The sequence below is a fragment of the Pezoporus flaviventris genome, unplaced genomic scaffold (genome assembly GCF_033815535.1).
Source record: "Pezoporus flaviventris isolate CSIRO_AGI_PZ_B2104156 unplaced genomic scaffold, CSIRO_AGI_Pfla_v1 ptg000015l, whole genome shotgun sequence".
Classification (NCBI taxonomy): domain Eukaryota; kingdom Metazoa; phylum Chordata; class Aves; order Psittaciformes; family Psittacidae; genus Pezoporus; species Pezoporus flaviventris.
The window spans coordinates 44880386-45136276 of record NW_026892563.1 but is presented as its reverse complement, the minus strand read 5'-3'; the positions used below and the strand labels follow the sequence as shown (position 1 = coordinate 45136276).

The 255891-nt window shown below is 44.3% G+C and overlaps 4 protein-coding genes and 2 long non-coding RNA genes across 30 annotated transcripts; 3 read left to right on the top strand and 3 right to left on the bottom strand.

The window, feature by feature from the left end:
• Positions 1 to 27009: 27009 nt before the first annotated feature.
• BBX (BBX high mobility group box domain containing) lies at positions 27010 to 164655 on the top strand. Of its 17 annotated transcripts, XM_061454394.1 has the most exons (18): positions 27010 to 27187; positions 30811 to 30883; positions 37912 to 37995; positions 61055 to 61138; positions 107172 to 107342; positions 108819 to 109061; positions 115194 to 115395; positions 120885 to 120952; positions 126943 to 127023; positions 128269 to 128349; positions 135755 to 135835; positions 137783 to 138695; positions 139675 to 139813; positions 142901 to 143049; positions 150141 to 150227; positions 157395 to 157592; positions 158283 to 158475; positions 161119 to 164655. In XM_061454394.1, the coding sequence occupies exons 5-18, from the start codon at positions 107181 to 107183 to the stop codon at positions 161204 to 161206; spliced, it is 2685 nt and encodes an 894-aa protein (XP_061310378.1). In that variant the 5' UTR covers positions 27010 to 27187; positions 30811 to 30883; positions 37912 to 37995; positions 61055 to 61138; positions 107172 to 107180; the 3' UTR covers positions 161207 to 164655. The 17 variants fall into 17 exon arrangements, with proteins under 17 accessions (XP_061310378.1, XP_061310374.1, XP_061310382.1 ...); XM_061454390.1 differs by lacking the exon at positions 37912 to 37995; XM_061454392.1 differs by lacking the exons at positions 27010 to 27187; positions 37912 to 37995 and adding an exon at positions 27774 to 27789.
• On the bottom strand, positions 95358 to 97013 carry LOC133269740 (uncharacterized). Of its 2 annotated transcripts, none has more exons than XR_009743537.1 (3): positions 96922 to 97013; positions 95657 to 95713; positions 95358 to 95586 (listed from the first exon to the last, which is right to left on the bottom strand). It is a non-coding gene; the product is annotated as an uncharacterized LOC133269740 (long non-coding RNA). The 2 variants fall into 2 exon arrangements; XR_009743536.1 differs by lacking the exon at positions 96922 to 97013 and adding an exon at positions 96129 to 96373.
• Positions 164656 to 192330: 27675 nt separating the features above from the next.
• On the bottom strand, positions 192331 to 214786 carry CD47 (CD47 molecule). Of its 8 annotated transcripts, none has more exons than XR_009743539.1 (12): positions 214655 to 214753; positions 210699 to 211049; positions 209408 to 209455; positions 207253 to 207342; positions 204990 to 205091; positions 204500 to 204592; positions 203842 to 203937; positions 201615 to 201707; positions 200107 to 200138; positions 197790 to 197919; positions 197100 to 197127; positions 192331 to 194745 (listed from the first exon to the last, which is right to left on the bottom strand). XR_009743539.1 is itself a non-coding variant. In XM_061454405.1 (12 exons), exons 1-11 carry the CDS (start codon positions 214698 to 214700, stop codon positions 197102 to 197104), a joined length of 1002 nt encoding a protein of 333 aa, XP_061310389.1. In that variant the 5' UTR covers positions 214701 to 214752; the 3' UTR covers positions 192331 to 194745; positions 197100 to 197101. The 8 variants fall into 8 exon arrangements, 6 of the variants coding, with proteins under 6 accessions (XP_061310389.1, XP_061310388.1, XP_061310393.1 ...); XM_061454405.1 differs by having other exon boundaries at positions 197790 to 197814; positions 214655 to 214752; XR_009743540.1 differs by lacking the exon at positions 197100 to 197127.
• Positions 214787 to 225116: 10330 nt separating this feature from the next.
• LOC133269746 (uncharacterized) lies at positions 225117 to 229213 on the top strand. The gene is made up of 3 exons (XR_009743541.1): positions 225117 to 226888; positions 227124 to 227240; positions 228883 to 229213. It is a non-coding gene; the product is annotated as an uncharacterized LOC133269746 (long non-coding RNA).
• A 2139-nt stretch (positions 229214 to 231352) lies between these two features.
• On the bottom strand, positions 231353 to 249620 carry IFT57 (intraflagellar transport 57). Its single transcript, XM_061454402.1, has 11 exons — positions 249403 to 249620; positions 247181 to 247343; positions 246081 to 246199; positions 245054 to 245144; positions 240741 to 240809; positions 240086 to 240208; positions 236140 to 236211; positions 235432 to 235563; positions 234440 to 234502; positions 232993 to 233059; positions 231353 to 231776 (listed from the first exon to the last, which is right to left on the bottom strand). The coding sequence occupies exons 1-11, from the start codon at positions 249618 to 249620 to the stop codon at positions 231598 to 231600; spliced, it is 1296 nt and encodes a 431-aa protein (XP_061310386.1). The 3' UTR covers positions 231353 to 231597.
• A 150-nt stretch (positions 249621 to 249770) lies between these two features.
• HHLA2 (HHLA2 member of B7 family) lies at positions 249771 to 255386 on the top strand. Its single transcript, XM_061454502.1, has 3 exons — positions 249771 to 249964; positions 254848 to 255110; positions 255235 to 255386. The coding sequence occupies exons 1-3, from the start codon at positions 249771 to 249773 to the stop codon at positions 255384 to 255386; spliced, it is 609 nt and encodes a 202-aa protein (XP_061310486.1).
• Positions 255387 to 255891: the final 505 nt, after the last annotated feature.

The window sequence follows — 255891 nt, the reverse complement described above, 5'->3', positions numbered from 1 at the left end:
CCGAGAAAGGATCGGTAAGAAATAAATGACTTTTGATTAAAGGATACAGCACCATTTTTGTAAGAACCTTTGGGAAGATAACACGGAAGGCCTTGCCCATCTTACCCGAGTCTGGGCTCAACAGTGACAGCTGTAAATCAGAAAGAGCAATGCCAGTGAGGTAGTGCTACCACTTCTCCTCTTTCTTTCCTTGAGAGCAAGAAATGCCAGGTCTGACTTACCTTTTCCTGGAGAGGTGAATGGGATGATTTCATGTGTCAGTGAGGAAACCTGGGCAGTCTAAATGAGAGTTATAGCAGTTAATGTCTGAGAAAGTCAACCAAATGGACTAGTCTCGCTGTCAGTAAAAATAAATGATCTAAAGCAGTCGCTAAATCATGAAGAAAAGAGTATTCTGAACAAATGGATCTCAATAAAAAAAAAGCTGTTCTGGAAATATGGAATTCCTCGAGTGGTTTTGTAGAAAAGAGCACACTGTAAAGACAGCCATCAGCCCAAACAGAAACACAGGTTAAGACTGAGCTAATTACTTTCTGCATGAAAATCTATTGTGAGTACATTTACTTCTTGGGGAAAAACAGGTTATGTTTCTTAAGAGAAATTCATGCTCCCTTGTACATGTATGTTATATGACATCTGTGCAGATTGTCTTAAGGCATTTTAAGAGAGATACAGTAGTTTGCATTAAGATTTTCAAAACCCTTCTAAGGTTATTTTCTATGAGACAGTAAATTGCAGGACAGATCCCTAATAAATAGCTCATTTCTTTTTGCAGGATCTAGGCCAAATTCAGTGGTGGACTCTATGTAACATAACACACACATCAGCAGCTTCACTTTTGTCTCCCTTTCTCTCTGCTATCACTGCCCTCATAGAAGCAGAACAATTTCTGGAGAACAAATGCCAAGAGACTCAATGACCAGACAAAAACTGATCATGAGGGACTTGCATGGGGGGAAAAGATGTACCTCCCCTGACATCATGCCTTTTTACATCCATCTGGATCTGAGGTGGTGTAACTGGCATTTGACCAGCTGAAAACAGTGTGGATTCAGTGGAGCTGCAAAAGTTTAATCCAAAAGATTAAATTCAGACTTGAGTTAATTCTTGCCAAACCCACCAATAACAAGGTAAAAGTATGGCTTCGGGTATGAAGGAAGTATGGACACATATTAAATCAGGAAGATGCCTGCTTTCTCATCTTTTACTAACACTGCTCTTTAGAATATCCATCACATTCATTTTGCACGGTCAGATGGTACAAGCTCTAATGCCTTGTAATCTATGTACTTTTTCTGACCAACCTGTTAATGACTTCATTTACCTGTCCTAACATCTCTCTTGCTTATATTTGATAGTTTTTCTTGCCCCAGATTTTGTCTCTGAAACTCCTTGTATCAGAACAGTGTCAGTTTGAGCTGACATCCATTTCATGTATCGTCAGAAGCCTACAAGGTCTAGATACCTACATTTAGGCTAGTTTTCTTTAGTCACTGGAAGGCATTGGGCACTGATAGGACATGATTCATATGGCCCCTTTTAGACCTCCTTTAGATGGAATGAATCATGGCCTAGACATGCCTATTTTGCCTTCCATCAAAGGAAGCCTGGAATGACTTATTCAGATGTGAACACCTGCAGTCAAGATGCCTACATCATTGATATCTATACAATGTTAGATGGATCCTTACCTTTGATTGATAGCCTTGTCATAACAGCAGCTTGGCTTTCCAGAAACATAACACTTACTGTTTGGTGAAGGAGCATTAATGCTGTAGAATTTGGCTTTCTTTGGTATTCATCTCCAAATAGTCTTCACTGTTAAAAGGAAAGTGACTGCATCTTTTGATGCTTGGTTTTGGGGTGGGTTTTTTTCTGTGATATATCTTCTTACATGTGCTTTTTCTTTTTTCATTCTTCTTCTTAGCAATGCTGCTCATAACAAACACTGAATTGAAAAGAAAGAGCAAAAGCAAATCTTCAACTTCTACCAAAGATCTGAAGATGGGTTAGACCAAGCTTCTAGCTTGCATGTGTACACTGGGTGTGAGGAATGCATGCTGGAGTGTTGGGTTTCCATTCTAAAATGTAACTTATCTTTTCTTCTTACCAAATTTCCTGTGCGTTGCCCTCAGTCTTGTTTGAAGTTCTGTTGTGAAGTCACTTCTCCATGTGCTTTTGCCCCCTCACCACTCCTAGTTGCAGGGATACTGCCAGCACTGCCAATATTAATCATAGGTTAAAACCTCTTAGCAAATTTGTAATGATTAGCACAGGCTAAAGCCTATGTCCAAGCACAAGTGTAGTCTCATTCACTCCTATAAATCCATAGATCTGCACTTGATCTGTGGGAAGGGAGAGAATCAGGAGCAGAACTGGGAGAGAACAGCATTTCTTGTCCATTAAAGCACTCAGGATTTCAAGGACTACTCATGACAAACCAAAATGAACCCAGAGGAACTTGACATTTCCTGCAAAACTGAAGTTTCCCAGGGAGGGAATGTTACTGGGCAAAAGTGGGGGGTGTCATTCAAAATTCCCTAACTATTGCTCCATATCTGGTATTTTTTAAAACAAAAGGTGACTTCAAAATGTATTTTCACCGCAAGCATTAAAAGACATGATATTCTCCCAGTGAAAGTCCGGGGTTTGGGTTTGGTTGGTTTGGGTTTGGGTTTTATTTAAATATCATATGTCTGATAACTGGGTTTTCCTAAAAGAAAATATTCAAGCAGGTTTTGCCAGGAGAATTTTTTTACAACTGTGAAACAAACTTGAAAGCATTCAGATTTTGCCAAGAATCACTACATAGTTTGTATCGTACTTAAGCCATCTAAATAGTATTTAGCTTAAGATAAGGGAAGTAGAAGGAAGCTGGGTTTTTTTCCCCTGTATTCATTAGATAGATTAATGAATTATGTAGCTTCTCTTAGTCAGTGTAGCAAATGTAGGCTCATAGGGAGTACGCACTCAGAGATATGTAAAGCTTAGGAGTGTGTTTAACCTGAAGGACACCGCTGGCAGGGAAACAGATGGTCCAAAACCCGTTATGAATAAGTTGATGACAGACAGTTTCTACCTCCTGCATCAGAGAGGCTCAGGAGCAACTTTCCAGGAGGAAGAGGACGGAAGGAAATCTATCTGGTAAAGTGATACATTTATAAAAGAGATGGTATGCCATGTTTGCCTGTGATAGGAGAGCCAGACGCAAGGATTTTTATGCAAAGCAAGGTGATGAATACATCAGTTAAACCTGAGTGATTGCTTTTGTTTATTACAGCCTTCAGACTAACTTTCCCGTTATCTATCACTGCTTCCAGCAAATCCTTGTGAAAAACAATTACCTCGGCCATATTAAATGTGGGAGAAGAGGAAAAGACAGCACAGGGGGGATGCGTGTGCAAGCTGAATGCTTCACTCTTAGCTCCAAACCGGCCGAAGCAAAACAACCCCCAATGTGTTAAAGTGGCAGCACGACCCATGGGATAGAGGGCTGGCCTAGCTCCAAGGAGAGCAGGGTGCAGCTCCACTCTTGGCATGCCTGATGACCCAAATCCCTTTATCTCCCGAAGTTCCCCATCAGCAGCCATCATCAGTGTTGATGATTACAACCCTTTTCCTCAAGGGCTTTGAGATCTACGCATTCAACTTGCTGTATGAAATAGATGTTATTATTTTGCCACAGATTTTGTGACAGGAGATTTCATTGTAAACTTCATGCAGTCCAATACCGCATACACTGGTTTCTACATGGGCAACAGGACCATGGGGTATGTTTTTAAAAAGTGTGTAAGAAATAAACCCTTAAAATGCCTTTTTGAAAATATCAGCCTTAGCAATTAAAAAAAAATGCCATTGTAATGTAAATTAGATCAAAATTGCTCGGGAATTCTGAAATTTAAGTGCAAATTGATGTTCACAGAAAAATGGCAGAGTAGATTCTCTTAGGTTTTTAGGTTGCTCCAAATTTGCTACACAGAGTTTTGAGGATGTGCTGGCCAGCACTGGGGGGAAGAACCACCAATGCCTTCTGAATGAAAGAAGCTTTGACTCTGCTCTGATTTAGCACCCAAGAGAAAACTCATTACAGTAGTTCACCTTACCTCATTTTCCTTTCATGGGCTGCCAAGAGCACATGGCTAACACAAAGCCAAACATTAACATTTCTAGACTGGCGTTACCTGTCACACCATACAGACAAGGTACTACAATTTCTACTTCTGGGCATTTCATACACATATTTACTCTCTTAATCTTGCCCAAATACCCTCACCTCAGTCAGAGAGCAAGATGTACCTACTTGACAGTGTTAAAAGATACACAAGGAACGAATGGGTTCGTTCCTAGGGAAGGTGAACCCATAACACCCTAAAGGCCGTTGGGATTATAGCTCTATCTGTGGCTTACCTTACCACTTACTGTATCTTTTTCTCCTCTCTGTTTAGGGCTGAGCTTGCACTCACCGCAATGGACCTTGTTTTGTAGGAACACACAGTAGGGCTTTCAGTAAGTAGTTAACTGCTAAAAATAAAGCTGACCTGGCACTACTGGTGAGCATATTAATCACCAAAATCTGTTTGGGCACACACCTGGCTTTTGAAAAGAGGAAAACGTGGTGCGAGTCCGACTTCGGTTCACTGCATTCATTACTGAGGGCCGGCATTTCTTCTTGGTAGGTTTTATTGCAACCAAATCAGAGTCACAGAACCATGGAACGGTGAGAGCTGGAAGGGACCTTAAAGATCATTTCGTTCCAACCCCCCTTCCAGGGATGTGGCATCCGCACTTCTTTGGCAAACCAGTTGCAGTGTCCCACCACCTTCATAGTAAAGAATTCATTCCTAATGTCTGATCTAAATCTGCCCTCTGTCAGCTTAAAGCCATTCCCCCTTGTCCTGTCATTCTTTGCTCCAAACTGCTTTTTTTTTAACAAAAAAAACCTAAAAAATACCCCAAAAAACCCACAAACAAAAAAATGGAATTCTTTGTTGAAGAAACAATAAAATGATTAAAGGAAACTTTCAAACCCAGAATAAAAGTGAGGTCATATGAAATATGTTTTTAATATCGTTCTGTTCGAGTTGTTCGGTTTATGTTTGAATGACAAATGAACCCTGCTGTGGTCAGTCTTAAGACTCTCCTCCCTCTCCCTGCAGACCAATGCAATCAGACCTGTGGCATTTATATACCCACTTCTGCTTGAACAAATACAATTAAAGGGCAAGGTAAGACCCAAGGCAGTGGCATATCAGGCCTTTTGTCTTTAAGGGTGATGTTTGTGCCCTGCCTATACAACTTAGGCAGGAGTCCAGCAGGAAGAGTTGACACAGCTGGCCTCTAGAGGTAGTCTTGCTTTTCCGTAGTGTAAACTATGATAAAGTCTATATGGCTAAACCTATGCAGAGGCTGAAACAGATTATCACGGAGCGTTTGAGAGTTATGAATGACACCAGTGTAATTTCTGCTATTTGCTGCACTGAGTAGATTTAGATACGGCTGAGAATATTATTTCCTGCCTGGGAATTTCCTATTTGTTCGTCTCTTTTGTGCTCTCAAAGACAGCCTCGAGCACATTAAGAGGTTTAGGAGATACCAGCAATAACAAGTTACATTCGTAATAGTTCACAGGTTCTAAACAAGCTGCTGCCCATAAATTCTGTCAATTGGTCCTAATGTCCTAAAGCAAAACTCAATGTCTCAAACACAATGCTTAATTTTTTCTTAGTGGACTTGTTTTAACTTCTGGCCCTCTGTTTTAAGAAGGAAAAGCTGTGTTTGGTGGAAAATGTGCCATAGGATTTTGGCTGACGTGAAAAAGCTACCTCATCTTGAACTGCAGACATGCAACTTCATTCTTAAAATGCATGCGTAATTATGCAGCATAATTACATGGTCGATCCAGGTAATTGCATGTGAAATTGAGCATGGTGTCATGTGCTAATAAGGTTTACAGCTACATTTACATTTTTGTGTGTATGACTGCATTGATTAAGATAGTCTAAATCTGCTTTTAATACTAAGGGTTATTACATTGTCTGGTCTGAACTACTCCCAGCAGGTGACAATCTACCTTCACAGAAGTTTAGCACAAGGCCTTTTCATCACTGATATTGTCCAAGTAGGAATTAAATGTGAGCTCTTTCTCCTTCCACTGTTGGTCCAGTTACTCTGCAAAAGGCTGCCTAGCAATGATCCATTTCTTTTGTGCTATTGGAAATCAGGAATAAACAGGAGAAATCAGGAAAATCGCTGAGGTGCTGCTAGCACTGTCATGTGTCAATACGCTGTGTACAGAATGGTAGATAAAGCGTGGCGTGTACAAGCTGGGTGTTTAGTGCTGACATATCAGAGTGGTATAGAGATGGTTATCCTATTGCCTCAGGGAGGGAGCAGGAGGAGGGCATGGTAGACCTGCCCCAGTGTGGTTTTGCTCCTCAGAGTGATGGAGGGTATGTCCTGCACCTCTCAGAAAGCTGCTGCCCCTGTTATTTCAGTACATGGTGAAGCCCCAACAGTCAATTTCAGGCTCAGTACCTTGCATAAATCCTGCAGAGGCCACTGTCCCCATAAAACTTGCAGCATCCCATGCTTCCTGGTGGTTGGGACCACTTGCAACAATCACCAGATCTCAGGGACCTTCCCCCCCTAATGCAGCCCCCAGGCATGAGCTACATCACGCTCGTGCGACAGCAGCCCTTCTCCATGCCTGTCCTCCATCCTGCCTTCTGTATGCTCTGTTACCAAGTACTGGAAAGCAGGGGAGGCTCCGCAGCAACAGCAATGGCTGGACAAGTGACCGTTCTTGTGCCCTCGGGATCCATCATCATCATCACCATCTGTGGATATGGTAAGGCTGAATAGTCCAGGAGAGTAGGCATAGGGACGTGTGCCTGACCAAAGAAATCAGAGACATATTATGTGCTCATGAGATCATACCAGAACATAGCACCTGGCCTTCCTTTAAGTTTATAATACTGACACCTGCTCATATTAAAAGAATACCCCATTAGTAAAATGATTTTGCTCACACTGACTCGCAGTTGTCTTTCCTTTCACTGAAGAGGATACATTAGCACCGAAATCTTCTGCTGCTGTTTTCCCACTGGCTGCAGTAATACTGGAATCAAGCCTAAACGTGAACATAATTGAGAACTCGTTTGAATAAAACCTCATTCAGACATACAGCTTCTAGGAAGTCAGGCTAATGCAATCATTACAGTAGTAGTCTAGAAGTCCAGCGCTGCTTCTTCTACCCCGATTTGCCTACTGACTTGTTTTATGGCTTTAGAAACAACTGCTCTGTGATTGATCTCCTTCAGCTGGAAGATGGATATGATAACGTTTGTTTATTTCAATTAAGTCTTGAGTGATTTAAAAGGGATTAATTAACCTCCATCAGACAATTTTGAAAGGCACTAATGCATAGTGTTAATAATGCCATAATAACCCTAAAAATGAGGAGAGGGGAGGACATTTTAGAAGTTGCAGGGCTTTAAGCTTAAAGGCAGTATAAATAGAAAAGACAGCATTTTTCTGAGTGGGAATAGAGAAACGACTGAGCCATCTAGTCCATTCTTGAGCAAGGCATGTTATATTTTACATTTGATCTATCAGGGAACCTTCTAATTCCTCCTTGGCTGCTAATTCATTCCATTTAAGTTGGGGAATGTTTACACCTGTCCTCATAAGATCCCATTCATACCTCTCACTATTTCAAATTCATTAGCCTCGCTCAAACTTGGGTATGAGCAAGTTAATCCTTCCAAGATTATCTTACGCTGTTAACACATCCAGCGCACAGTGTGTGAGATCATATCACCTTGCCTCAAAAGAGCAGTAGGTTTGCAGCCTACCCCCAGCCAGCTGATATTCCAAGTGACCTAAAGTAAATCACTGTAATTTCTCTGAAGACAACTGAAATACATTTATCCACGATAGCTGAGGTTCTATTCCTGCCATAACAATTAAATGCTGTGTGAGTGTCAAAAAAAGTACAGTCTGAATCTGTACTTATTTGTGTATTTTTAACCAAAAAATTCAGTGCTAAACTCAGTCCTCCTGCACAACTGCAAATAAGCACTGCAGATTCTTGCTATCATAAATGTCATCTTTCTCTGTAGCTTCCAGTGGAAAGCACAAATCTGAGGACTTTTAGGCTACAAGATCCACCTCTTTCCATGAGGAGGCTGGGTGTAAATGGTGCTCCAAAGGTAGAGCTTATGAGTGCTGTTGTGTGTAGCCAAGTTATCATGTAAGCTCACTAGTGTTTTCTGAGGACTTTTAAGGCACTTATATCATTGCATTTTACAGGCTATATCTATAATGAACAGAGCCTTGAATCAGTCCTGTTTGGAACAGTTGCAAATACACAGATAAGCTAAAAACACTCATCATTCTTTATGCAGCTGACCAGTTTCACCCCGTGTCATCAGTAAGTTAAATCATACTGGAACCAAAGTATTCTGGAGAGCTCAGTCAGTCCTCCTCCATGGAAAGATTGTTCGCTTCTGTCGCAGTGTTGAACACTTCTATATAATAGCACCTTCCTCTATGGAGAGGCTATTCCTCTCCAAATATTAGTTGATTTTGATTAGACTTTATAGGTCCCCCAATACACCGCTTGGTCTCGTCTGTAGGCAGCTTCCACAGTTCTCCTTGGTGGATTTGTTATGAATGCAGTACTAGTGGCATTTCAGTCTTTGCAGTTAAGTGGTTGTTTCTAAGTATTGCTCCTAGGGAACTTGTTGGTAACATTTCCAATATCACCTAAGAGCCCAAGTTCCACTTTCAATGGTGAGTGAGATGCCCACATGTCCAGTCGAAGCAGTGTGCAGGCAGCCAAATGGCCATTTCAGCACAGGCCACGCAGCAGCTGCAACCCAGCATTACAGGGTACAGAAATCTCAGTTCTTTTGGTCACATTGGTCTGCTGAAGAGAAACTCATGCTTCTCCAGCCTTCTGGATATCTTCTACCTCATCTGCACTCGTTCAGTATCCCTATGGCAACTACAGCAATTGCTCACTTGGAATAGTCATCTTAGGACAGTGTCATCCAATTTCTTCTTTTACATGATTTAGCAATTGAAAATAAAAGAAAACAGGAGAACAGCATCAGTGACCCAACAGCTCTATGGAGATAACATACAGCTGCTTAACAGGACCAGGAGGTGTCCAAAGACTGCTGCTTGAGTGGAACTGAACTCAGCAGAAAGTTACAGCCTTCCTCTTGAGCAGCTCAGCACTTTTCCTTGGCACTAATTAGAATGGGAAGTGGGGGAAATAACCCTTAAATCAGAAAGAAATCTCACAAGTTACATTTAAGGAAGGAGCAGCTTTTATTTAGGTCAGTGCTTCTGAGGTCTATAACCTCTTGAAAGGGTTTTGCATCTGTGAACTGAAATTCTTCATCAGGGCTCTAAATGGCAATGAAAATTACACAGCGAAGGGCTCAGTCATTATTGAGATATGTTTCTCTTCTCCATCTGTATTGCTTGGAATCCTTGACAATGTGGTGGGCTTGCTTTCATACAGCTACTACAGAAGCGTTATACTAACTACATACTAGGAAAGCTTTGATTGGTATCAGAGTGTTTCTCTTATCTCCATCCACAGCCATTCAAGGGAAAATGTCTGTTAAAATTCCCAGGTCTTCATGGTTTGCACAGGTTTGTGTTGTTTCACAAGAGAGATCCAAGTTGAATCTCCAGTGTCAGAAAAGGTGAAGCCAATCAGACCATTTCAAGGCCTCTACACCCCTTTAAAACCAATATAATCTTGTTAAGAGATATAAGTGATGTACAATACTTGTGTTGGGCCTTCTTTTGTTCTTTGAGAGCCGATGTAAAAACACCCCCACGTTTTTCAGGTCCCTTCCAACTTGGGCTCTTCCATGATTCTATGATTTTGATGTTTTATTTAGACACAGATTCCCAAATTGGTCTCGCCTGGATTGGCATGCTTGGGTTTCATTCACCTCCAGTCTGCTCAGCTTTCAAACATGTGAATGTGCCACAGGTCACTAAGTTGTAAGCTTAGCTTAAAGGTTGGGAAGACTTTTAAATAGGCAAATCTTCAGGCTTGATGAACTGTGGCTTTATGTAACACAGTGATCTTTGCAACACTTGCTTGAAGTTTGGTCCTAAGTTTGGAAAATACTGACTGCTGTAGGACTAAGAAATGAATTAAAGCTTCTGCGTTTGGTTGCCATCAAAAGCCTTTAGGAAAACACCACATCACACATGGGTGATGCAGGGGTCCTAACTACACAGTCAGAGACAAGATGATAAAACTCTTCTTTCATGAAAAAGAAGTCTTTTTTGGCTAGGTGAGAGCAAAAAAGGAAACAAAAATCACTGCAAGTCATTTCTTTATGTGAACCCCAAACCAACACATGTTCGTGCACTTTCACTTCGAGCCTACCATGTTTTCTCCCATATTAAACAAGAGTGAGAGGAATCTGTGTGTCTGTATGTTTGTATGCATCTGGTCACACAAATATTTTACAACATTACTGAAATAGCACATTTGAGGATGAAATCAAATGTGTTTCATCAACCGCAACCTGTCCATCCTTTCCTGTAATTGTGCCTTGACACTGAAACCCCAAACTTCAGTGAACTAACTGGAAATGCTTCATTTGCTGTCAGTGGAATCAGTCTTCCCCCTCATAGTTTATTATGGATGGTTGTTCCCATGAAATTAAGAGTAAGAGGAGTTGTAAAAAGCAGGAATAGAAATCAGATTTTCCACTAATACACAGGAAATCAGACTGGCAACAACATTCAGCCATACTGAGGTGAAAATCTGAAGATATGAGCTTGGGCTGAGATAACTGGAAATATAAAGTTTGCTTAGTTCAGAACTGAGAAATGTTGACAATTTTAACTGTTTCATATATTAATGCTCATTGCTTCTTTAGTTATATGTAAATAGTAAAAGTTTCAGAACAGAAACACATGCTTTTGCAAATTTATTCTTCAGAATGTATTTTCCTAATAAATTTCCTTTTTCACATATTTTTAAACGTTGGATTTCCATATGAGTCACAAAAATAAATCAGGAAAAGAGAAAAGAAGCCCATATAGATATGTGGATACATTTAAAATCAGCATATGTTCAATTAAATTGTATTTTGCAATGAGGTCAGCCTCCTGCTTCAGAAGCTTTCCTGAAAAATGCATTCGTGTGGATGAATCATTTTAAGATTCAACAGTCAGTGGAAGTTGACAGAGGCTTTTCATGTGAAATATTACACAACCTCATGAGCATCAAAATTATATGGCAGGAACTGTTCTGTTGAGCACTACAGTCACTTTTCCAGGATCAGATCAATACATTTTCTGTCAAAGAACAGATCTGCTAAAACAACCAGAAAATTTTTGCAAGAAAATGTTATTTTTAATACAGCTAACTGTGTAAGTCTGCAGCAATACGGATAGGCTTTTTAACGTGATTTCTTATTGAAGTAAACTGAGGAGGTAGCGCACCGATTTGTTAGTTCATTTTCAGATCTTGGACCCATCTTGCAAAAGCTTACAGACAGGCTTAACTTTTCACAGAGATAGGTTTATTTCAGTAGGATAGGTCTCTGCAAAGTAAGCACATACAGTAAATCTTCTCAAAAGCAGGGTCTTTGGTTCTGGTCATACAGGCAACTGTATAAGCTCATCCCTCTAACTTAGCTAAATCCCATTTATAACAAGTCCAAGGGCTGTCTTCACAAACAGCTTTCAAGTTATAGCCAACCTCTGGAAACATTCTACATATGCATAGCTTTTCAGGGGAGGCATGATTAAAGGCTGCGTTACTGAATCCCAATGGAGATAGCCATGGTTGCAGAATGGGTTTTAAAGACTTCTTATGTATTGGCTGCAGCTCTTCATGCACACCTCATGGAACCTTCTGAGTTACTGTCCAGGAGCGTCAAGAACTCTTTCTGTATGATACTAGACACAAACATAGAAGGGGTTGGTATTCCTTTGGTTTTTAAGAAATGAGGGTTGTGATTCGAAGGACCAGTCACCATTTGGTCTCTTCGGTTCCATAGTCCTTTATTCCCATTCTCTAGTCATCATTCGGTCTCTTCGGTTCCATAGTCCTTTATTCCCATTCTCTAGCAGTCAACATTCCACTGCAGGTAAAGTGTTAATTAGTAAAAATAATTGGTTTCTTGCGTTGGATTAAAAATAATGGCATCACATTGATGGTTGCAATCATTGTAACGGGGTGAAGAAATAAAATAGTCGGGTCTTTGGTTTGGGTTGAAGAATGTGCTTGAAATGCACAAACTTGATTATTTGATGCAGGGATCCCTGGGTTCTTATTTTAAACTCAGTGGATAGGAAGCTAGCATTTCTGAGGTTCTCTGTTCTTCTGAATCTTCCTACAGGAAAGCTGCATGGAATTGTGCCACCACCTAACTTCAGGCACCTAAGAACCTCTGCCAAAAGGATTCTGTTTATAGGCAGTGAGGACGGCCAAGGAACCACCAAAAGAAATCCAGAGTGAGTATAGGTCCAAGAGGATCCTGTATGTCTTTTCTCCATTTACACAAGGTGTTTCAAGGTGTTTAAGGACATGTAGCCTAAACTGAATCCCCACCTAATTTCACTTGTTCTAGGCCTCATCATCTATTGCTTTCATATTCAGAGGACCTTAATCACTTAACAGAGACAATAGAACTTATTCTCCCCATTCACAAAGGGTGCCCAAAGTTGTGCTTTTTTCTCCAGATTAAAGCACTTAAATGGACAATATCAGTGGCTTTGTTTGTCCTTCACCTCTTGCAAGAGGCTTGAGATGCCTCAAGGCTGTGCCTACTAAGATAGAAATGGAGTGAGGGCTGCAGGACACCTCCTGGAGCAGCCACAGAAGAGGGCAGGGCAGTGCCTGGTGTCTGAAAGGGACACCTCACACACACACAGAGTTCATCATGCCCACCTCCACCTCAGTGGTGCTTCCATGGACAATGAGGCTCTGAAAAGGTGCCCCTCCTCTTTCCTGATGAGCTGTCATCAACCGTATCACTTTGCATCAGGTAAACTCAATAAGAGTATCTGCTGTTGTCAGTAGCAGAATACCAGCTTGCTCCTGTGGCTAGGAGTGAATTTCTCTAACAGCAAGGACCACGTATCTGGACTCAAGGCTGGCTTTTGAACTCCTGCTAGTGCCAGAAATCTCTTCAATTTCTTAGCTACCACACAGACCCTTGGAGGTTGGGAAAGGCACATTCCTTTTCCTTCTCAGAGGTCATAGTGGTACATTCCTTCAGTGACGTCAAGGTCTACAAGCCCCATTTTAGCATCTGGGTGATGCGGGCCATGGTGTGAGAGACTCAGTCCATCACTGTCTCACACTTCTCATCCTTGGATTATTGGAAGAAAGAGAGGAGGAAAGAAACCAAGCCCTGGGCTTTGCCCCTGCAGGGACATCAGGAAAGGCACAGTTCACCTCAAGCATCCTTGGACAAGTTGCACCCGTCAATCTGCAGTACTGTTTAGTTTCAGCCCACCTGTGTGTCAGCACTGGCTCTGGTAGAGGTGACTATCCTTATGCTGAGGATTTAAGCAGTCCTGTGTTTGGACCTGGAGTGCCAGCAACAGGGAATGTGCTAATTTTTAATTCAAGCTCTCTTCAACCACTTCTTTTTACAGAGCAGTGAGACATTGAGTTTTCATTGTCTCCAGCCAAGAGAGAATGTAAATGGCCCCAACAGGTGCAGCAAAGAAGTACTTCAGAATCCACTCATAACTCAACAGACACGGAGTAAATGTATGAAATAAATATTTCATTTTGACACATGGTACATATTGAAATTTGAGCAAATACTGTAGCCAAAGGGATGCTTACAGAGAGGCTGACACAAAAGAAATACCAAAGCATCAGATGAACATTTGCCTGAACAGAGACATTTTTGTCCTTAGAAGAATTTTTCAGCTATTCATTGAGCACCATTCATGTGTCCTGTACTGCTGAGAATGCACAGCCAGCCCAGGGATAAATATTTTCAGAGCCATCCAAGTGATTTGGAGACTAAGACCCTCTGACCAGGGTTATTAGGTGCTTCTGATGGTGTTACCTGCCTTGTGCAGCCCACAGGGCTCACCATCTAAACCCCTGAGGTCATTAAGAGACTTTCCATTGACTTCAAAGGCTCTGTGTCAGGCTTGCAAGGTGCTGTAAGCTCTCTATGAGGAGACGGGAACCTTTCTGGAACAACAAATTGCTTTGGACCAAGAGAGACCGTTTACTGAGGACAATACAAAGTATTTTTAAGTAGGTGACGCTCCCTGCTAAACTGCAAACAGCGGAGGGGGTGGCACCAGGGTAGCACTGAACATGCTTTTGGTCCTTTCCAGTGAATGAAGAAGAAAACCTACAAAAACAACAGCCCAGTTTGCTTCAAATGGCCGCAGTCTTCACTCGCACCTCAGCCAGGGAAAACTCCAGCAATCTTTGGCAAACCTGCAGCACCCCATCAAGATTAGCAAGGAAAATCAAAAGGACTCACCTCGCTCTCTGGAATGTGAAAGAATCAGGGCCACCTTTTGTTATGACACCCGACCTTGTGTGGATTCCAAGCTGATGAGCATGAAAACTGGGGTATAGCAAGAGAAATAGGGAGTGAGGGGAGGAGCCATCCTGTTGATTTTGGAAGGAGCAGCAAAAGTTCCACTGACTTCAGTTGGGCACGAGCCAGGCCCACTGGGCACACAACTCCGCTTGGCATCTCTTCCATCTTCCACACACAATACTGACAGGGTCCTATGGACAAAATTTAATTGATTGTGGCACTCAGGCATCACCCAGAAATTGTTTCTTTGCAGTAGAGATTACCGGTGTATAAAGAGGCAGCACAAATAGGACTATGAGGGGCTTGGATGGTGCATAAACCTTGTTTTGTTCCTCTGCATAATTGAATTCCACCCTTGGAGAATAAGCAAGGAAGTCTGCTTCTTAATGCTTAGTTTTCTGTTACAACACATGATGGATGATTGTTTTTGAAATATTTGTAAAGGCATGTATGCATTATGCTAAAGAAAAGTGTTGGTTTGGTAGTGCTGGGGAATGAAACCTTGGATTTAGTCAGAGATAAGAAACAACCCCTTAATACTTTCATAAAATCTCTGGTTGAAATGAAGATACAGCAGCATCCTATGGCTTCCTCAGCCCCCAGCATCACAGCTGTTCCCTAACAGCCTTTCACAGAGCTTAATACAGAGGACAAAGATCAACAGGATGCTATTATCAAGCACCATGTGCTGGGAAAGGGTAAATGCTGAAGCAGTCTGTGCTAGCGTCCTTGTTGTATTATCTCTGCATCCATGGATAGTGAGAGAATGAGGGCTTCTAAAAGTTAGTTCACCTGAATTTGATCTTCATCGTAGTATTACGCTAAACCACTGCTTCACTAGTCCCAAAGTGGACTGGGGCAATTTCCATACTGAAACCTTTCAGTTGTTTAGGATGTTATTCCCCTCTTCATTTCACACACCCACACATGCCTCTTCAGATAGCTAGGGGTCCACGGTCACTCCACACACATCGACATACCTGAAGTCACAGTCCAGCTCATAAAATGAACCAGATGCAGTGAGCAAGTTTTCTACTCTCAATCTGCTCTGGAAAGTTGCTTCTCCGAGAACAGAAGTTTCCAAAAGAAAGCAATGAGTTCCAGTGGCAATGTATGTAGTCGGTCACTGACACAGGAAAGAGACATCGGTACAGGGACGACAGCCTGACAAAACCACACCGCGGACTTACTTCAGTGTCACTGTAAAAGCTCTGGATAAAGCTGGAGAACAAAAGACTCAAACCAGTATTTTAAATACTAATTGGCATTCTAACGAACCCCAAGATTTCACTAGCTGGGTCTTCTCTTGAGAAGATGCTAAGTGGCTTTAACAGGGAAGGTAGCAACCACACAACATTCTTGGTGTTGCAGATAAGCCAAAATCAAATAATACCCTTGGAGAACATGGGTTATTATTTATGGTAACAGGAAAATGGGTACAAGTATTTGGGCCCTTCCAGTAAACCACTGCAGCTGACTACATAGACACTTTTGAGGAAGGATTCTATGTCTATTACCATAAAGGAGTATAGATGTGAACAAACTCATTTTTCCTTGATTAAAAGTGCTACTAAGCATGTGTGCAGCATAAGGAGAGATTCTGTAATAAGAAAAGCAATGAAATAAGCCAGCAATGCCCATCCAAGTGCAAGCAGGGTGAAAAACCAATGCAGAGAAATGATAGAAAGAGGAGTGAAGGTGGTGGAGGAAACACAAAGCAGAGTGTGCCCCATATTCATATTGAATGTGTCTTGGAGGACAAGGGGCGTTCCAGCCCTTCCTGCCATGACAGTACGACAGCAGAAAACACAGCAACAGTCAGTGAGGTTTTCCCTTGGGGGGCAATGCTTATAGTCAGAAATCGAACTAAGTTAATACAGGGGCAACGCTGACAGAAGAACAATTACCAAAATCCTTAGCGTAGAACCCACCTACTTCAATACAGGAGGTTTTAATGCATGGTGGCATCCCTGTACTCTTGTTTTCCTGGAAGATACTTTCCTATCGGGCTATGGACAGATTAGACCTAACCTGAACATCAGGTCACTAAGCAACCTGTTCCAGTGCCTCACCACCCTCACAGCAAAGAATTTCCTGATGGCCAATCTAAATGTCCCCTCTTTCAGCTCAAAGCCATTCCCCCTTGTCCTGTCACTACATGCCCTTGTAAAAAGCCCCTCTCCAGATTCCTTGTAGGCTCCCTTTAGGCACTGGAAGGCTTCTATAAGGCCTCTCCAGAGCCTTCTCTTCTCCAGGCTGAACAAACCCAAGTCTCTCAGCCTGTCTTCATATGAGAAGTGCTCCAGCCATCTGATCATCTTTGTGACCCTCCTCACTCCAACAGGACAACATCCTTCTTATGCTGGGGGTACACTCATGCTGTTTCTTATGCTGAAATTAGGGAAAACTTGTATTTTGGGCATGTTCATCCCGTGTGTGCATGCAATGAACCCCACAAACATACATGGTGAATATATATTTTCTGTAGCACACTTATCCCTGGGAATAACCTGTATTCAGACTTCCATGCTTACCCCATTTCCATGTATTTACCTGTTTCTGCTTGTAAACTTGCGTATATAATGAAGCTCAGTCCAGTATTCACTGTGTAAGTATATTAACAGGCAAGTGGAACTGTGAAGACCTCATTCATGTTGGTGGGCATTTACTTAGGTCATTGTACCTGCTGAGAAAGTGCTTGCCAAGAGGTATTGCAGCTCCTCAATCTAGCCTCACATAATCAGGTTCTGCCTGTGTGTGGTTAGAGGCCCTCACAATGAAGCATTTCCATTCCCTGAAAAGGAGAGCTGCATGTGGAATGGAGCAAGCAGATATTTTTATCCGTACAATTTCCCTCTTGCCAGGAAGCTGGTTGGGTTTTATTTGGGTTTTGTTTGCTTGTTTGTTTGTTTGATGAGAATGTCCGTAGGAAACGTCACTTCCACTTTATTTATTTATTTATTTTGATAGTAAATGCAAGCAATTCAATGCAGACAAATGTTCTGCTTGGTCTATGTTGCACAAGGAATAGGAAAAAATTCTAATGGAACATACTCATTTGAAATGGGAAGGTGAAGGGGCTCCTGTCGACTATGATGTGAAAGACTAGGAGGATTTGTCCTTGAGGAAATAACACTTCCCACATCAGTTCACACTCTGTGTGGTAAGGAAAGGAAACAGAAGAGGATGCATGGTCACAGCCTCTCCTCCACTCGTCCACGCATGCCTGTTACACCTGCATGTGTGGATGCAGAGATGCCAAGCTCTAAATTATACCAATGCCATCAGAACAGCAGAGCTTTGAGAACCACCCTGAGCTGTCTGACACAAATGTGACCCTTTCCAGTAACTCTCATGGGGTTCGGTACAGGACCCATTCTTAGGAAGGGTTTACACAGCGTCCCCAACTTTGTGTATCAGCTTGTGAGGGCAGCCAGGGAGACTTCACTTTTGTAGACTAGTCAGCATTTTATTTCATGCTTCTTCATTAAACAATGCATGCACAGAGTGCCTTAAAAGTACACTTAAAAGAATCGTTTCCAAGTGCTTTCAGCTGACTGAGGAGTTGCACTGCTGCAGGACCAAACCAAGATGCGAACAGATAGGACTGCATGACAGCTTGAGCTTATTCAGGTGTACGACAACACTGGGAGTACGTCAGAAAATTGAGAGCCATGTGGACATTAGAAATCAGTCTCGATGACTGGCTTTAGGGGATCCCTGAGCTGGTTCACAGGGTGGCCACAGGCACAGGGATAGTTCTGGGTGTATGTTTCTAACTTCAGGTCAGAGAAGATTCAGTTTGTTCTGTTCGGCCGCATTATAGTAATCTACATGTTAGCACCATGAGTAAAAGAATGGATACAGGACTGGACTCTGGTCCTGAACCTTTGTTGCTGCTGGATCAGAAGGCAGTTTAGGTAAAGCCACACACTCCTCTTCTATCTTTTCAGTGACTCAAGCCTCCAAGGGCTTCTTGAGATCTTTAGGCTCCCTCACAGCCCACTAAAGCCAACGCCAAATCCCTCTGCAAGGCTGCCACAAGCCCTTTGTGTCAGCAATTTTTTGCAGTCCAGTACATACATGTGCACGCTTTTGCTACTATTAGCATGGAGAGATACTACCATTACCTGACACTTCAGCTGCTTGGGACACTTAACCTATCCCCTGTTCCACCACAGCATCTGCCAGACTTTTCCTAAAACCATAGGGCCACATTCTACTGTCTTCATGTACTTGGAGGGTGAGGGCCCAAGTTAATTTTTCTGCTTCCTCATCTGCTTTTATAACGTATATTTAATGCAATGGGCCTCTGGTGCAGCAGCAGGCAGAGAAGAGGAGCTGAGGGAGAGAGTGCAGTGGCTTTCCCTGCACTAGAGCTGCTGCACTGATGGGTGAACCCTGCTCAGCGGCCAGTGCCATTATCCCACCTTGTAATAAGTTTTACATCAGTACTCAGGATGGCTTTATCCCTAAGGATTCATTAGCTCCACCCCCATTAGCAAGCACCATATACAACACTTCAGCCTCCAGTAAAAATTACTTTTTACCCCAAAAGTATGAATACCAGGAGTATTCTCTTTTTACTGAACTGTGTGGAGACCAGATTTGATGCAGATGGGTCAGGGAGGGGCAGTTTCAGTGTGGCTTTCGGTACTTCACATACCCACTCATAACATTAAAAGCTATATAAGCAAATGTGGTTATACCAACTGATTCCCTCAGTTCTTTCCAGTAACAAAAGTTGGGGATGCAGCACTGGTGAAATATCAGACCGGGTCTTCAGTCTTGCCATTGCCGTCTGTATTGTGAAATAAGAGATCAGTACTTATAAACTGAGGACAGCAGGAGAATATCTTCCTGTAATCAAGAGAGCTCCATCACTGCTTTTGATGCTGTCAGGATCTCACCCCCTGACTGTAAAATTTTGGAGCAAGAAACAACACAAAGCTTCAGCTTCACAAGGAAGATGGAGAAGCAACAGACCTTTAAAGCCATAGTTACTTGTTTCTAGGCAGGTGTTCTTGACAGAACCAAGATCATGCATGGGCTTAAACTTACATGCATTAAGAGTTCCCCCCCCCGCCTTTGATGGGGACCTAGATTAGGACGTAAGGCGCTCTAGTGCTTTTCAAAACAAGGTTTTTATGTGTGCAGGAAAAGTGCAATGGAAGCAACAAGTCAGCCTGGAAATATAAGGATGAAGGGGAAATAACTATTAACTTAATCTGAGCACTGCTGAGCATGCCTGACTTGAGTTCTTCTCAGTCGGACTCCAGCAGAGTCACAGATTTAAGGTTTCTTTGTGAACACCCAGTTCATCACAGACCATAAATCTCACCAGAGATCTCTGCATGCCTTCCACAACTTCCATTTGAAATAAAGAAATGCAGAGGGTTATGCAAACCACTGATTTTTCAAATTGCTGGAAGTTAAAAAAAGAAAATACGGGACAACCGATCACTTGTGTTAACGTGGACTGATTCTTTTTCAAACCCTTATGTTGGTGCAAAGTGATGCTGCAGGCCAGGAAAGTGCTCTAAAAATGCTGTGTTTCAGGTCCAAGCCTTTTTAAGGACTTCTTTTTCAACTGAAACACAAAAATGTTTAATTTTGAAAGCATTTGAAAACTTAAACTTTTGTATGTAAATACATTTACACCTCCTCTCCCTCCCCTTACAGGAATAGACTCCTCCAAGCTGTCAATTGACAAAACTCATCATTTGAAAGCGATAGCCCAGTATTATCAACCTGATTTTATTGCTGATAAAGTTAGAACATGGATCAGCTCCACCACTTCCCTTTTCCAAAAGTACAACGAGAGGCAGCATTACGACTGGCAAAAGGCTGCAAGTTTTAGTGATGCAGAGATCTCAAAACAAGCGTTTCAGTGAGAGCTGCAGGCAGTCGGAACAAGGGAAACACACACCCACCATGGGTGTTTGAGGGCTAAACCAAGCAGGGTTGGCAGACAGACCCCAGTGTGAAATTTGCCTACTTCATAGAGTAAAATACTTGCCTTGCAACAGCACTGGCACTGGGGAAAGCCATTAGAACTGCCGACTTCAGGGAAAAGCCACATGAAGAGGGTACGCAGGAAGGCACACTGTATGGTTTTAAAGGGGCCAGTTCCCATGTTGGAGCAGGCAGGAGCAGGGGAAAGTGCCCTTCTTACGTTTCACCTTCTTGTTCGTTTTAATCCAGGGGGACAGAAACAATACAATCTTCTGATTTAATTTCCTCTCGCGAGGCCTCTCACCTGCATGCACTGAAGCAGTGCACAGCCTTGGTCCTGCAAGAATATTTATAGTTGGGTTGCACTAGTCCAAGACATGAATTATTTCCTCCTTCCTTTCTTTCTTTTTTCTCCTGGAAGGCCTCAAGAGCCATCCAGTTTCGTTCCCCACCCTACCTCATTCTTCAAAGCTGGTGTTTTTAATTCCAAAAGCAATTCCTCAAGACAGGAAGGCTGGACGTAGTCCCCTGTCTCTGGGTTCCACTGGATTGGATGCTTCTTTCCTGCCCCAGGGGCTGAGCCAAAACTCCTTCACTGCGTCCCCATATGATCAGATTCTGATCTCTGCCTCTTTGATGTGCCTCCCTTGCAGATATGAACAAGATCACTAATATTAGATACGTGGTGCTCTCTATTTCCCTAGATATAACAAGTTAAGAGTCAAATACCACGTCTTTGAGTAGTTCAATGACTAATGCATGATGTGGTTATTTAGGGTCAAATGGTCACTTGCTTTGTTTTCTTTACAAATGGTAGCAGCATTGTGCAGCCAAAGAAGTGTGCTGTGGTCTCAAAAGGGACATAACTATAGGCATGACAGCTGGGCAGTGAGACATACACCTGAGAAACTCACCAAGCTCTAAGAATTTATGCTCAGACCTAATCGGTGCTGCTCTTTCACGTGAGTCACTGCTGGGACCTGCCACTTGCCAAGCACAGGCTCAGTGTCATCCTCTTTAGTTAAGCAGTGGACTTGGTAGGTTAAGAACCTGTGCTCCTCAATTGCCCCAGTTCTTCTAGCCAGAAGTAACTACGTGTTTGTGAGGTATCTCTAAAGTCTGTGCTGGTATATTGAAGGTTGGAGGAGGACCCTGGAGCAGAGCTGCAGCCTCTTGAACATTTATAGAAAAGGGAAAACAAGCAAGCAAACAAATAAATGTTTGAATAATACCAGGAACAGAGACAGGGAAAAGAGGCCCTTGGGCAGAGGAGGGAGAGAGCTACTTGCTGGCACTAAAATGTAATAAGGGGCAAACAACCTAAAATTGACAAATGAGTTCCAATTACATTTTATGCTTAAAGCAGTTAAATATTATTGCAGTTTACATGAGAGTTAAAGCAGTATCAGTAAAAATTAAAAGTGTGGGGTTGAGGGAAAGCTTCTATCTTTTGGCTCAGGTTTTAATGGGGACTTTGTCAGTAAGTCTGAAGGAATCCTATGTTACTGGATGCGAATGAGAGACACACTGCTGTGTGTTGCTGGCTATGGAAACTGGTTTGCTTGCACTAGACTAACTCAACGTGCTACATAACCTGAGGTGAGCGGGTCTGACCTTATCTACATACTTTTTGTAATGCACTGTACTTGTGTAAGGACAAGGAAAATCTACTGAGCTTAGAGTTTAGCAAACAATTGCTTCACTGTTGAAGATGTATATTTCACATACACTACTATGTTACGCAGTTAACATATGTATTGGTTCAACATACACTTCAATGTCTTTCAGAATCAGGAGGAGTTCTTACAGATGTGATAGACTCAAACGGATCTGGATGCTCTGGCTAACCTGTTACTCAATTCTTCCGAAGGAGGAAAAAAAGGTAAATAGCTCCTCAAGGTGCTATGCTTCTTTTTCCATACTTCTCTGGAAAAGGGAGGTGCTATGCAAGAGAAATCTCAGAGCAGCAAAGGAAGAAATGCATGGGGCAATGCACTGCAAGTTAGAAGCCCAGATCTGATCCCTAACTTTGCTGCTTCCATACAGTGGGACTCCTGGCAAGTCATTTTGCCTTCCTACTCTCTTCTAACTTGTCAAATGAAACTGCTAGCAGCTCAGGCAAGAGGATCCTACAAGGATGCTTGTAGGATCTAACACTCTTAGTGGCTCGTTCTGTTAGAGCAATGGAGTTCTTAATGCTCCACTAGCAAAAAGAGTTAACAGGAGACAGATGCAAAAGTATAGAAAGAGAATATTTGGAAGAAGCATTTCAGAATTATAAAGAACATATCCTGATTACTTTAATGCTCTGAAATAATAGGAATAAGAAACAGAGGCAAAGAAATGCAATCAACGTTTAACTGTGTGCTCCTACAGAGAAACCAACAGAACAAGTTGGCCCTTTTCTTTGACTTCTACAAACTTCTGCTGAGTTCTCAAGAAACCGAAAGTGTTCCTAAAAAGGGCTGAGGTGGGAACAATAACTTCCTAAAAGTGTGGCTCTTGAATAATGGCTGTACTGCACTGAACCTGTGCCTCTGCTCCTACTCTAAAGTGGATATTCTGCAGCTTTAGTTCCGATAAAATGCCTTCTCCCTTCAGTGCTTGCACATAAATTCCTATTAATGTTTCCATGTTATACAAGTGCATTGGGGAGGAAAATAAGCCCGCTAATGCATTGTCCTGCTCCAGTGTTTTTTAACCTGGAGGATGCCACGCTATTCCACGGGCTGTGGGTGGGCACAAGCCACAGAGGTGGGACAGGCTCCATAAGGCTGCATCTGCCTCACCCTTTCTTCCCCATGCTTCTCCCCAGGCTGTGTGCAAAGCTTAGCGCAGATAAAGCATATGCTCCCGGAGTTGCCTTATGGCCTTCCTTCCCTGCTCACATGACAACCGTCACTTGTAGTCAGCCATGGTAGCAGCTCAAAGGGATCCAGGGCCTGCAGGCTCAGGCTGCAGCTGGCTAGTCCAAGCTTCCTTTTTATTATCTGAATACATTTCAAATAGCCATGGAAGCATGCATGTATCTCAGCCGGGAAGAGCTACCAGTGGTCAGCTCAGTTCCACAGGCAGCAGGTAGCTCCTGCCCTGGGCAGGAGGAGGAGAGTCAATGGTAATCAAGGACCACACTCAGCCCACCTCCAGCATTAGTGAGCTTCATGGCAGGCCCCAAAGGAAGGGAACAGAACAAACCCTGATTACTATTGTTTATATCAACGCTATTATTTTTCCCGTTGTTACTATTAAATCACAACAGAGTGAAGGGAAATATTTATTTCCCTTTTGACAGAGAGTAGACACATAGCTACTTCCATAGAATCATAGAATAGTTAGGGTTTGAAAGGACCTTAAGATCATCCAGTTCCAACCCCCCTGCCATGGGCAGGGACACCTCACACTAAACCATGGCACCCAAGGCTTTGTCCAACCTGGCCCTGAACACTGCCAGGGATGGAGCATTCACAGCCTCCCTGGGCAACCCATTCCAGTGCCTCACCACCCTAACAGGAAAGAATTTCCTCCTTATATCCAATCTAAACTTCCCCTGTTTAAGTTTTAACCCGCTACCCCTTGTCCTGTCACTACAGTCCCTAATGAAGAGTCCCTCCCCAGCATCCCTATAGCCCCCCTTCAGATACTGGAAGGCTGCTTTTATGTTGTGCCATGGATTAATTCAGAGGGGACAGGCGCTGGGAGGGAGATACACCACCGTCAGCTGACCACAAAACAGGCAGACCCGGATGAACTCAAACAAATGCCACAGACGTGCAACTTAGAAGCCCCAAATCCTGCTGTGTGTGCATCCGAGAGAGCTGCTTGATCTGTACTGAACTGCACTGACTACAGAAGAGCACTGGCTGTGTGCAGCAGTGAACAGGCCGCAAGGTAGGGCTGGGGCATCGTTGTTTTGAAAGCTAATGCCAATTACACAGAAGGGGCAGAAAAGTGCCACCTGATGACAAGGGTTTCTGCAGAAAAATCCGAGGATGCAACTTGGGCAGAGGTTTAAAACTCCTCATAATGAGCAAGCGATTTTGAACATTTCAGCACTAGCTGAAAATTCCTCATGGACTCTGGTTAGCACCTTGTAACTCTTGATAACAGTGACTGACTAAAGCCAGAAATACCTCCAAGTGGGCACACAAAGAGATTAATTTGCCTAAAGTCACATACAGAGAAATGGAAACCCAGAAATATTTACTGTCCTCTCCCCGTCATGACCTCGGTGTTTGCAGAAGGTCCTGGATTGCTAGCCCCAAAAAAATACAGTTCTCTCTTTCACCATGGACACAATAAATCCAAGGCAGTGGAAACTCAAGCATTTTATTTTCTGACTATGCCAGCATTGCTTAGCTTATCCATCTCTCTTAAAGGTGACAAAATACTTCTGCATCTACAGGACCAATAGGTGGCCTGCCTTGCAACTCCTGAACCATATGTAATGGTACAAAGTGGACACAAAGCACTATTGTTCTGCTTAGTAGCACTGTAGACCCACTTCATATAGTTGGAGACAACTACATTACATGGAATCTGATGCATGTTATTTCTTGACCTCTTTTCTGAAATGGCCAGTAAAGGCGTCAAGTGTAATAGAGTCCTGTTAACAACAAAAAAAGCATCCTTTAAAATCAACTTCACGTATACTATCAAGTGTATCACCAATATTGCTGCTACTTCGGCAGAATTTTAGCAATGAAGAGGTAAGAGAGGCTCCATGGTGTGCTATTGTTAACATGGGTAAAAGAATCCAAGAAACAAGGCAATAATACTGACAACTCAGGAACTATGCCATATAAGTTTTAATTATCTGGCTTAGGCCTCTTACTCTTACCAGCAACTGCTTATGCATTCTGAAAAGATGCTGCTTACCTAGAACTGCAAAGCACTTCACAATCTAGAAACGATAGGAGGGAGCTCTGCCTAAAAATCAGGCCAACCTTTTCATATGTGACTGCTGAAATCTGCACGTGCCTTCCCTTGCCAGTGTCCCAACCTGTGACACCTGACATGCGCCTGGCTCCAGCGGACGGATGGTCAGCTCTGCTTTCTTAGCACTGAATATGAAAACATGAGGTGGAATGCATTAAGTACAGAGCATGATTATCCTGCTATTTTTATATTATCCAGGCACTAACACACCCCTGCTTACAAGAAGCGAGACGGTGAGGCATTCAGAATACTTTTCTCATGTCTTAACAAAAAAATGTGCGGACAAATTCAAAATGACTCCTCAGAAACATGGATACAAATTTGCTCAAATCAGCTTGTACTTTACCCCACGATTTTATTCAGGCATGAGAAATATTATTTTACAGTTACTATAACTCTAAAGAAAAATGTGTGTGTGTGTTTGTGTGAAAGAGTATGCAAGCCACAGGAAGATGCTGAAATCAGCCATACTACAACGGAAGAAAGCTCAGGCCAGAGAACATATGTAATAACCTCTGGAACATCCTTAGCGTGTTGGGCATGTAAAGCTGCTGTGAAGCACAAACATTGCTCTTTTATTGGAAAAAATGAGTGCACTTCACTTTCCATTGTCATCGTAACTATTATTATTTCTGACCTTTTTTGTTTTAATATGCCAGTTGCTGACTGGAAGTCAGAGTCCCACCTGGAGACAGCACCGCGCTAAAATGAGTGCTTCCTAACTGTAAGCATAAATGCCATGTGTTTTGTCCTTAAAAAACATGCAGGTCTCGCGTTGCATACATTCAAACGCTTGCGAACATTAATACGTTGGGTCAGTGCCCACAGGACGCTTTCACGTCGCGTTTTCCTTTTGGAAAAGAGATTCCCCTAAAGTCAAGCTACGTTTCCGCAGGGCTTTTCCAACACCCGTCAGCACAATCGCCACGCAGCCACCCAAAAGCTGCTGGCCTCACGCTGTCGCTTTGTCCATATCAGCTTGCGAGTGACACACATTCTCAGCTGAATTTCACACCCATGTGGCTGGTGATGTACGCGAGGCGCAGGGCAGAGCACCGGGCAGGACACGGAGCGCGGTGCCCATGCCAGCCTTACACTTTATTAGCGCTGCCAAGCGGTCGGCCGCTGCCCCCACGGAACGCCGATGTGCAGGCGGCCGTGCTGTCGATGCTGGGCCGGTGAGGGCCTCTCCGCCACGTTTGGGCGAGGATTACCAAGGCGGCAGGCACCACCCGGTGCTCTGCCGCATCCTCGTGCAGTGCCACTGCCTGAAAGCCGGTCGCCGGGTTAAAGATCGGCCGCCGGCCTCAGCCCGGCTGCCCGGCACCCCCGGGGCTGGCTTCGGGGCTGGCTTCCCGTGTTTACTCCCCGAGCAGGGGCTGTGCGGATGCGCTGCCGCTTCACTCAACTTCTCCGTTCGCCCTGTCTCGGCCTCTGAATGAAACCCGCCCAACTCGACAGAGTAAGTTACAGGGGGCTGCGCGGGGGCCGCTGGGGCCGTGCCCGCCGCCCGCACCCCGGAGCGGCTGTTACCCCGCAGCGCTGCCCCGGGCAGGCGTAGTTTACTCTCGCAGCCCTCTCCGGGCGGCCAATGGACAGCGGCTGCCGGCGCTGTGACCGGCACGACTCGGTGCTCCCTGTAGGTCCGGGGGCCGGCGACCGCCGCTACCTGCCCCACTGCCCGGCTCCTCTAGCGCTGCGAGGAGCAGCGCGACGATCTTTGTGTGAGTGTGTGCGGAGAGTGTGTGCGCCAGCGGCTCCCTCGCGGGCCGCGGGTGTAACGGCACCGCCGAATGGCTGGCTCGCCCGTCTCTCAGACAGCCGGCCAATGGCGGGCCGGCTTATATCCCGGGGAGTGTTGTGGCGCTGCCCGGGTTGCATGGCTCTGTAGAGCCGCGTTCCGCGGGCGCCGAGGCGGAGGGGCTCCGCTGCTCGCCGCGCCTGGCTCCGGCCCAGCGGCGCGCTGCCCGCCCGCCGGCCCCGCCGAGGTGAGTGCGCGATGCCCGACACCTCTCGCCGGGCGGCAGGGACACGGGCAGGGACGGGCAGCGGCAGGCGGGGAGAGGGGTGCCCTCGCCCCATACTTTCCCCTCCGCGCCCCGGCGGCGGGGCTGCCCCCCGGCCCCTCCCGCGGCGGTGGCGGCCGGGAGGGAGGCGCGGAGCTTCCCGTGCCCTGCGCGGCGGCTGCCGCGGTTCCCAGTCACTTTTCCTGCCTCCCGTCAGCCTTGCCTTCGCTTCAAAGTTTGGGCAGGGGAGGACGGGTAGGCTGGTGCCGTCAGCCCTGTGCCCGGCCGGGAGGGCAGGGGCTGTGTTACCGCGGGGCGAGGTGAGTTGAGATACAGCGCAGGGCATTTAAAACAGGGAAAGACAGAAGAAAGCCCAACAAGCCTGGAAGAAGCAGGCGGCAGGGGTAGGCCAGCCAGTGCCAGGCTGCGTTTGAAACCAGGCACCTCTCGCAGCCACAGAGAGAGAGGCGAGAGCAGCGGCGGCCGTGGCGGAGGGAGGAAGGGGAAGGAGGGCGAGGAGGAGGAGGGATGGCCACCGGCCGCCGCTCGGTGTGTGCCTCCGGGGGGACTTGACAGGGAGATCGCGGCAGGCAGAAACGAAACTTCATCCCGAGGGGCGGCGAGGCGAGGAGCGGGGGAGAGTGCGCGGATCGGTATCGGCTGCCGGCGGCCTGGGGGGGCTCCGCGCCGCCGCCGGGAGGAAGGGAGGGGGGCATAAACCCGGAGAGGGCGACGGAGCCGATCCGGCGGCCGCCTGGGGCGTGGGGGGGGAAGGCGGGAGGAAAAACCCCGGCGCCGACCCCGACAACAACAGCGGCCGGGCTCGGCCGGAGAGTTGGGCTGTGCGTTTTCCGGTAGTCATCGGCGGCGATGCGCCCGGGGCGGCGGCGGCCCCGGTGGGCAGCGGGGGGGGGGGGGAGGCGGGGACCGGCGGCCCTGCCGGAGTTTCGCGTGGATGTGGGATTATGTTATGTCGATAAGTTTAAGGTGGAAAGGGAGAACGGGAGGCGGGCGGGGGCCGGGGGGGAGGCGGCGGCAGGCCTCGGCCGCGCGAAGTCCTATTTCCGAAGGTAAGTTGTGACATTGGGTGGTCGCGATGACAGAAAACTTGGCGAGGGGCGCCCCGGGGAGGGGGCTGCCGCCTCGGAGGGCGCTGTGCCCGCCGCCGGGAGCCGGATGGGTGCGCGGCTGATATTTGCTGCTGCGAGATCGGGTCGCTGGTAAATTACAGAAAGCAGCCCTCCTCCTTCCCCCCCACCCCCCCTTCTCCCCCGGCAGCCGCTTCGCTCTTCCTCCTCTCGGGTTTATTTGCAATGTATGAAACTTGCATGGCTGTGAGAAGAGCCGATTCAGTGTAGGTTTGCGAGGAGGAGGAGGAGGAGGACGGGGAAGGAAGGGTTGGAGGCAGGGGAAGGGAGGCGATCGCGTTAATCCCGGGCGCCGCACGGCAGCAGGTTTGCGTTGCAAATACCGGCGGCAGCCCGCCGCCGCTGAATGAGGAAGGTAAAACGAAGCGATGCGAGAGCCGCCGAGGCGACATGTACGGCGGCGGGGCGAGAGGCACCGGCAGGCGGCTGCCCGCCCCCTCCCTGCCTGCCTGCTTCCCTGCCTGCCTCCTCCCTCTCTCCCTCCCTCCCTCCCCGCCGGGGCGGGGAAGGACCGTGCCCGGGTCTCCCCCGCTCGCCGCCAGCCGAGCCGGGGGGCCGCGGGGCTTTAACCGTGTGCGGGGCGGATTCGCCACTTTTTCCGGGGGAGGCCCGCGGTTAAAAGTTTTTTTCCGGAGGTGAGTGTGTGCGGGGAGGCCGGGGCGCCGCCAGGCCGGCGGTGGTCACTCGGGCCTGGGGCGCCGAAACCATTGCCCGTCCTGCTGGTGACACGTCCAAGTCCCGCAGCCCGGCGGGGCGGCGGAGGGGCCCGTTCCCGGCCCGAGCGCCGGAGCAGGGACGGGGGGTGCCGGTCTCCATGTGGCTCTCCCGGCGGCGGCGGCGGTGGCGGCACCTCCTCCCCGGTGGCAGCGGCAGCGGCGGCAGCAGCGGGATCATCGCCCGGGCCCGCGGGGAGGAGGAGGGGAGCAGCAGGGAGGTGTTTGCTGCCAGCCTGCCTCGCCAGAGCCCGCCGGGGAGGGCAGCTGGGAGGGCCGGGAGCCCCCCGCGCCCCCTCCCCGCGCCGCCGCCCCTTCCCTGCCCGCCCGCACGCCCCCAAAGGTGTTGTGCAGACTTTTCCCCCGGGAGGGTGAGATTTATGCGCTGCATTATTGCTCCTCTCCTCCCCCCTCAAAGCAAGATGGACTCTCTCTTCTCTCTCTCTCTCTCTCTCGCACTCACTCACACACACTCTTTCTCTCCCCCTCTCCCTGTGTCTTGTCAGCCTTCAAGATCGACATTTTGTAACTAGGATGCAAACTTGATGGTGACCGGGGGCGGCGGGTTGGGAGGGGGGGGCTCGGGGAACCGGGGTGGAAGGGGGGGACACACCGGGAAGCCCTGGGTCACGGCGGTCTCTCTCCATATTTAATACCTTTTCTTCCCACCCCAGCCGGGAGCCCGGATTCCGGTGGCCCTGCGCTTGGCACGGGCGGCGGCCGGGGGTCTGTCCGCTCTCCCCGCGGGCTGCGGCGGTGGAGGGGCCGGCTGGGCGGTCACAGGACTCCGGGCGGCTCGGCTGGGCTGTGCCGGAGGGGGAACGGGCATTACCTGAAACTGTCTTACAGCGTTGCAGCCGTCCGTCCGTCCCCCTGTCCGTCCGTCCGTCCGTCCCCCTCGCTCTCGCGGTCTAGTCTGTCTCGGCGGGTGGATCTCGTACCTGCAGTCTGGCGGCTTGTTCTTGTTAATTTCGCGTTGTTTGGCTTATCCACGCGCGGGGATTGATCGCTCACTTGTGTAAGTTCCCCGGGGGTTATTGTTGTGTGTGCCTCCTTGCAGATGGTGGTCAACTTTGTGCCTTTTATTTCGGTAGTGCGTGCGTGGTTCTCTCTGTGTGCGTGTAAATAATTACGTGATGCATCCCTGTGTGTCTGTGTGAGCGCATAAACATGCATCCGTGTGTGTGTGTGTGTGTTTACGAGAGAGACAGGAAAGATAACCCACCCTGCTGCTGCACACTCAGTGATTTGCTCCATTTGCCCAGTCCTGATGCCCTTTAAAGACACGGTGCATCTTTTGTTCGTTCCTTAGGGTTTCCTACGACTGTCATCTTGCCGTAATGACAACTTAGGTGGGGTGGGGGTGAGGAGGAAGCAAGTTGCAAGTTTTGGGATCTCTCCTCTTGTTGGCGGTGCGGTGAGTTGCGATATTGTAAAATCATGATGTGCTGACGATGTGCCTTTATTTGATACTTTATAGGTCACTATCACATGACAAAGGCTTTGAGACAGCTTCATCTTCATCTGCCTGTAATTTCCATTTGTCTTCCCGGGTAAGTATGTAAACTGTACACATGGAGAAAGAACTCGGTTGTTGTTGATAAGATAGAGGTCCTTCTTACATGGAAGATGCTTGTTCAGGTTTTAGCGCCTCAGAAAACATGTCTTCTCCAGGTGCTCATAGCAACTGCTAGATAATGAAGTTTGTTGTGTAGGGGTGGGTTTGAATAACCTGAAATTGAAAGACTCTGCATATTCAGATCTCTCTTCAGTTCTCCTTTCTTGTTTTTCCTTAAACCTTGTTTTGTAAAGATAATCAGCTGATTGACTTGGGGCAAAAGTTGTAAACCAAAGCAGCACTAGAATATGCAAAGCGCAACACACAGGTCAGAAACTGAATGGGAATGTAAAGTCCTTTTAAAATTCAGTGGTAGGAAAACCAGGAAAATATAAACAAAACGGGTAATTGGAAATCTCTGGAGGTCAAGAATCAGTGAGAAGTTTAACAGAGCTGTAGTACTGCTGCAGCAGGAGTTAGCTCTCAGTTTTGGTGTTAGAACTGAACCATTTAGAATTCTGCCCATGTTTTTTCTGTGTTACTGTTTTCTCTTTTGGCATTGATTAATGCAGGTGGCTATCCATTTGAAAGATGAATCTTAGTGGCTAACTTACTAGTATTTGTAAGCTTTCAGGTACATAACCTTTATTTTACCTGTATGCTGGGAAGAGTTTGGACACCTTTTTGAAGGGTTTGAAATCTTTTAAGCTGAAGTAGAAGCAGCGGTTTAAAGAAGAGCGTCTAAATTTGTGGGGTCATGTTCGTAGGTGGCATAAAATAGATGGCACTTGGAGCGCTTCTCGTACAGTCGCCCATGGCTGCCCTGAGCTGCCTTTGGCCCAAAATGGGGAAGTGGGAGGCAGTATCTGTTTTTAATGGTGCTATTGTGAACAGAGTTAAAAGCAAGACAAGACATGTATGTGGGGTAAGGTTAGTACTCATAAATGCGAATGATTAATAACGTACTCTTAACCTTTTCCAGGCAGTGTGTAGGAGACATAGGATAAGTGATGGTCCCAAACATGCTGCCTTGAAGGGGACTGTTGGGAACAGCTGTTGTAGTGTGATATTATGACCACAAAGCTGGTCTTAAGGCTGGGATAACTACTGTGGGGAGATGGTTTGAAGGGAGGATTCTGCTTGTTCTCCAGTTCCTGTAGAATTACACCCAGACTTCAGTTTTTTGGATTTTGTGGGCAGTGAGGTTGGTATGTGTAGGTCTGAGAGTATAAACACCAAATTGAACTACTGACCTTCTTTCTTACGGACTAGTTGCATAGGAGAGCATGGCTTTCAGTTTTACAGGGTTACTGACAATGATCATGTTCTGTGTAGAGTAAGTGGTGCAGCAGTATTCAGAAAACAAGAACACATTGGGAAATTAAAAAGCTGGCAGATAGGCTGTAAACTACTGTTCAGAGCTGAATACAAGCACACTGATTTTTGAACTTAATTTTCTGTGCTTTCAGGTAAGAGTCAGATTAGAGTGGTGTAAGTGCCACGGACTTCATTTGGAGTAATAGTAAAGGGTACTGAACACGAATAGCTCAGAGACCTTGCTTGAGGTAGTACCTTCAGTCGTTACCTGGTTTTAGTTTCATGAGTTGAAGACTTTTAGATGCCTGGAATTCTGATCCTAGGAATGAAGTGGGGATCGTATTCTGCCCACAGCTTTAAGAGGAGTGGGCCTCGATTTTTGTGCATAGTACTAACTTTAGGTCTTGATGTTGAGCTGGCACGAACAGATTACAAAGAAGAAAAGGGTAGGGTACCTTTCTGATGAAAAAGGCATAATAGAAGCTTTAGAGGAAGAAGAGAAAGATTTTCTTGTAGCTTAAGAAAAGGTAATAAAAGCCATGTGCTTAGTCGAGAGGAGAGTAGAGATTTCATTAGTTTTGTCCCTTACTAGAAACTTCCATTTACTTTAGGGAGCTGTTACTTTGGTAAAAGGGAAGATGTATTACAGAGTTCTGTGTAAAATAACTGAATGGAGTTTAGTAATTCAGTCTTGACCTGCGGGAGAGACACCGGAGTTCTTGTCCTGGTTAACAAGTGTTCGTGTGTTTTAAGCTTAAACGGGAGTGAGCTGCTAGCAAGGGGCTTTGGGAATGCTTCAGGAATTGGCCCATGGTCTCAGAAGTTCTGTGCGTACCCCTGTCCCTCCTGGCTCAGCAAACTGAATAACCTTTTTGGGTAGAAGCATAATTTAGCAGAAAGATACCTGGTCTCTCTGTGGAGGTAAACTCAGACTATTAAGAAGCTTGCCCTCAATGCTTTTGATTTTATTTTTTGGGGAAAGAGGGGTCCTGCTTGCTCTAAACCCATCGCCTGCAAAACTTCCCTTGGTTTCAGCAGGAGGCTTGTTAGGCGTGTAGGAGTGATGGTGAGAGGAATTTGTCTGTGTTTATTTTCCCGTTCAAGGAAGAAAATCTCTCTCATAGCTATTGTGTGAATAATTAAAGATATTAAATGTCAGTTTTCCACATAAAATATCAGAGGTAATGATGCAGTTAGTTTATAGGCAACATTTTTGTTTTTCATCCAGAATTATCTTAATACACTTTGTTTGTAAATTAGTGGTTCCATAGCTTGTGATCCTGTAAGCATGTGAGTATCTTTAAGCAGTTGACATGCCTTGTTAAATTCACCTATACAGTTGCTTGCATTCAGAGCTTAAAGTTCCTCTAGGTTGCTGCCACTGGTGGTCTGCAGGCTGAGGATGCAGAGCATCTCTGAAGCTCAGACAGCATGGCATTAGGTAGGGCAGTCTTGTGGCATAGAGCTGTTAGCAGAGTATGATATGAAGTAAGGAAATTTTGACCAAGTGAGTTGGGGAGAGTTGCTCTTCCGCTGCGTGTAGCAGTGGTGAAGGTGCAGGTAAGGTAGATGAGACCCTCAGCGTGCAAGGCTCTGTTGCAGTGTGAGGATTGTAAAGGCACCTGCAGTGAAATCTGGGCACCTGGGAAGTGAAACACTGCCTCACTTTTGGTGGTACGTACGTGGCACATGTAAGTGTTCAGGCCTCCCTCTTTATCTGAAAGTAGTTCCCTGGTGGAACCACCAAGTTCCAGCTTTAATTTACAGTAAGTTAAGGTTGGAACTGAGCTGAAACTCTGTTTTTAATGTCTGTGTGTGTACCAGGCTGTCTGTGTGAGCTCTGGTGAGTGATGTAGGCAAAACCAGTGGCCACTTCACACGTTTTGGACCCAAGTCCAAGATTTGCCGTGCCCTGCCACAGGAGTAGCCCACCACAGCCTCTGGTAGAGTCAGTGGCACTGCTGTGGCCCACTGCTGCTTCCAGGGTTGGAGTTTACTCTTGGAAGCACAGCTGTGTGTCCCTTTGCCACCTGCAAATGAAGACTAATGATACTTCCCCGTATTATTCAATCGTATGGGGCCCATATATTAGGACAGTTTTCCTGAGTGAATTAAGTTTGCTTTGAAGTAGTATGGATACTGTGTTACCTTACTGTAACCTTAATAGTTTATGTTTTCTTTACTGCTTGGAGTCTGTAATGGTGGGTTGCAGTAATAGCCATATGTATTTCAAAATACTCTTGAGAAGAAACGGGAGAAAGTCAGCTTTCTGTCTTGTGTAGTATTGACTTGACTTCTTTTCCTTCCACTATGTTTTCCCCCATTTCCTGGGGTATCGTTGACAGAAGCTGTTTCATTCTGCTCTATGTAAAACAAAAACGTTTGGACTTACTTCCTTGGTGGTGTGTTATATTTGTTTTTTAAGATCAGAAAGGATACAGTGTTTCTGTTTGAGAGCAAGGTGGGGAGCCTGGTACTAGTGGACGTGTGAATTTCACAAGCCTTCTATAGTTGTCACCCTTCTCGACTGTTTCAGAAAGGATAAGACCCGATGCAGCATAAGGATTCCTTTTGAGAATGGCTTGATGGGCTGCTGTTAGATCGCATTGCTTGGGAGAGGAAAAAACAACACACGTTATTCTATCAATAACAATGATATCATTAATAATTGGCAGTTGTAGGCGTTGCCTTATTCACGTGCTTGTGTCCTGTCTGGCCAAGTGCATAAGCCGTACTGTATTCACACACCTCAAAACAACAGTCATTTTTATCCCTGTTTTGGGCATCTGGGGTGCAATGCAGTGAAGGAGTGTAGGCTTGCCTGCAGTCAGCAGGTTAGCATTAGCAGGGAATGGAACAAAAGCTGCATCTGACTCCTTAGTTTTGTGTCCTTTCCCTTGGTGTATGCTACGGCTCTGAGGCTTTCCTAGTAAATGCCTTTTACGTGCGTGTAGTCTCACTGAATTCTGTGCCAGTTGAGCATCTTTTGCTAATACACTCAACTTTCATTCATAATGCTGCCTTAAAAACACCCAAACACCTTCAGAATAGTGTGAAGTTACTGACTTCCAGTTTAGTTATATTTATTGACAGGATAGTCTAAAGTAGGATGAGAACTTACTGAAGGGTTTTTGCCACTAGACATGGTATTTAAGCTGCTTGTATATTATACTGTGTACTGTGTTACACAATCTATTGAACACAAACTTGTATGAATTGAGATAATGGTTTTCACAGTGGAGTTTTTCAGATATGCCTTCATGTGAAATAGTTCCTTTGATTATTTTTTGTATTCACAATCTAAGGTAAAATCACAACTCCTTCTCATATGAAACATGGAATTGACAGAAGCAGCTACTTTGCCACTCTGGCGGTATTGTGATAAATAGAGTACCTTGCTAGTTTAAGCTTCCATTTCTAAACCTGCTAAGCATATTTCATCTTGTAAGAGTTTCAGATTTGCTGATTACTGGTGTTTTGTTACTGAGAATATGAGCTGGCTTTGGTTTTAAAACAGGAGCTGTATTTGGGGAGTAAAGGATGCTTAATGTCTGAGCGTGCACCTCATTGTACTATTCTCACAATGATAGCAGCATTTTAATATTTGTGGTGTTTATAAATTCTGTTACATGGAAAAAAATGAATCGCCAAAGAGGAAAAGCGTGGTTTTGACACTTTCCAGTGTTTGTGCCTTTTACTTTATAGCACACAACTGCATAATGTAATAGCAAGTCCTTATAAGCATGGACAATTTGGCATGTGAAAATAAACTAGCTTCAGGCATATCTTGAGTACAAAGAAAGCACAATTTTTAGCACGGGGAAGGAAAGTTAACAGGATTTTAGGAGACTACACTAAGAAAATCAGTTGCTTAGGAAGCATGGGATTTTTATTGTCAGAAATCATCCACGTGGGTGTTTTGATACAAGATTTTACAAAACGTGTCAATTGCTGTAAGTAAGAAAGAGCGTTGTACTGACCCTCGGTGTCACAGAGGCTCCTTCAGCAACGATAAAAATAATCCAGTGGACTTGCACAACATGGGATCTGTGGAACTTCGTTCAAGTGGAAGCTCTCTTTGCGAGAAGCGTAACAAGTCCTGTCTGCCCCTTCCCTTGCCGAGGGGGAGTGGGAAGGTGTCTTCCCTCCGCCTGTTCGGTGGGCTTTGTTTGTTTGTTTTCTATTACTGTGTCTTTCTGCAAGGAATACGTATGCAAGATGGAGCAAATTGGTGGGGAGCCTGCTTTGAGACATGGAGGAGCGACGCTTAACTGCGTGCCCGTCCGTGGGGTTACTCTCCTGTTGCGCAGGTGTAGCAACGGGGATGCTCTCGGAAGGGGCTTTGTCCGGCTCTTCTGAAACCCAGAGTTCAGGGCAGGGCATACACATTAAAGGCCTGCTCCTTTGTATGGTTGGTGAGAACTGAACTGGCTTGTGAATGGATTCGAGTGAGGAAAGCTTAAACCTGGTCCTGGGCCTCTGGTGGGCTGGGTCACGGATTGGTGACTACGCCGCACCGCCAAGTGTGCCAGGTACTACTTCACTGCTGTTGGGCTGATGGCTTTCAACCTGTACCTTTCAGTGCTTTCTCCAGCGTGCCTTTTATGCCAGCTGCATAAAGACTTTTACACATACGCCTTGTCAGAATTTATCTGTCTTCCAGGTTTGTTTTTTTTTGTCCTGTTTGTTTTTCATCTGTACCCGTGTCCTACACAATCAGGAATTATCCAGCAATGGCAGTGGGTAAAGCATGTTGCACGATAATAGTCAGGATTATATCACTTGTGGTAGAATAGTAAGTCTTCACTCTTCAGCCTGTCTGTTCTTTTATGAAGCAAATAATCCTAGGGTTTTGTTTGTGTATGTGAGGGAGTGCATTATTTTGTGGTTGTCAAAGCAATATTTAAGAGAAAGACATCACGAGAGATTTGGAGATGAAGCTGGATAAAGAAAACCACTGGGGAAGTACAGGGGAGAACTTGATTTTGTTTTTTAACTTATTTCAGCCTCTTCAGTGTGAAGTAATTCCACAAAAGCCGGTGGAGCTGAAGTGTTTTGATGTTCTGCGTTAAAATCTCTCTGTGAAAGTTGGGAGGAAGTTGCTTTCTTTTGTCAGGTTGATGAAAAAGGCATTTTTGTGGTTGGCCATGTTTTGATTCACTTTCCAGAAATGGTCTTTGAGCTACATCATGCCTGCAGTGATCAACAGTTAGCAGCATCATGCTGATTGTTACTGTGTGGGGTGAAGCACTGGAACATCAATGTATCTTGTGCTAACTGCTGAAGAGCTCAGCCCTGCAGCTGTAGCTGTGCAGTTGCCTTTCTGAGTAAGAAGCCAGAACCAGAGCTGCATCAGCAGTGTGCACTCCTTTGCAGGTCATCTGGCTGAAGTTTCTGCTGGTCTTTAATTCCTGAGGAAAACTGCAGATTCCACATCATTCGTAGCTATTGATGTGCAGATAGTCCTGCCTGGGTCATACAGCTGTGGTACTCAGTGGTTGGTGCACAAGCTTATAGGCAGTCCCTTGCCTGATGATGAGCAATGCAGGAAGGGGTGGGAATAGAGCCATGGCTGAAAAATGCAGAGTTCCCATTACTGAGAAGAGGGTAGAAGAGCATCAAGTGTGAGAATGCCGTTTGGTAGATGATAGATCTTTTGACGTGTATGCCGCTTCGTTTATGTTTGCTTCCCAACTACGTGGCTAGGCAAAGAAAGCATTCTGATGTACTGCACGCCAGTGGTTGAAGACAGATTTGAAAAGAAGTGGCGTGATCACCTTCCCTTCATTGGTGAGTCTGGCTTCAAATGTTCTTTCTCTCTGCAAAAGTTTTCTTTACACCCAGATTTCACGTTGAATAGTGCAGATTTCCCGCCTGGCTCAGTTCTTATCTGTGCCACAAATTTGTGAGTGACAGGGTTTACTTCTTGTTTAAATATGACTGCAATTCTTTTCTGATTTAAGTGTCTTTATTTGTATTTCTTCCCTCTAATTTGTTTGAGATGCTCTTTCATACATTGTGTTAAACATCAGTCATCAAGTGCTCATAATATATTTTGAAACAAGTATGCAAAATTGCAGCATGATCCAGCGCTGATTACAGAGCTATGGCATATGAATTAATAAGAAAAAATGGCATCATTAATTTCCAGCTGGTTTTGGAGAAACAGAGGTGTTTATAGGGGAGGGAATTTGGTGTCTGCAAAGTGAAGAATGACAAAACCGGTAGCAAATACTGTAATGTAGGTAACTACTCACAATTTACTAGTCTACGGATTAAAAATGGATTCCAGTCCTAAAGAGTAAGCAGAAGCTCCAGTGCCATTCTTTGAAGGCTGTTGGATGCAATGAAGAGCGCAAGTGTCAGACCTAGAGCATGGGGAGGAAGTTTTTATTTCTTAGTATAGGAAACCTTAAATGAGGGAAGTAATTTATGGATAGCTGAGCGTAATGGTTGGTTGAATGTGTCTGTTTCCCATTAATATCAGAGAGAACTCTGTGTGTGTGAGGCAAAAATTACTTCTTGAGTGTTTCCCTTGGTAGTAAACCAGTGTTTCCCTCGTGTTTCTTGCATGTGCTTGCTTGTGCTTCTCTGTCTCATCCCAGTGTTGGCGTACCAAAGCAGCAGAAGGTATACAAGGTCTGTGGTTAAAAGTGACCCAGGCAAAATGTTCCATTGCGAGGGCCCTTGGCACAGCTTGGACCATCAGCTGGTGAAGGGATCTGGATGCTCAGTTGCAAGTTTCGGCATAGCTTAGCTTGGCTGTCACTCAGGGCTGGCCTGTTGTTCAGGTGGGAGCTCCAAACAAAGCTCTGGGGCCTGTGTGCTTGTGAAGTCTTCCTTGTTTTCAATCAGCAAAGGAAGATCCTGCCCTCCTGAGAGATGTGTCTAGAGGAAACAGGTTATTTATTTATACAGTGAACTGGACTCTCAAGGATGTCCCTGTTGAGCTTTCACTGTGCCACGCGGTGACAGGGCTGAATGAGCGAGAGGATGCTGGAGTGCGGGGAGGGAAGCACCTGAGAAAGCTGCCCAGACACTGTTTTGTCTAAGATTTGCCCCGCTGGTTTCTGTGCCATGGGTGATGTGGTTTCTGCGTGCAGTCTCGCTTTCCTGGATGGACCCGCAGGGCTGCGTTTGAAGTTTACTGTTATTCTTCACTTGCAGAGGCAGAAAGAAAGAAGTCAAAATGGGAGGTGAGGCCATCACCACTGGCATCCCCATGCAGTTGTTAGCAGGAGAGAAGTGCACGGTGCAGGTCTTCCAGTGAGGACAGTATGTGTTCCCTTATTAAGGGATACTAAAGTGGGGGGGGGGAATAAATCTTTGAGTGGGGGATGGTGTTTTGTAGAGCGCTAACAGGCTTTGCAGAGATTGAGCAGGGCTAAAGGGGGGGGCAGGCACAGTGAAAGCAAGGGAGGCCTTTACACCTCGTATTCCTGCCTCTTGTGAGCCCCTCTGTACATACGCTTCCATGGCTGCTGCCTGGACATGCCGGTTATAGCAATTGGATTGATTTGAGTCATGATTTTGGTCAATAAACACTTGGTTTAAATTGGTGCTTTTAATCTCATTTTGCTCTGGTATTCCTGTATTTGTTTTCTCTGAAGCAGTCTCTATTGGTAGACACCCGTTAAAATCTGCTGCTAAATATAGCCTTTACCCTAAATTTGGCACCTCTTTTTTGTTAGTTCAGAGGATGCACTGTATGGCGGCACACTTTCTAAGCAATTACATGGCTTACATGCATTTATTTACATTGCAGCTGTTAAAAACGTTTTGATTTAGGACATGATAAATTATCCTTTTCTTTTCCCCCTTTTCTTTTCTTTGTGGCCTTTAAAATGCCACACTCAGGTACAAACACACACGTACACAAAAGTTAGTGCAAATAGATTGTGCACTTAAAATATAACTTAAAGTACTAGCCCTAACAAGGTAACCTGTTCCGCTGTAACCGGATGCGGGCTTTGAGAACTAGTAGACCTCAAACTTACCTGCTTTGCTTTCTCAGATGAGGAGGAAAATGAAGTCATCTAACTCAAAGTTCCTCAGCTTTACACCAAACCCCATTAAGTGACTTATGGGGAAAGATATTTTCTCTGCAAATGCAGTGGAAGTTACTAGTTTTGGGTAACTTAGTTCTAAAGCGAATACTTGTTCTTTGTCCGTCGGTGCAGACTCACCTGCTCAGTATTTGAGCTTTGTTTGCAGCTTTGACATGAAACGTTTGCAGTTTGTTTTAGTGGAGTTTATACAATATTACAGTAGAATTTAACCTTGGTTTGTCATGATTTAAAGATAAATTACGATTGGATATTTTTCATTAAAATACATTTAGCATCGGTAACACCTGATGGAAACGTCGATTGGGTTTCTTTCTGCAGGAGGGATTCATTTGTAACTGTATCTGTTTCTGTTAAACCGAATATATTTTCAGATGACTTCAGTATCCATTATCCAAAGTTTTTTATTTGTAATAATGCCTTGGGCGCTATCATTAAGGAATGCAGAATAGCTCACTAGGTGACACCATGGTCATATTAACCTCTTCCTTTTGGAGGGAGCTAGAGCCCTCTCTAGCTTCTGGCAAGTATAGATCAGCAGATACCTGTCTGTTTACACAGGTATGTATTTAACATTGAGGAAAAAAGCTGTTGTTTTGAAATGGCTGTCTCAAGTTTCCCTCTAGACTGTGCGGCATGTGACTGGCTATAGTGCTTGCGGGTGGACTTCATCACTTTCAGCACCACTGGTGTCCAGAAACCAAAAGTAAAGGCAAGTTGGCTACCAGACACTGAACGTGTTAGGTGAAGAAAGAGTAAGAGGGGCAAAAATGATTGGTAAGTACGTCATAGCAACTCAGTGGGCTTACACGGCTGAAGAATTCTAACCCCCACCCTACCAAAGTATTAATAGCATCTGGGCAGAGTCGGCGAGGTTGATAACATGTATTGACTCTGCAGCTCCACACAGCTTTTCTGCAGCAGGGGGACTGTGGAGCCGTACCTGCCCCCAATGAGGAATGCAGAGTTACACCTCAGGTAGTAGAAGGGCTGTGCTCAGAAATGTGGAGTGTGTCTGAAGCCTGGTGGCCCGGTTACAGACTACTCATATATTGTAGTTTTACCCCTGACCCCCCCTAAAGGAGTTACTTCAGGAAGTGTTTTTTATGACCTTCTCTCCGCAGCACAAACACAGCTTTTGTGATCCTGTCTTTGTCCTGATTCTCCATATTTTTTTGTGTCAGTGTATAGGGTATTCAAACTCTCAACAGTTGTTGTGATCCTGTACAATTAAATATGGAAAGATAAGATTAGAAAGCTAAACAGAAATTAGAAGGAAACTGAAGCAAAGGTCAAAATGCTTTTGTGGGTCACAAATGGTTAAAACAGTCAATTTTTAAAGGGGGGGGGGATAAGAAAACCTTCCTTAAAAATTTGGAATGGTTCAATTACTGAGTATTAGCCTGCTCCTTTCCTTAGGAAGAGAAGGAGCCAAAGTAAGACGAATCACTCATGCTGAAAGGGTCGTCATTTTAATTTTCACGTACATTTGGCACAAGGTCAGTAAGAAAATGAAGTAGTTGCGTATTTAGGCAACTTTTCTGATGGAAGCTGTTTATTGCTGAAGCATTCCTGTTTTATGATGCTGCCCTAAAACAATTAGCTCTTGTTTAGCATAAGTATTTAAACAGAATGCTTTACTAATTCAGCTGATTTTATAGTTAGTGCATTTCCACAGGATTGAACTTTTCTTGTTCTAACTTGCTCCCCCCCCCCTCCTTAGACTGTGAAATATTGAGGCTTTCTTCCCCCTCAGAAAATGAGTATTTGAGCCAAGATTTTATCAGGAGAATTGGTATCTTTGAGGGTGTTCTGTCTGAGGTGTCTTGGAGAAGCCTGTTACTCAGCATGTGCTTAGCACAGTTCTGTTAGGCTGTATTGAAAGGGGCTACTGGTCAGGCTAAAAAACCTGGGTATAAAATTCACTTCAGTCTGAATTCACAGTTGGAGTGAGCTTGTGCAGTTCCACCGAGGCTGCTGAGTTTGGCTGTGTTAGTCACAGTGGTTGTGGCAAAACCAGCTAGGAGCAGCGCTTAAAATGCTGCTGTAACTACATCAGTAGCACTTGATCGGAAGAGTGAGACACTCGCTCCTTTTTGCTTCTTATTTGTGTGGAAGGGAGTTTGGGCCAATCACTGCAGCTAAAGCTCCCTTTTTTGCCTTTGCTTTGGAGAGTTGGTCAGATGGATCAACTGGTTGAAATAATGCCACCAACAGTGCCTATTTAGATAATAGGTCACTCTTTTTCTTGGAACAGTTTTGTACTCGGGAACTTCCAGAAAATCATGTCTTCACAACCAGAAGCATTTCTGCTAGTGCTGAACCGAACTAGTGCCTCTGCCAAGCAGTCTGCTTGCATGGCAGCTCTAGCCAAGCACGGAGTGGAAAGGCAGGTGCGCTCTCTTAGCCTGGGACTCCAAGTTTGTGTAAGGTAAGCTGCAGGGGAATGTCCTTTGCAAAGCACAGATACCTTATTTGATGTCTGGAAAACAGGTCCTGTCACTTTCCCAGGTACTACTTCCCTGACACCCCGAAAGTGGACAGGGACAGCTAACCATATGTGTGATTCCCCCACCTCCCATCCAAAAAGGAGCTGCGCTGTTAGTCAGGAGCCGTGCCCCATTGGGTCTAATCACTGTCGTGCTGAGTTCAGTGAGAACTTTGCTGTTGACTGTAGTGGAACTAAATTCTAACTTATAAGAAAACCTTCATCAAACTCATTGAGGATTCTTTAGAGATTGTCTGTACTTTACTCATATAATGATGCTGGTGATTGGTGCGAATTTTACTGTTGTACAAACGTGGGTGGAAGTATAAGCATGGGTACAGTAACCTTGTCATCCTGTACCTTTATTCTACAACTTTTTCAGCTATAGAGACCAAAAAAGGCAGGAAAATCCCTTTCACAAGGGTGTGCTTGCATTTCTGGAAGTTTGCTTTTTGCCCTTCCATGTGTGCTGATACAACAGCTGGTGTGGAAGTAAAGCATGCACGCACAATAGTCTTGTCTTGGTATAGTCTAATATCCTGGTGCCGTAGTGTTCTGGCATAGCTGAAACAAGATTATTTTCGAAGGAAGGCAGGCTCATAGAATAATGCATAAATTTATCTTCTGGTGGTGCTAAGAGTGAAGAAGAGTGATCTTGGAGTGAGTTCCTAGTAAAATGTGTCCCAGTCATTGAATGAATTGCTGGTAATATGACCTGGGGCATATTCAGTGCTATATCTAGTGCATTTTACTATTTAAACTCAAATATATTCAGAGGGATGGGTGTAAATACATTCCAACTCTGCACTTGTATTTTAGCAAGCAAATGAAAGGTTAGCACTTCCTGCTAGGGCTCTGGCAAAGGGTGAAAACTGTGCTGGATGGAACAGGAAAAAACGTGCTGGCTCGTGCTGCAGTTCTTACCATTAACTTGCTTCACGGTCTCGGGCAGATCACTTCCTCTTTCTTCCTCTCTCTGTTTCTCCATTTACAAACTTGGGATGGTGATGGCTTCTTCCTTTGGAAAGTGTTGTGCGATCTCTGGAGATAAAACTTGATGCTGCTGAGTAGCAGGGCAGAAAGTTGCCCTGATCCGATTTGATGTTATTTCCTTTTAATTGCCATGTGTTGGCTTTGTCAGGGTAGAATAGCAGCTGGGTTAATTGTGATGGTGTTACAATGCTTGGAGAAAAGGTTACACTGAGGTTCAGTTTCGTTTCATGTTCGTGAAGATGTGGAAGAGATGCCTCCTTTGTCTGGAGAGATGGGCTTCAGGCTGACTTAGCATTCTATCCTACTAGAGAGTCAAACCAATTCACTTTCTAAACAGGTATATAAACAAAGTCTTTAAGAGTGTGTATGTAGCACACAGGTGGTGTTTTCATTTATGCCTTATGTTGTTAAAACAGCACCTTATTAGGGCATAATAACACTTTGCTCTCCCATTGTGTACTTGTACAGGCATCAGCTAACTACATTTACAAACATTTCAGCAGCAGGGTTACCACCTCCGTTTTGCAGGTTGCGGAGTGGACCCAGGGATGCTCAGGTAAGACCGGATGGCTGGTGGCAGAACCCAGGACAGAGCTCCTGGGCTTCCTGCAAGTTTCCAAACCACTGTTAGATTTCTTACACCAGTTACCTCTTTGTTACTGAAACATCCACCCTGCGTATGTGTATATATTACTTTTCCATATTGGTAGGTGAACAAAGAATGACAGTGAACTGTCATCCGTCAGTTCCAGGCTTCCTGGTTAAATATTTGTAAACTCAGCACATCTCTTAGTATCCAAGTTCAGTTCAGAATTCTTCCACATTTAAGAGTTTGTGCTGTGTGATGACAGTGTAACCTTGTAGGTCAGAGCTTGTGGACCTGGTGTTCTACTCTCGCAGCCCAGGGTCTCTGCAGCTCAGTGCTGTGTGAATATTGCCCCTTTGTTCTTCCTGCTCCTCTGAAAGTGACTTTTGCAAGGATGCATAATCGTGGTCGCAGTCTGAGATGCGTGAAGGTGATAGGAATGTATTTATGCTGGTTCCAGGCATGAGCTAAAATGTGCTGCTTCTTGAAAGGGCTTCATAGGCCAGGCTTGGTCTGTGCTTCCTTTTTCTAGAGTGTTCAGTTCAGCTCCCCAGCTTGAGCTCCTTGCTCTAAGGATTGGCACAAGTGGCCTGGAAGGAAGTGGGCATTGTGGCAACGTGGGGGTTTGTGAAGCACTTTGTAGTTCAGGTCCCGTGTTTAAACTTTGCAGTTTCACAGTAGCTCAGTAACAGGGAAGCCTAATGGCTGCCTTTTAAAGGAGATTAGACTGAGAATCCGTGGATCTCATGCTTTCATTTCTTAGGCTAGTATTGTACAGAGCTGTGGGCTTCTGGGCCAACCTAGGGTTTTAAGTATGTTCCACTTTTTAAGTGGGTAAGTGGTCTTGAGCATACCAGCACTTGATTTCACAGCAAATTCGTGATGCCTTGTTCACCTTCTGCTTTCACATCCAGCCGTCTGTGTCTATACTGCGAAATAAGAAGGCTAAGAAGATGATCGGTAAAAATCAGTAGATCCCAAGGGGGTTATCCCCCATCCTTGCTTTACACGTCCACCCAAGCACCATCAGGATTTTTAATGACTGACCTTTTCCAAGTGCTGTCAAGACTTGAATCTGTTGGGCTTAGTTTTGCCTGTGTTGGGTTTATCTTTAGGGTGAGAGCCATGTAGGAGATGGTCAAGGATTACTAGAATAAAACTTATTATCTTCAAGGGGGGGGGGGGGAACAAAAAGCCTTGACTTAAAAAACAACTTTAAAAAACCCCAACAAAACCAAACCAAAAAATGATGGGGAAACAGCCCATGGCTCTTAAGGAGCCTGGCCTGAAGGATGTGGCTCCTGCTGATCATCCTAAGAACTGATTTTTATTTCCCGAACACAAAACTGTTGTTATGTGGTGGTTTTTGAAGAATTGTGCTTCAGTTGTGGAGAGGACAAAGATCTTGATAGACTTGATTATTTTAGGGCCCAGTCCTGCGATGCCTCTGTCATAGCAGTCTCCCTGAGCTATTGCAGTTGCAGGATTGAAGCCTTCCATGCAGCTAATCTTACAGGGACCTGATCCTGCTCTAAGACACTTTGGCACAGATCGTTGGGCACGTGCACAGTTCTGAGTCAGCTGTTGTGGCTTGGCATCAATGGAACAATTGGTGAAGCTGGATCTGGTTGTGGATTCCAGTTTATGAAGCAGCAAGGTTCCTCTTGGAAATCTGATCAGACTTCCTACTTACAGGAGCTTGTAAATTCTGTAACCTGAGTGATTTTTAGAGGTGTTTCTCGAGAAAGAGGCAGTTGCATTCAGAACTTGCCTCTTTTCTCCTTAAAATGTAAGGCTAAACAGTTGACAGGGAAAGGAGATCAATAAGGATGTAGATAAAATGAAACCAGGAGCGGCCCAGTAGTGGTGTTGTGGGATATTTGTTTGTGGTTTTCGTGCTTTTTCCTCCAGTTAATACATGAATAAAGTAATTAATTTATGTAAGTGCTTGGGAAGTTCCCGTAACAAAAGTTTACAGAAGTCAAATCGTGTTTTTGCAGAAAAATAAATATGCTGAGAAAAAGTAAAACAAATCTGAGGCTGACAGCTAAGGAGTAGTGTTTCAGATGGGAGCCAGGCTGAAGCTGTGCCGTGGCGTTTCCTTGACCTGGACCAGATGCTCCTGGCTCCTTAGAGAGCTCACAGCTTTCAGCTAAGTCAATGCTGGTTGGTTTTTGCTGCTGGTGTTCAGAACGCTGTGGACAACAGCGAGAACTGGAAATAGTCAGATACTTTTTCAGTGTGCTGCTGCTTGGGAGTTCTGTTGCTATCAGGTCCAAGTTACACTTGCCAAGAGGAAGGCTTCTTGTTGGGGTATGAGAAGTGTATCTATGCTGCTGCTGGTTTTGAGCTATGCTGAAGAGTAATGATAGAAGAATACTCCCTGGTACTGCTGTTAGACTGCTACGGGCATGTAGGTAAGCAGAAGGTTAGCTCATGGATCTTTTTGCTGCAGAGTAGAGGACTAGCAGAGAAATAAAATGAGAATAAGAGGATATGGCAGGATGATTCACTTGCATCAAAATGAAATTTCTTGTAGGGTCCCAATATTTTCCTCTCATGCTTTGTAGTGTCATTGAGACCTGCAGTGGGTGTTGGATTTGATTGATTCTGGTGCTAGTGCATACTATTTCTTTTTCTCTGTAGCCAAGGACTGAAGATGGCTCTTAGGTAATGTCTGCAGTTACAGTGAGACTGACTTAGCATCATGGTGCTCCAGAACAGGGAAAAGGCTAAACCAAATAGCTTGTGACGAGGAGATTTCTGTGTTCCTAATAACCCAGGGTAAGGCAAGAGTATAGGGGTATACCTGGGCTGTGCTTACAAGCATCAGCTGTATCAGAATTGAGCAGGCTATGCTCTGTCACTGATTCCCTGATCATCCAGACTGAGAACCCTACCTGTGTTTCCTGTAGTAGAGATTAGGATGGGTAAGGACAACTGTGAAGAACATTTTGGAGTCTTTAGACAGTCAGGACACAGACACAACTCAGTCTGGGAGGGATTCTCCGGGCTGGAGCTGAGGTGTGCTCAGAGGTTGTCATGGACACCTCTTGAACTTTGTCTTCTAAGTCGGTGGTGTAGCTACTAGCACTTTTAAAAGTGTATAGGGGAAGGTAAAAAGGGGAGGAATATGATGACGAACAGAGACAACCCCACTTGTGAAGCTGCCAGGGAAACCTGTGAGATCATAAAACTTCATTCAGGAACACAAAATTTCTGTCCCCCAGCTTCGCTGGGCCAACTTGATTCATTGCCTGGCATGTTGTCATTGCTTCGCTCTTCAGCAAAAACCACATTCTGCTTATGAATGAAAGGGAACATTCCTTTGGCTGTGGATCTGTAATTACTGTTCTTGAGTTTGTTTGTGAGCTACTGAGGCCTTTACTAGAGATGATTTGCTTAAGACATCAGGAAGAGCTGTTCCTGTTTTGGGTCTGTTGACTGTTTTTCCTTTGCCAGAAGGAAGTTCGAAGGAGTTAAGTTTGCTGCTGTTGGAATCAAGTACACAGCACTGTAGATATCCACCAGGTTAGGTGAAGTCATTGGAGGATGATGGAGGGGAAGAAGTGTTCCCTGTCTGTTCTTGCATCTGTATGCACCTGTAACAAATCACGTAGTTCCAAGGATAGAAAGGAGCAGGTCCATTGAGGCTGTTGATCAGGTTCATGGAGTCACTTCATATGCAGGCCTTTGTGCTTCTTCATTTTTGACATCTGGAGCAGCAGAGGTTTTGTTTAAATAAAAAGAGAACCATCTTTTCTCTATTGTTTGCAGTTGCTGTTGTCTTTCTGCACCTCCACAAAGTAGGTGTCATGAGTTACATGTTGTCTGCTGCCCCTCAGACAGGTAAGACGTGAGGATGGAGATCCATGGATCTTCACCTGCCTGTTCCTGTGTTGAGGAAGTTCCAGTTGTCTCATTTTTTCTTTTGGAGAACTTCACTTGTGGGCCATGTATGATGGGGTGGAGGAGGATGAGGAGAGGGAAAACACAAAGTAGGAAGTCAAATTGCAGTTCAAAAGTAATCACATGGAATCAGATCTTTTGGGACAACTAGATGTGTGTCACCATATTAACTTATGCACCTACATAATTCCTTATAAGACTGAGATTATTATTGGGTTCTAAAATTATACCTGACTGCAAGGATTTTCAGCCTAAATTCATATTATTTCTATGTGGAATGTGGTTCAGATATGTGAGGTTTACTACTGGTGACAAGTATTTGATCAGAGTGTTGTTTTAAACTTGGATACATCAGCTCCCAAAACTTAGGATTCTTGGCAGATTTTGAAATATGTAAAACACTCTCTGTAAGATTACTAATTCATAGAATCATAGAATAGTTCGGGTTGGAAAGGACCTTAAGATCATCCAGTTCCACCCCCCTGTCATGGGCAGGGACACCTCACCCTAAACCATGTCACCCAAGGCTCTCTCCAGCCTGGCCTTGAACACTGCTGGGGATGGAGCATTCACAGCTTCCCTGGGCAACCCATTCCAGTGCCTCACCACCCTCACAGGAAAGAATTTCCTCCTTAGATCCAATCTAAACTTCCCCTGTTTAAGTTTGAACCCGTTACCCCTTGTCCTGTCACTACAGTCCCTAATGAAGAGTCCCTCCCCAGCATCCCTATAGCCCCCCTTCAGATACTGGAAGCTGCTATGAGGTCTCCACGCAGCCTTCTCTTCTCCAGGCTGAACAGCCCCAACTTCCTCAGCCTGTCTTCATACAGGAGGTGCTCCAGTCCCTGATCATCCTCGTGGCCTCCTCTGGACTTGTTCCAACAGTTCCATGTCCTTTTTATGTTGAGGACACCAGAACTGCACACAGTGCTCCAGGTGAGGTCTCACGAGAGCAGAGTAGAGGGGCAGTTCAACCATGTGAACCAGAAAATACGTAAAATGCCATACCCTGTCCATAAGTATTTATCTGATTTGAACATTGACCACAATGAAACACAAGGGCAGTAACTCCTGAATGTTTATTTGTTTGAAGTGACCAGCTCGCTGCTGAAAGGAGCTTTCGGGGAAATCCGTGGAGTCCCACAAGGTGGCAGGAGCTAACTGTTCTATACTAGACCTGTGCTCTGAAGGAAAGTAAAGGTTTTGCTGGGTGCATGCGTTTGAATCATGAGCGAGTTAGACCAGAATTTCAAACCCATATCTTGTGTAGGTGTTTCTTTGGCTTCTGAATAATTTGGGCAAACGAACAAGATCCTGTCCTCAAGAATTTTACTTCAAAAGAGAAAGCTCAAGCATTCTTACGCTGTCAACAGAGAGGTCCTTTATTTCCACTTGGGGGTGGTAATTTGCTTGTCACATCTGTGAAGGGAGAGCAGGGATGAAACCACGCAGGAGCTTGCTGGTGTGTGAGGTTCAGAGTGTAACAGATTGGCACTGAGCACCTCTCAACTTGCGGACTCACCTTGGCATCATGGGAACGCTGATCACGAGGTGGGACGCAGCAGCCAGGGCTGAGGGACTGTGGAAGTAAAGGAATTCTCTGCTGCTCCAGCGAGGACGCAGGGGTGTTATTCTTTAGTAACTGAAGAGTGAAAGTGACATTAAGACTATCCAAGTTTGAGGATGTTGTAAGTTGTGGACATAGTTCGTCCTAACCAGTGGTACTGTGTTGGCTAGTATGTAGAGCATAAGGCTGAAATGTATTCCTTTCTCTTCCCAATACCCTGACCTTTCTGTTGGCTGCTGGAGTTCTTGTTTCCCTTTTTCTTGCTGATGTAGCCACTTAACCTGCTGATGGTCAATGTTCTCCTGAAACATTCTGTGATCAGGACGTAAAGCACTGTAAAAGGGCAAGACAGATAGAATCATAGAATAGTTAGGGTTGGAAAGGACCTCAAGATCATCAAGTTCCACCCCCCCTGCCATGATAATCAAGTATGTCTCATCGAAGGCATGATTCAAGACCTATGATTATATGCTTGTAGTTAACGTTGCACTTTGAGTTCTGAGTCTCCCATTTTTGTCAAGTCTCTCTGGCCTGCCTTGTAAGAAACCTTTGGAATTCAAGGATTTAATTGAAACAAGTGACTGAACAAAACAGTAGTAAGATGAAGTGGTTGGCCCTGATTCAGTGGACCACTAGTTTTGAGACTTGTGAATGCTTGGTTTGTGTTAAGGGGTTTTATTTTGAATCAGTAAGCATCCATTTGTATTGTTTTAATGAACGGACAGGTCTGATATTAGCCAGGTATTTTGGGGAATATGGACAACTGTGTTTATGTGGACAGACAATGCAGTTCAGTAGGACTAAGGTGAAATTGAGAATGGGGATCTGTCTTAGCCACTAGACAGGTATTAGGAGTAAAAATAATTCAACTCTTAAACGAAATTTCAGTTTCTCTCATCCAGCTTGGTGTCAATTTCTTTCACTTTGCTGTAGAAAAACAGTTAAGGATGTGTGATAGGGATGTCTGGAATAGCCATGCCAGGTGAACTGAGTGAAAATTCTTCTGTGCCTGCGTATGAAATAGTGCTGTTTCTTTTTCTAGCAGTAATGGAAGCAAATAAAGAACATTTAAAGTTACTTCTCTAGTGACTTGCAGACCTGTTGCACTAGCGTGTATTGTCCAGTGGAATACTTACCCTTGTTTTGGCTGACAGGACAAGGTGCAGACATGGGTGTTTTCAGCAGCTGCCATAAAGAAGCAGCAATTCCATTGTCTTGCCAAAATATGGGAGCTTCAGAAGCATTTCTTTTTATACTCTTATTTGCAGGAATGCCTGAAATTTAGGAAAACAAAAGGTTTTGTTGTTAGAGCTGACTTGAATAATTTCAGCGGATGTAATCAGATTATACGTAGAATTTAAAGATGGAAATGTGATTTCCAGTGGTTGCACCTTTCATTTGCTTTCCTTTCTCTTTTCTTTGAAAAGAAATCTAGTTCTTACCTAAAAATCCTAAAATAATGGTTAGGAAAGTAAATAATTGAGCAAGGATTCAGCATTTGATGAGCACACTGTTGAAATCTGTGCAGTTGAAAATGGACAGGATTTACACAGTTGTGTACGGATAAGATTGGACTATCGGTATTTAAATTCAATGGCAATCAGCTGTGAGTCATTAGAGCAGTTGGTGCTTATTGAAACAAAGTTAGCTATGTCTGTCGTTACTTCTGTTTGAAATTTACAGCCATGGGAATGAGTTGGATGCCTCCTTCCCATTACAGCTCAGAAGCAGTGGGTCAGTTTTGTTGACTTGAAATGCTACAGATGTCCCCATATACCTGAACGTAAATACGATAAATCAGTTTTAAACTTTAAGACAGGGGATCATATATTATCAAGGTGTCTTTGTGTTCAACAGTGTTCTTTAAGCGCAGTTGCTGTATGGCACAAATGTGGAACTTAATGTGGCTTGCGGCGAATTTGCTGCTGCTGCTCCTTCAGAGTACTACAGCAAGGCAAAGTTCGATTCTTATTTTTGCACAAAAGGTCAGTGACTGTGCTAATTCCAAGGGTATAAAGAGTACTGCGAGCAGCTTGCTTTCGTTTGACCACAGAGTCAATGCCGAAAAAGGCTTCAGAGTGTGTGGTGACAATGTCTTACTGGGCGTAGTGGTGGCTTTCTAGACAATAGTGGGTATGGGGCTGTGTTTGTCAGCGGTGATACATAAATGGTCACGAGAGGTATCTGCTTTGTGGTGTACTTAAAATTGTTACAGGGTACTGGGAGGCTTAGCAAATATTACTGAATAGCTTGGCAGCTGATGGCAACTGCTCTATAACTCCAAATTAATCACAATATTACCCGAGGAAATAGAGGTGGAAGGTGATGAGGACTACATGGGATATGTGCCTTTCCAATGTGTCTTCTTCCAGGAAACCCAGGGTCTTCCCTCCCTATCTGCCAAACCCTGTTTAAATGTCTCAACCGTTCTGTTGATTTTAGTTAATTCAGGGACAATTGGAAGCATCCCATCCACCAGATCCCCTACTGAGGTGCTGAGTGCTTTCTCCTCTCCATGACCTCCTTGGGAATGCAGGGCATCGCTGGCCTCTGGTAAATGCCCAGCTCCATTCAGAGTCCAGCCAGACAAACAGGAAAATATATGCTGCCTGTTTACCAACAAAGCTAAGAGTTTTCTGCATCCCTCCCAGGGCTGATTTGCAATTGGATTTGAGGGATTTTGGGATCTGGAGAGCTGGCTGTGCATATACCTCAGTATATGAGGTCTTTCAAAGCAAAACTCAAAACATTATTTACTCCCAACTTTTTAGAATCACCTTGTTAAAATGCAGCATTTTAAAATCCAACCTGTGGATAAAACCTTAAGGATACGTCTGGGTTGTAGATCACTGTGTTTTGTAGTTACCTGAGTGTGCTTCCAGTTAGGTAGAACAAGTTTCAGAAGTGGTTTGGCAGTGATAGAGGGGAGCCCAGTGATTTAACTTGCGCTAAGGGTAAATTAACTCTTGCAGAGCTGCACTGGGCTGCTGCAGTTAAAGCTCCTTGCACTCGATTAGCTGGTTTAAACCAGGTTTGTGTGTCTAGGGCTGCTGAAACCATCTGGAGTGTTTGGGGTCGGTCACTGATAGTTGGTGCAGTGAGGGCACGTCTTGGACATTCCTTCAAGATGCAGAATCTGGTTAGGCTGCAGTTAATAACTCTTCTTACCCGTGCAGGTTGCAGATCCTGTTTATGGAATTCTTTTATAGCACTGGATGATGAAAACAGTACTTTCTCTTAGGAAATTATGACTCAATGAACTTAGTATTTATTTGGATTGAAAGCTTTGCTGTAGTTGGAGGTGACAACTAGTTGGGGATATTACTGCTTCTCGGAGGGCTTGTTCTTGGATTTTACAGGAATGGGAAGGCAGGGGAGGGTGAGTGTCTTGCCTTTGGTGCTCAGGGTACAATTTTTGCCCTTCCTTATTTCCTTAAGGAAATTCTGCCTTTTCTTAGAGAAACTGTAATGGAAAACTAGTGTCCTTGGGAGTGTATGTGAAACACAGAAGTAAGTCAGCACTGAGGCCAAGTTACCTGTGTTTGTCTCTATGTAGTGTGTGCCAGTTGATTTAGTGCTGTTTAGTACTCATTGCTAAGCAGATGAAGTTGATCTTTCAGTGACTTCAAGGAAGTCAGGAATGTCCAAATTCAAAGAAACTGTACATATGATGGCTGACTAGTTCTGCCATTATTGGACCAACCTGTGTGCTGTTATAGGGGCATAATCCTTTAGGGCCGTGTTTAACACTCTCCCCTCTCCTCCCTCCACTCTTGTATAGAAAAAGGGAAATGAGAATTAAAAGAAAGGATAATAATCAATACAGCATTTACAGCTGAAGATTTAAGCATCTGCTGGCAGGGAATTACTGTGTCTGTGTGGTTCATACACTGCATTGGTCTACAAACCATGCAGTTAAGTTCACACCTGCACCTACACCAAAGTCAGAAGGTCAGATTGTAATAGTGGAATTGCTTTGGCAGAAACACGAATGTTGGAGGAGATGTTGAGCTTCTCCAGGTCAGTTGTTAACAGCAGCCTCTTGCTCCTAGAGGAATGTACTTGCCCTTCTTCAGGTGTTTTCAGCAGAAAACTAGCAGCTGCTTTCTCTGTCTGTCCTCCTCCTGGATGTACCAGAGAGCAGCAGTGGTGGTTGGCTCGATGGGAGACACAGGGATGCAGCTGATGGCTTCCTTAAAGTTTAACAGGAGCATAGGACCCTTCTGTAGCAGTTTAAAACACCTCGGCAGCAGAAGTAGCAGTGGGTCAGTTCTGCATCCATGGTGTTTCATAGCAGTGAGGTTTTCATGTGAATAGCTGCTATTGTTAATCTGTGTTTAACTTAAACAGTGCAGGACAGATGCAGGAATAGGAGAATTTGTGTTACTGGCAAGCCAGTTACGCACCATAACAACTAGTGTTTTATGTTCTGCATTGACTTAAGGATGTGTGTGGATCTGTAAAGCATTGCATCCTTTGGTAACAAGTGACCTATCTTAAACTTTCTCTTCTTGACAGTTAGGAACAAAACACCACACCTTAAAAGCTGCTTGTATATTATAGAAGGGCCGATATATTAATGCAGTTACTGTGTTTATACTGTCAGGTAGCTGATGTGTAGATTGGCATCTGTATTCCTTGCATCCATGCTGGAGGGGCAGGAAGAGACTCACCCTCTTCCATGGTGTCCCACAGATGTGTTTAGCCGTGAATGCAGGAAGCCTGTATGATTTTCCTTGCTGATAAGGTTCGCTGTACTTACATGTGCATCAATCAGTTCTTGCGGTAGTGCATTGATTTTTGGTGTCTGAACCTAGAGTGTAAAAGAAGTTTGGTGTATCTCTTAGGGAGTGGTGGTGTTTGAAGTAAAATGTGAATTTTGAATGCTGGTAATCTCTTTTTTTTTATTCCTTTATAGTAAAGTATTGCATGGTAGAAACTTCATTTAGCTTTAGAGTCCCACACAGACACCAAGGGAGAAAACCACAGTCTGGAGAGGAAAAAAGAGGCTCTTTTTTTTTTGTTTGATTGAATGAGGAAAGTTACTCATTTAGTTTTAGATCATGCACTGACAAAACGTAGAGAAACTCTTAGAGAAGACTGTGTGGTAGCCACTGGTTCATACATCTTGCATTGGTGTCAGGTCTTTGGATAAGAGTGGGCATCATCACAAGAGATGTCGCAGCAAATGTTTAGCTCGCGTGCACAAAACCCTAAGCAACACTTATTACTGGAGATGACATGGTCTGGTGTTTTGGGGGTTTTTAAGTGAGTTTGCAATTAGTTGAGGCTAATTGATGGTTTTGCAGAAGCACCTTCAGTTCAGTTTGTTTACAGCCCTTCAGAGGAGTTGTTGATAGAACAGCTAAAGATAGGGTGATGTCTCATAAATCCACAGGGATGGCTGAAAAATGTGTTTGCTGGATTTGCACATTGGGTACTGTATTCACACAGTGATTTCTTACTGCCATAGCCTTCCTCTTGTGTTTCCTGGGAGGAGTCCTCTGTCCTTGCTCACAGCTTCAATAGCCTTGGCTAGAGCCACCCATCCTTGGAGCAGCTCTGCTTCCCAGGGATGCCTCGCTGCTGTTGAAGCAGTGGGGTGTGCTGGTGTACGCATGTGGGGTACCTGGGCCCCCTCGGATGGAAAGTGCCAGACTTGGGCTTTCTAATGTGCAAGCTAATACTGTGACCTGAAGAAAACCACAAGTGTACGCTGAATGCAGGGCTCGGGCTGCCATAGTGGTTTTCCAGCATTTCATGAAGATAAATTCAATCTGAAAGATTTATAAATGGTCAAGATTGGAATTCAGTGAAGTAATCAGTGAATGAGATGTGAAGCTGGGAGGAAGTTGTTCCTCCGAAGAAACCCTGACAGTACTTGGCCCAAACACTAAAGGATTCTGTAAAAACAATTACACATAGTCTAAAGGAAATCATTCACATAAATAGTTGTGTGTAGTGGCTGTTTCTAATTGGGCTTCATGTTTTATCACAGTTAGTTTTCCATTTAGGAGGGAAGATAGGAACCATAAAACTTGATGCAAATTAGCAGAGCGAAATAGCTTTCTTTGCAACTGCTCTTGGAACCTTTGCGTCTCTTTTAAGAATATGCTTACAGGATATTGCAGCAGTACATCGAGGAAGAAAACGGGGTTGTCTTAAAATACAGAAGTATATGTCTTTCTAATAAATTGCTTCTGATAGTACTAGGAAATAGAGGCGATTATACGAAGGCAGGTTTCTTTTTAAAAGTCTGATTTGCATTTTCATCTCATGGAGAGCAGCTTTCATTATTCTTAAGGCAAAAACTAAACCCTCCTCATTTGAAGAAATTGTGACACTGGAAATGGGGTGGGGTGTTTGTGCTACAGGTAATGCGTGATCTTATATTGCAAGAGGTAAACCTCAGCATCTCTAAGCTTATCAGTATCTTGTAGTAAAGCTAAAAAGGGAGCAGCAGTGCTAGGATTTTATGCTGTCACACTGTATGTTAGCATCTGAGTGCACCTATAGCAGAGAATTGGGATTTAACTTCATGGTGGCAGTGGGAGGAGAGGCAAGAAGGGAGAGCATGCTGCTTGTGGTAGGATTTTTGCCTTGGGTATTTTACATGTTATTTAGGTATAACATTTGTACCTGCAGTTGTTCTGACACTTGTGATACGTGGGGGTGTGTAGTAGGTAACAGAGCAGTGGCTTTCTGGTGATGGAAATCTGTTGTTGCATGTATATGCTTTTAATGTACTACATGGCTCAGAAAGCTTTGGTGCATGCAAGCCTGTGGCAGGGAGTTGGAACTAGATGATCTTTTAAGGTCCCTTCCAACTCGAACCATTTCATGGTCCTATTATTCTGTGTGCATATATGAAAATACGTGGTGTGACTTCTAAGTAGTGCCGAGACCTAGGAATCATTAAAGTGGTGATTCTGCTGTTTCTGAATACACAGATTGTTGGTGGCGTTTTCTAGGGTGGTTTATGAGTTAAGTTATCTGGTTAGCGTTCTGTTAACTGTGTGGTACTGCAGAGTTACATAAGTGTTGGATTGAGAGATTGTATCCACTTTGAGCTGAGCAGTAACTTCGTTTAGATTTAGTGATGGGGTGGGTAAATTTATGATCAAACGATCTCCATGCTGGCTTGGTTTAAATGGATGTGGAGACAGGTTGGTGTGCACCTGACTTTCATGTAGGGGGTGCGAGGCCAGAAATGGCACATACCATTGAATTTTTGACAGCTGTAGTTTAAGCAAGGCAAAAACTTCAAGTTAATGTTAAAACGGTGCAGAATAACTACATGGTTGAATGTGCCTGGACTTCTAAGTGTATGAGAATGAGTTTGAAGCACAGCAGTGCGTATACTTGTAAGTGCTTGTTGCTTCCTACTTCATGCCTTCTTTCTGAGGTAGGTTTTTATCTCGTCTAGCAGCTAAAAGATGATTATACATCAGATGATCCCTTTTCATAGCTGTTTTCAAGCTTTCAAAAGATTTGTGTTCTCCCTGGGAGAAAAAAGCTGGCACAATTTAAAGTAGTGGGGTTTCAACTTTTTTACTTTAAAAACACTAAAAAAAGTATCCTGTAGATGATAAGAGATGCCTGAAAAACAAATGTAAGCCTACCAACAATGGACTCGTCTTCTTAGTTACTTTTTCAGGCCCATAGGAAATAATGACTGCAGTACAAGAACTGCTGATCTATTGCTGTATCTGTAGTGAAGTCGGAGGCCTGTGGACAGGGTGCTAACACTTAGGCAGCAAAGATCTTAAGTTAAGCAAGCCTTAACTGCTTGGCAGCATTAAGCCCAAACTGTTTTACTTGGAGAAGAATGGTTGCCTTCCAGTGGCTTTCACACTCCTGCTGATGGTAAACACAGGTTTTTAAAATGCATTCGTTGCTTCGATGACCTCAGTCAAGGGAAGTTGGGAAGAGCAAAGAAGCAGAGAGTGATTATTTGCCGTGCAAGCAGATGCTGCTCTAGTTTCTCAAGGAAATTTCTTGCGTAGAAAGTCAAAGAAATGAAGGGGTTTGTACTGTAAACAAGGCAATACTTTGCGCAGTGCCCTCAGCTTTTTCTTTGCATGGTCTGTTATCGTAAGGATGAAATGCTTGCAGTAATAAAAGACTAAAGGGGGCTCATAGAGGAGGGTCTTTCAGAACGCTTAAAATTGTTTGCAAACTAACTAATAGCAAGTGACTTAAAAACATGACTGTGTTGGCCTTTAGTCAAGATACAGACTGACACTGCTGAAGTTAAAGATGTGCCTTAAGTGATTTGTTAGTGAACCTTATAAATTGGTGAATGATTTTTATGTAGTAACTAAGAATACTTCTTTTAAGCGCTTCTGATGTTTCTGAGGTTGCTGGAATAAATTAACTTGGGCTGTCATATCAAGAGTGTCAGAGATTGCTATTCTGTATCTGATGAAATACTCTCACTGGTGTGTGTGTGTGCTTGAACTGAAGAAGTAGAGAGGAGGAAGGGATTAGTACAGTTTAGCAACAGCATATCTGTCTGGTATTTGTGAGAGCTGGGAAGTGCCCTTTCAAAACCAAGTATCAGTGTGAATAGCAGGGGAAAAGCAGTACTCAGTGCTATAGAATCTCCCTTCAGGTAGGAAACAGCTTCTCTGAAATTCATAGAATAATCCCGGGATTAGAGGTGGGTTTGTGAGCTCGTTTGTTGTGGTAGGGTCCCGGAGCTGTGAGTGATGCTGTACAGGTGTAGGTTTTGATTTGAAGAGATGTCCAGGCATTTCTGTAACAGGAATTATATCGGAAAAGGGTTGGGAGTATCTTTGCTGTTTCTCTTAAGTTGAGCTCTTACCTGTATTTTAACCTTGCCTGCCGTTGGTCACACAGGACCACAATACCCCGTGCAGGTTTTGTGGATTCTTGGCTTTAATACTCATTAAATCTGTTCAGCCGAGTGTATAAATTGCATTTCCAGTTCTGATCTAGTTCTGGCTTTAAACTGTATGTTTTCTTAGTAAGGAAGCAGCTGTCTGTCACTTCAGTGCTAGTAGTTACCCCCAAAAGAATGGGTGAGTTCCCCATGAGACAAAAAGGATAAAGCTGCCAAGCTACATGGACACTAGTGCAGACATTGCATTGACATTAAGGTGGATAGGACCTGGTGTGTTGCTGCTCGTACCCTGGCTGACCTAGGCTGCATACTGGGATTTAGCCTGCCTTTAGTCTGATGTTGCTGCAGTCCTGAAGACACTGCAGTGAGGCTTTGCATCCATTTGGTCGCTGCTGACTCCGCCATCAGGGTAGCTGTAGATGGGGATGTATGTCTGCATCAGTGACCTTCAGCTTACAGCCTGAGGAGTTACGGTAAATGCAGTCACTGAAGGTAGGCTGTGAACTGGGAAGTCTGAAGATGAAGGCGTGAGTCCTGTCTGTCCACTCGTGGAAGTGAAGGCCATCAGGCCCTGCAGAGAGGCAGGGAGAGAAGTGAGGCTGTCTCCAGCTCAGTTGGGATTTGACTGTAGACTTGTGTGTAGGATATACTTTGAAACAGTGTCAGAAAGCGAACAAGGCACAGTGAATTTCAAAGGCATCATTAAATGCTTTGTCATAAGCTTCTGGAATGGGATCTTCCAAATGTGAGTTAAAGACATGCTACAGGTTCCTATATTGAGCAGAGAAGAGAAAATACATGAAAGCAGTAAAGATAAAATTGGTTGCCTGCCTTGCTTTTCTTTTTCCCTTCTGCTGTCAGGACTAGTGTAGAGGACATGGATGGGATTTCCAAAAGTATAAGAACTTGTCTTAAGCTGATGAACTGTTAATTTGGTCCCCTCCATACCCACCAGTGCAAAATACCTGCACATCTTGCCTTGCCAGTCTAATGAGGCAAAATACTGTGAGCTGATAGAGAGTGAGACAAGTGTCTGTGTAGGAATACTCTCCCTGCTGATCTCCACAGTCTCATTTAGAAAAACCATAAATGCATAGGGATTGTGTGCCTTTGGCTGAAATGTATAGGTCAGGTCCTGGCTGTGTGAGTTGGGAAGATCCACTGACGTGCTGTTTTCCCGTTTGGGTTTTAATTCCTCTTGTAAAACAGTGGCTGATGGCTCACGTGGTAGTCAGTCCACCTTTGCCTTGTGTCTTTTTTGGCTTTACCTTGACACTTCATTTTCTGTGCTCTATAATTCTTATTATAGAACGTTATATATCGCTCTTTTATGTGTGGTTTTGTAATGCTACCCTAAAGATAGGAACAAACCTCACTCCTGAGGAACGTGGGGGCAGCATGGCATGTGGCAGATGCAGCCCCACTATGGCAGAGGCCAGGAGGGCAGGTGAGGGTGGCCCATGCTGCAGGAGCAAGCAGAATTGTCTCTCCTGGGGGAACCCAGCTGCCACAGCCTGCTTAGTGGGGCTAGCATGTGCCTTTGAGAGAGGGGGTTCATGCAAGGTGGGAGATGCTGTTGCCAAGTTAAAGCCCTGCTTGGTGTCGGTTTGAATTGTAGCTTGAAAAGCCTTGCGGTTCTTGAAGCTCCAGAATATCCCCCCTGCCTTGTTTTATTATAACTTCATCAAAAGAAGTTAGTTCCACACAAAACGTGGCAGTTTGATCTTTCAGAACATACCATCATCTGCTGGTTTTAATGCGCAATAAGAGTTCTTCTCCAGTGGCAAGAGGAGGAGCGTGGTATCCATCCTGCGGGATGTGCCTTCTTCCCCCGGCGCACGCCTGAAAGAGGGCTCAGCAGCGTGTGGGGCCCATGGGCAGCTCTCACCCAGGGCTGGGGCGGGTCGGGATGCATGCTGGGGCTGGGGGCTGGTGGTGCCAGCGGGGAGGATGTCAAGGGTGAGTGTCTGCTTGTGCAGGGCCAGCTACCTGTGCGGTGAGCGCTAGCCCATGCGGTGGGATGGGGGGGTGTGTGCGGGGAGCAGGGCGCTGATGGCATCCGCGTTAGCTGTAACGCTGGTATTTCAGTAATGCGGTGGTGTTCGGTCCCACTGCCAAAACCAAGCTATAAGCAGCGAGTCTTTGCTCCACTTTTCCTCGCTCCGTGCCTCTGCTCCGCCCCGTCCGTGCTCCCCGCGCTGCTGAGATCAGCTTCCTGCTTTTCATTTTCCTCCGAACGCTGCTCCTCCTCCCCTGAAAGAGTTATTTTCATCGGTGTGGAGTTGGTTCTTACGGGTGGCTGCAGGCTCTTTCTCTGACAGGCGAACGCGCCAAGCTGGAAAAGCAGTATCATGGTGATTTTGTTCTGTTGCAGCGAACCAGAGCTGTAGGCAGAATGGTAGACTGCTGCACCGAAAGCATTTCTGTGCCAGCTCTGTGACCGTGGAAGGCGAAGGAGGTGAGTGCTGGTTTTACATCACGGAGTTGTTGGAGGTGGGACCAGAAGTCGCAACCTACCCAGGCTTCAGGAACAAGACATGAGCAATTATGTTGTTACGCTCTCTGATTAGATGCTTTTGCTCCTGCTAATACTGTAATGGAGTATAGTCAGGAAGTGATGGATTTTGCTGTGGCAAAGAACTGTGGTCCCTGAAAGTTTATAGTGTTTAAATTAATTTTTCTTTCATTGAAAAGTGTAAATAGATATGGCCATAATATAAATATATAAATATAGCCATAAAGGACAGATGGTAAAGATGGGGTTTACTCTAAAGCACTTACAGTAGAAAAAAAACACTGGGGTAGCTTCAGAACTTTTAGATGGATTGAATTATGCCAGAAAGAGACTTCACAGTGATGTAGTAATGCCTGTGGGTCTAGAATGATGTGAGGCATAGGAGGGAATGACAGGATTTTACAATGTGTGGAAATAAGTTCATAGACAGGAAAAACAAAAAGGAAACAACCCCCAGAATTCTTTTTCCAATTGCCAAGCATCCCTCAGGATGGAAGGCAGGTTGATTGAGAGAAAAGTGGATTGTTTGGACCAGTATCTCTGTTGTGACAAACGAGTAACTCCTATAGAAATGTGGCTTCTTACATTGTTGCAATTTGTAGTTTGGGTTTGGTTGGTTGTTTTGGTTGGGTTTGGGTTTGTTTGGGTTTTATTTGTCTATTGTCATTATTTTTCTTTACGGAGTGAAGAATGTAAATACCACGGTATGTATTTTACACACAAAATGTATTTTTCACACAAAATGCATTTGTATGTATTACAAAATGAGATTTCCAACCTGTTAAACAGGTGAGCATCATTCCCTCTATACCTTCTATTGGCGCTCTGAAGTTGGTAATCCGTAACTAGTGGCAGGTTGCTACTTACTCTGTGGTGTGGTACCCTTCTTTTGCTGCTTTCTCATTACTGCCTGTTAACAAGCAGATTAATGGGACCACTTTGTTCATTCTGACCATGGTGCCCTGAGTGGTTTCGCAGAGAACTGTCCATAAGAAGCTACTCAAAACACGTAGCTCTGGTGGGCCAGCCTGGCATTGGATGCTGCTGGTTTGGGTACCAAGCCTACTTGGGTAGCTTGCTGTTACCCAAGCTCTCAGGTCTGACCAGAATTGCCTGTGCCCTTGATCCAGACCAGAGCACACACTTTGAGTAGCTGTTTTCTGTGATGCCGAGTTGAATTCATTGGTTCTGCTACAAAATGAAACAGATACAGGCTTGGATTGGTTGTGGGAGTCAGGATTACTTCTCTTACAGTGAAGTTCCTCAGTAGCCATGCTGGAAGTAGTTCTGGGAATCTTCTGTTTCAGAATTTGATGATGTATTTTGATGGACAATGAGAGAGGTGCAGCAAATTACAAACTGGGGTTGATTTGTGGTAATATTTGTGGCCGTGACTGACTTTTCCTTTCTTCTTTGTTGGAAATCAGCGCTCCTTCTTTCAGTTGTGGGGCAAGCGGGAGTGTATTCAGGGTGTTTTGTATGACTGGGCCACACTTACCACTTCTAAGGCTTTGTAGATCAATGTGTAAAGTCAAAAGAAAAGCATAAAACCACTTTTATTGCCCAGCCTGTGGCCTCCACTGGGGTAGTGCTGGAGGGGTATTGTATAGGAAGTAATAATAAAACTTCCAGTCGTGTATGGCCCTGCATCATCTGTATTTGCTTTTAGGTGCTGGGTATAATATGCTGTGTGGTTTTTGCCTCCTGCAATCTGGAAGTTCATTGCTGCTAAATCTACTTCTTTGTATAGACCTGTGCTCCAGAAATTAACCCTGTGCCACGTCATGAGTCAGGGATAAAACCATGGCTAAAGACGTTTTATGTGCTGTGCACATCAGTATGGTAGTTAGATGATGCATGCCCATTTGTGTTGATACTAAGGAATTCTAAATGATAATGTTTCCACAAGAAATGTGTGGGAAATATACTTATCCTATAGATGCAAATATATCTCCCTTGTGGGCCCAAGTACGCAACTCTTCCTTGCCAAAGTTACTACCTTTTTGCTTGCATTCTGGCAGTAGGCAGACTGCAGCACTGAGAGCATGGGTGTGATGTTAAGCAGCAAGCCCTGCAGCTGCTGGCCTTCTGTGCTGCTTTAGTAATTTTGTGCTTATTTTCATTGTGATTGATAAGAGGTTGCTGTAAAAAAAAGCCCAGCCTGGATCGGTGGAGTCAAGGGCTCCTACCAGTGGCTCTAGGTTTTGTGCTCATAACTGATTTGCCAGCCTTGCTGCTGGGTAGGGTCAAAGCATTTGCTCCTTTTTCTGTCCCATTTTTGCAACCTGGTCTTGTGTTAACTTGTGGGAACTTGTTATTTTGGGGTGCACTCAAGGGGGGTGGGAAGTTCTGCAGGTTGGGTCCTTCCTTGTTTGAGCGTTCACAAGGCTATTAATAAGTGCTCTTTATTGGTAGGCATGAAGAGTGAAGGGTATTGCTCCCAGAGTCTGTTTTGACCTTCAGTTCACTGCATGTGATAGAAGATACAATATGTTATTTGAACTACAGCTCCCTGACAAAGAAGTGAATAAGACTTATTTGCTAGAGGTAATAGTGAAGCACCATGTTTAAATGGCAGCAGTCACTAAACGAAATAGTCCCAGCCTCAGACACTTGCATCCTACTCCATGGGGTCATGCTGGTTGTTTTTGAAGTTGTGCAATGGACTGGACTGGGATCATACCTAAATTAATGGGGTATATTAGCTTAACTCTTTCTGTCTGCTAAAGGTAGAACTGACCACCATTGGGGGGGATCCTATAGTGAGTCATGAATCAGAGCAGAGAACTGCACAGCTCTGTTGCTCCAGAAGAGGGGGGAATAGGAGCAGGACAGGGGACAGGACTGCTTTTGGTTTCAGAGCTGGCTTATGCTATCTTACAGCTTGTCAAGCTAGAGCCTTAAGGGCAGGCTAAGTAAAATGCAAGAGAAGGAGGATGTATCTCCAGAAATAGACTACTATTGTCAATACTTCTTCTGCTGGGGACTTATATGCATCTCTTAAACATGATTGTGCAGTCTGGATAGTTTCCAGTGCAGATAGCATCAGCTGGTTACTGATGCTGAGGATAAAATGTCTTAATTGTGATGTTGCTTTTATCTTTCTCCTGTGATCCTTTCTGAAGCAGGGTGATGCCTTGCGTAGCTTTCCTTTGTGTGACCCAGCATAGCCTGCGACATATCAGGCTCTTCTTAAAAGCTGCATGGGACTTTCAGTAAGTGTGTTGATAGGTGATTTCAGCCAGGTAGTTCTGTCTGGATGCGGAATACCAGTTTACAAGAGATTCAAGGTGCTGGTTAAATTGTTAAGTCCAGAGCTGATGCTGTATGTTGTTAATATGATGAGTTGCTCTGAGATTTTAACTGGGGGTGGAATGTCTCAAAAGGAGAAGGTAGCTTACCTCCAATGGCCAGTACTTGAGTGGGGTTTTTTTGGTAGCAGGGTAATTGTTGCTGCTTGTATGTGATTTGTGGAGTTGAGGAAGTTTTTGTTAGTGGTTTTCAAGCTTTTGTTACGTGTCAGGTGCTGGCAGAAAGCAGCAGCAGATATTTCTACGTTAATTCCCCGGGGCTGTGTTTTGGCTGCAGTAGTCAAATGTTACATCCCAAGATGAAGATCGTCTTTTGAGACGCGCCAGTGTAGACCCGCACGGATGTTCAGGGCCTTGCTACCCTCTGTGAGACTCTGTGCAAGTACAGGAATCCGTGCTAGCGGATTGTGACAAGGGATTAAAGGATCCATGTTTGCTTTGCTTGGAAGCTGTTCAGATAGGAGAGTTTAGAGTTGAAAATACCATCCCTACTCCTTCCCTTGCCCTACCAAAGTAAACTGAAAACCCGTAACAAAATGTGGCACATTGAGTCTTTTGTGCTGTTTTAGAGTACCTTATGCTACAGAATAGATGCTGTCCAGTGAAAACTGTATATAAAACAGGCATAATTGTGGAGGAGAAACACAAGAAATTATAGTTTCAGGATGAGAAAGAAAACCTAAGTGTTGCTGTGAAGCTTGCACAGCAGGAAGTTCAGTTGCTTTACGCCAGGAGATTGAAAGAACTCCCTAAAATCTCAAGCATTTAAAAAAAATAAATATAAAATTGGCACTTTGGTTTGATTATATCTTTCTTTTGGAGGGAAAAATAAGTCTCTCTTGCTGTAAATGGAGAAAGGAGTTAATGAGACTAATGCTTTGTTAGGCAAATCACAGCAAAGTTCAAGGGACCTGACACCACAAGAGCTGGTTGGTGCAGCTGGGCCATGACCAGCTGTAAGTACACAGCTTCTACTGGTGGGGATGTGAAGTTACTGCCTCTGTTGCAGCATCTTCTAATGCTGTTGTGCCCACCCTCTGCATAGTCGTAGTGTAATGGCAGCAGTGTTCTCCATGGACTTCTGTCTGGGATGCTGCTGGCAGAGCCTCACTGGGAAGCACTATAGCGGCTGTGGAGGGATGGTGCAGGGCGCTGGTGTGGTGTAATGCTTTGGGACATAGTCTTCCCTGATGGTCAGCTAACCCGAGGTGAAACCCTGGCAGCATCTCCAAAAGATGCTCCTATTTCAACTCTTGGGGAGCAAGATGCACTGCAAAGCAAAGCTACTCAAATGGATCCCTCCCCCTTTATCTGTTACATCACTATTGCATGGTAAAGTGGTTTTTATGGTACTGGGAGGTTAAAATACATTCCAATTGAAGGGATAACTTTATATGCAGGTGTTCAAGCAAAATGTTTATTTCCCAGATGAATACAAAAGTGGAACTGTCTGTAGAAGAACTGAAAATCATTTAATTGAGTTTTCCTGTTCCAGCTGGCTACAAGAATGTATGTGTTTGAAGTTTAAAATGTTAGTAGTGGTAGTTACAAGCATCCCATACTTGGCCAAATGCCCCCTGGAGCTTGTCAGTGTACGGAGTAACTCAGAAGTAGCAATCAGCTGTGTAAGACACCTGGAAGTTTCTTGGGTAAAACTGCATCCATCTTGGGTAAAACTGCATCCATCCGTGTGGACCTGTGCGCACTGACAGTCAGTGGCGATACCTCCCGTGTTGGTGGAACCCACTCAAGCAGGTTCTTGTTAGTCAGGGCCAATAAGGAGTTACTACAGTTAAGCTGTTTCTTCCCCTTTCAAGGCTGCAATAAGGCAGCCAGCTAGCCAGGCCCCCTTCGAAGATGACCATGACATATTCTAACCACACAGCTGAAGCCTTCCCATCTCCAGTGGTGTTCATGGTTGATTCACAACAATAACAGGAATAAGTCTGTGGCAGAGGCTTTCTGAGTTCTGGGGGGGGGCTTTCACTGAAGGTCTGTCTGTGTGCGAGCCTCTGCTCTGTGAATGCTGAAATGTTCACAGCAGGTACAGGCATCTGCTCTCTGGTGGACCTCTGGTGAGACAAAGCCTCCGAATTGCTGCGTTGGTGAAAGCGGTGGGTAGAGGGAGGAAAAAGAGAGACTTTCTGGCTGAGCTTTCAGTAGAAGTGAGTGTACTTTAAGTATTATCAGCAATTTACGCTGTTACTTCTGATTAAATTTCCTGCTGTATGGATTGACAGAGTACATAAAAGCAGATAAATTCCTTGCTCCTGGCAGTGCTGAGAGAGGTATTTCAGCTTGTCCCGCAATAGGCAGCGAATTCAGCAGGTAGCAAGCTGAGGAATGATAGAAGGGCAGGGCCCTTAGAGGGAAGGCATCTTCAGTTGACTGTTTAGCTGCTTTCTGCTGACTAATGAAGGTGCAAAGAGAAGCTGTATTGAGATGCTCAGGCTTCAGTCAGTAATGTGTTTCTTTTAGGATGGTCAGCCTCCTTGAATTATATCTGGAAATGATTCTGGAAAATGGTGCCATCACTGGAAGATGAGTATAATATGCTCCCTTTGTGAAATACTGAGGGAGGGCAGCTACCCAACGTTCCCAAGCAATCTGTGGTGTAAGACCTTTAGGAAGGACAATTTATGGCCGTCTTTTGGGGTGATAAAAGCCTGATCAGTGTAATAAACCTTTTTATCAAAAGGAAGCATGTCAGCATAGGTATTTGCAGCACTAACATAGTACACCCATGCTTTGGTTGATCTGCATATGAAGAAGTAGTAGAAGCTCCAAAGGAGATTCTGTGTGCAAAGGGAGGGAGGTATTTTAAGAATGGCAGTGGTATTTTGCAGTTTCTTGCTTTTTATTCCTGTCTGCCACTATTTGTCTTCTGCATAGCTTCTTTGCAGGGCAGCCTGCTGTGTGGTGCTTGCTTTTATCTTGCATGCACCTGCAGAAAAGTACATAAAGATACATGCACAGAAATGCATACGCTTGTGTGTGTGTCTGTGCGTGTGTAATATAGAAAGTGTGTGCATTTTTATTGTAATAGCTGGGCAAAGTGGGCTTGAGTGGCTGTGGGGAAAGGCTGAGAGTTGGGGTTGTTCAGCCTGGAGAAGAGAAGGCTGCGTGGAGACCTCGCAGCAGCTTCCAGTGTCTGAAGGGGGGCTATAGGGATGCTGGGGAGGGACTCTTCATTAGGGACTGTAGTGACAGGACAAGGGGTAACGGGTTAAAACTGAAACAGGGGAAGTTTAGACTGGATATAAGGAGGAAGTTCTTTCCTGTTAGGGTGGTGAGGAACTGGAATGGGTTGCCCAGGGAGGTTGTGAATGCTCCATCCCTGGCAGTGCTCAAGGCCAGGTTGGACAGAGCCTTGGGTGATGGGTTTAGTGTGAGGTGTCCCTGCCCATGGCAGGGGGGTTGGAACTGGATGATCTTAAGGTCCTTTCCAACCCAAACTGTTCTGTGATTCTATGTCCCTGCTGATTGCAGGAGGTTGGACCAGATGACCTCTGAAGGTCCCTACCAACCCAGGCTATTCTGTGATTCTGTGGCTGTTAGTGTTCCTCATTCACTCTTTGCAGTTCACTAAAAGCATGGTGTGAGACAGGGCAATGTGACTTGGCTTAGCACAGTCTATATCAGTAGACCTCTGCTATTGTCTACTACTCATTTCATCAGCGAAATGTTTTGGCATACTGCTTTAGACCAGTAGTGATCCCACTCTTTCGTTGCTCTTTCCAAAGAGGATCTTGTGTGTAAAATGCATGAATGAAATAAAGAAATAAAACTAGTTACATTTGTGTGGAAGTCTTCAGTGGCCTTGCATTTCGTACGATGTTGGCTAGGTAAGACTGCAGAATATCAATGTTTTTTCAATGACAATACAAATTAGGCCTGCTTAAAAACTTGGAAAATGGATCTAGAGCGTGCTTGTGCAAACCTCAGAGCGCTGCAGAACTGCATTCTAGCTTCCAGACACCTCCATCAGGTGAGCAGTGCGTGGCACGAAACAGCTCTTGGTCATTTACGGACCTGAAGGGGTAACGTGTCCCTTGTGTTGCAGAGGCAAATGTGCTTTAGAGCCCGTCTTTCTTCACGTCCTCCATGTAAGGCAGATTGGACCAACGTTTAATTTGCTAGACCTGTGAAGCAAGATGGGGGTGTTGCCAGCTGACATCAGAGGGTGGCTGAACTCAGTACTAGCTCTAAACATCGCTTAGTTGCTGCTTGTGCCGCCCCATTTCGAAGACAACTTCTCTACTTCGACATTAAAGCTTACAAGGCTCATTTCTTTCTTTCCCCTGTTGGTATAGTTGTGGTACCACCGTTTTCCACTTCTAACTACAGCTTGAAGTAGGTCAGAGCTCCTTAACCATACCGTAATGATCCCTGCGCTTTTATAGCACTTTTCACTTGAATTACCCAGGTGATTTATGGGATCGATGAAGAAAGCTGGGTAACACCTTTTTGACTGACATGATTGAGGCAGATAGCGGCTCTGAGTCATAGGAAGGCTTAGGATGAATTTAAGGAAGTTTTTTGGCACATCTGAAGAACCCGTTTCTGAGGGGGAAGCCACTGCTGCCAAGCAAACGTTAAACTGCATAGGTAGTGTATGTCTGTGATAGAAAATTGGGGGGGTGGGGGGATATTTAGCACCTGAAATCTGCATTAGATTCACCTCTGGGCAACAGGGCAAGCCTTTAGAAAGAAAAGGTGTAAATAGATCCCTGCTCTGTGAAGGAAGGGTAGCAGCACCTTCTCTAGAGCCCGGCATTCGTGTTGCAGCAAAGTGATTTCCAGAAACAAAAAGAAGTTTAAGACGATCTTGCCCTTCGGTAAGGGGACTGCAGTTCAGTCACTTCACAGATGACATAGGTTAACACATAGTAACAAAAATGGGGCAGAATCCAAGTTTGAAACAAGCTAAGTTGTTGAATAAAAAGTTCAATAAAACCTTTATTTCTAATGTTGATGAAATGGCCGTTCGTCTGAGGGATGGGTGTTTGAGGTTTCCAGATAAAACTATACTCCTTGTATTTCTGGAGCTTAGCTGACTGGAGGTACTGAACAGAGACCTGACAAAGCATTACACATTTTGATGCAGTTTAGTAAGACTGTTAAGCTATTCATAACTGTTTAGCAAAGTGTTGGTTTAAATCATACTTCAAATACCTGTTTAACGTACTATGGCTCTCTTACTGAGTTTTGTGTGTTATTAGGCACCTGGTTCTTCCATGATTGAAATACCTTGCCTAAATACGTATGTGCTGTGTCCAAACCTATGCAGTAAGTTTGTGGTAGAGGAAGGATGGGACCCAAGTAAGATGAGTTAGCTAGGTTACTGTGCTGCTGCTTTGGTCTTTAATTGGTGGGCAAGACTGTCACTTGAACTGGTGCTCTGCATGTTCAGCAGTGTTATTCAGCAGATCTGTTTGCCTGTCCTTGAAGAGGAACAGTGAGCTGCATACGGGTTAGAAACAACACAGCCCTATCTACTGGCAGGCATGGTTAAGGTCAGAACTTGAATTTGGCCTTGATGTGGGCCAGAAGTGGGAAACTACTGCTTAGGGAATGTGAACATGGAACATCATCAGTGTAACTGCTGGGACCGTATCATGGTTCAGATACTGGACCTTCAGTGGACTCTTGTCAGTGCTGCATGGGCTTTAAGGGCTCAAAAATGAGTATTATCCCGAGAGCCGGACTGCAGGAGCTGGGGAGGCTGCAGGAATTCTCTGTGGCCACTAGATGACTCCTTCAGCCTGCTGGTAGGTAAACTCGGAGCTGATAAAAGCTGTGGAGGTGAAAGAGCTGGTACGGGGAGAGGGGACTGTGCTTGGTCTGTGCTGAATGAGATGCACCCAAATAAACGGGTTACATATCTCGCACATGAAGGAAGCGTTAACATGGCTTTTGGTTTGAGTTGAAGTAGTAGCAGGATGATATACCAGTACAGATCACTGATTTGTGAGGTTTGTCGGTGTGTGCTTTGCAAGCGTTTGCGAAACAAAGGTCCAGACCTCCTTTCTGGGCTAGATGGATGCACTGAGGCAAGGACCATGTGAAGAAGCTGATGTTACAATTTGTACTACTTGTTGACAAGACAAGTGCTGCCTGGTTTTATGTCCAAAACCAAATCCCCCCCCCCTCCAAACCCAAAGTCAAAGCCAAAAAACCCAGCACCCAAACCAGCAGCAACATAACTGCTGGTTTTGCCTCTTCTTTGCATCTTGGCGATGGATGGATCCTGTTAAGCTGGAGTAAAATTGAACAGGCTGTATAGAAATTAAACCCCAGGGAGAATTCCCCCAAAGTCCCCACAGATTTCACTGCATACTCCTGCAGTGTTCAGGATTAAATGATCTTCCTGTCATTTAGAGACCGCATAAATGATGCTTCAGTTCCATAAACAAATATTTGCCAATGTCTGTACTAAGCATGTAGTTACTTTATCAAGGTAATTAGGTGATGAAGTGATACTGTTGTTGCTCCATATGTTTCTCTGACAACCATTTTTATTCCTGAGATGTAATAATGAATACCATTAGTTGCCATTAAATATGACCAGTTCCTGGTGCAGAGTATGGACTGGATAAAACAATAGCGCTCATGGCTGATGATGCTTATTTCTTCACAATTGTTTTGTCAGCCAAGAATCCCATGGAGATGAGACGTGGCCCTAAACTGTGGCATGATCCGTGAAGAGTTTTACATTGTTCTTTGAAGGTGTAATGTTTGAGTCCTTCATTGTTCACGGTAAGCATAGTGCTAGTTCTGGTTTTATACTTAATATGCATTAAGTGTGTATAGCTACTGTGAAGTAAAGGGTCAGACATAGCAGCCTGTCCACTTCTGTCACACCTGGAAACTTTCTTCAGCTGAAGTTTTCCCTTTTCTCTCTTGAGACCTGTTAAGTGCAAAAGCCCCCTTGTGAATTAGCTTTCAAAAATGCAGTTCTGGATTAAATTGGGTCTTTGCAAACCAGGACTAGAATTTCCTTGACTCAAACCTACGTCCCTTTTACGTTGACCCAGCGATGTGTTGGGGTTTAGTTCTTTGGATGTGTCAGAGTCATGATGTAAAAGCAGCTGCTGTATGAGATTTTCAGTTACTTTCTATTAATGCAGATAGGTAGTTTATATATTGCAGTTCTTTATTTATCTGCAAACATTCCTGATCTCTCAATTTCAAAATATACATACATATACGTATATGCATAGGCATCCTTTCCTTCCTCCCTATCCCCCCTACCATCTTTTCTGCTACAAGACCCTATACTTTGGGGTTATTTAAAAGCCATGCTCTAGCAATCTGGTAGCGATCTAAAGGGAAACTGCATGACCCATAACTTAAAATGGGATTAATGATTTGTAAATGAAGTTTGACAAAACTTAGGAGGAGAACTATTGAAATAAGTTTTTGGCATTTGCTTAAATCATTACCATCCTTCTAGCTGCTGCTTCATTATTTTACTGGTTACACTGAATGTTCTGCTTAACTCGCTTTCTGAGATTTCCATGTTTGTATCTATTTACTTAAAAGCCATGGCTCTTACGGAGATCCCTTGTTTTGCTTAATTGAAAGGTTAAGGAGGAAGACTCGGGAGCAAAGCTAGGGAAGAAGCTGATCACCGTCAAGTTAAACTGACTTGGTTTGGGTGAATTCAGTGCTTTAATCCCTTCTGTGCAGCAAGAGAAATAAAATTGTGCTGCAGCATGTTAATATCGGACTAGTGAGATGTACAAAAATAAAGGAAAGAAAAAAAAGCCCTAATCCTGTAGTTCCCATTAACATCTACTCGTAAGTGTTTTATTGTTGGCTTTATGGTACTTTTCCTGCTGTTGCCAGTGATGGTTGCAGATAGGAATAGGCGGCAGCATGTAGCATGGATCAAAGTGAGGCGACTGAGCTGAATTGTGAACTTATCATGCTTGAGCTAATCTGGCAGTGGAAACGACATAAGCGGCTTAATTTTATTTAGAACTATGCAAAGGGAGAGGCATTCATGTGTGTGCATGTGTGCCAGTCCTGTCTCGCTGGCCTCTGCCTGGTCCCTCTTCTCGCTCTCCTGGGCCCCGAGTGACGTGCTGGGATGTGTACAGGTTATCAGCTGCGAGGGCATCTGGCATTGCAGGGATTAGTTGGGCTGCTGCAGCAGTCGGGAGCCCAAGTGATGCTGGTCTATTGTAAGTTCAATGTCCTCTCTCAAGTGGCTGAATTGAACCAAGCAGCAGCAGGGAAAAGGCTGAGTGAGGTGCTGTCGTCCCTCTGCAGACCTCTAGCTTGCAGGACTGTGTGTGCTTCCCTGCCTACCTTACTGCTGCTGCTTTTTCACTATCACGTGGTGATGGAATTGCCAGTCCCTTTGATATTTCTTTCTTCCAGCTCTTACCATAGTAAACTTTCAGGATGGTCAGCTGGGGTCTTCTGTAATGTGATGTCTTGTTGTGCAAAGGCACAAGGAAAGGACTGCTGAGAGTGGTCAGGCTGAGACAAATAATGAGGGTTGCTTTGTGTTTATTTGGGTGGGGGGAACCCCAAACCAAACCACTCTTTTGAATGGAGAATTTTGTTTGAGACGAAGTTGTACCTCAGTTTTACTTACACAAGCTACTGGATTTGGGATTAAGAAGTGAAGCTTAAGATATTTCCTTACCCATTTCCAGCAGTGTTCCTCTCACATACAAGCATTTGATTAGGAAGTAGGATTTAACTGTAAACTTGAAATCTTGTTGAGGAGTGTTTGCAGATGCCTCTTGAAAGCATTTGCCGTTCTCGTTTGTGTATTGGTTTAGATAATTGTAAATTGAATGGGTCTTAAAACAAAAGCTCCTAAAACTTTCTAATTGGCCCTGCAAAAATCCAGGGTATCTTTATGCCTTAACCTTGTACTGCGCAAAGGTTTGTACCTGGGTTATTATCAGCTGAGGGTAACACTGCACCAGTGCTTTCATGAAGTTTCTGACAACTGGGGTCTGTCCCAGTGTCAGGTTTAGAAGTCAGGCTTCATTGCCTGGTGCCGGTATTGACACAGTTGTGAGACCGGTGTCTGTAATGTTCGTTCTGAAGAGGCTACGTGCTTTGATGTGCATCCAGAAAGTTGTTTTGGCGTGGGTGGGTTTTCTGTTGTGCATGGGCGTGGGGGTACCCTCCAGGATTAGATTTGCTCATCCTCCCAAAGCTGCTTCAGGATGAATGCTTTTTGTACTGCTGAGAATTGGATTTGGTGTAAAAGCCTGTTGCAGCTCATTGTGTAGCCTAGGCCCACCCTGTGGTGCACGAGAAGTCCTCCCCAACTAGGCTTACCAAATTCCTACCATCTTCTTTACCCTTCCTGGCCTTCGGAAAGGGAAACCTATAGGAAGAGTGCTGAAATACTTAAATAGCAGTTCTTAGTACTAATACCTCATTTTAGGATGATGCTGGTGCTAATTTCACTGGTTCATTGATAATCCTTTGAAGTCACTCATAATCTCTGTCTGTCACCTTTCCAGCTTAGTATTTCCAAGGAATTTACAACTAAGCAATCTATTTATGGGTTGTACCAGTGTGTCATGCTGGACAAGATGACACATTTGCTTTTTCCATGTGCGGTAAGGAGAGTAAAGAGCGTGTGCTCTATTTAATACAGCTTGGGTCCCGAACTGAGGTTGCAAAAGAAAGTCTGCATAAGATGGTGTTAGGGACCTCCAGGTAGCACCTCGCACTGACCGAGCTGGCAGCCAGGAGTCTTTCTCAAGCAGTTGGAAGTTGCAGATTGAGTTTCCAAAGAGATGAACTCTTTGTAGCAGGGCTTATACAGTGAGACAAGGGATCCGAATCAACAGCCTGAGATGGGCTGCCGCAGATCCTGTGCGGAAGTGGAGTTTCGATGGCAATTGGCCCATGCGTATGCTGAATTCCTAAATTGTTTCTGTTATTCCTTCTCTAATATAAAGGAGCAGCAAAACCAGCTTTTAATATGGTGCTTGATACAATCACATCTATGTGATTGATAGGTTATCTCAAGTTGTCTCGCGGTATATTTCTGCATCAAGCCCTTTCTCTAGTCGGTAAAGGTCTGTAACACATTGGTTTGTGCCAGAACACAGAGTAAGTTCCATAGGTTTGATTGCATGAGCCTATTAAATGTTATTTATTTAAAAAAGGGGGAAAATTAAGCAAACTAACCCTGGATTGAATATTCCTAATTTAGTGTATGCATACAACAGTTCTGCAGTCACCCTTGGCCTTCTGCTGTTGATTATCTGTACTGCTAGAGTGGGTAATAAATACTGAATAGTACTCATTATTTTTTTGCACTATATTGTTGTTGCATTATATTTTTGCAACAGCAAATGCTTTACAAGGATGTTAACAATACATTCGTTATTATGGGAGAAGCAGATAATTACATTTATACTGCACTGGGGACTCAAAGTATGCTTATTTTGTCTTACAGACATGTACGTATACAGATCAGGCATAGTAAGGCAATCCAGCTGGAAGCTTGAAGAGCTGTTGTGATGCTACTTTGCCTATGCTAGTATAAGCACAAGGACTGGAACAGGAGGTTTCAGGGGATTTGTTCAGAAAGCATGAAAATTGGCAGTCCCATGTTCATTTATTCTGTTTCCTGACAAAGTTTTACCAAAAAAAGGCATCTTTTTAATTAAAAAAAGTTTAAATAATAACTACATACCTGCAGCTTCTCCTTGCAACCCTGCAAAAACTGTTGTAGTTAACCACTCTGATAAGGTCTATAACGGCTTGATTACATAGCATTGGGGAATGAAGGAACATGCCGTGCTGTTCAGCAAATACAGTCTACAAATACAGGTTAATGGTTAACTACATTTAAGTCTGGAAATGATCGCATAGTAATTACAGCTAATTATGAGACGATACAAGTGCATTGCCATGCGATGTCCTCAGAACACCCTGGAACTCCAAATGGTGCTGTTAGGAGAAGGATTTGAGTATTACCGGGTCATCTTAAAAGAGAGGTGCTGTTCTTCAGTATAAAAATGGCTAAGTCTGGTGTTAATGTGTAGGCTCATAAGTTTCATATATACACCTCTAAAGAAAAATTAGACAGCTCCCATTTTAACTGCAGTGATAACATCTGGTCCAGCTGTTTGCTGCCTGTGCTTGGCCCTGGAGCAGCGCATAGAGCAAAAGTAGTTTCTCCTGATGCATTTTTGGAACTACTTGGGATTTCATTCCTGTTTAGAGTTGCCTTTAGGCAACCCCTGGCATGCCGTGTTTTGGCTTCTGCCTATCTCTTGGCTGTGTGTCAAGGTGTGATATATGAGTGTGCTGTGCTCCCCTGTGACTCTCCTCTTGTGGGGCAGCCTCTGTGAAAGCAGGATTTTTGTAGCCAGTTTTCCCTCTCTCTGCCCTCAAAGTAGAGGCTGTGGCAGAAGGAAGAATTGATGCTCCTGGTTGCTGTTCTTTTTCCTCCCCAGGGCATAATTAACCTGTTCATCCCATGGTCTTTACCCTCTTTATAATACCACTAACAATTTTTATTACTGTTAGTTTGCACCTTCTGCTGAAAGTCAGGTCCTGCAAAAAACCCTAGCACGGACTTCTGCGTGCAGCCCGTCTCACCAAAGCTTCACAAGGCCAACAGGAGTGCTGCAACAAGCGAGGGCTCAAAGACCACAGCTCTTAAGTCATAACTTCTCCACCAAAGCTCCCTTCTGTTGACCTCGGGGGTTATTTCTGTATTTGAAATAGAGCAAAATGTAAGCGCTCCCAAGTTGGAGACCGCAGGAGCAGGAGACAGGCTGTGGAGGGTGCCATTCGTTTAACACGCTGGCAGTGCTCATGGCATTGGAACTCATGCTAAGGAAGAGGTATAGGACTGATAGATAACAGTGGTTGATTTGGTTTGTGCGTGGTACTGATGGAGGGGAAGAAACCATCGTCCTTCAGCCCATTCAGGTTGCTTCAGTTCTGTCAGCCTTCCAGTTAATAATGTTGTTTAAGAAGCAGCTCTGTGATATCTGTAAATGCCTTTTACGAGGAGGGGAGGAAAGTACATACATAAATGCTTCCTGTAATTACATATTAAAAGAAATACTTGTATCTCAGGGTGACTGCAAAAAGCATTTAAGGAGCCAAGGCATCAGCATCTCTTCTTTAAAAAAAAAACAAAGTTGTTTTTTTTTGCTTTAATCCTTTTAAATTGTTTCTCAAGTGGTTTGTATCTGACCACTCACTCCTATGGTGAAATGACTTTTTGGGTAACTAATCATCAGAGTTTGTTACATCATAAAAGGTTGCTCCTGCAGTGAATTTAAAGCCGTCTTCTCTTCAGTGGTACAGTAAAATGTCATCTGGTAATGGAAGATAATAATCCCTAGCTGACACCTAATGACAACTAATGCTTCTTATTACTGCATCACTGGGACTCTTCACAGAGGAGTTAACTGGTTTTGTCCTTTGTTTTCCACAAAGCTGGAATAAGGTGGACATCGTGGGGTGCCAGGTAGAGAGGTACTGGAGTAAAGCCCTCTCAACAGCTCCAGCGCTGACTTCAGTCTCAAACAGCCTCTTAATTTTACAGAAGAATCCAATTATGACCTGCAGCACTAAACACAGGAAACTTCCCAGTCCTGGTTTCAGCTGTAACAGTTATTATTAGTGTACCCTAATGCCATCAAGCTGTAAAGGGGTAGAACCCATTTGTAATTCTGGAGTGACAGGAGGATCCCAACATCAGATGGTACTGGAGGCTGAAATCAGCCTGATCGGGAAGGAGTGTCAAACCCTATTGTGGCTGGTCCTTGGCATAGACTACCTCAGGAGGAGGTGCTTCAGAGACCCAAAAGGGTACCGATGGGCTTTTGGTATTGCTGCTTTGGAGACAGAGGAAATTGAGCAGCTGTGCACCTTTCCTGGTCTCTTGGAGGATCCTTCTGCTGTGGGGTTGCTGAAGGTTGAAGAACAAGTGCCAATTGCGACCACAGCAGTGCACCGGCGGCAGTATCGCACCGAGACTCCCTGATTCCCATCCATAGGTTGATTTGTAGACTGGAGAGTCAAGGAGTGATCAGTAGGACTTGCTCACTCTTTAATAGCCCCATCTGGCCAGTGCAAAAGTCTGACGGAGAGTGGAGACTAACAGTAGACTGTCGTGGCCTGAATGAAGTCACACCACCATTGAGTGCTGCCGTACCGGACATGCTAGAACTTCAGTATGAACTAGAGTCAAAGGCAGCCAAGTGGTATGCCATGACTGATATTGCCAATGCATTTTTCTCAATTCTTTTGGCAGCAGAGTGCAGGCCACAGTTCACTTTTACTTGGAGAAGGGGTGTCCAGTACTGTTTTCATAGAGTCAGCTGGGTTGGAAAAGACCTTTAAGATCATCAGGTCCAGCCGTTACCCCAGCACTGCCAAGTCTACCACTACACTATGTCAGTGACGGCATCTACACAAGTTTTGAACACTTGCAGGGATGGTGGTTCCACCACTGCCCTGGGCAGCCTGTTCCAATGCCTCAGCACCCTGTCAGTGAAGATTTTTTTCCTAATATCCAATGTAAACCTCCCCAGGCACAGCTTAAGGGCATTACCTCTTGTTCTATGGTTTGTTACTTGGGAGAAGAGACTGAACCCCCCATCTCATTACAGCCTTCTGTCAGGCAGTTGTAGGGAGCGATAAGGTCCCCTTTCAGCCTCCTTCATGCTAAACACCCCAGTTCCCTCAGCCCTTTCTCCTGAGACTTGTGTTCCAGACCCTTCACCAACTTCATTGCCCTTCTGGACTCATTCCGGCCTTCTTTGCTGCCTGGGCACAAGCTGGCTCATGTTCAGCAGCCATCAGTCAGCATCCCCAGCTCCTTTTCTGCTGAGCAGCTTTCCAGCCGCTCTTCCCCAAGCCTGGAGCCTTGCAGGGGGTTGTTGTGGCCCAAGTGAAGGGCCTGACACTTTGCCTTGTTGAGCCTCGTACCGTTGGCCACAGCCCATGGATCCAGCCTGTCCAGATCCCTCTGCAGAGCCTTCCTATCCTTCAGCACATTAACACTCCCACACAACTTACTGTCTGCAGATTTACTGGGTTTAAATAGGAAAAGGTTTTAGGAAAGCTGTGAGACCCTATGCAGGGCATATGGACTGGCTGACTCTCTGCCAGCAAAGCTCCACTCGATCCCCATTAACACGATGCTGCCATCCCAGCACACCTCTGTTCTATTGCAGCCACATTTACGTGAGCGCTGCCTTGAAAGTTGTGCTGTTGTCTGCATAATTCCCATGGACCTGAAGAGGAGGAAGAGGACTGAAAATGTCACTGAGTGCACGCTTGGATGAAAGTTATCAAAGATCACAGAGCACCACAAACCTCCATTTATAGCAAGTTTATGTAATCTGTGTATAAAGCTTGGTGCCGTGGTATCATTTTAATGTGTTCTTGAGATGAAGCAGCAAAAGCAGCTAGAATTATTTTTTACCTTTAAAAAACCACCTTTGTTCTAAAATTGTGTTTTTAAATACATCTTTAGGGATTTGTAATTATATTTAAATATCTTTATTTTTCTCAATTTAAATGCACTGCCTCCCATTATAAGACAATGGAGAGGGGCTGGAAGAAGGCAGCCTCACTGTGGGAAGTCCCTATTTTCCTTCGAATTGGTTTAGATCGGATAACTTAGGTATTGTTCTTTTGTAAGACCATTGGCTCTGTCAGATCTGATATACTGAAAATGTGCATGGATACAAACATGCCAGAGACGTTTGGGAAAGGATTGTTTTCTTTTCCTGCCATTTACCTTGATTGTAACCTTTTTGTGTGTAGGTTAATGCTACTCTTGACTTGTATAGCTGCTGGTTGGTTTCAGTAGAAAGCCTGGTAGAGGTTATGTGCACAGTCTTCTAAATAGATGCAACAATGTGGGTAGATGTAGAGCTTGTGAAAAACAAATCTTATCTAAACTAACTAGGAAAGATATTTTCCCTGCGATTTATTTGGTGCGTATTCCATGCTTTTCCAGGTTCTCGGAATGCCTCAAGGTTGCACTGCTTTTCCACTTAAGGGTTTCTCTGGGAAGTCTATCCAGTGAAACTTGGAAGATAGCTGGTAGGGCAGTGCTTCAGAGAATTGATTCATTTTTGCATGTCAGGAAATAAGAGACTGTAAAGCTGTTGGCTGATGCTAGAACAGTGTGTTGGGGGCAGAAATAATTTCTTAATGCTAAATTGCAGGTGTGCATGTGTAGATAGCCTAAATAATGAGCCCAGGTGTTAAAAATACCTTGTATAATCCGATCGACAAGGTATGAAAATAGAAGTAGCTACTCTGGTTGATTTTAACAAAATCTGTTTTGATGCTTCCTTTTTTTCCCCTCGTGCATCATCATCGAGTATTTTAATAGCATTCTGCAGGATTAAGAAGAATTAATAGTCATCATTTTTGTCTTCACAGTACTGTTTTCTAGTCTTTTGTAAAAGAGCTCTAATTTCTTCATATTAAAGTCTGTCAGATGATTTAAAACCAAAACAATGGAGAAGATTTTATTATGAGTTTTATTTCTTTCTGTTATGGGGGCATGTTCATGCTTCTCCCATTTATTTTTGACATCAAAAGAGAATTGAATAGAGGGTGAGGGCCCTGTTGAGCTGAACATAGCACAAATGAGCCTCGAAAGATAAATCGTACTTCCAAGCACTGACCTTCTAGAGTCATAGTTACTTTAGCTTATTAAATGAGGCAGCTAGTTCTGGGTGTAGGGATGCTGCAGTGATTTTCTCACCTCTCTGTCCATCCATCCATTCCACCAAAGCACTTCTGCAAAGCTAGAAATGCAGCTTGAAGGTGGCTGGTGTACGGGCTAACTCAGGAAGCATCACACTGGGAGGTGGAAGAGAGTGCCCAGGAATTCCCGCTAAACTCAGTGTTCTATGAAGAAGGCTTGTTAGGCTGGGGGCTATTTGTGGGGGTTCTGTGGCAAGTCTGCTGAATGCTAAAGCTGGAGGAATGATAGGAATGCGCATTGTTTGTCCTGCTCTACTCAGCTTGGGGTAGCGGAGTTAACCGGGTTCTTCCCAGGGTTTTACTGTGCTCGATAAAGTGAATTTTAGGCGTGATTCTGCTCTATCTGGCAGCTCTGCTATCCCGTTAGGCCGAGTATGGGAGAAAGGGGAATGGGTCACAGGCACAGAAACGGGTCTTGCAGACAAAACCTGGCTGGCAGCTTCGGTGACACAGAGCTGAGGTTGCGGATCTGTTCATCCGCTTCTTGTTCTGTTGGCTTGGCGGGGTAATAGGGCTGAGAACTCATAAAACCCTTTCTATCGGTAAAGGGAGCCCTGACAGATTATCTGCTGAGTCAGGTTAGGAGCGTGTACGTAGGGAAAGGATGTTTACTCCTGCTGCAGTTTCGTGTACGTAGGCTCTCTCCATTTTGCATAGTAAATAGCAGCCCAGAGGTTTTAATGTGAGAAAATCCCATTCAAACGTATGTAGTTAAAGAAATGCAGATGAGATTTTGAAATGAGCATTGTTCAGAATAATAAAGGGGTATGTGTGCGTCTGTGCCACAGCTGAAATGGCCCTCGTTCCTACTGTTCGCAGCATTAATGAGACATCAGTGTAGTTATTTATGTATTAAATAACGTGGAGGTTGCTGTTGCACAAAGGAGTGGGGAATTTAACAAAAACACCAGTGTCTTGTGAAGTATAAAGTAGCAGTTAAACTCCACAGAAAGGTTCAATTTCCTTCTTTTGCAGTCCCTTGTTTGTTTGGGTTATATGTGTGCATATGCATATATATATATATATATATATATATATGAAGAATAAAAACCATGTATGCAGTAAATAACTTTATACATAATTTTGTACATTGCATACTAAATAGGGGGCTTGAAAATTTCTGCCACTCATTTACTGAGTTTATAGAAGAGAAATATGAGCCCTTCCTGGTGGTTTCTGTCTATCTTCAGGGTTCCATCAGGCTGACCAGGGGGTTTGCTTCATGCCTTAGGCTTTGCTGTAGCAGGAGGTATCCATGTTATCCCTTGATGCACGCTGGTCCTTCCTCAGCAGATGAGGAGGGCAGTTACAGCTGCCTAGGTAATAGTATTACAAGTGGGTCGGGGTGCAATGATGGGTATGGTTTATAAGCTGTATTACATTGCTCATCCTAAACTCTGAACATCAGACCATTCAGACCATGAGACACTTTCTCATTCTAGCACAGGGCCAATTCCAGCCACTGGAAAAACAAAACCCAAACAACAGGACAGGCATGCGAGGACGATGGCTGCTCACCAGTGTGTCCTTCTGTTTAACCAAGTTGAACAAGGACGCTTTTCAACTCTGTGGTTTTAATTCCTATGCATGAGACTGGATGTTTTTCAGTGTTCCTCTGCAGCTATGAACTCTGTCACCTTTTCCTCTGAAGGACAGCAGAAACCACTGGATGTCAATATGCTACATGCCAGTGGAATAATCACACCATCTAACTTCCCTTATCTGTGTGCCTGAGCTGAACATAGAATATGGTTTGGAGGTGTGAAAGGCTGCTTCCCTGAACACCACACAGTGAGCTATGAAGCTCTTGGACTATGGATTATGATGATAATCTACAGTGACGGATGCCTTTTGGGGAACACTTGGAGAATTAAGAGAGTTGGTTAAATGGAGTTAAAACGTGCCTTGTTCTAGTTGACAGTTACCTATTTATAGTTCCCAGAAGCTATTCATTGAGCAGTAATATACTGTACATGTGGTACTTAAATATGAGGTACTGCACCGAGATTGTAGTGGTATTTTAGACTGGGGAGGACATTAAAATGAACATGTTAGGTGTATTGGAGTTAGACTGACATGCCTTCAGGAGCTCTCTTCCTGTGCTTCAGATGTCTGTGCACAGGCATCTTCCTGGTCTCAGTAACTCCACTGCCACTGTGCAGGTCCTTGTTTCATGGTTCCCATGTTTCCACCTGGGAAACTGGGAGCTCCTGCTGTTCTCTCTCAAGGTGTTGCAGAGCAATAGCAGTACATACAGGGATTCTGTGGCTCTGCTGTGCCCAGTTTACAGGCAGACATGTTCACTGTCAACAGCCTCTTTCCAAGCAGTCATCTCTGAGAGCAGGTCCTATGTGCTGGCTTAGAAAGATTGGCAAAGCAAAGGGACTCGTCCCCAGTAGTTCAGCATGGCAAGAAGCCCAGGAGCACACATAAGGAACCAGCACTCTTTTTCTTTGTATAACTATCTTTTCACAGCCGTGTTTGCAAACTTGTCCAAGCTATATAAGCATTCAGGTGAAAGTAACTTCTGCTCATATGGATAATATCAGGAATCAATACACCTTAATTGGAAATCCTGTTCCATGACAGAATTAACCTATAAAAGCTAGTTTCTCCTTTTGAAATCGGTTATCAATTGGATATCATCATATGAGCCCTTTTATTGCTCACGCTGTTCCCCCCAGAGGGAAAGCTGTGGAGAAAGAGAAAGGAAAATGTCCTTTGAAGCTCAGGATAAAGCCATTCTCTTCTCAGTCCCATCTGCCTCGCTCCATCTGTCCAAATTCGGATGGATGCATGGGCATGTCAGTAGGTGTTCAGATGAGATGCCTCTGTGTGTCATGTCCCCCCCGCCACCTTTTACAATTAAAGTCTCTTAGGATTTACAGGAAAGACTTGGGATCCGCTGGGAAATGATGGTGAAGAGCACTTTCCACACTTATGTCACCCTCTGACTTTCAGATAAAGTCCCTGTGGATAAGCCCCTGGCAAGCTGGAGGGGACTGCGTTTGTGTAATTCTCAACTATACCCAGGATCATAACATATAATGTGATGAGTCAGGATAGCTCTCAGATGTGTCTCCTTCGTGAGTCTTTACCCATTCAGAGATGGGTTTCTGGTTTATATAGTTTTATGTATCAGGGTGCCTTCAATGAGAGGTCCTTTGGCCGAGGGTTATGTTGCTTGAGCGTTTGGAAGAGACCATAGACTGTTTTGGTACTGCACAGCCCTTTACTGAGAAAGCTTTATACTCGGGGATGATGTTTGTCACATCCTTTGTTCTTAGCTCGATACATGAAGCTGGGCCGCTGCTGTGATGCTGGCTATTGCGAGCTGTAGGGATACACCTGCAGGCTGGCTTCCCACTTCTTTGGTGGCTTTCTCAAACTTGATCCCTTCAAAAGGAGAGGGTATTTGGAGTGTTGGCAGGCACATTTATCACTTCCATGCTAAGCAAACAGGTAAGCAGCATCCTCAGGAATGCTGGGAGCGGCCATTCTGTTTTTAGTTACTCCTGTCTCCATGGTGCTTTCATTTCCCATGGAGACGGGGACCGCTTGGGTCCTGAGGGGCTCCTGAGCCCACCTTTCCGGGCTTGGGCAGGCGCCTCTGGCCTGCAGCTCTTTCAGACAGCAGCGTCTTCAGCAGAAATAATCTCTTTGCTGTAGAGATTAGGTGAATGCTTCAGAATCTTGAAACAATAATTCTCTCTGGTTGGCACTGGGTTTAGCAGCAGTTGCTGTTCATCCAGGAGTCCTGATGGGAAGAAGGTGGGTCAGTTTTACTCCTGTCAACCTGTGGGTAAGGGTTTGTATTGCTCAGGGGGCACAAGGAGTTCACTGATAACATGGGGCAGACCCTTTAGGTGCCTTGAATCGGTGTGGGCAGCTGAAGAAAGTGGCCTTGCAGAGGCTGTGGCCTGTGGCTTAAAATAGGTAACGCATTTCAGGAGTGAGTGGCTAGTTTTGGCATCTAATACTGTCTCAGTGTTCAGGAAGAGACCTGGTCCCATGCTTTCCTCCAGTTCAAGCTGTTATTTATGTCTTTAATACCATCTTAGATTAAGCTTCAACGAATCCAGTACCGTGCTGTTGCCTTCATGCAGAAATTGAGGAGTGTAGGGGACACAATGGGCTCTGGGCAGTCCTTGTTTGCTATTGACCCTGGGCAGCAGCTTTGTTGGGTTTGGGTGAGTTGGATCACCAACATCTGGCCAACATCTGACTCTGTGTCTGAGCTCTTTAACAGTGCGTTCAGTTGTGAACAGATGGGTTGGGTCATGTCACTGGTCTGCAAACCTGTATCTCAGGCTTTGGCTGTAGTAGGATAGCTTTCCATTACTATAGTGATGTCCAGCCTCCCGCAGTCACTTGCCAGCTGCTGCTGTGCTGCCTTTGTATAGTCAGAGATGCATTAAGAGCTGGCTGTTAGGTGTTGGGTACGTGGCCAGGTGTGTTATAGGACACACCATGCACGTTGTTTTCATACACGGAGACTTCTGTGTGGTCTCGGTGCTCTCTGGAATGTGGACACCGGGAGGGTATTGTGATGTAATCACAGTCTGCGGCTCTGCTGGGGTGGACCTTGCAGCGGGCCACTGGCTGAGGATGCGCTTCAGCAGAAAGCTTTGGTAAGTGAGTATCTGCAGCTCCTGCTGGGAATCCTCTCGTCCCAGAGGTGAGGTAAAGGAGGTAGACTCCACAAATCTCCTGATGTTGAATTTTCTCCCTTCAAATTCCCTATAATTTGGTTTTTATAACCCAAAATATGCTTGACCTGGCTTTCACTGTAGGCTAAAGTGTATGGTCAGCTGCGCAGCTCAGCTGCTCAGATGGCAGTAACTTAGTCCTGTTTCTAAGCTCATAAATGCATTTAAGCTAAATCAGCCCAGTGAACCTCAAATGATTGGTCTTGTGAGGCTTCAGCTTTGTGGCTTCCTTCATCAGAAATCAGTCCAATTTTTGTGACACACGGCCAGTCACATATGTCATGGACGTAGATTCCAGCATCCGGTACAGCTTTATTCCCCTGGCATCCTCTGAGCCTTGTGCTGTCGAGGAACCAGCCTAAACAAACTGAGAATAAACTGCTCTTAGACCGAAACAAGAATCAGAAGCATCTGAGTTGGTTTTACTTCACTAATGTGAGTTCCTGTATAAATAAGGGTTCATTCTTTTATATGTAATGTAACTTCCATAGCTTAAACAAGTGGGAAAGTTTAGAAGTCTGTTTGCTGATGTGTATTTCCACAATGGCCTATGGAAAGTTACGTGACACAGGTGATCTGGAGAAAGTAAAATGTCAGATACCAGTCCCTCACTGAGTGCTCTAACTGGTTTCTAATTTGATGTGGAGTTTGCATACAGTGCGTCTTGTCCCTGAGCTGTACCAGGCTGCAGCATAAATGGGCATCTAAGATGCATCTTGCGAGGCTGTAGCCACAGAATCATGGCAAAAAGCAGTTGGTAATTCAGAAGAGTTACCTTCTTTCTGAGGGTAAAAGTCGCCTTTCCCTGTTCTTGTCAATACGTGTCTATAGTAGAATAAGCAAGTTTGATAGAACCACAAAATCCCCAATTTATACTTCTTAAACTGTGTCTCAGCCATTTCAATTCAGGCATTATTTCACTATATGTATAATACAGCATAATAAAAAGTGGGATTTCTGGCAAATTACTTGTTTGCTTTCTCCAGTTAGACCGTTTTAAAGCACTGTCTGCATTTCATTTTGCAAAGCAATAAGAACTGCACTAGAGCTTTATCAGGTAGGAGTTAAACAGCAGAAGTCAGCTTTTCTTCACTTGAGAAGATAATAATGCATACAAGGTGCTGGGCTATATTGTAGGGTCTCCAGGCTATGAAATTGCAAACCTGAATGTGTTTATCTTATTTATCCAGTCTTACCTATCATACCTAACTTTGGCTTTGCTGGGAACTCTGTATGGTGAAGAGATGCTCCAGAATAATACCATAGAGCATTTCAGGAGAGGTTTTCAAGTACCATATAAGCTGTCAGTTTGTTTTCATGATTCTGGATCCTTCTGCTTCAGTAAGGTTTGATTTCCGTAGCCTGGTGTAGCTATTGTAGATCATTATCTGAATTGTAAAAGCTGCTTTTCTAAGCAACAGGGAAGGTACAGTCTCAAATTGTCCAAGGATGAATAAGAAACCCCTTTGAATACAAGGGTGTCAGTAGTTCAGTAACAGTCTGTCTGTATTGTGCTGATTTAAATCAGGTTTGAGTCTAAGCTTGCTGTAACCTGACATATTTTTGTGTGGTTCCTCTGAACACAGTTGAGACTTCAGGGCTTCCTTAGCAAAACAAGATGGGGTGGGGGTGTGGAAAGAAACCTGGGATTTTTGTTTGGTTTGATGCCTTATCTCCTCTCGGAGAGATGTCTCTGTGGGGCTGGGTTTTTTACGTGTGGTGGCTATTGCAGACACAGCTTGTTTGCTGTTCTGTGTGTGAGGATGCTGCTCTCTTTTAATGAATGTCAAGGCAACAAATAATTACTTGACTGCACAGTCTTTTCAGTCAGGAGACGTGTTTTCTCAGGCATTGCACTGCTTTCTAAAGATGTTTTTGAAGCTGAACAGAGTAAATTCAAGTCTACAGTTCTCTGTAAGACAAAGATGCCTTGGGACTGCAGGAGACATCCTCTGGAGTTCTGCCTGGAGTACTAACAGATAGTTAGTGTACTTGGTGTGTTCTTACTTGCGTAATAATAACTGATAGCACCTTTTATTACACAAAAGGTGATCTCTGAGGTGTGCTGTCTAATAGACCTGCTGTCCCATCCCTGCTCTCCATACACGCTTCTATCCACCTTAGAGAAAACATATAAATACTAAGTGGAAAGTGTTTAGGGCCTGTTTGCTTATTCACTCTGCAGCCCCTTCTCTCCTAATGATTTTAGGCTGTTCTGTAGTCAGTTTGCCACTGTTGCAGATGGGAAGGTGTACAGAAGTCCTACCTTTAAGCCCCTGAAGGAGGGGTATGGTGGTGGACCGGGAGTGGGTTTTGTGGAGGGGATGGGGCCATGTACAGCCTCGAGCTTGGCACTGCTTTGAGGCAGCTGGGGCTATTCCAAGTGAAATCTCTGCTGACTTTGGTGACTTGGGAAGAACACTGAGTTACGTAGTGAGGAAGGGAATCTGCAGCATAAAGAAACCTGCAATCCCTTAGGTTAATCCTGGAGCTGGGAGCACTTCTCAGCCCTGCCATACCAGTTGTCGCCCTTGGACATCAGAGGGATGCCCACGCTCGCCTTCCTGTGGCCCCTCATACGCGGTCTGAGGGGCCCAAGATGCTGATCAGCTGTCTTAGTGGCTCTACCATGGCGTATTGCCCCGCTGCAGGCAGGGATGCGAGTGGCCAGAGCCACTCATCTGCCACAAGGTACTGTGATTAAAGGGATGCTTTAGTTGCCGATGCAAACAGAGAAGGGAGTTTGGAGGAAGAACTAAAGGCAGATTTACCACATTTGAGTAAACCAGAATTACAGCAAATAGGAAGTGTTCCACTGTCTGTGACTTCACTGTATCATTTACAGTTACACTTTGCCATGATCAGTTCTTTAACTAATAATTGACTGTGCAGCAAATCGTCAGTGAAAGGGCAAACCTTGGTGTCGTTGCTGTGCCACTCAACAGAGAAAACAGGGCATCATCCACTCGAAGAGATCCAGTCCTTAACCCTAGAGGAAGGGGCTTCCTCAGCAGTTGCTCTCTTCATGGGAATGGTTTTGTATTGATAGTTTCATTTCAGCAGACTATATTTGACCTGTCTGCGCGCACAGCTGCCATTTCTCCTTGGCTGGTGGCAGAGAAGCTGGGTATAAAACCTTGAGTTTACGACCTAACATGTATACCTAGTTAGATATATCTTGTTTAAACATGTATTTCCATCTAGGAATATCTGCATAGGCATAACAAGACATTCTATAAAGCTAATAAAACTTCTAGAGGCATTCACAAGGACTCAATTCTGCATGTGTTAAACAATCAGCAGAGATCCCCAGCAGTGATCAGAAGACCTGGAGAAAACAGTGTTTCCATCTCCGTGGTCATAAAGATAGGAAGATAAAAGCCGTAATGCCTACCTGTAATCTTAACTACCCAGTCTTGTTTGAGGTGTGGCTAAGTCCTGAAGAGGCTTTTTTATGATGGCTGGAGGTTTATTGTGCTGGGTTTTTTCAGCTGGAGAACTACAGAAGCCGTCTTCACCACCCAGCAGGAGCCAGGCTGTTGGAGTTTTTCATGAAGCCACTTCTTTGACTGTCGGTTAAGTAATGCGAGTTTTAAATAGGTGATCATGTAAACGAAAAGAGAACCCGAGGTTTAAGTAATCTGTCTCACTAAGAGGACTTCTCTTTTCAGTTTTTATGGGCCTCTGGTGCTTTCTTGGTGGTTCTCCAGAAAACCTTGCCAAAAGGAGATAGAATGAATCGGTGCAGGCTGAGATCCTCTGCTTGTGGCAACATCATCTTTGACTGCAGCTCTTCCAGTTTACAGTTTTCCTCCTTATTTTTGATGTGTACAAGGCTTCATTAAAAAAAGAATAGCTGACAACAACAAAACCCCAGATGAAAAGGCAGCTGGTACCCACACATTTTGCATTCATAATGAGCACAAAGAGCTGAATCCCAGGCCATAGGACTTGGCAGCAGGGGGAACCTGTGCCTTATGTGTCAAAGCTCTCTTTCCAGACTTCAGCGTTATTCAGGAGTGCCTGCATCAGAGTTTCCTTTACTTTTCTCTTTAGATCAGCCTTCGGGCTGGTTGTGTTGTTGCTGGAAGCTGCTGTTGCAGCCAGCGATGGTCTTGAAGCATCCTTCTTTTCATTAAGGTGTTTGGTGCGTAAATGTTTTACTGGGTATTTTGCCTTGACGTGTTGGGAATCTCTCTGTGGGTTTCTCTTTTAGTGGTAGGCCTGTGCAGGGGAAGTGTGAACTAAAGATAATTGGCTTTGGAAGTGGCATCCGTTTCCCTCTGAGCTGGCTGCGCCCTTGCACTGAAAATATTTACAATGGTGAGAACTCATCTGCTCTTCCTAAGCTTTAGCCAAATGTTTGACTTGTCATAATTTAGCTGTGATATAAGGCAAACTGAGGTGTTTAATGCCAATGTCAGGAGCTACCAAGAGCCGGTTTTCACAAATCCAGTTTTAGTCTTTACAAGTGGGATGAGTCAGTTAATCGAATGCAATGAAAACAGAAGAGCAGGGGAGACGTTGAAGCACAGAGGTGTCCGTTCATCTTCCACTTCTCACATCCCAGAGAAAATCCTTCTAATCAGCAGGAAATTGTTCAGCTGTCCGCAGTGTAACTTCAGGGAGATGCTGTGCTGTTTCCCAAGGAGCAGTTCAGGAGTCTGTTATTGTTGACAGGGAAGAAAATGCCCTTAGAGTCCACTGAACTAAAGGAGTGCCCCTGCTGAGTTCACATAGTAGCATGCAGAAGGCTGGATTGATCAAATAACCTGGCACATCCACAGTTACGTCCTCTTCTTTCCCTTACCATAATGTCACAGTTTAAGTCAGCGGAGGATCTTGGGTCATAGATAATGAACACAGCATTAGGTGGTAGAACCTACAGGAACACAAGGAACAGTAAGCTGAAAATGAGTATTTTCATGTTCACAGTAGCCTGCCATTAATGACACCCAAAGGGTTCAGGCGAAACCTATCTGTTGCCCCAGGCTTTTGAAAGCCTTGGATGCACATTGGGATAACACATTTGTTATCCAGCTTTGTGAGTGGTAGTACATTGTGAAGGGACATCTGAAGATCGACAAAGACAGGTTTCTGAGTTACTGCTTAATGAATGGTATGTGTTTGCATTCACATACGCCTGAAATCCACCCCTTCTGAAAGGGCTTCGTTAAGAGCCCAGCATTTCATAAGGACCCACAGCCAGGTCTTTTTGTGTTCCAAAGTACCCCTCCACTTAAAGTCTTTTAGAAAGAAAAGAAAACACCTTTCCTGCTTCCTGAGGAGGTTTCAGTGCGAGCCTGACTGCTTGTAGAGGAAGCTGTCTCAGCTGATTTTAAGTGTTTGATTCTTTGGTGGGCTGACTTCAGCCTCTTGCAATGAGATCCTTAAACCTTGTGGAAAAAAACATTTATTACAGATTGTTGCCAAATTAATGCATCCCATAGCAGTTCTAAAAGGCTTTCCAGCTGTTTTCTCCCAAGTCTCCAAGCTTATTGAAGTCCTTGGGCATCTTCACAGTAAGCTTTTTACCAACACATCATGTGGTGATGTCTGTCCAGTTGCTTACCAGCTCACCAGGGACCTAGACTTTGGGAGAAGACTAGCGTTTAGGCCCTTGAGCATAGAGCAACAGACTTCTGAACTGGCCTGTGCACAGCAGATCTCTGAGGATGTTTAAACATCTGGATTTTAGAAGGAGTTTGTTCATTATGTGCCAGGCACTCTCTCCTTAGTCTTAAATCGCATGCATTACTTGACCAGGAAGCTCACTGGCTCGCTCTTGCTATCTTGCTCACTGAGGTTTTTCTACAGCTTTCTTCGGAATCACAGTAACTTCATGCTCCCCATCCTGAAAAACAAACTGTTAGAACAGCAAAATAGGAAGGAAAGCTTGGACCAAACCGGACTCACATTTCTGAGCACAGCTCAAATGCCATGCTCTGCTTAAATCTCATGGATTTATTGTTGTTACTAATTATTATATTTATTTTAGTGTGGAAAGATGTTTGCAAACTTGAATTTGCAGCTATTGGGTAGCTTTCTGGAAAAGAGTACAGGAAGGGTTGAACCCAAGCTGTGCTACCTGTTCTCCAGCTACCAGTATTTCCAGCTCTTCTGCATTTAGAATTGCTGGCGAATATGGTAACGTGGCTGTCATCTCAGGTTACTGCAGGTCAAATGAATCAGTGGCATCACTCTCATGGATCATGCGAGAGGAAGAAATCAGACCCTGAGGTGTTTAATTGTGCTCTAAGGCATGAAGAGAGACAGCAGGCTGGCTGACCAGTGCTCGGTGCCTGGGGGGATTGTGGCACTGGTCCTCATCGAAGCCATTTCCAGGCACGTGAAGGGCAAGAAGGTGACTGGAAACAGCCACATATGGATTTACCATGGGCAAACTGTGCCATATCAATGAGCTGAAGTGATGGAGGCAAGGTGGTGTGGGCAATGGGAGGGTGGAGGGCCTTGCTTATTTTGATGGTATCAAGGATTTTTGACACTTCAGTAGCACACCTGGAGCCAAACTGGATCCAGACTGGGTGGATGGTGCATGAGAAATTGGCTGAACCAGTAGTTCAGCACTGAACTGCAGAGAGTTACTGGGGGTATTCTGTGAGGGACAGTGTTAATATTTCCATTAATGATAGAAATGATGGGATGGAGTGCACCCTCAGCAAGTAAGACTTGACACCAAACTGGTGGAAGTAGTGGGTATGCAGGGGAGCAGAGCTGCCATTCAGAGGGACTTAGGAACCCTAACCCTAATGGGCTAACAGGAAGCCTATGAAGTTGAACAAAAAGAAAGGTAGAAACAGCTTTGCAGGGAAGACATGGGGATCCTAATGGGCAATAAATGGAATAGGACTCGGCAGCATGACCCTGTAGCCACAAAAGAAAACTGAAGGCAAGAACATAGCCAGAAGATAGAAGGGGGTTCCTGTTCTGCTTTGCACTTCTGAGACTGTGGACCCCAAGGCAAGAGGGAGCACAGCTGAGGCTTGAGGTGGTTGGATCTGAAGCACATGCCATACCAGGGAAGGCTGCGATAGCTGGTTGTGTTCTGGCTGAGAAGGCTCAGCGAGGAGTCCAATTGATGCCAACTGTCTGTAGGACAGCTATGAAGAAGGTGGAGCTGGACTGTGTTTAAAGGTGCACAGCAGAAGGACAGGCAGGAGGCAGTAGTCCCAAGTTGCAGCAGGGGAAATGCTGGTTCAGCAAAAGGAAGAGTACCTGCCACTGTGAGGATGCTGGAGCAGGTACTAAAAGTGGTGGTGGCTTCCAGCTTTGAAGCCAGGCCTGCCTTGAGCAGGACTAGAAACCTCCAGGTGCTATGTCTTAAATGTTGGGTTTTTCTTGAAGTAGTGTTTGTTAGGGCATGGAAATTAATAATGATATTGTCTAGTTTTTAAGGGGACAGTGTGCAAGTATTTGCCCTAAAGCCTTCGAATTCATGGCTTTAGGTCTTCGGAAGTGGACATTAATGAACCATGTAATTGTCTTGCCATGGATTCAAAATAAGCCATCTCTTTCTCCTTAAAAGAGACTGTTAGGTGCAGCAGAACTCGAGGTGGTGATGCATCTTTGCGACATTAGCGAGCATGCATGTGGCTTCAGAATGGGGGCATTGTCTGCAGCCCTGCTTACTTCTGCTGGAAGCTTATGTGAGAGCAAGATGTTTTAGGGGAAAACTCTGAAAGCGATGTCTTATGGCATAAAGCTATCTCCCTGGCAAAGAACAGATTTTCTTGGTAGCTTGCTGTCTTCCAGGAGCTTGAAATCATTCATGCCCGATATCCATTGAGCTCCAGCAGAATGTGGCTGTAACACTACAGTGAAATGGGAGCTATTAAATATGGGATCATTTGACATACGACACCTTCCACTAGACCAGGTTGCTCAAAGCACCATCCAGCCTGGCCTTGAGCACTGCCAGGGATGGGGCAACCACAGCTTCTCTGGTCAACCTGTTCCAGTGCCTCACCACCTATGCCTCCCAAATTAAATGTACCTTTCAATTTAATGGGTTAATTGAATAGCGAAGTGCAACAGTTTATGCAATGAGATATGGAACTATGGGGCTTAAATTATTTTGATTACTTTGATAGATGTTAAAGGGGAAGTTTAATGTGCTGAGTAGCTGAGCCTGCCTTGGTGAGGCTAGATATGAAATAATGGTCTTCCTTCTGAGGGTCTTTTAAGTAACATTGTTTATTCCCTTTTTTTAATCTCTGTGTTATGAAATATGACCACTCTTTCTGGCATTGTATGTGCCCTGTGGTTGTATTCAGGGCCAGCTCTGTGATTCCCTGCATCTCCAAATATTTGCATTGCTTTTTATGTAATTGCCCAGAGGTACTTGCGTTATACTGTAAACTTTCCAGGACCTGTACGTGGATTATTAAGCTGAGAATGTTGGATAAGCCCCAAATCAGATAGACACATTCCATAGTGTGTTTAAGGGCTTGTATGCATTACGAATGGGAGACAGTGCTCAGGTGAAAAGTGAGATGCTTACAAGTTTGTCCATGTAGTGATTTATCAGCACGAGCAACTCAGGTTGTCCAGGGAACCCCTCAGTCATAGAATCATGCAATCAAATAGGTTGGAAAAGCCCTTTAAGATCATCAAGCCCAACCTTTACCCCAGGACTGCCAAATCCACGACTAAACCCTGTCCCTAAGGGGCTCATCTACACACGTTTTGAATGCTTCCAGGGGCAGTGATTCCACCAGTTCCCTGGGAAGCCTGTTTCAATGCTTGACCACCCTTTCGAGGGTCCCAGTATGATGTTGGGGTGATGCCCCTTGCTTGCTGAGGCTCTGATGCCCGTGAACAGCAGCAATCAGCTGCACGGGGGGTGGGTTAGCTCAGGGCATGCAGTGCACGGGCAGCAGCGTGTGCCTGCAAAGTGGTACGTGCATATGTGCTTCATTGGCTGAATTCTGCAGCTCCAAAGAGGCCTGCATGGAGCTGAGGTGCATCTAAAGCATGCCTTGCTGAGGACTGTTCCGTGTCTCTGTACTTATCTACCTAACAAGCACGGAAAAAAGATGGCTGAATGTGGAAATGTTCAGTTCCTTCATCTTCTGTCTGCTGGAAGGAGAATGGAACAGGGGCTGGGATCAGAGATACAGGCTCTCCTTCCCACTTTGACCATGGATTTGTTTCTGACCCCCTTTTTTTAAGGTATTTCACGTCTCTCAGACTCTTTCCTAACTGGAAAAATGAGGAAGATATCAATGTTCCCACCTTTTATTAAAGTGCTTTGAAATCCGCGTTCACGACAGGATGAATAAGAGCTAATAAGCGTCTATTTGATAGTTTTTTCCACAGTAAATTTGATTCTGCCACAGCAAGGTAGCTAACAGGTCTTTAAGTAAAGAAATAGTACATGATGATGTTTGGTAAGGGTATGGTTTTGACTTTGGCTCTATCTCAGATTCTGTGTTTGAATACTTTCTCTATAGAGATAGACACAAAATTATATGTATATTGTCGTAGCTCTATTAAAGTATGTTACACAAGTAGCACATGTTCCTTTTAGGCTCTCAGAACTCCATTACAAAGGAGCCCAGATGTTGGTTCATTGCCTGACAAAGACTTCTGTATTTGTGTCTGGAGATATCCAAATGGAGATACGAGCACATACGTGTCTTTTCATACACGCTGAATCCAGGATTTGATGTGCTCTGCACGTTTCACACAGCTTGTCTGGATGGCATGCACCACAGGTTTGATGCCTCCTTGGGCACAAAGGTTTGGCCATTTTTCAGGGTACAAAGTCAGCCCAGTTCCTTGTACTTGGACAATAAGAGGATATTTGAGGTAGGAGACGGAAGACCTGAAGTAGTTGTTCCCATTATGAAATGAATATGTTAAGTCACCAAACTTAGGTCTGAACATCAAAGCTTGGGTGGAGTGTAAACCAGAAACCTCTTGACATGGCGTGGTGGATTTTTGGCTTTATCTGCTGTGAGGAATGCTCAGAACATGCTTTATTCTCCAGGATTTTCTCATACATTCAGTTAAGGCCCTAATTACTTATGGACTTTAATAGAACAGAATTTTCTCATGATAAGTCATTAAATTGTGCTGAAAAAGCTCTAAATAATGAACTGGCATTTGTTTCTATGGCTAAGATATTTTTTCCCCCTTCTGTTTTAATTCCTTAGTCCTGAAATCCACCTGTCTTTTGGCCTAAATTCAGTCCATCAGAATGCTTAAACTTAGGCTTCATTTAAGTATGTACTTACCACTGTAGGACCAAGAGTTGCATAAGGGAACAGCAGTATGGGATAGTAAAACCAAACTTTTTTCTTCTTTTTAATTTAAAAATCAGGGGAAGTTATTTTTAAACACCCAAATGAAATACAAATGAAGACAACCACTAGATGGCACTTGAAAATTGTGTATTGAGATCGTACATCTGCTGTCAAAATAATGACAAATTTGGCTAGACCCTAAAGGGTTTTATGTGGATCTGAATAGTTCGGGGAGGTGGTGGTGTTCCCATAACCAAAGTTCCTTTAGCTGTATGTTCTTCTTCCGTGATCAGATTAAACCACTGGGCTCAGGAATGCAGTCTGCAGTAAAAGCTCATTCCTGATACTTCAAATGTTGCCTTCAGTAAGAAGAGCAATACACGTAATGCACAACTTGAGGTCATTTCTTCTCATCCTATCACTTGGTACCTGGGAGAGGAGAGTCATATCCAGCACTGTGCTCTGCCTCGGCATTCCTTTGACCTTCTTGGCCTCTGCCTAGTTTGAGGTACAATGTATTTTGCCAAAGTGTTGCTGCTTTAATATTTCTTTTAATCCTATTTTAGGTCAGTAGTTTGGAAAACAACCCAGAATCTTGTAGGGGAGGGTTCAGGCAGGGAACAGCCTCCAAGGGTTCCTTTTTCTCTCATTTTTTGCCTTACCCACTTTATTTCTTGCTGGGTAGAGAAGGTGGAAGGCAATAGTAACAGTTTGATTCTGCAGAAAATAGATAGCAGCTAGAAATTCATCATCAAGTCAATACGTGGTATTTCTGTCAGTGACCATTGCACAAGCCTCTTTTAGGTGAAATTTTCATGTGGCCTCTTTATTGTTTTATCTGAGATGCGCGAGAGTTACATTACCGTGATTTATGAGCTAGTAATATTGAAGATGAATAAACCTGAGTAAACGCTGTCTGTAGCCATTAACTTGATTCTGGTTCTGTAGCAGCAGTGGGTAGTAGCTGTTTCGAGGGGCTGTCTGGAGAACTGTCTTAGCCTATTGTACTTGAGTTGAAGAGAGTGAAAGTAGACAAACTCTAATACCGGGTTGTGCGAGGCTATTTTACAGCCTATTAAATACGTATTAAGGGACTAATTCTTTCATTTGCTTATACAGCTGTATATGGTTCCCCTGACACTGGTAGTAATTATGACTGAATTTTATTATGAAGGCCTCGTTACACACATGGTAAACCTTAGAATGGATTACAGTAGCGATGGACACAGCTGCATTGTCCCGGTTTTGCAGAAGATGCTCGGGCACAATCAACAAGAGGTGAAAAGGAGAGTCGAACAATCTTCCCATTCATCTGTGCTCACCCTGCGATGGATGCTGCAGGGACGTCTCCTCCTTTGTGCCGCTCTGTGCTGTGCAAGAGCGCTTGGCTGTGTTTCTGCCCTGCCTGGACCCTACGGCAATTGGTACGCTTGCTAATCAGAGATTAAAATGAAGCTTTGGGAGGGGCAAGCCAAAACCACCCCCCCATTCAGAGGGTCTCCTCCTCTGCAGGCTGTGAGCACAACTCCAGGCCACCCCTCTTGTTCACATACAATTTCGGTCTGACTTTGGGTTCATACCAGTAGCCCTTCAGTGAGGAAGTTGTTGCTGAACTGCAGATGCCCTCGTGGGAATGAGCTGATGGGAGTAACCCTGCTGAGAAATTCATTAGGTATTTCCTGTGGCCATCTTACCTGTCATCTCACTGGCTCCAAAGCCATCTGTGCTGAGATTAACCATTGAGTGCCTTGCAAAAGCTAGCGGGAACCCCTGCTTAACAAATCACAAAGGTTTTCGTTTTAGGATGGTGTTAAAATATCAGTAAATCACAGGAATGACAGCGCTCTGTCTACAAAAGCTGCTCTTCAGGCAGGCACAGGTAGGCCTGCTCACACAGGGGCACAAAGTGAATTTTGGGGGGTACGTATGTGAATGCTCTCTCAGCTCTGGACCCTTGTTTTCATTGCTGTCAGCCAACCAGTCTGTCAGAACACCTCCCCTGCTTTAACTCTAAAAGTCAGTGTTTTTCGGCTTGCGCTGTTGCTATGGGCTGTGATGCTCTGCAGACAAGCACTCGAGAGGTGGTTGCATTTCACAGTCTGCTCCGTGTTCCTGGAGGAAAAGTGCGCTAGTGATAAATTGCTCTGGCGTCAGCAGAGGGATTTCGAGGTGCGTGTTGTTGTTATCCCCTTCTCCGTGGGAGGAGGAAGCATTCCGAAGCAGGCTGGGCTCTGTATCCTCTGTGCTTTGAATGTACGGTGTTTATTCTGCTCACCTTCCTGGGTTCGTTGTTGCTCTCTCCTGTTGTGGCTGCAGATGCAGCAGCAAAAATGAATGCTGGTTTGCAGCAAAAGGATGCCAGAGCTTTCTGGCTGGGTGGGCCAGATCTAGCAGCACAGGGGTCCCAGTGTATCCATCCCCTGGGTGACTGATATCACCTATGTATGCAGGAGGCCTGCTGCTGCTCCCCAGTGCCTGGCTCCTTCGCATTTATATTGCACAGAGCATGCAGTGAGAGAAACCCGAGAAACCCGTGCCTGCTCTCCAGGAGCTGCCCGCAGTGGATGCCACTAGGCTAATCTGTGCGGATTTTCCCAAGGGATGCACATGGCCATGGGAAGACCTGCTGTGGCGGTCTGTTGGCACACGGGGTAGTTAGTGCTTGATGCCCCAAAGGTGGCTCTCACCCTAATGCCTGTCTTCTGCACTTTATGACCCCGAAATCCTGGCCAGCCCAGTGTGTTGCTGGAGTCTTGCTAATGTTCTGGTGAAGTGTGTGTAGCAGTGCCCTGTGAGTCACTGGGGTTCTGGTTGCTTCTGCCTCTGCCGCTGCTGAAGACTGAAATCAATCCTGCAATAGCAAATGTCCTACTGTAACTTAAATTCAAGGCAAGAAAAGGCCTGTTTCGGTTAAGGCCTGAGCCTTCAGACAACTGCAGATGGCTTGGGTGGGTTGGCTGGATGATGATTTATTCCTATGGTGTGTGCTTCTTATTGCTGGGTTAGAGGGTTTTACTTAAAGCAGCGAGCTTTGAGTGCAGGCTTCACTTCTCCTCCCCACCCGCTGCCCGTTTGGAACCCCTGGGGCCGGTTTGGAACCCTGGGGATGGTTTGGAACCGCAGTGTCCCGGTCTGTTTCGGACCCGAGGTAAACGCCTCCAACGCCCTCACCGAGCCCAGGCTCAGCTGCTGCTCCGCATCCTCCCATTCCCCCAGCACGGAGGAAGCCCCGGGTACCTCCCTGGCTTCCTCGCCTCCTCGGCTAAGGTCTCCTTGGGTGGCACCGCGCAGCAGAGCTGCCAAATGCCGCCGTGGCCTCTCCTCTTCCCCACAGCAGGCACTTACAGCCGAGCCCCGCTAACCGGAGCACCGGCTGCCGCTCGGTGTGACTGCAGAGCCGGCCGGTGCGTGCCGGAGCCCGGAAGGAGCCGGCGCATCCAAGCCCCACGGCGGAGGGAGCGGTGCCTGCGGGCCGCTGGGACCTGCCTTGCCCCCCGTAACCTCCTCCAGCCGCCCCGCGCCCCAGCAGGGGCCCCATCCGCCGGTACGGCACCGCGCACCTCCCTGCCTGCCCCCGGCATGCTCCTCTTCAGCCCCGCGGGTACCACCGGTGCCGTCAGTTACCGGCCGTTCCGGCGAGCCCCGCCGCAGTCGCCGCTGGGTTGCAGCAGCGTTTCTGCTGCCTCCTTGTTCTCCCTGACCCGTCCTCCCCAGCGTGCTGATCCCTCCTGCTCCCGAGTCGCGTGTCTCCCGCACCCCCTCCTTCTGGATTGAGCGCGCCCGGGCTGAGCAGGGTTTGTGGATGCGCTTTGGCTTTGTGCGGCAGCGGGGTTTTGTTTTGAAGTGGAAGCGCTGTGTTTCCTGCCGAACGGGAGCTGCATTGCCCAAACAGCGAAGGTTTCCGGCGGGGTCGGCGGCTTGCCGCTTCATCCATGAGTTACGTTAAAAGCCTGCTCTGAGATAGAGCTGAACCTGTTGTGCCGGGCCTCAGCGGGTCCCTTTGGGAAGCATTGGCCACTTTTCGTTAGTGTTTTAAGTTAGTGATTAGTGTTTGAAGTCTTGACTTTTCTCAGATTGGATTTATTTGGGGTAAGGCATAGCAGAAAATAAAAGCTTGACCATTTCCTAAACCATTTCCCACTTTTATAAATTATAGAGGTTATTACCCTTTTTTATTTATACATACCCTATATTATTTTTATTATACGTTTATTATTTCTATATAACCCATATTATTGTTTATCGTTTATTAATTTAATTATATATACCCTTTATTATTGATACAAACCCTATATTATTATAGTTTAAAGTGAAATAATAAAGGTTATTTTTGTAGGTCCAGGAGGAGATTCCCGCAAGCCTGGTGCCTTCCAGCACTGATAAGTTTAAGTTAAACATACTGATTTTGTTTTGCCTAGTTAAGTGGTTGTTACCTGGTGTTCAGTCTGGTGAATGAGCATCCAAATAGGGGGGGACCCCAAAAGCAAAGGGTGACATAAAGACCAGAGAACTGAGGGGTGGTTGTTTTTATAAAGATGGTCCAAACTCGTACCTTTTGAGCACTTTTTTAGTTGCATATTTGAAATATGATGCTCCACTTAGTTTTCATGATTAGGTTTTCTTATGTTTAGGGTGTGAGGCACAACGCCACATGATGACTTGGGAGTTTTGTTCCTCAGTGTCATTGCCCTGCACACCACAGCCCTGCAGGTGCTGGGGTGCTGGGTGACATCCCAGGGGAGACCCTTCCCTTCTGCTGCTCGCCAGGGCTTGGCCTCTGTTTTCCTTCCTGTCAGCAGAGGCCATGCTCTTGTGCTCTGCATGATGGATGTGGAACACAGATTATTTGCTCATGTCTTTTATGTATTTAAAACCTGTTATTTTGTCTTTCTCAAGCTAAATGATGCTAGTTTTCACTGAGGTTTTCCTTTAGTTTTTCTTTGCCTGTTTTCTTCATTCTTCTTTTATTTCCTTGCCTTTTTTCCATTCTTTTTTTCACTTTTTTTTTTCTTTTTTACTTTCCCCCTCTATCCTCCTTGCTCTCTTTTCCTCCTTTTTTTTTCTTTTCTTTTTTCTTAGTGCATTTTCTAGACTACAGCTACTAAATTGTACTGTACCAAGTAGTTTACCCTACTGACAACAAGCACTTGCTGGTAGCCTAACCATGATACGCTCTTAACTTGGTTTTTCAGTACCATAACTAACGTAGCACTCCCAGGTTTGGGTTACGCACTGAATTTCAGGCTGAGTGTTGGTTGAAGTACTTGGCTGGGTAAGGTCCAGTCAGCTGTGTCTGCTTGGGTGTAAGGAAAATGCAGTCGTTGGAATCTATGCAAAGTTGTCTTTTTAATTTCCTAATTAGATTACTCACGCACTGTAATGTCAGTATCCAGTTCCTCAGTGTGCCTTTTGAGGGCAGTTTTGTAGCAGGCAGGGTTTGCCTGTCTTTCACTTCTTTTAATGAGGGCATTCTTAAAGGCTGAAGAACTCTCTACAAAGTAAAATAGGATTTTATGATATTTCTCCATGTTTTCTAGAAATGAAGAGAAAAAAAGAGATCATTATTCAAAATCAAACTTCAGGAAGCAACTTTGCAGCGGTTTATGTGCCTCCTCGTGACTTTCCAAGCTTTGTTTCTTATGCTTGAGTGTCATGGAAAGGTTCGTGTTCATTTAGTATCTTTTAAAACCCAGTTGCCTGAAGTGGTGGCACAAGCACATCTGAGTAGAGTACTCCTTGGAGAGAATAGGTGGGTTTTTATTATGTATTGAAGGCCTGAGATTTCTTTGTTCAGTAAGAGGTGGTCCTGTGCTATCCTGTGCACATGCTCTCTGCGTGGTTTCCATTCTGAAAGCGGATTTAGAGGGAGCTAGTACTTGAAATGCCCTTAAAGACATTCTTACTGATAGCTCTGAAGGATTAACTATGACAGTATTAACCAAAAGCAAAACTAAAGGATGCACACATGAAAAAGGCAAGTGATCACTAGTAACAATTTATCCCCCCCCTTTCTTCTTTAAAAAACTTGAAGCATCCTGGTACCATGCTAATGGTGAGTACAGTTGTTCAACATAAAGTGCTTTTCGTACTAGAGAAAACCTGATTGGTTTCTTGGCATTAAAACCCCCCAAAGAACATCTTATTTCTTGTGCATGTGAGTGAGCAGAGAAGGAGTAGAGCTGAAGGTTAGAATTGATTGACTTATTACATGTTGCTTTTATTCCTCTCTGGTAAGCTTGAAAAATTCACTTAAAAGAGTGCTGTTGACATTTTTCTGATGATCTTAGGGTTTAATTTTAGGTATTAGAGAACAAAACCATCAAGCAACTGGGATCTGAGTTTAAGAGAATTACGAGTAGTTTAAAATCACTTTACGAAGATGGAAGAGGATGTCATTAACGAATAAGTAAGACTTGTTGCAGTGTTGCTAAGTGCTTCATGTGGTGACAGTCTATCCCAAACCTCTGCTAGCAAACAGGACTCTGTGGAGTCTCAGCATGTCCCCCATTAAGCCATTGCATCTCTGAAAATTAGAAAGCTCATTAATGGCTTTCCGCTGTGAAACAATAAAGACTATATTCCCTGACTGGTCAGTAATTAGTGCCAGCTAGTGTTTGTCCTTCATTATAGGAATATTCTGCTTCAGTTAGTCCAGAGCTAAAAGGAAATTCGTGGTTTAAAAAGCTTTCTGTATTCATGCAGTGTATTTTACTGACAGACTTGTGAGAAGATGAACTTATTTCCCAGTCTCCTGCTGCTTTGTTGTCAGCTCAGGTCGCTGACTTGGTAGCCCCTGAAACACCAAGCATTAGTGTCATAGGTGGATCCTCTTTTCTCTCTTTGGTATTTGTTTTTGTAAAGTAATAGAGAATTTAGGTAGCGTAAAACAGAGCAGAAAGTGTGGAAAATCCACTTGAAACTTTCCCTTTGCTCCTTTGTACCTGTAATTGTCATGGACTCAGCTGAGGGCCCAGCTGGATTCCAGGAAATGTGACTTTAAGGTAACAGGAAAACAGAAATCATTTCCACTGTCCTCATGGAAATGGGTGTTGCTGACACTGAGATTCTTCCATAGAGAACCTTCCAACAGGGAGCACACCGCAGTCACAGTTCACATCTCTGGGCTTTGGCTTTTGCAGCTCTGGCATTTCCCCAGTCTTTATTAGAACATGTGCCTGGGTTACTTCTGAAGACCTTTACAAGGATTTGGGTGGTTGTCGATGTAGTTTGGGGCATGCCTGGTGACTGCTGCTTGTTCAACACAAGCACTAGCAGCATCATCAGCGACGGATCAAGCGTAGGGTGAGATAGACCCAGAATTAGGACTGTGGAAGTTGGTCAGCTGTCTGTATCGGGTAATAACACTTGTTGTTAACGAACACTTGCATACAGTTGTGGGATTGAAATAGGAACGTATGCAGTAAAAACCTAACCATTCCTTGTTCTCCCCTGCTCCCCCACTGCCATCCATCTCTTAGGCAATCTTACTTCTCTCTGAAACCCTATTAGGTATATATATTTATAAGACAGCCCAGAAGACTGTGATACTTTGACTAATGTTTCCAGCACCAGAAAGGAAATAATACAGCCAGCACACCAAAAAGGGAAAAAAAGTTACTTTTTTTTTTTCCTGGTGTAGTATCTGTATCATTTGATCTGTATCTGCACTAAAAGGAGGTGTAGAACATCACCCTGAAGGTATCTCTTGCTATCAGTAGAACATGAACGTCAGCCTTGACAGGTATCCTCTGGTGATGTTATAAAGCATGTGTAGCTTATTTTAAGCGAAGCTGTCCATGCTTTTGTCTTGTCTTGTTGGAATATTCCTACTTTCTCCCTAGTGTCTGTCACTTTTTTGTCATCCTTAAGCTGAGAAATACCTTATAAAATCTTGTTAGCTGCCTTCTAGTTTCTTTTTTTCCTCTTGCTAACTTCTAAAAGCCATTACATTACAAAAGACACCTGACATTTTTACTGATACTGTAGGGAAAAAGTACATACTTTGTAATATGGTTCATAAACTCCATTTGTTGCAAACTTTGCACTTCAGGTGCTCTGTATCTTCCATGCTTTTAAGCCCCAAATCCTGCGAAACCTCCAGGATTTGTTCTGTGACTTTCTATAGAACTATTTAATTGCCAAGCTTAAATACACGCTTCAGTTCTTGTAGGGTCCAGGTCCAAGTCGCTATTCAAAAGCTTGCTGGTGGGATGCTTGCCAGCACCCAGGGATCCCTGACAGAGACAGAGAAGGAGCTGGTGTTTTCGCTTGCTTCTGCCTGCCAGCGTCCGGTCTCCCATACAAAACAAGCAACTAACATGCTGTTGATGATGTGTTGAGGGCGAAAAGAATCAGAGAAATAAATAGAACCTCAAGAGCCCACTGAATGGATTCCATTGATGTTTTGCCATTCCACAAGGGAATAATGCCAGTAAAACCTGTGCTGTCATTTAATCATACGTGCGTTCGCTTGCCCATGCAGTGTGTTGGCTAAGTAGTTATGTTATGGCTTGCCAAAATCTTCCAGACAGAAAAAAGAAACGGAAAATAGAATGAAAGTGCCCATTTTAGCTGTGGTTTGGATTTGGCTGGATTTGGTCTGGTTTTTTTTTATCTCCCCTCATAATTAATTGTATGATTGTATATAAAAATACCAACAATTCTAACAGAAACACCCCTGAAGAGTGAGGGCAGTGATAACGGAAGATGAAGCAATGCAAAGGAAAACAAGTTCATCGCACTGTGTCAGCGTGTATTTTTCTAAGAGGAAATGTCCCATGAAATGCAATAAAGAAATAGACTATTCTTCATTGGCAATCCTGTATTTGGCTGAGAGAGGCATCAGCAAAAGAGAAAACACCAAAGGAAGTCTCTGGAATAAGTAAAAATGGGAGGAAAGGGTTTGGAAGCACAGAAATACTACAGAATAGGGGCTGTTCATGTTATGAATGACTTCTGTTTTATAGGAAAGAGAGGGTGTAGAGGATGGAGTACATAGCTTGGCATACCTAAGGGGTGGAGGGCTTCCAGACCCTGCTGTAAAAGGGAATGTCCTGGTTTGAGCTTGGATAGAGCGGTACTTAGCTGCCAGCTGGGGTTAAACCATGTCAGTGAAGTTTGAAGTCAGTCTGTGGCCTCAGTCCTTCCGTCAGTGGGGTTGAATTGTGAGGACTTTTGTTGTTGACCATTACAAAGATTCGCTCTGAAGTGGAAGCAAAGAGCAACTGTGCCTTTCTCTAGTAAATGGTGCCTGTATAACAGCCAGGATCTGGCTTACTCTGTGTCTTGGATCTCCTAAATGCTTGTTCAGCTGATAGGGTAGTGACCTATCCTGTTAAAAGCCTCTCTATAGTCAAACTGTTGCTTCAGGGTGACGACTAAGCTAAAATGGTTCACAATTCAACAAAACAACCTAATGAGCATCACCTGAATTCCTGAAGCTGAGCCCGCCTTTCTGTTTCAGCATTAATGTGCAGTAAGCTTTGGTTAATTTAGTTCTAATGTATTTGAAGGGTAACTGGGTGCCTTATGCATGGGAAACAAAATCTGTTTGTCAGCTGTGTCATAGTAAAGTGACATAATGTGCTGAGAGCCCCTTTGGGGTTTGAAAGGTGACTGGTGCTTGGGGTCTCTGCTGCCTTGCCAAGCTCAGTGTAGAGCATAGGCAGGGCCTCAGGAGTGATGGAGGACATGTAGAATACACCATGGGACCACTTAAGTCCTGTGAAGGTTTTCTTGCTCATCTTTCAAAGGGCAGCAGGCAGAGAGGTGCCAGCTAAAGGCAGTGCTGTTGTTGAAATAGCACTGAGACTTCAGCTGTGCTTTGCAAAGGAGGATCATGGAGCGCTCTGCAAACATTAGTTGCACAATAACAAGATAGAAGGCTACCAGTAATACTCATCTTGCTTGAGTCTGACTGTAGGCAGAAACCATATGCTTAGCTTGCCTAGGTAACTCACTGCTAACGCCTGGAGTAGCTGTGTCCCTGTTGTGCATTTATCCTGCTCAGGAATAGGCCACATACTTTATTGACAATGGTGATGTGACAAAGCTATGAGACTTAACAAATCTCTGCTACTCACAGGAGCCAAGTTCCTACTCAAATAGTAACTCAGCTGCTTGTTGATTTGTGTCCACCAGTACCCCAAACAAAAGCAAATGATGGGTCAGCACTTTACAAAGAGAGACAGATGGGGAGCGCAGTGCAGTGTGGTACATGGCAGGGGTCACGGTGGGATAGAAACACTCTCAAACGTGCGCTTTGCGGTACTGGGTTGCGGCTTGGTTTTCCACACTTTGATGTTCTTTTCAAGCCAAAGGGTTTTGTGTATTTGGATCCGTTTTTGGCAATCACAGATAAAGATTTAGGTGGATCGGTGCTGTGTAATATTCAGTGAAAAGATAGGAGTTGGTTGCAGAAAACGAGCAGAAGAGCAGGTGCCATGAAACCGGAGTTTAAATGCTTCCAGGTAGAAGTGGTGAGATGGGGACAGCAAAGTGTGGAATTTAATGGAGAAGCTACAAAGTTATAGGGTAACCTTAACTGATGGGAGCCAGGTACTGCTGATGAGTGGGAACTAACAAAATCCAGTACACATTGAGGAAATGGCTGGGTTTATATATAGGCTAGAATTTGTGAACCTGCTTTTTCCCAGGTTAAGTTGTTCCCTCCAGCAAGCAATGTCTGAGGGTCCTTCAGCTTTCTGTGCTGTTGGGGTCTGCAGGGGAAGAGGCTGCTTACCCCCATTTCTGCTGCAAACAGGGGCATGTTGTCAGGATGCCAGTGGGTGAACCAACAAGAAACACACGTGGAAGAGATCAGGATTAGTGATCACTGAAATGGGGGGGATACAGAGGAGCATGGCCAGGGCTGTAGCTGCTGTTTGAGGGTGGCTCTGGGGAGGCATTCATCCTGGCTGTGGCACCAGGACTCAGGCAACTGGTGTCAGTGCAGGTGTCACAGCTTTCCCTTCTGCTGCTGTAGGCTGAAACATCGGTGCTCTAGCGGGCATCTTCCAGACAGCAGCATCCCGAAATGCAGCGCTTGCTTGCTGTGGGTTTCAGTACTCAGATGAGATGTACTGCTTTTATTTACTTACTAATTTGTTTGCCCCTTACTTAGGTAGCAGGTCTCTTAAGCCATCCCTTAAACCGGTGGTTAATGTGTGTTGAGCATGTATTTTTACTGAGAGGTAATGGTGACATACTTCTTTAGGTAAGGACACACACAAAGTTAGGTGCATAAGCAGATACAGTTTACCTTTTGATGCACTTGATTCAGTGGATGCTTTTGTTTCCTGTGCAAGGGCTCTTGTTGATGAGGACTTCGGGAGTGTCAGGGTGACTACTTCTGGTTGGTTGCTCCAAATTCATGTGTTAAAGCTTCAGTTCTCTCAGGCAGGGGGTCAGATGTCCCTACTGCGCCTTTTAATGGCACTTGGGAAACCCTAGCTCATAGCGTCATGGGGTTCTACATTGACATTGCTATATATAAGTGAGTGTTTACCAGATGAGTGGCTGGCAATATGTTCTGCTGCTAAAAAAGAGAGATATCCTGGTGTTTTCAGTTGCAAAACATGAAAACCTACAGTGGACACAGGCACGGAAGAGCTGTGGAGTTTCTCACTCAGTTGACTAGTGAAGCAGAGGGCTTTTCTCCTATCCTTTAGACAGGAGCCCCTTTGTGAGCTGGAATGGACAGTGTCTTTGCTTCATGCTCTTTAATTGTATGCTGCTAGTTAATTGCGGCACTAGGTGGAAATGGTAAGGCTGGAAAAGGTACATCCATGCTGTTGTTGATAATTGGAATAAATATCTGCTCTCTCATCTGAGAGTCTTACAGTAATGCCTCATGTACTTGTCACTGGTTCGTTTAAGTGTCCATATGGTGGTATTTTTTGCCTGAGCATTTTTTTGTGACCTTATGACTGTTTTTGCACGACAGGTCACAGTAATGAAAGGCAGTAGTAGGAGTAAGGATCATTCGACAGAAGGGGAAGGAACTGGGAAGCGACCAAAAAGAAAGTGTCTTCAGTGGCATCCCCTGCTTGCCAAAAAACTCCTTGACTTCTCTGAAGAGGAGGAAGAAGAGGAAGAGGACGAAGATATTGATAAGGTAGACTTCCTTGGATGCTTTGTCCATGAAGGGTTAATGGTGGGTCAGATTGTCCCTGGCTGTGCTTTCATTTTGTTTGCTTCTTGCTGTTCTTTTTTATGAATAAGAATCGCAAATAGAAAGAGGTGAGGCTGTGCTCATGAGGCTGTAAAGGCAAGTAGTAAATAACACAAAAGTGTGAATTCAGAATCTTGCACAAGACTTTAGATGCAGACAGTGGAGTTCTAACTGGGTATCTTGATCTAGCTCATGTTTTTGCAATGGTTCATTTTAGATGTGAAGCTACCCTGTTCTTGATAACCTGCTTGCAGTGGCTCTGGGGACCAAGCTATAGTTACCTTTGTTTGGGTTGGTTTTTTTTTTAATATTGAAAAAAGACAAAAATTAAAAGGGAAAAAGAAGGAAAAGGCCATCAACAACTTTTACTGGCTTTCCGTGTGAAATTCAACTTACCCTCCAAAGTATTGAGAGCACAGGGGGAATAATCTGTCTCTGGTCTCACACTTGATATTTCGGTGCTGTTCAGTGATGCTGGCCTTACCCTTCTTCCGTAAGGATCCCACAGTGTGGCAGCTCACAGGTGCACAGTTAACTCATCCTCTATAACAAGAAGTCAAAATGGGTTGTGGAGACATCATGTTTGCATCATATGGGTAACGTCCATATCTGCATCTTGACCTTTTCCTAAGGCAGGAAGGGAGAGGTTAGTGCTGAGGTGACTGCCTTGAGCCGTATACCGATAAGGAAGGGTGACCTTGACAAGGATAAGGAGGAGCCTGATCCTCTGACAGTGCTTTCTGTTGATCTACAGGTCACTTTCACAATGTGGTATAAAATAGCAGTGTTGCACTTGGGTAGGGATGGTTTTTTGTTTCATACAGTAATTTGTTTCATTCAGTCAGAACTAGATGTCTGCAGTGCATCCCTTGTAGGAATGATATGCTGCCCTATAAGTGGAGAGAATGTACTTAGCAGGGATACTCTGTTGAGAGATTTACCCTCTGACTGGGCAGCTGGGCAGTGTCTGCACTGCAGCATTGCTCACAGCCTGAGTTTTAAATGGCAGGAGGTGGGAAAAATCCTGTTACCTCTGTGTTTTCCTTCCTACGCGCTCTGTAGTCGCAAACACGACTGAGGTCCAAGGTAGCACTTCTCACCTCATCCCACTGAGATGATTTCTAGGTTGTAGGAAGGATCTCCTCCCTCCAGCCCTTTAGGGCTGTTAGTGGAGAATGGTCCTCAGCTTAGAAATCTGCTTCACTTGCAGGAGTTTAAATCTTGCAAAGAACATGAATAAACCTTGGGCTGTCAGGTGAGAAGATTTGATGTAGAACGCTGGGTCTTCTGGACACAATGGATGGCCTTTGGAGACAGGCGTGTGCCTCCGTGTGCATCTCCCTTGTCCACACGCGGACTCTGTCTCCATGAGACGCGTGGCTAGCTGGATTTACACCTGTCCTCTTTTGGCTCTGTTAGGTGCCGCTCCTTGGCGCTGACAGTTTAGAGCAGGATGCTGATGAAACCGAAGATGACGAGTCCTCGGAGCAGCGAGCTCGCCGACCAATGAATGCTTTTCTCTTGTTCTGCAAGCGCCATCGCTCCCTCGTGCGCAAGGAACACCCTCGCCTCGATAATCGTGGCGCAACCAAGATCTTGGCAGACTGGTGGGCTGTTCTAGATCCAAAAGAAAAGCAGAAATACACTGACATGGCCAAGGAGGTACGTTCCGTGTGAATAGTGGGTGCAGCAGGAGTTCATCGCATATTTGTCTTCTGTTTCTGTAGGGATTAAATGTTTTCTGTGGAGTCTTGCCCTTCCCTGAGTTCCTCAGCTTCCCCAGTGGATATACGGTCCCCCGAGAAGCTGCTCTTCTTGCTTTGATTCACTTGGTCCTTTGGACCAGAATGAAAGGAAAAGGGGGTCTGTGTACGCAAACTAACCTAGCTCTAGTAGTCGTCGGTACAAATAAGGTACAAATATTGGTATATATTCACTTTGTGACAGCTATCATCTGACAATCCCTGTGGTACAAGCATTAACACATGTATAGTGGCTGTTGAAAACAGTAACATACAGTTCAGCGTTAGCTGACTAGTAATACTTGGCTCAAGCTATACATATATAGCTTGATAATACAGGTTGCTGTTGTAATACAGGTGGACCAAATCAAAAGCGTAGTCAACAGATACTGACATTTGTACCTTTGATGCTAAAGAATTAAAACATGAGTAGTGTTTTACAAAGTTTCAGCAGTCTCTCCCTATGCACTGTTAACTGGTTTCTGATAAGGTTCTGATCAGGCAAAGTCCAATACCTGAATCAGAGAGCAGTACCTAACCGGGGTCCCTTAAGTGGGAGCAAGGAAAAGAGATTTTCCCCCAAATTTCATCAAGCATCTTTATGTCAGTTTGAAATTTAAATGAGGCTTCTTAAGAAATAGCTTGCTTGGCTAAGGTGACCCCAAGAAGGCTGCAGATATCATTAGCAGAGTGAGAGAGACACTTCGGTTGATAACAGGTCCTTAGGTTGATAACATCACCCCAAAACAGATCCCTGTAATTACCTGTGTGATGTAGATTGTGAGTAACCATCAGGCTCTGCATGGCAGGTTCGTTTTGAAGCAGGGTTTGTAATTCGCTGCCTGTGACACAGTGTCAAGACACTTGAGTCTCAGCTTTGTCCAGCTGTTCTTGATCTGTTCTGCATTCCCACTTATGGATTAGCAATGCTTCTTGAAATGCGTGGGAAAAGGGCAATGGGAGATGCAGTACAGATACAGAGGAAGGAAAGAGGAAAATGGAGAAGTGATTTTTGGAGGAAACAAAACTGATGGGACTGCTTTCCTTAACCTTTTGTCTTGCTGAGGGAAACTTATTAAGGATAAAAATAATTGCAGAACTTCTGTGTGAAATGACAGATCTGAAACTATTAATCACATTGTTGTAGAAATCATAGTTCCTGTAGTGATTTATTTATTGCTCTTGGCATGAAGAACAAATTGCATATTCAGCGTCAAAGTGAAACAATAAATCTGAGTAGTTTACATCACTACAACTAGTTCCAAGAATGCATAGAAGAGAGCCTATCATTTTTATTCTTTGAACAGTTTTATGTTACAACAATAATTAGCAGCTATAATGTGCTATTGCATATAGTTGGGCTTTCTTTACTAACAAGCCTCTTCTGTGAGTGTGTATTGGTTGTTTTGTTTCAACACTCGCTTTTGTGGTTAGGCTTACTGCTGAGACTGTCAAAAAGATGTTAATGTCTGTGCTAGTGCAAACCATTTATTGGTATTTTTTCCTAAGGAGAGCTCATTTAAAAGTCAGGAAGGTGAATGCTTTTGGAAGGATATAAAATTCCCCCTGTACCAGTAATGTTCTGTTTGAGTACCTAGATGTATAACCTCACTGATGTTTAAAATACAGTGGATGAGCTTCTGTTGCTTACATGTAGCTGTTGAGTGCCCTTTGCCTTCCAGTTTTTCACTGCATAGCCTCTAGCCACTGCTCTGTCAGGGCACACAGCTCCCAAAAGGCCCTGTGTCATATCTGCTACCCGCACATGTACCTTGAGCATCTGAACTGCTCCTCAGAGATACAAATGGTCCTGACAGAAGTGGTCCCTACTACAGTGGCTACAGCGCCTGCTTGTTTTATACTCTCAAGAATCATAGAACAGTTAGGGTTGGAAAGGACCTTAAGATCATCTAGTTCCAATCCCCCTGCCATGGGCAGGGACACTTCACCTAAAACCATGTCCATCCTGGCCTTGAACACTGCCAGGGATGGAGCATTCACAGCTTCCCTGGGCAACCCATTCCAGTGCCTCACCACCTTCTTCCTTATATCCAGTCTAAACTTCCCCTGTTTAAGTTTTAACCCGTTACCCCTTGTCCTGTCGCTACAATCCCTAATGAAGAGTCCCTCCCCAGCATCCCTATAGGCCCCCTTCAGGTACTTGAAGGCTGCTACTGAAAAATGCTTTTACTACTTGAAGCCACAGCTTACAAAACCCATTTAGATCATGCATCAAGCAAGAAGCTTTCAAGTTTCTCAACCTGCTTAGTACCAGCAGCGACTGTCTCAGCAGTGTGCAAACCAAGGCATTTGTGTATTTATTTACATATATCCAGCTGTATGCAAGTTCCAGGATTTTGGAAGATTGTGAGGCACCCAAACTTTTCCAAGTGGAATTATGAGAAGTTTCCTAGTGGTTTGGACATCTATGCCCCGATACCCATGGAGAGGGTAATCAGGTCTATAGTACCTATGCGTACCTTGGGGTGCTTTGATTACCTGAAAAACCTGGCCTCGTGCTCCTTCTGTTTTCAGTCTTGTGGCTTATGCTCTCTCATAGCAGCACTTGCCCTGGAGACCTGATGTTGCACCTCCGGAGCTCAGGGTCAGCTTCTGCTGGTGTTTGCTTTAGGAGCAGGCATTCTGTTTGTATCCTGCAGACTTCCTAGATCAACTTAACTTGGAAAGTTTCATTATCTAGGATATAAGCCCAGTAGCTGGTCAACACTCCAAGTGAAACCACAAGTATTCCTGCCATTTGTTAGCATTTCCCTTCACCGAGGGGAAAATGAATTCTGGCCACTTACTAATACACTCCAGCATTTTTAGTTGCTACAATAATAGGGGTAGTGTTGTTCTGTTAACTCCTACAGGGGTTACTGGGAACATACAGCTGCCTTGGAAAATATCCAGTGAGATTATTGTTGTTCAAGCCCTGTTTCCTTGCTAGAAAACACTTCATTTTAAAATATGGCTTTGCATCGCCCAGGCAGTCGGGATTGTTTCCTGTTGGGAGCAGCCTGATAAACCACGGATGCTGCTGTTCAGTGGCAGAGCTGAACACTTCTTCCCCACAGTGCTTGGCCAGTGGTGTCACAGGTACAGTCAGCAGGACTGGGAGCTTGGTATCCTTGCTTTGGCACCTACCTTAGGACAGATGTTCTGGCTTGTTGGTTGGAGTCTGGCGACTTCACTGGGTGATGTATGGACCACAACGTGTAATGCGAACCCTGAGTCCTTCAGGAGTGAGAAATTGGGATTAGTGAGAGTGTAGGATTTTCTGGGGAGTTCTTACTCTTTGTTAGATGTCTGGGATTCATGTGTAATAGCCAGTTGGTGGGATTTAAGCATACATTTGGAGTTAAGCAGGTGCTAACTGCTGCCATGAGGTATAGCTGCAATACACTTGTGAGCTCCTGCTCCCACCTCACTGGTGATGAGAGCAGCTCGGAGTTGCACTGAAGCACGGTGCCTTTTCAGACCTCAGCTTTGAACTGGTCCTGCTGCGTACCACATCTTTCCCTGGGCTTTCCCAAGCCAGAAATGATGCCTCAGACCGATCCTGCAAATATATCCTGTGCTTTTTTATCTTACCTGGAACTTCGGGACATGACCCTGCTGCTCTGCCCCTGCCAGTCGTGTGGGAACCAAGGTGGTGTCTTTGCATTGCAGGTTAAGGGCTTTATTTCCTTTAGTGACTTCAGGGATGCCCTTAGGCTGGCTGTGCTAAGTTGGTTCACCGCACAGTTGGTTGAATGGAGGAAAACAGTAAGCTTTGCTGTTGTCTTTGGCATTTTCTCGTTGCTGTGTAGCTCGTTTAAGTTACCTTCTCACGCACTGGCAAGCAGAATCTATCGCTTCATTTTGGGCCCTGGGCTAATAGTCACAAAAGTCAATCCGGAAAGTCTTTCTGACCTTCATACGTTTTGTAAAAGTACTTCTTGGTCATTATTTGACTTACTACATTCTCTTCTTTGGTGTGTCTTGAAGCAGTGGCAGTGGATGCTGTGTTGTCCTCCCTCAGTTTGCTCCCTCCCCTTCATAGCACAGTACTCACTTCTTGGCTTTGCAGAGGGAAAAAATCCATTCCTATACCAGCTCACTTGAATTGCTTTTGTTGGGAACTGATTAAAAGCTTATTGCTGCCTTGTCTTGCAAATGGCATGCACTCTGGTTCTCATTTGATGGGCAGCCTGTCGGCCTGTCACACTGCTCCATAGAATAATTCAGTTGCTCAAAGCAGCAGTGCTGATCTGAAGAGCTTATGTGCCTCATTGCTAGCAGTTCTGCGCTTTTCACTCTGCAGGCTGGAAACATGATTTGTGAGTGGGCTGTGGCTTTAACAATGGAAGGCAAAGCTGCTCTGCTGTGTGTTTCCTTTCTGCTTCTTCCCTTATCCCCTCCCCTTCCCTTCCCTCCACCAGGCTATTTCTGTGGTATACTGAGCACCCAAACCAAAGTGAGGGAAAGGGAAAGGGGTGAAGTGAGAGGTGTCACAGTGCTCAGTTCCCATGTTTGATGTATACACCCTCTTCAGAAAGCACAGCATGTATGTAGGTCAGCAGTCCCTGCAGATTTTTATTATTTATAGCCATTTCTATAAATACAGGACTTCCTACAGCGCGTTCGTGCGGTGCTGTGCTGCTTGTAAACTGAAACGGTTTTATCCCTGCTACGGTCTGGAGGTAGCAAGTGCCAGCTAATAGATGAAGACGGAAATGAAAGTGAACGATATCCATGCGATGGCAGTCCTGCCACAAGGCATGGCACTTATTGATCCGGGAGAACACTGCAGTGACTCTATCAGAGGGCAAGGTTTTCAGTGCTCTGTCTGGATTTGATACCCAAGGGACTTTGTTTTCCCCTACTCTGCATGTGTTCATGTGCAGGCATGTACGTAGGTGCTCCTCTGTGCTGTAACTGGGGCCGATGACAACCAAGTGGGTGGGAACATGTGAAATCATGGAAGAAACTTCCTGCAGCTGCCCTGCCGCGTACATCAGGATAGAACTGCTCTTGTGGTTGTTTGACACCATTGAGAGCTACCTAGGGCACGACGAGGATGTATCGGGTTCCTTCTTGCTGCGGTGAGCACTGGTACTCACTGCGTAGGCTCCCACAGCAGCCAGTGCTGTACACCCCTATCAGTTGTTAGGCAAACATTTGCAGCTGGAATGCGTGGCATGTTCCTCTGCTCTCCACCTTGCATAGCAACACGGTTAAAATACTGAGATGTGCTCTTTTCATAGCCGTTAGCACTCAGAAATCTTGTTTTATCTGGTCAGCAAGGCACTTGGAAAACATCACCCTTGCATTCTGTGAAGAAAATGGGTCCCCATCCTTCTCCCTACTCCCCAAAATGTGCAGGATCCAGAGCTTTTCCCCCACCCCCCCATGTATAGTCTGTCTTCATTCATTTTGCTGCCACATGCCAAGGGTATAGCAAACAACTGATACGCGTGCTGTGTCTCAAGGCCAAACTAAGTTTTAAACGGGGCCAGTTTATTTTATGCAGCCATGAAGCGTGGTACATTCTAGAAGGAGCACTGGGATGATGTACTGGAAGTTGCTGAAAACGAGATGGTGCTGATAGCGGTTTATTTATGGTACCTGGTTTGGGAAAGCAGATACTCCAACATTGTAAAATACAGAACTTTTAGAGTGCAAAGTGAGGGGCACCATGCTGCATTTATTGCTAAATGTATGCTTTGATTTCATTCAAGCCAGAAAGGGAACAGAGATCATACCTGTAGAAGATCCAAATAGATGCTCAGCGTGTGAGCAAGCAAGGTGTGGGGAGCAGGTTGCAGGATCAGAGCTTCAGCCTTCTCTGGGTGATAAACCCTCACGAGAGGAAAGAGAAAACCCGCTTCGAAATACAGCTCTACTGTCTTAATATTTCTTCTTATTAAATAGTGTTGGCAGTCAGACTATAAGCATGTGAATAAACTGTTAATATTTAGGGGTTATTTATTGTATTAAATCCTCTTACATGCAGTGCACTCTGTTGTCCTCTGAATAGTATAATGGTAATTTTCCTCTTCTTTTCTAGTACAAGGATGCTTTTATGAAGGCAAACCCAGGGTACAAGTGGTGCCCCACTACAAACAAACCTGTAAAAACCCAGACATCCACTGTAACAAGCAGGAAAAAGCTATGGGCCTTTGCATCAGATGCTACAAAAGACTTACCAAGCCCAAGGAAAGTGACGACAAAAAGTGAAGAAATGCCGCAGCTTAACTTTGGGATGGCAGGTGAGATTTCCATCTCTCTTACTCAGATGTAGCATCCTCATTGTGTTCGCGGCTGTGGCATGGAAATTGAATTGCAGTTTCTTCGCTGCACGTGGTACTGCAGTACAAATACCTTTCATTTTCCAGATTACGTTGCCAAGACTGTAGTTAAACCTCTGCTAAAATACTCCTTACTGCCTGATTACTTTCAAGAGTTGAGTCCAGATATGTGGCACCATAAACCATATCCTGTTCGGGGTCCAGATTTGATTGTTTTGCTTTTAATTCCAGTTTAGCTGCAGGTAGAGAGTTTCATTTTCTAGTGGAAAAGGAAAACCCTGATTATTGTGCATTCTTTTTCATCGAGCATTGTACTATGCTTAGTAATTAATTTATGGTCACCTATAGAGTTGAAGGTATTGACATTCTTTTGGATGATTGTACTGGTGGAGCTAGATTTTTGTATTTAAATCAAGAGAAGGGTCATTTAATTTCACTTAAAATGTGCTCCTCTGCCCATTATACTTTAGAGGGGCACAATCTAACCTTTTAAACACTAAAAGAACTAAAATCCATTGATAAGTGTTGGTGGAGTGCCTGGACTGGTGAAAGGCGGATAATCTCTCACTGATACCCGCAAATAGCACAACTGTTGCAGTTGTGGCCTTGAAGTACCAAGACATCACTGTTAAATATTGGCAGCTTCAGAACTTAACAGTCAAGTTATTGCTTTTTTGTGGTTTAAGGTTTCTGATTTTACCAGTACTGATGTGTTTGAAACTTTGTCCTGTCCTGCCTTGTGTAAGACAAGTGTGTGGCAGGTAGGACTTTCCTGCTTGGAGAGACTGTGAGCTGCAGAGTGGAAAATGGTTTTATGGACCAAGGGTTAAAGGATAAAAAGGGATCAAAAGGCATGTATACCTTTTTGCTAGTGTGGTGGTATAAAAATTGCTGTAATGAAGTTCCTTCTGGCTATCAAGGAGCTGTGAAATGTGATGAAAAGAAAGCTTTTCATGCCACATAGTGGTGCTGTATGGGAGACCAGATCTAAACATTGCAAGCCCTATCATCCCGTTCTGCTTTTTCATACCAGAGGAGTAACTTCTGTGCTCCTTAAAGGTTTAGTGACTTCACATAAAGAACAAACAATAGGTCATGGTCTGCTTCTCTGCCATCCCCCATGGCTCTTGCTAGACTATCCCAGTGTAGAGTTTCTGAGGAGAGAGAGATCGTAAGACAGCAGCTGTCAGAGGACAGAGAACTTAATTAGGAACTACTCTAATCCATTGGTTTATCTGTAGAGCCGTTCCCTTCTGAATGGAAAAGGCCGTTTTGTGCTACCTGTGGCTTTTTGTTTATTTCTGTATATTTATATAGAATATATAGTATTTGATTACAGGCTGAGTAGTGACTATAGTAATTCACAGCGGTCTCACTCCAGTCCTCAAGCCAGTGAAGAGTGGCTGTTCCTTGAGCATAGCAATAGCTCATAAAATAGCAACAGCTTCTGACAGAGATGTTAGCAGCATCCAAATCATGACAAGTCTGCCATGCCAAATGGATTACTGTTTTGTCAACTGTATACCAGTTTGTGCTAACTACGTTTTATTGGGTTCTTCTCTCCTTGACTTCTTGTCATAGTTCAGTTCAACTCTGACTTTATCTGGCCCAACCTCTTTTAAAACCCGGGCTGTATACTATCTGATGAACTAAAATGTATCTGAACCATCTCCAGAACAATTTTACCTTTGAAATGCCATTGTCTGTCTTGCATTTTTATGGCAGATAGCTTCCTAGGACAGGGATTCTAGGATTCCGGAATCACTCCAGGAAATCTGCTTTACTTATTGGTAGTTGTTAATCCTGTCTTGATTGCTTTTTACATATTACATTTCAGTTTGGGAAATGTAATACACAGAGAGTAACATCTTCCTTCCCTAAGTCCCATACAGGCCATATCTCTCCTTTATTTCTGGCATTCCAACAATAGCCACCCCACTTTTAAGTCTCTCATGTTTACATATTGTTTTGTCAAGAAACTGAGGTGTGGCACCAGCATTGGGCTTCTGAGCTGCGGATCCAGTGCTGGTGTCCTTGCTCATCCAGCCTGGAAGCTGTAATTCAGCGTGTGTCTCCTGATGTGGCTCACCTGTGAGCTGTTATAGGGTGTAGTGCATAGGCAGTTGCTGTTCACAAGTGAACATGACCGTCGCAGCATCTGCCCTCGCAGTGACAGAGCTAAGTGAGCAACAGCTTTGCTGTACAGATGTGGAAGTTTCCCAATACTTCCACATATCTGCATGAGGAAACAACCATCTGGACCAAAATGCTTTTTAATGAAGCAAAGGATGTGGAAAAGGCACTTCCTAGAGTAGGCAATATCCTAATAGAAATGCAGTTTTTCTGTTTTAGAAGGAAGCTTAATTCTGCACCCACATACAAGTTAGCTGAAACTGGGGCTTGCTGGCCTTCTTCCTGCTTAGCTTTTTGTCAGTTCTTTCTTTCCTATGACTGAAAAACTGCCGTGATGAGCTAGTCAGCCTGCAGAACACTTAACCAGACCTATATTAACAAAGTACAGCGTTCCCAAATAGTGAGATAGCTCTAAGTTTCATCAGTATTAAAAGCTGTTGGTAAAGTCATGATGAATCCATTCTGCGTGTCAAATGTATGTGTGCTGTTCTCTCACTCCTGTTGATTTACTGTAAATCGCTTTAAAACAGCACTTAAAATTCTTACGTCTTCATACCAGTAAGTTCTTAGTGCCATAAGAGAAACACCATTGTGCTGTGAAGACACCATAAACACATGGCAGTGTTTGCCTATGGACATTTTGTCTTCCCTTGGATGAAGTTGATTTGGGTTTTATCCTGGCGAGACATCCAAGCACCCAGCCCTCTGCTACAGCTGCAGCAGAAGTATTCAAGCTGTTTAAGCACCGAATTAAACGTTCACTTCCCACTTAGCTGTTGTTATTTTCCTTCCCTCTTAATTTTTACACTTAAATAAACAGTTGAAGTACTTGATTCCTTTGGGGGATGGGGGTGGAAAGGAGTCCTCTCCTTGTCCTGCTCTTCCTTGCTTGTTTGAAAGGCAGAAAGCTGAAACCACCAAGAATACAGAATTTAGAAGAGGGGAGAGAATTTGACAGTTGTAAGCTGCGTGTTCTCCAGTTGGCCAAAACTGAGGAGGAGAAAAAGACCCACAGGTGACTAAAGGGAAGCACAAGAGCCATCAGTGTGATGCGGGATAGGAAGGTGCTGCATTGCAGGGTGTCAGGCAAAGTGTTTTCAGGAGCTGTAGAGAAGAGTTAATGCCATTGAACAGAGCACGGCTGATCTGAGGTGGTTGAACTCTACTGGGAACAGCTGGAGATGGGGAGGAGAGCTACAGGGACTGCTGGGATAGTGGGAGGTGGACATGCTAGATAACATTAGGAGGTCTTGATTTACTTAGGCTAGGAGAGCAAGTGGAAGAATGGTGGTCCTGTAAATGCAGAAGAGGGGAAACATCATTCAGGGAGAACAGTTATTTAATCCAAAAGATTATGATGGGTGCAGAGATCTCTTCCCATCTCTCCTTCCTCCACATTAACTGCCTGCTCAGGCATCATCTTTCAAGGTACGTGTTCTTAAACGTTCTGATGTCCTCTTGCTTGAAAGACCAAATGGTTTCTGATCAAGTATTTTGGTGGCAAACAGTTCCTCCTGGATCACTTAGAATTGTACTTAGGTACTTGGCTGGCCCTTTCCATTTTCTGTCTCTGTTTCCTCAATCACTTCTTGTTACTAGATCCTATGTTTCTGATAGTGTCTTGTCTCTTTTTAGAAACTTAATATATTTTTTACTTTAAAATGCAAAGTTTAAAAAACCAGACCCACAAAACTACAAAAAAACCCTCACGCTTCTACCTCTTTATTCTGGTAAAGCTAAGAATTCATTCCAGGTGAACACTGAGGTTGAAGCCAGATGCAATTTAGGCTGTATTCCTTAACATGAGCCACTCTTCTGTCCTGGAGATAGTGGATGAACCTGGTTTATTCACCTTGCTCTCCTCTGCTTCTATCTACTGCTGTCTTAAGAGAGTATTATAGAAAGTTACCCTGTGAATGTCAGTGGGAGATGCTGCCTGAAGGAGAACTTGTGGCACCATCTGTGGTATTGACTTAAACAGCACCAGTGGGTATTCTTACGAACTGGATCTTGATCATCTGTAGCACTGAATCCTTTGGAGTTTTATAGGTAGAGATTTGGCCTGTGTCAGCTGAAAAGAGCAACAGATTCCTCAGCTTTGCACTTGAGTGGGAATGGGCCAAGGGATTTCCCAGTGGGCATTTTGGTTGCAGCTATTCTGCATCCAAACTTGCGTAGCAAAATGCAACCCAGTGAACAAGAGTAATTGTGCTGGTTGGCCTCCACGCCAGGAAACGGTCCTGGGCACATGCCACTTCTTGTTGTGGAGAGAGTTTTTGTATAGTTTGGTGAAAGGGAACTGGAAAATGTGAGTGCACAGTAGGTGAAACCTGAGGGAGGTTCCTTACCTTTGATACCGCATCAGTACTGAGGTTTGTGACTCAGCAATGCAGCAAGGATAATGCTTGCCTTTCACATTGGGGTTGGTTGGTCCACAGGCACTCTCCCTCTCTCTACATGATGCTCTTTAAACCCAGGACTCTGCACTGCTTCCAGGGCACTCCCCCAAACTCAAGACAATTAGTCTTCATAATGATGAAGAGCGACCGCTGTTCTGAGTGGAAAAGCCACCCCATGAGTAATGCAGTGCCAGTGTTCGTTGCTTTCACTTCTTGTGGTTGTTTTCCGAGCTCCTGAGGTGCAGGAAGGCTGGAGGCAAGAAGCTGTCAGCAACAAATGCTTGGAGAAAGAACATTTCTATCCCCATTTTACTTTCCTCAATTATAGATTGCATTGGCAGGGCAACAAGTAGGCAGGCAGCTTGCCTGGCCAGGGCCTGCACTGTTCTGGCACAGAGGATCAAGCGCTTCAGGCTGGCGCTCTTCACCACTAAATGCAGCTCTAAATTAAAGCTAAATGAAAATAGGAATTTTGCTTCAGAGCTTGATCCTGTCACTTTGTTCCATCCTTTTATTTGTTCTGTGGCTGAGGAAGGGAACCACGGTGGGAGCATCTATTGAGTTATAAACACGTGTGATATTAGAGCATCCTTGTGTATATTTATGGATGAGATCATTACAGTTGCTGTTTTAAAGATATCCATCTCTGTAGTACATAAAACCTTTGGCAGTAAAATTGTAAATCCACGCAATGGGGTGTTAAGCACACAAATCCAATTAAATCCTTCAAACAGCTTTGAAAGCCTCTCCCAGAGGGTGCAGAAATGGTTATTTGTGATTCTCTTGAACTGCCTTTTATGGCAGCTTGCTTAGAGTGTCTGTGACAAGTAGTCTTCTGGGGGTTTAATGCTGCAAATGGTACGTTCTTTAACCAAGCAAATGAATAAACTGAAGACTTGGTTTTACTCTTTTTAACAGATCCTACACAAATGGGAGGTCTGAGTATGCTGCTTCTAGCCGGGGAACATGCCCTGACTGCACAAGAGGTAAGGAGCTGCCTTCTCTTCCTCCTGCGAGCCCTCAGTTTAGATTGCTCTGAAGAAGAGTATTTGACCAGTGGGAAATGAAGTTTAATACTCATCTTGGGTTAACCTCAGGTTGGACTGAAGTGTGAGCCCTGCGATGCAAGTCCTGCATCCCAACTGTGAACGTAGAGGTTGGGCCCAGTTTTTCTCTCTGCTCAGTATTAATTCTGCTGACTATTTGATCACACCAGGCAGGTCTGCCCCATGAGACAGGTCACAGGTAGAAAGGTTGAAATACAGCGACTGTGTTGACAAACAAGTGATTTTGTTTGGGCAGGGATTTCATGTGCTTGTGCAGCGCCTCACACAACTGCATCCTTGGCACTGATGCAAAACAAATACCTGATAACTTCCATACGGTCAGTGTCATTGTAAATGCATTCTGAAACCATGCAAGTGCTAACAAGCAGCCCCAGTATTGCAGTCTACTCCCTGTTTGCCATCACAAGCATTTCGTTTTTAAGGGGCTTAGTAAATGAAAGAGTTCCTGTAGATACCCAGTAGAGTGGTCTTTCTTTTAGACTAATTATTATTTATGATCTATTGGGCCGACTTTGAGCACTGTTCAAAAGGTGGCTTGTACGCTGGGTAAAAGAAGTATTCACTGCCATAAATCTCTAGCCTGGAAAGAGGAGCAGTGGAGGTGAGGAGGGTTTCTGTTCCCTTTTCTTGTTGTTACTGGGAGGGCAAGCAGTAATTAACTACCTATACATGGTACCTCCAAATGTAAACTGAGCAGTGCATTTGAGATGGATTGAGCAGCTTGGCGCATCAGTTTGAGCAGGTCAAGCCTTCGTGCAGATGTGGGTACCGGCTTACTGTGCTGCAGCCTGACAAGTGAGAAACACTAGGGTAAGGTTGGCAGAAAAGTTTGTTTTGTGCTAAAATGACAATGTTCTGAGGCTTTCAGACTGTGAATCTTTATACTTGGAGTTTAAAAACTGTTGTCACTATGCTGTTCTGTTGAAATGAGAGAGAAGGTGTATTGTAGTCACAGGTGCTCAGTTCCCTTAAGAAGGGTCTTTGCTATGATCTTGTGCGTTGAGCTTGATTTTTACATGCAGAGTGCTTCAAGTAGTACAATTTGAGATGCCAGTGAAGGAATGAAACTTACACATGGATTTAGAGACAAAAACTGATGTTTTGTGATTGATTTAGTATATGAATAAGATTTTTAATTGGGACTTCCTTTTTTGAGCAAAACCCACATTTCTGATGCACCTGCATAAACCCCATTTTTTTTCTGGCACAAGCGTGCAGCCTGGCTTGTCATGTAACATTTACTTTATGTATAAGCTGTGCCACGCTGTGCTTTTTTGGCCCTGTCGTCTTCTTTTGAAACCTGGTCCTCCTCATCAAAGAGGCAAGCTGTGTAATCTGCTGTCCCCAAAACGTAAAGCAAAATGATTGTCATAAATACAGCCTGAACAAAACTAGCGGGAGGGCTTTGTTGGCTGTTGTTAGAATCATGGTGGGCCAGAAATTGGCTCATACTTGCTCACGAGTTGCTGTGTTTTAGTTGTCCTATGCTCTCTGAGAAGCAGGTGTGAGAGCACCTTCCCAGGAACCAAAACTGCACATCTGCAATACTTTCAGAGGGTCCCCTGTGTAAAACACATCCTCTGGAGCAGTGTGTGCTTGGTGTTCCCAAAGGGACCTAAAACGTTCAGTTGTCCTTACTCCCTCCTTCCTAACTCCTGCTATGCTTCTGTGCGCTGGGAAGCTTCCTCAGTTTCTTTGCATGGTAGCCCTGATGTGCCTTCTATTTTCCTTTGTTTCCTTTTGATTCTCTGTTTCAGTGCTGATTAGATAGGTACCGAATATTTCTTAGGCTTGTGATTCCCCAGATGCAGTAAAGATCCTAAACCTGTTCAGACTTGGATAACAGAGCAGCAGAACACTCCCCATCCTGGGGCATGTGGACATAGGAGACATAAGATGCTCATCTTTGCATGCCCGTGGGACAGCCTGTGGTTGGATTTCCATGCTTATGCTTGAATGCAGTTTCACACTCCAGCCACCATTTGGGAGGTTAGCAGAGCATCCTGGGCGGTGTTACGACAGGCTCAGTAAGAAGATCAGGAATTCTCTGTAGGATTGGTAAGCTGCTTTCCTCTTCAGTGGAGCTGTGTTCTGTTGGATTTGGTATTAACATGAGGGTAAGTTGATGTACTAAGGTGACTGTTGTGGTATTGTCAGTGAGGAGGTTCAGATGTTGCTTTACTATGGAAAACATAGGTATTGGGTTTTTATGCTTGTAAGTATGTAAATATGTAATATATCTAAAACCCTGGCATTTCTGTTTAAAAAAGAATTCTCTTACTTGATACCGCAGTCTTCGTTATCTTTAACGTGTGTCTGTACCTGTAAGATACACATGCATATGTGTGGTACTTAAACTGAGGGGCTGGCAGACATAAGATTCCTTATCAACATACAGCTGGCTGCTTGTGTGTATGTATGATTATGCGGACTTGGGTGGCCTTGTAAGCAGAGGTCTTAAATACCAAAAGTTGTTAACAGAAAGGAGGGCAGCCCTGGCATAGTTTGCTCAGAAACTGGGAGACGATGAGGGGAATTAAAGGTCTGCTATTATTCAACACGCTCTGATTCTCTCTCAAGTGTGTTAAATGGGTGTATCGGGACTTTTCAAGTCAGGTGTTTAACCTTTGGGTTGTTGGAAGCCCAGATGTCCTGTAACATAGTGAGCCAGTGGGAGGAGGAGTTCAGGCCTGTGTGGTCCTGCAGGAGGATGGGAAGAGGCACAGCAGGGGTGTTTAAGGAATCGCCTCGATGCTTCAGTCACCATCTCTGTGTAGTGTGTCACCCATCATGTTCCTGTTTCTGTAGTTTATTCAGTAAAGAGTTGTTCTCCTCCCAGAGTTCAGTGCTGGTACGTGATTGATTTCCAGGCAGCAGCTGGAGTCACTAAGCAGATAGGCAAAAGAAGCTACAGACCTTACCAGCAGCAAACTAAGGATGTGGACCCAGACCCACCTAACTTCTGGGTCCTCTCACCAGTTGCACAAGACTGTGTTGTGTGTATATGAGCGTGTTTTGTTGAACACCCCAGCGGAAACACCCAGCAGGTGCTGTCCCTGTGGTAGACAAAGTCCCCACGTCAGGCTGATGCGCAGAAGGGATGAAGTTGTGTGAAGAGGGCTCCTTGCCTGCCCGCTTGCCTTGTCCTTTACTCGCCCGCCGGGCCCTTTCCTTGCCTTACAGCAGCACCTAGTGGCCTGTCTGTAGGTTACTGCCCAGAAATCCTGGGATGTAGTCCCAGTCCAAAACCTGGCTTTCCTGCGAGTTTCCCCCCTCTTGCCTGTGCCGGGCACATCAGGACTGCAGTAAAGCCTTGCATCGTTCTGCACAGAACATGAACCAAGGGCTGTCCTTCACCTTCCTTTGGCGTGATCCGTTTTAGAGCAGGTAACGGCAACCTGCAGGGAAGAGGAGGCTATGGAGGTGTTGTGCTTGTGGTTTCTTTGAGAACAGAAGGTTTATCTTGCATGCAGTGCTGGTGCTGAAGCTGGTGCGAGGTGGTATCACCTGCAAATCAGAAGTGAAAAGTCTCTCAGTGCAGCAGAGGGTACGCTCAGAGGATGAACAAGGAGAAGGAATGAGATGTTGAGGATGTTTCATCACAGCAGGAAATGAGACGTGCACAATGGCACTCTCTGTGCATCCGTTCCCTCTGGTAATTATTGCAGTGCTTTGATTGGGTTCAGCCTAGCAGAGGTTGGAAGTCTTGGAGATAATAAATTTTCCCACAAGTCAGGAGCATATGGGGAGCAGCTGAGTAGAAGAAACAAGCTCAAATTAGTGCTTCTGTCAGTAAAGGCGACAGCATTAGCTTTCTAAAGGTAATAGAAATTGATAGGAAAAGCATTGTTGGTCTGACCACAAAATAGCCTCTGGGTTACTGGGCACCAGCAATCTGTCCTTGACACACACAGCTGTAAGAAACTGGCTTCACACCTTCCACAACTTGTGGTTCCTGTACCACGAGGTGACCAAGCTGTGCCCGACCCCAGCGCATGGCCTCGGAGGCAGCAAGAAGGTTCATCCTCCCTCACCGTGCCTGTCAGGAGCGAGTGCCTCCCAGCACTGGTGTTGCAGGGGCTGAGCCATCGCAGCCCCTTTCAGGAGGGCTTCTTTGCTCCAGCACGGTGCTCCTGGGGTGGCGTGGGTCAGCGGCTCCTAACTTGGAGCTGCTTTGTGCTGTGTCAGTTCAAATGGGTGTTGGTAGGCTCATGTGGACGTGCCCTTGGGTAGGTAGCTGGGGACCTGCAAAGCCGCGGTCTTTTCTGGCCTATTTCTGGCAGCATCCCACCAGTGAAATGGCCTGAAACAACCAAATGAACCCTCAGGTATACAAGCAACATCCTTATGTATTTCACACCAGTGCAGAGACTCAGACCTTCAGAGAAGGGTCACTCAGCAGCAAGATTGGTACATTGCATCCCTGGTACAACCCACAGCACTGCTGAGGCACGGGCATCTTCCACACATCATAGAGAAACTTGTGAAAAGCAGTAATAAACGTTACATCAGTGAAAACAATAGCACAAATCACTGAAAAAGGAAAAGACGGGCATTTCAAATACATTCTTTATAAGCCTTCGGGTTGGTATACTCCCGTAGTACACTGATAATACATCCTGCTTGGTGTTTAGTAAATATAATAGAAGCATATCTCCTAGGAGGCACTGTTACTGCTTGGTTTTACAGCAGGAAGAAAGAAGTACAGTTGTGCATGTAAGCAAATTGTTGTGTGGCATAGTTCCCCTTGGGAACTACACACCGTTCTTGGCCTGTGGGTTGCTCTGACTGGATTTAGTGTTTTCCAGGGTAGTATGGGTAGCAGATTCCTGAAACAAAATGCCACTGGTACTATGGCATCTTGGACAAGCAGGAGCAGCAGTACAAACTGCATGTGCTGTAGGCCTGCTTATTCTGTGGTGCTTTGTGCTTACCAGCAACAGAGGTGGTTGCTAGCTAAATCTCACACATGCGTTCACTAATAAATGCTGTTGACATACAGAAACACATTTGCATCAAAATGTTGGAAGTAAACTGAAATCTTATGGAAAAAATACAAGTTGTTAGGGAATAAATTGCCATCCTTCTGCTTTTCCTAAAATCCCACAAAGTCTCTCTTCTTCCATTTCCTATAAGCCACGTTACATACCTTATTTTACACTAACTCGTGCTTCTAGGAGTTACACATGTAAATCTTTTATACTCAAATCTGGCATTAAATGAATTTGAGGCAGTTCCTTTACAGAATGATGCTTGAGTAGCAGAATTCTGGCTAATAAGAACAGTACAGCTGAGCTTTGTGTTAATTTGAATAAGGCTGTTGGGTTTGAACAATCATGTCTTTGTGTTGTAATTTCAGTAGTTATGACTCTTTATGCCAGAGCTTCACATAAGCATCCCAAAATGGATGTTTAGGAACATCATTTGACGATTTTAGGCTTGTGGTACCCATACTTTCATGCTGTTAGGTGAGCTGGGGATAAGCCTTTCTGTCACTTAGCAACTCTCAGTGTCTTCAAAAACGTTGTTTTAGCTTCTAAGTAATTTTCTTGTTCAGAATGGCATTACAGACATAGCAGTGTTGATGGCATCACCAGTACCAGGTAGCCGTGTAACCCAGTATCAGTTTAGCATTCTTCTGCAAAATTTGGAATTAGGAAAAGAAATATATCCCTGGTATTATTGGGGTCTTTCTTCTTAGGTGATTTTCAGATGCGTTCAAATGGGTGCTAAACTACGTTTTCACCTGTAAGCTCAGTTCAGCCTATCCAGGACTGTGGAATATCAGGTTGTCCATCTCTTAAACACTGCTTCTTGTTACTGCTGCCTGGTGTTTCATTTGCTCACTGTTGTTCTTAGCTTGAAAGCATCACCTTTGAGGTCTTACTCTGCACACTCCTTGTTTTCAGGTTTCCTCAAGTACTTGCCAGTCTGATGCAACTAATTCTACAGAAGCCTGTCAGAAGTCATCACTGTTTCAGTTTGCAGAGGTGAGTTCCTTTTAAAAGGGTTGTCTTTCCCACTGAGTCCTTTGTAGAAGCATTTGAAAGCTGAACGGCATGCTTTTGTTTGTTCCTTCTTTTGGGGATTATGGTACTGGATCAGTTAATCAGGTACGTAGGTTGGACCTGAAGTGCAAGAGAGTGTATTTAAGAACATGGTGGAAACCCTAGTGTAATAATGGAGCTATGGTTTAAGCAGTAATTTAGAGATGTGGTGTTATTCCTGCACTTAGTTTTGAGCTAGAGCCTTACTTACTGAACTTTTAACCTGTATGTTTGGATGTTAGGTTATGTTTTATCTATCGTGGGTGCTTTAGTTGTCAACTCCATCAAAAATAACTGTCGTTCTGGAATTCCCAGACTTTTCCTCTATGCTATATCCACCAAATAGCTCTATCCAATGTGTAATATTTTGTCAACGTATTGAGCAGTGTCATACTTTGTATAGTTCCTCTTGATAACAGTCTGTTCCATCGATTTCACTGTCAAGTCTTTTAAAGAGCAAGGTAAATACCAGCTCACTAAATTGTTTCAGTTCATTTTACGGTGCCCAAGCAGGAACGTGCCACAGCCACGTGGTAGTAGACAGGAATTGTGTTGTGTGCTACAAGATAGAGTCTTGCTAAAGGCTTGTGACCGCTGGCTTTTCCTTACCCATTGAAGAACAGCTTTAATGGGTGCTAGGAAACAAGCTCCTGCACTGCTGAAACAGGTGGTTTAGTTATAGCTCACTGATGATCAGTAATTAGAAATGCATATTAGCTAGTCTTACTTCTCCGGATGTTAAGCAACCTGTAGTGAGGCTGCACCTAACCAGTACGTGATATAAATCTGTGGCAATGGCAAAATAATAGGTACTTGTACCAAGGTCTGACATTAATCGGAGGTGTCATTTGCAACCAAAATGATTGGCACAAGGTAAACAGTATAAAACGCAGTTACCTGAGTACCTGGGATAGATCTCAAAGTACCTGCACCCCTTGTGTCCCTGGCCATGCGTACCCTCCATGCTACGCTATTTCTTCATGAAAAATAAGATCACTGTTTCATAAGTCACCCATTTATGTGTGTGATGGAAAGCAGGTACTGCTCTTTGGGTGTGCTGGGTTTCATTTGCATGCCCATTAGGTACCAGGACTCTTTTTGGATGATGGATCAGAAACGTAGCACATTGAAGTTTGATATTGAAACTGAAAGCGTTAGGTAATATGAACGTAATTGTTTTCCTGACAGATCTCTTCGAGCACATCACAGCCCGGAGTCCTGGGAGCTGTAAAACAAACCGAGGAGTCTGCATTGTTTCAGTTTGCTGAGGTATAATGGCTGAAATACGGGTGGGGGGAGGAATATGGGAGGAAGCAAGGAATCAATAAGAGTTGTCACTGAATGGCTGAGCACCCTGTGTTACAAAGGATTCCCATTAGGAGATGTTTATCTTCATGACAGCATTGTGTTAAGAAAATCATATGGGGGATAACCAGTGATTGGACAAGATGTTCTACCAGCTGTAGCATGTACAAACGATACTGGGCTTGCGCACGTTACCTGGCCTTCCCTAGCAAAGGACCACTGCAAACGTACTCTCCAAATGGCCATTCTGCAATGACACTACGCAGTGCCTATGGAAGAGGCTGCAGCAGTGCAAAATGGCAGCTGCCCTAGAGGCAGGAATCCTTTGGAAAACAAACTTGCAGGTCAGATGAAGCCTATCACAACAGCTACAGGTATCTGTAACACCATGATTAGCTGATGACTTATAAAGCCTATAAATTGCCCTTAAGTATGTAAGCTGTCCCTCTTCCTCCACGTGCGGAAGGTTTGGAGTTCTTAAAGATTGCTTTTAATAGTTTATTCTCCCATGTGTTTAGTGTGCTTCTGTGAATTGACTTTCCACACATATTCTCTTCTTGCCCATTTGGGGGAGTCTGGTACTGCTTTGCAGAATCAGTTGTGCTAAAGGTATCTTCAGGGTGTGTCTGAAAAGAAGGGACTGAAGCTGGTGCTATTGTGGAGGAGCAGAATGGGATGAAAAGATACCCCGTTTGTTATGCTGTGTGCATACAACACTCTTCATTCTGTTAAATGTTAAGCTAATTGTGTACTGTGTGTTTTCAGCTCAGCTGGGATGGGCCTTGATGTACTTGTTAGGAGGCCCAACTGAGAAAAACCAGTTTACTAATTCAGGTGCCATACAGTCCCTGACTACAAACACCCCTAGAAAAGATGTGATAGAGTTAATATCTCTAATCACAAAGATGTTTTCATACGTGCCCCCTTTTATTAAAGTTTCAAGTCAGTTTGGAAAGTTCTGTTGAGAAACTCGGTGGAATTGAGCGGGATGGAGCCATGTATTGAAGCCAACCTTTTAAACCAAGTAGGAGATAGAAGTTGGAGAGCACTTCTTGTGAATTGCGTTGCAAAATGTTGTCCGAGTGAGTCTGCTAACTTAGATTGAGAAATCGTCAGCATCTTGTGCTTTAATTGAACTGCAGTCTGCAGAGATGAGCAGGGTATCGGTTTCCTTCAGCACACCATTTCAAGCCATTTCCTTTAGCACACCGTTCTCAAATTGTCATGTAAAACCTGACCAAGATCGACTTTGGGGATTTCGCCGAACCTAAAATCATTTCCTCTCCTAATTGAACAAACAACAGAATGACCACCCTGAAAATGGTCATACGGATGTGACAGCGCATTGAGTTGCATACCACGACACGGCGCCAGCTCATCCGGCACGTCGGAGTGCGTGTGTGAATCACCAACTGTTAGGTAGAAGAGGTGCTTAGAAAGTTAATTAGAAACTGGTGAGGACAGTTTTAAAGCCAGGGCTAAGCTCTTTTTCTTGTAAAGATATTAAAATGCGTGTGCAGTCTGAGGGGGGGTTGTGGGGTTTGAGTTGTGTTTTCCATGTCTGGAAGTAAGGGACAGAGATATGGAAAAGGAAAGAGCATGCTCTTTAAGCTTTCTTCCCCTGCTATTAAAGCTGCTTGTGCTCTTTCGCATCTAAGGGCTTTCATTTGCACAGGGTGTCTTTTGTCAAGTTTGGCAAAAATCCCGTTCCTTACTGTGCCGCTTCTTACCGGGTCCTGTCTGTATGAATGCATTACTGCATTTAGGAAGCTAAATCGTGGTCAGCAATTTGCAGTAGACTGCTGTCAGCCATGTACAGTGCTACAAAAGAGAAAATAGAGGGAGAGAAAGTAGTTATTTAGCCAGTAGCCAAGTAGACCTATGAAGAAATGTGAAGTGTGCTGTGGTCTGATGTGCCTGGAGCTTTTGGCAGCCATCCCAGCTCAGTTTTGGTTCTGGCTGGGTGTTCTTCGTATGTTCCCTTTCTCTTCGCCGCCTTTGCAGCAGGGTGAGTAAGAGTGCCTCTTTGTGAAGATAGCAATCCCATTGAGTAGATTTGTCATTTAAAATGGACACCTTCACCCCAGCAGTACAAGTCCGCTGTCACTCAGAAACAGCTTGTTATATGGAGACGTTAGCATGGGATTCTTTTCGTCTGTAAAGCCTCAAGTTAGCCTTTCATGTGGTTGTCTCTCCCAAATGCTATAGTCATCAATTAAAGCTGTTGAGGGTATGGCTAATGAGGCCTGCCCAGTGACTTGCCGCAACAGGTGATGAGAATCCCAAGAGTAAGACTTCACTGGGTCCTGTGGGTGTGCAAGCATGCATCTTGGAGGTCTTCAGAGATGACATGATGTCCCTGTTAAGAGTTCTTTTAAGTCTAGAGTGTTGCCAAGTTGCACTTTTGGCTTTCTCATTCTGCTCTTGCAGATACTTGGTCCTACTTCTGTCCTTCCCATTTGCACCTTTATGGAAAGCCATTATATAGGCCAGTGATTTCAGAGCAGTGGGCTGTGTTCCTTAGTGCGGTGGCTGTTTGCAAGCTGTCTGCTCACATGGGCTGGTTGCTGTCACCCTCCTTGCCATGTGAGGGAGGCAGAGCAGATGGGACCCTTTGCTCTCTTGGTCTTACTGGATGTGTGTTTGGCAAACGCGAACAGATGGTGATGACTGCTTTGTTGAGAAGAAACAAGAGTACCTCTTGGATTTACTTAGCTAAACTCTCATTATTAAACAGAGAAAATGCTTCCGGAGGGTCGAAGCCATACATTGCTTTTTAACCATCTTAAAACCAGAATGAAGCCAAAACCCCCGAACTCTTCACTTTCAGCAGTTTTTCTGTAGGTGATTTAATGAAAAAAGCCCCAACTTGTGTGCAGCAAGGTGGAATTCCCTTTGCAAGTCCAACAGGTTACCATCGTTTAAGAAAAAGGCATGCCTGAGGATGATTTTGTCCCTGCTGCATTCTCACATAGTCACTTTGAGCAGGCTTGCAGGCAGCCCTTTCTGTCTGTTTCTGTGCTGAGCAGAAGGTTTGAATCCTTGAAAACTTCTGGTCAAAACACCTTAAAATTGTGAGAACTCGTCACTATCTTCTGATAGCCAGCTTTCCCTTAGGTAAAGCTGTAACCTTCCCAGGTAAAGCTGCTGTGTAAACCAGATGAACATGTTTGCTATTTGTCTGTATGCTGAAGTTAGTAAACAGCTGTGTTGAAATGAAATACCTGGTTTAAGAGGGAAGTGAAAATGTGGTACAGTGGCACATGCTTCTTACACAATGATGTAGTAGCTCAAATGCTGACCTGCATTGTAATAAAAGACAGCAACTTGCCCCTAATGATCCACAGGTTCAACCCCTAGATAAAAAGGGGCTATTTGTGGCTGTAGTACTGCAGGTTCTGATTATTCTAAGCAAAACTAGAAGGTGGTGGTAAGACAGGGAATGAGATTGGTATTCCCCCTGAGAGGTGATTCGTTGGCCATCTCCTGCTTTTGGTGTTTGGCCAGCAGCTTCAGCAGAATGAATCCTTACATTTATGTCTCTTGCAGTCTGTTTTCTTCACTATGAAGAGAGTTTTCATGCTGAAGTGAAATGTTGCCTTCCCGTTAGCACTACACGGATCTCGCCTTGGTTTTGTTAGGAGCAGCCATTTGCTTGTCAGTATGAAATTCTTTACTCTTTCCTCACATGATGCGTCAGGAGGCAAAATATCGCTGCACGTTCTCAGGTTATACTGCAGCGTGTGGGTCTTTCTCTGTCCCTTTTCTACCCTTCATATTGCACTGAAAAAAATCATTAGAAGCAGAGGATTCAGCAGAGCAGAAGGATGGAAAGCTGAGGCCATCTTTGTGCAAAGTGCAGTGTGCAAGGTACTTGCTCTGGTGGGGTCCTGAGCAAGTTCACTCAAAGCATACAAGGACTGTGGGTTATTTAGTGGGTTTAATTTTAATTATTATTAATGAAGTATTATTTTAATATATTTTTTTTATTTTAATATATTGTTATTGATGATTATTAATGAAGTATTTGGCACCGTATTTTATAACAGTTTGCAGTAAAATGGTTATCCTGGATTTTGGTGGGGGCTGGGGGTGTAATGAACCTCCTTGACAACTGCAAAGTAAACTCGTCAAATGATCCAGTTCCAAAGAACCACATTAAACATAAAGGCTAAGGTGGCAGTTTTTGCATCTGAAAGATCATGGTCATAAGCATGATTTTTGTGATGAGGCAGATGACACGGACACACCGGTGGTCTTGCTCCTGATCTTAGGGCTTTTCAGGGCTTCCAAATACTACCATGTAGCCCCATGCCAAAAAAGATCACATACGTGCAATAACGATGAATTCTTGTGTTGATGAACTCAGGCTGCACTTGGGAGCAGGTCAGACAAAACCTGACTGTAAAAGCAGTTCCCTGAAGTGCAGTGGTAGGAATTTACTCAGCACTAGTGCTGGCACACCAGCATCTTATGTAGAAGGCTGGATTTGATCTCCAGATGTCAGGTCTTCCTTCTTTTTTCTAACTAAAGAAAGTGAAAAATGAAGTGCCCTTGAGGACAAATGGTCCTCTTCTGTATTTAACCAAATAGGAAATACTGTTCAGGCTTTCAAGGAGCAGGTTATTTAACCTTGACTACCGCAGTCGTTCATGCTTTTACACAACAGGTATGTCTTGTTCACTTAGTCACCTGAAACGCACGGCATGAGAGATTATTAGCTGTGGGCAATACAAACATAGAAGAGAATCCATGAGCCTCATCTAAGGAAGAAATTCAGTGTTTGCTTGTATCCTACTGACCTAAAAGCCTGTTAAGTGTTTCATGGATGGTACGTGAAACACTTCCATGAAGTAGCACCTTCTGCCAGAAGAATCTTAACCGATTTAACTGACTCCTTGGTTTTTTCGTTACTTTTCTCCCTTCATTTCTGTCTTTCCTGTGTGCCACTGAAATATTTTTCTCCTCTGTTCATTTAAAACCTAGATCTCATCAAATACTTCCCAGTTGTCCAATCCTGAGCTGGTGAAGCACTGTGGGAAGTCTGCACTCTTCCAGTTTTCAAGAGTAGGTTTATACCAGTTAGCATCACAGTGGGATAATGTGTATATCTATTCTCCAGAAGGCTATGAATACTAGGTCAGGTTTCCCAAAAGTCCTAGAAATTCTCTGTGAGTCTTAAATACAGCCCTGTAGAGGTCTCCTCTTTGGTACGGATTAATCACTCAAAAACCTTTGAGGCTTGGTGTGCAGATGCTATTCTTGATGATTAAAGATGAAGATAACATGCTGTAATCAGGTAAATAAGGGAGGATCCTAGCACCTTACTCATACAGGGGGTTTGCCCCCTCCTTCCTCCCATCCAGCCACATATTCTTGCTGTAGTGAAGTTAATATCTCTTGGGGGAAAAAAAGAGATTGGAAGCCCTGAAATAAAACTATTTCATGCCTTGTTCCATAGGTAGTAATGCTACTGTCTGACTCTATAGGAACTTACATGAGTGGAGGAAAACCTGCCTTACCCTGCAGACAGTCCCTCGCAGTTTGTGTGTGCTGCGTTGTCAGCAGTGCTCATGCAAGGGTGATTACACCTAATTGTGGTCAGTGATCCGTAAGGGCATTTGGCTATTGCAGCCCTGGGACAGCAAAAAGGCTGGTAGTATTTAGTCAGGGACACCAGAAGTTTTTCAGGTACCTCTTACAAGACAGCAGCAGGGTTTGAGTAGGGCTGTGCTGGGCTAAGGCTGCTGCTGGGTGCAGCTTGACTTTTGGAAGCCAGCATTGAAAGCTGTGATATGATGAAGCTTGTGGAGCCCTCATTGGAGGGTTCACTGATGCTTGTCCACAGAGTTTGTATGGCAGCTGGCAGAAAAAGGGCAGCTGGCAGTGTGATGTTTGCATGTTGGGCGCCTTTCTGTGATCTCTCAGCGGCTGTTCAGGTTCCCACAAACCTGATTTAATATACAAAATGAATGTTAAAGGCTCTGATTCAAACGGAGAAAAGCATGGCACATGTGCAAAGCACATCCTGCTGGCTGCTAACTCTTGTAGGGCCTTTATTTCTTTCCAGTTTTGGAGACAAGTGGTATCTGTAGTGTTGGACTGCAGTTGGATAAATGAGATGTGAGAGGTTCAGCTGCAGTCTTCAGATAGCAGTTCAGGACCTGGTTTGGAGCATCCCAAATAAACTGTGTTCGTACCACCTCAAGGGTGTCTTAGGCTTGCAAGTTCGTTTGGCAGACACACGTGCCGTGGCGCTGTAGCTCCAAACCACAGATGCTGTGCACCGGAGGGGACCAGACTGCTGTCTCCGTGCTGCTGGCATGGCAGGGGTTTGGCGCGTGGGATCCTGTCTGCTTCAGCACATCACACTGCTCTGCTCCTCCTTCATCTCTCTGCTATGGGGATTAACCAGTTTTATCTCTTCCCCCTCCAGCCCCCCTTCCCTGTGCCTTCCTTTGTGATATTTCACAGCATTTCACAGATGGTGAAGGCATAAAACGCAGAAGTGGGTTAGGAATTCACTGAATTTTGTAGAAGATAGCTGAAGTTTCTAAAGCGGTTGGAGCAGCCGCACTGCAGGCTGACGCCTGGGAGGCCGCTGCTTATCAGCTCTGCTCAGTTTCTTGCTGTGCCTAAATGCATGCTTTGTCTTTATCAGTCAGAGCAGAGGCAGGGGAGTGCAGGGAAGCAGCGCTGTGGGGCTCTGCATCACCTCCACAAGGCACGGGGGTTACTTTGGAGACCTGAGCTGTAACACTTGAGAGGTGCTGTGAAGAGCTGCAGCTTCCAGGAGGCAGCATCATTAACCCTGGATGTTCATTTCCTCCGTGGCAAGGATGGGTTGATTTCTGCAAAATCCACTTTGTTGGCCAGTGTTGGTTTGGAGCAATGGGAACTGTAGTCTGGGGGGGGATAGGGGGAGCTAACAGGTTGTAAGCACTGTAGTTCCCCGGTCCCTAGAGGTTCAGTTGTGCATCAGATGTCCAATTGAGCCTTCAAAACCACCACCAGTTGGGTTGCCTGCTGGTGCAGGTTGGTATTTAGCTGCTGACATCTGCTCGTGTGTGAGAGCGCAGGTGCTTCAGCTCATCCTGCTCTGCAAGGGGAGCCGTGGCAAGAAGATCCCCAGATCTGCAAATAGCCTTTGGTGTCTGGTGCTTTTATCCACCGGAGCAATGGTGGAGCAGGTTTCATCTGTAACAGCGTGCACGGGTCTGCGCTTCTTTTTCAATGTAGTAATCTCATGAATGAATTCTGGGAAGAGGGAGGAACTAATCCATTAAGAAGTTGTCTGATAAACACGAAAGAGTTATGCTGGTGAAATAATGGTTTTCTTTTCTCCCCCTCTGTTTTTTTTTTCCTTTAGATTTCTTCAAATACATCGCATTCGGTTCCTTCTGATTTAACAAAACAATGTGGAGCATCAGCGTTATTTCAGCTGGCAGAGGTAGTATTAAAACACTGGTGACTAATTACCACAGGTGCAGTGGGACGGAGAAGTTAGTGATGTTGATTGCCGCAGCCTGGAAGGCGGAACAGTGCTACACTTGTAATTAGCCTATTGCTTATAGAAGCATAAATTATTGTGGCTTGGGTGCCACAAGTGAAGGTTTGCCTGAATTAACCATCAGCTTGAGGGCTTCTGAGAGGCCGTACCAGTTCCTGGTAGCAAAGGAGCTTTCCAGTTTAAACAACTTGTTCTAGGGTTTGGGATTTCAACTGGTTTTGGTGGGGGGGCTCAAGGAGCTGAGAGAGGGGGCCGGGTTAGTCTGTTCCTCAGTGAGGGTATTGCCATTACAAGTTCCTATGGAGGGTTATTAGTTGCCTTCATTGATTTTTTGCTTTTCATGCCTACTGTTTTCTGAAGTGCTCAATAACTTCCGTTGACACTCTGCTGTGATACTCTCAGCACATCCTCCTTCTGGGAGCAGTTAAAAGCCATGGCTGCCTACTGAAATATTGCATTCCCTTTGCTTCTAAGCTGCTTGTAAATTGCAAAGAACTCACAAAACAGAAGTCACTTCTTCGTAGCCACATCCCCAGCCCTCTGTTCTGTTTGCTCATGCAGAAGCAAAGGTATAAAAGAGAAAACCAAAAACCATTGGTGAGGGGGGTGTGGATTGAGTTGACAAAATCCTATCAGTGTCCAGTGAGCTGCAGTTTAAAGGCTTACCTTTAGCTCCTGAAAATCACAGGCTGTGTCTACATTGCAGTGCAGTAACATGTCACAGAAGTACCTTAAGTACCAGGAACCCATCTCAGCATAGTTTGTGGGGTTCTCGTCTGGATAATCTCCTCTGCTTCCTAATAGACACTGTGCTGCCCATTCTCCACTGTTTCCAGTGCTCAGCCTAGCTTGACCTGAACCAGAGCAGGAGTTTTTACCCTTTGCAGCAGGCATTTCAGAAGCATACTGTGTTATGCCCATACCTATATGGGTGTGAGAGATATTTTAGTTGGCAAGGGAATATTGCCTTGCCAATTTGAGACATCTAAAACCGACCTGAATATAACACACTGGTGTGGAGGGTACGTCCATACTGACCACGTGGGCCATGGGCTGAGCTGTGGGATAGGGGCACTCCTGATGTCTGGTTCAGAGCAAGCCTCTTGCATCTGGTTTTGCTCCAGGTGGCTGGTTGGTTGGCAAGAGGATCTCCCAAGTCAGAGCTTCAGGAACATGGCAGTTTGAGGACCTCTTTTATAGCCCATATTTTAATACCGCTGTTCCTCAGACAGTGTGAGGGGTTTGGTTTCCATTAATGCTATCTCCAGGAGGAGATAACCATGGCAACGACTGCTGCTTTGCAGTTCCTTGCAAAATAAAGTCTGTGACATGAGAAGATTCGGAAGGCTTTTTTGCTACCTTCCAAACTGTTTTGCACATTCAAGTAAAAGAAAATAGTCTTCATTATTGAGATTCAATTAACTTCTTTCACCCTCTCCTTCAGGGCCCTTTGGAAAATGGAGGAAAAGATTGTGTATAGTGACATTTGGGAGCTGAAGTGGGTATGGATGTGCGATTTCAAGTAGCTTGTCTTGAGAAGTGAGAAATAGCGTATTGTTCCATTCGGGGTACTCTGAAAATCTATCTGGCAGTGGGTTTCAAGGTTGTATAAAAGGCACTTGGATGATCATGGAAACACCACTGAGATAGTTGGAGTCTTTTTCCATTAGGGCAGTAGAACCCACCAGCCTTATTCTAGCACTTAGCTGTCATTGCATCAGTTTCAGTAGGGCTTCAGCGTGTTTTTCAGTACTGTCCTTTAGCATAGTTTGCTTTCCTGAGCCTAGGATGCCAGAGAGATTCCCTGTATAATGCTCCCGATAATGTAGGTAAGTAATGTTAACAGCTGGTGTTTGTTTCATGGGACTGTGTTTAAACTCTTTCTAGATGTGCCTTGCTTCAGAAGGAGTAAAAGTGAAAGAACCTGGGAAAACAAAAGTGGAAGCACCCGAAGATGTGAGAGGGGAAGTTCCAGAGGAAATGGAAGCAGAACTGGAGAAAACGATAAAAGACTCCTGTGAAGGAAAACCAGAACAAATAGAGATGAAGAGAATGCAAAACCGGGATGAGGCGAAAGCTGAGGAATCGGAAACTGCAAAGTGCAGAGATTTTACCAGTCTCTCGATGGAGAATAGTCCTTTTGAGAGAAACAACAGCACGAAGGATCACATGTGCTGCTCTCCAGAGCTCTCACTAGCTGACATGGGTATCCTCGGGCTAAAGCCAGAAAAGATCAAGAAGAAGAAGAAAAAGAGTAAGTTGGAGCGGCACACAAATGAGAAATCCACCCCCAAGAAAGCCTGTAAAAAGAGGCAGTCCTCCGAGTCGGACATTGAGAGTGTCATGTACACGATTGAAGCCGTGGCCAAGGGGGACTGGGGGGCTGAGAGACTGGCGGAAACGCCCCGCAAAAAACCCCGTCCTGCCTCAACTGTGAAGGAAAGCACGTTGGATTCCAAATCACCAAAGAAAAAAGTGAAGTCGAAAGACAAGAAAACGTCAAAGGAGAAACCCCCGGAGACCACCAAAGAATCAAAGCCTCCCGATTTCCTTAGTATTGCAGCCAGCAAGGAAGAGCCATGTGAGGCTTCCGATAACATTAAAGCGGAACCACTGACCCCGACAGAGGAGGTGGTACCCCAGAGCTTACCAGAACAGGTCAAAACTGAGGACAGTGACTGTGTTAAAAAGATAGAAACCTGTGGCTCCAGGAAATCGGAGAGATCTTGCAAAGGTGCTCTTTATAAAACTCTGGTGTCAGAGGGCATGCTCACATCTCTGCGTGCCAACGTGGACAGAGGTGGGTGGCTTTGAGTGTTTCATTTACAGCAGAACCACGAAAGCCTGCCTGGAGTGGGAGGAAAGGCCAAAGGCTGTGTTTATGGTGGAGCTTGAGCAGCGTGTGATGGGAATGTTGTTTCTGGTCACCCGGGATGCTGGGGGCAGGTGGAGGGGAAGGACTCTGTGGGTCCTGCCATCTCTGCTTACCTCCCAAACTCTTAACCTCTCCTTTTTTGTCTTTCATGATCTGTGATGGAGCTTTTTGACCAAAGGCTTTGTTGGTTAATTTGTCAACCTCTGCTGATAGATCCATGCAGGACCCGTGCGGTGCGCAACCCCTAACAAATAGCTTGTTTCTATATAAACAGCTCATGTGGTTTGTGAGCATAGTGCTTGGTCCTACAAGAGGCAAATGTGTTGTGCTTTTGGTTCGGTTGGCTCGCTGTAGGTTGTCTCTGTCTGTAAGGTAATTGGAAGAGATACCCATCACAAATAGTGCTTACTAGTGGCTGGGGCCTCTGTGTGTTTCCAAACAACAGGTAATAGTCACTGGGTAGGTTTAGTAAAGAGCAAGAACCGTTTACCTTGTGGAAGGATGAATCAGAGATGATTTCTGAAAGCTTTCAGTGAGATGCCCTGAAATGTGTGTTCCTAGTTAGTAGGTGTTTAATTAGAACAGTCAGACAAGAAAAAGATGCTTGTAATTTAGGGAGGTTTATTACTGTAAATCTACTTATCTTTCTCTCCTCCTTTATACCTCAAGAGATCTGACTTCACAGGTAGTATGAAAAAGGGTGGGGAGTGGGGGAGAGAGGGAGTATGGTTGCCAATATCATCATTATCCAGTTTAAAGGAAATAGATAAATATTTTGTAACCCCTTCAAGACATTCAAGCACCATAGGTTTCAGTACTGAACGGGTACCCAAGTTCCTTATGAGCCACATTGTTCTGGCACATGTTTCTGAAGATGAGAAACAATTTTCTGCCTTCATCCCAGGAAAAAGAAGCTCAGGAAAAGGCAACTCCTCAGATCATGAAGGATGCTGGAGTGAAGAAAACTGGGCTTTTTCCCAAAGTGGGACAAGTGGGAACAAAAAGCTGAAAAGGCCTAGGCCAAAGGAAGAGTTTGTTTTTGGGTAAGTTGCAATTTAACGCTCCTCTAAGTTCTAGTTAGGTCAGCCTGGTAACCTAAGAATGAATCCTCCTCTGCAGCTGAGTGAACTGCATCCAGCACCCAAATAATCACAATTACATATAGAATTCCTGAAAACTACAAACCCTCCTGGGCTGAGTCATGCTCTACATACCTGGTACTCATATATCAAAGTAATTCCTTTGAGATCTTCCCTGCTTTACACTACTGTAAACAGATTTGAGTGACATGTGCTCACCTTAAGAAGGTGGGGGAAACAAAGGTGCAATATTTACCCACTCAAGAGATGATGAAGAAGGTTACTTACCTTTTCAGAGCACTTCAGAAGTGGTGTTTAAGCTTCTGTGTAGGTGTTCAATTGTCATAAACAGAATTAGACTAGAAAGAACACATCTCTTTGCCCGCTTGGAGAGATTGCTTATAGAGGAAGAATAAACAATGTTCTCATATCGGCAAATAATTATGATAAACTTCTCATTTTTCCATTGTAAAGAAAAGATACTTAAACCCTTCATGTGCATTAAATATATCAGAAGAATAATTAATGATTACAAATGCATTAAAATTTAGCAAGGCTACACAGAATCACTTTTCTAGTGCATTAATAGCAGTCTTCGTCAGAGTATTACAGGTTGATTTAACTACAGGCGGAGTTGGTAAATCTGCTTAGCAAATGCTTACTGCAAATTCTTGAAGACTTCCCATTATCTAAATTCAGAGGCTGAAAATGAATTACAAACGAGTAGATTTTTCACACTTCATGCTTTAAAGTCATAATGTTTCTGTTCTGCAGGCTCGTGGTGGTGGCCTTTTTAATAACCGAGTTTATGTGAATTTAGTTGCAGCTCAATTTACAGCAAAGATACTAAATTGGTTAATATCTCGAAGTCTTATCTGCTTGGAATAGTCAAGTAAAAGCGATGGAACGCTTCTTGTGTTTTTAGTGCGTTGCATAAAAGTCATGTAAATGTTTTTTGAGTTCAAATGGAACGATTGAAAACTTTTCACACCAAATGGTGTGAAAACCGAATGCCTCTCCTAGCCAAAACCCGGTGTAGTTACAAATGATTTGTTCAAAATAGCTCAGAAAATGGGGTAAATAATTCGTTTGACAAATGCTGTTCTACCATCATTAGCTGGCTGAATGGGGAAAATACAGTCTCCATTCTTGATTAAGTCATTAATCACTATTTAGTGAACTTAGTGAAGGCAGAATCAGTGGTTTGTGGAGGAGCGTTAAGTGCTGTAGGTATCCGTTACCCCTGTTCCTTGCACTGTGTGATCTGGCGTACTGAAGAGCCATTTTTACCTCTACCTGCTCCTCTTTAACTCTTTCTTCTCCCTTCAGCATCACCTTTCAGCCTCATTTCTTTGGTGGGAGGGAGTGTCTCACACCTTTGGAATGAATGTCTTTCTCCCCATCCTCTTACCTTGTCCATCAGCAGTTGCCCACACTTCCCTCATGGTCCTTGTCAGGTGTGCTTAGTCCATGCACAGCCCACTCCTTTGCCAAGCAGCACTCTGCCTCTGTGTATCTCCTGGCAGGGCTAGTCTGTGTGGTACAAAGGCCTCAGCTCAGCTGCGTGTGTCTGACCAGGCTCATGAGATGCTCTGAACGTTCATGATGACGTGAATTTTGTTTTACTGATTGATGTTAAGATAGTGATAGCAGCACTCTGCACTGCCTCCATGTCACACCAGCTAGAAGGTACTAGCCAGGATGGCAGCTCCTCTGCTTTCAGGGTTGAACCTTCCTAATAGCCCCTTATATGCCCTTGGAAGCAGGCTGTGGGAGAAGAGCTGTGGCAGAGGATGGAATTGCGTGAGAGGTGTTAGGACACATCAGCTTTCTTGGTGGTTGTTAGGGAACATCCGCATGGAAGAGGGAGGTAGCAGTACCAAGCACCACTCATATCAGGTATCTTTGTGGTTTCAAAGCAAAACAAGCCGTGCAAACCCCAAACAAACAAACACCCAAAACCACAAACCAACCCCATCGTGCACATAGTCTGCCAAGAGCTAAGGGTCTATTTTAAGGTATGTGATGGCTTACTGAAAGAGCTAATGACTACAGCGATAAACTGAAGTATCGTTCTGCCTACCAGAGCTTTCAGAATGCAGTTTGTTTGAAGTGCTCCTTCAGAAAGCAGAGAGAAATGCTGGGTTTCTTGTGACACTTCCAAGTGTACGGTGTGTAAGGGCCGTCCCTCTAACAGTCCTGACAACTTCAGTCAAGTTCAGGTTTTCCATAGCAAACAGAATAAAGGACTAACAGCAAATGTCATCTTTCCCCTGTCATCGATGGTGCTATTTTGTAATCTGCCTAGCTGATCACACTGACTTCTATTAAAACACAATTCCTTCCTATGCTCCTGCCTGGCTGCAGAAGTTCACTGGAACAGAGGGCTTACATAGGCCTGTGTAGTCATTACAGCCAGGAATTCCATGCCATCCTGTTTGAGTGGTTTGTTTCCACCTGGCTGTTAGGAGCAATAGTACCCTGTCTGCGGGTTTCTGGAGTTGCAGGTGGTCTAGTTATAGTCATTCAGTTTGGGCTGAAGTATGAGGAATGCTGGGTTACCTGAGAGCAGGAACTGGTTGCATTTTTCATCTCGCAACAATGAAATATGAGGGGAGAAAATACAATCCCCCAGAACAAATATAAAGCTAATTCCCACCCAGAGCACCAGGGGTTAGAATATCTCCAGCTGATTGAATAGTTTGGCATTTTTTCTTCTGCTTTAAATTGTTGCTTTCATTCTCATGTCAGGACTTTTATATGAAGTTACTTTATTGGTTTGGTTATTTATTGTGGTTTTATTGTCTTTCTTCATTCCCCTCGCAGAACAGGCAAATCTCCTTTATGAGGCTGTGCAGCAATCAGAGCGAAATGTCACCAATATGACGTTGATTTATTTATTCTAATTTTAATATACGCAACTAATGTAATCAGCTTGCACTGAGTTACACAAGCAGAAGCTAGAGTGTACGTTCTCATCCCAAAGTTGGCATGATATGTACTAGTTTGATGCTTACGGTGTGTGTGCGCTTACCTCTTTCCCCTTTTTAGCTTAGCAAAGTTGGAAGAAGAATTTGAAAAGAAATTCAACAGCCTCCCTCAATACAGTCCTATTACCTTTGACAGGAAAAATTCATCTGTTCCAAGGAAAAAGAGGAAGGTTGGAAGTGGCTCCTCCGAACATCCAAAATCCAACAAAGGTAAAGTACCATGTGCAATACATTCCTAAGCAACAGCAGTGCTATGACAAGCCCAGGAATTACGCATTCTTATTTTGCTGTTATGTGTGAAAAGCAGGAAGTTGAGGAAGAAAAGTGGTAGCACTGAGGTTAGTTGGTTCTCACCTGGGTCAGTGTTCAGGCTGTAGTCATGATCTTCATACGGAGTGGAACTGGTTGGAGGCTGTGCACGAGAAATGTCTATATGAGACGTGGAAATGTCTATGTGAGACATAGAAACGTCTGTATTAGACATGGAAATGTCTGTATGAGAAACAGAGTTCTCGTAGCAAACTAATTTATCAAAAACTTAGATATTTATCAAAAAATACAATGTATCAAAAATTTAACGTATCAAATTTCTCCCCAGTGTTTATCAGAAAATTTAGCAAACTAATTTGTTAAAAAATGTGACTGTTTGTGAAGGAAGTGAATTTGACAGGTTTTCCCAGGAGAAAATGGGGGGAAAAATGGCAGATTATCAGCAGGTTACATTTTGACAGTTTTCAAAGCATGATTTTACGCCAGTTTGCATTTCACTGTAATTTTAGGCTCTTCAGATTAAAACATGAGGCCAGAGGGCTCTGAATGAAACATTTTGATCCTTTTTTGTCTTTTCTTTCTAATCAAGATTTTAACTGTCATAAGTTTGGAGCAAAAATGTTCTGACATGAGAAAGAAGGTTAGGGGATAGGACAGCCAATTCCATACCCAGCTCCATTGCTGAGGCTCTCGGAGAAACTCATGGCACATTTGGCTGTTTTATATACAAACACCCTGTGGTGCAGAGGTGGTAAAGAAGTGAGAATGCCATAGGGAAAACTACTTTTAGACTGTGGCAGAGATACTGATGTATGCATGCGGTACAGAAGCATCACAAAATGAAGGAACGACGTACCAGTAATTCTACAAGACAAAAAGGGATGCTCAAAAGAACCCTCATTATGCCCAGTTCACAATGTGGAGCTGGTTTCCTTTGCTGCTGCTGTGCTAGTTTCACTGAGGGCCAGGTTTTCACATCTAATATGGCTACGTGAGCCAGGTGACCCTGGATTAGAGCTGTGCCTTTTGAATACTTCACAAATAATCGCATTAGGGTATGCAGGGCTGAGCAGCTGTTCTTTTCTAGTGCATGCCAATTTTGGTATTGATTTTTGTATTTATATAATTAGACGTGGAGCAGGCACTTTTGCAGAATTAGACTTGTGCTGATACCAAGTGAATTCTGACTTCGGATGCCTTTCATTTTTGTATGGTATGTATTCTTCTTCAGCAAGCATGAATGAATTGCTCTGCAGCATGACAGTACAATGGTTAATTAAGCAACATCTGTTGGGAGCAAGATCTCCTCATCTACCATGTTCTGGCAGTTGAAGCTGTAGCAGCTCTTTGGATCTCTTGCTGCAGCAATTACGTGTTCAGGTGTCTGTACGTCTACAAGTCTTGCAGACCCTGTTTTTTTGGGAATGGTACGCTAAAATGGTACCTCGAGTCAGGTATCCCAGAGCCACATTCTGCTTTTGGCCAAGTTTATGCACAGGAGCTGAATTTTTATCCTTGTTGCCATCACTTGAAAAGCTTTGGAATATATTGGGCTATGTCTCAAGGGAAGGTGAGAAGCATAACTGCAGGCAGGTTCCAAGCCTGGTATAAGTACTTCTGGCGCAGCCTGTTTAGGAGGCCATGAAGCATTTGCCTCTGGTTAACAACAAGGGCTCTTCCAAATCAGCCAGCTGACTTTGCACTGGAGCAGATGGTGGAAAAGTGCATGTGACTGTTTACCAGCGGAGTTGTGGGGTTGCAACAAGCAGCCCCAGGGCAGGAATGTGTGATAGTGCCGTGCTGTTTGTGTAGCGAACATCTCACGGCAGCCCGGAACTAAATCCACATGGAGCCACTGATACCTGCTCCTCATTTCAACGGATGCTGAATTCACTCAGGTTAGCTGGGCAAGCTGTCAGCTTGTGTCAGTCATTCCAGCTCCCTCAAGAGTGAAGTTCAGCTCTCAAGAGGCGGCTGAGCAGATCTCAGACATACCATTTTTCTTTAGGAAAAGAAAGGTTGCTAAGAACTAAATATTCCATGGCAATGGATCGAGTTTAATTTGGTTTCTTCTGTTAGGATGCTTCAGATTAGGATGCAAGGTATGGGTTTGAAATGAAACCAAATTACATACAAGCAAGCTTACTAGCTTAGTAGGGAAACTGTTTCACGTGGGCCAAACATTCATGAAGCTGAGTCCTCAGTTTAACTTGTGGTGTACTGACAGGCCATTTACCCTTGTCATGCTCTTGGCTTCCCTGTGAGCTGTGGCGAGTCCAAAGACAGTTGGAGAATACTGACCTCCAGAGGTGTTAAGCGTACGAGGCTTCTGCAGGTGTTGCAGGAAATGCAGATGTTCTGCAAAATGATAGAGTTTGGAATGGGTCTGGGTTTTCTGAATTTTCAGGGGTTTTACACCATCAGATTTAAAAAAATAGATAAAATAAATCGTATTCTTTCAATGTGATGAGCATGAACTGTTATGGGTCAGTGTAGTTTTATGGGTATGGGAGAGAATACATTGCCCTGCATTACTGTGTCATGTGGAGATGCTTTTGCTGCTTTGCTCTTCCTTGGGGTTGTCTCTGTCTGTAAGGTAATTGGAAGAGATACCCATCACAAATAGTGCTTACTAGTGGCTGGGGCCTCTGTGTGTTTCCAAACAACAGGTAATAGTCACTGGGTAGGTTTAGTAAAACACTCTTTAAAGTCATTCCCTGCTTTTTCTGAACAGGCATATGCAGGCTCATAAACTTCTCAGTTCTCAGACAAAGACTCGGTTTGTGCAGATCAGTGCCCACTGAAGTACATTTCCAGTTTGGAAAACAGGTTGGGATGCTGCACCCTGAAACTTCCTTAGGATGTTAGGTCAATAAAAATGAGAAGGGTTGGGTTGGGGTTTTTTCCCCCTGTCTCTACCCCTAAGCAGGGCTGTTTGCCTTAGTATGATTTATTTGGGAATAAATGGGGCCAGATCGATTTTCTGTCAAATGCCATTAACGTGTGTGTGCAGGAGGCCTGAACTAAGCCAAACAGCCAAGGCTGTCATGAAATCAGTGCCCGCTGACTCCTTCCATTGCACTTAACGTCCAGTCCTCCCTTCAGCCAGTTCTTTTCATGTAAAACCACCTGAAGAACCCTATAGCAAGAAAGCTGTTTCACATCCACATGTATAAGGGAAAACTTGAGCTTTCTTACATGAGAGACAAGTTTTTTTCCCCCCAGAGCTTTCCACATTGTGCAGATTGTGCTCCCACTGGAAATCATGGGAGCAGGATTGAGCAAGCCACAGTGCTTTGGCAAATCCTACCTCAAGCGTTTTGAGCTGGGAGTGTGCATTTACTATCATAATGTCACAAAATGGCTGCAAAATACATCTATCCTGGGTTTGTGCAGATGGCTTGCTCCGACATTTGCTGGAGCTGTGACTGGTTTCTTTTTCCCCCCCCTTCTTTCCAATGGCATATGTGCCAAAACATCCCACCGCACACAAGTCTGCAGTGAGTCACTAATGCAGTTTTGTATGCAAAAATGAGCAACAGGCATAGTCATTATTTCTGCCTTGTGCTGTGAAGAAATGCTCATTTATGCACTTCCCTAAAGCTTTCATTTGGGGAAGGCAAGGAGAGGAATGCAGAGTGGTTTGATTTGGGAGAGGGAATGTCTGGAGTTCTTTTTTTGTCTGTGGCCTCTGGGACTAGGAAAGCATCAGCTTAAAATGGATGCTTCTTTATGGCATTCCTCTCGGTCTTTAGCTTGACGAGGGGGGTTTGGCTTGGTTCAAAGCATTCAGATGCCTGGAGATGATGGCATGCTGCAATGTTCCAAAGATCATAACCTAAAAATACAGCCTTTTCCTCCTGGAAGTTGCAGAAATGCACAAGTCTGCTTGTCCTGCTTTTCTTACCATCGTGTTGAAGTGTTCTCTGTTTGATCTGGCCCTTGCACATAGGGAACTTTGTGAGAGCAGAGGGGGCATGCGCCCAGGAATGGTTCCATTATGGATGCTGGGTTCATTTTCTTGCCTGCTGCTTCCCCAGGCAGCTGCCTTTGGCTGTAGCAAGTTATTCCCAGGAGGAAATCCCTCAGTGAGTACAATGGACAAGCCAGGAATGAGCAGGTGGTTAAATCCTGTGGCAACTGCTGAAGTGCTAGGGAAAGGAAGAGCCACAGAGTACTTCCAATAGAGAATGATGGGGAAGAAAGGACTTTGAGGATGGCTCTATAATAGCAAGTGAACTAACACTGAAAGTTTTTCTCAGCTTTTGAGCAGGAAATCACATGCAGGTCCACTGCCTAATCGCAAGCCTTTTAGGTTAGTCAGGTGTTTCAGGCACCGATATTCTCTGGATTGAATGCTGACAAGTGGCATTTGTTCGCTGCCTCCTGTCCCCATTAAACACATGTAGCTCAGCCATCCACCCTGTAAACTCCTGCGTGGGTGAGTGTGCCTAAGCTGTGGCCCAGGGGCACCTGCTAGTGAGAGCCTGAAAGGGGCTTTTAACTCTGTTCCAGCCAAAAGCAGCACGTGATGTCAGGAATGCCCCCTTTCTTACACTCACATGTCCTCTCCAGTCCAGATTACATTTTGCCTTCTCCATACTGGTTTAGTTCAGTTCATTTCTGTTAAAACCACTGGGCTTTATACCTGAATATGCTGGGCAGAGATCCTGTATTTGGCAGTTCATTGGCTTAGGCATTAATCTAAAGGCAGGATGGGATGTGGCCGTGTTTGAAGAGCCACCTATTCAGTAATTATTAGACAATTTGTATGTGAGAGGGATTGTAATCTGGCTTTTGACAGAGGACAGTGAGCATGTGCTCTAGTTCATTCTAAGTAGTTCAGGCAGGGAGCATGGATGAAATGCTCATGGAGTCAGAAGTTACATTCTTAGGTCCCACTATGACATGGTGACCTATTTAGCTCTTAGCCTACGGTGTGTGCCTTCAAGTAGGAGACCCTACTACATCTGTGACATGTAGGAGACCCCGCACGTCACAGTTACAAGCTTATGACTAGGTGCCTTGGATGGTATTCACATGAAAGGCACGTGTTCCCTTCTTTATGATGATGCTTGTCATCTCTGTGTGAGTTTTTCATCTGTTACTCTGCTTAGAGTACTTGCTGACACTGGCTGACAGTCTGTGATACTGATTGAAATGGTCTGTGGGGTGCAGGTTGAGCTGTAGAAATGGAGACTTCTGTGATGCTGTGCAACACGTTGCTTATTCCAGGCACCTGCAAAAGTCACTAGTTTGCTAGTTAAATACATGGCATAAGAATCATGTAGTTAACAGGTCCACAGGCAGACACATGTGTGGGAAGACTTGTCTGTGATGTCAGCGAAGTGTTTGACCTTAGTCTTCAGGAAAGCTCAGGCGTTTTTTCCCTTAGGGTTTCCATCAACCTGCCTGAGCTGTTTCATTCCTTGGATTGCATTTTCATTTCCCTGGCACTAGACTGCTTATCCAGCTCTGCCGTACTCGGGAAGCTCTTGTAAAGTGTGCAGAATGACCCTTGTATCAGTGTGAGTGAATATAGCCTCTTCTCTTGAGCTGTCTGATATTTTCTGTGCAAGTTCTAGTAAAGCTATTGAGATTCAAGATGATGGTGCCTGAGATGGTGTCCTCTTGGACTTTATTTGGTTTGTTGTCAGTGATGGCCAACTGCAGATGCATGGTGTGGGCTTACATTGATCGCAGTGTCTCAGCAGTACAATGTGTGTGTCCAGTTCCTCTTAAGGATGAGGAGTGGAGGAGGCTGGTATTTGTGGTGGGTAGAATCCTGTTCCAAGTCAGCTGCAGATGGGAAGGACACCCTCTGTTGTCACCTGCAGTGCATCTTATTTCTGTTTTGGGCTGGTCTGTTCTGAGCTAGCCTGAAGGCTTGCTTGTCTGCTTTGCCTTTGGAAATAAGGTTTTGAAGTGTGGTTTTTGAAAAGTAACTCCATAAAAACGGCTTTGCAGTGTAGGGATTATGCATCTGTTACACCTTTGGTCTGTGTTGCTGTTGTATCGCTGTTTATCCCATTAGGGAGACAAATGATAGCTTCTTGATGATCTCTGCTAATGACACACTTTGTGGTCTGACGTCACGTAAGACGGCTTCTAACTACTGCTAGTAAAGACTCTGCTATCAAAGCAGGAGTGATACCATGAGCTGGGCATAACCTCTCCTTCCTCCTCTGGGAGCTTTTACTTCTGCACTTAGTCTAAACTCATTTCTAGTCACCAAAAAGGCAAAGGTAGCTCTTGCATCCTGTGGTGGGTTGGTCCTGGCTGAGAGGTAAGTCCCCATCGTGTCGTTTGCTCACCCTCCCACAGTGGCACGGGGGAGAGAATTGGAAGGGCAAAGCAAGAAAAAACCCCTCATGGGTCAAGGTAAAGAGAGTTTCATAAGTGCAGGGAGGAGCAGGGGAAACGAGTGATGCAAAAGCCAGCACTCACCACCAACAAACTGATGTACAGCCATGGCTGCTTTGGAGTAAACTCTCCCCAGTTCTATTGCTGAGCAGGACATTATATGGTATGAGCCACCTCTTGGTCAGTGTGGGTCAGCTGTCCCAACTGTGTCCCTTCCCAGCCTCTCGCACACTCTCAGCCTTGTCGCTGGCATGGGATGCTTGATGCTCTGCAGACGCAGTGCAGCAGTGACTGAAACATTGGTGTGCTACCAGCACTGTTTTAGTCACTGGTCTGAAACACGGCACCATCCAGGCTGCTATGAGCAAAGTTTACTCCTTTCCAGCCAAACCCAGTACGTGTCTCAACCCCCTTGTTATACTGTATGGCTAAGCTTTCCTAAGGTCATCGTTCTCCAAAATGCTTTCTGTGCACTAAAGCACTGGGAGCTCATGGGTTGAGGTACAGCCTTGCTGAAAGCCTCCAGAGCCTGTTCTGGAAAGGGCTCAGGTTTTGTGCTTCCCCACAAAGTGGCATCTTATATAGCAGAATATAAGTATAATCCTTACTGTGACTGTTGCGCTCTCTTTAACGCAGCTAATTAAAAGTGTCATTAATGTTGTCTGTAGGTTCATGCCAGGCTAAGAAAAAGAACGTTTTCTACAAAATTGTCAGCAAATGTAAGCACAGAAGGAAGCTTAATGTTCCGGACACAGGTACTGGTGCACTGCTTAGATAAGGTTTTGGGCCACCGTTTCTCTCAGTTCAGTCTTGGGGAGATGCTTCCAGACGGAGAGGCTACTCAGCTCTCTTCAGTGTTTGATTGCTTTGGTCCCTTATTTCCCTGTGTGCTTTGACACCTTTACCTCCTGGCTCCAGTTGCTCATACTACGTTATGCCAGTATGATGCTTTTCAGGTTTTACTTGGCATCTCCCCAGATTACAGTGTCCCTGCTCCAGGTGCCATGCAGCAGAGCTGACAAAGCAAGGGGAATACTACAGTTGGCCCTCGGCTCTTTATGTCCCACACCTTGTAGTTCCTTAGTCCCTTGGTTGCTCTTGTCTCCACCCCTTCTGTATCAGAGACCATATTAGTTATTCCTTTGCCAGAGTATTTATCCATGTCCCTGTTTCCTTTCCCTGTGATCTGCTTTCTAGAACCTTGCAGACTGCAACTGGTCAGAATGTAAGAGCTTGTTTCTGCACCAGACCTCAGAAATACGAACCTAAACCTAGAAGTTCTTATTGAAGAAGTCTTAACCAGCTTTCCATGTAAGATAACAGGTAGAAGGTAACTTTGGCAGGTTTTTATGTCCTGGGCTTGCTCTGCCCACTTTTCCTGCTGGAAAGTCTTTTCCATATTAGAGTATCATAGTGCTGCATACCTGTGCACTCCCAGCTCTGAAGGACATTTCCAAGTGTGCAGTGTGGACAGGATTGCAGCTGAGCCTGCTTCCCTGGGCCCTTTCCTGGGTTTTTAACCTTATGGTGCCCAGGCTGTCCCTTAGCCTTCCAAGTGGAGTTCTCTCCTTGTTATCCCTGTGGTGTGGAAGAGCCTCTCTGGTTCTTCTGCTCATTTAGGTAGCTCCATGAATTCCTTCCCTTTTTTCTTTCTCCCCACCCATCCATATCTGTCTCTAAGATAATGAAATTATTATCCCCGTCTCCAGCTCCCCCAGCCACCTTTGTGCTCAGTGTCTTTCCATAAGGCTTGGCCATGTCACTTCCTCTCCTTTCCCCATGCTGTGTTTTCTGTCCTCTGTGGTGCACTTGCACTGTTTCCCCCCATAGGCTCTGCCAGCTCTGCTGCATTCAGTGGTGCAAATACTTTGAACTCACTTGCTCTGTTTGGTTGTATTTGTACAACAAGCACGTTATGGGAGTCACTTATGAGAAGTAATTGTCTCATTTCCATGCTGATGTGAGAAAGGCATCATACATTAACATAGCTTTTATTGGGTGCCATTCATATTTTTTTGTTCCTGAATTATTAACAGATCATATAGGCAAATTAGTAAGAAAAAATGGGTGTTTAAATTCTCCTGTGGGAAAAGGGACAGAAAGTGTTTAATACATGATAGAGTAAAACATACGAATACTTTAAACTGTGCAGGTATAAAATGTGGCCAAACAAAATGTCAGAACCTCCACTGGATTAAAAGAAACCAGCCTGTTTTGATAGCAAGTGAAGTGTGCATTGCGATCGAAGATTCAAGTCTGGCAAGTGCTGAGTACCCTGGCCTCATTCCAGCACGACACAGAAGCATGTCCTTGGAAGTTAAGCAAGTGAATAATGTCATCATGTCCAAACATTAAAGTTGTGCCTGCGTTTGCTGGAGTGGGGCCAGTTTGCCAGGTTCCTCCCAAAGACTGAGGCACAGACACGAGGAACTTCCCAGACTTAACACAGCTCACATAGAAATCATCAAAGGAAAAACAATGGATGATATATATATATAGGTATAGATATATAGATATGTATTGTTGGGGAGCTGCATTTCCTCTGAGATACGGAAGGGAAAGAATCTGGGGTCTTGCCTACTCTGGAGTGACACTAAAAGCAAAGCATTGATCAGCAAACACAGTGTGAGTATGGTGGTGTACAGCCTCTCCATCATGTGCTGCCTGTGTAACTTCATCCTTTCATGAGTTCCTGGGCAGCAAGGCCCTAAACTCTGACACTGCTGTCCCGTATTCTGCAGTGTTCAAGCTGGGAACCCAGCATCTTCATTTCAGTTTGAATACACAAGGATTTAGTGAATCAAACACTAAATGAAAATGTCAGCTCCTTTCCGTGATGAGTCACAAGTCAGAGTGTGTGGGTTTGGTTTTTATGGAGTTAATTTTGCTGAAGGAAGGAGCTTGTTGAATTGCCTTATAACTGGAGGTACTTGGAAAGGTTGCTGTCAGCAGAGGTCATGCTGGAGTTGTGTTTTGTCATCTTGAAGTATGTGTGCCTGTGTGCCTCTGTTTTGAAGGATGAAAAGTGCAGTAAAGGCAGGTTTCGATGTGACTGGATCGTGCTGTCTGGGTCTGTCTCTGGTTTTGGGTATCTGAGTGAATTTTGACTCCGTGTGACCACATTGTACACAGTATGGCCAGTGCAAATCACCGTATTATGAGTTTGCAGGTGCTTATAGACACAGATACAGCCAAGGAAAATACCACATTCCCTGCTCCTAGCAGAGAGCACACAATAATGCAACTGAATACGTTAAAGAGAGGGTGTCACTGCCTTAGGAAGGCTGACAGGAGCACGGCACAGCTGGACCTGTCCCTCTTTGGGGAGGTTGAATGCCACTTAGCTGAGAGATTTATTTTCTGCTGCACTGTCAGGGCTTTCTGGTGGGAAGCAATGCATTAAACACCCAGGGGTATGTCACAGCTGCTGACTCCTTGCAGCTACGTTTAGTGAGCTGTCGTGAGGGCTCTTGCGTGGTTTGTGCAACAGCCAGGTACAACACTGGCCTTTGCACCAGAAGGGGAGAAGAGGAGCCGAATGTATACACCAGTCTCAACACTAGCTGATGTGTGAAGGACCCCCATCCCAGTTAGCTGGGAGAGCTAACTGCCTGCTCCTCATCCTGCATCAGCTCTCCCACATGCACATCAGTCCGTGCAGCCTTAGCACATATGTTTGAGGAAGAGCAGAAGGTGCAGAAAAGCAGCAGAGTGACCTTTTTGTTTATGCTTCTGTTCTTCCCTGCTGAGAAAGCCCTGTTGTGCGGGGCCAGGAGCCCAGAGGGATCCAGCAGCTCTGTGCCACTGTGCCTTTGGCATCCCTCCAGGCTGGAAGAGGGCTTGGTCAGCACAGGCTCACGCAGCAGAGCTTTCCATGCAGGCAGCCGTTCCATACACCTGGCTTAACCATCTGCTCCACTGCCAGCTGGTGTCTCTCTGCTTGTTTAGTCCCCAGCGCTGGCTGCAGCTCTGTGTGCTGCCTGACCCCACGAGTGGTACTGAGCAACCTCTTCTTGTCAGAAGAGCTGGAATTCCCACCGGGATGTAGGTCAGTGGGCTTGGCATCACTTCCTTAGTGAAGTGGTTCCCCAGGCACTGGTGGCTTGAAGGCTTGCTCTGCCTTGCCAGGCTTCCCCTTTATAACTTCATGAAGACCATTAAAGCATTACAGCCCACCTTTCCTTCTTGATACTACTAGAGCATTCATTCTCCATTAAAATGGGTTGAACATCTGCAGTTGGTTCCAGTAATGAATCATTAAAGAAACACTTTTAAATCTGCTTGTGTCTTGCTGGGGTTCAGTCTGAAAAGCGTGTGTGTGCTGAGTTTGTCCAATTGTCTTCATTTATCTTGATCACAAATATGGGGGTCAATAGGACTACGTGTACTCTACATGCCTGCAGAATAGGGTAAACTGTCCATGCTGACTTTTAACAAATCTAGCTCAGGAAACCGTCTGGTATGGAGTTGTGGATGCTTTTGTCACTGTGGTGTAGTCGTGCCAAAAGGCCCACATCTTCATATCATGTGCTCAGCTCTGCTTGCAAAAATAGCCCTGTAGTTCTGCATGTGCTACTGTCATGCGGCAGGCTAACCACATAAATACCTGTCTGCAGGACTGCACAGTAGCTGCAGAACCTCAATTTCCTTCCTAGACAGCCTTCCCCTGAAAATGAGCTGAGGTCTCCAGGGAGCAGCTCTTGAACACAGGACTGCGTGGAAGCAGGAGGGATGTGAAATGGATTAAAGAAATGACTGAATTAAAATGCAGGGAATTAAACTTGATTGGCGCTGTCCTTTCTGCACAGCGGAACCAAGTCCTGGTATGAAGCATCCATATGGCTATCCTTTTTGTAGCAGTGGGGTGCTTTTCCTCTTGAAGGAGGTGCAGGAGGACCCCTGTTAGCACCTAGCTTAGCTTAAATGGTTGTTGGAGCGTGGACTCCTTTCTCCTCTTGCATTCAGTGCAAAGGGTCATGTGAGTGATTTCCTCCAAGGCAGGTTTTATGTCTGCTTGAATAATGATCTGTGAAGAAGTCAGTTAAGTGGTTTCTTATCCCAACATGCACTAAGACTGCTTGAGCAGGAAGAAGAAGCCCTTCCCTTCAACACCCACCCCCACCGAAAAACCAGAATCCTTCATTGTTCATCTTTAGTCCTTTCACTACTGTATGGCAGCAAAGTGATGGTGAAGTGATAAAGAGCTTACTTGAGAGCTAGAGGAGAAAAAAAGTCTCATTTCAAGGGTTGAAAAAGCTTGTAACGTGGAGAGGGAATATGCTTGCTGCATCCTGGGTTTGTCAGCCACCTTCTGCTGTTAGTCAGACACGCTGACATCATGTATGCCACCTTATGTCTTTAATAACAATGGCCTCTTTGCCTTTCAAGGTTGTTTCTTCTCTTTTCATTTCTTCAGCTTTTTGAGTAAGAGAAAGCAAACACATGTAAAAGGGAAGTATCTCTTGCATTGACCAATCCAGTTAATTTGTAGTGATGTGACATGGCTTGTAATATGCAGCACATCTGATTAAAACCATCCCAAATCAGGTTTCTTCTTCTTGTATGTTGATTTCAGTTATGTCTTAAAATCTTTTTATTAAATGTAAAAAAAAGTGTGAGTTCTATTGCTAAGATGAAAGCCATTATAAACTCAATCAAACCCGAATTAAGCAGCACTGTCAAAGCAGTGTCTAATTAGAGCAGATCCCCAAATCAGAATTAACAAATAGTGTTGGGCTACAACCGCACCATTGCATTAACACATAATCAACACTTATGAATTCCCAAACAAGAAATCTATAGAGAAAGCAGTCCATTTAATTATACATTCCAATTAAGATTTTGGTCTCAGTGCAATAAGCTTATCTGATCATCTCACTATTAACCCAGTTGAGTTATGTGAAAGTCACATTTGCAGTCATCCACGCTTCTGCTTAATTGGGCTGTTAAAGGGCAGATCTTTCCTTGTGATTTCTCTTCCTCTCTTTACAAGAAGCAAGTTCTACAGCATAGCTGTGCCCTGGAAAGGTTTGCAGCTCCAGCTGAAGTCTGAGAAAAGCTAATTTAAGCTGAGTGCTTCTTTTTTTTTACTCCAAAATAAAGAGCATGCACAAGTTCAAAACCGTTTTACAGGAGAAGATACAAAGGTGAAGCGAGAACTTAAATGAATTAAGGTCTGGAACACTTCCAAATCTTCTTACACATATGTCCTAGACCTGATTGTATTCCTATGCCATAAAACATTAAAAGGTCCCTTCCTACTTCAAATGGCAAAGGGTAACAGCTAAGATCAAGTGTGTTACAGCTATTTGCTTCGTCCAGTCCACATCTTCCCACAGTTAACAAGCTAGCAAAAGCTAGAGGTTGTGCTAGCCTTATCTTTGAATAGGAAGCTCATTAAAACAAATAGGAAGCTCTACAAAACAAACCACAAATAAGCAGTAAAATACACACAGAAAGAAATGAAAGAGGGCAGAGTCCCTGCAGACTGCTTGGCTGCTGTGCACAGCTTGTGGGGCTGGGTGTCCCTGAGTCTCAGTGTAGGAGGTTGGTCTTGTTCAGTGCTCAGCCTTTCTGAAAGGGCAGCTGTTTGCACTCAGGCTTGAGGTTTGTGCATGTGATTTTTGCTGGTCCTGCCACCCAGAACGTGAACAAACAGGTCTTAAGCACATCTTTAAAACAGGAAGGACAATTGGGAGACATTGTGGGGAAGAGAAAGCTAACTGCAGACACAATGACAGCTGTGAAATAGATAAAGAACTGCTGCAAAGAGGTGGTGATGGGTGGTAAAGAAAATGAGGAGCTGAAAATGCAGCAGGGAAGATGAGGTGCAGGCATTAGGAAAGACTGTAAGCATTCAGGATGGCAGTGCCCTGGGAAGAAGTACCACAAGGACGGTGCAGGTGCCATGAGTGCTTCCAGTTTCACAACAGGTTAGACCGGCATCTGTAAGAAATTACCTGGGCATTCCATTTGCTATGGTTTTTTCCTAATCCTGGTTTATGGTGATCACAGATGGGGTAGGCCTTATAAGACTTCTGTTACAGGAGGAAAAAGGTTGAATTTATGGACTAGTGATACCCTGTGCTGTCAAGCAGTATGGCTCCTTAAGTCAGTGGAGATTGCAAGCGATTGATGACTATGCACTGATCTCAGGCTTTGAAAGCTTAAATAGGATTTGCAATGACCGATTTCGTCATGAACAAGATTAAAGTGACTGTTTGGTCAGGTGACAGTTTGTGATCGTGTTCCAGTTCAGGGCAGAAGGCTACTTAAAAACGCCAACGCTGGTAGCGCTGAGACAGATTCCTTCCTTGTTCTCTGGCTTCATGTAGGCAGTGTTTCCATTGCAAGTGTTTTATCCTATGCTGACTTCCCTTCTGTTTTTTAGCATTCTTGCCCTCAGTTGTGATCCAGTTCTTGCATTTGGGGCCTTTTGGGTGCTTTTTAAGGTTTGCTGTTCTGTAAAAGGCAGTATTTCCCTCTGCATAGAGGCAGCGATGTAGAGTGACTGCAGAGGGAAAAGTAGGGGTTAGTCAGGAATCCCTGAATCCTGCTTGTGAGTGTGTCTGTGAGCTCAGATAAGGTTATGTGACGACTGTTATTGTTCCTTAAATACATTTTGTCTCCTAGCTACTCACTGGCATCTTCTGTTGTAGAGTGTTTTATACAGGCTGATCCCCTGCTCCCACTGAAGTGCTACTGCCCATCTCACAGTTTGCTTTGCAAATAGGAGAAGCTTGAACCTTCTGGGATAGCTTCTAAGAGCAAACATCTGCACCATTTGGATCGTATCATGTCATGGGTTATGCCCTGAGTACATGTGAGGGAAGGCTTTATGCTGATAGGTGCAGAATGGTAAATGAGCGCAAGAAGTAGCTGAATTATTCTATGTGTAACACTGCATTTTTGTCCCCTTTCAGCCATACTTTCAGAAGACAGAATTTCCAGTGAGTCTGCCTGGAAGAATAAAATATCTATATCTGCCCTAAACACTCCAGAGCCTGCAATGATGCATGAGCCTTTAGTTGGCAGCCAGAAAAGGAAAGCAAGGAAAACTAAGATCACGCATCTCGTCCGAACAGCAGATGGTCAAGTGTCACCAGCAGCAGGGACACTGGGTAAGGAAACTGGAGCTTAAATTTTGTTAAAACTGAATGGTTGGAGAGGGTTTGGGAACGCAAGCAATGTATCAGGGGAGTATTTTTCAGTTAGTTTTCATACCTGCTTAGAAAGGTCCCTCTTTAAAATGCAAGCATCAACCAATTGAGAAATCAGTCCATGATTGCCAGATTGTGCTGTTTGAATGCCCAGATCTGTCTCCTCTTCCTGAGTGTTTCTCTTCAAGAACTGGGAGCTGATACAGTGGAAATGAAAATGGAAAATGGAAAACGGTTGCCTTTCATCATATGTTTCCAGTCCAGCAAAGCAATTACACTGCACCTAGTTATAGGATGTAAAAAATGGAACTCCATAATATGACAGTCAATAACACAGTCCTTTCAGGAGCTCTCTGCAGTTAAGAGAATCTTTCAGGACTTGTGTATCTGAAATGTACAGAAAAGCTCTCTGGCCTGACCTAAATAATCAAACTCAGTCAAATGCAACATCAGTAAACTGCTTTATAAACCTTAGTACCGTGCTTCTGCCAGTAGCTTGGGTCAGAAAGCACTGCAGCATGAATCAGATTACACTTGCAAAATCAAAGTCCTGAAAGTAAAGATGCTGTTATCACAGGACTAGTCAGTGTATTGATGGGCTGCTGTGAATACAAGGGTTGGATTTGCAAGCTTAACTTTCTTGTATTGCAGAGGAGAAGCTGAAAGAGCTGCCACAAAATACTCTTCAGAAGACACAAAGTGCAGAAACAGATTGCAACAGCGAATGCTCCAGAAATGCAGACACAGAAGAAAATCATAGTATTACATCAGATATGCCAGCAGTGTCTGCGTTTTTTAGCTTAGCTGCTCTGGCAGAAGTAGCAGCCATGGAAAACGTACACAGGTATGGTGTTCTTTTCCCCTTGTTGTTTAAGTGAGTAGTGTGCAGCTGCCAGCTTGTTCAGAAAACACGTGAATTGCAGGCTGTTTAATTTGGCCTGTGTTTCCTCTTCCACAGCTTGCTTTGAGTGTCTGTTTTACACCACGTGCTTGCTAGTGTTCAGTCTTCACCTAAATGACAATGTAATCTATTTCAGTGCTCAGTAAGATGGTGCTCTTTGGTAAGCTTACCTACCAGTTTTTGTGTAGGAACAGGTGCACACGTTCTTGAGACCCTAATGATGGAGTGTTTAATTATCAGATGGCATTTGTCAGATAATAGCAAATTTAAATAGCTGTTGCATGCTAATTGTAGTTTTCAGTGGCCTGAAACCATGGAGAGAATGCCACATAACTTCAGCTGAAGTTTTTATACTGAGCATGGCTGAAGGAACCTGACTTGTTCTTTTCCCTCTTGTGCTTTGCTGCGTAGGAAGCAAAGCATCTGCAGAATGACACGGGGCAGAACAGCACTGGGTGGGGGAAGGCCACGTTAGCTTGGGTTGGTCCTCTCAGTTACTGAGTAGACCATCCACACAGATTAGGTGGAGAATGTACAGGTTACTTAGGGCTGTTGGATCAGATCCTGCACGCTAGACCTGTGATGGAGGGAAACCAATGACAGCAAGTCCTCCTTGGCTCTTAATTCTCCAACGTTGTTCTTTTATGCTGCAGCTTACTGGAGATGAAACCCCATCCTTTCCTTCAGCGGAAAGTCAGCGAGGAAGTGCTGGGCCAGTTTGAAACTGCCACAGCCTCTGCAAATGGCATTTGGCAGATTGCTGCTGCCTATAAAACTCCACAAGGCAGCAGCTGATGAAACGTGTTTACTGTGGCCCCAATGCCCTACGCAGTCCTGTGTGTCCAGGCTGCACATCAAACACAGAAAGGTTTTTTAAGTCCAGGGCCCTACGAGAGACAAAGCCATCTGAACCCAGCCTGCGAGCTCTTCTCTGCAGAGGCTGTTGTCTTGCTTAAGCAGCACTGGTTTGGGTGAGAAGTGTTTTCACACACTGCAGTCAGCCTGGCCTTTCCTCCCAGCGTTGCAAACCACGCGTCTTCTACCAAGGCAGCCAAAGTCTGAACCCGTTTCTGTCTTTTTCTGTGGTCAGAAGTGACAAAGGGAGACTTGGGGGCGTGCTGTGCCAAGCTCTGCTCTTACTCACACCCTTGTGGTTTCATTGATTTCCATTAACACTGACCAGAGTTGCACAAGAGCAGCAGGATTAGCCTCGCTGTGGTTTTTCCCTCTGTGTTCCTTTAGGAGTTCTTGTCCTCCTCTTGTTCCTCTTGAAGCGAGCCAGTGTTTTACGTAGCCTTCTGTTGGGTCTTTCTTTCTTCCTCCCACCTTTTGTCATCTCATCATGCAGCTATGAGTAAGGTAGCACCTTCCTTGAGGCCTGAAAACATCAAAAGGGCAGATGTCCAGCGACTGTTTGCAAACTCCAGCTTGTCATCACCCTGGATGACAACGGCAGAGGATTCTTTCCAGTAGTAACTTAGCCATGTCTCTTGCAGACTTGGCAAATGGAAGCCAAAACAGAAACCTGACTCTGATGGTCTGGATGCTTCTCTGTTCTCTATTCTGTCGACTGTTTGCTATCTTTCGCAGCTCACCTCTTTGTTTGCAAATAGCTGGAAATGAGAACGTTGGCATTAGAGGTTAACCTGATGGTTAGAGGTTTAGAGGTTTGCTTCCTGTTATTTCTTCAGTGTCTAATTTTAACTCTTAAGAATTTCACAGTCTTGAGCTGTGGAAGCCAAACTCCTTTATAGCTGTAATGGGATCTTGTCTGGAAGTGGCAGCATGGTTTTCATTCGAAGGCTTCTGTTTAGCTTTGTTTACCTTGAGCATGCCCCAGTTAAGCGCTGGGAGCCTGAGCTGTGTTTTATGCCAAGGCCACTTCACAGCACTCTGGCTGGGCAGAGCACATCGGTACCTCTGTTTCTGTTTGTGCCAGAGTCAGGTAGAGTGGCCTTTGTGTAAACAAGAAGTGGGCCCTGGATTTTTATTGCTGCTAATGACACATCCTATAACAAAAATAGGACTGGACTTGTGAGGTTAGATAACAGGCGGTGACGTGCTTTGTGTGTGTATTTTAAGAGGCAAGCTGCAAAGAAGCTCTCCCAAGTCCATCTGCTACAACGATGGATGTTGGATTTCCAGCACGTAAATCTGGCTATTTTTATGATAGCCTATGGCGGGGGATCATTTGTAAATTAACACTGCTGTAGTAATGGAAGAGATGTTGTGCTGGGCTGATGAAGTGTTAAGTCATGAAACTTGGAGCAATCCCAGCGTGGAGCTCTGCTGATTAATATGTTTCCATATTGCTTAAAAGCTGGCTGTTGACTCACATTAACATGGTACATGCCTTCGTGCATTTGCTTCCTTTTGCCACAGGTGAGCTGTGCTCTCTGCTGCTGAGGGCTCTAAAAAGTGCACGTAAGAGCAATACGTGGGCCGCTGTAGCAGCAGGTAGTTACAATGCTGTAATGTTGGATGTTAAACCCTATCACGTCGCACTTTTCCATCCTTTCTGGTCTGATAAAAGCACCTCCCATGCTCCAGATAATGATGGGTGGCTTTTCTTTTCTTCTTTTGCAGAAGTCAGAGGGCCACACCTCTCCCACACGATGGACAGCCAAATGAAATGTCTCAGGCTCCAGTGCTTATTTCCTGCGCTGACCAGTGAAGCTCCACTTTATTGTAAAACATTGTGCTTTACCTAATATCCTAGCCTTGTCTTTACCAAGGGAAGCTAGTCAGTCCATATGATGGAAACTATAGACTGCAAGCAAGTGCTTTTTGTTCTGAGTGGCCCAGAATTCACTGGAAGCCAGACGTTAGCATCTTGGGCCGGGTCCTCAAATCGGAGCCCAGTATGTAGGAGGGTGGTATTAATTGTCTATGAATGAACAGAAATGGAATGATCCTAGAGCTTGCTTTCTATTGAAGGCTTTTAAACAGTAAATAGGTGGTTGGTGTGAAAAAAAGGCTGCCTTTACTGTTAGCTCACACAGCATCTCTTTTACCAACCAGAGAGTACGGCAACTAGTTTCGTATAATACCTAGTTATTCTAAATTAAGAAAAAAAAAAGGAAAAAAAGAAAAAAAAACAACAAAAACACTGACGCACTGCACTAGTTATTATTAGATATTCTTAGTCATTTTTGTACATGAAGATTTAAGTTCTAAGATGGTTTATATTAATAGGTTATGCCTACATTTATATTGTAGAATGAATTTAAAAGCTGTTCCAGAGAACTCAACGGCAGCCTGGACAGATGTACCATTGTTAGCGGTGTTTGGGCAGCCATGTGGTCCAGATGTTCTGCACTTTTATATTTGCCACCGGCGTGGTAGAGTTTACTGGGAGAAATTCTGACAGGCGATGTTTGGGTTTGTTTCTTTTTCCTTTAGCTTTGAATAACCAGGATGATGTGCATTAGAAGAAAGGAGTGGTGTATGGAAAAGAAAATACTGCAGATACTAGACTTGTCTTTCATGCCTTGGAGGGTTCCTTTATTTTTGCATAGACTTGGTAAAACTTTCCTGTAAACAAAAAAGTACTGCAAATGCGTTTTTCAAAAGTGACCTTAGTATTATTTCACCGTTCGGAACAACCTAAAGCCGTGACTTTTGGATATACATGTACACCAATACACATACCTTTTGCATCTCACAGACACTGGCATTGTTGTAGTTACTATGCACAGTCCAGAACAGCTTCAGAGTTTGCGTAAAGGGCCGATTACAGTTTGTGTGGGTGAAGTGGCAAGTTGTATACAGATAAACTACAACTGAAGAAGAGTCACCTTTGACTGAATTCAGACAACCAAACAGATCCATCTGCCAGTTTCTGTCTTTGCTTATGTTGAAGTTTTGTGTTTTGCTCTCATAAAGACATCCCAAAAGCAGGCCAAGTGTATCACTTGGCCTGTTACCTTCGCTATCTTGACTTCCACTATTGTATAACCAAGCATTGATTCCTACCAATAGATGCAAAGCGATCACTAGTAATTGATCTAAAGCTACAAATTCAACAGGGTACTTCTTCGATAGCACAAGATGTTTCCCTACTTTTTGCATTGTAGCACAACAATTTACCAAATTGGACTCCAGCAATAATTTTCTATTAGTCTTCGTCATACCGGCTGAACTTTTGATAGTATTAGATTGAGTTTGAAGTTCTTTGAACTAAGTCTTTAAATGATGCGAGTTTACATCATTCTATCAGGCATTCTTATTTATACTTGACTGAATTGATAATGTGTTCTGGGGTTATTTTGTAACTAATTTGATGTAATAGCCATATGGACAGTAATTCTATTAATCCTTGCTAGGTTTAGCCTTTCATTGTAGTGGTTGAGTGAAAGTCTTCGGTTCAGTGTCGGGAAGCATACCACACGAGTTGTAGCAAAGGCTTAAAGGTCTGACAGAAGGCAGGTAGCTGGGGAAGTGTCATTGAAACAGCACCATCCAGGATGCATGCGTTGGAAGAAGGGAACAACAGCAAGAGCAACAGCAAAATTAATGAGCCAATGAGTCAGTGGAAAGGCTTTTTACAAATTCAGGTGACGACATGACTGAGAGCCCCTCAAATGCCATTGCAGCCTATGGCAGTATTTTTAATGAGATTTTATTAAAGTTTTATAACTTATTTTAACAAGACAAGAAAAACTTCAGAGACTTAAAACTAATGGGTCACAGCTAGGTGGCTGCTGGAGTTTTGGACCACTTTATAATTAGCTGAAATCCAAATATGTTACAGTGCAGGCCGTTCACGTTGACAATGGTACTAACTTATTTCTCTAGAAACCTTTAGAGTAGATATATTTTTGTCAAAGCACCCCATCCTTCCTCGATTTAAATTTCAATATTGTTCCTGAAGATATTTCTGTATATTAATGGTACCTTTTTTAAAAGAAACAGAAAATTACTTTTTTCTATATGAATTAATATCTTACTTGATCTGCTTTTCCTTGACTTTCCCTTAGAGAGGGGGTAGGGTTGGGTCAGTTTACTGGATATGACTGTTTTCAGATACTTATAAACCTTTTTGTAGATAATGCTTAATTTTTAAGCGATTAGGCACTGAGAGTAGCAGAAATCCTGCAAAGCTTTATAGTTCACTAGGCATTTGCCTTTGTTGGTTCTCTGAGTGATGTCTTGATTTGAGTAGCTAGAAGTTTCCCTGAATCTACTAGAAGGGGTATCAGTATTTTCAGGTAACAAAGTCTGTTAGCACAACAAAAAATTTCAGACCAATATCTTACTGTATTGGGGTCGGGTTTGGTTGGGTTGTTTTTTTTTTCCTTGTTTTGTTTTGATTTTGATTTATTTCAGCTGCTTTCATTTTGGAAAATCTTACTGCTATTGTGTGTACTTCAGTATACCAGCAAACACTGTTACCCGTTCACACATTGTCCACAAATGCCTCTAGAGAAGAAATTGTTGCACCTTATGTATATCTCAAGCAAACCAAAATATGATGCTTTTCTGCTTTGTTTATTCTGAATATGTTGTATCATACTTTACTGAACCCATTTTAACTTAGCTAAAGCTATCGATATTTATGCATTTCACATTATTTTCTGGATCTGAACCTGTGTATAAATCTTTCTTTAAAAAAAAAAAAAAAAAGAAAAAGAAAAAGAAAAGAAAAGCATTTACCGTAGTCGTCCTCTGTGACTTCTCCATGGGAGGGGGGGAATCTTGTCTCAAGTGTCAAATGCAGTACTGTCCCAGTAGTCCTTGGCTTATATTTATTCAGCGATCTCTGGTGTCTCGTATGTAGTTTTGAGGTATACAAAGTACATTGTCGTAGCCGAAGCTACAGATCTAAGCAGCTGGGAGAAAATTACTGTAATGTTGTCTTCGTTGTTCTAGTACTGTATGCAAATATGGGAAAAATGTTCTGCAGAACATTTGAGATGCAGATTCTTATCCCCACAGTAGGTTATTTTCCAGATTATTAGACCAAATCCATCAAAACTCGATGATCTTAAAGGTCTTCTCTGAACTAAATGATTCTATGATTCTAAAAACATCTATGGAGATTACTTAATGCTCTGCTTATGGCAGGAACTACCCCTTGAATGTGCTGTGATTTCAAAAATAGAATATATTTATTTAAGATGACTGAATGCTCTTTTATACTAATACAGTATCCCAAAGTCATGAGCAAGAGACTTCTTGGTAGTTTGGGTTTCTGTTTTATAGCATTGGTGCATGGCTTTTGAAATTAAAATGGTAAGTGCTGTTGGAGAAGGGCACAGGAACAAGGGGCTTGGTAGAAGCGTGTGAACTTGTGGTGTTGAAATTCCAGCTTTGGTATTTATTATTTGGGTGAAAGCTGCCTTTGTAGCACAAGGATAAAGAGCACTTTGCAGTTTGTATCAAGTCGAAACCCACGAGAGTTGTAACTCACATCAGAACGAGCGGATGCCTTATTGTTTGGATGCTATTTTTTGGAACAGGATATTAAATTGAAGCAGTTTTAATTTCCACTGCCTGCTTAGCTACTATACAGATACAGAACAGACAGAAGGCAACAGTTGTGGACGTGGGGCAGCTGAGAGAGGATGAAAGGAGAGCTGACCTTTGTTCTCAGTATGGCAAAGCAATGGCAGCAAAGAGGAATTAGGGAAAATAGATGTATACATATATATGTGTGTGTGTGTGTGTGTGTGTGTGTGCCTGGGTGTGTACATCCTGCAGAAAGCCCAAACTGTGGGATAAACGTGACGGGTCTACAGGAGACTGTAATGGATGTTGATCCTTGGAGTGCGCTCCCTTCTTGTGAATGCTGAGTCTGATATGGCTACCTCTCCTCAAAGACTACTTTTGTTAACTTCCATTTGCTTTCAGACTTGATCGTGTAAACTTGTCAGCCATTGACACCGTTTGTATATCGCTGTGTGCTTTACTTTCCCAGGGCCACATTTATATAGAGCAGACAAAGCGAAGGCTGAACGTACAGTGATAGCCAAACTGTGTTGCTGGAGCGTTTTTGTTCACCCTCACGGACTGCAGGGCACGGGCAGTGTAGGTAGCTGGTTCACTGAGATCAGGTTTTGTAACAGCAGAAAACGCAGTGCTCGTTGAAGGGGTGGACTTCAGATATTGCCAGAGGTGACGCAGGAAGCCAAATGCTGCTCTTGAAACTTATTCTGGAGTTTACGCTTGCAGTCCTGATTTCACAAGGAAACATAACTGGTGTGTCGTATACCATGCGTTATCCATTAGATGCTGTTTGTTTGCCGTGCTCGTTCGGTAGATTGTAGAGCTCCTAGGTATCTTTGCCATGTTTTGTAATACTTGTGGCGTGCTCCTTACCTTGTACATACTGTGGAACTGTCACCTACAGCTGCCAGGATGCTGAGGCACTTCAGGACCCTGGGTGCCAGGAATGAGTGTGTTCAGGCTGTGGAAGAGTTACTTGCCTTCTCCCCTGAATTCCCCAATAAATAAATAATAATAAAGAAACCACAGTGAGGTTATACTCTCACCTATTTAGAGTCATTTATATACTCAGTATTTTCTACTGAACTGACAACTTTGAAGGAGCTTACGAGATGGGCGTGTATTTTATGTTCCCCCACTAATTCTTCTAAGCCAGGAATCTTGGCATGAGATCTCCACTCAACAACACACCTAAGATTACACTGAAAGCCATCCTTACTTAAGGGGGCAGCATTGTTGTTTGCACTCCGACAGTATGGGAGCCCTGATTATGGACCACTACGCTCTTGGAGTTGGGCTTGTGAGATGTTTCCAGGAGAGGCACATCATTGTGACCTAGGGGCTTCATTGACATGGAACTTCGACTGCAGATAGCTGAACATTTATTGAGTTCTCCCAGAGAATTACACTATAGCTTCTGGATCTTGACTGTTACCTTATAGCAGCAGATCCAAACGTCACGCACCTGCACAGGCTAACTAACCAGCTTCTGAATGTAGTGGTCTAGCCTACTCTTTTCACCCCTGCAACTGAACCTTATTTCCCACACACACTGCTACACTTTCATGAGTGGATGGGGCTTCGAAGGCAACAAAAGCAAGAGAGGCATGTATGTACACGTGTCTGCGTGTATGTATACATACGCATGCACACACATCGGAGTGCAGTGTCTTACGTGTTCCCTGTACCGCAGTGTTCCCATGATAGGTCAGCAAACAACATGAGGTTTTTCAGATGATTGATAGTTTTCCAACTTTCTTACTGGATTTCAGCTCTTCCCTTCAGTGCTAGACCAAAAGGTGAGATTTTGAGGAATCACACCTGAACAAAACCCCAGCGCCACAGGTCCTGCTGACCTGGATGCTACAAAAGCCACCTTTCTCAGCAGTGCTTGCTTTTAATAACCGGTATCTGTTGGTTGTTTTAACCCAACTGATTTCTTATGATCTGTCTTTCTTAGAGCCCAATCCTTCCAACTTTTATTCTCACACGTAACTCCTCTGGATTTTGACCCAGTATTTGGATTTTTTCTCTCCAAAGCTTGGTGTAAACTTGCCTTACGATAGTTCATTTCCATCAGTGATAGAGCAGAGCTACTGCCTTCTTAGATGTGTGTAGTTAAAAGTCAGTAAGCACATTTATAGAATGCTCAGAAACCTCTAATTTGATATTTTTTAAGTGCACATGTAAGTCATGTGTATAAGATGCTAAACTACATTAAACTGTGATAATAAAACTGAATAAAATATTTAATAAAATATTTTAAATATTTGATAAGGACCTTCAGATAGATTTCTTTATGTTCATTCTATTTTGGTTATCTAGTGTGTGCCTGTAAACAGTTTCCCACTTAAAACTAATGATTACAAATAAATACTATTCAAATGGAGTTGCTTTGATACTTCACCTGCTTTACTATCAAACGATTGTTCACTTCAGCATATGGCTGAGGTAGCAGTATTTGCAGAATCTTTTTAGCTACAGTATGGATTTGTTGGCTCTTTTATACTTAAATAGAAACAAGCTCGTTTTCCACCTGAAAATGGAAGGTGCCAAAGCCCAGAGATGGATCCTCAGAACTGGAAGCTGTATTTCCCAGTCAGATCATCCATTCAGCTCCTACACAATGACTGTGAAGATGTCACATACTTGCAGAGAGCTTCTGCCCGTTTGTTTCCATGAGTGTATGGTGGGATCTTCCTTTTGACTTTACAAACTTCTGAGCCTGCTTCAGCACTTTTGACACTGTTGGAAACATTAATGGGCCCATGGAAGCGCCCCAGGATTCAGTGGATTTATACCGGTATAAAGAGGGAAACTGGGGGACAGAGGGAGCCAGGACTCAATGCAGTTAGGCTGTGGGAGAAGCGTTAGCCTTTTCTCCTGAACATCCCAGGTATCCACTTTGCATTTGTGGATTTTGTTGTCTTTGCACAGCTTATTTATAGTCCACATAAATACGAGAGAAGTTACCTCACATGAAGAAGCCTTTGCTATGGTTTTGGTCGTTGGACTGAGAGAACTCACTCAGAAATGGGTTGTCTTAGAGATAAGTAGCAAGTGTCATCAAGTGTTTAAAGTCTCCACTACTTCACAAACTTATTTAAACCAGGAATAGTAATGCCCATGTATTTTACTCCCTTGAGTCTTGAAAATGAGACTTGTGTGGAGTGTCTCCTCCTGTCCTTGGATGCCTGAAGCCTTGATTGCACTGTTCCTCTGATGACAGAAGACCCAAGTACAGACTTCATGAAGCCGGTAGACACCGGTTGCTCACATGGGAGCAGAACTCCTGACTCTGAGTCAGAACATAGCAGAAGGGAAGCCTTCAGTTGTTTCTGTTTTTTTAACTGTGCCATTTACTCAGGAAAGTAGAAATGTGTACAGTCTTGCACTGCCTTTGCTGGGTATGCGTCAGTATGTCTGCAAAGAGACACCAGGAATGGAAGAGCTTCAGCATTAAAGGCCACATAAAGGTCATGCTTGAAGGAGGTGGGGGGTAAAGCTCTGATTCAGTGAGCAAAAAAAGATGAAATCAGAAGAAATACATATTCAGTATAGTATGTTCAGTCAGGGACATGAAAGGGGGTTTTATTACCAGATTACCTTAAAATGGTCATCTTCACTTGTCAAACTCCCATCTTGTCTACTCTCATTTTGTTCTTCCAACAAAAGACCTGAATTCAGCTAACCCTAACATCTAGATCTGGTTTGTTATCCAGCTCTCACTCATGAAGCACTCACTGCTTCTTGCAGCTGCATGGCATTACACTGACACTATTATCTGTCAGGTAAGATAAAGTTCCACTAATGCTTTTGTTAAAACACTGGGCAGAAGGGCATCATCCTCCAAGAGCCATGCTTGTGCGGGTGCTCCGACATTGTCCCATCAGTACCATTTACTGGGTCCTTCCCATTGTTCATCTGGAGTTCTTCAACGTGCAGCTATCCCTGCTTTCAAACTGACTTCTTTCCCCCAGTGTGACAACATCGGTGACACACAAAGTATACCTGAGCATGCCTTTCCCATGCTGTATACCAGCACTTGGAGCCATCCGTTCTTCAGTGGGACGCTAGCACTTCATAGCAAAACACGAGTTGCATTCCTGGATCAGCTGCAGAGTTCTATTTTGTTTGCTTTCAGAAATAAAACCTGTCAGATACAACGCCTACCACCTGTTCAGTGTCAGCTTCTTTTTGCGGACTGTTCTTGGCACAGGAACAGTAAGAAACTGAGCTCTAATATAGTTGTATTTAAAATACACTCATCAGCTAGGCTTCCTTGGTTACTTTCTGAAAGGAGAAGATAACAGGTCTTCAGCAGAAATAAAGCTAGCACAAGATGTAGCTGTCTCAACCCCAGTTCAAAATCCAGCCTATCTGAAGCGACACAAAAAGTTTATTGTCTGGAGCAGCACATCAACCTATTCATCAGCCCATGAGACAAGGAATTGCTTGAAACAGACCCAAAAATCAATCCAGTTGGGTCAGAACATCAAGCTCAGCACTGAAGTGGTACTTTCTGAACGTGAACACCTAATGCTTCAACCCACTCTGTTGCATTTTATGTTTTACTTTCCTTGCTGTAGTGTTTGGATATGGAAGAGTAACATGGAGAGTGTCAGGTCCATTTATTACTGTTTGCACACTAGAAGCAGGCTGGTGTTTCCATCAAACAACATCCAATTTAAGTGAGAAAGAAAAAGCTTGAGCTCTCAGGGGGTATCCTTCACATCCAAAAACATATTTGGAGTATATCTTAGATACATGTCCCACCAAAGGCTTCCCAGTCATGGTAGACCATCGTGCTCCAGTCAGATCAATTTGAGCATCAGTTCCCTTCCTTTCCAAGGTCTGGTGAATTCCCTTAACACATGGTCAACAGCTAGAGTTACGACCTCATTTCAGGCTTTTCTGCTATGAAAAGTCTTGATTCTTACGTGTTTTAATGAGTGTTTAAGAATAAGATTCTTAAAATCATATTGCTGCTGGAGGTCTCAAGACTCAGCAGCATGCTGCCAAGAGTTCCAAGGTCTAGTATCTCAGATACCAACACCAGGATGTTTTCCATATGTTCAAATTGGAGCCCTCTAAATGCGGCTTATAAAACTGAAACATTTTGCCATCTTTCAGCAGTAAAGGGGAGTTTGGAAGTCAGATAATCCCAATCTATCAGTAATTTAAAATCCTTGGTTCCGGTGTTGGTGTCCGCTAACACTGGCTTTGGTAGTGCCACCGAATCTTTCTGCAGTGCTAGCCCTGGCCTGTGCATGTTACAGTAAACCCAGGATCTTGAGTCAGTGTATCTTCAGTCTTGCAAAAACAGTGGCTTTGGTTCAAATGCCCGTTGCCATCAGCATAGGTCAGGTTGATGTCATCTGAAGCAAATTCATTGCGTGTCTCTGGCACACAGACAGATTCCCTGTTACATTCTAAGGTGTTGCATGTGGCTTGGTCCCCGCTGGCTCTGTCAAAGACCCGTTCTTACCCATGGGTGAACCTGTCCAGGTCTCACAGTTGTGTTTGTCATGGAGCAGGGCTCTGGCACAAGCCTCCCAGCCTGTAGCCTTTAGGGCAGCAGAGTGTATCTGAGCCACAACAACTCTGTCCCTGCAGCTGGGATCTCTTCTTGCCCTCATCTGCTCGGATAACAAAATGAACCCAGCTGGGAATGCAGCAGTAAAGCTGTTCAGGACCTTCCTGAACTTGCAGGAAGGCAGCAGTCACAGCGAGGAGTGTAGTAGTGTGTCTTCAGTTAGAGCAGCTATGTAAATGGTGTGCAGAGATTGACAAGTTACGGCAACAAAGCCGGGTTTCGTTTTGTTTGGAAGAGCAGTGTTTCCTAATGGCAGTGAGGTGTCAGGGTAATTACCATCGCAGCAGATGGACTGTTGCGTTGTCTTCAAGAGGTTCCAATTTCAAGAGAGAGGTTTGCCAACTGGTCTAAAAAAGGAAGAGGAGGAATTGCAGTTCTAGTCTGTGGCGTAGGGTGGGTGCTGTGTTTTGCTTCAGTGACTGCAGCGGTAAGTTTTCAGTCACAAGTAATATGTGAGCTACTTGAGATGCAACGCAGTTCTAAACCATCCCGTTCCCCTCTCAATGACAGATGTATTTGGCACGTGGCGCAAGCGTTGCTAATGAGTGCTTCCCTGCTTGTATGTCATAAATAGTACCAAGTATTCATCATCGTTTTAACCAGTGCTTAAGAAAATTCTCCCTGTGATGTTTCAAGCAAATAGATGGCTCTTGGCTGGCACAAGGCAAAGGAATGGAGGGAAGCATTCACCATGTGACTGTTTAATCTTGGTACGCAGTCTTTGTCAGAGCATCTTTACTGGTAGCTATCTGCAGTGTACCATATTTGGGATGCAGTTAATTCGGCAAAGTTAATATAGTTAATTCAGTGAAGTTATGTAATTAATTCTCATGCAGAAATCCACAACAGCAAGGAAACTGCTTGTGGATAAAGGGTTGCTAAAGGATGCCATGGGCAAATGCTAGACCTCATAAGAAGTAGGGCATACAAGATGCATGGCTGCAGACCTAGGAGCCAGGCTATTGGCAGGTATCAGCGCAGGTGCACAGTGTAACTTGGCTGACTTGCATGAGGGGAAAAGAAGGGAGCCTATGGTCTGAATGTGAGGACAGCTGTATTTATAACCCGTGCGATTCACTGAGCCCATCATGTCATCACTGTGTAACTCTTGTCAGAAGGAATTTGAGGGCTGCTGTGTCGGGAGGCTCCAGTGCTGTACTGCTTGTCCTTAGCATTTGCTGTTCACTGGTCCCCTGCAACTCGGTGTTTTTAACTTCTTCCTGGCTCTAGAGGCGGTCACGGGTGCCTGGATTGGTACTAAACTGGAGCATAGTGACGCGTGGTGTGTTCGTGGTGTCCGCTCACAGGTGCAGCAGCCCCACTGTAGATTTAAGGCAAAGCCACCTGAATGGATGCTGTTGCACTCAGTGCTGCAGAGGGAAAAGGCTGTTTGTCCTTAGCTCACTGACAGCTTCGCTTGGAGCAGGAACAGCAGAAATACAAGGCGCTCATAAAAAGCCTATATATATATATATATATATATACACACACATATATAAATAAAAGTGGAGCAGAATTTTACTCAATTCCCTACAACAGCAACAGGATCCATTCCATTTTCTAAAGCTTTTACATAAAAATTGCCTGCAATACATGATGTTTGCTGCCATGAGCTCCAGCAGCTGCACTAATCATGCGCTGTTTTCTTATGAATGAGTGAGCAGAAAGTATATATATGTTTTATGGATTTCTGTACCCAGTGGCAAAATGCACCTGACATACCTTGGTCATCAGGAGGTTGTAGTGACAATCGTCCCCAGGCTATCTCTAGAGCTGGGTCTTTACTTCAGCGTTGTCAAACAGCATGGATACAGATGCATTTTTGAAGTAACTCCTTTATGATAGTGGTAGTCCTGTGTGAGAACCATGGAAACACCAGAATATGTAAGGGTCAGTATAAAAGCATTAGTTTTGTATTCACAAGTTCTGGTAATCTGCATCTAGTTTCAAAAACTGAGACAGGAAAACAGACGGGTGCTGTTCCACCTTGGCAAAGGGATTCTAGAACTGAGCATCTTTAATAGGGAGATAAAAACATGCTATTAACAAATGTGGGCTTTTAGACCCTTCAGAAAATACTTCAAGTGCTTTGCAAGATGAGTGTTTTTTTTACTACTGTTGATTAATAAAAACACAAATACCCTTAGTTTAAATGTCCTCGAATAAGCAGAAAATGGTAGAGGTCATTTTTCAGATGCCACGCATTGCTTCAGACCTAGATGGGAGCCCCTTGGCAGCCCTGGCCTGTCACACTTGGCACTGCTTGTGGGAGGATGTGGTGGCATGGCTGGCATGTGCAGCTGCCTTTGGCATCAATCCACTGTCCCATAAACCTCAGCCATTGGAAATCCATTGCCATCAAGTTAGAAGGGACATAAACAGCATAAAAGCTGTTTAGAAGTAAGAATTGGTTGGGTTTTGTCACTTTTGCCAAATCTGCTGTGCAATTGAAAATGCTTGATATTTGATAGAGAGAAACCTCTTCTCTGCATGGTTTTGTTTATGTTGCTGGAAGTTGGGAATGTCAAGCTTCACTTATAAGTTTAATAGCTTCCTTTTCAGTCGTCTTGCCTTGCTTTTCCTCTCCTGAGCAGCTAAAAACTTGATGGACATCAGTGGCAAACCATCCCACTGGTGTTCCGTAGGTTAGGCAGTGTCCCACCTTCCCAACCTGCTGCACAGCGCTGAAAATCCCATAGAGAATGGCTTTTAATTAGTGGTATTTAAGGACATTTCTCCTCAGGCGTGCATCAAACCCAGCTTCTGCAAATGATAGGCACAAGGAGGTGGGATGCTCCAGCAAAGCGGGTAGAGCAGCAAAGCTGCGCTCCCCAGGCCCTTCTTCTGCCCAGCTTCCTCTAGGAGAGCCCAGTGTCAGGATATGTCAAATAGGATGAATTATTTAGTCCTTCAAGCAGTGTATTGTTAAGAGCAGCTTCCCAGGATTCACAGTGTAGGAGGATTTGGTCTGGTTCATTTCTAGTGCATGGCTTGTTATGGCAACTCATGTACCTTGAAGTCACATGTTCGTATGTAAAAACAAACCCAAATCCCCTTAAGCACTGCTTATTAGACCTGAGACATTTGTGTTAACTCATGCCGAGCCTTAACTTGCTGAACAGAGCTCTTTTACCACATTTCTAGTCTTAGATGGGGGAAAAAAGCCCCCAGATGATTCAATTTTCCTTCTCAGTAATTACTGAAGAAACCCATCAGATCCAACAAGCGTAATAGCGGCTTTCCCAGTTACCCTGCCCATAAAGCCTCACCTAAACCAACAGGTAGGCATGGAGGGAGCCTGCAGGGTCAGGACAACGTTTATGTGAAGTGTCATTTCTTTCCCTCGGGAGAAGGCACCCTGGCCATCGGGAAGCATGGCACAGCATCCCCACTGCTCGGATGGGGATGCCAGCTCAAGGATGTGGGCAGAGCCCCTCAGCACCCGCTGCAGAAAGCTGCAGTAAGAGCTGCACCTGCAGCATTCACCTATCAGAGTGAGGGCTGTTGCTGTGCATGTCCTGTCAGTCAGTAAAGCGTGGCTTTTAGCTGCTATCTTCCACCTACATCTGTTTGAGAGCTGTCCTGGGCACCGGGTGTGACAGAGCTGGTGTGGGGTGAGCGCATCTTAGCGGGGTTGAGTTGTTGGTGGCTGTAACCACACAGGACACTTGCTGTTGTAACCTCCGTCTGTCTCCCTGAAATACTGTGGTGGTGGTGGTTGTCTCAAGCCCCTGTGCACACGGCATTGTTGCTGACACAAAGACATCCTTATCCTCGTGTTGGTACTGGGCACTGATTTGATCAAGAAACACGGATTCAGGAAGGATGCCACAGACTGTAGTAGTTAAGTGTGGCACGAGATCACCTTTTGTTCACCCATGTGAAATACATAAAGGGGGGGGGGGGTGAAATGGATAATTCAGGGTGTAGGCAATCCTATAGGAAAGGCCAGTGCATCCATGAATCAGATTTGGCATTTCCCACCTGTGTGTCTGCCTCGGTGAGGGCAGATCAGCAGGATGCTGAAGTAACTGTGCTGCGGGAATGGTGAACAGATGGATTCCCACAGCCATCTGTAGGTGAGCGTGGCAGACTGCTGCTGCTATTCACCTCCTTTCATTCCTTGCAGGTTGATTGCTGTTAATGGAGTTGTGTTAATTGCGCACTGTAAGCCAGCTGAGAGGAGCTCAAGTGTGCGAGGTCAGCTTTGAGCAACTCTACTAAGTGAACTGTAGGATCGCAAACCATGGTTGCAGTAGCTGTGTTTGTGGAGGAGTCTCACAGGGACGGACCACGCTTTTCTCTGTGCAGAATACCCATGACTGGGAACAATTACCCAATTGGGAAGCACATCCCTCAAGCAAGGGGTGCAAACGCCTTCGTTTTCTGCCCGTCCTGGGCTGTCAGGAAGCTCCCTGCCCGCACGCCGGTTGCTGTGCCTGCTCTACAGACAACCTCCTGCAGCAGCTGGCAGAGCGTTGAGAGAAAAAGCATTTAGTGGCTGAAAAGGAACCAGGTGAAGCAGAGCAGGTCCGAAAACATCACTTCATCAACAGGCTTGTGATGGGGGAAAAATGGCACTATAAAAGGGGAAGTGAAGTGTGTGGAAGGGATGGACTGGTCTTACCCAGGCCCAGTAACCACCTCGGCAAGGATGGCCCAGCACTAGGAGGTTTTGGCTGCTGTTTTCACACACAGACTATGACATACAGTGGGTGCCTACCAACCTGCACTTCAGTTGCAAAGGAACCAATACGTTCAGCAGCCCCCAGCTTTCACGATGGATATAATCCTCAGCAATGCCTGGAGAAGGGAAAGTGCTTTCTTCCATGTTTCAGTTTCTTTCCTGCTCCGATAGACTCTTAATCCCTCATTCTCTCGCTGATTCCCTCGCTCCTGCTCATCCCTAGAAACCCTACCCAAGAGAAGCAAAAATAGGCTGTGGTGGAGTCAAAAGTGACGTTGCCACAGGTCAGCCTGAACATGACTTCCAAGTTAAACCCTTTTCCTCAGTAGTTGATTTTGTATCTAATGTAAGTGTTTCTCTCTTAAAGTTTGCCTCTTTATTCCCCCTTCCCAGCGTAGCAGGGTGCTTCTTGTATTTTCCTTGCTACTATCAGCATGTCCTTTGAGTCCTGTAGAGCTGAACAGGGATTACTGACGAGACTGGAAAATAACATTGATCCTGTATCCCTTGCAGGCAGAAAATTCATATCAAAGCACACAAAAAAGGGGCCATTCTGCCTTCTGTTGTGCTTGCTGTGTAACACCAAGGGTAAAGCAAGGTCCAGATACATAAGTAAGGTGAACTAATGCTCTGTGGCGTTGCAGGGAGTGAAGTGACTCAGTGTTGAACAGTGTTTTCTCGCACAGTGGCTTTGCCAATAGGGGCAGAGGAATTTCCATCGTGCACCATACAGGTCAGCTTCTGGCTTTTGCAAGTGCCTCTCTTCTTGTGGTACTTACCTGCATGCTTCAGGTGGATACCTGGATGGGATAGAGAAGGATACCTGCTGCTTGGATGGCTAAGGTGCTTCTGAGGTCGCTATGGAATATCATTCTGGAATGTTCTAGCCTTAGTGTTTTATAAGCAAAGATGCAGAGGGCAATGCTGAATTCAGGAAGGATGTGTTTGCCTGGCCAGTGACAGGTATGCTTTTGAATACAGACCATCTGTCACCCGTCATACTGCAAATACATCCTGTTCCATCAGGGACATCCTTCTTTAAAATACCCATGTTCAAGCTCTCCTTCAAAACACCAGAATTATTATGGGAAACAGTTTATTCAATTGCACTGTGCTGGAACACCCAGCAGAGCAGACCCTTGTGCTGGTGGGACTGTGCTGAGTCCTGCAGGATGGATCCTGGCTCAGCAGGTCACATTGCAGGCTCTGAAGGATACCTGGGTACGTGTGAAAACAGAGGCAAAACAAGGAACATCTCTCCTGCCCCCACAGCCACCTTGCTGGGGTTTTGTGTCCGAATGGGACCCCCGTGCTTGTGCTGCTGCGGTTCAGGTCTGCACTGGGTCTGAGCCACTTACTTACAGCTGGGGTGGTACCCAAGGTAGAGTGATTGCGTGTCAGGGTGTCATCACTGGTTTGGGAAGAGGCTCCCAGAAACCCTTACAGCACAGGGTGTGTTAAGTGCTGTCTGCATCATGAACAAAAGTGATGCTGCACCTCATGAGCATTGAAGCCTGAAGAGGGTTAGGCTGAGAGCACAATGACATCCCTTGTGAAAGGACCTTGTCCCTCTATCCCTGTTTTTAATATCCTGGCCCATCTGCATGTGTATGCTCCCACTTTACCTTTGCAAGTGGACCCTGAGATGCCAACTGGGAGCAGACAGGAAAAGGGTGGCCAAGAAGGCACCGTTGGTCTCAGTGGGTCCTAACAGTGTCTCCAGCAAACGTTTCTCCCTTCCCCATTCCCTGCTCAGTGGCTTGGGCTCTTGGACAGCAGCAATAGGCAATGCTGTGCTGCCAGGGGAACATGAGGCCAAAGTGGTCCAACAGAAGATTTGGCCCAAAATGTGTTAAAGTGTGTCCTCAAGTAGCCAGGTTTAATTTTAATGTCATATTTAATACCCTTCAGGACACTGGCTGTGGGTTGAGAGAAGGGTTATGCCCTAAAAGTAAAATGGGATGGATGGATGGATGGATGGATGGATGGATGGATGGATGGATGGATGGATGGGTGGATGGATGGATGGGTGGATGGATGGATGGGTGGATGGGTGGATGGATGGATGGATGGATGGATGGATGGATGGATGGATGGATGGATGGATGGATGGATGGATGGATGGGTGGGTGGATGGGTGGATGGATGGGTGGATGGATGGGTGGATGGATGGGTGGATGGGTGGATGGATGGGTGGATGCTGTCTGAAGGACTGCTGAGAGTTCAGTGTGGGGTGAGAGGCATCACATCTTCCTTAGAGAGAGGAGCCCTTGCAACATGGTTTGAACATCGCTGGGGGGTTGGCAGGGGAAGCACTTTTTGACTGAGAAATGTTCTTTTAGGTTAAACAACAAAACTCTGCATGCACATACAGACTAGGTCCTCATAGCGCGGCCAGGCTTTGACAGTGTACTGCAGCATTATTGCTATTTATAATCAACAATTACTAACACTATAATCCAGTAAACTTAGTGGTAGCAATTACAGCAACATAAATAGCAATCCAGATGACTAAAGGCATTGCTGTCAATGCAGATGGCAGCTATAGCATCAGAAAAACATAATTTGGAGGGACGATACCAGAAGCTGGTATGTGAGCTTGGGTCTGCTAGTCTTTTATATACCGTTTTTAATATACTTCCTGAAATGAAGCTTCAGAAAGGTACACTGCCTCTTTAAATTAGCCTAGGAACTACAGGTAGTTCACATTATTTTTAAAGTAATAAATCTCTCTATATATCTATATTAAAATATATATGTATACATAAGCTGGCTAGCCTACCTTGTGGGAAGGCTGCAGCTAAACTACGTCTGAGCTAATATTGTATTACCATGGTCCTCTGGTTTGTAGATAGCCCTTCCTTCTTAGATGAGGTTCTGTTCTTGCTCCACAGAAGGTGCCTGTGTATATAACTCCTTTGTATTGCTTTCTGCAGAGTCCCTTATATATTTCTTACTACTAATGCTGTGTAGAAAAGGAAATCCAGAGATTTTACTACTGATTATTAACCATATAATGGCCATTAGCAAAATAAAGATTTAGTTGTTTGGGAAACAGATTATTTATATTGTGTATGGTTTATTGCCTGATAACTTGTTTGGTGACTGGATATTCTTTTCCTTCTCCTGGTCCTTTTCTGCTTTTTCCAGCTCTGGTGTTTACTCCTCCCTTTGGTTATCTAGCAGGCAATAAAGTATATTGTATGTTTTGAAGCCAAGCAGTGTGCTTCTTAATCGTGCGGGAAGGGGGAGTCAGTGTTGGTGGAGGCCCCATGGTGGCTGCTGCCTGGCACCTCTCCCATGGCAGCTCCTTGACAAGGCAGGGCCCCGGCAAGTCCCAAGACAAAAACCTGGCGTTTCCTACTGAAAAGGAAGCAGCTGCAAAGAGGAGCAGGCACAGCCTTGCCCCCAGCCATCCCTTAGCACTGTGGATGCAGATGAGTGACTGTTCTGATTTCACGCTACAGCCCCTCTCGCAGTGGCAGTACCATCGCTATCACTGGCAGCTTCTGGCTCTCCCAACAGCCTGGTGGTGCCAGGGTTTTACCCTAAGTATAGAGCTTGGCGCACACACACAGCAGGAATGGCAAGGGGCACTCCATGCGTTCCTGCACACAAGGGGATGCATCATCCATCCTCAGCAGCTACACGCGTTGCTCATGCATGCGTCAAGCAGCCCAAACTGACCTGATCTGCTTGTTCGGGGGTTTATTGCTTTCTTTTGTTCTGCTTTTACTGGGCAGTCACGTTCTGCATGGCAATTCCTCTCTCCTGGTATCATCTATGGCACTTTAATGTGTTTCCAGGATCCCACTCCCAGCGCCAGCTGTGCAGGAGGAGCACATCCTTCCCTAAGCCAATCCCTTCCTCTTCCTCAGCCGTGTCACCTCCCGAGGGGACACACAGCATCACCCCTCGCTTTGCCCTCCTCAAGGCAGAAGGTCTAGCACAGCATGGGGGATCTGCAGTCAGGTTGCTGACAAAGACAAGGACAAAGTCCTTCCCCAGGAGCCAGGTTGTAGGCTCCACTACCATGCGGACACGGTAGAAAAGACCAAAGCCACTTCCCACTCAATCTCAGAGGAAATGAATAGCTTTGGCACCTGGGCAGAGGAAGCTGCTGAAAAACTCAGCCTTTTCCACTCAACACCATGCTCTGGTGGTTATTTTTCCCCATCCCACTGTGAAGCGAAAGGTGAAATGCTGGTGCTGCCTGTGCACCACCCAAAAGCAGTAAAAATCTCTCATTTGTAAGTCAAATGGTAATGTTTTGCCTCAGTTTTGTCCCTCACCTCTTGTACTGTTTATTGCATACGCATCTGTGTGCATGCTATGCAGGTACACAGCTGAAACACACCTTAGTCCATACTTGCTAGCAATTTCAAATGGTTGCTGGCTGGACACTGATGCTCTCAATGGCAGCAGCTGCAAACGTGACAGTACTTCTAGGGTTTTGCATTCGTGTTGTCCTGCCTGAGCACTGCTCTGGTTCCTGCCCCCAAGGTGGGTTTCTTAGGGGGCAATGGGCACAAGCCCCTGCTTGGCCAGGCAGCCATGAAAGGACCCACATGCATGCAACAAGGTGAAGAGGGTGAGGGTTAGGGAGGGACAGCGTGCCCTGATGATGGGGTTACAGATGTGCCGCCAGAGCTGCACAGCCAGGGGCTGATCCCTGCCTGTGGGTCGGGTTCTTCCCAAACACACAGCTCGGAGCACCCCTCATCCAGCTGGAGCGAGAGGAGCAAGCTGCTGCCTCCATCCTAACTGGGCAGCCCCCTGCTTCCTAATGCCCAAGCCACATGTGAGTGATGGACAGTGCCGGGTGGGGGTGAGCAATTGTCCAACAGATTCCTTTACATACATATGGGGTTGTAACCAAAGGGCTCAGCAGTGCAAAACTATTATTTTCTGCTCATTTTGGGGCTTTTTCCTCATTTAGAAGCAGGAATACAACGTGACCCCTTGAACAGCACAAACCTCCAGTCCGGTCCTCTACCATGCGCACCCCTCCTGCTGGAAAAGTGCTCCTTTTGTACTAACAAAAGTATATGGAGGATTATTTTATATAGAGGATCATTCCGTTTGTTTTGTCATCAACAGAGAAGAGGAACCGGAGATTTGCACCCGGGAAATGCCTGGCTTCATCCTCCTGTGCTCACTGCATCATGGGGGAAGAACAGCAACAAAACCTTTTATAAGCTTCTATTCCCATTTCCAAGCAGGGAGGCTTCTCCCTTTGACCACAACCCCCTAAAACCCTGCTCTTGCGTCCTCAGATGCCTGTGCCAGGACTTGGCCTCACTTGCACGGCCCACCTGGAGCAATGAGTTGGTAACGTGGGCAGCAGCAAAGCCGGCGACTCAAGCGGGTGCAACAGCCCACAGCATCTATATTCAGCAGCTAATGAGTGCTGGAGTAAGCACCTCAAATATGAAGCATATTTTATATGCATGTCTCCATCTTTTCCCTATTTTTCCCCTTTAAAATTGCTTATTATGGGATATTTATGATTGGCAGAATTTATTTTTATTTCCATAGTGCAAATTGGGTCAGACACAACTGAGATGGAAGAAAAGAAAGGCTGCTGCACGTAAATGGGGAGGTTAAGGCCCTCCTCTCCATATTAGCCCCTCCGGCAGTCGCAGGGAGCACTTGTACCTGTAAAAGGAGCCTTGTGTTGGTGTCCTCAGAGGAAGCCCTGGGCAGTTAGATGCCCCCAGGTTTGCGGAGGGCTGGCTGCAAGAGCAGGACAGGGCAGACCACGCGCCTGGTGTGCAAGAGCTACCTTGTCCTGCCGACAGCCTGCTGCTTGTCTGACAGCCTCGGCTGTAAGGGAATGGGAAGCTCCGGTTGTGGGTCACTGGGCGGCAGTGATTGGTTGATTGATAGACTCTGATTTAAATATACCTAATAATAAAGCGAGGCACTGCGAGCCATGTGGGGCAAAAATCCTCCTCCCCCTCACTGCGTCTCGTCGGCTTCCTGTTGTTTGCTCAGATACATTTGAGGGCACAACTTAGGCTGGCACTTAATTACCTGTCTGAAGGACCTGAGTCTTTAATTAAAAGCCTGGTAGTAAAAGCACAAAGAGAAATCCTAAGGGGCAGAGGCACTCGTGGATGCGAAATCTCAGCAAAACTGCTCCCCTTTCCTGGGTTTAATTCCTCCCTAACAAACAATAAAAATGACTTCTTTTTCACTGGCAAGTCTCACTCTAGAAGGTTTCAGCAATTCCTTTTTATTCAGATCGAGCTGGGGAAGGAGACACCAAACGCAAACATTCTCAGTGCCAGCCATCCCTTTGGAAGGGAAATCTCCCAGTGCACCAGCCTGGGAAGAGGGTTTGTCTCCCATGATCTCCAGCACTTACAAGGGCAGGAGCAGTGCTGTGCTTTAGCTGCTGCTAAAGGCAGTGGAGGAAGCCTGCGCCCTTGATGCACCAGAGCCATGACTGCAGCACTGAAAGCATCCCTCCTATAGCAGCCACACCAAAAAGGGGTTGGAGAAGTGCAAATGGGAACGTGCCTGGGTGGGCCAGCTCCAGTGGAAGGGTCAGGTTATCTCTAACAGGCAGCTTTGTTTATGGAGCATTTCTACCAGATGCATCATCACATAGAAACCTTACCTCTTTCTTAGCTCCTTCCCATGAGCTGTTGGGTCTGGCAGGCCACCAATCCTCCCCAGCTGCTCTACTCATCCTTCCCAACCTGGAGTTTCAGTCAGCATCGTAGCAAACAGGCAGCCTCCCATCACTTACCTCCCACCTGTATTCAAGCAGAGGAACTGCTCCACCATACAGTGGCTTCTTGGCACCCCGGTGACAACAGTCTCATGGCGTGGTGACAATGGCACGCTCATCTCTGCGTGAGAAGAACTCATCTCTCCTTTTGGCTCACTTGGCTGGAGGGGCTGGAGCCCTCTGTGTGAAAGCAGAGCTATAGAACCACAAACCCCTCCCAGCAGCCCTGTATTGATCACCTGCATGTGTTGCTGGTTGCTTCGTTAGCCATGGAGACCCATGGCTGGGTCTTTTCACCAGTCCAGTGAAGGGTGCTGGCAGGTCTGATGGCAAAGCTGCAGCCACACAGCCGGAAGGCAGCAGCGCTCCAGGCAGCCCTCTGAGGGGATTTGGGCTTCCCCATCATCTTCTCATTGCTTTAGCTCCTGGGAGGGATGGTTTTGCTGCCATGCCCTAAATGTGCTTGCAGCCAGTGGTGCTTCACCACAGGAGGAACTGCCTTGGCCTGGCCACCTGTTTTGGTTTCTAAATCTCCAGATAATTGAGTGGCAGCTGGCAATGAGCTTTTTAAAAGCGAGGCCTTTAAAGGTTAATGGAGAATACCTCAAGGTACTGATGGGTAACACAGCTATTCCCTTGGTTTGCATCTGACTGAAAAGGGTGGACCCTTGAAGTTGCCAGAAAAGCCTGGATTAGCAGCACAATTGATTCATCTTTTGGAGGCTGGAGGGTGGTTGATTCATAACTCCAGCTTCAGCCAGGTATTTGGTGTCCTTTCCTCTCTCCCCCCCCTCCAGCTGTCTGGTTCCTGTTGACTGTAACAGGAATGAGGCATGTGCATCCCTCCGAAACGCCTGAGGAATCTCAGCTTCGGTGTTTTCCTCCCATAAGCAGGCAGAGCACAGGTATGATGCAAAGGCTGGCAGTCAGCAGCTGCCCCACTGCTGCTGCCTGCCCCCCAGGGCACACAACCACAGTCACTGCCCATTTCTGATGTGCCTTGCCTCTGAAAGCACAGGGGTGGGTGCAGCAGCTCTGGAACAGCACCAGTGGCAAAGATGGGTTAAAGATTAAACTGGCAGGGGGGGAAGATCCCCTGAGCAGAGCTGAGGATGTTTCCCCAGGGAAATAAGGAAAAGGGAAGGGGAAACTCCCCAGTGGGAGCTGAGCAATCCTGCCAGGTTTATGCCTTCAAAGGCCAGGACTGCAGGGCTGCAATGCGTGCGAATCCTTCCCCTTGCAGTGTGCCACCACCCCTCCTGCTGGCCCTTGCTCCAAGCCTTATTCCCATTTTCCAGGTGTTGGTGTTAGCATTGGCAAGGTTGAGTAGAGAGCAGCAATGGTGGCATCTCCACTAGGACCACGCAAGTCTGGGCTCTTTTCTCCTGCATCCACGTGATGTTAGCACACGTGGGGTCTAAGGCAATACATGCAGAGGGCTGCTTTTCCTGCAGCCAGGCTATTGCTGTGCAGAGATAATGTTATTTCTAACTGACTGCTTCAGGGTTTTCTTATGCTGTGGAAAATGTCTATTGATCCAAATACGTGCAGCTGTGTGAGGATGGCAGACACAATGTGTAGCACCACCACTGCCAGCACTGATGTATGCTGGGTGTTTTAAATGTTCTACTAACACTATCCCAAGGCTGTAAAGGCTTGTAACTGGGCTGGCCACCATGGCATGCCATGTCCCGAGGCTCAGGGGCTGCTGATCTCAGACACATAATGGGTATGGTGACAGCTATGGGTCTCTGCCAACTGCAAGTGAAAGCCGTCCCGATGCATGCGTTGCAGAGGCTGCCTTGCCTGGGGTTTGATGGACAGGCAGAAAGGAGAAGGGGAAGTGAGCACCACTGATAGCAGGCACTGTGAGGGAAGGAGGCTGAGGCTGAAGCCACCCAAATGCCTCACGAGGAGGGGAGGAACTTTTCACACTGAGGAAACACTGCTTGTGAACCTCAAATGATGTCTGACTGCTGCAGGAAGCGGGCAAGGGGCCAAGGCTCCATGATCTGCGGACCCCCAACCTCCACATGACGTTCTTATACCCCCAGCAACCTGTGTTTGCAGCTGCCCATGAAGCCAGAAACGTTTCTTTTAAACTAAAAACTAAATCCATCTTCATCCAACCCAGCTTGAAACCCTGCCCGGAGGCCACTCCATGGTGATGCTGTACCTGGGGGAGGCGTAGAGCTGAACCCCAGCAGGCGCTGATGGAGCAAGCCACGGAGAGGCCACCCTGCCTTTTCTCCTTCGTGTAACCGATCCTTAAACAGGAGGATAAAGAAACTGCCTGACTGCAAACGAGAGCACTAAAATATTTGCCTCGAACAGATGGCTCTGGTGACTCAGATCAAACACCCCCTGCTCCGAGGGAGCTGAAAAGCAGCCGTGGTTTGCCAGTTAGAAAACAATGACACGCCGCGGTGACGAGCCTAGATGGGGAAAGTGGAGGGGGGATAAAAGAGCACTCACAGGTCCCGTTTAACAGATAGAAAGGGTTCATCCGGACCACTTCTCTGTCTAGCACCGGCGTGGTGCGTGGTGCATGCGTGCAAAGGATGGGGTGTGGGACCGTGGGAGCTGATCTGCTGTCGTTATCCAGGAGGGAGCTATAGCACTTACAGACTCCCAGGGCACAGGGAGTTCTATAAATACCCTCAGCTGCTTGGCTTCAGTGGTTTCTGTAGCAGGGAAACTCGAGGATATGGCTATTTTTTGCCATAGTTTTATGCCTTCGCTACCCTTGCAAATTCACCAGATCCTTGGCTTTTGTCAGGTTTGGCTACTGGCCGGCCCCAAGCCTGTGCTTCTTCCTTTTCACTGGCTACCTTTACGAATACCCGCTGCTCTGCCTTCTCCTTCTCACACTTGATGCTTTCACACCTCCCAAAAAAGCTTGTGCTATATCGAAGCACTCGCATTATTCTGGAAGCCTTCAAAACGCCTGTGTTACTTTCCTTGCAGCTTACCAAACACGGAGTAGCTGCTGCAACGTTAGGTAGGCATCGACTTGAATTACACCTGCAGATGCACTTTTGATTTGCCTGTTCTGACTGGTGTAGTTTTGCAGCTAACAGGGAGTAGCTACCGCTGGGGTGATGGTACAGACACAGATGCTTGTCCCTTGCCCAAGCCTTTCCAGCTCTGCTGGAAAGGAAATCATAGTTTTTGCCCTTAAAATATCTGGTTGGGCTGTTGAGTTTCCTTGCTTGGTTTCTGCTGAAGGCTTCTATTCAGGACCATGCATTAGGGGCTTCCCAACCTTTAGCAGAGTGGATAGAAAGATTAGGCTTTTAATGAAGTCCATTAATAAAGCCCTCAAGCCATTGGAATGAGGCAAATGTACAGCAAGAAAGATCAGATTAACCATCTCTTTTCTTGTTTTCCAAGCTGATGTACCCTTGCCTCCACCTGTAGGGTATGGTGCATTCACCACTCCTATATGGTGTAAGGTATGTAGCACCACATACATGTATTTATGTACGTATGTGTGTGCATGTATCTGATTATTTACCTTACATACCAGAGCACAATAGTAAAAGTCTCTTCATCTCCCTATCTTGAGGTAACTACTGGTTGCCATACAGAAAATCAGGAATGGGTACAAGTTCCTATGTGTTTTCCTTGACCATAGCCCTTGGTAGACTGGGAAAGGCAGGCATGACGCCAAAGGCTGCTGTAATCCTTGGTCTTACCTGGTTTGTGCTTGGTTGGGCTGAAACAGTACCTAAAAGCCTTCAACAGCACTTTCCTATTGCATAAAAACCCAAAGACACACTTCAAGAAAGGAAGACGGTTCCTTCTGCTTAACCTTCCCATCCCACCTCCCAGCCCCAGTGCCTACGTTTGGCAGCATCATGAGGTTTCAAAGCAGTTTAAGGACCTACGTATTGGTTAAAACGGCCTGACCAAACACTTGAATACGTTCAGAGGTTAAAATACACCAGGACTTTAAAGCAGGTATTTTTAAATTGCTTCTTTTAATCAGCTGAATCTGAATTTTGGTTCTGTTTTTTTCCTGCTTCCCTAAAGAAAAGTTGGTGTTTCAAAAGCTACGGGCTCCAGCTTGAGTGATTCACCCTGCTGCGGAGATCATCTGAATGAAAACAAAGCACGGATCCAACAGCCATGCTCGCTAAGGGAGAATTAAGCCACTAATGCCATTTTTAATTGGCCTTTATGAATAATCATGACACATGTTCCCGGTTGCTCTCTTCTAGCTCTGTTAGGGATAATCCCTTGCAAAAGAGAACCCCTGCCAGTTTGAAGACCGTTATCCTCAAAGAGAAGCAGCCTCCGGAGGCAAGGTGGGCTCCGCTCTCTGAAACGCATGGACCAGTCATTAAGACATGATGCTGGCCATCCTCCTCCTCACAGGAGGGTATCCAATGATTTCAGAGGTGTTCCCAGGGAACAACAGTGTTCTGCTGCTCTTTCCGTGAGCCATGATCCAGTACTATAAAAGCAGCAGGTTATTAGTGCTGTAGTGAAGAAGCCCATTTTTTAGTGCATTAGGTAGGGCAGCATGGTACATCACTGCGATCACTGTTGTGGCAGGTGGGAAGAGATTGAGTACTCACTGTGAATAAGGTGATGGATGTGGAGCTCTGCCCATTGCTGCCCTGTGGCATCCTCCTCGTGCCACCTTGCTGACGACGCTCAAGCTTGGTCTTACCTTTAGTCCTTCACTGGCAGAACTGTGTTCTGCTCCCTCTAGGATCACCGTAACACCTTTGGGAATCCAGCCAGGAAGGGGACATCTCAGAGGTGGCAATGTGCTCTTCAGGCACGCAGCTACTCGAAGACACAGACAGCAAAGGCTTTCAAATGTCATTGATTCCCCTTCGGCACTGAGGGAACTCGGTCACTTGGCTGGGATGGAGTTAATTTGCTTCCTGTAGCTGGTGCAGGGCTGTGTTTTGGCTTCAGCCTAAGAACAATGCTGATAACACACCGATGGTTTAGTTGTTGCTCTGTAGCACTTACCCTGATCAAGGACGTTTCAGTCTCATGCTCTGCCAGTGATGAGGGGCACAAGAAGCTGGAGGCAGCAGAGACAAACCAGCCAAAGGTGGTTTCCATACCACAGCACATCATGCCCAGTATAGAAACTGGGGGAATTACCTGGGAGGGACTTATTGCTGCCCAAGTCAGGCTGGGTATCCCTCAGCGGGTGGTGAGTAATGGTACTGTGCATCACTGCTGTTTATTCTTTATCTGTCCCTTTCTAGTCTTATATTCTCTCCCCTTGTTATTTCCCTTATTTTTATTATTAGCAGTATTTATAATACTTGTGTTATCAAACTGTTCTTGTCTCAACCCCTGGGGTTTACATTCATTCTTCTCCCCATCCTGCCTGAGGGGGTGGACGAGAGGGTTGAGTGAGTGGCTGCATGGTGCTGAGTTACACACCAGTCACCTAGGGATGCTCAGACTCCAACGAGATACGACTGCTGCCTGCATATATGGCTTTAAAAATCTCTCTATTGGCAAAGCTGCTGTTTAACTGGGTCCCTTTCAGATCTATGAGAGCACCACGGTCAGGAATGACATGCTAAAGCTTACAACAGCAAGTGCATGTACATTTGCTTCATTAAAAGACAGAATCTACCCCCCAGACTGATCGGCTTGGTAAAGTTAACAGAAAACCCACAAAATAGCTCCCTTTCTGCTTTGTTGGTGGGTGTGTGTGGGTGTGTGTCTGTGTGGGTGTGTATATATCATCTGCACCTCACCAAAGCAGAACGTGTATCAGCCCCTGGTACAAACTGTGCCTCTTGAGATCAGTATTCCAGCAAAAGGTTCCCAAGGTCTTCAAGCTGGCATGAACAGCCTCCTAGGGTGATACTCTCAGGGCCTGTGATTCTGACATCCCCTTTTGTTCTGCAGGCTTAACGTTTCCCTAGCACTACAGGATCCAAGGGAAGTGTAAGCCTGGCAAAGCACTTGCAGCATCCCTCTCTAGGGAGGAGGTGGGGGATGCGTGTCACTTTTCAGATGAAGGCATTTATACTGAGATGCTGGGATGCTTTGGGACGAAACAACCAGTCTCGTTCCTCCTCTTTGGGAAGGCTGAAACCAACCTGAGCTGAACCAGTGATGCCAAACAACAGGGGTAAGCATCACAGTAAGATGGAGGTTTCTGTCCTCTACCAAAGGGGCTCAAGGATGGCTTGGGAAGTTAAAGGTGTTGGAGCAGCACTGCACTGTGCTAAAGGCAGGAGAAAGCCTAGCCCTTAGTCTGGTCACCTGTACCAACTACAGCTGCTTCATGCTGATGGGACCCCCTTCCTCAACCTCCCAACCAGCCTGACATGGAAAAGACGCAGATGAAGCCTCCCTCACCTCCTCCCTATCGCCAGGGTTGGCTCTTCTTCAAGCCTTGTGAGCTCCCAGTGCTTTCTCTTTGCTGCTCACCTGGAGCCAGATTTTGGCCTGGCAGATCCCACTGTGTCCCAGGGTTATTCTATTTGGGTTTCCCAGCCTGAAGCCGCAATCTGTATCAAGAGCAGGTTCATGCACAGAGCAGCCCCTCACCAAGTGCGTGTGATGAAGAGGGTGTTTTTGTGCTGCTGGTAAATAAATGAATAGCACCTTGTACCTTTTGGCACAGGACTCATCCCTTGTGCTGTTCGCTTTGTTCCAGCATTTTCTCCCTCCTGGCTTCCTGACATGGGTCATGCAGAGCCTCTCAAGAGCTCACACTTGTCTCCAATGGGGTTTATGTAGCTCATTTAGCTGGCCCTGGGGGACAGGCACTGTCTTCTCCTCCATCACCTTCACTGTGACTGGCATGGTCATGACACATCTTACCATACATTAATCATCCTTCCTTACTGATGCTGTAATCAGCTTCGTTTCATGCTCAGTGTGACATTTAAAGCTGTTTATGCTTTGGTGCTCTGGTGCGCTGTCATTGCAAATGCCAAAAGCAGCCTCATGGCCCAGAGTTATTTGTTGATTTTTATTTCTTTTCTAATTATGCAATTTTCTATTGCTATTTGGGTTCTATCATTCACTGGAGAGGTGGGATGAGGAAAAAGGGTAGCGTAAAGGGCAGCCTGACAGGGCTATGGTGGTATCAAGGCATCACCTTTATTGAATAACCATAGCTGTAAGGGTGGCAGATCTTGGACCCTGCTCCAAACATCCATCCCTACCGCTCCTCTTCCTCAAAGCTAGGCTGGGGCTCCCTTCCCCATCTCTTGCAGGGAGAGGACCAGCCACACTGCTGCTGTGGGAGCTCCGGTCAAGGCCCCAAGGAGGTCAAACCAGGAGGAGGAAGGCAACAGGGCCCAGTGCCCCCTGCCCTGCCTTGTTCTGTTGGGATGAAGCTCTCCACTGACAGCAGGTAAGGGGTCCTGCAGAGAAAAAGCAACTGCCCTCCTCCTCCTAATCCTTTTCATCCACATTCCATTACATCCTCACATTAAGTAACAGCATCACAGCACTGTTCAGCTTTCTCAGTCTACCAAGAAGTAACTTGTCTTTTCCTACCTACATACCAGGAAGGTATATACATACCAGGAGGAGGAACCAGGAAGGCTGTTTGGGGTTCCTACAGCTGTACCTGCTTGTGTTTCTACGCCAGCTAAACCTGATGTACCTGCTGCAACATTTCCATTCAGAACTGTGTAACTCCAGCTATAGAAGGATTGTTTCCAAAACACCCACTGTTTTATAATTGCAGTGCAGGAGACAGAGGCCTCCGTTTCCATGCTGGGCTCCTTTAATTATATCATTTTATTATAATCCTTAAATTCTCAGTGTTTCTTAATGCAGGCCAAATCAAAACTACTGAGCTCTGCCTAGGCTGACTCTCAGTACCTGCAGAGAGAAGTCTGTCCACCACGGCACTTCTTCATCCATTTCTTTCTGCTATGGAGCTCCACTTGTAAGAGATGCCACAGAATCCTAAATCATAACAGTTAGGGTTGGAAAGGACCTTAAGATCATCCAGTTCCAACCCCTCTTTTTGCCTCAGTGAAACTTGATCTTGACTGGTTATGCTCAAACTTGTTTCAAATTGATTGTAATGGACAGACCCTAAATATTCCTTCCTTCTATTGTGTTTGAACTTTTCAGTGGTTGTGCTTGGAGGAAGCTTCTGGTCAACAGGAGAGTGCATTTCTGCTGGGTTCTTTGCCTATATCTGATTTATTAAGGAATACTGCTTTCCTACACTGGGGAAAAGAATAACCAAAGCAACCCCCTCCCACAAAAAACCCCAAATATGAGCAAATCCTCTTGCTCTGAAAGCAATTCCTGCTGCACTTCGGTAAGGCAAAAAGGAGAGTTAAAACTGAATGCAACCAAATGAACTACCAACAAGCTGACCCTAAGGCAGAAGCTCTCAAAATGTTGTCACTCTTCATTTTAACACAGCTCTGGTAATCAGTTTAAACTGCACCCACTCATTGTGCAAGCTTAAAAGAAAGGGGGGGGGGGGACGACACCTAGCTAGCTACAGCAATTAGGTTCAAAATCATCCCTACCTGCAAGCACATGAACTGTGAACGATGGGCAAAGTTCAACACTTTAAACCATTTCTAACTCAAGGCAAAGGTGTGCCAGACCTTACCCTAACACCAGTTAGGGCTCCTATGCCCAAGGAGCATCACCGCAGTGCGCAGGTAGCACACTGCCTTCACATGACAAGTGTTATGTCCCCCAGTACCTCTACTAGTTCAGTGGGCTGGTCACACACAGAAGCTAGTACTGTAAGTAGACTTACAACTCCTGAAGGGTCCAAAGGTACAAGTGAACTTGGAGAAACCAGCCACACCATTGCAGCAAATCTGCCCTTCCCGAGCTCCTTCAAGTACTTCTCTCACCAACCATCCGCGTATCCATGACAGTCTCTCTCCACTGCACCCACTTTCCAGCCCAGTAATCCCCAAAGCCTCCTTGCTGCAGCCCTGAAAAACAAGTCAGCAAGCAAAAGAACTGAGGGAAACCAGAACTGCAGTTCTCCTCCCCCAGTGCAGGTGATTCTCATCTCTATGCCATTTACATTTGTGCATTAAAGTTCCTTGCTAACACATCAATCCACTGAAACAGGATCTGGTTCTGCCCTTTCCCTGCACCTTCTGGTGACTCCTTCCCTTACACCGTAACCCAGTTAGGGCAGAAACGGAGGCTGTAAAAGCCAGTCACCACTGCTGGCACACAGGTGCAGGGCTTGGAGCATGGGAGGACCCTTGCTGCATTTCTGCAACACGCACGGTCAGCAACCAACAAGGCAGCAAGAGATGGTCAAGTTCATGCACTTTTCAAGAGCCCTCAATACAGGAAGCAAGATGGACTGAGCTCCAAGACAGCACTGGCTGTATCTATGAGCAAGGCACACAACACTAAGCACAGAAGTATTATCCAGTGGACCAAAAAACCCATGTAAATTCTTCAGTGAAAAGGAAGAAACCAGAGGATGCCCACTTCTGCTACAAGGCGGGCAACTACAGCCATCAGCATTCAGTTATGGAGGTCTAAAGAAGTAAAGCTCTTTCAAAATGCTTCTGGACATGATACTTCAGGTTTGGGTTGGTTTTCATGGCTTAAATGATTGGAACAGTCTAAATTAGGGATACCGGATGTGAATCCATCAAGACATTCTCCAACCACTTCTATTTAGATTAGCATCATTTTTCTCACCCCCCAGTTGAAGTGTGCAGTTCACCCTGCAGTTAGGTCCCCACATGGCAGAATGCTGAAGCTTTTACACTGCCTAGCTTGAACTGTGTAAGGAAATCACAAAAGACATCCTGGTAAGAACCATGGTTCAAATCACCCCGAACAAGAAGGGAATTGCTAGTAACTGTTCCCACCGAAGAGGATGTGCAAGCAGAAACACTTCAGACAGGACTCACAGCCTCCTCTTGTACCTCTCCATGCTCAAATAGATGTCAAACACAGAAAATCTGGAAGCTATGCAGCAGTGTTCTAGCAGCAGCACAAGAAACTCTCTTCTCACAGGAATCTATCATTTCACCACTGTGAAGACTTGACTGGAAGCGTGCACTGCTGTGCTGCGTCTGAAGTCATGCAAGGAGCTGGTTATTCCTCAGCTCATACTTCCTCCCACAGCGTATCTGGGTGACAATGAAGTTGGTCAGCCCAAGTAGAAGTTATTAGAGAGCAATCTACATACTTTCTTCCCCAACTGGATGGTTATTTTAAGGAGAAACACCAACAACCCCCAGCCAACACCCTCTGCAGCAGGCTAAGTTACACTGAAGACATTCCGATAGGCAAACCATGGGCAGAGAGGGTACAAAGGAGGGAAAAACAGAGCAGCTGTGTGAGAGCAACAAGAAAAAAAATCACAAAAACAACTTAAAATGACTTTATTTTTTTAAGTATATTAGCACAATATTTACAAAATTGTTTCATGATTCATAAATAAAAACATTTTCTTGGGTAAAGACTATAGAGCTATAGATATTTAAAATGTCTATATATTTATATATACACACGTACACTCACGAATGGAAGCATACAGTTATGAACAACTTTGGTCTGAAAATACTGGTGGGAAAAGGCTGGGTGTTATCAGTGACTTCTTAAACGCTCACTTGTACATCTGTACCCACGTGAAATCCAGAGCAGAGCCCTTAGCACAACAACAGGACAGTGGGTTTCTCCCATTTGTGGGGCAATTGCTCCTGCAGCCTGTACCCAGCCATCGAGCTCCTCCTGTTTCAGTAACGCTTAGTAACAGCTCGGCCTCATCCCACCATGACACAAACAGGTTGTAGCGCAGTCTGCTTTACAGAAGTTAACATAAAGCTATTATACACAATGGTTTTTATAAGGCAGAATACCACAATATAATTCCAGTTGGTTTGGTTTTTATTCCTCAACTGCTCAACTTTCAGCTCGCCAGAGGAAATCACTAGTTATAAAGAGGGAGCTCTGCATGGTACTTAATCAGGTCAATTCTGATACTGAATTGTTAATGGAGAGTAATCTCCCTTTCTTTAGGTAGTGATTGCTGTGATTATGGAAAAGTCTGTATCAAGATTCATACATAGGAGCTCAAATCTTAGATGAATACTCCCACTGACAGACTTAAAGTCATGAAAGCAAAGTGTAAATCATACACGCTTCTTAACATTTTATCACATTAACAACCCTCTTCACTGTGGCCAATTCCACTGACCTGAGCAAGGGCTGGACCGTGGGCTGCTTTAAGCTGTTCACTCCTGCAGCCCTAGCAAGAGGGCTGTTCATGAGAGTCAGTGTTGTACAACCAGATACCTCAATTTTATTCTGTTGGATTCTTGATGCAAGGTGTCTGCACCCAGATTGGAGCTCAATATGCAGAGACCAGAACCCCTGCAACACGCACCCAAACGTGGATATGAACCTTAGCTCGTAACATCCACATCCAGAGGTGCCAAATTACTCAAAAATCTTTAAAGACATGGATTTTTTTTTCACATGACTGTTTGGTAAGAGCTTTCCAAGCCAAGTTTTTAATTGTTAGGAGGAGAAAACTGTGTGTGCCTTTGAAAGATATTCCCTTAGTACGAAAAGGAGACAGCGTCAAGATTTCTACAAAGTATACATGAAGCCCAAGAGAAGCCAACTGCATTGGAACAGCTCTGAAAACAGTTATAAAACGTGGTAAAATCTCATGGAATGTGCAAGTCCTAGAAAAAAAAAATGGTTTTTTAACTGTACCACTTACATATATACAGAAACTGAGCCTCCTCGCTTCTCATCAGCTCCTCCTACTTACTTTCTATTTTATCTATTTGTGATATAACGGCAGCATCACAAACTTGGGTCAGAAATGAAATAGCTCCTGGTTTCCAAAACAAGATTTTAAAACTCTTGTCAAATATACACTAAATAGGACAACTCCTATTTTTATGAAGCATCCATGACTTTTACAAATTCACTGAGTTAAGAAAGCCTGAAGTTGCTTCCAGTACCACACACCACACGACATGAACACACACAAGAACCACATTCAGCATGAAAATTACTAGCTGCTGTGCTCCATAATCCCAGTGCTGAATTAGGCTCCAACAGCTGAGCAGTTTCTCATCAAAGAATACAGAAGAGGCACAGAGAACTCTCTCACTGGACTAAAATATTGGCCACCAGAGCACACACGACTACTGTCCATAGAGAGGAACACTACTGTTTTGTGGAATCAGGAGAACCCAGTTACTAACTTAAGGAGAGCTGGGAGTAAACTTTGTACTGATGGAACTTTGTGTATAAGCATTTATTTTTTTTAATATAAAAGTCTTGCTGAATGTCAGAAAAAAGATGTATTTGTACAGTCTTGATTTCCTGCTTGTATCATAGACGTATGACCATACCTTGCCCATGCACACAAATAAGGAAAACAATAGTCTAAATGGTATTGCAATCTGTGGGCCGAGCAGGCCCATTATCAAAGCAGTGACTAATGATAGCTTTTGAAAATAATACCACTAAGGATTCCTGCAGGGAGACCCTGCAGTGGGCAAACAGTGCTTTTCATATGCTCACCCTCAAACATCCCACGTATACCATAACAAAAGAAAGAAAGATCACGTGTGGGCAAACACACATGTTCCTTGCTACAGCTGCTGTGACTATAAAATGACCTCATTTATATCAAAAGCACTTTTGCCACACATGCAAAACAACTAGTTTCCTGAATTTCTTCTCGTTGAGTAGTGCATCTTCAAGGCCACGGTGTATCAACAACGGTGTACTTTTCATATATCACATTGCTCTGCAGTTCTGTGAATTAAAGAAAGACAGAAAGATTGTCTGGGAAGGGCAGCAACATTTTGTGCTTCCAGCTTACAAAATGACCTATTTCTATCTCAAACTCCGAAAGCACACTCAGCGCTGATGCTGAATGGCACTAAGAGTAAGCGATGTTTCAGCCTCTCGACAACAGAAAGAGCGGATGCTGTCCTGGAGCTCCGACTCACGACCTGGAATCAGCTGTAGCAGCTCCCAGATTTAGCTGTCTGACCCATCCTGTCTTCACTCCTAACGCTGGTTCGCTTTCACACACTATTTTCTGTGTTAGTGTGCTTCAGCATCTGACCCATCTCCACCCTCAGTGTGTGTGTGTGTGTGAGCTTTCAAGGGAAGGTTAACAAAGCAGGTAGAGCTCAGCTCAGAAGGCTCTTGCCTCCAGCCTGCGAGTCAGAGCCCATGCCCCTCATCTGCAAAACCTTCTGTTGTTTTTAGGAGCCATCTTTCAGGGCACAAAAAGCAGATTTCTAAACCCACCCTAAAGGTCAAAATGAAATGGAAAATTAGTGATTCCTGGGCTTTTGGAAGCTCCACCTCAGCACTACAAGAAGAGGCATGTTTCTATAAGACTAAACGAGACCTAAGAAGAAACAGTCAACTTACTTAAAACTGGATCTCCAAGCAAAACTCTACCTTGTTCTTCAGCATGTGCTAACTGTACTGATCCCATACTTATCTCTCTTCTGGTCAGTTTTCAACGCAATAGACTGGCAAATACCTATTTGCTTCCTGATCCCAAGCCAGTGCCTAGAAAAACAAGCAGGACCTACCTCCCACTCCCCATTGCACTAAGTGGTATACATTTATCAACACATTTAGGAGAAACTGCAAAAGTGCTGGCATCCCTATTGGTTTAGAAAATAATACGATGGTGTATTTGGAAGAATCACATAGAAACATAAACCCATGCTATTTGTAGGGAAGCCTGTTTTAAAACATCAACTAACGCACCTTTTCCCAATTAGGTCTAACTCGTACCTCATTTATTGTCACATCGTCAATTCATGCCTTCCAGAAGTGGCATGATATAAAAATACATCAAGCAAATTAACACTCTGAAGTACAGATTCAGAGTGACTTTACTCCTGACAAGCAAAACTTCATAACTTGACGCAGGAGGACTATGCTAAGGGTCTAGGGATACCTCATGACAAGCTTAGTTTCCAGGAAGAAACCCAAATACCAACAGCATCAACAAGTGCTCTTTTATCCTACTCCCATGAAAAAGAAATACAGCTTCTGAATAGAAAAGAATCAATAAAAGACTTTTATTTTTTAAACCTGAGCATCTAATCTAGAATACAAGATCTTCAATGAGAGCAATGTGGCCAGGCAAATTCTGCTACTCTTTGATGGCTATGAGCTGCAGGAAGCAAGAAACTTTGCAAACCTGGCTACCCAATTTAGGTGCCAGCTTGGAAACCTGGGGCCAAGTTAACACAGTCCCTCTCATTTCATGGAGTATTATAAATGAGGAGTCTACCTGTAGTACATGTTGCAATCTTACAGGCCATTAGAAAAATCAAAAAGGCCTAATCCCAGCATTAAGGACAGTTTAAATCAGAAGAAAGCTTAAGTTAGGCCAGGACACTGAAATAATACATCTCTGATTACTGTGCTTGGTAGATGTTTAAACATACAGAATATCCAATGGGCAGAAGTCACAGTGCTCCATTAGAAGATCAGAATGCAGGTTTCTCAAACAGAAACTGAAGTTATTTAAGCTGTTCTTAAATTTTAATCAAGATGCTTAAGCTCTGTTTGTTTTTAAACACTTCCTATCTGACCCTAAAACAAATAATAAAATTGAGTGAAATCTGATTGTAATACAATCTAACAAAATCCAGAGAATGTAGATAACATCTAAAGGGGGAAGGGGTAGAGAAAGCCTACTTTCAACCCCCTTTCCTGTGAACTTCCATGGGAGATCGCCAATTAAATACACAGAGAAGCCTTAGTTACATTAACATCAACAAAGACCACCACCAAAACAAAACCCAAGCACAACCCACCACCAAGGAAACAGACCATCCATCTTAAATACTTAAAGCATACAAACTATTTGCCTTTCCCACATTTGATCACAAACATACTATTTAATAGTTCTGACTCATCCTCTTCACTGCTTAGAAACACACGTTCTTCCCCATGCGTAATACAGAAAATATGTATTCTTTCTTTTCAATGAAATATAAGCTGAATAAAAACAGTACCTGCACTGAACCCTGTCCTTCAAATGCTACCATATTAGTAGTACTGGTACAAACATCAAAAGCCCCACGTACATGTTAATGAAAACAAGGATCTGGAGATATACTTGGACTTACCATCATTCTAACATCACTCCTTTTGCATCTTTAAAAGCCAAGCAAATGGGTTAGTAATGAGCAAAACAGCAAGAAATGCTTCATAATTAATATTCAGATTAATTATAAAATTCAGGTTAGCACTTGCTACTACTCAGCATGCCAATTAGTGAACAGAATAGCAAAAAGAAAAAAGCTAAATAACATTCAGTCTATTTCCCCATATTAATTTCCCCAATCTTAAGCACTATCAGAGTTTCCCAACACCATGCTGGAGTTTCCCCAACCCAAAGCAATATGAAAAGAACAGAGTGACAAGGATAAATTTTGCTATGATCATAAGCATTCCACCAAGATAAATGCTTATGAAGAAGAATTAACATCAACTTTCAAGACCTGTGCCTCTTTTCCACTTAGAAGTCGAACTTCTTGCAAAGCAAAGCGGATGGACATAATATCCTGGTATTAGACTGGGCCTAAAGCAGTCAAACAATGCCACTGGCTAGCAAGCACAGCAGCGTTAGAACAGGGAGTCTGGAGCTGCAGGCATAATTTTATCAGGAGATCAAACTCTCACTAACACACGCAAGCACATTAGTTGACATACCGATCTGCCATCTCAGTGCTGTTGTATTGAGAGCTACAATTATTTTGTGACCTTTTTCCATACTTAATCCCTTAATTAGAAGATAAGCCTTGAATATCACCTACCATTTAGTGGTTCTTCTACAGCTTTCTGCAAAACATTTAAAAATATATATATGTATAAAAAGCCTTCATGTTTACTTCTGGCTCGCCACAGTTAAATTACTCTAATTGACATATACAGTAAGTAGTGATTCTATGAAAACGAAGAAAGCTGGACGTTAATAAAATTCATGACTAGGCTTCTGAAAGACATTACATCAACCAGTAACTGCATTCTCCAGATTCACTTTTTCCCCCAGAATATGGTTTATCTCCGATGAAATACCTGTAGGTGGCAGCAAAACGCATGCAGATACTACTCGCAAGCTCTAACACCTAACTGATTTATCCTGTGAGGTGCTCCAAGGTTAGTACTAAAGCAGCATGACTAAAAGGAATAGTAGCCATGCAATCAAGGGAGTGTATTCCAACAGTGTTTCTCAAAAGGAAATACACCACGGTTGCGTGTTTAGTCTGGCAGACACCCATCAGAAACACCGCATGCAATCTACAGAAATGTTAAAGATTAAAAAACACCAGTAATGGGTTAAGATGGCAGACTGCAAAAGAGGCCCCTTTTCCCCCTCTCAGGCTCAATAGAAGATAAAGCAGTGTTTTGTGAGTGTGCCCCAGTGTCAAAATGAAGCACTTCACTGTTATTACGTCTTCCATAGTCTTTAGATTACACAGAATCAAAGTATACTTTCAAAATAACACCTATTTACTGCCTCAAAGAATAGCAATATATGCTGAACAGCCCTTAATGCAAATGAGCCACATATTAAACCACCTCATTTTTCAGTAGGTCCCCGTAACTTCCAGAAGTTCATGGGCATGAATTATTGGCACCTGAATTCCTCCGTATCTGACCCTCTGCTATTTTCAGTGACTGAGATTTCCAATTACCACTAAGCTTTATAAACTTCTTTTGACTTCATTCTTGTCTCTGATTCAGAGAATAACACAGTATTCACTACCATGTAAGTTGTGCCTATTTCTTTACTTGTGAAATCCTTGCTGCAGCATAAAGAGATGAGCTCATGGAGAGAATGGAGTTCCGTGATGTTTCCATTTCAAAGCTTACTTACAACCAAAAACTAACTTTAAACAAAACGAATCTCCTCTTGCCCTGATTGCTTCCATTCTCAAGTAAGCACATGTACGTCATACAAAGGCAAGTGTTTTGGAAGAAGTGTATCTGTAATGCACTTCTTGGCTCATTCTTGTAACAGTTAACTTTGTGAACCTTTCCTTTTTCTCTACACACTTATATTCCTTTCATAAATAAGAGAGCAATCATCAGAAAACTGTTCCTTAAAATTAAAATAGATGAGAAAAAGCAAAGGAGAGAAAGTAATACATCTCTGTTGTCCTATCTATCTGCATTCAGCTCTCCTCCCCACTGCTAGAAACCATCTTTCTTCGACAGCTGGGTCTCAGGCTCCAGACTGAAGAGGAGACCTGGAAATGTGCCTCAAATGATGGCTGCCAGCCAAGAAATGGAGTGACAGTGTTCGCCATGCTCCCCTGCTACAAGGAGATTTTACTGCTATTTCAGATGTGCCTCTTCACTTGCTTCTGCAGAACGCCAGCAATCAGGCAGTTCACATTCATGGATCACCAGAAAGCACTGCCTAAGCCTGTGAAAATTACTGCTTTAGGAACGATTACTCTAGAATTCAAAGCAACTGACTGAAAAGCCTTCTTTAACAAAGTGCTTTTCCATTTGTTCTGTGTTACCTAAAGACAGACATTCGGCTTTCAGACGGTCTCAGCAAATTAAGGGGCATTACAGGAAAATAAGATAAAAAGATCAAGACTGCAGCATCAATATAGCTGGGAATTCAATATTAAATAACACTGAATTAAAAATTAAAGGGTTCTGGTGTAAAAGACAATAGGAAAAAAACCCAAACCCTTAGTGTTTGTTATAGGCCACCTAGATGAAAAAAATTCAATGGTATTTTGCACTCAGCTTAATGAAAAGCATCTTCATTAAGGTGAGCAAAAGGTCTTTATAAATTCACGTGAAAGTGCATTGTAAAAGAACACCAAACTTCCCTTCACATCCACCACCTTTTTGTGACAGCCCTTGAAATTCCATTTGGGCACAACAGTCAGTGTAGCCGTTAGGTAAGGGTGGCAATTACAGTACTATAGACACACTCAATAGGGACAATGAAGACCACCAACTCACTCCACATTAGACATCTGTTACACAGCCAGAACTTTTGCTTGCTACCAACCTGGTCTGAATTCGAACTAGTGAAGAAAGGTTCAGTATCTCACTACAATCCCCTGAGCCATCTAGTCACCCCAAATTTATTAATTTTAAGCTTACCCCTGGACGAGGATGATCTTTCATTCTGGAACCTAAAATAATTACAGAAAAAGTGACCAGGCAAATGAGTAAATGTCAAGCAAATAACAGTATCTGATAGAGAAGCAACACTCAAACCCAAAGCTTCTGTTATCCACACTACTCAATATGATGACCTGCAAGTTCTTAAAGCCTCTGAGCACTCCCCTGCTTAGGAACTAAATAATCTTGTCACATACAGCCTGTGAGTTGTCTCACTCATCCATTCAGCTGTAAAAATGAATTATGTTACACACCGTTCTTTGTGATTATTTTGGTGTGCTGGGATCCACCCCAGCAGTCACATTTGACTTCTTCAGCCAGCATAATCAGAATACAAATGCAATATTAATGCAGAACATTAGCACAAAGTTGTACAGATGAGTACCCCAAAGTAAGTTGTTTGTATTGCTGTAAAAAGGTTTGCTTCAGGTCTCTCACATTTTTGACTCATCTTCATCTACCTCAGATACCAAATACCAGGCATTCTGCCTTAATTTCTTCTTCACTAGAAATCCTCCTTGTCTATCATTTTGGATCATGCTCAGACATGGTGTGCACATACTAAACCTGGAAGACTGCATAGCTCAGTGCAGACATAGGGACAGCACTGACTGCATACACATCAGCTTGTGTCTGGAAGCAATGTACCCTGAATTGCAAGGTTCTGTGTCCAATCTAATAAGGCTGTTTGAAGAGCCTTCATGCACAGCTTGAAACAAACAGTCCCTCTGCTCTCAGACCCAAGCTGTAAAGTCCACATAATGTTACGCTGTGGTGCGCCAGCACTCCAATCACACAGCATTACCATGGGTTTTGCCTATTTAGCAGGCATGACTGGCTTTTTTACCTTTAAATCTCTCACCTTTTTGATATCTGGTGAACAGACCAGTTTCTGAAACAAAGTGTTGCTATTCTTTGCTCCTGGCTTTTAACATTAAGCACAAGATAGACCAGGATTCACTAAAATGAAAGGTGTGCATTCAAATCACTCTTTTATTTTAACCTGCCTCTAACCAGTGGAAATCACTAGGCAGATTTTGCTTCTTCACATTTGTATTTTGATAAGCCTTTGTGTAGAATGGCTTATGGGGTGGTGCAGACAACTCCTGAAATCCATTTGCTCTCTCTCCGTTCTAAGCTTCAGCCAGCCAGCTGTGAAACTGCAGATATTAAACAGCAGCATCCATCCTACAGTTGAAACACTCTTCCTTAAGAAACCTGTCTGTGTTGATCTCAAAACAGTTTATTGTGATAAGCTGTAAATTTCTTTACTCAAAGACTGCCCACAGGCTTTATGAAACATAGCCAAACCATACAGGCAACTTTGCAGTAATTTATTGAACTAGGTAACTGTGAAATTGCACCTCATGTTCAAATAAATTGTGTCTACTTCTGAAAGTAAAACAGAAAAAAATTGTTCTTCTGAATATTTAGATGCTAAAAAAGAAAAATAAAAAAAATAATGCAGAATATTAGGTGCTACTTACCCATAATAAACACGTAAGCCAGACTAAGCAAATTTGCAATGGCCATAATAGCTAAGCCAGCAATCACAACAGACCCATGTAATGGAGGACAGGCTGTTAAAAACAGGGTAAAATAAACTATTATCTGACACAAGTAAAAGCACAAGCTTCTATTTGCACATGAAGTGAACACTAAAATAAATACACCTGATAAATGCAGACATGATTCATTTCTCTTTCAAAGCTATCCCAAAACTATTTCCCCATCTTCCTTTTTATGTATGTATTCTTTAACAATACAGAGGCATTCACTGATTCATCCTGCTTAGCTGTACTATTCTATTAGAGTTTAGCTATTCTACTGCCACTCACTGCAACTGACAACATTCTTCTGTTAATTTTATTTCAAATTTACATCTTCAATCCCACTTATTTTGAACTGTAACTACATTCAATTACAGAATACAAGACTGTTACTAATAAAACAGGATAAAAAATGGGAAGGGACCAGATTATGAGGGTAGTTCTGAGGCAAATCCACCACAGGTAACAGGGATGCTCCAAGTATACAGGGGTACCACAGAGCAGGAGCAGGCTATTCAAACTAACCCTAGTTCTCCACAGAAACTCCTCATCCTCTGATCCTTGTTTCCAGTGGCTTGAAGTCATCTCAACTACCTGTGAGCTCCACCTAAGATGAGCTATTTCTACTGACACGTAAGGGTCACTGAGCTTAATTTCCAGAAATACAGGTACCATCTACCTTGCCTGACCTCTGAAAAGGTCACCCTGAAAAACCAGGAACACTTTCCATCTGAGAACATAGTAAAACCATTTTCCATTTCACATGACTCTAGAGGTTCACCAGAAATCTCCCATCAGCTTATTTTACTATTACATTTGACAACACTCAGGTGCCCCTTACAAATACTTCAGTGAATACTAAACAATAAGCACTGAACTCAAATCACAACCCCACCGAAATGTCACCCAGAACAGACAAATCTTTAGAAACCACTTCAAGGAGAAAGAGTGTTTAATAAATAAATTTTAGACCTCATAGCAGCCTTCCAGTATCTGAAGGGGGGCTATAGGGATGCTGGGGAGGGACTCTTCATTAGGGACTGTAGTGACAGGACAAGGGGTAACGGGTTAAAACTTAAACAGGAGAAGTTTAGACTGGATATAAGGAAGAAGTTCTTTACTGTGAGGGTGCTGAGGCACTGGAATGGGTTGCCCAAGGAAGCTGTGAATGCTCCATCCCTGGCAGTGCTCAAGGCCAGGTTGGACGAAGCCTTGGGTGAGATGGTTTAGTGTGAGGTGTCCATGCCTTGGGCAGGGGGGTTGGAACTGGATGATCTTAAGGTCCTTTCCAACCCTAACTATTCTATGATTCTGTGAATTACCCAACCAAATCAATGGTTAAAATGAAGAACGTCTCTATGAAACAAAATCAGGGGGTTAAAGTTTTTCCAATGAGCATTAGTATGTATTCTACTACTAAACATACTACCAAGGATGCCTAGTCCTGTGCTCACCCTTTTCTCTGTTGCGGGGTTTTTTCATGGGTAGAGGGGAAAGCAGGCAGAGAACAAAGGAGGAGGTAGAGGCAGGGAGAAGAGGTATCACTGTATGCAGTGTGTAATTTGTGTTCCTTCAAAACAGCAACTGGTTTTCAGCACTGAAACAGAATGACAGCCACAACCAGACTTAGAACAGTCTGAAGAATGCTTCCAAGTTTACTGCCTCTGCATCTGCCTCCTTAGGCTGTTTCAATGGTATTAGTTTCCTAGCAACTCAGTTATCAGTCGCAGAGATTAACAAGGGATTTCTGATTTATTCATTGAACATGAGAAAATCGTTCGAGTAGTTTAGTTTCTAAGTACCCCAGGCCTCAGTAAGAATAACAGCAATAAAGCTCAGTGGTGGTTTCAGGTGACTCCTCAGGGAATTAACTGTTGCACAATTAATTAACTGTTCTTTCCTGCTTTAAAAAGCAACTGCTCATAGAACACAGTCATGCTGGATGTGGTCGTACTAATGAAACCAATATACGTAATACTACTTTTAGGCTATTCTTCTTTCACCAGATAAAAGAGCGTTAGCACAGTAAACCTAAAGTACATTTACAGAAGTACCTCGCTAACACTCAATGGAGTGAAGCCATCTGCACAGCATTTTAGTGCTAAAGAAATCCCAGGTATAGGCAAAAGGAAAAAGACACTTTTACAGAATATAAATTGCTTACCTGAGACACACAGTGCAAAACCAACCACAGCAATTACATAGCCAAGAACGTGCAAACCTATCAGGGCAAATGCTGCTTGTGGTAGGCTATCAAAGACTGGGAAAGACAGAAGGAGAAAGAGAATTTTAACTTGGAAAGTTGAACTACAGAAACACAAGAGACAGATAATTTCTATCAAGCTAGGAAACAGGTTCTCCTGAATTCCAAGCTCAGCCAGCCAGTGCAATAACAAAACTCACAAGTCACTGCAAGTCACTCGGGGCTTTTATATGTATACACAGACACATAAACATTTATGTCTATAGAAATAAGTTTATAAATAAACCACAAGCAGAAAAAACTAAACACATACAAACAACTTAATTGCTCATCCCAGCCCCAAGACCCAGGAAAGAAGAGCAGGAATCACTCGGATGTCCTACCCCAAATCTCATTTTACAAGCAGGTAACTTATACACTTCTTCCCTGAAGCATTTTAGCCAAACAAGTACAGGTTAAACATTTTGTTCTGAGATACTAGGAAGGTCAAGAATCCAGGATGCTATTGTAGCACCTATTTATGAAAATGAAAGCAGTATGCAGATCATGTGATAGAGAGAAAAGGCACTCAGGTTTAATATCAGTATATTCTTGAGCTAGTGAATAAATAAATGCTCACCGATTCCAAACATAACATATTGAAGCGGTACCAAAATCACAGCAGGGACTACAATCAGGCCAAGGCCAGCTTGATTCTGTGCAGTATAGCCATCTGCAAACATTTGTATGGAAATCAGTAAAACAAAAGTACTTGACTGGAATAAAGCACAAAGCATCAAAAGTAAATCATTAGGATCGAGTTTTTAGGGTGCAGAAAAAAAACGTCAGTGATGCACCAGAAGTCACCCCCCCAGCTCCTAATATTCACCCAAAGTAACAGGACAGAAAATAGAACTAAACTGGGTGTCCGTATCCCCCTGTGATTACCTGAGGGCCTGACATCCACAATGCTCATTCTGTTGTGTTCTGTAATTATTACCTTTTTGTTTTCAGTTTAAAACTAGTAGACAGCAAATAAGAAGCGGTATTAACTTCCCTACAACTGCGTGGAAGAGGTTCACTGGTGCTCTTATTCCCTTCAACTAGGAAGGCAATTTTAATGCACTTACCTTGGACAAAAAGAACAGTGCCTACAACAGCAGCAACTACGAAGGCGGCGACTGCTACAATAATGCCCGTTTTCTTCTGAGGTACAGTTTCATATTTTAATACTTGAAGACAAAACAGAGAGGAGAACAATCAGACACGCATAATTCTCTTACTAAAACACACAGATTTGATGATTAAGATTCTTATTCCACCCTTCTATAAAATCCAGGTGGTAAGTTATCACAGTAACTTTGGGACACAGCGCAGGTTAATCCAGGGAGATGCATCACTTATAAATAACATTGCAGTGAATCTGTTACCCAGGTGAGTGTCAGACAGGGACTCAGAAATTACAGGTTTAATTCTCTTCCCTGTGACACTGTGCGAACTCAGCTGCATCACCTCTGTCCCCAAGGGAACAGGATTCCCATCTCACCAGAATACTTTGAAGATGAGCAGGTATAAGATGACCTACACGTTCAGATGCTGTAGACAAGACTACTTTTCAGTAAAAGTGCACTGCTAAACAGCAGCCATCTCAGAAATGGTTGATTCCAGTGGAGGGTTTCAAAGCAGCAGCACTTTAGTAGTCTTCAGAAAAGAAGGAACAGTACAAATACATCATCATAATAAACTGTATTCGTTTCTGCCTTATACTCTGCTAAAACAAAGACAAAAAAAGGCAGCTCTTGCTCCAAAAGCTTGAAAATTAATATACCACCAACTTGATATATGTTGAAATTGGTAATCACAAACAGCAAGCAAATAACTGTAGGAAATTTCAAGAAGAAAAACGTGGAGCATATCCAGAATTAGCAACCCACTTACATGGACTGGCATTTTAAAAACACGTATTAGTTTTCAACCTCTGCTCACGGATGGACCCTTGAAGAGTCCCACTACATTTTCAGACATTCATGAAAAGGTAATAAAAGGAATTATTATTGATATATGTGATACATGTGAATATGTGATTACTATAAATCACACTGGGTGCAATTTCTTTCCATTTCTTACGGCCTCAACTCCAAGCAGAATTTATCGTTTTAGAAGTCTACAAATTGGAAAAGACTGAAAAAAAACCCTACATCAAAGGCTGATGTAACAAACTGCACCACAGGGAACCATCTGAAAAACTAGGCCATAAAGCACACTCTACACTGCACAGTGTTGGAGACTGGTATAAAGCACATCTGAGGGTGTCTTGACACTGATGGATGTATTGCCTCTGAAAACACTGAATAAAATAATTAATGGCCACGTTAAATTACAATTCAGCCCGTGCTAAAAGACCAGTGAACAATTTTATATTAAGAAAAGACCATCCTTCTCTAATACTGGTTTTATGACTGTAAAATGAAACATGCTTCTGTTTCTCATGATTCAATAATGTTATGGTGAACCAACAGTGAAATAAAGCTTCCTTATTCTAACCAATGACAGTAGATGTTATGAATTATACCCCACAAAAATTACACACATGCAAAAAAGCTCACAGCTTCCAACAGTACTGGCAGCGGAAACACCACCTCATGGCAGACCAGCTCTAAACACAGACCCTTTAGGCTGCACGTCCTATCTTTGTCTATAAAGACATACAGCTGCTAAAAGCCTTAACCCCAGAAAACAACCCTTGACCTCCAAGCAAACAGAGCAGGCTGGTCCAGATCCCACTGCTTAGGGCTAGACCCCTTTACAACACAGAGCCTGCATCCACAATGGCATGACTGTGGCACGCTGAAGCCCCACGACCCATGTTTTTGAAGAGTTCATATTCTGAGTTCACAGGTCCCAAACTCTGCATATTCTATGTCAGACTAGCATTTTCACAGCTTGATGCCAGAAATGTATGCTATGTGTCCTGAACACGTAGCTCACTGTGAGCACAAGGCTCTCTGAAAAGGAAATGGAAGACTATGCAGCACAAAAGCCTGTAAGTAACACTGCTTATTAGGAACTACCTTGAGAACTGTATATAAGTTAACTCTCTCATGGTGTCAGGTGGTTCATGCCAAAACCAAGCCCCAAAATGACAGTAAATAACAGCAAGGATGATCAGGAGAGAATTCTAGAGCAAACCAAAAGCCAATATACCTGACAAAGCAGTCCTATACCTTTCTGTGTATTATCTGAAACAATTCTACCACACATCTTTCAGATGTAAGCACCATCTTTCATCTTACACAGATGCCTTTAGGTATACATGTAATTTTAAGATAAATCTTTATGGCAAATCATTAATTGCAAAGAATTAAAGCAAAGAATTAAAGAGTCGATACTTACCAATAGCACTTAACTGAGCCGCACACAAAGTAATAACTAAGAATAGTAACGTTATGATGATAGCCCTTTCCATTAGAAGAAACCATGATCCTAGAGAACAAGCAAAGAGAAATGGTAGGAAGCAAACAAACACTGAGGTTGTTAGTCTTACCTTTATGGCTCCTCTTCAGCTATGCTCTACATTGCCAACTAATACATACAGTATTGAGCAGTTAGAGTTATAACAGGCTAAGCAAGCTATGAGTTCTACCTATGTATTTTTCACTCTGATCTTGTTTGAGACAACCTATTTATTCTTTCTTTAGTTAGTTTCTTTTTTTCAGTACTTCTAGTTACCCTAACATTCTCTAAACTGGAGGTCTTAACCTCCTCTAGAGCAGAGGATATGTTTATGCTATTGTCCGGCAATACAAGCTAGTTAGCTTGTGGTACTACAAACAGCACGGTTGATCAGAAAAACAGTATATTCAGGCTAAGCAGGCAAGATATGAGAATTGATATCAAATGACAAGAAGATATTGATGCTTCCCCAGCTATTCTGGTCTATCTCCAACTGCTGTAATGCCTGAAGAAACCCAGATGCGCAGTAAGGAATACAGGAGCTAACCTTAATGAGAAGGAAACATTGCTTTGTTAAGGTTAGAAATTGCACACTTCTAGATGTGTGATTTTAGGTCCTCCCACCATCATCCATTTAGCCTTTTTTCCCCTGCATCTTGGATGCCTTAGGCTGTTCAGTCACTCGTGCTGTAAGACCATGTAAGCTACCTTCTAATATAAAGTATCTCCACTGAACTAGAAAATGCAGCCGATTCGTGCATCTCTGCTCATAACTTCATTTAGACTCACTCAGTGGAATCCAAAGGCTTCATTTTTTACATTATATTTGCCACTGGTCCTCTGCCTGCACACCTGCTTCCAGAAATTTCTAGTCATCATGAAGGTCCATAACCCTTGCACTTATTCCATATTTAAAGGCTGTATCCGCAGCTCCGGAAACATGAAATTAAGCAGCAATCCCTCAACTTTCAATGCCAGTTAAACACCTTGAAGACAGTTTTCAATTCACAGATTCCCATCTTTCCCCTCTCCTCCTCCCGCAGGCGGTCACAGAAAAAGATACTGTGGTTACAACATACATGGAAGGCAACCACAGAATATTACTAAAGGCAGAGAAATGCAGGAATATCTGCCAACTTTCTTACAGCCAAAACAAGCCTAATTGAATGCACTGTTTAAAGGAAGCCCTTCTGCTTCTAACTTCAATGCACAAAAAAAAGCAAGCAGCTGTGAAGCCTGGTATGTGCTAGGACTTCAGCGTGCGACATGGAATCATGTATGGTCCAGTCTCAGAGTCTAAAAGCACTTATGGTATGGAAATGCTTGCAATACTGCTGGTACATGCAACATGCAAATAAGAGAAACAGCTGAACACATTTTTCTGGCAAAACATTTCCCTTACTCTGGTGTTTTATAGCAGTGAATTCCTAGGAAAAGTATTATTTTGAAAGCCAACATAAAGAAGTCAGTTCCAAAATAACAAGATGGACTTCTAGACAAGGAGGAGAAGGCAGAAGAAGGAAAAGAAGAGACGAGGAAAAGGAGAAAGGAAAAAAATAAGTGAGAAAAGAGAAAATGAGAAAAACACAAGAAAAAAAGGAAACTTTATTGTCACTCTCCTGTGAAGATAACTGATGAGGAAAGGGCATGCCCAAAGACAAGGGCACTGGCACAGATAATCTTGCTCGCTCTGCTACCCACTTCCTAGGCGAATCCAAGAATTCTGTGAAGTGAGATGGAGAACGGTTGGCTCTTTTAAGACCGTCTTTGTGAAAGCAGCAATTGGAAGCTATTAGCAGTGGCAGCATGAATTTGTTGCTCAGGAACAAGAGAGTGAGGACTGGTACAGGATTTCTGCTCCTCACTAACCTTTTTCAAAACTCCCTTGCTACGCTTTCTTCTTTTAGCTTACCATCTCAAGAGTCTCTCTAGAGCAATGAGGAACAAAACCCCAAAACCGATGCACAAAAAGTTAAAGAGAGAACAAGCAACTGGTTTACTTCCACCTAAGCCTTCAAACGCAAGACTAAGTTCTGCATTCCCTAGCGTACACTTTCAAGCTTAACGTGACCTTGCAACTATTAAATTCACCAACCACGTATCTCCTTTGATGCTGGGGTATTTTCCTCGCCGCAACTGACAACTAGAAAATGAAATTAGAAAAAAAACCACATCAGTTTCCTGCTTTGTACTCTTTATGCAGCTTTCAACATTCTAAACAAAGTGAAAATAAAACAGTAAAGCTTGCAAATGGGACCCAATTCTACTATGTCCTCAAGCACCATTTCCTCTTCTAGAGCTTAAAACTGAATAGCAAAACCAGTCCAATACGGTTGAGTAATGAAGAAGCTTTAAGAGAAGGGAGGAAGCTGCCTATACCTCTTCCCCTGTTTTGCAGTGTTGTAAGAACTGAATGATTTTGAAGCATCCTCACTCTCTCAGCATCTGTGCCCCTCTCAATCCACTTCAGGATCATATTTGCTGCATATGGGTAAGACCCAACTGTGAATTACACAGATGTCTGCAGCAGGCCAGAAGTAACATCTCTCTGAGCTTTAAAAATAGTATAACTAATGCAAAAACTAACAGCAGGAATATCCTAGGGCAATTCTACAGTGCATGAGTAAGACTCCGCATCTATGCATTCAGTGCTTCTGAGCAGCCTTCCAGAAGCAAGGGGCAAGTCTCCTGAGCAGAACAGATAAACAGCACACATCTATACTCAGCGAAACCGTCACTGCTGCAGAACGCTAGGCAGACTGCACATATACAGCAGATCCCATTATTCAATAGCTGAGGAGCTAGAGCACATGGGCTGCGTCTGACAAAATAAGGTCAAACAGCTCCCTAAATGAGAAATTTATCACTTAGTCACCACTACTTTACACATTGCCTTCTGAAGATGACATTTAACGCTAGACACCCATTACAAGTTACTACCTAGTAGCAGCATCTTCAACCTCACTAGAAAACTGCCTATCTTCAGATCAAGTTTTCGAGTTCTTATATAGAATTCCTATTAGTTTTGCCTGTTAATTTTTCCAGCATCACTAAAGATTCCAAGAAGCAATTCTTCAAAGAAAAGACCTCTGCAGCCACTGTGATGGTCATATTCACATCAGTATTACAAAGATACTGAGACTATGTAAATGATCTTTAGATGTTATTACAGAATCAAAAAATGTGTTCAGATCTTTCCCCACAGAAGCACTGCCCTATAACTGAATACAAAATAACTCGTATTAGCATTCAAGTTAGAAGTCTTGGGTGGTACAGTTTTCCTATTTTCAAGTAATACATTGTCATAGTCATGATTTTTCTCTTGCCTGTAAGATTTCGCTTGGTTTCTCTCTCAACAGGTTCTAACACAATGGCAGGCAACTCACCTGAGTGGTTTCTAAGTTCAATTCTTGTTTCTCCTTCTCTGTTTGACTCTGTTACTTCACAGCTGTAATTTCCAACAGCTGCTTCTGCACTGCTAAGCATCAGAGAGGCAATACCTTTGGGTAAATCCGCCTGAGATACTAAGTCAGCTGATCGAAACTCGGGATCTCTGAAAAACTCCTGTTTTCTTCCATCAAAAGAAAAAATGATATTTCCTTGTTTTTTCCATGTCACAAACATGACATTTGTGTTGTTCTCCTTCAGGTTAGTCACATAGCAAGGTAAAATGACAGTTTTATTACAGTCAGTTCTTTGAACAACATCTGTCCCACTAAATATCAACTGGGCAGAACCTACAGAGAAACAAAAATGGACACATTCAGAATTATTCCTTAATATACAATAAAAGAAAGAAAGAAAAAATAATTACAACATGTGACTTGGGAAAAGGAGACAACCTCTCAAGGGAAACCACACAAAAAGAAGCATCTTTTAAGGGAGTAACAGAAGGAGGAAAAAAAGGCATTAATTATATAATCACTCTAATTCTAGCACAGTCCCTCTATAAAGACTTAAGCCATTCTCACACCCATTTAATGTATAGATACCACAGCCTATCATAAACTAAAAAACAAGAACAAAAGAAAGAAAGAAAAAAGAAATAAAAGCTTTGGGTTGCCACTTACTCGGACACTTCCCCTAGAATGCCACAGGCAGGAATACTGCACTAAGGCCTGGCTTCTGCAAAGCACGCACATAACATTAACCACAGCTTGTCCCATTGATGGTCAAATGTTTGCTGATCCCACGGGTATGTAAAAAGGGAGGTCCAGGCATCAGCTCCACGCAAGCATCTTTTACAGTTCTTCAAGGGAAGAATTCTACTTATATGCTTCTGAGAAGGCTGGCAGGGCAGCTCAGTCAACAGAGGTTTGTCATTTGTTCCTTCTTGCCTCTGAAGGTGGAGCCAAATGCCCATAGGTTTAGATGGTTCCCTGCAAATTCTCTCTTTTCCTTTCTGACAGAGGAGGTGCACACACAATACCATGTATTAAATAAGATTATTACTGACTCAGTATTTGAGCATATAGACAATAGAACTGAAAACGGAGAATGTGTAACAATAAACGACCTCTATTATAAACCACTGCAAGCAATACTAATGCCACCATTCAAATGCAGGCAATGAAAAATCGCCACAACACAGGGCTAAGTTATCACTGCTGGTTGTTACCCTTTTTCTCCCACACTGCAGCACAGTTCTGAAACAGCAGTACTGCCTGACCACTGTTTCAAGAAAGACCTCATTGTATGCCGAGATTTTACTGGAAATGAAGATCTTTCATCTGTTTTTAGGAATACTAAAAATGATAACATCGGTATTTAAATTGCACCCGGAACCAGAAGAGAGAGATTAATTAAACTAGCTTAACTGCAAAATATGAAGGCTTGGAATCTTTTCCACATTCTTCCTCACTTACGTGAAATTGTAACTTGGTTTTATAGCTGTCCTGATAGTCATCGTTCCCCAGAGTCATGGTGGCATTAAACATGCAAAACACTTGACTATATCCAACTGATAAACCCAAATATGGGCAAAGATAAGTGCTGTAAAACAAGACCACAACCGCTAATACCGTAAGCACACACACTTACAAACTGGAGTATTTCCAGTGACTTCAGAGGAAACACTGGCATTCACAGGTATAAACCAGCTCAGCAGCGTGGCAGGTATTTGTTGACTAAATTCAGTTATGGAAACGGGAGAAAGGGAAAAACCAGTAAAACCCAGTACAAGTTGTGTCACTATTTGCAGCAGCCACAGAGTCTCAGATCAAATGTAAAAACCACTGATCTTTGAAACACCGCTTTAGTATTCTCACACGGGTCACTGGATTACTACTGAATATCAAAAGCTTATAATAAACCGGCTCTACGCATATTATGCATGACAGCACTTTTGCAATGAAGGAGGAATTATTCTCTGGTTTATTTGCTGCGTTGCACTATTTTAACTGTACCTTGAAAAAATGAAAGTAACAAAAGCAGAACGAAGGCAAACTGTAGCCAAACCTCAGACGATGCCCTAATAAAAAAACATATGCACACAGTTAAAAGCTGTAGTGCTTCAACAGTTCCTGGGGGGGAAATCACATCTGTTTTATTTTAATGCTATTTCACAATAAACGGTTTATGAGCGTGGGGTTGTTAGGTTTTGTGTTTTGTTTGGATTTGGAGGGTTTTTTCTACCATAGAGCTAGCACATTTATATTTCATAGAAGAATCCATTCACTGCTGGCTCCATTTCATTGAGAAAGGTGCTTCGCAACTAAAGGAAGCAACTACGCTTCCAAACATTTACTAAAGCAAATAAAACCCAGCCATTTTGAAGGAATTAAAACCAATCTACCACAATTTACTCCCTCGTATTAGCACAGAATGGCAGGGGGCTGGTAAATTACCGATTCCACCACTTTGCTGTTGTGTAGTTCATGAGAGCTGGCATGTTTTTGCCTGAAGCCAATTAAGCACGCATATAAACTGCTCCACCAGCAGAGTGCTGGGGAAATAACGAGCAGGCTGCAGACGGGCACCGACAGAAGCCGCACACTATGTGCGCATCAGTCCTCTTCAAATATGACTGCTTCAGTGGAAGAGGCTGCATAGCTGCTATCCCCCTAAAGGGAACTTGACAACTTCGCTATAGATGGTACCGTCACTACAAGCTTCAGCCGTTTTTTCTCACGGGATGAGGAAGTCATCAGAAGAACCCTTTGGCAACAGTTCCCAAATCATGCAGGACTACTAGCCCCAAACTTTTCATGGTTTATCTATCAGCTTTGTCTCATTAAAGTGACCATTTTAAAAGAGCCTTATACTAAGCAGTTTGGGAGAGGCTATTCCTGAAGAACACTGAGTTGTGAAGCTGCCATTGAAAGGCTCTTTCAAATGATACACGCAGGGCAAATCTGGGGATACTGCACATTATGTCAACACTGGCTAAACCCGGCCTGATGGTCACCTGCATTTCCCACTGACCACAAAACATGCAACAGCACTCAGCATTTAAGCCAGTCTACTGCTAATTCAGGAACCCAGCCATGAATTTGAATGTCAGCTTTAAACACAGGGGGTTTGCCAGTAAAGAGCACATCCAGCATCTGCACCTCAATGAAAACGCTATGGGTTTGGGGTTTTAACTTCCCCTCCTCCCAACGAGTTTCTTCTTGAGGCACATTAAACATAAGTCAGGTTGCGAGCTGTCATTTACACATCAGTGGCACGCAAGCTTCGAGATGTTATTTACACATCAGTAGCACCCAAACTTTTAAGATCGAGGAATGCCGTCAACCCGATACAAATCACTTTGATCATCGTTGGTTCTTTACGCACACCGAGCTAAGCTGCCCTAGCGCTACCGGGCACAAGACGAGGAGCTCTGCGCTGCTCTCTCGTCTCCCCCGCACTTTCAGCAAGAAGCAACGCATTCCCAAAACCGGGAGAACGAGGGAAGCGGCAAGGGCTGGAGGGAGCCCCCCTTCACCCCCAGCATAGAAAGCCACAGCTAATCCGCCCGCAGCCACACGCGCCTGCCGCCACGGTCGCTGCTCGACGGTGACCAGGGACAACCGGAGCCTCCCGGTACCCCGGCAGCAGGGCGGGCAGGCGACGCTCCGCTTCCTCCGCGGGACCGGCCGCCCCACGCCCCGTTCCGCCGCCGCCAGGATGCACCCGCCCCTCCGCTTCCCTCCTGCCCAACGGCTGCGCGGACCGGGGGAGGCGGCTCCGCTCTCCCGCCCGCACAACCCTCCCCACCTCGGCCCCGGGGCCTTGCCGGGGCGCCGGCACCAGAACCCGGCGGGGGAGCACGGGGGTGCCTCAGGCCCCGGTACCGAGGGCCCAGCTTCAGAGGTGGGACGAGGAGGAGGAAGGGAGAGGGAGGACGAGGAGGACTCACCGGCGCCCACGGCGCTGAGCAGCACCCAAGCAGGCAGCAGCCACATGGCGGAGCGGCGGCGCGGCCAGGCAGCCCCTCGGCCTCCGGAGCTGGTCGCCGCAACGGGCGGGCGGGCGGGCGGCTCCCCGCACGGGGCGGGGCGTACGCGTGAGGAGGCGGTGTCCCCCGCCGCTGATTGGCTGCGGCCGCTGGAGCGGAGGCTGGCGACGCGAGCCCCTGCTGGGCGCCCCCGCAGCGCGGTGATGAGGTGAGGGGCTCTCGGCTCCACCGGTGGGAGCTGCTCCGCTTGTGTCCGTCGCCCCGGGAGAGGAGAGCAGCCCGCGGTAGCGGCGCCCGCAACGCTGTGCCCTTGCCCGTTAACTCGTTATGAGGACGTGTTTCCCATGGCCGCTTGAGCTCCGCGGTCATGGCGGCTCGTTTGTTTCCCCCTCCGAGTGCCGAGGCCGTGCGTTGAGTAACGGCTGGATAAGATGGCTGACTAACGAGGCGGGAGGAAGGGGCGGCGGGCGCTTTCGGTTTCGGTGCGTTTGTCGTTAAACACCTGACACGGCCCTTACCGGTAAAAGCCAGGGGGGAGAACGGACCCGGTTCTCATCGTTACGACCCCGGTGTAAAACCTGCCCCGGCCAGCGGCACGTTTGCTGCCGGCTCCCCACAGCTCCCCTCAACGGCCAACCGGTGCCGGGCCCCACGAAGAGTCTGTGAAGATGGTGCAAAACACTGAATGAGGAGCTTGTAAATGATCCGTTATTGCCCTGCAATTAAAAGCGAGGAGAGATGCGCTCTTCACCTCCTTCCTCCGTGTGCAGTAACACACAGCTGGCTATTTCAGGAGCCGTTCGACAAACGTTGTTTTCCTCCAGAAGCAGCCCTCTTTAGAACGTTTTTAAGGTAGAATTATCTCAGAGTTTTGGATCTGTAAATACACCCTAAATGTGTTCTCTGTTCTCAGGTGTATGTGTTGGTGAAGCATTAAAAGATGGACTGTTGCCTATACTTGAACATGCACACGTGTGTACATGTATGTTCAAGGCCAGCCTGGATGTGGCTCTGAGCAACGTAGTCTAGTGGATGGTGTCCCATCTCACAGCAGGGGGTTGGAACTGGATGGTCGTTAAGATCCTTCCAACCCAAACCATTCTATGATTCTGGGTTTTATATATATATATATATATATATATATATATATAATGTTGTTACAAGTCCCAAAGTTCAACAGAGGATCAAAACCAGGGCAGAATCAAAATTCTAGGAGAAACCAGATTTCCATGGTTTTTATGTTTCACATGGTTTTACTATATTTATGGGTGTTTTTTTAGCTCCAACGTTAATATTGGCTTGGGTGGCTCTTACCTACACCCCCTGCTTCCTGACACTCTAGCCTCTTAAATCCTTCCCCAGCCTTCCATAAGTTACTAATGGATACCAATGCCTTGACTACGGTTTGTGTTTTCTCCAGATACTCATAAAGCTCTCAGACATTCTCTGGCATTCAAGTGTTGTAAAAGGGTTTGAGCAGTGGGAGCCATCTGACTCCAGGAACGATGGAGGGGGCTGGCATGAAGCAGCTGATCCTGCCTCTGCCAGACTGATTCTGATGATGCTCTCTGGAGACCAGAAGAAACAGGCTGGAGCAGAGCGTAGCTGGGAAGACTTGTCTGCTTCAGTTGTAGCTCCTGACACAGTGCCAGCGTGCTGAGAGCCACAGGAAGGCACTGGGGGACAGGGTCAGCTCCGTGGGGAGCTGAGCAGCATGGTGGCTGTGAGACAACTGGGGATGCTCTCCTCCTTCTGCAAAGAGGAGAAGGCTGCAGCTGCAGCACACGTTTGTTGCCGTTGCTAAGGTGGAACGTAGCACACCCACGCTAGCCTAAAAGCAAAACAGCACATGGGAGATTTCATACAGCAAGGAGTCTTGCGTTAGAGAGTGTTGCTTTGCATCAGGTGCTGTCTCTCCATATAACTGAATCGGGTTGCACGAATCCCAAAAAGATAACACTGTGCATGCAGCTTCCCTGATTTTTTTTGGAGATAGCTGTGCCATCCAGCTAGGCGTGCATTTGCACTACTTCGTCTTGTGTAATGCTCCCTCTTCTGCTGCTGAGAAAGGCCTGCAGTGCTTCTGCTTGCTGATGTTTTCAGGAAGCAGGATTGTGCAGCACGAGGCAGTTCTGGTGCTTTAATGCCTGCTGAGAGAAAGCTTAGGCGATTCTGCTTTCCTTTCTGAGCCAGGTATACAAAGCACATCCTGCTGTAATAAAAGAGCTGCATGCTTTTAACCACTTCCTCTAACATCACTGTGACCATTTTCCTCTCTTTGTGCCCAGCGATACTGCATGTCTCTCTAGAGCTGTGACCCATCTCTGACTTGCGTATTGGGTCTAGGTGCTCCAAAAGCAATAGGTCATGCATTTCGACAGCTGTGTATGAGTCCCTCATTTATGCTTTCCAAGGCACACATTTAGTCTTTAAATTAGGCAAGTGTTTTATTACCACTACTAGCCACTGATCTGTTATTTTATACTGATTTACTGTTCTTCAGAGTGCCATTGATCACTGTCGGGGGTCAGCAAGTGAAGCTGCAGCAGGCATTAATCACATATACAAGCCCATGTACAGGAGGCAGCAACGGCTGCGACTGGCAGGAAAATGCTTGAAAGTGACATATAAGCCTTGGTGCCTAAAGCAGAGGGTGTCTGTGGCTGTGATTTGTCAAACTGTCTCCCTCAGCGAGAAACGCAGTTGCCAGATCTCCATCTGTGTTCCTGGACTCCCCTGACGTATGTATCCTAATGCTCACAGAAGCCATCCATACGCAGAAGTCACAGCGCAGCAGCAACTTGATGGGTAATACCTTGTTCTCCCTCAAGCACCAGAAAGCATTCACAAAGGAGCCTGTTATCCCTCTCTTTTTTCATCTGGAAACTGAGGCATGCTGAGGTTAAACGAACTGACTAAGGTTGCATAGTTAGCCAGTGGCAGAGCTGAGAATAGACTCCATACCCATTTCTCCAGGCCTTATGATCCCTCAATCTCATCTTGGGGGCACAGGCAGGCTACCAAAACTATACATCACAGATGCATAAAATATGACATTTTTAGAACAGCTTCAACTCTAAACTTACTATAATTATATTAAAAAAAAAAAAAAGAAAGAAGAGCAACAGTATTTTCTTCTTATGTGAGATGCTGCCTGCACAAGAGTAAAAATGGGATTCAAGTGACAATTATAAATATTAATGGTCTTCTAAGCACGAGCACATTAAAAAAGCTCCCAAAGACCAAAGCCTGAACTAACTTTGAGTAATAGTTGCTGGAGACCTAGTCAAAACCAAAGCAATGCTGGGAAAAAGTGCTAACCTTTCACATTGCTTGATAGGGCAAAAATGCAGTCATTTTTCCTCCATTTCAAAACTAACTGTTTTAGGAAATAGCGCATCTTTCATGCTCTCCCCTCTCCTTCCTCATTCTCCTGTTGTCCCTCTGAATGCATATTTTTGCATTTCCTTTTTTGTTTTGCATTCTCTATTCATCTTATAAAGCTTATCCCTTTAGTGACTCAGTGGCCTCTGGAAACCCAGCCTGGGAAACATTCTCCTGCCACGAAGGCTCCTGAACTCACTGAGATTTGCAGTTGAGGTCACTGAACACCCACTGTGGGCCACTGCCTGAGACACCTTAGGTTACCAATGTTATCTAGGTCTTGGCTGTTACCTGCAGCTGCCCTCCACTTCAGTGAGATGCCTGGAGAACTGGATCAGACTGTCTTGAACAACAGACTACACTGAAAGAAATCACACCTTATGGTATTTAGGTGGTGACAGTGGCGATCTGCTTTCACCCTGGCCATTTTTCCCCTTCCAAGGAAGGTCTGAGATGGTGAAACAGTATGTATCACTCCAGGGAATGGTTCAGTTTAGCAAAAGCTGTAATTATCTACTCAGTTCTCCAGGACAGTTCAAGAAACCTCTCACTGCAGTCAAGATGCACTCAGAGAGAGGGTCAATTCTTCTGAAATATTTAAGAGAGGCTCATAGCTTGAAAGCTGTTTCAAGACATGACTTCCTAGGCAGGGCAAGTCAGAATAATCCCTTTTGATGTCAGAGAGAATTAGGCTCTACCTATCTTCCAATATCTTGGCTCAGTTGCCTAAATGCATTTGCAAACCTGGCCTCAAAAAGCTTTCATTAGCGTGTTGGCAGATCTCTGAGCACAGGGAACACGCTGTCCTCTGCGTTACAAGTATTTGTTAGCAACACACCTATTATGTTCAGTTATAGCATGGAGCCTAATCGTGCCTTGCACTGAGCCAATCCATCCTCCCTGGAGGCACCTACCAGCCCAGCAGCCATCCTGCAAGTACAGCCCAGGGTGAAAGGGTACCACTGCCTGCATCAACAGAATCTTTCCCCTCCATCACAGCTGGCAGAACAATGGTCTGTGCCCACTCCCCTCTGCACAGTGGAAGCTGCAGCCACCTATGAAACAGTACCCACTGGTGAGAGGTGGTGCATCTTGTGAGCCATTTAGAGAGACACCCATGCCGACTGAGCCTCCAGTGCCTGCAGACTGGCTGCCTGCCTTTGGCCAGGATGTGCCAAGGATCAGCTGAGGCCTCACAGATTGCCTTGACACATTTCTCAGTGTGGTCTTGCGCTCCATCCTCTCCCTCCTCCTCCCTAGCCCCAACCCTGCCTGCTGCAGTCTTTCACAAAATCCATAGAAATACAATTATCATGGAGACGGCTGCCTCTAGCGATTTTGTTCTTTGGAGGTAATTACAATTGGCTGTGGCGGTTAAAACCTTACCGGTGTAGACAGATGACAGACAACGCAAGCACATAAGCTTCCCTCTGAGCAAATAAAGCTAAAACCCGTTTATCATCCTAGTTGGGAACAAAGAGCCTTCCTCTGAAGAGCCAGGCTGTGAAAACACACAGAAAAGCCTGTTACGCTCACGGATTAAGTCTGTGGTAGGTAACCAAGCACAAGAAGTCAATTTGCAGCAGGATGGTGCTGTAGTAATTATAATACCACTGCTTTCATCTCAGGAATAGCTAGCGAGGGACATTATCACCACATTCAGAGGCAGTGACCGAGGTCTTAAGAGGTTCATGAAGTGGTTGGAAGCCTAAAGAGCTCCAGCACCACAGACACAGAAACATGTAAGCGTATCCCCATAGCATCTGTAATGGGTAGTGGCTTTGGGATCCAAAGCTGGACATGGAACACTGATTTCCAGAGGAGGTCATTCATTGCCCTCTCCCAGAGGGCGGAAAAGTTTTGATTCCTAAGTGTGTCTCTGAGGCACAAAGCCTCCTGGAGCCATCTTTCATATGACAGCTCCCAGGAGGAGCCTGTGCCTCCACTCCACTTCCCAGCAGTGCCCAGGCAAGGATGGTGCAGCCCTGGTCCTCCCTCTATCCTGGTTTAGCAGGTCTCATTCTCCAGCAGGGCAGGACAATCCAGCCACCCTGCCCACAGCCCAAATACTTATTCTTGACAAATGGTTTTAACATTTTAACGTTCTATTCTATGATTCTAACATCTGCCGTTTCTTTGGGCTGAATGGCTTTGTGGTGGCACACAGGTTGGGGTGGTCGGGGACGAGGGGGGGAGGGCTTCTCTTGGTACTAATTTAAAACACTTGGAGAATTCATAACCATTCCTGAGATGTTTATGAGAAAATGAAAGCTGGTTGAGAACAGTTGTCCCATGGAAGCCACTGACTACCCAGTACACCCGAACACGATAGCCTCAAATTCCATGAGATGCTTGGATCTCATGGTATTTGCACAGGCACAAAGAGAAATACCATGAGCATGCAAGCGCTTGTTGTACAGGAGAGGGATGAGAAGGGGACAGAGAGGGTTGAGAATGGGAGAGAGAAGGACAGGAATACCAGAAACAGAACTGCACAGAATGTTTTCTGTAGGTCTGGTTCCCAGGATTACCAACATTCCCTAATGGACATACCTCGTGTGCAGCCACATTAACATCACAACTATTCCACTTGGCACGGCGCGTGCATTTCACTGGCAAACTCTTCTGTCTTTGGATGTAATCTGTGGACAGTTTCTACTATTGTTTTAAATAGTCTTCTTGGCTCCCAGCAGCTTTGCCTGGATAGATTCCCCCTTCTAGCTAAAAACAGAAATTAGACTGATCTCTTTTGGCAGCTGTGAAATGGTTGCATATTGTGTATGTTTTCTTGACGAGCTTGCATGAAATGGAATTCACTTCTCCTTTGATGGATACACCACTTTTAGCACAATGTCTCCACAAGATTAGCAAGTGTTCCATTTTTTTTAGAGAGTTTTGATGTGCATGTAATGTCATGTATGCCATTCCTGTACAGCATTATGAATAGCACATAAAGCTGTTTGAACAGGGAGACAGAACTGACGGAGGAATGTTTCCTCAGTGACTGTGCAATGTGATTTGTGACGGTGTGTAGTTTGCTAATCACAAAGATTGTCAATCGATGACAATTCCATGAGATTCACGTTTGAATTCGGACCACTTCCCAGAGCCAAATTCAGGTGCTGTAGCATATATGAAACAGGCTGTGCTGGGTCTGCCCTAAAAGCAGTTTAGCCCTATGTCCTGTAATGGCACTGCCCAGACTTGGATGCCTGGGGAAGATGTTTGTGGTAGCTGTTACTTTCTTACTGTGGTAGTTCTCACTTTCTTGCTTCCTTAGCCTCCAGGCTTTTTTAGCTCAGAATCCCCTAGCTCCTGGTTTCTGCAAATATTAGAGCCCTCAATGGAGAGAGAGGAGGTGCAACTTCCCCTGAAGACAACAGATATTACAGTGAAAAGCACCGTGGGTGACTGTGATTGCTCTGTCTTCTTGTGTGGTTACGTGCGTGAGCCTCAGTCTAGCCTGTGTTTCAGGGTAATGCTATTACTAAGAATAAAATCAATGAATGACAAAGGAGATGTTCCGAGGCAACAGGGAAAAGGCCAAAATTAGTGTAAAAGGATAATAATATTGTATGAGATCTTTATTATTAGAATATTATGAGAGAAAGTGGCTGGCATTCTGCCGTTCTCTTGCCCAGTATTTAATTTAGCCATGAAGGTCTTAAAGTTATATTCAAGAGAGTCTGGAGAGTGGGGGGGGGGGAAGGCATCTGTTCTTTCTTGAAATTAAAAGCTTTTGTGAGGTGGAGGTGGGATCGGTTACTTGTTTCTCTGACAGGGCTTCTCAAGATCAAATTCAAACGCAAGAAACACCAAGTACTGGAATCATTAGCAGAGTGGTATGGCTTTAGTTGTTTTGTACCGTTGGCCTGCCTGCTTGGTGAAACTCTTCAGTACTGGTAGGAGCCACTAATGGGGAATCACAGACTCTGGCCTTGTGGGATGTAGCCAGACCACAAGCTGAAGCTGGTTTAACTGTGGATTGCCAACAGAAGACTCCCCCATGCCTTCTTTTCCTCTGTTTCCAATTCTGTGTCTTCTCAGGGGGCTGCTGAGCCAACTGCATGGAGTGGGTGGGTAGAGAGGGGCTCCTATGGGATTAGTTTCCAGCTCATCACACTGGCAACTCGTGGGGGAGTGGTAAAAAGGTGCAGATAAGGAAACAAAACAGGCAACTGAACCTACCCACAGCAGCTTCTTGTTCAATCAGATTAAGACAGGAGTCAGCTCCCAGGGTTGTTATGTTTGTTTCTTCCTGCTGTGGGTACAGCAGAGTGCTGCATCTCCGGACAAGCCTTCATCCCAATGCCTACCTGTGCAGCCAAGTGGTTGTTAAAGCTGGGGCTGACGAAGCTTTCGGAGCCACTATGCACAGCCCATGGGGCATTGCTATCTCCAGCTTGGTGGATCTCCACGGAGCCAGGAGTCTTCCCAGGCAGACTGGCCCAGGCCCAGGGCATGGAGACATATGGTTGGTCTGTGGCTCTGGGGCAGGATGCCAGGGATGCAGGCAGCACTCCAGCTGAACCCTAGCTTGAGCTCTGCAACTGCCTTGTTTCAAGCAGAGCATTTTGGCCTCATCATGTAGGCATTCTTCCACCTGAATTTGGTTACACAGGAGTATTTTCAAGCAGCTCATTGTCACAAGTCTTCAGTTTCGAGCAGGGACAAAGAAGAAACAAGGAAGAAGTTACCTTCCAAGTTATTTGAGGCAGCTTTAGGTTATGGCTTTCCTCAAGGAGCTGGTCTCCAACAGATGTTTTTCCAACTAAATGTCATTTAACTGCCTTTAAACCCACCGGATGTGATAACCGTGGGTTCTGCTCTGTGACAGCAAAGTTGAACTTGCAAACAGGAGAAAAAAGGAAGTGTTCAATGGGAACTCCACTGGAGTTACCACTGGTGGACTGAAAAATCTGTGAAACAGCTTTAGTTTTGCTTGAAATGTCCCAATGGCTTGCAAAATTATACTGGACATGCAATATTGGAGAATGAAGCCCTGCTCATCTGCCAAATTAACAGCCTATAAATGCAGTTCATCCCCAAAGAGGGAGGGAAAAAAAACAAGAGTGCCCCAGGAAGGGTTACTGCAAAAACTTTTTTACCCTTTCTCCTCAATGGTAACTTTATCCACTTGTAGTTGTCAAAAATAGGGTCTTGCTTATACTCCTGCAACAGTTTGCGCTGTACTTAACTGTTTCTTTGTGGCTGCAGCAGATAATGTAATAGCTCCCTGCATAACAGCTGGAACAGCTCCAGCTATTCAGAGAGCAGAACTGGAAGAGCTGCTAACAACGGAGGTCTATGCAAAATCCAGCATTATTCCAGCGGATTCAGCTCCCTGGGCTCTGCCTTCCTCCGCCTCCCCCCTTCCTCTTCTCTTTCCGTTTACAACTTCCTTTGCCTGTGTATCTGTTCCTGAGGTTGCCCGGCCTCCGTCCTCACCTGACCTTCTGACTGCCCCCTGGTTCTTCTCCTCTCCTTTTGCCCTTTGATTTCTTCCTGTGGCTTTTGAACACCAAGGACAGTTCTGGTAAACATAAGGGTGGTTTATTTGTCTGGGGTGTTTGTGTGCATGGCGGGTAAGCACTATGGTTTATGCTAGCTTATGTCAAGGCTGTAGTGAACTCCGATTTCACACCGGTCTGTTCTTCCCACCCTCAGGATCTCTTCTTCCTTTATTCCTATCGACTCTGCTTTTCTCTTGCTGTTTGCTCTCACAGGAAATATATCTGCTCCAGTGCTTTTGCTTCCCTGCTGGCTTCCTCTGCAATCGTAGCTACCTTCTGCCCCTTCACATCACAGAAACAGCCTCATCCAGGTTCCTGGGACTTTTCCCATCCTGCAGCCTTACCGTTTCTTTTCTGGGATTGTTTCTCTGCATGGGCATGTCCAATTGTTTCCTTATGTTCACCAGCTGTTGTTCTCCAAGTCTGGCCTCCACGGGAGTGATCACAACTACCATGTCCTTAACCTTGCCTTTCTTCACTCTACACACTGTTACTGCTGCAGATGCTGGCAGCTCTCAGTTCCGCCTTCAGCTCTCTCCAAGGCAAGGGCACTAGGCATTCAGGCTGGCCACTGACAGCAATGCCCTGGGTGTCCTGGTAAGTGCAACGCGAAACAGCCCCTCAAAATAGCAATTGTCAGTTGAAAACTATGACTCATTTTGACACTTTTTGGCTGTTTTAACTGCGTAAACCATTTGTAGTGACTCAGTGTGAAAACTTGCCTGCGCAGCTTGCAAAAGGCGAGGTCAGTGCTAGAATTAGCACTGCACACTTCTTCTAGGGAGGTGGTCCTGAATGAAAGGGGACCCTGAGCCCTGGCAGCTGTCTTCCCACGCAGGGTGAAAAGCACCAAGAAGTGACTTCTAGTACTAACCTGACCAGCCGCCAGAAACAGATGCCTTTTGTTTTCAAATGGCCAATAAGATCAGATCAGCACTGGCACCATTGTCTGTGTTTTCACCCAGTGGAAGACTGCGGCATGGTGTAAACAATTATGGCACTGAGTAAGGCATAATCGATCACAGAAGAGCCACAAAGGATACGTTTGCCAAAGGATACATTTGCCAAAGCATGGTTTAAAGATCAGGATCTGTATAATGGAGCTAGCACACTTAAGACAGTGAAAAAGGAGGCATCAGCATTCTGTGGGGTGAAATATAAAATGGAGAGTCATAAAAAGACTTTCACAGTCCTTTACCGTTGTTGCATTTTCTGCATCACAGCAAAGCTCTATCTTCCACTTATCAGAAGGTCCCTCACTCTGATAAACTGGTATTTGTATTCTCAGTAACTAAAAACTAAATGCCTTGCTTCTTCCCAGATGCAGACTAGTTTACTGTTGTGCAGTGAGAGATCTTCCTGTATGATGTGGGTCCTGGTCATTGCTATAGTCTGAAAGCTTTAGGTTGGGGTCACTCTACTAAAATCAGGAATGGCAAAGGTGGGTGTTCAGAGACACCCCACAATATGTGGCCACAGGATAAAAAGCTGGGTCCTACAGGCAATATTATAACCTTCTAAAGGCTATAACCTTCTAAAGGCCACATCCTGTGGCAGTATCATCTCTCATTTCTCCTTTTCTGCCACCCCTGAACAGAACATCCTTTCTTTTGTTGTAGTGTTTTACAAATGAAAGGTTCCTTCCTCCTAGCCAAACCTTATGCTGATAAAGGTCAAGTTAAGCTGCTCTGAAACCTGGGTATCAGCACAGCTCTTCAAGATGCAGATAAGAACAAAGTTCCTTTGCAGAAGCAGGCGATTGAAATATAAGGAGTTTGGAAAACTGCAACACAAAGACATTTCTCCTCTAGACAAAAAGACAAGCAGATCCATCCAGAGTTCTGAGGCTTTAGACATAAAGGTTACAGCGTATGAAGAGAGTAGTGGTGAAGATCCACAAAAAAACAAGTGAAGTAGCAAAACTAATCCTGGCTCACAAGAACACTGAGCCTGACCCTCAAAACAAACCCAAGAGATCAAGTCTACCAGGAGAAGACCTGAATTTGTGAGCAGTTTGTGTATTTTCTGCTCTTTGATTCATTCTGGGCACAGATGTTACCACCTGGTTTCATCACTGCTTTTTCCTCCCCCAGATTAGAGCAATCAATGAGATCAGCTACCTTTAGCAGAAGGGTGACAAGCACCATGGTGTTTGGCTGCCTTCTGTATGTAACTGTAATAGTTAATTCAGGCTGCTCAGCCTTCTACAGTCTCCTACAGGGCTTTCTTAAATACCCTGTAGAGAAACTGTGGTTTGTATGACAGGTCAGGTGGGGCCAGCTTCCTGCTTCTGATCTCCCACACTAATTGATGTCAGCAGGCCTGCCAGTAGCGGCTGCTTACACATGGCACTCTACAGAGACACGGCAGGGAGCTTCCACCCAAGTTAGCAGCAGCTCAGACAGACTGACTGCATCAGTTATATTCAGATCGTGTTGTCAAGCTTTCAAGTGTTTGGAGGGAAACATCATCACACAGGAGTATGCTGTGTACCTGAGAGGGAAGAAGATTAACAAAAAGCAAGGAAGGGAATACAACCAAGAGAAGGCATGTTTTCCATATTTAGGCAAAGATAATATGGAAGAGATTTGTTTAAAGGAAGCTGTTTGATTCTGTCTATTTGAATTGTTACCTGTCTATCAATCCTCTTCACAACTGAAGGAAAATCTGACTTTCAATTGTTTAATCTTCTCTACACAGTTACCTGCAATTCTGTTTTTCAGTAGAGGTCTCACAAACCCAAACCCAGTATTAAGTACATTCTTACTCAAACAGAAATGTTAAAGCACTGTGCTTAAAGTACCTACAGCAAAAAAACCTCTCTAAACCTGCCGCACCTGAGCATACCTTTCTGCCCCAGGAACAAAGTCTTCTCAGAACAATTAGCTTTTCTTCTTTATTGCCAGTACGATACAGCTGAAGCTGATGAAAATCTTTGAGCATGTTTTACTTGAGCGTATAATACAGGCACTCAACAGAAGGCTGTAATGAAATGGCTGCTAGACAGATTAGTACAAAATCAATGAGTGACACTCATAAGATCACTGAGTTTTCACTGGTTTTACTGTTGCTCGATAGCGTTTGTCAAACCCTGCACAAGTCCCTCCTGCCATCATACTATGAACTTGTGCCCTTCCCGTAACAAAGGAAGCAACGATCGACAGATGCTGTCAAACCTCTTGATACCTTCAGCACCACTTCTTTAGCGCTAGTTTCCGGACAAAATCCACAAACAGCCTGTGCCCCTTGGCCTGACTCTTGCCTTCTAGTCTTTCCCAAATGGATCCTTTGAAAGGAGGTGGAATGCTCATGGACCAGCAATGCTGCCTACCGTACACAGTTTTCATTGTTCATGTTACTGCTGAGTAAGACCAAGATGTCATTTGTAGTACTTTCCTTTGAAAGCCACAGCAACAGGAAAATGTTTTACATGAACAATTGGAATTAGTGAGTCATCGAGAGGAACAGCATTCAAAAGAATTATTTTGTATTTCTGACCTTAAAGCATTCATCTTGGTGGATTTCTACAACAGGTAGCTAAGACATGTGAGTGACAAGCATATCTCAGCCTCTTCTGGGATGGAGTACAGACACACCCACTCGTAATTACTTAAGACCAGGAGTGAAAAAAAACGCAGTGAAACTACCCAGTAAGTGAAGGACTGGCATTTCTCAAATTGTTATTTACTCTTAAGTAAAAACCTTTCAACCCTGCTGATACCAGTGCTCCCTGGGAATAACTGCTTGCAAAATGGTAAGGCTAGGAGGCTGAAAGACAGACATTTCCAGCAACACCAAGCCCTGGAGCAACAGCGAAGTATTAGGTAATACCTGAGAAAGCCCTGGTAATGGTGTTTGCTGAAGAGAGAAATATACTGAGAGGAGGAAGTGGCAAACAGAAAGCACTTTTGTAATCTGAGAGCCTCCTGTGGAAATTCCCCACCTATGAATAGTGTTCATGCAGAACAGCCAGTGTTCATATCCTCTGTTTACTTAAACTCACAGGTACTAATCTCACCGGCCAGGCTTTTCCCATGTTTTATTTCACTCCTTTGTCAGAAGCCACTGAACCATTTCCTGAAACGTTAATACATCAACGAGAAAGTGGAAAGCAGTGCCACTGCAGAACTGGGACAGGGCCTTCAAAAGCATGTTGTGATGCTGCTGAAGTCGACTGCTAGTTTCGACCAAGTGACAGGCAGGAGCATGCCACCTCATGTGCGCATGCACGTGCAGCTGCCTTGTGAAGGCACACTGCAGCATTGACATTCAGGCAGCAGGCTGAGAGCCAGCGTGGAAAGAAACAGCATCACACTAATTTCTTCCTTTTTTAATTAACATTTGTCAGACTTGGAGAGAAGCCCAGACTGCAAAAATTTGGACACAAAATTCTAAGAGCTCAGAAGCTGGAAATGTTCACATACAGGCTCTTCATTTATGCCTAGTCTTCTAGTCTTTTTTTATAGGTCATGCAGAGATGACTTAATTGCTCTTACTGTAACTTACAATTAGCAGTACAGTGATTTTTTCTTGTATGTCATGGTGCACAGCAGAGCTATGCTCCAGTGAAAGTGACAATGTTTAATAGTAGGTGGGCATTTGTTTTCAAGAAGGAATTTTCCCTGCAGTTCCTCTCTTGCGGGTGGGGGAAGAAGAAAGCCTTTATTGCCATCAGCAGCAAAGAGTGAGGATATTGTGACCCGATCCAGGAGTTGTTTGTAACGGTTGGTGGTTTCTCAAATTGATGTGAACTTCTAGTTCACCTTCCTGCGCAGCACTTATCGATGCAAGCTCAAATGATTACTTGTGTCATTACCAAAATACTGAATTCTTGACATACGATTGAAAGCCAGTATTAAACTCTTGCAATTTCAATGCTAAGTCGCTAACTTTTCTCTATACAAGAACCAGATAAAGAGGTAAAAATACTGCATTAATTTGCACTTTTTACCAGCACAGCACATAATATTCAGCAAATCATACCGTCTGCTGACATTAGAAGAGAATGGGGACTAGAATATTACATTTATTAAAGTTAGATGGTAATGCACATAACATCACTCTCAAACATCCTAAATGGCCTGTAAACAGCACCTCTGATAGGGTTCCAGGGTTCCAAGCACTAAGGCTGCTTCCAGTTCCTAGCAGGGCACTTGCATCCTTTACATCCTAGCCTAGAGATAAGATAGCCCAGGGAAATAAGACATTGAGTTGTATTACGAGGTTCAGAGGCATTTCAGAGCTGCAGAAACCCTAACAAGTAATAACGTTGCTAGTGTTCCTTTCCTGCAGCTTTGAGGAGCACATGCAGGAGAGTGAGCTGGTTACTGATGAGCCTTCCTCAGCCGCACGTTTCCGAGGGCCAAGTCTCCACTCTCCCTAAGGCCACATAAGACTGAACTATTGCAGTCCTCACGGCAAGGACAAACCCCATGGCTTCTCTGACCAGATTCAAAACATAAAACTCCTCGTCCCTTCTGTGCTACTTCTGGCTCTGTCTACAGCAAGCTGCTATTGATGACGTGTAGCAGTCACACCATGCCTCCATGCTGATGTATTTCAGAGGACTGAAAACGTTAAAAGAGACCTTGGAAGGGGACAGCTGTATATAAAAGTTAACTCTGCAAATAGTCCTATCTGTCCCAAATATTCCCCAGAAGAAGAGAGACTGTTCTATAGCACAGCACAGCTCCACATGCCTCCCTACTAACGTAAGGACACCTTTGTTTTGTTGGTTTTCAGTTCTGACATTGCGTTAGATAATGAGGATGGATGAAAGACGTGAATCAAGTGATTTAATTTTAATGTGGCTTCTGCTTCCTGCGCTGATCTAGCAGTGGAATAATTACACAGATCATTGCTTTTTTAGAACAGCCTTTTAGGCTGCTTGTGACAGACCTCATTACTCTCCTCATGCTTTTAAGGAAGATGGCGTGGCCATTTGCTGGGTCAGTAAGACTCCTTTCAAAGCAGGGTCAAGTAGTTTTACTGTCCAAATAGGCAAATACCATTCTTTGCCAGGTAACAAGGGCCACGTATCACTCTTGAGACAATAACAGAAGTGTCCTGCTTAGATTAATGCAGTTCCAGACAGTACTGTGAAAATTCATGTTGATTAATTACATCAAATTGGCACACTATTTTAGAATTACTCCGGCATAAAGGAGGACAGCTTTTCTTCCGGAGATTTTTCTACCCCATTAGAGGGATTTTGGCCACGCTTGTCTCAACAGATTCACTTCTAATAGAATAAAAGGCTCAATTCATAATAGAAGGTTTTTGATTAATTGTTTGTTATATTAGCATGAAGGAGTAGGTTTTGGGAGCGAGTATTTACATAAACAGCACTTATGCAGCACAACATCTGCAATCAAAAAGCACGAGCGAGCTGCTTTGCAGGCAATGCAGAAGGAGATTGCTTTATCTTAGGTTGAAGTAAACCCACTGTTAAAGTAAATATGAAATAGCAACACCACTTAACAAAGGGAACATGAATAATAACTTTTCTAATTTAAGCTGAATGTGGGAGGATATAGGTAGGCAGCAAAATAAGTTGAAAACCTATTTCCACTGTGATTCATAGAGATTTTCAGCAGTTGCTTGCATAGGTAAATTACAACAGTTGACATTCACATACAGTTTTTCACTTATTAAAATCTGATGGGCTTTTTTCTTTTGGCAATTGAAATACTGATGCACAGCAAAGTTAAGAAACTGGCTCATGGTACTGACTGTGTCAAGTGTCTTGGCTTTCAGACACAGAACCGCTCCACCGATTCTGCAAGATACCACTCACCTTTAGCGAGAGAAGCTACTTGTAAAGGGAGTGGAATTGCCTACAGAAGGAGGGGAGGATTTTAACATCACTGGAATTGTACCAGTATTGTCTGTGACTTATGAACAATGGCAACCAAAAAGATGTACTAGTAGCTGAATAAGGTTATTTCTTTGTTTCACGGTCCTTCATTACCAATAATGTCTAGAATCACTCCCTACCTACACATTTACCAAGACAAAGGGAGCTCCCTGCTGCCATTCCATTTCCAGCACCTTCCTCCTACTTCTCATTCCGTATTACACAACCAGATTTGGCAACATTTTTCCTTAACAGAGATGAAAATTGGGTGTTCTGACTCAAGAGCAGAAAACAAGAATAATCCAAGAATGTCCACGGAGCTCTACTACATACTATAAATGAAAGCAGCTATTGACCCAGTGCTCTTATAAAGCGATCCTGAGACATGATGTCACATGGGTAAAAACTATAAAGCCAACAGTAATTTTCAAACAGTGCTTTCCACATTCTTTGGTCTTACATAGATTGTGTTATCATTGGTTCTGCTAGACACAGTGTAAAAGTAAAACCATCCATACCAATCTGCCTAGGGGACAACTCACAAAAAACAAGTGAGGAATAGGGTAGTTGTGTAGGGCTGCCCTAGGAGTGTGCCAGTATCATCCAAACGTTAGTTTCTTGCTTAATTCATAAACTTACTTCAATTCAAAGCAACAATTTACTTGTATTTGCAACTGATAGCAATTTTGACCCAGCCTTTTAGAAAGGGCAATGCTGTATTATTTCAATATCAGCTAAATACTTGATACTGAATGCATGTAAATGACAGTAACAGACACTCAAAATTCCTTTCAAGTCCTTTGCAAGCAATTTCCTCTCAGCACTGTAGAGTATCAAGATTACAGGCTGTCAGTATCATTCTATAGACTTTCACACTACGTAACATTCTCCAGTGAAGTAGAGAGGTTCATTAATAAGAATTTATTAGCATATTTGGAAGGGATCTGCAGTAAATCTTTACAGCACGAAGCTACAAATGGCTCCATGTTCAGTCTAAAGTGTGCGTATTACTTCTTAAAAGGGCATGGCAAGCATCTTGTGAAAAATAAACATGAAAGAAAGCTTTCCTCCCCCAACAAAAAGGAAGCTTCTGAATTATCAAACAGTAGAAAAATTGTATTTTGGGCAAACCACATCAGCTCCAAACAACTTTAATAGGCACCTACTGTGGCTTCAGGAATCATCGCTGCATGCATATCTCTAGCCATATTGGATTTCTCTTTCAGCTTTGACTGGAGTAATGTGTGTTCCATCACACCAATTTGTATGTCCATATGAATGGTTTCTTGCTTCAGTTTTGTTAAGGCCTGTTTAATCTTCACTAGAGGAGCTGTTGAAAAAGAAACACATATATATAAACAGGGCAGTTCTGCCAGCTACTTCACACAAAAGCATTATTTTCTACAATTTGCACCTTCAAATTGAAGAGCTGAAGGAACAAAAGGGCATTCTACTCCAAAGACATGGTTGAACTGATACGTCATTTTTAATGTGCAAGATGCTTTAAAGGTAGAAATAGGCGATGACAATTTTGCTGTCTTCTTGACATCTAAGATCTGCATAAAGACATGCATCAACATTGAGATAGGTTTGTCAATGATGTGTTTTGCTCAGCTGAAAGCTTCATGCTGATACCTGACTTAGGGTTTGGTAGAGAACTGAAGTCACGTTCACAACTTACCTGTGATAAGCTGTTAAACTGGGTTGTGCTCCATACTTTGTTTCTCATCCCTCACTTCCCACTAATATCACCAGAGGGATGCTGCTGCTGTATCATAGTCCTCCTTAGATGTTATCCTGACCCCTCGGCCATGCCATAATACAGAAAAGGTATTGCGAGGCAGGCAGGCAGCTCCTTTGCAGTGAAGCAAGGGTGCACTAAATTTCCTTAAATGATAACACTTACAACTACTTAACTAAATTAACTGCAATGGTTACAGTTAAATATAGATACAGCTTGCATATTTAGCCCTACTGTAATATGCATCAATTTATTTCTGCATTCATACTCCTTCAACGTTTGCAACAGAATGCATTTACCAGCAAACCCCCTCAAACAACCAAATCCCGAGCCTGAAACAAATGTTATGCAGTTTAAATATTAAATAAGTCTAAATATCAAGACACCAAAATGAGTTTTCTCACTGACTCCAGCCAGCCACAGTCAGGGAATCTAACAGCTACTGCCAGTAACTATTTTAGAGCAAAAGGGCTTGAACCTGTAATGTGATCATTTCTCCCAGCGGGTTGATAACTCTTCAAATAACTATTCCAAGCAGAGACAAACCCCTTGTTCTTTCTTCCAGTGTTTACAAATAATTTACCAAAGGGGGAGATCCTGGCATCTCTACCTTCTGAAGGCTTACGAAACCTTTTCAAAGAGATTTAGACTCCTGATTGTCTTAAACACCTTTTACCATTTTAATATTGCTATTTCAGGCTAGTCACTCACTGTGGTCTAGTTTTGTTTTTCCTTTTACAAAGGCCAAGTTATGTAACTGTCACTGAGGAAATGGGTGTTTGGTTTGAGGCAAAAACATACTTACCACCATCAGTCATACTGCTTCCTTTCTCTTCCGTTTCCTGCTTTACTCTTTCTAATGCTTCTGTAATCTTAAAATAGACATTTTTTTCTTAAACTAGATGAAATTCAAATAGAAAAAGAAACCAATATAAAGTTCTCTGCTGACTAACTGCATTAGTTTAAAAAAAAAATGAACTAATCTTTGTTGTTGTAAATGGAGGAACAATTATTTTCAAAGATTAAGCAAAAGTTCATTTCAATAAACTATTGCTGTACAAATTACAGCAAAGAGAGTAGCAAGTTGGCCAAACAGCGTGGTGTTACTGACACTCTGCAGATCCCAAACCAGCGAAAACAGTGTAAGTGTTACAGTATGATGGATGGAAGATTGGAAGCAATACCCCCACAGACATTCGCATGTACATTTGTTGAATCTTGATTCACCAAATGACCATACCAGCTTTCCTTCTGGAAGCACAAACACATTATAAACCTGAAGTCATTGTAAAGTACTCTTTTTTAAGCTTAAAGAAGTAAGTGTGATACAGAAAGAAGCTCTGACTATGCAGGATCCATACACTCTGACATCTTTGCTAGAAAACTGATAAACTGCTGTATCACCCACTGCAGCTGGGCTAGATGGTTGCTGTAGGTTGCTTCCAACAGACCTATTCTATTCTAACACATCTCAAACTTGGTTTACAAGTTATAGTGTGATCTCTTTTAGGTGACTATTCCACTTTATAACGTGTCTAATGAACAAAGTGGAGTTTTCAAACCCAAGCAACAGAGCTGTTAAAAATCTAATTTCTGAATTGGACAAAGGGTTGAAATATTTGTCAATCAGGCAATAGATGTGAACGAGATGGCACGAAGCACTCGACATACAGAGGCAGCTATGAAAAAAACTGCAGATTTCTCTTTACATTTGTCAGGGCACTGATTTCAAAAACAACCACCAAAAAAACCCCAAACAAAAAACAAAGAAAAAAAACCCAACCCCCCCCCAAAACCAAACAGAAAACCCGTTTCAGGTATTAAGATAATTTGACTAATATGGAAAAGTTACCATTTAGTCAAATATTTGCTTTTAAGAGCTTGGAAGAGGAAAGGTTCAAATGATTAATTTTAACTAAAAAGATTTTAATTTTAACTTAAACTTTCCTTCTTACAAAGAATTTATGGCCACAACTTGATTAATCCTCAGTTATCCTAGGATACATGTTCTACAATACAGAACATTTACCATCTTTTACAAACTGAGGAAATTAAGATCTCACAATAGTTTGCCCAATTCACAAGTTAAAAATCAGTGGCAGCCTGGGTTTAAACATTAGGGACTGGACTATATCACATCCACTAACCAAACAGATTAGCAGAGAATAAATCAGAAAGAGCCGAGTTCATAAAACTGCAAACACTAAATACCAACTCTGTTTTAAAATAAGCAAAAGAAAGATGTGTTTTACCTCAGAGAGCACTTTAATCCTTTCAGTTACTCCTCCGCTTCCCTCCTGGTACTTCTCTTTAGCCTGGAAAGAAAGGGTTTTTGCTGTAACGACATAGCTGAAGAAATGCATGCAGACAGCTTAGAGAGAACACCCAAATTTGCTCTCACACATCCCAATTCTAGAAACTCTCCCACAAAGTCCCAATGACGTTTATAGCACTACACATATGACAGGACAGGCCTGAAACATCAGCCCCTGTAATGACTGTCTTTCTTTTTGAAAGATAATTTAATTTCATTAAAGCAGTTTTAAGACTTGTAATAGTCCTAATACACACAGAATAAATATGTTTTCCAATCCTTTACATGAGGAAATAAACATAATTTACTAGAATACAGGCAGAATTGAGTCCTGCAAACCAAGAACACTCCTTTGTCAACAGCAAATTATGATCTTGCAGTTTCTTAAAGTTTAACAGCAAGGCAAACAGAAAGCACAAAAGGTCAAATCCTGTTAGCCTTATTTTGACACTAGGAGGGCTAGCCAAATGGCAGCTTCTACAGGCCTCCTACCTAGGGGATCAAAAAGCTTCTCAAACAGCACTCTTTTGGCATAAAAATCAAATGAAGCGAAGAAGTAATCAGAGTGCTTTGTGCACATTAGCACAAGTAATCAATGTAAGAGATGAGTGCTGGACTAAGACTGTAGTTTTCCCACTCATCACAGATGGGTGAACTTCACAGGGAAAGCAGAACTAGCAATTTACTAGCTGCTCAAGATTGGCAACAGATTTACATATTATCCAGGCAAAAAAAAACATTTACTTTCCCCTGTAGAACAGTTGAATAAAAACTGCTAGTTTAGCTGAAAACTATATAATTCGACAGAAAATCGACATTTCCTCTGCTTTAAATCCAACACAATTCACCAGCTAAGTCTTCTTTGCCTTCACTCTTACTTAATAGCAAGTTAATACTAGAGAAGGCAACAGCAAAAGATGAGTGCATTACCTCACTCAGCAAGGCTTGTGCTGAACGGTACTCTTGAACCAAGTGCTCCAGCTGATTGTTGATGTACTTTTCCCTGCTATTGATCTTTTCCAATGTTTTGCTGATTTCATTATGGAGTTTGTCAAGGTAACCCTAGAAAATCATGTTGTGAGTTGAGTATACAGATAATACACAAAGGGTATTAGAATGGTGCTGTAATTAAGAAAGGATATATAAACCTACAAGTGAGAGAGGAAAATAGTACAGAAATGCTGTGTTTAGCCAACAAAAGATTATTCCTAATGTGTTCTAGTTGGCCCATGTCAAAACCATGTATTTCAAGCTCTACTGCTTCCATCACTCACCCTCCATTAATTATAAATGTCAATGACAGTAAGTTACTCTAACAACAGCGTTTGACCTATTTGTTTTTATTACCAGCACTTGTTTTCAGATTGTATTACTGTAGTATTCTATTTTACCCTCTGTAGCCAGGATGTACTTACGATAATGCATACGTTTAAAAACCCTAATATCTCTGTTAAACCTCACATATACAATTCTCACATTGGGTATTTTGCCAGTCCCACTGTCCCTAATCACCATTACTGTGTTTTACAGTGTTAGCACAGAGGAAAAAAATCAGTCTAGTTCTTAACATCTATCAAATTAAAGAGGAAAGAAAACCACTGACAGAGCAGTGAAATGTTCTGCACATACAAGACATACCCTAGTTTCTTTCAAAGAAGATTCAATTCCATCCTTATGCTGATGCATTTGATCTACATGAATCCTCCAATCCTGAAAAAGATGCCACAAAGTAAAACGTAGGTCAGTACAACTTTTATCTTTCTCTGGTTACTAAACAAAGGCTGTTATGCATGGCAGGGTCAGTTCTCTTTTATACTATTACCATGCATCATACTGCCTGTGCCATGTTCATATCCAGAGGCACTTGCTTAATGTGACACAATTTATAAGCCTCCTAAATGTCCCACGTGACACTCCGATCCATACACAAACACTGACATTTCTCTACATCACAGTAGCTATGCTTTTTGGAGTCTATTTGATCTTCATGGAACTATTTCTGTTTGAAACCACTCTGGGCACAAATATTGAAACTACTGATTACAGCTGCAGGAGTTCACCTTATTCTTAGACAAAATGAGTGCTTCAAATGTCCAGCAACTACCACTTCCAGATCTTCCTTTTCTACTCAGCCCCTACTATTACCAGGAGAGATAGGAAAGAAATGAGAGAGGCAGAAATACCTAAACTTGTTTTTTGATAGTGGGACAAAATTAGGATCAGGAAAATTACTTTCAGCTTCTAGGTCATAGGAATCATACATGGGCCCAGGGATGGGGGATGAGAAAAGCTGCTGGTTTAACTTAAAGGTGGCATCTTTCACATAGAAATTAATTCCAATTCCCACGTTTGTGACCGATTTTTCCTTATCAGTGCATAGTTTTTACACCTCCCAGACCCAAAGCAGAGCTGCAGACAGACTCAAGGGTACAAAATGAAGCAGAGCAGCAGCACTGCAGAATTACTGCTATTTCAGTATTGTGTTTCTGAACACGCTAAAAACCGTTTTTCAGCTTTCTAAGTTTTTGGCACTGTACTGGTCTAGGTGTGGAAAAACCCAAAACCAAAAGCAACTCACGTTAATAAATCTGTATCGGTTGAAATCAAACCTTAGGAGACTCTCTTGTAAAAGGATAGGTGGAAGGGTAGGTAGGATTATGTGGTGAAGGACTTTGTCAAAAAGGATGGCAAGCAAAACAGAGAGAGGCACAAAACTGACTAACAATAATGGAGGCAGCAATAAGAAATAAACCTGGCTAGTTACAATAATGGAAAAGGGCATGGGGAGGGTGATGCTTGCATCAGTACAATTACCTGATCAAGGACCTTACCAAAACAGGATGGTAAGGAAATGAGGGGCAAAAAACCAAACCTATGGAGAACCAGACCTATCAAGAAACAAAGCTCATCAGTTACACTAGCTGATAGGCTTGATAGAAACTGCAAGCATCACTTCAAAGAAGGTGAACCTGGCCCTTGCAACTGGTAAGGATGCAAACCTGCAGGTTCTGGATATTCTGGAGAAGGGTAGGGTTGGTGCAACTATGTAAGCTGATGAAGCAACATGCAGGGGAAGAGGCCTGGTGAGGAACAAAGCAGGGAAAAGAGGGGTACAAGAGGGGCTGGTCACATGTTAACTGTTGCCAGTCATTCCACTTGACTGACTGAGCCCTGTGCCCTGTCACTGCAGTCTGGCTCATCTTCTTATTAAATCTTTAAAACTACATTTATGTGCAGTCACAGTCTTTATCCCATGTGTGTATGAGTACTGCAATGACTAAGTGACAGCTGCTGGTGAGAGGGCATATGGGGCCAGCAACTGGAATCAGGCCAGGCCTGCAGGTGCCCCACACCTGTGGTGTCTGCAGGCAGAAAGAGTGGTGGGTCTTGGTGCCAGCTGCAGGAGGAGGTGAAGGTCCTGGCCACCAAGGCAGGACTGGCATGTGTCCCAAAATCCAGGTATTGGGAAGGACCGGCATGAGTAAAGCAAATATGGGACTCAGAGCCAGCAGCTGGAGTGGGACTGCAGGTCACCAGCCTGTGTTGCTGGTGCCAGCTGCTGGGGTGGGGACAGGCAAGTGTTTGCATTTTCCCTAAACCTGCTGTGCACGCATAAAATTCAACAGCAGACTTAAAACTGAACTAGCTGTCAAGTAGTAGGCCCTATATCCAGGCCTGGATATGAGGCAGGCACAGGGGACCCACAAATGTAGTGCCCTTAAGCTGAGAACGTGACTGTGTCCATCTGTTTGCTGGCAAGCACCAAGCTGGAATAGCCAAAAGTAGAAGAGCAATGAAACAGTTAAGAATGCCCAGGATCCAGGCAGAAGGATCAGACAGAGAAAAGGACCATAGTTGAGTGAGCCATGAATATGCATGTGTGCATATGCTTGTGAATCTAGAGAGAAGGCAGGGTGTGCTTTCACTACTGAACTTCAATCTTAATTAGCTGAAGAGGAGAGGAGGAAGGCTTGGCTGTCTATACTTGTATTTTATGGGAGCCCTAAAAGTGCTGCTGAAGACGGTGCCTTGTTTGTGGCACTCTGTGTAGCTGGCCGTGTCAAGGTCTGTTGTGTCTTTATGTGATACACGCTTGACTTCACTACCAGTTGAACCTGCAAAAACAGGAGCTGCATCCATCACTTTGGGATGGGGACCCATGAGTCCCCAGGCACACAGGGCTGGGCTGCAGCAGCTGAGCAATAGGAATTCCTGATCCTGTAGCTCCTGGAGGGTACAGTTATTTAAAGGGTATGGGCAAGGAACAAATCCTGGCTTAAAACAGCTGCACGCTCCTGCAACCACAGGCAGTTACGCTGATCTGAAGTGAGGCTATCCCCTTGCATAGGACACACACAGAACTACCAAAGCTCTGGTGTTTCTGTCTAACTCAGAAGAGCACAGCTGAGCACCTCCAACAGCTGTTCAGCCCAGAAGGTTCCCTCACTATGCGCTGTTGTGCATGACAGTACAGAAGCTAGAAAGAGAAGAGTCCTTTTTTCATGTTCATTTATATATATTCCTTAAAGCCAAGAGATGGTGCATTAAACTGGAGGCTAGTAAACCTCAGTTCTTCCAGTGGCTTTAATTTTCCCTGTATGTCCCTATTACAGTTTTCATTTCTTACTGTGAGAATCAAGCATCATGTTCTCTGTAACGGATGGGCTTGCCAAGAATCACAGAAAGGTGGCTCAAACCAGGCAATTTTTCACATGAAAGAATGCAGTATAGTGTAAAACAGGCAAGCAGTTTAGCAGACAGTTGAGAGCTTAGCCTATTTTTGGCAAGATAATTATCTTTCATTGAATTTTGTATCAATGCTGCAGATTGCTCCAACACCCCAACTAGCAGGTCAGTAGAAGTGAATAGTTTTGATACTGCACTGATCTGTGTGTGCTATAAAAGCTCCTAGAAAGAGTGAAAGCTCCTAGAAGTAGGCCCTAGGTTTGCCAAAGATAAATAAGTATTTCTAAGATGCTCATTCTAGACTCATAGAAATAGGTTATGGAGAGAAATGCACGTTTCTAAGAGGTAGGTATCTGGATAGATACGTAAAATCAGTTCAAAAAGCACCGACTCCTTTTTGCTAAACCTATGGAGAGCCCATGATGACTAGATCAGAGGTACAGACCTACTTTCTTGTCACGTAAAGTTCAGCAAGATGAATTCCGTACAATCAACGTTTCATGTGGTTGACAAGCGGAACAGTTTGAAGATAAGCAGCTCATCAGTTCTCTTGCAGGAAGATGTTTTAATCATCATCAGCTGCTAAACTGGACCGGTGGTATAATTTTTCAAAGTGTGAATACCTTGGAAATGTTTAAGAAGTTTCCACAGAATGAATACATGGAAATAAATACGTAGAAATAAGGTGCCCTGGAAGTAGCAGAAGAAAGAATTCCTATATAATAAGGACCTACTGAAAATTACTGCTTCCAGGGTCAAAGTAAATGACAAAGATTTTGACAAGAGCCCATTATTCACAATATTTGGCACAGCAAAAGAAGAAATGGTAAGGAAACAACACTGATTGAAATCATGCTTTAATCGCCATGTGTACGCACACAAATCCATTCTCACATACCTTGTTGTCGGTCCTGACTGTAACTTTCAGCTGTGGAAGCACACGTTCCACTTCCAGATTCCACTCTACCGCATCTGTCGTGGACTGTAAAATCTCTTCATGCTTTGGAGTGTCATTCATGTCCTGTGTAAGAAATCACAAAGCTTATATACAAAGTATCATCACTTTGATCAGTGAGAGCTATTAGAAATCATGTTACAATAGCTTACAGTATTCATATTCAGAGAAAATATTTATATCCAGAATGATGTAACAGATGTCTTTAATAGCTTTCTTTGAGTGCATAAGGATTAGTAATCAAAATATTTTCTCATCAAAGAAAATGGAAAAGAATCAAATGTGTATAATAAGAAATTACAATAAGTAGCAGAAATAGCTGGGGGGGGGTTGTGTGTTAAAATATATTTATGAAACAAATACCACGCTTCCCTAAAAGTCTGCAATAATTTCTTGCAAATGTTTCCAGCAACCTTGCAGTGATTTCAGTTTAGAAACTGCCTGCCCATTTCTGTTTCAAATAAGCCGATGCATTTCAGTTGGAATGCTTCCCCAGGTTTAGACTATAGAAAAGATTTTCAGACTTAAATACAACAGAAAGAAATTGCTGCTACAGATGTCAAAATCTCAAGAGAGAGGACTGCTGGTAACAACTTACTGATCCGTACGTTTGTCCCTGTGGAACATTCAGGTCAATAAAATCTTCTTCATTGTCTGACTCTTTTTCCTGAAGAAAAGTTGCAAAGTAAAACTTCAGTTAAGTAATGAGCAATCTTCCTCCATCATTTCATTTTGCAGGAGCACAGGACAAGGAGTATTAAATTCTGTATTTCTGAGCAAAACAAGACGTGAAGAGTTTATGGCAAATGGAGTTTGCATTTACTTAAAATCTCATGAGGAAACAATATCTGGGATGAGGTGCAAGATAAAAGGGAGCCCACATTTCCCTCAGGGAAAGTATTCTAAAGGCCCGTTATTTAAAAACTAAACCAACCCAAACCTAAGCCCTCTCACATCAAATGGGCCATTATCAATAGCTGGATAGTAACTGTTATTTCTTATGGGTTTCTGAAAGCTCTGCATTAAAAATAAAACCAAAGCAAACCACAAGCAGACACATAGTTTTCAAGATGCTTTTTGCACTGCATCTTTGGAGCTACAGAATGATGCCACTTTTTAAGCACACAAAATGATCCAATTCAAACTGAGGCAATCGATTTGTTCTCTTGCCCACGACACTACACACTGGGCTGATGGTTTTATAGAATTCTCTATTATCATCTCAAAATTGCATTCCTCAGTGACCACAATCAGCTCAGAGACCATCACTGCATAAGTAAAGTCAAAGCTGCTATTTCTGTGCATTACTCTCTGTTTATACTGAATGTCACCTGCCATTTTATCATGCACACACTTCACCCTTATACATGCTGTCCTTCTGTAGTTCTTCTGTGAACCATCATCTTCTCCACCAAAGTCAAATTCCATCATCCACCTCATTTCTAGACAAACCATGAAAGCTGCAATAACACAGGTCTTAAGTAGATCCCTTCAAGACTCAGTTAGTAAAAATCTGGGAGCTTATTCCTCTGTGTTACCTCGCTTTTAACTAACCAGGAATACTTCATTTTCCTCTGGCATGTTTGCCCCTAGTCCCCTGAATACCTGCAAGAAATTAATGGCACCTTGACTGGGACTATCTTTTGCTTAAAGGACAATATATATTTGCACAGCACTTAGAAGAAGACACTACAACACTACCACAACAACAAGACTAGCTGTCAGAACTGAGAAACCAAACTGTGCAGATCTCCTGGCATACCCGGCCTCACTGGTTACTGCTGGCTACCTAAGATGGACTACTCAATCCCTCAGATTTACAGCACTATGCTTGTCTCTGTCAGCCACATCAGTTTTAGTCAGAAGAATCAAAACCAAAGCACAATCAATGAACCTCATTGTTAGAATTTAACTACTAGAAATACTGCTAAATTCAATCACGGATACAGCTAATACATCCAGGACACATCAATATACTGGCAGCAACAACTGATAGGGAGAAAACTCCAGGAACAAACTTGCCAACAAAGTTTTCAAGCTCACAAGCAGGTATTCTTTATTGCGGCACCAGGAGACACAGGGGATAGCTCCTCCTAACGTGTGTCTCCCCATTGCCACACAAGCTGTCCTTTTATAGCCACTGGGCATACATACATATTCATGAGGCTATGTATGGATTACATCATTTTCCAGAGAGTTCCCCGCATACGTACGGAATTGTGGTGGTGGTCTCTGAGGGTTGTTTACTTCTTCCAACGATCTTCATCACTTCTGGCAGCCTTTGAAGCACGCGCAGTAGATGCTCATACCAGTTTAATTGCTTCGTTAGCACCAGAGACATAATAATCCTCCTATCCTCCTACTTATCAGTTAGTTTAGCTGTAGCCCATCCTGGACACCTGCGGTTCCCGGATACTCCTTATCCCTGTGTCCTGTTCTTCTAGGCTGTTTTTCTTAAACTATGTCACAACTATAACAATTTATCTTGTGAGAATTCTCAGTATGTTCTCTAGCTGTACTCTATTTTTTTTCTCTATGTATCACAATGGACTGGTGAAAAAATTTACAGTGGCATATAATTAATAACCATAGAACCATTAGGGGCCCTAAAAAGTGATGCTCCACTTGGTATAAACCTAGCTCAACAGTTTCATTAACTTACAAACTTGGAAAAGCTAACAGAAGTGCAAGCAAATCCAGAAGCTCTTTGAAGGGTTTCACTTGTGCTTTAGTGAACTGTTTCATCCCCACTTTCCAATTTAAACAGCTTAGACCTTAATGAGACACAGAAAAGAGCAGACTGAAGGCTGTTTTCACATTTAAAGCTTTTAGCCAACAGCTTACATTTTGGAGGCTGGTCAGACACGCAATACAGAATGTCCCTTACTCCTAGAATTACCCAAGACCTTTTCCTGTGGAGACTCCAAAGCTGACAAAAATGAACCCAGACATCCACGTCACAGTATGTGCATGTTGTATGAAAGCTAGGAATAAAAGGGTGGAATTTTTTTTGGCGGATAAAATTGAGAGGAATAACACAATACATAGGAAAACTGTGAGGAGAGGAGGAAAAAAAGGGAACAGTTGATGTTGCATTCCTGTAGACCATTGTGGCTTACAAATTTGGGCTATAATCAAAACAATCTGATAACATTACTGGTGCTTTATTTCCAACTTTTATGACCTTTAATTTTTCCCCAACAGTTGAAAAATGTAGACTCAAAAAAATAGGGTAATTGTGGCATTTTCCACCCAGTATTGCTGGGCCTTAACGCTCCAGAAAACTGATGTCTCCTCAAGTTATTTGATGACACAGCAAGTGAGCACTCCCAGGCTCACAGCTTTCAGTCTTTTGGTTTTCATCTACATTTTATTTTGCAAAGATTCATCAGCTTTTGGAGAAATGAGATGTGAAACTGACTTCCTTTTGTAATTTTCACGTTATCTTCAGCTAACTTCCCTCTTCAGAAACATCTTAAGTCAGCAGTAAAAAGGCTCACTTCAAGACTGACAGAAGCCTGTGAAAAAGACAATGTCTTGTGATCACACTATGCCACAGTGAGAATCCATCTCTCATAAAAATACTCTTCTGAGAAAGTCAACCAGCAAGAAACAAACTTCTGTTCAACACCTATCCACCAGTAAGTCCTAAAAGCATATTTGAACGTACAGGTATGTTTCATAGGCTTCTTCCTAGACAACTTCACTGTAATTATTACAGATAAAAAGGAATAAATAAAACAGCCGATCCTCAAACATCGCCATCTTGTTGGTAGAAAGTATTTCAAAGCACACAGAAAGCTTATTTGGCAGAGTGGATGATGGGATACTACCATTAATGGAATATACAGATGCCGTGACCTTTGTCTACAGAAACAATTCTGCAACCTTTATTTAGGTCTTTGTTGGTGTTTTTAAACAAATGCTCCCTTTCCAGTAGTTCTTTCCCATCTACTCTCTTCCCAGAACTTTAGACCGACTAAGTACCAAAAGTTAATGTTTCCTGTTTCACTGAAATCTGAGTTACAATAGTGAGCACTCTATTAAGTAAGTGCTGGACAAATTTTACCAAATATTAGCTAATCCTGTAAACAGGGACTGAAGTTTGGTTTAACATCAAAAGCTTGTATCGGTAGAAAGCAAACGAGGACATGGAGCTGTTGGAACAAGTCCAGAGGAGGCCACAAGGATGATCAGGGAACTGAAGCACCTCCCATATGAAGTTAGGCTGAGAAAGTTGGGGCTGTTCAGCCTGGAGAAGAGAAGGCTGCGTGGAGACCTCAGAGCAGCCTTCCAGTATCTGAAGGGGGGCTATAGGGATGCTGGGGAGGGACTCTTCATTAGGGACTGTAGTGACAGGACAGGGGATAACGGGTTAAAACTTAAACAGGGGAAGTTTAGATTGGATATAAGGAAGAAGTTCTTTACTGTGAGGGTGGTGAGGCACTGGAATGGGTTGCCCAGGGAAGTTACGAATGCTCCATCCCTGGCAGTGTTCAAGGCCAGGTTGGACAGAGCCTTGGGTGAGATGGTTTAGTGTGAGGTGTCCCTGCCCATGGCAGGGGGCTGGAACTGGATGATCTTAAGGTCCTTTCCAACCCTAACTATTCTATGATTCTGTGAATTGTGAATGTATATAATTTTAATGTAGGGTTAGATTCCACTTCACTTTACATTAACTATAAATGCACATAAGAACATATGGTCTCTCCCAAAGAGTTAATAACCTTATCTGAAAGGAAACAGAAAAACTCTACAGGAAAGGTGATGATGCAGGAGTGGAGATGCAGGGAAAAAAGGCAACAGAACCATTAATAGAAAAGACTTAAATAAAGACGAACAAAATGAGCTATGAGTAAATATTTCCTCATAGTTGACCAATTACAATCAAAACCAGCCAGGTAAACCTACCAGAACATCCTCTTCAAGCTTATTAAGTGTTAATTCTGCATCATCTTCTGTTACTTCTTCTTCTTCTAGCTCTTCTGTTGGATATGCTGGCCTGAATTAGTTCAAAGGACAAAAGAGCTTTTAAACACAGTAAATGCAAAATACCTCTGTAAATTGCTCCTAAGCAAACAAACCATTTTATGAGAAGTATGGATGATTTGGAATATGACTAGTAGTCAAATAAATATGACTAGTAGTTAAATAAAACTAACAGCCTTAAAAGTCTTTGTTTGTCTGTCTTAAAAGTAAGGGTTAGTTACTATTCCAAGCAGTACAGTACATTCATGCTACAAAGGCATCTGGGGAGTAACTTTTGATTGGTTTTCTCTTTTGGGCTGACCTCTTAAAATTGAAGTGCAAGTCACCACAGACTTCTTTTCAGCCTCCAGCTGAATGTGTGTACTGAACAGAAGTAACAGTGAAGTATTTCCAAGGTAGATATTACATAGCTGTATGCATTTCCCCCAGACAGGGAAGGAGTGAAGTAAAGAACACTTTTAAAGGAATTTTCATATACTTAAAATTATGTGTCATCTCATTTCTCCCAAGATTTCCTTCAGATTAAATACTCCCAAGTTACTGTAGACTACTCGTAACATGATCACATACTGTGTGTACCTCCATCCTGAAGAAGTCAAGAATTTAGCTATTGATTGATAGGACCTAAAAGGACATCAACTCAACAGTCAGATTAACAAGGAGTTGTGCATAAGAAAATGCCCCCCCAAAAAGTCATCAGTCAAATCTTTATTGATAGCTAAGTTTAGTAGCAGCCCAAACTCATCCTTGGTGGTGACAGACTAAATTGTGTGAAATTGCAATAGGAACTAATTGGTCCCACTGCTTCAAGCCTAGTAGAATTCTATATCTTATGAAACATCAAGGAAGACATTTATAGTCATTACTATGTTTTGTCTTTATAATTACAACTTACATTTGTTTATTGGAAAACAATGCATAAGGGAGAAGTCTTAAAAGTGTACTATACCTTTTCCAGCTAAAACCAGTGTATTTCAAGGCTTCTTCAGCCAAACAGTCAAGAACATAACACACTTGCTCTCCACAACCTGCCTTTAATTTTGAGGGAGGAAAATCCACAGGCCTTCCCTAAAATAAAGAGATATGCTGTTTACTAGTGGCTGCCCATCAATCCAAGTAATGAGATTTCTTACACTAAACCCAAAGTGTCCGTCGTGCATGAAGATTTTACTAATATTAATTCATATTCTTCCCCCATGCAGTTCCAGTCAGGCAAACATAAAGGAAAACAGAACAAGCCAAGGACCAGATGCAAAAGTCTTTAAGCACCTGGTAAAGGCGAAGAGTCAGAAGGGAACTAGATGGTCAAGTGTACAAGTGATGTGGTGGCAATGTAAGAACTACAGAGAAACTCAGGTACTGAGCCTTTCAACACTGCCTTGTTTATTCCTTGTTTTACTTACTGCTGTTCTGCAGAATAAGCATTTTAGTTTGTTATGGTTTAAGTCCTTTAGAGAACAGTGTTAACATCATTCACAGCTGCACCACAGTGTAATTGTGCACAAGATCATACTTCCCATAAGCTCATATATTCTCCTGACCTTTGGGTTTGCTTTCCTTAATATTGAAAAAAATCCCAATAGTTCCTGGCTAGTTTGTGCAACCTTTTACTCCTTCACAATGACAATAAACTAATAGAGGAAAACACGAACATCATTCTAAACCGTTTCCTTCACCGTGACTTTCATCACTGACTGTGGCAGAAGCGGGATCACAAGCACCATGTAAACTTCCCAGATAAAATCTTTGTAAATTATACTGCTATACAAGAGAAACCTCTGTGGCACTACAAGACGTAAGCCAGATTTAATCCATTTCACAGAATGTGGAACAAAACTAACTGGAATCATTCATAATTTTGTAGTGGCAAAAAACCAGCAAGTACGTACAGACCATACAGACTTCCAGTTAACTAATTAACAAACTTCTAGAGATGAAAATCTGCCCAGCCCTTAGGAACACCAGACAGAAGTGTGTCACTGATGTTGTTTCTGAAGGCGATGCACGTGCTTGTAATACCCTGGGGAAACCAGCAAGTTCAACACTTACAAACGATCGCAATTGTGAGAGTACGTTGGATATTATCGCGTTGGGATCATCGTATTCTTGGGGCTGTTCAAAGGGATGTCCTGCTTTAGTGATCAGCCAGGCAGCAAGCATGCAGAACATAAAGAACTGCTCTCCAGGATTAGTGGGCAGTGCAAAGTAGTGCCTGTTTAAACAGAGGAAAAAGATGGTGACTATTTTGGGCTCCTAATGCTATTACGGCATCATAAGCAGCACAGGCTAGAGAGAAGCTTCTTTAACTGACTCTTTCAATGAGTGATCTATCTGAACTAAATTCAGGATGTCTAGTTTTGCACATAACAGAACAGTAGACTAAGTTTTCTATGTGCAGCTCATCTGTTTCATTAAGCTAATAATAAATATCAGACCTCCAAGGAATCACATGGAAACTGGGTACTCCCCTCCCCTGCCAGCAGGATTACATAGCTTCAGTTAAACACCACCAAACTAACATTTCCACATAAGCACAAGTTACCCTTCTTATTTAGCTGAACAGTCTCAAGTCATGATGAGCTCAACTCTGTTCCTATTTAAGGGATGCAGAATCCATCTCATCACTTCATAAAATACCACCATTAATTAAGAGGCTATTAAGTGACCATGTCTCCTTAAAAATAATTGAAGAAATCGTGACAGCAAGTGACTGCAGGAAAACTTGAATGGCCCTTCCTTGAGGAGGGGAGAACAAACTTACTGAAGCCTCATTGCTTGAAGAGATGTGGTCTCTTTCTGCATATTGGCCTCATCCATGACACAGGACAAGGGGTAATGGGTTAAAACTTAAACAGGGAAAGTTTAGATTGGATATAAGGAGGAAATTCTTTCCTGTTAGGGTGGTGAGGCACTGGAATGGGTTGCCCAGGGAGGTTGTGAATGCTCCATCCATGGCAGTGTTCAAGGTCAGGTTGGACAGAGCCTTGGGTGAGATGGTTTAGTGTGAGGTGTCCCTGCCCATGACAGGGGGGTTGGAACTGGATTATCTTAAGGTCCTTTCCAACCCTAACTATTCCATGACTATGCACAGTAACTTCACTTGCTATTCCCTTCTCAGCATCCTCAAACACTCTTCCTGACAACAGCAATACAACCAGTCCCTTTTGCTCCAGATTCCCCCAAACCTCCTCCCACACTCCTCAGGAGTGGCAAGCGGCTGGTGTACCTAAATCAGTGCATTAGACCAGATCAGGAGCAGGCTTTTGAAGCCATCTTTCCATCCATCCCCAGCTACTGTGATTGGGATTGCTTTAGAGAGCAAGGTACACAGACTGGATATTCTTTGGACCACACTAAATTGAAAGATGTGGTCCTAACACAAATTCAGTAGTCAGAACACAGTCAGGTCCCCAAAAGTATAAATCAGAACCAAATGCTTCCCTTTACAGCCATGGCTGCTTACTAAAGTGGACAAAGGTTTACTTCCTTGCTCCAAACGTACTGACAATCTGACAGCTGGCTAAAACCAGCCCACAGCCGCTGCACTCATACTCAAGCCTCTTTCCCAACAAGGTAATAATTTGGACTACTTTTCACCTGATACCAAAATGTTGCTATGGGAAGCCTGCTGTGGAGCCTGGCTGAAACTGATACATGGATATGAGTTATTTGGCCAAGTGAATGTTGGGAGCACAGTGGTCCCGTTTACCCAAGTTCCCTGTCTCCTACCATAACCAAAGAAATTACAGATGAAACAAATATGTGTTAGATATGATAAAAACAGGCTTAAATGCAGTGGGCCAGGCCCCCTTACACACACCCCACAACCAGTTACCCTGAACACAAGAAACTCATTTAGGGTAGAACTATTTCTTGCACAGATACACTGGCACTCCAGTACTGAACACCTGCTGCGGGCAGGGAAGCTCAAGTCACTATTCACTTTCCACACCCCACCATTCAGAGAGACTTCCCGTTTAGAAAGCCTGAAGCCATGCAGCTGACCGGTTCCCACTCGGCTCTGTCACCCGAGACCCAGCCTTCCTTAATCCCTGACACAGAGGCGGAACCGCACGCCGGGGTTTCCCCCCACCCACCGCACACCCTCCTCTGGCCGCAGGCCTGGCCGCGGGGGACCCCCCAGTGTGTGGAGCTTTGTACCAGGCAGCCCAGCCTGTACCAGGCCCCAGCCGACCCCCTCGCCCGCAGCCTCTCCAACGCGTTCGAGGCCAGGCCGGCGCCGGCCGCCCAGCGCAGTGGGCGAGGGGCACCTGGAGAGCGGCCGCATGTTGTGGCGCCGCAGCGCCTCCTCCTCGTAGCTCAGCAGCTTCAGCTTGTCCAGCAGCTCCTCCATCAGCACGAACATGTGATAGGCCGCACCCGGGCCCCGCTCGGCTGCGCCCTCCTCGTCCCGGTCCCGGTCCCGGTCCCGGTCCCCTCCCGCAGCCCCGCGCTTGAGCCCGCCGCCACCCGCGGCCTCCTCCGCCATCTTGGACCGCCGCCACCCGTAACCGGGGCAACCGGCCCTACCAATCCCCGCCTGCCTCAGCCTCGACGCCCACCTCCTTGCCCAATCACACGCTCCCGGGGCGCAGCGAGGCCACGCCTTTTCAGCTCTATCCACCAATGGAGGCGAGGCATGCCGGGGCCAACGTCCAATCAGCGCCTCGCCTCGGCCGCCCATGCCGAGCGCAGGCGCGGTGAGGGGAGGGGAGGTGAAGCGGCGGGCTCTGTGGCGTCCCCTCAGGGGCGGTGGGGCAGCGGCGGGGGGAAGATGGCGCCGTTCCTGTGTTTGGGGCTGAGGGGTGGGCGCTTCCACACTGCCTGCAGCCAGTAAAGCTTTGCGGTGCGGGTAGAGCCTTAGGGAGCGGCGCCCGGCCCGCAGGCACCGCGGGCGGTGTGTTTCGGACGGGTTTGTGGCTGTGCTCCTGACGGGCTGCTTGACCTTGGGCTGGTTTGTGCCGGTTCTGCAGCCAAACGTTTTCCCGATTTAATACCAAGTTGTGAGCATATTGCACCAATCAGGACGAGAGGAGGCATTCACAGCTTCCCTGGGCAACCCGTTCCAGTGCCTCACCACCCTTAAAGAACTTCCTCCTTATATCCAGTCTAAACTTCCCCTGTTTAAGTTTTAAGCCGTTACCCCTTGTCCTGTCACTACAGTCCCTAATGAAGAGTCCCTCCCCAGCATCCCTATAGGCCCCCTTCACACACTGGAAGCTGCTATGGGGTCTCCACTCAGCCCTCTCTTCTCCAGGCTGAACATCACGCTCTCTAATGCCCGAGCACGGTCCCCAGGTGCCATCACCACTGCTGCAGCAATCACCTTCCTGACAATTAACATGAAAGGGTTTGTTCAACAAAGCCGGGCAAAATAAACGGCTAAGAGAAAAAGTTTTATAAGCCCAAAGAGGGAGAAGAGAAAGCAAAAGGAGTGGACGCTTTATGTGTATAGAAACATGATTCGTGCTAGAGAAGCAAACTTGATTTTGGGGCAGGAAAGGACTTGTAAATGTTTAAGCCATAGTATGCAAAGGTGAGGCAGTGAAAGGGACGGGGAGACGCCAAGTTCTGCGGCTTTGGGAGTGCTGTATATTCATCTTCTTTATGCATATATACACACACAAATCCTGCCTGCATGAAACACCTGAAACAATAAGATTGATTTTCTTGGGCTACTTGTGAAACCATAAGAGGGAAAAAAACCCTGTTGTCCTTATAACAGCTCTATGGTGTACGGCATGGGGAAGGAATACGATATGTGTGTAACGACTAAAACACAGTGTTTTTTGCTACTTCCTAAGACAATTTTGGATGTTTAGAATGAGGAAACCTTGTTCCTTTGGACCGTTTCTCAACAAGTGAAGTCTGGAGTTAGCATTTGATTGTAAGGGTTTCACTGAGGGGAGGCAGAGATTGAGTTCTCTTTGCGGTACAGAACGTGCTCCCTGAAGGGTTCAGTGGTGAAGCTGTGGAAAGCTAGTATCATTGGAGCTAGGACAAGAACTCAGCAGCGTGTGCTTAACGTGGGGCTTTTAGAACTTTACACATTTGTTTGTCTTGTTTGCATGTTGGTAAAACTCAAAATCCTCAAGCATTTGAAGACAGGCTCAGAAAGTTGGGGCTGTTCAGCCTGGAGAAGAGAAGGCTGCGTGGAGACCTCATAGCAGCCTTCCAGTGTCTGAAGGGGGGCTATAGGGATGCTGGGGAGGGACTCTGCATTAGGGACTGTAGTGACAGGACAAGGGGTAACGGGTTCAAACTGAAACAGGGGAAGTTTAGATTGGATATAAGGAAGAAATTCTTTCCTGTTAGGGTGGTGAGGCACTGGAATGGGTTGCCCAGGGAAGTTGTGAATGCTCCATCCCTGGTGGTGTTCAAGGCCAGGTTGGACAGAGCCTTGGGTGAGATGGTTTAGTGTGTGGTGTCCCTGCCTATGGCAGGGGCGTTGGAACTGGATGATCTTAAGGTCCTTTCCAACCCTGATTATTCTATGATTCTAGGATTTTCAGTCCTCTTAAGTATGTATGCTTGAAATGTGCTGCTGTTACCTTGAAAAGGAATTAATCAGAATCCTTTTTACCAAGGAATAGGTAATTTTTGTTGCACATGTATACTTTATGCCTGTAAAGACCCCAGACCCGCTGCAGACTGGCCAGAGCCTCCACTCCTCAGGTTTTCCTGCAGACCAACAAACCTTTTGCTCGACACACTAAGATTTGTGTTGAACGTGGAAGCTTTCAGCTAACTAGTTCTAGTTCTGTGTTTCAGCACAGCGCTTGCAATGGAGTACACCTAGATGATGTGAAGTAGCCTGTGCTGTCCCTGTCCAGGCTTCACTCCCTGATGCAGCCCCAAAAGGCATCACAGAGGTACTGTTGGAACGATGTTACTCAGAGCATCGCTGCCAGTTGGCTGTGATTGTCTATTGTATGTGGCAGATCACTCACAAAGGGAAATTTAGTATTGATTGCATTTTCTGAAATTCAAACACCCAGCACAATGTATTGTATCAATCAAGTTGGAAGTGATGGGCAAATGAGCAAAAAATCCAATCAAACATGATGTACATAATGCAGGGAGAAAAGTAGGCAGATCCTGGCGATGGCTGCTACCATGGAACAAAATTGTACACCATAAGTGCTTGTTTTAATCTTGCATCATCTCTCTCTGGTTTAATGTTTTGGTGCCCTTCTGTTGTTTGGTTTTGGGTTTTTTTTCCACCCCTAAAAGTGAGAATACGTAAAATAAGCACACTAGCTTTACAAAAGAAATAACATGCAAAAATCCATGGGATGTAACACTCACATCCACTACAAATACCGTCACACCAGTCAAAACTAGTCCATACCATTAAAACCTGGCTAACAGTCCTGGCTAAACTTATGCCCTGTGTAAGTTAGGTATGGCTCCTAATCTTTGGGTAGAAGAAAAGGACCAGTAGCAGCTCTTTAAACTCTTTGCAAAGCATTTGGTTCGGGAGGTAATTCCACCGCTGCAGCACGCTGTGTTTCAGAATAGCATGGCTGGGTGGAGGAAGAGTGGGGCCTGTCAGTTGAGGTACCATTATTCCTTTCTCATTGCCCACAGGAGCTTCCAGTTCATTGTTATTTAAAAGATAAACCAGAAGGTATGATGGGTGAGCTTCCTCCTTTGCATTCCTACGCTAGACTTCCATACGTGCGCTTTTGGAAGTTCAGCTGATTGTGACCTGTTGAAGACTAAGTTCTTTGTATCTGTGGCATTTGCAAATGCAGGCTAATTCCCTACCCCACAAAGTCAAATGTTGCAGTAATCAGAAGTACATTTCAGTAAGCAGAAAAAGCTGGCTTGACAGGGGATGTCTTACAGCAGCTTGGAAATCGTACTTAATCATTCAGTGTCCTGTTCATGAATGATGAAGGTTCGTGTTCCCTAGCCCTGTGAGAACACTGAGGGCGATCACTTTATTAAAAGCGATCAGCAAGGGATTACACGTAAGAAGAGGCCTCAACCATTACGATATGTATAGCATTGCATAATGATCTTAAGGCCAAAAATCTGGGCCAAGACTGTTGCAAACAAAAGTCATGATGCAAAGGAACGACAGACCTTAATTAACTGTACAAAGGGAATTATATAATGAGAGTACATCTTTTGTTTGTGCTTAAACAGGTTTTCTTCCCTCATTTCATGCTGTCAGTTTAACATGAGTCTACCGTGAACTGGAGAAGACATGAAGGGAGAGTGTCCTGGGTTCATTGTACTTCCCTTCAAGTGCATCCTTAATTGCCCAGGTTGAGTGCTGGGGGTGCATGGGAGTGGAGAGCAGCAAGCACTGTTCATGTTTGAGCAATCCGCAGGAATTGGTTGAGGAAAAAAGGACTATGAGATTTTAACTCACCATTTTATCCTCCTCCTCAGCTTCACTGGAAATTCAGTTCAAGTAAATAACTGGTACATTTCAAGCTCTCCTGTTTCTTAGGGAATACTTGTTTCATTGGATCAAGAGCAGTTCCCTTGTGAGATGTGCATGGCTGCTTCCATTGCCCTGATTTCCCTGTAAAGTGTACCCAGACACTCTGAGTTCCTAATCCACTGCATGTGCTTCAGAACACGAGTGCAGTTTTCAGTTTACATAGGACAGCTTACAACATGGAAAGTTTCAAGTATGGTACAAAGCCACAAGAGCCCTGTAACTGTCTATTTTGTTAATCTATCCTTCTGATCCACAGGAGAAAAAGGCATATCTCATGTGTTTGAATTTCCCTGCATCCATCTATCCTCCTGCTAGAACACCCTGAAAACATACTGCTTTCCTTTTCCTTGTAAAATAGCACAGTGGGGTACAGTTTTGGTTTGTCCTCATGGGTTTCAGACCTGCAGCTCTGATCATTCAGCCCCACACACCGAAAGCAAGTGTCAGAATAACATATAGTTCCTTCTGCAGCAGATTGCCACGCTCCACAGTCTCCTCTGGTTTTGCTTCCTTTGCAGCAAATCCCTCCTGTCACATCGGTAGCTGTGCTGTGATATTAATTTGTCTTACACTGGTATGTCATATATTAGCTGTTAGTTCCAGTGAAACTGCTCTTTACTTCCTTTCTTTAAAGCTACGCATTCATTGTGTTTCACACGTGTGAAGTACCTAAGTCCGCCAGAGCTGAAAATCATTTCTAACTAAATACAAGCTTTTAGTCTGTTAATGCAATTGCATTGTAACAGTTTTATCCTTTGCACTTCGAATGTGAAAGTTGCATTTTGCCTCTGCTCCCAACATGTGGAATTTCATGCTACTTCACTTGTGGCTTAGACCAGACTGAATCACTTTCATTTTTGAGCCCCCCAGTTAAAGCAGAAGCAGGCAAATGACACCACCATAATTTGGTATATGATGCCAAATTAGGTATTTTTGACATTATGTTATTTATTGGTATCAGGTACCAATTGGATATTTTTTGATGCAAGATAGGTTTGCTTTTAAAATCTTCAGATGCTTCTGGAAATATACTGTGATGCTTGAATATACCAAAATCGTGACATGTGTTTTTATGTTGGTCTATAGTTGTATCAGACTCCAGAAAAGAGTCAGAACATGTCTAGATAACCTGCACAGTACTTTCCAAGGAAGTTGCAGGGAGTTCTTCAATTATCTGTTTCAGACCGGCTGTCTAATGCAGGAGGAAGCAGCACTGCAATTCCTTGTGGATATAGCAGTGAGACTGCTGTCAGTGAAGGTCTCACAGAAACGCAGTGATTTCAGTGCTGGCCTCCTACAACGGCACATCTCACTCTTGCCAGCCTCGAGTCCGGATTAACCAAAGTGATTTTTCACTGACCTTGGATGATCTCACTGCAAGCAGCAGTGGAGAGTATCTGTGCAATGCTTCAGTGCCTCACTACACAACGCTTACTGCGAGAGCTCTGCAAGTTGGGAAGTTGCCCCTCCTTCCAGTTTGGAGATGGGCACCGGCAAGGGGACCGCAGAGCCAAAGCGACAGTCAGACAGAGCGAAAAACATCACCTTGAGCAATTAATACAAGGGTGTAGAAGGGAGGTTTTATTATTGTTGTCCCGTGGAGAAAGAAACGTTACTCAAGATGGATTTATTTAAAGACCTGAAGTTTCTTGTTTTCAGTCAGCAGCTTCCTATGGCAAGGGTCTCAAAAGCAGTGGCTGCCCTCAGTTACCACCAACGGCCCTCAGAGCTGAGGGCACAGGGAGACTCTCAGGATCATGTCTTAGATGCTCTGCTGATAGCAAATATGGTCTTTAAAGGTGACAGGGAAGCCCTAAGGTGTGATAGGAATTTGCCTGCAGAAGAAACGTTGTTGAGGAGAACACACAGTTGTTACTTTCAAAGCTTTCAGTCTACACAGCAGGTGGTGTTTTACACCTGGGGTTGTATGTTTATATGCATGCCTGTGTTTTTTATGAGCTGGAGTACATTTCCAGTGGTGAAGTCTTAGTTAACAGTTATTTCCCTGTCTCCAGTTTCAAGACTGGGACTTCCTGATTGCTTTCCTAGCTCTTGAAAACTCACTGAAGGTTAAAAAAGATAGATAGACTCCATATTTCTATAATTAAAGTGCAAACAAGGTAGAGATTTGTTCAGAAATAGAATGTTTGGGATGCAGCCCAAAGGGGAAAAAAAAGAATCCCCAAACGTTCCAACAGTAACATAAGCATTTTATGCAATTACAATCACCTAAAAGACCAGGAACTAATGAGAACTTGAAGCAAGCCAGTAGTACCTGAAAAAGAGGCAACATAGCAGAAAA

Bases quoted from the DNA above. Each gene is read 5' to 3' on its own strand.
- IFT57 (XM_061454402.1), bottom strand. From the start codon at position 249,620: ATGGCGGAGGAGGCCGCGGGTGGCGGCGGGCTCAAGCGCGGGGCTGCG. The intron at 240,810-245,053 runs GTAGGTTTACCT...ACTTTTCTTCAG, and splicing joins AGCTTGAAGAGGATGTTCTG to GAAAAAGAGTCAGACAATGA. The intron at 231,777-232,992 runs GTAAGTATGTTT...CTTTTTCAACAG, and splicing joins AAGCAGTATGACTGATGGTG to CTCCTCTAGTGAAGATTAAA.
- CD47 (XM_061454404.1), bottom strand. From the start codon at position 214,700: ATGTGGCTGCTGCCTGCTTGGGTGCTGCTCAGCGCCGTGGGCGCCG. The intron at 205,092-207,252 runs GTAAGTATCGAC...TTTGTCTTCAAG, and splicing joins GGCTCAGTTAAGTGCTATTG to TATTAAAATATGAAACTGTA. The intron at 204,593-204,989 runs GTAAGTGCATTA...AAATGTTTGCAG, and splicing joins CACTGTTCTTTTTGTCCAAG to ATGGCTATACTGCACAGAAT.
- HHLA2 (XM_061454502.1), top strand. From the start codon at position 249,771: ATGCCGGGGCCAACGTCCAATCAGCGCCTCGCCTCGGCCGCCCATGCC. The intron at 249,965-254,847 runs GTAAAGCTTTGC...CTGTCAGTGAAG, and splicing joins TTCCACACTGCCTGCAGCCA to GTCTCACAGAAACGCAGTGA. The intron at 255,111-255,234 runs GTCAGACAGAGC...AAAGACCTGAAG, and splicing joins ACCGCAGAGCCAAAGCGACA to TTTCTTGTTTTCAGTCAGCA.
- BBX (XM_061454384.1), top strand. From the start codon at position 29,008: ATGTACGGCGGCGGGGCGAGAGGCACCGGCAGGCGGCTGCCCGCCCCC. The intron at 138,696-139,674 runs GTGGGTGGCTTT...CCTTCATCCCAG, and splicing joins GCGTGCCAACGTGGACAGAG to GAAAAAGAAGCTCAGGAAAA. The intron at 158,476-161,118 runs GTATGGTGTTCT...CTTCTTTTGCAG, and splicing joins GCCATGGAAAACGTACACAG to AAGTCAGAGGGCCACACCTC.